Source organism: Natator depressus, chromosome 4, assembly GCF_965152275.1.
Source record: "Natator depressus isolate rNatDep1 chromosome 4, rNatDep2.hap1, whole genome shotgun sequence".
Lineage (NCBI taxonomy): Eukaryota > Metazoa > Chordata > Testudines > Cheloniidae > Natator > Natator depressus.
In genome coordinates this window covers 133829028-134035334 of record NC_134237.1, presented here as the reverse complement: position 1 = coordinate 134035334, position 206307 = coordinate 133829028, and the positions used below count along the sequence as shown (strand labels likewise).

Genomic DNA, 206307 nt, shown 5'->3' with positions numbered 1-206307 from the left:
CAAACAAAAAAAACCCCAAACCCTTCTGTGTCTTCCTTTGCTGGCCCAGGGATTATCCAGCAGGATAATGCTCTGATCCTCTGGCCTTGCTTCTGATGAGATGTCTGTGAGTGGCTTCACTTAACAGACACACTGTGCTCCCCGGGGGGCAGTTTTTATTAAGAGCTTTTCCTTTAATAGCCAAAGAAGCTGCTATTCCTTATTTCCATTGCTTGTGTTCCCTTGCTCCTCTTCACAACCCCCCCTCCCCGCACCCTGCAGGCTTAGAGGCCAAGGAGGGGCTAAAAAGCACCCTTAGATACCATCATCCTCATGGGATGATTGTGTCTCTCCCTAGCCTCGGCTAAACTCCCAGCAAACCCAGCTGACCAGGGACCCGCCTGTGTAAACCTTCTCCTGCTGCCCCCTGGCTTCAGACCCGCATTGCCCCTGCTCATCCAGGCCCTCCAGGCGTCTCTTGCCGAGGAGTTTCAAAGCAAGGCACTTTTCTTGGCTTTTTAGTGGTCCTTTCAGGAGGGCTGAGGGGGAAAGGGAGGAGAGCCTCGGATCCCCGGGAAGGCACCGGCAAGAAGGGGGATTTTTTTTTTTGCAAGATTCCCCCTCCCTGGGAAACGTCTTCCCCTGCTGGGGTGTCCAAGAGGAGGCTGGGAGGGAAGGGGGGGGTGGGTGTGTGAGGGGGGAGGAGTCGAGGCACCACCCCAGCCCGGGGGGAAGCGGGGGGAGAATGTGCCGGGGCGTGAAATTGACACGTACCCTCGGCTCACCGGCCGCAGCTGGGGCTGGCTCTGGGGCGCGCGTGGCCCCGGCAGCAGCTGGGAGGCTGCAGGAGGGTTTCTCCGGGGGGCTGGAGAGCACGGGGAGGGGCTCGCAGGGGAGGCGGGGCTGCGCTCCGGGGTCCCTCTCGTCCTGCCCGTGGAGGGAGGCTGGGACCCGCCTCAGCAAGGAGCCGGGGGGGACCTGGCTGTGGCTGGAAGATGTCCCTGGCAGGAGGGCGCAGAGTCTTCCTTTGCAAAGGTAAATCGCGGGGGGGGCTCTGCTGGGCGCGGTTCCTCTGCTCCCGCTCAGCTGCGGGGACGGTGGGAGGGAGCCGGGGGTCAGGCAGGGCGTGGGTGGGTTGCAAGCATCAGCTGGGGCTGGCACTGCGAGGGGGCAGGAGTTCTTCCCCCTGAACCCGGGACCGATCTCACGGCCTGCTCGGCGAAAGCCAAGCCCCCGCCGCCCCCAGCCCAGGGTTAGCCAGGGCCAGGGTGGTGTTTAACCTGCCCGGGTGGTGGTTACTCTGTGTGAGACCGAGGGCAAGTCAGTAAGTGAGCAGAAAGAAAAGGAGGACTTGTGGCACCTTAGAGACTAACCAATTTATCTGAGACGCTGCAACTGATGCAAAGTGCTGCGTGGTTGCATAAAGCGCCTAGGACTTTGTGTATGTGTGTGTGTGTAGCACATGGGATTTAAACTCTGTGTGTGTGCGTGCATAGTACTTTTAATATATTTGTGTATATGGTTACAGGAGATATTCTCATTCTCTCTCACACACACACACACACACACACACCCCCAAGCCACACCTTGTGTATTGGTTGCAGTGTCTTTTCGAAATCCATTCGAATGCCATCAACTGACCTATGGAATAAGAGGTTGACAGTTATGCAGCCTTTGCATAGTAAATGGTAAGGTTTCTATTTGTTGTTAATTTAGCATTAACAACGAGGAGTCCTTGTGGCACCTTAGAGATGAACGAATTTATTTGGCCATAAGCTTTCGTGGGCTAAAACCCACTTCATCAGCTGCATGGAGTGGAAAATACAGTAGGAAGAGAGATATACAGAGTACATGAAAAGATGGGGGTTGCCTTTAACAATGTAACAATTTAGCATTGTTCACTCACCCTCTGGCAGACTAGCTGGAGGATAACCTTTTCCACAGCTGGGGGGGGGGGTGACTTGGGCTCCCCAGTCCCATTGCAAGTCATTAATCAATACGAGCCAACGTGACAGATTTAAAGGCAAAGGAGCGACTGAAAAACAACAAATCACGTGGAATAAAATGCTGTGTTTTGTAGGTGTCGCCCGGGAGAGCTGTGGGAGAAAATTTGGGTCACTCCTCCTTGCCATGAGCCGAAAGAATGATGCTGAGGGTCATCCCCAATCAGTTTCTAGAGCAGCGTCCTCTCTTTGTGGAGAACACAGAGCACGAGTATCCCACGCCGAAGTCACTCCCAGATCCATCCATGACTGAGGGACCCTCTGCTCCAGTTGAGCCAGAACTGCTGTCCTCCAACCTAACCAACTCTACAGACTGTGGAGAGGAGATCCTCCTCTATGGGGACACTGAGAAAATCGTGATTGGGACAGTGCTCTCCATCATCACCTTAATGACCATCGCGGGCAACGCCTTGGTCATCATCTCTGTGTGCATTGTCAAGAAGCTCCGGCAGCCCTCGAACTACCTGGTGATCTCCTTGGCAGCGGCCGACCTCTCTGTCGCCTTTGCGGTCATGCCCTTCGTGATCATTACGGATCTGGTGGGAGGGGAGTGGCTGTTTGGGAAGGTGTTTTGCAATGTGTTCATCGCCATGGATGTTATGTGCTGCACCGCTTCCATCATGACCTTGTGTGTCATCAGCGTGGACAGGTAAGGATGCCCTGGCACCCCTATATGTAGTGCGTAGCCAGTAGTACATAGCTGAAGGGTGTTCTGCAAGGGCTGGGAATCTGTGACAAGGTGGGTAAATGCTGCCATCTCCATCCTACAGCTGGGGAAACTGAGGCACGGAGAGGCTAAGTCACTTGCTCCAGAGAAGTCAGTGGAGGAAAGGACCCAGGTCTCCTACTACCAGCCTCCTCCTGGAAGCTCCCTAAAAGTGGAGGAGCCACTGGTACCCCAGCTATGGCCCCACCTCCCGTACTGCTCCTTCTCCCCGAGTCTCTGCCCCCGTGCTGCCCCTTCCCTGGGGCCCCGCCCCCACGCCACCTCTTCCCCCCACGACCCCGCCCCTGATCGCTCCTCCCTGCCCCCACGCCCGTCGCTCGCCCTTATGGCAGGTAAAAAGTGGGAGGGTATAACCCTCCCACTTTTAAAAGTGATGGGGCCATGCCCCATTCTGGCACCCCTGCCTCCTCCTCTCTCCAATGCACAAGAGTCACTTAACCTCTGTGCCCTAGTCCAACCAGGTGTAGAACAGTGTTAAAAAGCAGAAAGTTAATTGAAAATCTAGATGCTGCATTTGAGCTGAGCAAATAAGCAACAACTATGTTCTAAAGGCCTTTTTGAATATTAGCTGGCCACTCATGCTAATTTACCTTTGCACCTGACTAACCAGTTTTGCTCAGCATTTCTAACACAGCAAACTGCCCTGATATTAAAAATAAAATGACTAGAAAACCACTTTTATAAATTGAAGACTTCATTAGTCCCAGCTTTAGTGTGTAAGTGTTGGGGGTTTTTTGTGTGAGAAAGCCAATTAATTAAAGGAAGCACATTAAAATACAGAAGCCCATATTGAAGAAGAAAAAAATCCTTATCAGGTATGTGAAAAAATAAAATGCAATAGTGGAATAAATGAATTTCTGCTTTTCAGGGATTATCGGCAAGTACGGCTTTAAAACAGAGATCGATAAAATGAAACAGAATTGCCTTTAAAACACACCCACACTCTCTCTCTCTCTTTCATTAAATAAAGTGGACAGATTGGAATTTGAAAAATGTGGGTGGGGGGGGTTTAAGCCACTGTTGCAAGGAGCAATAGAGCTCAAGATGTGAAAGTGAAAAAGAACAGACCTCTTACTAAAATTAACTGCAATTGATTGCACCCATTAATTATGACCATCTGGGCCAAACTCACTGCTGGCGTAAGCAGGCACAAATCCAGAGCAAGCAATGAGTGTGTGGAATTTGGCCTGCCCTCTTTCATCACTGATATATGAGCAGACATGGGATTTCAGGGAAATGCGTATTAATCTGGCCAGAAAGCATTTAAACCCAGAAAATGCAATGGGGCCAAATCCTGAGAGGGGTTGAGCTCCTACAACAGTCATTGAAGTCAATGAGGAAGCAGTTGCTCGGAATCTGGGCGATGGTGATTATAAAGCAGATTGTGAGTTGCATCTGAGCGCTCAGCACAGCTCGGGTGTAGAGGGAGAAAGGTGCTAGTTCTATCCGCAATGTAAAATAGAGCAACCTCAGGGCTACTCTAAATTACATTGGTTGCCAGTGGCCCTGAGGGGCCATTCTGGCAATTAGGTTCTCTTATGTACCAGCAATCCCCTAGTTATTGTCCCTTTCTCCTAACTACTTCCTGCATAGGTGGGGGGGGGGGGAAGAGTGGGAGGTCGGTATATAAGTTGCTGCAGCAGCTCTGCATCGCCTACGCAACTGGGAACAAGCTTTACCTATGCCATGAATGACGCAAAGCTGTCGTAACGCAGGGCAGCATCAGGGCCTGTGATCCATCCATTGAGAAACTCTTGATGCCAAAATCAATTGGTGTAAACAACTAACCCACCCGTTTCTCTCCACTCCTGCTCCTCGCCTCACCCCCCTCCCAAATACATCCTCTCTTTCATACTCTGCGAAAGTCAACAGCTGAGTCTTCTGGTATGGACTGAAATGAATCATTCATTTAGCCTTGATTGCTCTTTCCCGTCTGTGAGCTAGGGAGCTGTGTTTAGAGCAAGAGAGTAGAAGACAAGAAATAGCAGGATGCGGATTTGGAGGCTGAGATACTGGGTGATGTTATACAATGATTTGACCTGGGTGCTTTCAGTCAATTCAGCTGGGTGACCTGAGTAAAGAGCTGTGACAATCACATGCTGCAGTTGAGCTAAGCTTTCTTGCCTCTCTCTCCTGAATGCTTAATCAGACCTACTGTACCTTGTAGCCAACCCATCTGGACTATTAAATTGCAGTCTGTTCACGATTATACTCCCCACTCCGTCACTGCTAATTTGTAAATCCCTTTGGATTTGGGAAATATGGAGTGAAGTGCAGGGGGGGCTAACTAACTGGGAAGCAATTCAAGGGGAAAAAAGCTCACCAGGCGTTTAAATTATAACTGGAATGAGCTGCTCACCAGAGAATTGTACTCCTGCGAACAAGCCTTCTGTAGGTGTGTATAACAACAGGTGTGGGTCTCACTGTCCATGTGTCAGTGGGGTTTGTAATGAGGTCTATTTCATTGTATCCATGAAACACAATTTTAATACATGTATGAACACACTAACAGCCACCTGTGGGCATGTCAAATGCTCCTTCTCTCCTCTGACTGCTCCTATAACTGTTTGATAGCTCTGTCAGGTTCATTCATACCCCTCCCCTGCGTGCAGGAATTGGGTGGGAGAGGGAAGATGTTGGTAACTTGTCCAAGCTTGGCTGACGTGAGTCTCCAAAACACAACGCTGCTCATCTCAGAGAGTGCAGCTGTTCACAAGATGATTGTGCGTCTCCCTGGGCTCCACCTTGGTGGAGTGGCTTGAATGTGCTTATGGGCTCTGCTTGGTTCCTTTGGCTTGGCTCCTTCTAGAAGGGGGTGGGGGGAATACATGGTGTGTGGAGGATACGTGGTGGGTGTTTCCCAAATGCCACCCACTGGTGACACCACAGGGAGACGTCACTTACTGTATCTGGCTCAGAGAAGTGTGACCTGCCCCATCCTTCTCTGTGAGGGGTTAACTGGGAAGCGGAGTGATGGCAGTGTTAACTATGGGTTTCAGAGTAGCAGCCGTGTTAGTCTGTATTCGCAAAAAGAAAAGGAGTACTTGTGGCACCTTAGAGACTAACCAATTTATTTGAGCATAAGCTTTCGTGAGCTACAGCTCACTTCATCGGATGCATACTGTGAAAAGTGTAGAAGATCTTTTTATATACACACAAAGCATGAAAAAATACCTCCACCCACCCCACTCTCCTGCTGGTAATAACATCACTTTAGATAAGCTATTTAGATCTTCTGCACTTTCCACAGTATGCATCCGATGAAGTGAGCTGTAGCTCATGAAAGCTTATGCTCAAATAAATTGGTTAGTCTCTAAGGTGCCACAAGTACTCCTTTTCTTTTTAGTGTTAACTATTTCATCCCTCATGTAAGAAAGGAGTGGGAGGGTCAGAGACCTGCACTGTTCTTACGTCATTGGGCTTCCAAGTTAACCTCTTATGAATAGGGCAGTTCACACCTCCCCAATCTATTACTCCAGGCTCTCTGCAGACTCAGGTAGAACTTTTTGCATCACTTAGCCTTTCAAATGAGAACCAAGTGTTTCTTTTCAACCATAACAGCTAGAGACTTCCTTTTTGCTTTAGATGACAGCTGAGATTCTGAAGAATAAGTTAGCAACTTTGGGGAGGTGCTGGTGTACTGTATCACTGAGTACCGCTGGCTCTGACTTCTGTCTTTGAGTGCCTTTAGTTTACAATAACTGTGCCAGGTGCTAAATCACATACCATTGAAGGCTTATATCCTAGTGGCTTGGTTTCCAGGCACTGCTCAATTAGGCTACTCTAGCTCCTGGGGAAATGGTCAGCAATTCCTTTGGCAGCCTCCTTCGTCTGTAGGTTGTCTTCTCTTTACAGACTATTTCATTAGCAATGAAGAGCAGGTGCCTTCAGTGGATCACATTCCACTGGGACCCATCTGATTTCTCTCTTGTGTTCTGGCTTCTCCTGGAGCTCTCTTGTTCACTAACTAGGTCTATGCTGCTTTTCATGATGGGGCCCTGCTCCTCCAAAGAGGTGGCTGCATTTAACTGGTACATATAAGCTAACAAAAATGTGTAAAGGACTTTCAGATCCTTCAGGATGGAAGGTGCTATAAAAATATAGAGTGGTATTACTGATTACTAATGCGTACCTTTAAAAAAAAATCTTCTTTGGTGCAGCTGATGGAAATTTCTGTCCTGAATTTTTTTTTAATGGAATATGGTTTTTTCATCAAAACAGACTTTTCCACAGGAAATGTCTATTTCCATGAAATTTTGGGAGTGGGTGAGGTCATCACAAATCCCAATAACCTGCAAATGTTTTGGTTGCCAAAAAAAACACAAAAGAGTTTTGGCTTTTGTGGATCTGAGACAACAACTTGGAAAAAAAAATTTTTTTTTTTTTTTTACAAAAGTATTTTTGTTGTGTTTTGTTTTTCAAAAATGTTCATGGTGGGGAGAAAAAACAAACCTATTTCCCAGCCTTTCGTGGTCTCCGGCGATTCCCGTTGAACTCAGACTCAGTTATACTGGAGCCAGGCATCAGTCTCTTGTGAAAAGAAAACCCCTGAGAGCACTGACATCTGAAACAGCTGCTTCCCGGGATTCCCTCTGACTTCTCCCCCAGCGATCACTCCTCTCAGAGTTCAGTGTATGCCTTTCTCCAGGTGGGCCTCTGTAGTTATTAAATAAATTCAGAACATCTGGAGCCAACTGAGTGGCAATCTGTCTATTTCCCAGTAATGGCTCAGAACCGCCTTGCTAATTTCAACATGTATCTGCATCCCCCCAGAAATAGCAGCCTAATAATGTTAGTAATTAAGAGAGGATTTTTTTGTGGTCGTGATTCCCAGGACAGTACCTATGACTTTTAGGCTATTTTTACTTAAAATGTCATGGGCTTTCGCACCCCAGACAGCCCTGTGCTAAGCAAGCCTTCTCCCTGGGAGGCAGGGGGGGTCTTGTGGTGAAAGACCTAGCCTGGGGTTCAATTCACTGCCCTGTATGACCTGGGGCAAGTCACTTTAATCACAAAGGACTTGTCTACGCTAGTTACTGGATCAGCGGGCAGCAATCGATCCGGGGGGGTCGATTTATCGTGTCTAGTATGGATGCGATAAATCGACTGCTGAGCGCTCTCCCGTCGACTCCGGTACTCCACCAGAACAAGGAGTGCAAGAGGAGTTGACGGGAGAGTGTCAGCTGTTGACTTACCGCAGTGAAGACTCCGTGGTAAGTAGATCTAAGTACGACAACTTCAGCGACACTATTCACGTAGCTGAAGTTGCAGATCTTAGATCGACCCCGTGCGGTAGTGTAGACAAGCCCTCAGTGCCTCAGTTTCCCCATCTATACAAGAATTAGCATCACTTCCCTACCTATCGGAGTGCTGGGAGGATGAAACATTAATGTCTATGAGGTGCCCAGATATAATATGGTAATAGAGGCCATATAAGTACCTGCAAAAATGAAACTTTAGAAATTTGTTTCTCTGTATGTTCAGTCTCCGGGGGGATGACCTGGTCTTTTAAATAGCTTTAAATCCTTAGTTAAATATTAAGTGGCTGTAATATAAAGGATACTTAACCTTAACTCTGACCCAAACATTTACAAATAGTTTCCACATATACATCACTAATACATGTATATCGCAGACTAGACAGACTATGGAATCAGTGATGCATATGTTGAAAGAATTCCAAAGTATGTTTTGTAGGGCAAAATCTAGTCTGTTTCTGAAATAGACAAGGTGGATTTTTACAAAATAAGACCCTTAATGGAGGTCTGATTTCAACTTTAGCTCCGGAGTTTGAGACCCAGCGCCCTCACAGCATGCACTAGTAATAAATACAAAGGGCTTTTACTTTAAATACTCAACGGCTTTTCCTTTGGTAGCCTGTGTTGCCTGCATCACGTTACTACTTAAGCCTTTGGAATGATATCGACTTTTATTAAAGGAAAGAAATAGAGGGGGGGAATTGCCCCTTTTATTGGCCAGCAACAATATGAGCCAGACATGTTGGGACACTAAGGACCGAGTGTGAAATTCCCTCCTGTGCAGAGACGCAGCCAAGGCATGTGTGATGAGTGCTATCCACCACTATGCACCACTTGAAATGGTGCCTAGGCCTTGTTCTGACCCTCATTTCAAAATGTTGAAATCCCCTGCAAGGCTTACAGGCTCATGGTATATATGTAACGGCATCGATGACGATCTTGAATATGTCTGGGTTTTCCTCAGCATACATCCATTACGTGTATATTATAGGCTGCATGGGTAGTAACACCGTTAGGCCTTGTCCACCCTTGTGGTGGCGCGGAGGGTACGTGTAGCTACACACGGCAGGGAAAGGCTCTGGCACTGGGACACTACGTGGCTAAAAATACCAGTGCAGAGGTGCTGCTTGGGCTTGTAGAGAGGTGGGTAGGGAATGTACGTTCAGGCATGTCTATGTTCTGCTCGCCTAAGCAGTGCCTCGCTGCCTACAGTGCTGTTTAGCCCCATGCGAGCTGGACATCCACGGCTCGTACTCTGCACACTGCCGTAAGTGGAGACCTACCTAAAGTTAAGGTAACCTGGGGCTCAAGGGATAGAAGAAGGGGAAACTAAGGCACAGCAGGGAAGTGGTTTGCTCAAGGTCACCCAGCAGGCTAATGGCAGAGCTGGGATTAGAACCCTGGTCTTTTGACTCCCAGTTCAGCATACTAGCCACTAGACCAGTGGTTCTCAAACTTTTTTTTTTTCCCGCGGACCACCTGAAAATTGCTGAGGGTCTCGGCGGACCACTTAATGATCTTTCCAAATGTTGTTTGTGCCATTAACTCACTATTGTAAAGCGCTTTGGATGAAAGCGCTATATAGAAAAAACCTTAATAATTATTAACTTTTTTTGTTCTACAAATAAAAGCGCACAACTCATATTTTCATATCAGTAGTTTTACCTTTCGAATGCGATGGATGTGTCCTCTCCGTCCCTCCACGGCAGCCCCCAAGCTGGGGCTGGGAAGGAGGGGGGTCTCTCCCCGGCAGCCTCAGCCCTGGCGCTGGGGAAAGTCACCTCTTTCTCTGGCCGCCGCAGCCCTGCACATCCCAAATTCCCCCCACCCCCTCTTCTCATCCCCCTGCCCCCTCCCACCAACCCCCTATTCCCCCCCCAAGCCCACCACCTCACCTTACATGTGCGTCTTCTCCAGGGTCCAGGCACCTAATTAGTGGCTCCACTAATTAGGTGGGTGACCCTTCATTGTCTCATGCGCGGCCGCCCAGGTGCGCACCTTCAAGGGAACTATCCGCGGACCACCTGAATGGAGTGGTCCGTGGACCACAGTTTGAGAACCTCTGCACTAGACCACACTGCTCTAGTATCATTGGGATTTCAGATGTCGACACTAAATAAACAGTCAAAAAAGTGGTCACATGATCTGCTCTGTATAAGTGTATACCCCGCAACTAGCCCAAACAGCCAGTGGGCCACTGCACCAGGCAACCGTGTTGCTTATTAACTGACAAATGTAATCAGACAACAAAGCGGCACGGCTGCTTTTAGACTGCACCTTCTCTGAGGTAATGGGTGTGGAGAACCCAGCAAAATATCTCTGCTACTTGTAAAAACTGACCGATTTTTATTATATTTTCCCCATTTTACAAATAAAGGGCAGTAAATAAAGCCCTTGGTGTTCAAGTATCCATTTTCTCTGGTGGAGACAGCACGAGGCAGGTTGCTGCATCTGATCTAGAAGCTACTTCTAGTAACTCGCAAACGAAATACAACTACTGCCTGTCTTTTAGCGTTTTTGCCAGAAGCTGGGAATGGGTGACAGGGGGATGGATCACTTGATGATTACCTGTTCTCTTCATTCCCTCTGGGGCACCTGGCACTGGCCACTGTCGGAAGACAGGATACTGAGCTAGATGGACCTTTGGTCTGACCCAGTGTGGCCGTTCTTATGTGCTTATGGTTACAGCTGTCTTCACACTGGTTAATGTGTAACTTCCACTTTTTAGGGGGTTTTAAATGAATCCGAAATGTGTCTGCTTCTAAAGAAACTCAATGAGTTTCATAAGGTTTAAGAAGCTATTGGCTTAGATTTTCAGAAGCGACTAGTGATTTGGGTGCCTGAGTTGAGATTTCAGAGCTGGATGCATAGCACCCCTGTAAAGCATCTTAAATTGGGCACCCCAAAAATGCTAGTTGCTACTGGAAAATCTTGGCTGTTGATAATCAACAGCTGGGCATGACCGTTCTTGAGGATGACCACGTGCATTAGATCTCTGAGTGCATCAGGCCTGCCAGAGTGCTGAGCCACGCCCTTCATCCTGGTGTTAGGAGGCACTGGTGTTGCAATTGTGCTGTCTCTTAGATGACAACTAGTGGCAGATTCTGTGCTCTGATCCACTCCCTTGGCATGACTCAGACAGTGATAGGGTGTGGACGCCACCTCATGTGCCCTTCTGGACATACTCGTGGCATGGATGAGTCCGCAGCAGGCACTGAGTCAACTCCTGTGCCACCCTCCCCTAGCGCCTTGTTCCAGCAGAATGTAAGGGGCAGCTGGAGAAAGGGGCGTGGATGAACCGCAATGCACTCCAGTCATCCCCAGCTGGCTTATTGTCCTTAGGCGACTGCACTCAGATGCACAAGTTAGAGCAGCCCCAGGCCACAAATCAGGAAGCTGTAATCAGCCCCTCCACTCTGTTGCACCCAATGGAAGCTGGCTGTAGCAGATAATATGTCCCCAGTATACTTTTCCCTCAAGCGGAGGTGTGTTCATATCCTAAACATAGCTGGGCCCATAGTTCATCTAGGCTGGAGAGCTCTTTGCGGTGTTTGGAACCATAGTGCCTAGAAGAGCATCATCATCAATAAGAATCAGTGGCAGGTCTTTGTTTTATTTTATTTATAGGCATTTAAGTGAGAGAGAGAAAAACAGGACGGGCAACAAAGGCTTCTGTTTTGCCTGAAGATGCTGATTATTGCACCCCATTGTTATGCAGATTGCTATCGACCTGATGAATGCAGTCTAAACAGTAACTCGGAAAAGGCAATCATCTCAGGAGAAGCCTGCTGCTTAGACAATACCTGAGAGACAGGTGTCGGTGGATTCATAGACCCAAAGGCCAGAAAGGACCATTGTGATTGTCTGGTCAGACCTGTATAACACAAGCCATAGATCTTACCCAGAATACTTCCCAGAGCAGAGATATTAGAAAAACACTCTATCTTGATTTAAAAATTGTCAGTGATGGATAATCCACCACAAGTGTGATAAATTATTCCAGTGGTTAATTACTCTCGCTGTTAAAAATTTACACCTTATTTCCGGTCTGAACATGTCTAGCTTCAACTGCCAGCCGTTGGATCATGTTATGCCTTTCTCTGCTAGATTTAAGAGATCTTTATTAAATATTTGTTCCCCACATAGGTGTTTATAGACTGTAATCAAGTCACTCCTTAACCTTCTCTTTGTTAAGCTATATAGGTTGAGCTCCTTGAGTCTATGACCATAAGGCAGGTCTTCTAAACCTTTAATCGTTCTTGTGGCTCTTCTCTGAACCCTCTCCAATGCATCAACATCCTTTTTGAATTGTGGGCAGTACAATTAGATAGAGTATTCTAGGAGCTGTCACCAAATACAGAGGCAAAAGAACCTCTCTACTCCTATTTGAGATTCCCCTGTTTATGCACTCAAGGATTTCATTCACCTTTCTGACCACAGCTTATGTTCAGCTGATTACCCACCATGACCTTCCAAATCTTTTTCAAAGTCACTGTTTCCAAGGATAGAGTCCCTCGTCCTGTAAGTATGGCCTATATTTTTGTTCCTAGATGTATACGTTTACATTTAGCCATATTAAAACACTTATTGATCGCTCTGCATTAGAGATTTGTCCTCTTCATTATTTACCAATCTCCAATTTTTGTGCCGTCTATAAACTTTATCAGTGATTATTTAGTTTTCTTACAGGTCACTTATCAAAATGTTAAATAGCATAGAGGCAAGAACCGATCCCTGTGGGACCCTACTAGAAATATACCTACTTGATGGTTCCCCATTTAAAATTACATCTTGAGATCTATCAGTTAGCCAGTTTTTAATCCATTTAATATGTGCCATATTAATTTTATATTTTTTCTAATTTTTTAATCAAAATGTCATGTGGTATCAAGTCATATGCTTTAAATACATAACATCAACACTATTACCTTTATCTACCCAATTTTGTAATCTCATCAGAAAAAGATATGTTAGTTTGACAGGAGCTATTGTCTATAAACTCATGTTTATTGGCCTTAATTAAATTACTCTCCTTTAATTCTTTATTAATCAAGTCCAGTAACAGCTGCTCCATTATCTTGCCTAGGATCAATGTCAGACTGACAGGCCTTTAATTACTGGAGTCACCCCATTTAACCTTTTAAAATATTGGCACAACATTAGCTAGCTTTCTTCCAGTCTTCTGCAACTTTCCCACTGTTCCAAGACTTAATTAAAATCAACGTTAATGAGCCAGCAAGCTCCTCAGCCAGCTCTTTTAGAACTCCTGGATGTAAGTTATCCAGTCCTGCTTGTTTGAAAATGTCTAGCTTTAGTAACTTCTATTTAACATCTTCCTGAGATACTAGTGAAATGGAAAGAGTGTTCTCATCATCATATGATGACACTACATCATCTTTCTTCCCCTCCCTCCTGGACCTGGCTCTGTTCCTTCCCTTCAGGGAAGGGTCACGGGGGAAGTCTTTGAGTATGGCTCACCCACTCTCCAGCCAAGACGGCTCTTTGTCTGAGGGAGTTATGGGCTGTGGTGCCATCAGCATGCTAATAGCACTCAGCTCTGCATCTCTCTTCAGTCAGAGACAAAGAGCTCTGCTTTCCCAGAACCTCGCCGGGGCTGTGTCTACACTTAAACTGCAGCAGGCCTGCAGCTGCACTGCTATAGCGAATCCATATAGCCACTCACTACCATGAGGTGTTCTCCCATCGCTGTAGTTAGTTCACCTCCGTGAGAGGTGGTAGCTGTCTACACTGAGGGTTAACTGCATCGTTCAGGGGTGTGAAAAATCCACACCCCTAAGTGATGTAGCTGGGTCAACCTAACTTTTTAGAGTAGACCTGGCCTGGGAGAGGGGAATGGAGGGTCGCAAACAGGCTGAAGCTCAGCACAGACTAGGTGGAGGTGATGCCAGTGGTTACAATGATACTTCTGTTGACGGGTCGTGCTCACCGGTTCTCAGTAAGTCTCTTGCTAGATCTTCCAGATTCTCAGGTAGTGGTGGGTGTCTGCATTTTGCTAGGTGGTTGTGACTACTGCTGGCTGAAAAAATAATTCCATTCTCAAGAAAAAATTCCAAAGAAATGAACACTTTCATTTTGGGTTGAAAATGTTCTTTGTGGACTTTTGGGTTTATTTAAAAGGTTTTCTTCGGGGAGGGTTTCTTTTTTCCCCATGTTCTATCACTCCTTCCCCTCCCCCCCCCTTTTTTTATTTCTGTGCTGCATTGGAAAAGGAAGAAATGTGAAACCCCACACACTTTATGAACAACAAAAATTGTTTCAAATGTTGCAGTCAAAACCCCCTAAAATTTCACCCAAAGTGAAAATTCTTTGCAGACATTTTCCTTTCGGTGGGAAAAAACATTTTTCATTGAAAAATCTTTTCAGTGAAATTGTTTTGTCCTGCTCTAGTGATGACTTTTCCCCTCGGGCGGAGAGTTTGCCATGATAGATGGCACTCCTTTTGTTAATTTAGTGTATCAAAGAGGAGGTGACCTCATCTCGGTCTACGAATATGTACACGGCGAAGAGACGTCTGACAGCAGATAGATCTTTAATCGAACAGAAAAAGGCCATAATAAGAGGCAGTGGCTGGAAGCTGAAGTTAGATAAATACAGACTAGAAATAAGATTCACATTTTTAACGTGATGGGTAATTATCCGCTGGGACAACATACCTAGGGATGTGGTAGGTTCTCCATCACTTGACATCTTTAAGTCAAAACTGGATGTCTTTCTAAAAAATCTGCTATAGCTCCAACAGAAGTTACGGGCTTGATGCAGAAATTATTCGGTGAGGCCAGCAGCCTGTGTTATGCAAGAGGGTCAGACTAGATAATAATTATGGTCCCTTCAGCCCTTAAAACCTATGAATTCATCAATTACCCAGGCCATTGGGAGCTCCCAGTTGGAACTTCTAGAATATGACTCACATGGGGATACCACTTGGAAGCTCCCTGTCGCCTAGAACATAGTTGCCTGATTAGCCAGCAAGCATTGGCTTGCTTGATGCATATAGCACCAGTTCTCTGCAGGGTGCTCTTGCTTCAATTGTGTTTCTGGGCACAATTTAAGATGTTGACATAGATCCATAGAATCTCTGCATGTTTTGGTTCCTTAGAGAATGCAGGCTAAGTTGAGAGGTGAATGGTTAGGTGGTAGATGTTTCAAATAAGTATGTGGGGGGCAGGAGCCAAAAGAAGGTGTAAAATAAAGGGCTTGTCTACACTACTGGCCAGATCAATGGGCAGCAATTGATCCAGCGGGGGTTGTTTTATCGTGTCTAGTATAGACACGATAAATCGACAGCTGATCGCTCTAGCGCCGACTCCGGTACTCCACCTCAATGAGAAGCGCAAGGGGAATCCCATTGACACACCACAGTAAGTAGATCTAAGTATGTCAACTTCAGCTACGTTATTCACGTAGCTGAAGTTGCGTAACTTAGATTGATCCCCCCCACATAGTGTAGACCAGCCCAAAGGTAGGAAAGGCTATTTAAACCTGCACTTTCTTTCACCATCCTGACAGGTTTCAGAGTAACAGCCGTGTTAGTCTGTATTCGCAAAAAGAAAAGGAGGACTTGTGGCACCTTAGAGACTAACCAATTTATTTGAGCATAAGCTTTCGTGAGCTACAGCTCACTTCATCAGATGCAACATCCTATTAGTAGCATGTTCTGGCCCACCTCTTTCTTCCAGTCCCTTGGCATGTAAATTTCACCTGCTTAGACTCTGTTACATTCACTTGCCAGATGTGGGCCTGCCACGCCCCACCTCTGCACTGTGTTGAAAGTTGAGGACAGCTGGGGTGCTTTTGCCAATAGTCTGTAGGTTTGAACTTTGCGGGCCTGGAGGGATCTTAGCTCTGGAGATCTCTTCCACTGTGGGTTAGGCAAAGCCTGAGTGCTGAATTCTGCTCTCCGTGACACATGGGTGCAATGCCGTTGACTTCGCTTGGGATTATTCCTGATTTACACTGGTGTAATGGAGAGCAGAATTTGGCTCTGAGTCCGATGAATTTCTAGTCATTTTTGACTTGGGTTTTTGCCTGCTGGGGTGATGAGATGGTCTGAATTGCTGTGACTAGAGCTGGTTGAAAATTTTCCATGAAAAAATGTTCAGTGGAAAATTGGGTTTTTGATTACATGAAATTTTTCACAAAGTAAGTCCTGATTTCCAGCTGAGTGAGAAATCGGATTCACTTTGTCAATGGGATTCCTATGGTACATCATGGTGGCTCTGTAAGAGGGAATACTGTGGTGAATGATAGCAAGTGTAGTCCACCTAGGGAGCCTGGCCTATAGAGGAGAGGTGAACGCATGAGGCACCCAAACTACAACTCCCATGAGATATTGCACTGGCATTTCTGAACGGACATTTTGGATTTGGGCTGAAATATTTTGATTTTTTTTCACCACAAAGCTGGAGTTTTGCATGGAAAATCTCAACAAACATGAAATAATTTTCCTTTTGGGGCAAAATATACCATGGGGAGCAAAAAAACATTTTCCAACCAATTCTCGTTATGACTGAGGTGACACTTACCAATAGCATTTCTGCCCAACGGATAAGGCATTGGCTTCCTAAGCCAGAGATTGTGGGTTCAAGTCTCACCTGGGGTGAAAAACCACCTTCTTGGGGGGGAGGGATAGCTCAGTGGTTTGAGCATTGGCCTGCTATACCCAGGGTTGTGAGTTCAATCCTTGAGGGGGCCATTTAGGGATTTGGGGCAAAAACTAGGGATTGGTCCTGCTTTGAGCAGGGGGTTGGACTAGATGACCTCCTGAGGTCCCTTCCATCCCTGATATTCTAGGATTCTATACGTTTGACAACCTTCACCTTCTTGTGAACCGAAAAGCAAACCTGACCAGCTTTGAAACTGTTTTGCAGGTACTTGGGGATCACACGGCCGCTGACATACCCTGTGAGACAAAACGGGAAACTAATGGCCAAGATGGTGTTCATAGTTTGGCTTCTTTCTGCCTCCATAACTCTTCCTCCGCTGTTTGGCTGGGCCAAGAACGTCAACGTTGAAAGGGTCTGCCTCATCAGCCAGGACTTTGGATACACCGTCTACTCCACTGGGGTAGCCTTCTATATTCCCATGACAGTCATGCTTGTCATGTACAGCCGGATCTACAAAGCCGCCAAGGTCAGTGCAGAGAAACACCGGTTCATGAACTTCCCCAGACACCAGGAGAAGGAGGGGGTGTACTGCATGGATGTCAGCGTCCGAGGCCATCACAGCTCCAAGCGCAGCAAGGCGGTGGAGGAGTGCGCCACCTTGTCCAAACTGCTCCGGCAAGATCGAAAGAACATTTCCATCTTCAAAAGGGAGCAGAAAGCAGCGAGAACCCTCGGCATTATCGTGGGGGCCTTTACCTTTTGCTGGTTTCCCTTCTTCCTGATGTCCACGGCCCGGCCTTTCATTTGTGGTATCCAGTGCAGCTGCATGCCCCTGCGGCTGGAGAGGACCCTGCTGTGGCTGGGTTACACCAACTCCCTGATCAACCCCTTGATCTATGCTTTCTTCAACCGCGATCTAAGGACTACTTTTTGGAACCTTCTGCGGTGCAGGTACAGGAACATCAACAGGAGGCTGTCTGCAGCCAGCATGCATGAGGCCTTGAAAGTCACAGAGAGACATGAGGGCATCTTGTAAATCTCCAGGAAGGTCACGTTCCTTAGCCTACTGCAAGCGCTGAGTGCCTAATTAAAGAACTCCTGCTCGTCCATCTAGCCTGTTGCAGGGTTCCCTTTTCGATTGCCTGTCCGGCTTGGCAAATATGTGCATTGTTCCTCTGCCAGAGTTAACCATCGCCAAAATTGCACAAGTGCTTGTCACCCAAGAGGTGTTCAAGGTTGAGTAGCTGAGGGCCACACCTACAGCAGAAGAAATCATAGCCCTTCCTTTTTCCTCTTTGATAGGAGGATGCAGCCCATGGAGACAGCAGTTCACGCCAATGTGTGGTGCATGAGAAGGCAAGTCAGGATCTCCTGGGTTCTCTTCCAAGCTCTGCCACTGACTGACAGTGTGACCTTGGGCCAGTCATTTATAGCTCCGTGCCTCCGTTTCCCAATCTGTAAAAACAGGAATACCACTCACCTTTGCAAAAGGCTTTGAGATCTGTGGAGGGGGAAAGCACTATGTGCTATTCTTGGATAATCTCATCGGCTGCATTTCCGTAGCAAACAGGAGAGCAGCGTTATAGATGTCAATGGAACACATTGTAAGCCCTACACTTTGCATCCCTGCTTATAAACTGTTGCAACTGATTTGGTTCCATTGTGCACTCTCAAGCCAGTTCTAAGTTTGCATGGCAGGGAACGATGCCAATGACCCTCTTTCCGCAAGCCCTTGTGTTACAGTACCTGAAAGTGGCATGCTTAAAAATAACAGTGCAAAACCTTGTTTAACAGCCTATTTATAGCAGAGAAGTGAGGAGCAAGTAAAGACTGCTGTATTTACTGGGATATATTATATAGTTCATTCACAGCCTAGTGATGTGCTTTCCTAATTTTGTGGCTAATTGATTAATCAAGGCAGTACATAAAAGCACGCTTTGGTTGACAAGAGACAAAAATGTATTATTTCACTGACTGCTTTACAGTGATGCATCATAATGTACAGAAAACGTGAAAAATACCATACTGAACAAGGTGTCATTCTTTTACAAAGTTTCTTTATTCCTATCTAGATTTTTTTTTTTTTTTTACATATTCAGACTTTTGGTGCATTTTTTCCACCCTTTGACATAGCTCTGTTTGGCCCTGATCCCAAACCTACTGAAGTCAATAGAAGGAACATCCACTGATTTCTGTGGGCTTTGGATCAGGTGCCCTTGTGAATTTAAAACTTAAGGCACTGGCCTCCTAAGCCAGGGATTGTGGGTTCGTGTCCCATCTGGGATGAAAAACTTCTAGGGGGGGGGGGGGTGGGATAGCTCAGTGGTTTGAGCATTGGCCTGCTAAACCCAGGGTTGTGAGTTTAATCCTTGAGGGGGCCATTTAGGGATCTGGGGCAAAAATTGGGGATTGGTCCTGCTTTGACTCAATGGCCTCCTGAGGTCCCTTCCAACCTGGATATTCTATGATTCCAAGGCTGAAGAAGAGATTGTACTAACACACGGGGGGTCATGGTCTCTTCTTTCCCAGGGATTTTGGTCTCTTCTTTCCCAGGGATTTCCTTTGTTAAGCCCTATGAAAAGGCAAGGCTGAAGTATGAAATAAAGGCCCTCCTATTACTTTGAGAGAGAGAAAATATCTCAAAAGTTCTCCTAAGTCAAGATGAGTTTCCTTTAGGCTCATTGCCATCCTAGCTGTTAAACCTCAAGTCAAGGGAAATATAGTCAATGGACTTGATGGATCGTTGTAGCACATTATCTGCTCTGAGCACGACGGGCGTTCACAGCTGGATTTTTCAGAAAGTATCCACAAAATGCATTGAATGATATCCTGGCCCAATTGAAATCAATGGGAGTTTTTCACTGATGGGAGGTGGGGGGAAGCAGAGTGTGTGTGTGGGGGGGGGGCAGGGTTTGAAGGGAAAGTAGTCCTCCCCCACTCCACCCCAATACCAGGTCAAATTACCAGCCCCACACATTCCGTGTCCAGCCTCCAGCATTTGCTGATCATTATTTAGAAGTTGGGAGCTCCCAAAATGGGCTAGGCACTTTCCAGACATGTAAGCAGACTCAGTCCCTTCCTCAAGAGCGTACAGTCCACAATGGCAAAGGTGGATGAAGGGCAGAGGAGACACAATATACAAATGAAGCCTTGTGGTTATTCACAGGCAGGTGGCGAATTAGTTACACGTGTGAGTTTCTTTTAACATCCAATGTATTGTGCTCTCTGCTCAGCAACGACACTCCACAATTTGGCCCGCTTATCTTCTTGCTCCCCTGCCCCCCATGCATCCTTACATGTCTTACTCCTTCCTTCCAGCAGTTCACTCTCAAGATTCGTACATGAAATAGCTACCGAGATGACTTGCTGATCGAAGATGTGCAAGTCCCCCTATGATGGGCACCAAAGTAAGGCCAAGATCCAGCTCTGATGTGCGTGTTCTAGGGCTTTAAAAAGACAAGGGATCCTCTTTCATTCTAGAGCCACATGGTACATCATCTTGACTGTTATGCAGATGTGCTGGCTGGGATGTCCAGTGGTGTTTTATGGTACAGTAGGGTGTATAGTATAATAAGGGGGTGTGGCCAGGCCCTCAGCTCAACTGCGCGCTTGGCTTAGAATGTGTGGATGGGTAAAAACACAGCCTCACTCCGAGGTTTTACAATCTCATCCAGGCAAGGACAGTACAATCCACACACGCCCAATGCTATAATTTGGCAGCAGACTCCGAATAGAAAAATAAATGTGATGTAACGGACGGTTGTTTTCTGTTCTGCTTCTTTCCTCCTGAATCTTTTCCACACGTTGTATTTTCCTTGCCTTACAAAACATCTCTGAAAACTTCCCTATGTTTCTTCCAGAGAGACACAGAGCAAGAATTCATTAGGCTGGAGGTTAACATGGTCTCCACGCTAACAGGAGTGGGAGGTATTCCCTTCATATCTCTTCCCAGCACTACCCGTTTCATGCCATTGTTTCTCGGATACGAGGGATTTTAGAGAGGCAGAGTGGGCTGTGAATGCCCAAATGGGAATTGGTTGCAATATCAGTGACACCAACATGCCAATTCTGGGAGAAAATAAAAACAGTAATGGAATTTTCAGTGATCATAAATATTCAGGTCCTTGGTTTTACATCTTACCCTGGAGATGACCCCGCCAGCCAGTGAAGTGATGCAACAATTTTAACACAGAGTCCGTTATTATTAATTATTTTTATTATGATAGCACTTAGTCATGTATCAGGACCCAGTTGGGCTAGGTGTGGTACAAACCCAGAACGGATGGTCCCTGCCCCATAGAGCTCATGATCTTGGACAAGAGCCAGCAGATCGAGGGACGTGATCGTTCCCCTCTATTCGACATTGGTGAGGCCTCATCTGGAGTACTGTGTCCAGTTTTGGGCCCCACACTACAAGAAGGATGTGGAAAAATTGGAAAACATCCAGCGGAGGGCAACAAAAATTATTAGGGGACTGGAACACATGAGTTATGAGGAGAGGCTGAGGGAACTGGGATTGTTTAGTCTGCGGAAGAGAAGAATGAGGGGGGATTTGATAGCTCTCAACTACCTGAAAGGGGGTTCCAAAGAGGATGGATCGAGACTGTTCTCAGTGGTAGCAGATGACAGAACGAGGAGTAATGGTCTCAAGTTGCAGTGGGGGAGGTTTAGGTTGGATCTTAGGAAAAACTTTTTCACTCGGAGGGTGGTGACGCACTGGAATGCGTTACCTAGGGAGGTGGTAGAATCTCCTTCCTTAGAGGTTTTTAAGGTCAGGCTTGACAAAGCTCTCGCTGGGATGATTTAGTTGGGGATTGGTCCTGCTTTGAGCAGGGGGTTGGACTAGATGATCTCCTGAGGTCCCTTCCAACCCTGATATTCTAGGATTCTATGGATACAGGCAGGCACCTGCGGGGAGTACAAGGAAGTCACTGGTGAGCATGATAGTGAGCGGTCTTAGCACACCAGCAGCTTAAATCTTGTCATTAAAAACATTGCCTTGGTCCTGAGCCATTCTCTGACTCTTTCACCTCTCAAAATCCATCAGTTCCAGACACTCCCCAGTCCATAAATCCTGTTCCCATCTAACCCCGTCTCAAGCGGTTTCCTCTTCTCCAGCACCGCCTGGGAGATCCTCTAGGGGGCAGCACAACCTGGCAGCAGTGCCCTCTGGTTATGGGGTGGTGGGTCAGGTATGACTCTCATCTCCTGTGGTGATGAGCTGAATGGGAAATGGATTCCCTTCAGCTCTAGAGGTGGGTAGGTCTCCACTGAAGGTTTCTCCTAGCTGGTGTGGGGCAGAAGGTCTTGCCCTGGATGGGAGGGAGGGAGTTTGGAGGAGTTACAAGTCTCTAGCGAGTGTAGGTGAACAGGGCCATCTGTAAGCCCCTTCCCAGAACCAGCTGGGCTCGCAGGCTCTGGTAGAGAGCGGCAGGCTGCCAGCCTCTGGCTCTCTCTGGCTCCTGTGCTGTTGGAGGAGTGGCACTAGGGTGGTGGGTGGGAGAGGATGGGGGGCACCCCTACTGGCTCTGGGGTACATGACATTCAGATACAATCACAAACGAATGGAACGGTCTGTACATGTCTGTCGCGCACACATACACACTCACTCTGCTGCCTTGGTTAGGTGCCTATATTCAGGAAGTGATTAATTAGCAAAATAGCACGGTCCTCACCCAAGGGCAAGATCCCAGTAACCCTTCACCACAGGCTGCTGGCTTTCAGATTCACTTAGCACTCCGCTGCTCACACCTGGAGTCAGTGCTGCAAACACAAACGGAGCTGATAATTATAGTCTTTATGCGGGCATCTCCAGTAGGCATTGCTTATAGGCAGGAAAATGAAGAGATCAGTTAACAAGAACCTATTTGAGATGAGGCCTTGATGCTAATCTGAAAGAAACCAGCGGGAGACCACACCAGAAGGGTCCAATGTCGTCTGATTGCCTATCCAGATGTTCTTTGGATTACAGCAAGTGATTCTGCAGAGCTGGCCCAGGTTTTCTGTTTGATCACTGTTACCTGCAGCTGTAATTCACTGATTAGCATGTTCTACACTGCACCAGGATATGAGTCTGTTACAGACTCTGCTAGAGAGCTAGGATCTTTTGCTGGCGCTGTAGAGTCTTGTGTCTTTAGCTGGAAGAATTCCCAGTTTGATCCCTGGTGTTAACAAGATTTGTATTACTGTAGCAGGTAGGAGCCCCAGTCAGAGACCAGGATCCCAGTGTGCTAAACACCCGTTTCCACTAAAGCGGGGCAAATACTGGATTCTTTTTGGGTCACTGGAAATTCCAAAAAATCAGGGGGGTGGGAGGGAGGGGGAAGAAATCATTTGGGTTGAATCAAAACCAACCTGTTTTGCACTTTTCAGCAAAGCAAAAAGTTGAAAAATAAAAAATTGTTTCAACACAAAGCAAAAACACTTCCTTTTGCTTTTTCAGCATTTTTTACATTTTTGAACCACATGGAAGGAACTTTCAAAACAGTCATTTTGCACTGAAAAGTCTGGATTTTGGGGAGATTTTTTTTCCTAGAAAGAATGCAGTGAAATATTTGTGTGGCCAGATCTGCATTTTTTCCCCTGAAAAAAGTTTTTTTTCCAAAAAAGCTGCCATGTTTTCTCGCAGATGTTAATATAACAATTATGCTTCCTGACCATGTTTCCAAAGTCCCCTAGACAAGCAGGACTAGCGTGACCATGTAATGGGTTGTGTTTTACCCATGGGTTGTGTTCAGGGCCTGTCCCAGTTACTTCTGTCTTTAAAGCAGTCTTGCCCTGGTTCTGTTAAGCCCCTGAACCCCCATGAGGGCCCCTTGTTGAGCTCCCCTCAGTCAGCACAAATCCGCCAGCCTGTCCTCCTCAAGTCACAAGGTGGAAGGGGAGAGAGCGGGAGGCATGTGCATTGCTTCTCTTGCAAATCTTTTTGTAACCCCTTCGTTTCCCCACTATCACCCCTCTGGCAGCTGCACTGCTCATTTCCTTTGAATACCAGCTCACCCTAAGCAGGACAATCACTTCGTGGGGGTTTTTGATAGAAGTTTGCCTTTTCCAGAGCAGCTGCACCGCAGTGAATTGCTAGCATCTTCACTGCCAAGTGAATTTCAATAGGGTTTTTTTCACTCCAAATTTCTCTCGGGCCACAAGCCAGCTGCTCATCTTTGGACCTTCTTATCAAAAACGGCCTCTCTGCTTGGCTAACATAGTGCTGACCTTTCACAGCGTTTTATCAGATGCTGTCCTTCACTTCCAGCATGGTGCAGAGAAGCCAAGTTGTTTTTGGCTAACACAGCAAACACAGCATATGTTATGCACAGTTATGCAGCCCTTTGGTCCATTTTTCTTTCAACGGTGTTACTTGAAATTGGACTTAAGGGCTACTGCTTTTGACAGTCGCTCCAAGATGCAAAAGGGCCAAGCTAAGACGTTCAACACACACTAAAAGGCGCAGTTGTTCTGAGATGCTGTGTGCACACATGGCTCTGTTGATACAGTTTTCTTATGTCCCAGGGTCTTTATTTACCTTTGAAGCGTGTCACGTTTTTAAATGCTACTTCACATTATTAACATCCATCCAGATTTTGTTGGTGTTTCGCCTACAGCCCAATGGCAGCCTAGAACACAGCTGGGACCAGACCTCACATCTCCGACAGGGTAGGGTAGGGCTGTCTCTTAGCCCCAAAACCATTCAGCCTTTTGCGATTAGGTTAAGTTTAGAGAAAATGAAAGCTACGTCCTCAAAGAAATGAACAGCTTGTCCGCACCCAAGCTAGCATCTATCGATTAGTTGAGGCTATGAAAATTTGAGTCCTTACCTTCCATGCAAAGCATTTTGAGATCTAGTCTTAAAAACTGGATGAAACAAAATAAGAATTAACCTGCAAAGGGATTGCATTCCTTTCCTTTCCAAAAACCTGAGCCCTGCAACACAAGCTGGGGCGTCCGTGCATTTGGCCTGAGTAACTACTGCAGTGCTACTTCTTGCCTGGCTTGAAATGTCCCACAGCAATCAAATCAAGCACACAGTTTCTAGGCTGGGAAGTTGGCAGACCGGTTACAGGAACAAGGGGGAAACGGCACCTGTTGCTGCTGTGGAGAATGACACCGATGAGAATTTCTGTGAGGCCCCCTCCAAGACGGTGGAGTCAGAGAGCAGTGTTTAAAGCAGAGGACTGGGAGCCTAGACTCCTCAAGACAGATTCGTCTACCACAGGAGATGAGTAACTCCCATACCTCCAAAGGACATTATATTGTCTTTGATGGAAGTTACTCGTAAATTGCGGAAGCCGGATTCTTTTCCCAGTTCCCACTTAGCCTTTCTGTGTGTGTAACTGACCGAAAGGTAGAGACTCCAGCCAAAAGCTGGAAGGTAGGCAAGGGCTGGCCGTGAATCCCCTCAACTCCCCACTGCTGTCAAAGGCAGCTAAGGATGCTTATCACTTATAGGAACAAGTCCTTGGGTCCTTATCTACTCCCACTGAAGCAAAACGCCCATTACTAGTAGTGGGACAAGTTCAGCCCTTAAACTCTGTGAGTAGGGTGACCAGATGGCAAATCTGAAAAATCGGGACAGCGGGTAGGGGGTAAAAGGAGCCTACATAAGAAAAAGCCCCAAATATTGGGACTGTCCCTATAAAATTGGGACAGCTGGTCACCCTATCTCTGGGGAATGGGGCCGATTAGCTCCTTGGTGTTGATTCCGCTCTGTCTAATGCCCCCTAGCAGAGATGACCCGTACCTGCCGATAGTGGGCGAGCGGAGTGAGGGCAGCAGCTTCAGCAGATGTTGCTGAGCATGCTCAGTACAAGCCAAGCAGGAAATCTGGGGGAACAAGTAACCCCGCCTCACCCCCACCACAAGTCACCTCAGCTCCCTAGCTTCCTGGCGACCATAATAATTCTGCCTCTAATAAAAAACGAGGATCCATAGCAGTGCAGGTAGGCTCGAATTATTGTATTCATTGTTTAAATACTGGTGGCATAAGTATTTCTTGTTAACTGAGAACAAAGACAGGGCCTCCTCTTTCTCCTGGCTGTATCCTGTATGCCTATCGGAGAAATAGCCACAGTCACCCACAGCACCTGTTCCAAAGTCCTTCCACTTTGCTTGAGCAACATTCCTCTTATGCTAAGCAATGAACTACAGGCTGGTCTGGACATAGCGATCAGAGTTGGGCACCAAACTTTCCCAGGTTCCTTTGCAAAGCCCTAAATCCCGCCCCAGTCGCCTCTCCCAAACTTGAAGCAGGATCCTGCAGAATAGCGTTTAAGGGTAAATCATGCTTGACCAATATTGTCTCCTTGTTTCCTTGTACTCCCATCTCTGTCTGGCGCCACCTGTCGTCTCTTGTCTTATACTTAGATTGGAAGCTCTCTGGGGCAGGCACTATTTTATTTTGTTCTGTGTTTGTACTGGGGCTCCTAGGTGCTACAGCAATACAGAGAAATTGTAACATTTGTTACATATGCTGAGTTTGGAAGCCAAGATGGGCATGTGACGCTTCCGGGGGGGTTCTCAGGGCTCCCATGGGCCTTTAGCAGGAGGAAGCCATGTTTGTGCCTGCCAAGGGTCAGCTCCCCGACTTCACTGGCCATGGGCAACACAAGCATGCCCCTCTAGGCCCCTCTCTCTCTACAGGTTAGCGATAGGCATGCTCCAACCCCCCGAGCTCTCTGACCATCTCCTTGGGGAGTCCAGCCCCTGCTCACGTGCAGCATTCCCAGAGTTGCTGCTTCCAAAGAAGCCCTACACCCCAGTGTACCCGTTCCACCTCAGACCACCACTCTGCTTAACACACAGCGCTTATCCGTGTATTTAGCAAAGCAGAGAGATTCCAGTAATAGCAAGCAGGAGTACTAGAAACAAATGGTTACATGTCAAAGAAAGAAAATCATAACATGCATGCTACAGTCTAGACTTTATTAACTAGATACTCGCATGTCTTGTGGGATAAGTTCACCTGAAAGCCTTGTAGCGTTTTACAGTCAGTCTGGCTGGGCTCCTCCTTTCATGAGACAGGAATGCTGTCATCTGGCCTCCCTGGTGAAGGGTGCTGCGTGTGTGCCTCTTTACCCCACAAGACAGACCAGTTCCAGCTTTTGTCTTTATTTTTAATCAGGACACACCCCTGCTGTTTGTTTCAGCCTGTGAAGTTCCTTGCGAGCGCCTCTTTTGCCTGGAGCTCAGCGTGAGGAACACAGTACACAGCCACCAATGACCAGACAAGGAGCAAGGTGTCTGGTACCATTGGCCTGTAAGAAACAGTTCTGAGATCACAATTTTCATAGAGAGACATCGCTCCTTAAATAGTCCCTGTCCACACATTGTGCAATGATTATGATGCCCAGTGGGCTACTGGCTCTTGGTACCGACAGGCACCGCCTGTCGGTGAACTATGATGCCTACGTCCAACTTAGGCATCCCCATAAAACTCCTGCACCCGCTGTGCCAGTGCCAGTTGGCACCAAGGGGTCGCAGGGCCACAGCCCCCTAGGTCCCAGGGCAGAGGCTGCTAGCTTGCACTCTCCGCTCTGTTCCTAAAGGCATATTGCCCATCTCTCTCTCCCCCTCAGTTGCTGCTCTTGGGCTTGTACACCTTCGTTTATTCACCATCGAATGTCTCTGTAGTCTCCAAGCCGACTACCATCCATTGTCCACTGTCTAGTCCATAATTCGGTGACGCATTCTGGGCTATGGTTTCTGCAAAAGATAATAACACCAAATAAATGGTCAAGCTCCCGTCATCCATTTGTCTCGTGGCGAACTATTAACTTAATGAGATGCTGCTCAGCGCTGACATATGGGAAGGAAATGGCCTGTGCGCAGAGGTTCCTTGATCCTTTTTTTTTAAACGGGTGCTAATGCTTTTATGCATCACATAAAAGGGAAAAAGTAAGACGCTGTACAAATGAAGGGTCAGATCCGGGGGAATTGTGTGTGTGTGTGTGGGGTGGTGGGGTGGTGCAGAAAGCCTCTTGTGAGAGGCCAAATGCCCTCAGCGTGCCTTGAGATTAGTGGGAGTGGAAGGAGCTCAGTGCCTTAAATTCAATTGTATGATTTGATTCGCAGCATTACTAATCCCATCAGGTAGGTACTACGCAGGGAGATGCATGTTTCCTAGCTACAGTACCCTGCTATGGACATATGGTCCTCACTACACGAAGAGGACAGTCCAGTGAAAACAAATCACTCTATATAAAGAGAGACAGAGACTGGGCACACCCAACCGCCAGCAAGCAGGGTAGTTTAGGAGTGGTGGGGCCTAGCTCCTCATGTGCCCAAGATCTGGCTTTCAGCCAGCACTATTATTTGGTTTAATTAAGGTGACCAGATGTCCCGTTTTTAAAGGGACAGTCCCGTTTTTTGGGACTTTTCCTTATATAGGCGCCTATTACCCCCCACCCCCCGTCCCGTTTTTTTCACAGTTGCTATCTGGTCACCCTAGGTTTAATGCCATTGCTTCCTTGTACGAGCGCTCCTCTGACCCTTCTGCCTGACTAATCACCAGCTAGATTTTGAAAATAGAGTGGATGTTTATTCTGAGCCTTTTGCAGCGCGGCTCTCCCAGCTTGCTGAACAGTGATTCTATTTCTGGATCCCAGTTTTGGAGAATTTAAGGTGGTGTCTGTGTTGCTGCAGTCAGGGGCAGTACATAGGAATTGCTAGACTGGCTCCGACCAGTGGTCCATCTAAACAGTGGCTGGAACCAGATATTTCAGAGGAAAGGGTGTGAAACAGAAGACTTTGCCCCTCATGAAAGTCTCATTCTAATCGTTAGGTACCGATTGAAGATCTGAAGCATATTTTTTAGCTTCCTTCCCCCCCCCCTTTTTTTTTAATCTACAAGCATTTACTGTTTTAATTCTGGTTATTCTTGTTAGCCAGGGACGTGTCCAATCCTCCTTTGATCCTGCTAAGTTCTTGGCCTCAATGACCTCCTGAGGCAATGAGTTTCGCTGTCTAATTTTGCACAGCGTGACCTGGTATTCCCTTGCATCGGTTTTGCATTCGCCATCTTTCAGGTGAATTGCATGTCCCCTTGTCCTTGTGTTATGAGACAGGGAAAACAAAAGCATCTCTCGACCATTCAGCGTTCTATTCACTTTTATCACCCCTTATTTGTTAGCAAAGACAACTTGGTTATGTGGGCATTGTGTGCCTCACGTCCACTTCCAGCCGCTGTTGCAGCTGGAGTCATCACCTGAAAAAAGAATATTAATGTCTAATATTTAAATGCAGTGGGCCAGATTCTGTTCTCAGTTACTATCCCCCAAGAGAAGCATTTGCCCATTGTTTCAAGTTCACACGGTAACATTTTTCCAACATTCAGCCTGTGCTAAGGCAGGCTACAAACACCTTTACAGTCTCTGACACTGGGCTCCCCGGAGAGCTCTTGGCTTTTCTTTACAAGGCCAGCAGCCAGTTCAGAAATGCCAGCTGCAGAAGCCTTGTTTCTCAGGACATGCCATATTTTGGCCAGGACTGGATGCTCATTTACTTTGGTGTCAACTTTCCAGCTGCTGTGAGGAGTAACAAGGAAAGGACAGAGCTTTCCCGTCCGCTGAACTCTGCTGTCTTCTCACCACGGTGTCAAAGGAGGATCCCACAGGTTCCTTTAAACGCTCCAGCCTTGGCTGTGCAATTGCCACAATGGCATCCACAACATAATCACATGTGTTGGACTGTGTGAAGGCCAAAGAAGCACCTCAAGGTGTAGCTGGGACCTGCACACATGCATCCGTTGGATGTGTAGTGACTGGCATATTGGCTGATACGGGGGATTGAACCAGGGCCCTCAGATGCTAAAGCACAAGCTGCTATAGCTAGCGGTAAAGCTCTTTAGGTGGGGCTGTTATAAAGCAGGATCAGGCAACCAACGAGACCCATAAACTGCACCCACCACTGGGTTCCAGGTTTGGAAATTCCTTTTTCTAAGCAGGCCAGAGAGAGTGTGAATTCCTCCCTCCCCCACTCTAATGGGACGATAAAGAGAAAAAGGACAGGCTGTTTCTTTGAAAGATCACCTGCAATGTGCAAGCAGGGCTAGAGCCTCTCCAACTCCGGCTACACTTAAAACACTACAGCTGCTGTCCTGCCGCGGCTGCCAATGTAGCTTCAGTGTAGAAGACACTTACGGCCATGGTGGGAGGGATTCTCCCTTCCCCTGCAGATCATAGAATCATAGGCTATCGGGGTTGGAAGGGACCTCAGGAGGTCATCTAGTCCAACCCCCTGCTCAAAGCAGGACCAAGCCCAACTAAATCATCCCAGCCAGGGCTTTGTCAAGCCTGACCTTAAAAACTTCTAAGGAAGGAGATTCCACCACCTCCCTAGGTAACGCATTCCAGTGTTTCACCACCCTCCGAGTGAAAAAGTTTTTCCTAACATCCAACCTAAACCTCCCCCACTGCAACTTGAGACCATTACTCCTCGTTCTGTCATCTGCCACCACTGAGAACAGTCTAGATCCATCCTCTTTGGAACCCCCTTTCAGGTAGTTGAAAGCAGCTATCAAATTCCACCTCATTCTTCTTCTTCTTAGATAATCCACTTTCCTGGGAAACAGTAACTAGGTTGAGGGAAGAATTCTGCCGTCAACCTAGCACTGTCTACACCAGGGGTTAGGTCGGCTTCACTCCATCTCTCGGGGGTGTGGATATTTCACATCGCTGAACAACATCAGTCACTAAATCAATGTCACTTTTCAGTGTTAACCAGTCCTCATTGTTTCTGTAGCCCATCCCCACCCCCACGGCATGTCCTTCCAGCATTGCTATGCCTCACGGGCAGAGAGGTAACTCCGAGCATGGTCAGTCTTTAAAATCCCCTGGCATTTGCCACAAGGGCCTAAAGGGCCTCATCCCAGTGAGCTGGCTAAATTCCTCTTTGTACAGTGTTTAGCACAAGGGGGGAACGGGCGCAGTCCTGAAGGTGGCCTCTAGCCCCTCCCATAATGCAAATAATAATATGTTCTGACCACCAAGAAATCCCCGTTGTACTTTCAGACGAAGGAGATCACTCCAGTTCCCCTTCTAACAAAGCCCTGTTGTGTGTCATTACAGTGCACTGTTAAATGGCTGCAGCATGCCACCCCCAGAAGTGTCTGCATTTGAGATGGGGGGGCACTGTGATTCCTGGTCCGTGACTGCGGCTCCTAAGTGCTACAGCAATACGAATAATAACCACAAGGGCAGATCAAGGAATGACCTTAAAATGAGCATGACACTGCCCAATACCTTCAGACAATTTTGATCTCTTGTTGCCATGCATGGTCCATGCACCTCTGGAGAAAAATTGTCCCCAGTAAGCTCCCTTGAAGCAGAGTTACACCAGCCGTGAATTTGGCCCCTGGTGAGTACAGCCCTTATTCTCCCTCATCCCTCAACCTGTATTGGTGTTTTGATGCCAAAGTGACAGATTTCTCCAGCAGTGTGCCATCTATGCATGCAACACATTCACTCTTCCTAACAGGCTGTATCCAGGGGAAGATTGCATGTAGCCCCTGATCACATATGGAGGACACTATTCTGTAGAACAAAATAGCATCCTCCCCACAGCATGATCCCGCAGTCACTGTACGTGCAAGGTCATGCCGCATGGAGGACACCCTTTGGTTCTACAAAATGGCCTCCTCCTCCCAGCGTCCCCTCACATGTACCAGGCCTTGCGTGCAAGGGTAGAATTGCACACCTACTAAAAATGTCACAGTACACCACTGGATTGCTCATAAATACCATAGAGAGACAGACAGACAGACAGATATCTACCCAGGTATTCGGCCATTACTTTCCCCACTTACCTTAATGGCACAGCGGGTGATGTTCTAGGTGAAAGGGCCCAACTGTGCCTTTTCCAAGTAGAACCTACAGACCATATTCAGATTAGTTGTTATTGACTGGAAGTAAACCCGAAATGACAATGAAGTTCAGTATTGTGAGAACCAAATTACGGGACGCTGGTCAGGCTTTTACGGTGACTGGCTCATATTCATCCAGGCCCTCAGGGGATCTGGACCCACATTGCTTATTGGAAGAGGGGTGATTCTGTAGCTTTTTATACATTTTATTAAAGCTATTAAACAAAAATAAGATCAAGAAAACATACCACCACAGCTAAGCTGCCGCTAATGATAATGTTATAAGAAAGGGCTGATCTGGCTTAGGGGCCTAACTCCCGGAGAGGGTTCAACACTTGCAATGTCTCACTCCCTTTGGGGAGGGCAACACTTAGGGCAGCCTGTAGAGGACAGATACTGCACACTGAGCTTGCACAGGTATAAATAGCAGCATAGATGGTGAGGCATGGCTTAGGCAAGGTGCCCTACACACCTGAACCCCCCCAGAGTATATAGCCGACGTGGTTCTATACACACCCAAGCAGTTCCTCCTATATCTACACTGCTATTTTTAGGAGTGTCGTGTCCAGCTGCTAGTCCCTTTCCTTGTGAGAGTGAAAGGCTCCAGTGGTGGGCAGCTGCCAGAGCCTTTCCCCTCCATCAGAGCCTTTCACTGCTGGGTGTAATGCCACACCATAGGGACCATGGATGCAGCCTGCCTTTCACTGCAGTGTGTAGCTACCCCCACCCTACATACCACTGCAAGTGTGGACAAGGCCTCTGTGGATCTAGTCCTAAGCGATTTGCCCCCAGTCATACATAAGGCCTGGGGTAGAGGGGGGAATTGAAGCTCGGTTTTACGAGTCCTAAGCTACCGTCCTAACGGCTGAACTAGCCTTCCTCCTCACACAGTCAAAAACAGGACTGTTTCCTGAGCTCAAGGAGCCTGTTTTGTCCAGACCAGCTGTCGTCTGTCATCACCTACTTTGGCTTGGATTGGAAGGTGGCACAACTGGATTAGTTCCCGAGGCTAGTGTTCGAGTACATAGATTTGGATGCAAGGTCATCCTTTCATTTTAAGATGCCCATGGACTTTTCATTTAAACAGTATCCCGTGTAAAGCATCTTCCTTTCCTAGTGTGTTTTTTCAACCAGGAGAACTGCAGGAAAACATGCCTAATTTCCAACTAAAACCCTTTGCCTCACTGAAGATTAACATGTAATTAACACCTTTTAGGGAGAGTTTCATCGATATGCAAATGAACAGCTCACCCTGTTCTGTGATGCTGGGTCTCTAGCGCTCACTCCCATCTGTGCTGTGAAAAGAACACCTCTTACAGAGCGAAGAAATAGACAATTAAAACTAATAAGCCTAGTTACTAAATAAAGTGCCATCAAACTAGTGTGTGGGCCAGTGGCTAGGTCAGAGAGCCGCAACTCAAGACAGCTGGGTTCTAGTCCTGGTTCTGCCACCAACCTACTATACAGGGTGGGGGCCAGTCCCTTCTTCCTCTGTTTCCCCTTGCACCCTTTATCTGTCTTTTCTATTTACACTATCTGCTTTCCAGGGCAGAGACTGTGCTTGTACAGTGCCTCGCACAACGGATCCCAAGGTGCTATTGACATGGACAAAATAATGTGTGATTAAATGGGAGTTTGGGGACCAAAAGGAATCAGGATCAGACCCTAAAACACAAAGTTCCAAATTCATCCCTTGTGTACATTAATGGAGTTACATCCGAAGCTAATAGAGTTACCGCAGGGATCCTTTTTCCCACACCCCCATCTAAGCATTCCTCGTGATCACCAGCCCGGGTACCCTCCTTTGGCCTATTAGTTATGTTATAGTTGGGACATGGGGACAGAATCATTACTTTTTATAAAAAGAAAAGGAGGACTTGTGGCACCTTAGAGACTAACCAATTTATTTGAGCATGAGCTTTCGTGAGCTACAGCTCACTTCATCGGATAAATTGGTTAGTCTCTAAGGCGCCACAAGTCCTCCTTTTCTTTTTGTGAATACAGACTAACACGGCTGTTACTCTGAAACCTACTTTTTATAACATATCGCTACATGCAGATGACATGCTGAGATTCAAGCCGAAAGATAGATGTTTTAAGAACAAGGGTTACATTAATCGGTAAGCAGAATAATCGAATGGTTTTGCTAACTAGTTAAAAAAAAGAATAGAAAAATTATACACTCTTAAGAGAGCAAGACACCGCAAAGGCAAAGCTCAGCATCACCCAGCCTAGATGTAGTTCTGTATGGCCAGATTTTTGCATGCATTCGTTTACTTTGCTGTATCATAGAATCATAGAAGATTAGGGTTGGAAGAGACCTCAGGAGGTCAGCTAGTCCAACCCCCTGCTCAAAGCAGGACCAATCCCCAACTAAATCATCCCAGCCAGGGCTTTGTCAAGCCGGGCCTTAAAAACCTCTAAGGATGGAGATTCCACCACCTCCCTAGGTAACGCATTCCAGTGTTTCACCAACCTCCTAGTGAAATAGTGTTTCCTAATATCCAACTGAGACCTCCCCCACTGCAACTTGAAACTATTGCTTCTTGTTCTGTCATCTGCCACCACTGAGAACAGCCGAGCTCCATCCTCTTTGGAACGCCCCTTCAGGTAGTTGAAGGCTGCTATCAAATCCCCCCTCACTCTTCTCTTCTGCAGACTAAACAATCCCAGTCCCCTCAGCCTATCCTCCTAAATCATGTGCCCCAGCCCCCTAATCATTTTCATTGCCCTCCACTGGACTCTCTCCAATTAGTTCACATCCCTTCTGTAGTGGGGGGCCCAAAACTGGATGCAATACCCCTGGTGTGGCCTCACCAGTGCCGAATAGAATAAAACAAGAAGAAAGAAAAAACATTTTACAATAGTCATATAGCAAATGAAGAAAGGCTACATCCCTCAAACCAGATGCAAGTGAATGTGTTGTCTGGGGCTAGGTGAAAGAGAACCTCTCTGTTTTGTGATTAAAACTGCTCCCTTGATTGAAGCTTGCAGTGACTGATGTGTTAATTGACTGGCACAATTTCATGCCGCAATAACTCTAAGCTCTTCAGTTCAGCCATGAATAAATTAACCATTAAGTCCTTGTGTATAAATCCTTAAAGTTCCCAGCCACCGTTTAAAATGGAAACATGGGTTGGAGAATCCGGATAATCCGTCATGAGCCCAGCAGTTCAATCTACACAATCCACGCTTGAACATACAGAGTAGCTGTCATACACCCCATTCAGCTTCCATCATTTACCATCTCCTCTGGCTCAGATACAGCACTATGTGGGTTTTTAGCTGCATCCCTGCCTGACGGGTACTTCCATGCCACATGTCGAACACCAGATTGATAGCTAGATAGAAACTAGTAAAAGAAGTGTGCACACCCAGAGGCAGAAATTTAGGCATCTAGGGGACTTTTATAGTGAAAATTTAGGCACCTAATGAGTTTAGGCACCTATAGGGTTAGGTATCAGCCAAGTGGTGGTTTTATGGATCGCAGCGGTGTCTAAATCTGGGGTTTGGGTGTCTAAGTCCCTTTGTGGATCTGGGCCATAGTCAGTATATAACTATAATGCTGCTAAGCCCAACAGCAAAGCAACCTCCTGCCCAAAACATCTTTGTTGGGGAGTTTTAGGTCCCTGTGTACTCTTTCCAGTACAAGGATAAGCATTCCCCCCCAATCTCCCAGAATGCCTTGCTGGGTCTGTCCCTTTAAATTTGACAGTGCCGAACAGCTGCTGCCCTAAAGTGGCCATTTTGCAAGCAGCACTTGTTGGCTCTCTCTCGTCTCTTCCAGATGGTAAGTCCTTGTTATGTTTTTCCTTTCTTATTGTTGAGGAGATGGTACATTCTCACAGATATCTCCTAGTAATTTACATGGGTTTTATTTAAGCCCTTGTGGGCTGTCTAAAGGGTAGTTATATGATTTCAAACTGGTGGCTGCATCCTGTCCAATTCATTCCTCTTACTCGGTTACCGCAACTGTGTGTGTCCAATAACTGATGTGATTCTGGACTAGAGGAGTATGAGGTCTTTCGATTCAAGGCGCTGATGGTTGTGAAGAATATATTTTTATCCTGATCCCCACATCGGTAGGGACATGGGATCAGCCTCAAGATTGTTTGTACACTCTTAACTCTGAATTAGCAGACTTTCATAGCTATGGTTTTATAAAAAAATTTAAAAATCCAGGTTTTTGAAACATTTGTGTTTGACTTTAAATTGCTATGTTCTAATTATATTTTTCCTGGAGCAATTGGTGCTGTATGTATTTATAACCTTATCTCTCTCTTTTAAAAGGGCTTTGTCTGAGAATAATCTCTGTTTAAAATGTTAACATAGATCATAGTTAAGCAAAGATGCAGCCTTACAAACTATAGTTAGGTTCTGTGGTTCAGGCAGCCATAGGACAGCGTTTCAAGCTTTCTCAGCCTAAATCTTTGCACATGCTCAATCACTTAGTCTAATGTGGTGGTCCCCAAATGCTTCCTCTTGTGCCCCCCCTTACCAGTAATAGAATGTGTTTGGTCACCCCCCAGGCTGTGGAGTGAAGTCGCGGCGGGGCTGCGACCAGGAGCAGGGGCCAGGAGCAGGGACCACAGCTGCAGCTGGGGGCTGGGGCCGGGGCGGAGCTAGGGACAGAATGGGGCTGGGTGGTGCTCCCTCCTTGTGGGGGCTGGCCTGGGCCCTGCTGCCCCTCCAGACATTCTTCTGCACCCCCACTAGCGGGGTGTGCCCCACATTTTGGGGACTACGGGTCTAATGAGTGCAGCTGGTCTGTTGCTTTCTGACTTCCACTGCAGCTTTTTCCAGAAATGTCCACTGCTCCCCGAGCTCAGCGAAGGATTTTAGACTCCCTCCAAGCCCAAAAGAAAAGAAAACTCCAGCCAAAAATTTAGGCAAGGTTCTGAGTCCAGTCATACTGGTGTAAATTCATTGATTTTAATGGCGTTTCTCTTGATTTACACTGGTGTTGCAGAGAACATATCCTGATCCCATTTTCAAAAAGTGCCTAGTGATTTTGGTGCCCAATTTGAGAATCCTTAACAGGATCTAATTTTCAGAAATTTGCTGAGTGCCCACCCTCTGAAAAGCAGGCCCTTTCCAGGGTGGCACCTTTTGAGTCACCCAAAATCTTGAAGCATCCAAAAACAGCTAGTTACTTTTGAAAATCTTGGCCTATGCCATTTAGCCCCAACTGTAGAAACACTTGAGCCCATAAGCAGCTCCACCAAATTCAGTGGGACTTCTCAGGCACATAAAGTGAAGCACAAGCCTACCAGCAAGAGTTTGCAGGATCGGAGTCTTAGTTTGGAAAAGTCGCAGTGTGCAAAAGACCTTCACAACAAAAATACAACCACCCCACCCTGCAAGATATTTATTGGCGCCATAACCCGCCTACGTTTATTTAGAATGATAGCACCAACGCTTCTGCTTCCTTGCATGAATTCCATCAAACCGGGGATGCTTTCCGAGTCCTCTCCCTCCAAAGTGCTCTCTTCGATGCCATATCTTGTATTGCATGTCTTTCTTTATGACTTCCTACCACAACTACTCCTTGGGTCAGCCTCTCTGTCTTTCCCCTTCAGTCTCGATCAATTGGATTCTCATCCACATAGCTGTCAGCATTGTGCTTTATATTGACCAGACTATCTGACCCTGCATGCCCTCATTTTTTTCTATTTATGGGTGTTACTTTGAGCATGTCTCTAACATACACATGCCTCACATGATCCTTCTTGCTTACACCATTCATCCATTTCAACATTCGCATTTCTGGGGAACTTTTCATTTGCTCATGTTTCTTGTTTGTTACCCAGACGTTCGAACTGGACGGACCTCTGTTTATAGACTTTCCCTTTAAGTCTTAAAGGTATCTTCCTGTCACATAGTATACTATCTCACTCCATTTATTGCCCTAGCTCCAATTTCATGCTCTGTTTCCCCATTTTCCTGGATTCTGGAGCCCAGATACCTGAAACTCTGCATTTTCAATCATGTCTGCCTACCTAGTTTCAAGGATAATTCTTCAGTGTTCACATTACTGAAATTACATACCATATACTTTGTTTTTCCTTTGCTTATTTTGAGCCCATATCTCTCCAACACATCTCCCCATTTATCAAGATCCTTTTCTAGGTTAGCTTTCTCCTCACTGCACAGAATGGTATCATCTGCCAACAACATGCTCCAAGGTGCTTCCTCCTGTATGTTCCTTGTGAGGGAATCCAGGACGAGGCTAAACAAGAAAAGGGTCAGTGCAGATCCCCAATGCACTCCCATCTTTACCAGTGGTTCATCTGTTTCACCACTAGAAGTTCTGACTACTGATGCTTCGTCTACATCCATGGCTTGAACCTCTACATACATGGCTTGATTTAGCTGGGGTTGGTCCTGCTTTGAGCAGGGGGTTGGACTAGATGACCTCCTGAGGTCTCTTCCAACCCTGATATTCTATGATTCTATGAAACCGCACATAAAGTTCTGGTGCCGTTTTTTCTCCCTCATATCTCACCAGATGACGTCCCTTGGAATTTGGTCAAAGGCCTTTTCCAGATCAATGAACACCATGTGAATGTGTTTCCTTTTCCCATCTCATAAGTTAATTGAACAGAGAAGTCAGCAGATGGATGCCTCCTATTCCAAGCTTTCCCTATGCCTCGGTAGGGAGGAATAGCCCCAACTATTAAAGTTAATCTCCCCCCATGTCTCAAAGTGCAGGTGCTATCTCGTTGATAAAGTCCTGAAGGCTTATATTCATCCAGTAGTTTTCTTCCAAGGCTTTCCATTCACCCTGGCACGGTGATTTCTAATTATATTGCACAACATGCGGTGCTTGACATTTCATCATTCTTATTAAGCGTCAGGCTTCCTGCCATACTCAAGGGAAAAAACCAGCAATAATGAATACTCATTTGGGAGCCAGCATTAAAACCCCAAAAAGGACTAAGGCAAAGGCCCTTTTAAAATAAAGTTTTTAGGTTAATAGGGCCTAATCTTATTTCCTTGTTTGATCCTTTATTTAGAAAAAGGATTTCCAGCAGGGAAGCGCATATTAATGAAGCACTATGTAGAAACTAGCACGAGGGTTGTGGGAATAGAGATGTATTGCGGATGGGAAGGAATTAAATGATATAGGTACTGAACGTTCCAAACTTTGATTTCTATGAGATCTCGGAAGCAAGAGTCATAGAGTATTCAAATCAACTGGCTAGTAAGTACATCTGTTTCTGCCCTCTACTGGATGGACACAGAACTGTACAGTGGTGTATTGGGCCCTATGGGTACATCTACACTAGAATAAAAGACCTAGAGCATGGCTGAAGCTGGCCCAGGTCAGCTGACTTGGGCCCATGGGGCTCGGGCTGTGGGGCTAAAAATTGCTGGGTAGATGTTTGGGCTCAGGCTGGAGCCTGGGATATGAGACCCTTCCTCCTCACGTGGTCCCAGAGCCAAAGCTCCAGCCTGAACCCAAATGTCTACACAGCAGTTTAACAGCCCCAAGGCCCGCAAGCCTGAGTCAGCTGACCCGGGGCCAGCCACAGGTATTTAATTGCCATATAGACATACCCCATGTGACTAACAGAGATTCTTCTTTAGTGCAATGGTAGAGGGTCTCAGGGTAGACCCTGAGGGCTCTAGTTCTGTTTCTATTGCTGCTGTGCAGATATTGTATACAGCACAGTGAGAACAATGAAATCTTAGGTGGCTTGGTTCAGTTTGCAGAAGGGTCAATAGGGCTAGAAGGGCCCAGGCCAAAATTTTTCATTTGGAATATTCCTCCCCCTCCCCACTACTTGCATGTTTGTGGAACCCAAATCTCAGCCACTCTTAAGAGAAGAAGGATGACCTTGCAGGTAAGGTACTGCCCCAGGACTCAGGAGACATAGATCCAATTCCCCATGTGAGCTTGGGCTAGTCACTTAGTCTCTTTGTGCTTCAGTTCTCCATACAATGGAGATGATAATGCTCCTTTCTGTTTGTCTCACCTACTGTACAGGATGTGGAGGAGGGGCTTTGGGCGTAGGCGGAGCTGTGCAAAGCCTAACGCCCTGCTGCCAAGTGGAATTCGCAAACTTGAGTTGGGTGCCCAAGCTCCCTCTGTGCTACATGAGGAGAGTTAAGCACCTAAGAATGGGATTCACAAAAGCCAGCATCCTGAGCGGGGGGGCTGCCTAAACAAGTTATCTGGCAATGCCGAGGAGAGGGGTGAGGCTGAAGTCTCAGCCTAGGTGCCTGCATCCACTAGAGAGTCACAGCCATGATAAACCCGCTCCAGGAGTTAGGGGCCTATGCCAGGTCAGCCATTTTTCAAGAAAAATAATGGTATCCCCCCCCCCCCCCCGGCTAATAACTTTTTAGCACACACCTGGGATATGCAAACGCCAGGTTCAGTTCCCTCCTCTGCCTGACATGGAGCAGGGATTTGAACTTGGGCCTCCCGCCTCTCCGCGTGCCGTAACCACTGGATGATGGGTAAGGCTACGAGTCATTCATGGAGATCATGGCTTCCGTGACTTTCCATGACCTCTGTGAATTTTGCAGTGCTGGTGCGGCTGATCCCAGGACCACCCTAGCAGCTGGGGAAGCCCAGGGGCCAGCCCCATCAGCCGCTGCTCTGGCAGCCCCAGGCAGCTGGTCCACGGCACTGCCCTGAAGCCGTGGTCCGGGACCAGCGGCGGGGTCCTGGGCCGCCCCTTCCCGGACCAGTGGCAGTGGGGCCGCTGGCCATCCTCCCCATCCCCTCCCCCCAGCACTGGCAGGGGGCCCCGGACCACCCCCAGCTGTGGCAGGGCCCTGGGCTGACACTCCCCCAGCAGAAGTGTTGCCCCACACTGCCCCCCCCCCCAGCAGCAGACTTCAGGAGTGCCCCCCTCCCAGCAGGTAAGATTTAGTCACAGATATTTCTAGTAAAAGTCATGGACAGGTCATGGGGCCATGACTTACTGTTTGTTGCCCAGGACCTGTCCATGCCTTTTACTAAAATACCCGTGACTAAAACATAGCCTTAGTGATGGGGTATTTGGGGTCAGAGCTTTCTCAGGCTCTCCCGATGAAGCTGTTCTACTGTGTATAAGAACTTAAATCACCATTGAGTTGCAGAGAGTGAGCATGACTTCATAGCCCAGCGGTTTGGGCATTCAGTAGGAGTTAAGGAGTTATACAAAGTGGAACAGCTTCATCAGGAGGGAGTGAGGGAGTCCTGCCCCAGAATACCACCGAGCCAATCAGTTGAGGTCCTCACCCAAACGGTGGGAGATCTAAGTTCAAATCCCTGCTCCACTTCAGGCAGAGGGGGAATTGAACCTGGGGCAGTGCCCTAATCACTGGGCTAAAGGTTATAAGGGCTCCTCCTGCAGCATATTTGGATGGGTTTGGCCCTCAATGCTCTGAAGTACTGGCATGAGTTGGGGGCTGGGCAGCGTCAGGACTGTGTGCATGCTCAGCTGCCAAAATGTAGGGGCCTTAGGGATTTTAAGGGTGGAACCTTAGATGCTTCAAGGTTAGGCGGCAACAGAGCAGGGTTTTGTGAATGCCAGCGGCACTTAAATGTTGGATGTAGACACCCAGGGCCCTTAGTGAACCTAGCCCTGTGTGTTTGTATAGTGCCTAGGACAAAGGGGTTCTGATCTCAGTTTGTGCCTCTAGGGATGTTTCATGGGATTTCATACAGCACATAAAAAAATGTTTGGAGTATACCGGAGATCCAGAAGGAAAATGCTAGTTGCTGAATTGCGGACGCGAGAAAGAGGAATTTAGTCAAACTTGGGTTATGGGTGAAGGTGGCTCAGAGCACCACCAGAGTTCAGGCTCTCTAGGCAGGCTTGACACTGGAAATACATTTTGGAGCTACTCATTCCTTTGCCTCTTGTTCCAAATCTAGGTCACATTTTTTCTTAACCATGTAGACATGGCTATGCAGTCGTGGAGAGCAAAGTCTTTAGAGAAGATTTCAAGGCACAGTATGCTGAAGGCCAAGACCTAATCGTTCTATAGCTAAATACATCACGTAAACAAGTTGATCTTAGAGACTTAATTGTGCTTTGTTACACCATTTTCACTAAACACGCAGTTTGCAGCAAAAATCCCCCAAACATTTTAAGTGGGATAATAAATCTGACTGTGTTATGAAGTGTGTCCAAAACATACTAAATATTTGAGGGGAGCAGTGGGGTTGCAAGAATAACTGAGCAAGCCATGTTCCTCAGAGATGTTATGGGGCTTTCCCTTCATCCCCACCCCTGGTTCTTGTCACACAGACAGAAAGCAGAAGACCAGAAGTTGGAAATGCAGGCAATGCCATGTTTATTGGGGTTAGTTTCAAGCAAACATATTCATAGCTCTGATACTGCAGAGCCTTTACCCCGTGTCCCTGTTCCCAGCTCTGACGCCACAGAGCCTTTACCGGTGTCCCTGTTTTCCTATTCCCCGCTCCTCCTGTTTAGGAGGCCCAAATATACCTGCAGTACACACGCTTAGTCTCACCCCTTACAATTTATGGTCATGTTCCATTTTGGGGAATCGTGAGTCTGGTGGCTTTGTTCCACCTTTTTTGTATTCCATGAGAGGGGTAAAGAGTGAGGTATTTCGGTGAGGGACAGGCATTTCTTTGGCCTTAGTGTTTCTTATACCTTCCCCGCCTCCATCCCCCTTGCCCCACACGACTGGTTGTTTGACCTTGCCTTGAGATAGGAGTTGAGGCAGTCTTCAAGTGTGCACTCGTATATTATACTATCACCGTGCCCAGTAACACTTTAACTCTTTTTCTGTTCCCATTATACTAACAAACCCATGTGGCTAGGCAGAAGCGACAGACAATGTCTTTGTTCTTTGTTCACACATATTAGTAAGGACATAAGTGTACCAAAAATCAAACCCAAAATTCTATCTCAGGCTAACAAACAGGCCTATATACAAACAAGAGAGAACCAGAGAGACATGTTTCTTGATAATACAGTGTCAAATTCTCATGTGTTATACCACTGTGTAGCAGGGTGGTCACCCACTCCAGGCCTGAAAGGGTTACAGCCAGCCCTGGGAGAGGACTGGGGCTGTGAGCCAAGGGCTAGGCTGATGGGGAAGCAGCCACAGCTGGGGTCATGCCCCAATCAGGCCACAGCTGGCCCTATAAAAGGCTGTGAGCCAGGCACTCAGGCAGTCTCTCTCTAGTTGTGGAGAGAGTTGGGCCTGGTGGTTCACCAGGGTGACTAGAGTGAACCAGGGCTGGGGAAGCTCCAGGCTGGAAAATCCCCAGCCTGCAGGCCTTGCTGAAGGCCTAAAGCAGGTACTAGGGCTGCAGAGGGGCAGACCAAGGTTAGGCAAAGGCAGCAGGTCCTAACCCTCCTTGCCGATGATGAGTGGTACAGACTGTAGTCCACCCCAGTGTATGTGGGCTAGATGAGGACTGGCAGTAGCCGCTGAGGCAAGGTGGGGATAGAGGGAGGGGATTCCCCGGGGTGGGGAGACCCACTGCAGAGGACACAATCCCAAGGGAAGGGGCACTGGGTCTGGGAGGGACATGGGGGCCTGAGGCAAGTGGGACACCAGCCTGCAGAGGGCGCTCCGGAGGCTGGAGGGCGAATTCCCAGAACGACCAGCGGGAGGCACCACACTAGTGAGTCTCAGGCTCGCTACACAGTGTAAATCCCAAGTGACTCTGACTTCACTGGAATGCCTCACCACTTATCCCATTGTAAATGAGAGCAGAATCTAACCCACAAGCCCTTAATGGATCAATATAGTGCAGTCCGATGAAGTGAGCTGTAGCTCATGAAAGCTTATGCTCAAATAAATTGGTTAGTCTCTAAGGTGCCACAAGTACTCCTTTTCTTTTTGCGAATACAGACTAACACGGCTGCTACTCTGAAACCTGCAGTCAAGTAGTGGCTTTCAATTTTCTGTCTCAAAATCTGTCGTCATAACCGAGCAGATGCAACCTGTTGTAATCCATTAATGGGTCATTTCAATATAGCTGAGCTGTGGCTTGTAATTTCTGATTGGAAGTATCTGGCATCAAGCATAACCAAAAGGCTACAATACCCTGCCAGGAACGGAAACGCCCCATTCAGCATATTTGACTAATGAATGGATTCTAGTGTACTGCATTTCTTTGGCCATTCCTGATGTCAGAGACTTCCAGCCAAAATCTGTAAGTCCCAGCTCAGCTGTACGGTATTGATTTACTAATGCAGAGACTCTGCAGCATCCCTGGTTCCAGGGCCGTCCTGACCCATACACAAAGTACGCAGCTGTGTAGGGCACCAGGAAATTTGGGGCACCACCTCTTCCTGCCCTTGCTCTTCCCCGCTCCCCATAGCTCTGCAGTAGGGCCGGGGCTCCACTCACCGGTGGCGGGAAGTGCAGCGACCCGGCCCCAGCCTGCTCCACGCCGCTGGTGAGTGCTGGGGTGTGGTTCCCCCAAGCCAGCTCTGCTCCCCCCCTGCAGAGGCCTGCTCCCCCCCCCCCGGCGGAGGCCTGGGGAGCTTTCCCCCCTGCCCCCCCGTGCAGGCCTGGGGTCCCACACACCCCTCCCGTTGGGGGGAGAGGGGGGCTGCGTAGGGCCCCAGAATAGCTAGGGATGGCCCTGCCTGGTTCTCAACCTTTCCAGACTACTCTACCCCGTTCAGGAGTCTGATCTGTCTTGCGTACCCCCAAGTTTCACCTCACTGAAAAACTACTGGCTTACAAAATCAGACCTCAAAATACAGAAGTGTCACAGCACACTAGTACTGAAAAATGGCCGACAGTCTCATTTTTACCATATAAATATACAGGAAATCATTGGGCTATAAATATTGTACTTGCATGTCAATGTGTAGTATATAGTGCAGTATGAACAAGTCATTATATGGCATTTTGATTTGTACTGACTTCACTGGTGCTTTTTATGTAGCTCGTTATAAAACTAGGCAAATATCTAGATGAGTTGATGTACCCCCTGGAAGACCTATGCGTGTCCCCAGTGGTACCCGTACCCCTGGTTGAGAACCACTGCCTTAAAACACTTTAGTCTACATGGGTAGACAATAGGTGGGCCCTTCCTGTGAAATCTACGTACTTGCAAACGTGCCGTTGTCAGGGAACTTGTCAGACGTTAGAAAAGAGATTCTTAGCTTAGGAGAAGTTTTGAGACTTAGTGGATAAAAGTGCTTGCTGTTCTGTTCTGGAAAAGGGCAGTGGAAATGACTCCCCCTTACCTGGTGAATCTGTCCCCTACGAGTCTTTGTGTTCTCTTGCTTTGCTCCTTGTAGCACTACAGAGCCAATGCAGAGAGCAAGCTGTCTTCCGGACTTCTACATACGTGTTCATCAGCCATGATCTGCTATCAGATCATGGCTGTCCCTCTCTCTCTCTTCTTTTTAACTGGGGATGATGTTGGAAGAAAAAACAAAATAGCTTTTTGGTTTCTTTTTTAATGTTAATCTCCGGTTGACTTTGCACTGCAGGCAGTTAGAAAAATACACCCCAGTTCAGACCTGATGTCAACAGATCTGGGCCTGCTTACACCAGGCCTGAATTTGGCCCATGATCTCCTTGGCTTGTGAGTGTTTTGGGTGTCACTGATAGGAAACCTTCCTGTGTTCCGTCTAGAGGTGCTTTTCTGCTTATACCTTTCCTGGAATAGATTGTATAACGTTGCAGGCATGAAATTATTTTTGATCTCAAAGGGCCGAATGCAGACCTGTTAAAAGTGGGAGAAACTCCACTGGAGTTGCATTTGCTAACATCGTCAGATGACTTTTAGCTAGAGTCAACAGACCTAGTTCTTGTGTGGGCGGGTAGTATTCCCATTGAAGTCAATGGCAGTTGTGCTCCGTTATGCTAGAACTGAATTAAGTGCTCCAAGTCCCTGCTTGTCTGCTCTATATTGATCCACTAAGGATTGTGTGACAGGAACAGGTTGTATTTCTCTGGTTATCCCCGACAAGAGCTGCTTGGTTGGTTGAAAAGTTAGTCTCTTTTTTTTTTTTTTTTTAAGATAGTGTTATTTTTCTTAAACAAAAAGAAAAGGAGTACTTGTGGCACCTTAGAGACTAACCAATTTATTTGAGCATAAGCTTTCGTGAGCTACAGCTCACTTCATCGGATGCATACTGTGGAAACTGCAGAAGACATTATATACAAAAAGACCATGAAACAATACCTCCTCCCACCCCACTCTCCTGCTGGTAATAGCTTATCTAAAGTGATCACTCTCCTTACAATGTGTATGATAATCAAGTTGGGCCATTTCCAGCACAAATCCAGGTTTTCTCACCCTCTGCCCCCCCCCACACACACACACAAACTCACTCTCCTGCTGGTAATAGCCCATCCAAAGTGACCACTCTCTTTACAATGTGTATGATAATCAAGTTGGGCCATTTCCGGCACAAATCCAGGTTTTCTCACCCCCTGCCCCCCCCTTTTTTTTTGTGTGGTTTTTGGAAAAAAGGGGCGGGGGGTGAGAAAACCTGGATTTGTGCCGGAAATGGCCCAACTTGATTATCATACACATTGTAAGGAGAGTGATCACTTTAGATAAGCTATTACCAGCAGGAGAGTGGGGTGGGAGGAGGTATTGTTTCATGGTCTCTGTGTATATAATGTCTTCTGCAGTTTCCACAGTATGCATCCGATGAAGTGAGCTGTAGCTCACGAAAGCTTATGCTCAAATAAATTGGTTAGTCTCTAAGGTGCCACAAGTACTCCTTTTCTTTTTGCAAATACAGACTAACACGGCTGCTACTCTGAAACTTTTCTTAAACACTGTGCTTTGCAGTGTTTTTGCTGCTGGGAATTTTTTGTTGGTCAAAAACCTACTACAGCCTTTTACCTGACTGCATATCATGGATGGATTTTGCGTATAAAGCCCAGGCTTTAACAGCAGATTAGCTGTCATGGTTATAACCACACATCTCATCTTGAGTCTTTGCTTCTACAAAGAGCATTTGGGAATGCCTGCTGAGAACTCGGGAAGGAGAACGTTCTCCTTCCAATCTGTGGAGCCTGTTTGGGAATGTTCCAACTCCAGCACAAGACAGGAAGGAAGGGCTTGGGGTTAAAGCTCTGGAGTAGAAAGAAAAAAGAAAAGGAGTACTTGTGGCACCTTAGAGACTAACCAGTTTATTTGAGCATGAGCTTTCGTGAGCTACAGCTCACTTCATCGGATGCATAGCATATCGTGGAAACTGCAGAAGACATTATATACACACAGAGACCATGAAACAAAACTTCCTCCCACCCCACTGTCCTGCTGCTAACAGCTTATCTAAAGTGATCATCAAGTGATCATCAAGAAAGGCCATTTCCAGCACAAATCAAGGTTTTCTCACTCTTCCCCCCCCCCACACACACACACACAGACACACATACAAACTCACTCTCCTGCTGGTAATAGCCCATCCCTCTTTGAAACCTCTCTTTAGGACTCAGGAGAAATCTGGGTTCAGTCTCTAGCTCTGGCACACGCGATCTTGGCTAAGTCACCGCTCTTCAGGTCAGGCCAATCTTACGAGGTGTGTGTTCAATACCTAGCTGAATGGAACCTCTCTTCAATACGTTAAAGGGATGCTGCCAAGTAGCTTTAAGCTTTGTTTTTTTTAAAAAAAAAACTTACAAACCCTCAGGAGTTAGTATAAAATATTTTTAAGAACATGGGACTGGACACCTGGAGACCTGTTTCTTTTCCTGCTTTCTCTGTCTTGCTGAGTCATTTGATCTTGAGAAATTCACTTTGCCTGTCGGTGCCTCAGTTTCCCCATCTGTAAATTGGAGTCAGTGCCAATTCACAGAGCCATATTTAATCAGGTGTTTATATGAGACATTGGCTTCTTCACAGGAAAGACCCTATGAAAAAAACCAAGTCCTGGAGAGCCAGTTCCTGAGAGTGTGCTGAGCACTGACAGCTCCCATTGATTTCAGTGACATGGAGTGTAGTTCTGACTGTATCCAGTAGAGGGCAGTGGCATGTGTGCGCACACACACAAACATGAGTTCATTCCAATATTTATACAGAACAGACCTTGTTTCACTTCTCGCTGATCAGACACATTCCAAGCACACTAATTTTGCAACCTCAAAAGCCCCTCACAGCCAGCATAGGGCTGATCAGAGTGGGGTACTGATGTCAAGGAAGCAAGCTACTAGATGCCTGTAACTAGATTAGCAATTACCGTTAGTTAGTGATCTTTTCGAGGTAATGGATGAGGAGAGGGGATTGATCCTTCGATCAGCCCGAACCTTTGGAGAGTGTAAAACGGTAGGCTGTAATTAAGTGACATTGCACAGCATTCTGTGCGCTCGATCAGCTGGCAGTGCTCTGAGGTCTCACAACAGGGCTGTAAATAAAGTTGTATCAGGTGGTGTTTATACACGTGCTAGCACTGAAGAAGCTCAATATGAGAGAGAATGGGGCCTAGAGGGGAGATCTGTACGCTCACTTTATTGGTCGAAAACACAGACATCAGACTGACCTAGCTTTCTAGGAGTCCATTTGTTTGCAGACTGACGTTACACCTGTTAACAGAGGTACTATTTCTCTTTCTAAGGCTTCCTCCTGCTATCTAGGAAAGCAGCACAGTGGGATAAAATCCCTGCGTGCCTCTTAGCCTGGAGATGCCACCTGGTAACCAGGAGCAGTTAACCCTTCTCAGACAGCGTCCTTACCGGGAAAGCATCCAATTAAGGTTCACTTTAGCAAATAGGGTTTGTCTTCCATGTACCTGGTTCCATTTAGAACCACCAGGGACAACCTTGGATCACAGAGGACAGCAAGCTATTGAACATCCTGACCTGTAACTGCAATCATTACAGATGGAAAAGAGTGGCCTAGATCATGTTGCTGTTGACATCTTAGCTCAAAATGTTCAAACTGAGGTACCTAAAGCGAAGCGTCTAAATCCACATTAAGGCACAAGTGATGTATTGGCAGAAATCCTGAGCGTCTACAACTCTTCTGGCCATCACTGCGTCTGACTCTACGCCTCTGTCTTCTCACTGTCTCCCCCCGACATCCTTGGTGACTTCACCTTCCACGTTCATGACCCGGCCAACCCCTTCACTCATGTTCCCTTGCCCTCTCCTCTTCTTTCGACATGCCGCCCTGGTTCAACTGCCCCACTCATCAAATGGGTCGTTCATGCGAAATAATCTGCACTAAACACTCCTGCCTTTCTGGTCTCTCTGTTGCGGAGTTCCCCCTCTCCAGCCATCACCTGGTCTCTTTAGCATTGCCCATCAGCGCCCCATGCCGCATTGCTCAGCCTTTCCATGACTTCCTGTCCACCAGCACTGGTGACTTCTCATCTGCTCTCACCCATCTTTTCTCTTCCCTGTCTTCCATCAAGATGGTGGTTGATTCTCTCCATGTTTCACTCTCCTCCACCTGTGACTCTTTGCATTGCCCCTCTTCCTCATCGCAAGGTCCACCCTGCCAATCCTCCCCCAGCCCCGGATCAGCAAATCTTCCTCTCTCTTCTCGCACTGCCACATGTCTCCGGCAGAAATCCCGTCATCAGGTGGGCTTCGTTCTCAGCTGCCTGTCCGCCACCTATGACTTTCTCCTCAAATCTTCCCCTGCTCCTGCCTCCTCTTTTATCTCCGCACAGGATCTCACTGATTTCTTCCAAGATAAAACTGACAAAATACAAGGTGACCTTCCTTTCCCTCCCTACGACTCTCCTCCTCGGTCACAGATGCAGACATTTCTCATCTGGTCTCCTCATCTAAATCCTTCACGTGCCCCAGGGACTCCATCCCATCTCCCTCTTGTCCACGCTCATCCCCACAGCTAAAACGCCTGCCCATGCTCTCATCCCCTCATTACCGAAACCATCTTTCTGTCTGGCCTTGACAAATGCCATCTTGCCCCACTCGTAACCATCCAGAACGCTGCTGCAAAGATCATTTTCCATGGCTTTGACCATGTCACCCTTCCCTTTGAATCCTTCCTCTGGCTACCCCTTCTCGATCTCATTAAACATAAGCTTCTTGTCTTCATTTTTGAGGCCCTTTATGGCCTATTCCTTCCCCACCTATCAGCTCTCATTCAGTACTGAGAGGTCGGCTCCCACCTCCGGTCAGCCCACAGTCCCAGCCTCCACCACCTACGTGTTACATTTTCAAACAAGCACCTTTGTGCTTTCTCCCATGCTGCCCCTCACTCTTGGGAGGAGCTCCCTGTAAATGTCCATAAAACTAGTTCATTATCGTCCTTCAAATCCCTCAACAAAACTCTCTCTTGCTGTGATGGGTGCAAAAAACTTGACAATGGTTAAGTGCTGAGAGCACTGGCTGTTTTGCTGACCAATATTGTCACATTGTTTCCTTGCGCTCCCCCATCTATCTGTCTCTTGTCTTATTCTTAGATTGCAAACTCCTTGGGACAGCAACGTTCAGTTTGTACAGCACCTATCAAATTGTGGCTTGGTCCATGCTTAACAACTCCTAGGTGCAAAGTGTAATACAGATAATAATTAATATCTCCTGTGATGTACCATGATCTCCTGTCTTGGAGATGGGAAGTGGTGCATCCTGGGAGTCACTGACCATTGTGCATCATGGGAGATGTAGTCTGTCTGGGGAACCCAGCCCATGGAGCAGATTGGAGACACAAGGCAACCAAACTTTAACTCCCAGGAGGCACTGAAGCAGCATATCCAAATTGAACAAAATATTTAGGTTTTCAGGCATTGGCCATTTTTATGAAAAATGGAACATTTCTGAGGAAAGCAGACACTTTCCCACCCAAAAATGTGCTGAGTGGAAAACCCAATTTTCAATCAAAAACAGTTTTGATGGGAAAATTTTGACCATCCCCATTCACTTCACCTATTCTTTGTATTACTAGTTTTGCAAAAGCACCTTCACAGTTTAATAAATATATATTTGTGCTAAGAGCTTGTGGGGTCTGATCTTTTTTGCTTTCACACAACCCACAGGAAACGGAAGATTTCAAAGTGGCCTCTTATTTCTGTTTAATTGCTCATTTACTGAAAGAGAAATAGACAAGATCAAACACAGCTTGGCTTTATCTCTCTTCTTCTCTGCTCTCGGCCCAGAGGTGGCTCCTGGCGCCCCAGTCTCTTGCATCCTGATGTTTAGAATACATGTCTTCCAAGCGATGAAGTGGCATTCGTCTTCTGCTAATGCTGCAATGAAGGGGCAATGGGAACTTGATAGACTGTTAACTGAGAATGTCCCACTTGGCTTATTTTACAAGTGCCTTTATCTCCTTGCTGTGCCTGTTCTCTTATTTCTGCTCATAATGTTGCTAATTTCAGATGCCAAGGAGAAATGCCAGGAATGTTTAAACAAGATCTATTTTGTTTCTCTCTGAGAAACAGAAGTGTCAAGGATGGGAGAGAGAAAATTCCATGCTTACAGGTTAAAGGGGATGCCATGTGGTCTAATGGGTAAAACACATAACTAGGGGTCACAATTCCTGGGTTCTGTTCTGGACTCTCCCAATGACTCACTGTGTGATTTAGGGCAGGGCACATCCCCTCTTTATACCTCAGTTTCCCCATCTGCAAAACCAGGGTAGTAATAATTCTCACCTATATCATGGAGGTACAGGGCCTAGTCAAGTACATCCTAGACACCCTTCTGGACCTATACAACCGGAGCCTACCTTTCCATATCATGATTCAATAGCCTGTGTTAATAATCAAAATTGTGAGAGGCCGACATGGGAGGAGGGAAGAAGTAAGAATCTGAGGCAGAGATGGGAAGTTGTCAGCTTGCAAAAGGGGAAGGAAAGTCCAGTGATTAGTGTTCTGGCATAGGATGGGGGAGACCTGTGCTCGACTCCCTGCCCTGCCATGGACTTCCTGTGTGACCTTGGGCAAGTCACCTAACCTCTCTGCCTCAGATCCCAGTCTGTAAAATGAGGATAACAACACTTCTCTACCTCACAGGGTGTTGTTGTAAGGGTACCTACACTAAAGATTGTGAAGTGCTATATACGCAATAGACATTATTAATTGCGTTCAAGCAGCAACATCCAAGCCAAGGGGATCTTATATGCCTCTTATATGAATTCTCCTGATGCAAATGTCCTCTTCCAAACAGCTTCTGGGCATGTTAGAGTCCCTTTATTGAAGCAATTGCCAACATGCCTGCAGATATAACAACCACCTTGATCCCACTTGGAACTGCTGCGCTTAGTTTTCATGTTTTATTTATAGACCTCCAGTGTTCTCAGCCGATCACAACTGACATTAAAAGCTCGAAAGAGCAATTGCTAATTTTATTCTGTCTTGACATTCACAACACTCCCATAGAATCCAGGAGAGGCAATGTTGAAACATTTCTGTCTCGGAACCAGATTTTTGAAGAGGGATAGGCAGCCTTGGGGTGGGAACCTTGCCCTTATCTGGAAGAATTCAGAGGAAAATCTCTAGATTGGATTCACACCGAATTTTTTCATGCTTGTATGGGTTTTTCTTTGTCAGAGCACAATTGGGGGCCTTCTCTTAGGCTGCCTGGAAAAATATCTAAGGCTTATTGGGGCTAGGAAAACATACATCAAGTAGTTACATCAGTGCAAACACTAGACACACTGGTCCAGTGCAAAATGGGGCTTGCACTAGTACAATTTACCTGTGCACGTGGTGTCTTTCAGCAGTGTATCACATCTTTCCTGGGGGGATTGCACTGATTGTAGCAACCTGCACGGAACTTGGAAGGTGGGGCACAGGTTTCAGGAGGGAAGAGTCTGGAGGAGGCACGGGGATGTCAGTCTGTGTGCACATGGTTGGAATGACAGCTGCAGATGCAGAACCTCCATATGTCCTCTTATGTTATTACCCAGCACATGGTACACGAAACACTGGTGCAATTTAGTGTAAAATAAAAAAGCATAAACAGGACCCTATTGCTGGCTAAGTCCACTCTTTAGAAGGGCTTTGATCAACTTTAAAAACAGTAGAGGACCAATATGCCATTCCTTGATTCAGTTTCTTTAGCACCCTTGAATGTCCTTTGGGATTTGGTCAGAATCCCATAAGGTGTGCAGTATCTGCCCCCGTCACATGGCTTCTCCTCCAAATCATAGAGTGTCTGTTTCCCTCTCATGATCAGTTACCAGCCCACTTGGGCAGAACCAGATTTCTTGATTTGGCCACCTTCTTTAGCATATCCATTGTATTGCCCAGGTAGACCTATTCAAATGTCAATGAGTCTGGATAGTCCACTCAACCAAGCAAGACAAGGCCACATGACACACACACTACCCATTGGCTGCCTGTTTCCCACTCCTAGTGTCTCTGGAAAGTAGTTTATGCCTTGAGATCAAGTAACAAGGCACGCACAATTAAATAGATAACAGAGTAATGCATAATATTTCATAAAAGTAGCGCAGAAATCTTCCACATCCTTCACAGGGCTATTTTTCTTACTGCTGTAAACTCTGCTGAATCCCATGGAAGTGTGAAACTTGAAATCTATTGTACTGTATTTTATTCCATTGTATTCACATATATTAATTTGTTGTACCTTTAGGGCCAAAAGTTGGAATCCCAACCAAGCCAATTAAACTCTACAGCAGGGTTGTCGGATCCTTTTTGTGGAAAGTGTTTTGATAATAACAAAAGGGTTTTCAGAATGGAACTTTAGATTTTTAGATTTTTTTTTTTGTTTCAAAAGACATTTCTATTCTAAAAAGTCTGAACTGAAAGAAAATATTTCTGTTTTATGAGATGTTTCTGTTAACCCAACATATATTTTTTTGTGGAAAATTTTGAAATTGGAAATGAGATGACGGAGGAGGAATATGATAGAGGTCTATAAAATCATAAGTAGTGTGGATAAAGTGAATAAAAGGAAGTGTTGTTTACCCCTTCACATAACACAGGAACCAGGGATCACCCAATGAAATTAAGAGGCAACAGGTTTAAAAGAAACATAGTACTTCTTCACACCATGTACCGTCACTCTGTGGAACTTGATGCCAGGGGATGTTGTGAAGGCCAAAAGTATAACTGGGTTCCAAAAAGAATTAGAGAAATTCATGGAAGATTGGTCCATCAATGGCTATTAGCCAAGATGGTCAGGGATGCAGCCCACTTAGTGGTTGTCCCTAAACACCTGACTGCCAGGAGCTGGGAGTGGACAACAGGGAATGGATCACTTGAAATTGCCCTGTTCTGTTCATTCCCCTTGAAGCATCGGGCACTGGCCACTATCAGAAGACCTGATACTGAGCGAGATGGACCATTGGTCTGACCTAGGATGGCCGTTCTTATGATGTTGTGTTCCAGTTTGGAATGAAAACAAATTTTGAAATGACGCAATTTCTGCAAAACAGAAATCCTGGCTCCCCGCACAGCTCTTGTTAGCAATATATGCTCCCCTCAGCCCACCACAGGTCTCCCACTGATGAGAACGACTTCAGAACCTGAAATTACTATTCAGTCTTTCCACCCACAGGCCACTCTCTAATAAGCTCCCAATGAGAGTTTTCCCGAGTAAGGACTAGGTAAACACTGGTCTATACATTCTCAAGCACTTCAGAATTCTTTAGGATATGCTGAATATATATAATAATAATGCAATATGTCTCATACCACACTTTTCATCCATAGATCTTACAGTACTTTACAAAGGAGGGGATGTGCGATTATTTCCATTTTACAGCTGGTGAAATTGAGGCACAGAGCGGTGAAGGGACTTGCCCAAGGCTACCCGGCAGGACAGTGCCCGACCTGATTGCCAGTCCAGTGCTCTACCCACTAGGTGACCCTGCCGAATAAGACATTACTATTTCTTTGTAAGACTGTCAAAGAGTGGGAGGCCAGAAGGGACCACCAGGTCACCCCCAAGACATTTTTCACGTAGGTATGCACCTCCCACCACCCTGGGCCCTCTGGCCCATGAACCTCTCTCCCCACTCCCTCCCAGGAGCCTCAGTCCAGGGAGCCCCTCTACTGGTCCCTCCCAGAAGCCTTCATTTTCCCTCACCCCTGGTCCCCACTCCTTACCCTGCCCTGTTGGTGAGCCTCAGGGCCATCCTGCTTTCCAGTGCCTAGAGAAGCAACAGCCTCAAATCACTGACAGGGATGCTCTGCAGCCAAAAATCGGGTGAGTGGCACTGCAACCTCGTGCACAGGGGTCACCGTACAACTCAGTTTTTGCCCCACCACACCACTCCCCCCATCATGATGGAAGGTGCCACAGACCAACGCTAAGAGGGCAGCCTACATCTGCCTGGGGATCTCAGCCAGACAACCTTGAGGAGCCACTGGCGGGCAGGGCATGACAAGTAACATGTGTATGCAGGTGCCACTAGGGACCATTAGGATTGTCTCGCCTGATCTCCTGCATAATACAGGCCACAGAACTGCCCCCAAATAATTCCGAGAGCAGATCTCCTTGCAAAACACCCAGTCTTGATTTTAAAATAGTCACTGATGAAAAATCCACCAGAATCCTTGGTAAATTGTTCCAATGGCTAATTACCTTCACTGGTAAAAACTTATACCTTATTTCCAGTGTGAACTTGCCCAGCTTCAGCTTCCAGCCATTGACTCATGTTCTGTTGTTCTCGGCTAGACAGAAGAGCCTGTTCCTGTTCCCGTGCAAGTACTTACAGACTGTAATCAAGTCACGCCCCCCCCCCCCTTAACTTTGGGAAGCTAAATAGATTCCAGGAGCTCAATCACTATTTGAGGCAGGTTTTCCAATCCTTTAATCCTTCTCGTGGCTCTTCTCTGAACCGTCTCCAATGTATCAACAGCCCGCTTGAAGCGTGGACGTCAGAACTGGACGTGGTATCCGAATAGCAGTCACACCAGTGTCAAATACAGAGAGTGCTATAACTTCCCTACTCCTTTTCAGTACTCCCCTGTTTTACGTAGGCTTTTGGAAACAAATGTGGTGGTATGGGGAGGAAAGGTCTATCAAATTAGGGCCTACGAACCTCGGCAGTGTCCCTTTAAGATCTCCTAAACTTATTAATATTGACGTCTTCCCATGTCAGCAGGATTTTCTGTACATCGCGAAGATGTGGTTGGAAGGGTCAAATGATTCAGAACTCCCCTTAGAATTGGAAAGTATTTTCCCTGCTACTTGAAGCCAGCTGACAGTGAAGAAGTGAGAACGTTGCCCTAGGAACTGCTTGGGCAACATTCTTTTCTTCTCCTCCCATGTGTGACAGCCCATGCGGAGAGAGGCGGGCTGTGCGAGCTGAGAAGGGAAGCGTTTGCTGACGAAGTTTGTCAAAAATCCCATCCGCTCGTGAGCGGTGTGCACAGAACCCTGAGAAGCGAGTCATTTTCTGCCTCCCGCTCAGCGTGCTGCAGCATATTGCTCAGGGTACGTTTCAATGGTGTGTGCTCGGCAAAGACGCATGCAGTGAAATCGGGAATGGATTTGTGGCGCCGGGGGGGACATTACAGTTTGCAAATGTTTGCTAGAAGTAGAAAATTATTACTACTGTCTATTTGCATTACAGTCCAGCTTAGATGCCCCAACAGAGATCAGTGCCTAGCACAAAGGGGACCTGTACAGTCAAGCTGTAAGAGACAGCCTCTGCCCCAGAGAGCTTACAATCGGCATAGACAAGACAGTACAGACACATCGTAAGCTCTTTGGGGCAGGGGCTGTCTCTTTCTACATGAATAGACAAGGCGGACAAAGTGTGGAGGGAGTGCTGGCCCCATTTTCAGACGGAGAACAGAGATGAAGTGACATGCCCAGGGTCACACAGGAAGTCTGTGGCAGAGAGGGGAATTAAATTACTAAGTTCTAGATCAATGCCTTAACCACAGGGCCATCCTTCCTCTGTCTGTCTCCAGCTTTGCTCACAGATTGTAAAGCCTTTCACTGCTGTGTTACTGGCTCAGTTCCCAATTCACTGGCAACTGAATGTTATCATCTAGCAGCCGTGTGATGGTCTCTGTGGACTGAGTGGGCTCTCTCAGCGCAGTCCTTAGCAGAGACAAGCAGCCACAGCTCACCAAAAGCCCCCCAGCACTTCAGCACCAGTTGGCCCCAGGGCTGACAGGCTCAGCAGGGAGGCCAAGGATTGAGGGGGCCGTGGATGATGGGTCCCTTCTCAGCCCTGCCTCGTTGTCAGAAGTGAGGCACGTTAGCAGGGCAGTGTGGAGGCAGCTTGCCCTACCACAGCCCTGCTGCCCTTGTTCGGGGAGGGAGCGGGTGTAAAAAGAGACAGTAGTCCTCAGGGTGTCCCACATAATGAGTTGAGTTCTGGGCTCTGTGGCCCCTCCCTTATCCGAGGGGAGTGGGCCTTTCATTAGGGTAGGCTCCGCTCACCCCCCCCCCCCCCCAGGATATAAGAAGGCCACCACCTTTTACCAGAAACCTTCCTTTTAAAATTAAGGAACAAAATGGTATTGAAGTCTCTGGTGGAAAATAACGGGAACGGTTATAGCTGTAGGGCAGGGTAGGTGACTTAGCCAAAGTTACACAGTAAGGCAAGCATTTGGAGCCCTGTGCTGACTTGGAGTGCTCTGCTCTAACCATTAGACCACTCTACCACCGTAGATACAGAGAGTAAAATTTCCTGAACTAGGTGAGCCCGTACCTTTCAGAAATCTTTTCTTTTTCAGGTTTTGTGTGTGTGTGTTATAATATATGCTGCCATTCACCCTGCAGGATGCCAGTGAATGTGAATATGCTACTTTGGTGCTATCCAGATGGTTACGGATATGCATGAGCCATAATGGATTGCTTTGTCTCTCATCTCAGTACTTCCTTTTCTTCTACCCTAAAATGTGAGGTGGTGTTGTCATGACTACTAAAAAGTGAACTAGACTCACTTTGGCAGCCTTTGTTCCTGGGAAGAGTCAGATCTAAAAATTGTGAGTTCTCTTTTTTGTCACTGATTGCAGAAAATTGTGTGTTCGCGTGTATATATTTCTATCTTTCTCTCTCTCTTTTTCTTTCTTTGTTTTTTCCATAATGCCCTCTCAGCAGGTGCATGCAAGGGTATAATGTCATTCTGAGCTTACTACAATGTGGTAATTTTAATGTACCAGGATAATCTAAATTAATAACTCTTTCATTGCTCCAGGTTTCCAACAATCTTTCTGACAACTCAGAAGATCAATCTTTTCTAAGATCTTTTGTAGTCTACAAAGCCTTCCTGTACGAATGTATCACAAAACATTCTGATCTGTGTTAGGATCAGGGTCTTTTATTTTAATAGGACCTCCATGGTAGGGTATTTTCAAAAGGCGATTGAAGAGGATTGTCATCTATATTCCGTTATCAAATTAGATTAACGCTTAGTGTAAATCGATTGAAGCCAATGGAATTCTACCAGGGCATGACTCTGGACTATTGATGTCAAAGTTCTTTTCTTTTTGCGTAAGAGGACTTGTGGCACCTTAAAAAGAAAAGGAGTACTTGTGGCACCTTAGAGACTAACCAATTTATTTGCGCATAAGCTTTCATGAGCTACAGCTCACTTCATCGGATGCATACTGTGGAAACTGCAGAAGACATTATATACACAGAGACCATGAAACAATACCTCCTCCCACCCCACTCCTGCTGGTAATAGCTTATCTAAAGTGATCACTCTCCTTACAATGTGTATGATAATCAAGTTGGGCCATTTCCAGCACAAATCCAGGTTTTCTCACCCTCCGCCCCCCCACACACAAACTCACTCTCCTGATGGTAATAGCCCATCCAAAGTGACCACTCTCTTCACAATGTGTATGATAATCAAGGTGGGCCATTTCCTGCACAAATCCAGGTTCTCTCACCCCCTCACCCCCCTCCAAAAACCACACACACAAACTCACTCTCCTGCTGGTAATAGCTTATCCAAAGTGACCACTCTCCCTACAATGTGCATGATAATCAAGGTGGGCCATTTCCAGCACAAATCCAGGTTTTCTCACCCCCCCCTCCACCCCCATATACACAAACTCACTCTCCTGCTGGCAATAGCTCATCCAAACTGACCACTCTCCCCACAATGTGCATGACAATCAAGGTGGGCCATTTCCAGCATAAATCCAAGTTTAACCAGAACGTCGGGGGGGGGGGGGGAAAAACAAGGGGAAATAGGCTACCTTGCATAATGACTTAGCCACTCCCAATCTCTATTTAAGCCTAAATTAATAGTATCCAATTTGCAAATGAATTCCAATTCAGCAGTTTCTCGCTGGAATCTGGATTTGAAGTTTTTTTGTTGTAAGATAGCGACCTTCATGTCTGTGATTGCGTGACCAGAGAGATTGAAGTGTTCTCCGACTGGTTTATGAATGTTATAATTCTTGACATCTGATTTGTGTCCATTTATTCTTTTACGTAGAGACTGTCCAGTTTGACCAATGTACATGGCAGAGGGGCATTGCTGGCACATGATGGCATATATCACATTGGTGGATGTGCAGGTGAACGAGCCTGTGATAGTGTGGCTGATGTTATTAGGCCCTGTGATGGTGTCCCCTGAATAGATATGTGGGCACAGTTGGCAACGGGCTTTGTTGCAAGGATAGGTTCCTGGGTTAGTGGTTCTGTTGTGTGGTATGTGGTTGTTGGTGAGTATTTGCTTCAGGTTGGGGGGCTGTCTGTAGGCAAGGACTGGCCTGTCTCCCAAGATTTGTGAGAGTGTTGGGTCATCCTTCAGGATAGGTTGTAGATCCTTAATAATGCGTTGGAGGGGTTTTAGTTGGGGGCTGAAGGTGACGGCTAGTGGCGTTCTGTTATTTTCTTTGTTGGGCCTGTCCTGTAGTAGGTGACTTCTGGGAACTCTTCTGGCTCTATCAATCTGTTTCTTCACTTCCGCAGGTGGGTATTGTAGTTGTAAGAATGCTTGATAGAGATCTTGTAGGTGTTTGTCTCTGTCTGAGGGGTTGGAGCAAATGCAGTTGTATCGCAGAGCTTGGCTGTAGACGATGGATCGTGTGGTGTGGTCAGGGTGAAAGATGGAGGCATGTAGGTAGGAATAGCGGTCAGTAGGTTTCCGGTATAGGGTGCTGTTTATGTGACCATTGTTTATTAGCACTGTAGTGTCCAGGAAGTGGATCTCTTGTGTGGACTGGACCAGGCTGAGATTGATGGTGGGATGGAAATTGTTGAAATCATGGTGGAATTCCTCAAGGGCTTCTTTTCCATGGGTCCAGATGATGAAGATGTCATCAATATAGCGCAAGTAAAGTAGGGGCGTTAGGGGACGAGAGCTGAGGAAGCGTTGTTCTAAATCAGCCATAAAAATGTTGGCATACTGTGGGGCCATGCGGGTACCCATAGCAGTGCCGCTGATCTGAAGGTATACATTGTCCCCAAATGTAAAATAGTTATGGGTAAGGACAAAGTCACAAAGTTCAGCCACCAGGTTAGCCGTGACATTATCGGGGATAGTGTTCTTGACGGCTTGTAGTCCATCTTTGTGTGGAATGTTGGTGTAGAGGGCTTCTACATCCATAGTGGCCACGATGGTGTTATCAGGAAGATCACCAATGGATTGTAGTTTCCTCAGGAAGTCAGTGGTGTCTCGAAGGTAGCTGGGAGTGCTGGTAGCGTAGGGCCTGAGGAGGGAGTCTACATAGCCAGACAATCCTGCTGTCAGGGTGCCAATGCCTGAGATGATGGGGCGCCCAGGATTTCCAGGTTTATGGATCTTGGGTTGTAGATAGAATATCCCAGGTCGGTATGATAATCAAGTTGGGCCATTTCCAGCACAAATCCAGGTTTTCTCACCCCCCCCCCTTTTTTTCCCAAAAACCACACACACAAACTCACTCTCCTGCTGGTAATAGCCCATCCAAAGTGACCACTCTCTTTACAATGTGTATGATAATCAAGGAGACTAACCAATTTATTTGAGCATAAACATCGGCTGCATCCAATGAAGTGAACTGTAGCTCACGAAAGCTTATGCTCAAATAAATTGGTTAGTCTCTAAGGTGCCACAAGTCCTCCTTTTCTTTTTGCGGATACAGGCTAACACGGCTGCTACTCTGAAACAAAGTTTTATGAGAAGTTTCCACATTGACTTTCTGCTCAATAATTATTGCATTGGAGTACAGTATATTTTGGGTGAGAATTTCAGAAGCTGGTCCCACTCTGCCCATTGAAATCAATGGGCATTTTTACCATTGACATCAGTGGAAGCAAAGTTAGACCAATGCTGAGTGCTTCTGGAAGTTATTATTTATTAATATTACGGTGGTACCTAAATGCCTGATCCCCATTGCGATAGGTGCTTAACAAATAGAAAATGAAGTGATGCCCCTCTCCTGAATGACTTTCCGATCGAAGTATAAGATGAGAAGCTGTGGGTATTAGTGTAGATGTTTCATTAGACACTGACTTTAACAGACTATATTGTGATGCACTAAACCATAAAAGCTATTTAGGCTACAAATCACTTCATGACAGATGTCAGTGACATAATACAACATCCATTACTGCTCAACATTGGTTACAGCTCTATCAGTAAATAGCAGCCACTGAATTCAGGATGGAACCAGTCTGTGGGGATACAAAAGCAGGTGGATGAAGGGAAGAACGAGGAAGGAGGCACATGATGAAAATCATATGTTCATAGATTCCAAGGCCAGACAGGCCCACTGTGATCATCTAGGCTGACTTCCTGTATACACCAGCTATGGAACTTCCCCAAAATTATTCCTAGAGCAGATCTTTTAGAAAAACATCCAGTCTGGATTTTAAAATGGTCAGTGATGGAGAATTCGCCATGACCCTTGGTAAATTGTTCCAATAGTTAATTTCCCTGACTGTTAAATTCTTTTTGTACCCCTTATGTCAGAATGATATGAGGAGGACTGAGACCTTGTAAATTACAAGAGTGAGAAGGAATAGCTGGCTATCACGAGGAAGCTGCGGTTCCTCTTTCCAGTGTTGCGGCTGGCATCAGTTCTTGTTGTAAAGTTGCTTTGGGAAATACCATACCTTAAGAGTCAATAGTCCCACCCACTGTGGGTAAGTCAGTCTCAACAATTCCCCTACATTTTAAAAGGGAGTTGCGTGACTTAAATCCCAGGCTCCAGAAAAGAAGGTAGAAGGACACGAACATTATCTAAATTGTTTCTCTCTCAATTTTAGTTCTTATTTACTGACCCCCTAGAGTACCCCAAGTTCCTATTTCTCCATGGTGGTCACATCCTGTATGTATGTATGTGTATTATCATCGCGCGTAGAAGCCCCAGTCATGGACCAGGACTCCATTGCACTAGGTGCTGTACAAAGACAGTCCCTGCCCCAAAGAGCTTATACTCTAACTATAAGACAAGAGACAGCAGATGGATATAGACAGACCAACAGGGGAGTACAAGGAAGCGGTGAGACAATATAGAAACAGACAAGACACATTTACATGGGCACCGGGTTTGTATACTTGTTGGTGCTGCCCAGAACAGGTCCAAGCAGAGCCGTCCTGCCCATAGGACAGACTGGAACAACCACCCCAGGCCCCGCGCTTTGGGAGGCCCCGCTCTTCAGGGGGACATGGGGTCCAGGGCTGCCTGGGGGATTAGTGGGGGGCCTGGCACCGGCAGCAGCAAGTGACCTGGCTCCAGCCCACCCCACTCCACCCCTCTGGCTCCTGGCATTGCTCAGGGGAGAGGATCGAAGCTGGAAAGAAGCAGGATGGGGGTTTGGGGGAAGGGGTGGGATGGGGGTGGAGCAGGGGCAGGAAGAGACGAGGCGGGGTCTTGGGGAAGGGGTGGAGTGGGGACAGGGCGGGGGTGGAGCAGGGGTGGGAAGAGGCAGGGCAGGGACTTGGGGGCAGGGCTGGAGTGGGGGCGGAGCAGGGGCGGGAAGAGGCGGGGCGGGGACTTGGGGGCAGGGCTGGAGTGGGGGCGGAGCAGGGGCGGGAAGAGGCGGGGCGGGGACTTGGCAGGGCTGGAGTGGGGGCGGAGCAGGGGCGGGAAGAGGCGAGGGGGGGGCTTGGGGGAAGGGCTGGAGTGGGGGCAGGGCAGGGGCGAGAAGAGGCAGGAAGAGGCGAGGCGGGGGCTTGGGGAAGGGGTGGGGCAGGATGGGGGCAGAGCAGGGGTGGGAAGAGGCGAGGGGGGGCTTGGGGGAAGGGGCAGGAAGAGGCGGGGCAGGGACTTGGGGGAAGGGGCAGGAAGAGGCGGGGCAGGGACTTGGCAGGGCTGGAGTGGGGGCGGAGCAGGGGCGGGAAGAGGCCGGGGGGGGGCTTGGGGGAAGGGCTGGAGTGGGGGCAGGGCAGGGGCGGGAAGAGGCAGGAAGAGGCGAGGCGGGGGCTTGGGGAAGGGGTGGGGCAGGATGGGGGCAGAGCAGGGGTGGGAAGAGGCAAGGGGGGGGGCTTGGGGGAAGAGGCGGGGCAGAGCAGGGCAGGCTGGGGCTGGGTTGCTCGCTGCTGTTGGCACCAGGCCTCCCACTAACCTCCCAGGCCTCCCTGGACCCCATGCCCCCCTGTCCTATGGAGGGGACGGCCCTGAAAATATAAGGCCAAACACTGGTGGAGCCAGGCCCATGTTCCTGAATATTGGTGGAGCACAGGCACCACGGGCCCATATAACTTTCTGCCTGTGCACATGTATTCTATCCCTCTCCAGCCCCTTCATAATTCAGTCTCTCCAGCTTCTCAAGCTGCTTTTGTTGCTCTTCTCTAAATCCCCTCCCATTGTCTAAGTATTTTTGGTGCCCTGAACTGATCACATGTGGTCTTACCAGAGATGTATTAAGAGGGCATCTCTCCTGTGTGACATAATGCCTCTGTGTGTTCAGTCCCAAACTGTGTTGGCTTTTTTGGCTCCTGTATTTACACTGCAAACTCCTATCCACCTTGGTGTTTGCGGTCACCGGTCAGCATTACATGCTTTCTAAGAGCCAGATTCCAGTGCCCACTGAAGTCAGCGGGCATTCTGACACTGATATCTGATTTGTCCTTAAGTGTCCCGCACTCCCCAGCCCCTTTTGAATATCAACAGGTCTGATCGTTTCCCCCCCCCCCAGCGAATGGAATTGTACGTTTACCAGCTGAATCTCATTTTATTAATCCCTTCCAATATCCCTAATTTCTCTAGATGGGAGAGGAATTATTTAAGCTCAGTACCAATGTGGACACAAGAATAAATGGATATAAACTGGCCATCAGGAAGTTTAGACTTGAAATTAGACGAAGGTTTCTGACCATCAGAGGAGTGAAGTTTTGGAATAGCCTTCCAAGGGAAGCAGTGGGGGCAAAAGATCTATCTGGCTTTAAGATTAAACTCGATAAGTTTATGGAGGAGATGGTATGATGGGATAACATGGTTTTGATAATTAAATATTCATGGTAAATAGGCCCAATGGCCTGTGATGGGATATTAGATGGGGTGGGATCTGAGTTACCCAGGAAAGAATTTTCTGTAGTTCTGGCTGGTGAATCTTGCCCATATGCTCAGGTTTTAGCTGATCGCCATATTTGGGGTCGGGAAGGAATTTTCCTCCAGGGAAGATTGGAAGAGGCCCTGGAGGTTTTTCACCTTCCTCTGTAGCATGGGGCACGGGTCACTTGCTGGAGGATTCTCTGCTCCTTGAAGTCTTCAAACCACGATTTGAGGACTTCAATAGCTCAGACATAGGTGAGAGGTTTTTCGCAGGAGTGGGTGGGTGAAATTCTGTGGCCTGCATTGTGCAGGAGGTCAGACTAGATGATCATAATGGTCCCTTCTGACCTTAGTATCTATGAATCTATAAAACCTGAATTTAGGTCACACTCAAAGTAACAGTGGATCCAACAAGCTGTCTCTTATGATCTATTGTTCTGCCTTTGATGAGCCATTGTTTTTCTAAGCGAGGGGGTTAGGTTTTCTATCTGCAAAGTTCGGAGCCGATAGCATTTCTTAAAACTGGATACTAATGTAGCTGGAGGAGTTTAATTCGTCTTTAACACCACAGCTACAGCACAACTATTGCCAAATCAGGGAACCCATTAACAGCACAGTTGCCCCTTGAGCTGCTTGCCACATGGCTAAAAGTTTTTGCGTAGACAGGACCTAACCTCATCTTGTCACTTGTTCAAATCCTGGGCAGTAGCATCTTTCATTGGCACAATTTCTGTTGGTGAAAGAGACAAGCTTTCAAGCTCCTCAAAGCTCTTCCTCAGGCTGAGTGGCATGGACAGAGTTTTAGAAAACTGCCATCTCTAATCCTAAATTCTGAAACATCACTTGCTCTCCGACATGCTACCAGGCAAGACTTTGCTTGGACTTGCGGGGCCAAGACGTTGTGGAAATGTTCTTTAATAACTGTGGCCATTACAAAGAAGAGGGCGGTAACTCTGTTGTGATCTTTAGATAGAATCATGGAAGGTGGGGCCTTTCTGCAGGTTTGATCACTGATCATCTTCTCAAAGGGCTTATTCTATCTGTACTCGGATCTCTGCAATGATCTGAAATGCTTCTCTTGGAGATTCTATTCCAGTGGTCCCCAGTGGTGCTTAATATTAAAAGCTATCCTCTAAGATCCACTCTAACCTATTCTCTCTCTCTAGCTTTGGACCATTGCTTCTTTCTCTGCGATCTCTATGCAAGCCTTCTTTTATTTCCTTGAGAAATGTCTATAGTGGTAACGCACCCCTGCTGACTACTTCTCTCAGTCCCAAGTCCTGCCTCGTCTCTGGGCATGGGGGCCTTTTCCTGCCACACAACCATAGGATTTCTCGAGGATTATGAAGAGTCCAGCTCTGACAGAGTTTCCTTGGCATTCACATGCAACAGTGGTGTGTTTTGCGCCCAGACTGACAGGGGACTGGGTGAAGGTAGTGTGACGTTGCACTCCATACGTTTTATGGAAATATGCTAATGAGTGTAAATATGATGTAACTGGAATATGCTTTAAGCAAAAGATCTCTTGTAAGGTATCATTGCAAAGCTTATAATCTACTGAGTGTGTTCATCCTATTTGTATGAATGTATCATTCTTGTATCTGAAAGTAGTAATATGTAGCATAACTCTGAGGTCCTATTGTAATTATGCAAACTGTGGGCCACTAATGGTGGTTTAGAATCTTGATGGCTTCCATTGACTAGAACAATTGGTTGTAGATGGCTCTGTTTACTTGTAAGCCTTCCTGTACACATGTGTGCCAGCGAGTGGGTAATGAAGTCTCGCAGGATATGTGAACATGTCACATGATACTGGAATCCATCTTAAACCTGGTGCTTTTCCATTCAGAAGGAAGGGTGGGAACCCAGAGAAAGACACAGGATTCCCGCCTTGTGCAAAAGATATAAAAGGGGGTGGAACAGAACAAAGGGGGCTGCCAGTCATGAGAAATCCCCAAGTTACCATCTGAGCTGAAACTAACAAGGGCTGTACCAGGGGAAAGGATTGGGCCCAGACTAGGAAGGAGTCTAGTCTGTGAAAGAAGCTTATTGGAACATCTCTGAGGGTGAGATTTACCTGTATTCAGTTTCTTAATGCATTAGGCTTAGACTTGTGTGTTTTGTTTTATTTTGCTTGGTAACTCTACTTTTTATACTTTTTGTTTATTAATTAACCTAGAGTAAGCGATCAATACCTGGAGGAGCAAACAGGTGTGCATATCTCTCTATCAGTGTTCTAGAGGGCGGACAATTTATGAGTTTACCTTGTATAAGCTTTATACAGAGTAAAATGGATTTATTTGGGGTTTGGATCCCACTGGGAACTGGGTGTTTGGGTGCTGGAGATAGGTGATCTGCTGAGCAGTTTTTGGTTAAAGTTTGCAGCTTTGTGGGTCGTGAACCAGACCTGGGTCCGTGTTTGAAGCAGGCTAGCATGTCTGGCTCAACAAGGCAGGGTTCTGGAGTCCCAAGCTGGCAGGAAAAATGGCTCAGAGGCAAATTCAGCACATCAGGTGACCGTCCCAAGGGGGTCTCTGAGACCGAACCCGTCACAGGTAGGATCAGGGGATCTGCCAGCTATTGGCACACAAATAGGGTGGCACTAAGTGGACTCCAGCATTGTGGAGAGCACGGCAGTCCTCATTCTGTTATCATGGCCACAAGGCAGCTCTACAGCTGCACCCCTGCCTGGGAGGAGGCTGCCTCTCTGCCAGTCCCAGCATATACAGCCCAGTGACTGAGCTACCTCTCTTGCTCCTATGCCATATCCTCCAATCCTTGGGTCATTTCTGTGGCCCTAGTTGGCACATCTACACTATGAGTGTGTGATGGGGTGTGCATCCCACTCCAGCCCGGATAGGATTAACAAGGGCTGAGAGGCCAATTTGGTTACATGGAGTCATCTGAGAGAGGGAGGGCCCGGGTTAACTGAGAGTAAAGCCCAGCTGGGGAAGAGCAGGGCCAGCACTATAAAGCCAGGAGGCTGACAGCAGAAGAAGGCTGCAGGGGAAGGGGGCTGGAGTCACTCCTTGGGAGGAGAGAGGATGTCAGGGACAAGGAGAAAGTCCGGTGCAGAGTAAGCCCTGCAATCCTGCCCTGGAGTAAGGAGTCTAGCAAAAGGCTAAGAGGGAGTGAAGTAGCCATGGGGAGCAGAGCAGGCTCCTGTGGTAAATCCAGAAACAGGAAGGCAAAGAGAGAGAGAGGCTGGGTGTGAAGGAGCCCATGGAAACAGCAATGGGACAGAGAAGAGCTGGATTTCAGGTTGTAGGGTTGCAGGGCCAGAACCTGGTGTAGTGGGAAGGCCCGGGTTCCCCTGCCAGCCACTGGTATGGTGGCACCAAGCCCAGAGTGGTGGCTGTAACAATGTCCAGAGAAGGCATTTGGACAGTGTCCTGTTGGCCTTTGTAACCCCAGAAAGGTGCACTAAACGGTGACCTGGCCAGGGGGCCAAGTTACCAGAAGAGAGCCAATTGCAGAGTGAGCAGAGGGCTACAGAGATGCTGCGAAAGCATGAGGAGGCGTACTAGCAGGGAGCGGGAACGCTGGTCCAGGGCACTACACTGCAGCACTGCCACTGTCACGCCGTAGTGTAGACTCTTCCCAAGGGTTTGTCCGCTGATGTAGGTAATCCAGCTCTCCAGGCGGCAGTAGCTAGGTTGACAGAAGAATTCTTCCATTGCCCTAGCTGTGTCTACAGCAGGGTTAGGGCGACCTAACTACAGCCCTTAGCACCACAGCTAAGTCAACCTAACTTTTAAGTAGACCAGGCCTGTTTGTATTTTGTATATTGCTCCTAAAATGCACTGACTAGAACTCCATGTAAAGTTCCAGGATCGGTTGGTGTGGGAAGGGCATGGGATGAGGAATCAGGAGACAGGAGTTCTATTCCCCTTTCAGACCCGCTGGATGAACTTAGTAAAATCACTTAATCACCTCTCTGGGACTCTGTTTCTCCTCCCAGTTTGTTCTATTTAGATTGGAAGGGATGGTCTCTTCCTACGTGTTTGTACAGTGCTTAGTGGGACTGATCTACAGTAATAACATTAATAAATATGTAGGTTGGCATTATTTCTTCTCTTGTTTGCACTTTGAGCCCCATGGGAGTTACTCCTGCGATGAATTTGATCTTTGATCTCCTCCTGCCGCTGAGAACAGGTAGTCATTCTCCTGCCCCATATTTCCGGATATGTACTAAAGCCCTGTGGAACTTTATCTGTGTCTGTTAATCAATGGAGCTGGAGCAGTCATTAGCTAATAAATTTTTTTTCAAACTTCTTCCAAAAAATGTGTCTGAAAAAATGAAAGGCAGGGAAGAAATAACCTAGATCTTTGTGCGATACTTCCACAAAGCCAAGGACGCTGAAAATGGCTCTTTTGCTGCTTTGGAGAAAAAAAATATATACAAAGAAGGATTCAAAGGAAAACAATTACAATCATTAAGGGGATGGAAGGATTGAAGTACGGCATGAGGAGAGATGGATGTGTTCAGTCTGGGAAAACAAGTGAGGAAGAGGGTATGAGGTGCTGTCTACATAGCTTGACTGTGTAAATAACATGCAAGGGAGAAGCGCTGTTTAAAGAGCTCTAGCCAAAGGGGGCATAATGTGAAATGGAGTGGAATTCAGACTGGGAACATTTAGGATGTGGATCAGGAGCATCACATGGACAGTAAGAGCTACCTGAGTGCAGAACAGCCATCCAAGGGGAGTGAGGGAAGCCACATTGCTTCGGGGTGTGGGGGGGATGATTTTGCCCGTTTTTGAGCCCACTTTTAACAGTGGAGTCAAAACCCAGACTAGGTATGTGTTCTGCTGGAGTTACCTCTTCCTCCCGTCTACACTGCGAGCTGGGGCTGTGATTCCTTTGCTCGTGTAGAGTCACACACTCATGCTAGCTCTCCTCAAGCCAAGCATGCCTGAGTCGAGTGCTGACCCTTTGTACTGGGCATGGCTCAGCCACACCCCCGCTACACCCACTGCTATTTCAAGCAGGAGAATCATGTCCCTAGTCCTAGGTACCCTCCTTTGCCACAGAGACAGACAATCTTTACTGTTTAGCCTCACTGCATCCCTGTTAGGTAGGGCAGTCCCATTATCCTCATTTTACAGATGGGGAAGTGAGAACTAGAGAGACTGAGTTGCCTAAGGTCACACAGGAAGCCTGTACCAGAGCAGGGAATTGAACCTGGTTTTCCTGAGTCCCAAGCTGTCAGCCTAACCAGTGGACCATCCATTCTCCTATGAAGAAAGATGTAGGAGGGAAGCCTAGGACTCTGTAAGTTGCCCTTCATTGCAGTCATGTAAATCTTGCTGTAAAGGAAAGTGAAATTCCCATCACACCCCTCCTGGGATCAGCAGTTCAGCTCTCAGATATAAGGAGAAAAGCTGGAGGCAAAGGCCAATCCTTAGGGAGATCTCTCTCCAGGATCCTTACCTCCACTCCAGTTCCGTGGCAGGGCTTTCCTTGCTGGGTGGGTGTCCCAGACCTCCCCATTCTCCTGAGACGACATTAAACATCTAAGGATGATGTGTACAGTCAGATGCTGCCCTGACGGTAGGAGCTGATGTACAGGCTTTGTGGGAAGTTCATGAATAAACAAAGTGTAGTAATTGTACAGTGAGCTCAGCATACTTGTGTAAAGTGCACAAAATCAAACCATTCTTCCACACCTCAGAAACAACATGCAGAACCCCCAGTCCCACCGGTATGGGCACCCCGAGTATAGACATTTAAAGGGCCCATTCCTGAGGCTGATTCTTCCCCTCCTCCCCAAGCATATTTACTAGGTTTTACTATGATCCTCTGCTGGTTGAATAGAGCCCCTGAAGATCCTGCCTTGGGCAAAAACTCCCACTGAAGTAATTAGAAATTTAGGCCTCTGCAAGAATGGGCCTTAAAACTTATGCAAAGATTGTAGGATTGGACCCTAAAACTAGACTGGACCAAACAATTGAAACTGCAGTCAAGCACTGGCAGAGGTATCGGCTAAATGACCCAGTAGGTCTCCTCCATCTCTAATTTCTGTATTTTTTATGATCGCTCAAAATAACGAGAGCAAAGCAAAACTTCAGCTGTGTAGAATTTGGCAGGCAAGATGAACTGGCTGGACGTGGTCTGTTCTAACTCTGGCTGTAGGAAGTTATTTTCAAAAGCAGCCACTGCAGCAAATTCATTGTAAGGAGCATGATAGTCCCTGCAAGCACTGCTTTGCTAACTGTTATACCAATAAAATAAAAACCAGCAGGATCTTATTAAAGGGGAAAAGGCAAAATGCCACATTTATTGTGAATACAGAAAGAATCATAGTAAGCAGTTAGTTATAGCTATAACATTCCATTCAATTTCATATTTATTCACACACACACACACACACACGTACGTGTTCTGCAAGGTTGTTATCATAGTTACCAGCCTTAGAGCTGCTCATGCCAAGCCACTGGCCAGGTGGCCTGGACATGAGGAGGGAGCAGGGCCTTGTCAGATGCTCATCTGATGCTCCTGGAAGTTGGTTTGCAGAATCAGACCCCAAAGTTCTCACTTTCTAGAGTCCATTTTTATAGGAATTTCTTCCTATGCCAGTCTATGGGAATTGCTTCATCATGCTGTTGCTGAATCAATCAGCAGATGGCACATTCCTGACGGCTCCATGCTGCCAGATGTTATCTTGTTCTTTGGTTCTCCCATCCTTGAGGCTGTTGGATGGATTCCAGTCTGCCCTCCGGGGGTCCTCTGGTTATTTCCACTTGATGTCTTCTTCAGCTGATGGACACTGGATTCTTAGGCTGGCACCTCCCTGATCATTCAGTTATTATCCACACCAAGCATCCATCCACATACATCCTCTATCTCTATTTTAATCACAATTGTTAACAAAGCGAGATGAATACAACAAAAGGGCGGGGATTCTCTGGGTGCTGTTTCTGTTGTTACAAAGTATTGCTTTGAGTCTCTCTCTGTGTGAGTAGTTGTTACAAAGAATTGCTTTGAGAACAGACTCTGTCTTAGAATGTACTAACGCAATTAGCAGCTTGCAAGTTTCACACATAGAGGGAGAGAAACAGGACCAAAAACCAAGAGACCTCTTAATTAGTAATACCCTGGAATTTAAACTCTGGGGAATCAAACTCATTTGTGATTTTAATACAGAACTTCTTTAATATGATCCAACATAACCAGCCTATGGAGAATACATAAATTAACATAGGAAAGACTGGATCATGTTTGCAAGTTGTTTCTCTCTGCCTTTTAGTGCAACAGTGGGATAAATCCGTTCAGATATAATAAGACTCAGGCTTCATTTTCACCTAAAACTTGAATCTAAACCAACCCAAATCTTTAGAGGATCCTGAAAACCAGACTCCCCTCCTGGCATTTCATGCACCACTGAATTCTTGTCTGCTCTGAAAGCAAGAGCGCTGACATACCATCAGAACACCTGCTCTCTTGGGATTTCCAACACTATCATATCAGAAGCGTTAGATAGTTCACAGGAGCGTCTGCGGCCTACGCTTCAGTTTTGAAACATCTAGCCTCCTTGGTTGAAACCAGTTTCAAATTCCCAGCAAGGCTGACTCAGCCCTACCTCTTTTGGTAGCAAAGAAAATGAGCATCATGCATATTCATGTGCATGAGGTTTTCAGAGGTGATTTTAAAATTCAACATCCTTTCCCACTAATTAGTATTTAACATTTTACAGTAGAACCTGGATGCCCTAAGCAAGATCAGGGCCCCTTTGTGCTAGGCACTGTGTAGACTCGTTGTACGACACATTCCCTGATGTGAAGAACTTGCTTGATAAGTAGACAAATGGTGGGAGAGGGAAACAAAGAGGAAGTGACTTGCCCAAGGTCACACAGACAGTCAGTAGAAGAGCTGAGAATAGAACCCAGTGCACTGTCCACTGGGCCACAACACTACCGTATATGGATATTCAGAGAGATTTTCTCTCGTGCCCTTAGCTTACATTTTCCCTCCCTTTCACTGTTGTGAAATTTCTTCTACCTTCAGTAGCAATTTACAAATACTGCAGTGCTTTGCAACCTATGTCTCAGCATGTGAACCGGCTTTTGAACCTCCTGCTAAGAAAAGTCCTCACTGCAGAGCTAACTTGGGCGACTGGAACCCAGGTCTAAGGACTTGGCTTGGCCCAGCTCATGTGAGAGCGGCCGTGTTGCACAGCCATACTGGAGCGTGTCCACTCAACTGCCTCCACGTGGTGCTGCACCATTCACCATGTGATGCACTAGGACTTCTGGGGGGCACATCCCATGATTCTTTGCTGCGGAAAGCTGAGCCGCTGTATCATTCTTTTCCAGTGAATTGTGGGAGACCTTGTCTGCCCTTCTGGGGCAGGTGGGCGGGACTGTGGGAAGGCGTTGGAGGGCTATCACCACACAAGTGATTTAGCTTGCATCCTCACAGCAAAGTGGGTAGGCTACCGGGCCAAGTCATAGCCACACTCAGGCTTTAGCCCATAGCCCAGCCAGCCAGTTAGCCCATGTTTAAAGTACCACTAGACTTGGGTGAGCAACCTTGGTGTGTGGATGGGAGTAGGGTTAGGGGCAACATCTGAGTAAGAGGCTGATTTAATTCTGCAGTAAAGACAGAGCCACAGGCTTGACTCAGACTTGGGGCAGAGACTTTACCCTAGAACCAGCAGGAATCAGTGGAATTAGATCTATCTGCACTTGAACAAAGGGCTAGAGTTTCACAGGCCAGGGCTCCTGACTGAACAGGGTTGGGCTAGTGAGATGGGACTCAGTGAGGAGCAAACAGTGTGACTTTACAAAAAAGTTCCCTGGTAGACAGAGAGGGGCAGAGACTAGCTGTTCTCCACATAGCCTCTGAGAAGGCTTGTTTCCACGTCAGCGTGCTAAAACAGTTTGGACTTGATCCTGCAACTAGGGGGGGTTGACAAAATGCAGATATGGTAACACTGGGAGGTTTTGTAAATTCATGTTGGTTCTCCCAAATTTTTGAAGAAAGAAAATCCTAAGAAATCAAAGTCATAAACCTTTTGTCTTGACATTTTCAAAAAGAAACATTGATATTTTAGTTGGAAACTATCTTTCTGTTCAAAATTGCTTTTTGTTTTAGTTTTTTTAAGAAATAAATGTTTACAATTTGAAATCCAATGTTTAAAAACGTTTCAATTTGTTGAAACAAAATGTTTCATTTGACCCAAAGCCAATTTTTTTTTTAACTTTCTGGTCTGCCAAAAAATGTGGAAAATTTTAGTTTTCAGTCTGCCATGAAACAAGCACATACATTTACTTGACTTTTCAACATTGCCAATGAATTGATAAATGTACTATTCACCCAGTAATAACTGCAACCCTTGTTCATGTGCATGTTTCCACTGCAATCACGGAGGCTACTTTCATGAGTAAGGACCACTTTCAGGAGTCAGGGTTGCAGGATCAGATCCCTTTTGCTTTAGAGCTTGGCTTGGAGACTGGCTTCTGTGAGACCATTTCCTGAAATCCGTTTGTTTGACCTAGATTTGGCAATGATATCTCTCCATTTGGGGATTTTTTTTCTTTTGATTCTGATTTGATTCTGGTTTTCATCTTATCTTGAAGGGTTTTTTTAATCTATCCCTCATATCCTTAGCATTCACAAACCCACTTATGAGCTCTCCTTAGCTGAGGCTGCAGTATAAGCAACATCTAGCAAATATTTTTTAAAAATTGGAAAGGCCAGTTTCCAATTCCACTTATTTCTGTCTACATTTACCTCCACTTATTTTAATGGGAGCACTTCTGAAAAATCAGGTGACTTGTGTTTTAAGTTCCTACCTGTAGTTCCCCAAGTTTGAAAAGTTTGGCCTGGGGTTTTGGATGGAAGAAGTGAATTTCACCCTTAGCTTGCATCTCTCTTCTGAGCACTTAGCAGGGATGATCCACTGGACTCGGGTGTATTCTATACAAACGCTGCACTGGGAATCCTCCATCCAGGTGTTGTCTTCAGTTCATAGTGACTACAAAAGTTCATAGATTCCAAGCCTAGAAGAGACCGTTGTGATCATCTAGTCTGACCTCCTGCATAACACAAGCCGGAGAACTTCCCCAAATAATTCCTACAGCAGATCTTTTAGAAAAAATATCCAATCTTGATTTTAAAATGGTCAGTAATGAAAAACCCACCTCAACCCTTGGGAAGTTGTCCTAATGGTTAATTACCCTCGCTGTTAAAAAATTACATCCTATTTCCAATCTGAATTTGTCTAGCTTCAACTTCCAGTCATTGGATCATATTAGACTTTCTCTGCTAGACTGAAGAGACCATTATCAAATATTTTTCTCATGTAGGTACTTATAGACTATAATCAAGTCACCCTTGAACCTTGTCTTTGTTACGCTAAATAGACTGAGCTCCTTGAGTCTATCACTATAAAGACATGTTTTCTAATCCCTTAATCATGTCTTGTGGCTCTTCTCTGAACCGTCTCCAATCTAGCAACGTCCTTCTTGAATTGTGGACATCGGAACTGGGCACAGGATTCCAGCAGTGGTCACACCAGTGCCAAATACAGAGGTAATATAACCACCTTACTCCTACTCGAAATTCCCCAAATTTATACACACAGGATTACATTAGCCCTTTTGGCTACAGTGTTGCACTGGGAGCAAATGTTCAGCTGATTATCCATCACAACGCCCCAATCTTTTTCAGAGTCACCACTTCCCAGGATAGTGTCCTCCATTCTGTAAGTGTGGCCTGTATTCTTTGTGCCTAGATGTGTACATTTACATTTAGCCATTGTGATGCTCCCGGGGGTATCCAGGGCTTGGAGGCACCTTGCTACCACCTACCCTTAGTGTGAGGGAGCCTTGTCTGTGCCTGCCCAATTTCAACTCCCTGACACCCTGGACAACACAAACGTTTCCCCACCAGGCCCACGCAGGCCTCCCTCTCTCTCTACAGGTTAGCAATAGGCGCAGTTCTGCCCACAAGCTCACCAAGCATCTCCCTGGAGTATCCAGCCCCTGGTCCATGGGACACTTGTCCTATTCACAGATTTGTTGCTTCTAAAGAAGCCGTAACATCCCGGCTTACTAGTTCTATCTCAGATCACCACTCTGCTTAACACACAGCACTTAGATATGTTGATAGTGAAAACAAGTAAAAGTTTATTTAACAAAGAATGGGGATTCAAGTATTTTGGCTCCCTGGCCCCCACTGCTTCCCCCAACCAATGTCCCTGCCTCCCCCCCACTGCCTCCCCAGACTCCTGACCCACCCCCCATCGCTCCTGGCCCGCGCTGTTTCCCTGGGCTCCCCACCCAAAGCCCGGCTCCTGCTGCCTCCCCCGCATTTTCCCTACTGACTCCCCGAGCTCCAGGCAGGCTAGTCGAGACCCATACTCGAGCAGGTAGCTGCGGCTGCCAGTCGGCAAGGTAGGCATGTGACCTAGCAGGTTTCCCTGGGCCCCGTCTGGCGCAGAGCTGTGCTGCCAACCCAGTCTCGCTTCCCTGATCTGGGCAGCACCTACTGGCGCCTTTCTCAGGCATGTCCCTTCAGCCACGCTCAGCCTAACTCCCACCCTGGCAGAAATCTGGAGGGGCATGTGACTCCCGTGTGCCCCACGCATCGCCTATAAAATCTTGACTGGGGTGGAGAAAGTGATTAAGGAAGTGTTATTTTATCCCTTCCCATAACACAGGAACCCAATGAAATTAATAGGCAGCAGGTTTAAAACAAACAAAAGGAAGTACTTCTTCAGACAACGCACAGTCAACTTGTGGAACTCATTGCCAAGGGATGTTGTGAAGGGCAAAACAGTAACAGGATTCAAAAAAGAACTAGATAAGTTCATGGAGGATAAGTCCAACCATGGCTATTAGCCAAGATGGGCAGGGATGCACCCCATGCTCTGTGTCCCTAGCCTCTGTTTGCCAGAAGCTGGTAATGGACGACAGGGGATGGATCACTCAGTTATTGCCTTTGCTGTTTACTCCTTCTAAAGCACCTCCCATTGGCCACTGTCAGAAGACCGGATACCGGGCTAGATGATCATTGGGCTGACCCAGTATGGCCATTCTTACGTTGTTACGGTGATCTTCCCACTGATATTTCCAGAACTCCCATTATCAACCCTCATAGGAAAAGAACGGTGCAAGTGATACTTCCAGATCAAGGGGGAAAGCGTTTGTTTTCCTCTCCATCTAAGCAACACGCCTATTTTTTGTTGTTAATTTTCATAAAGAAACAATAAAAAAAATACCAAAAGGTAAACGACATGCAGCTTTGTAACATGCCCATTTAATAATAATTCATCTTTAAACAGCACATCACCGCCCCTGCGTGAGCTGCAGGCCTGTCACAGAATCAAAAGGTAGTCTGCTTGTTTGCGTTAGCTGCAAGACATAAAACTCGGGTTACATAGGTAGTGATGGGCCTTGATTAATCTTGTGATCTTTGCTCTGATAGGCTGATATCTGTAGAAAGACGAGAGGCTATTTGATACCTTATTACACTCCTGATCAGTTCCCACTACAGAAAGTGGCAGACAGACGTGTAGCCCAGGTGCCCTATACATAATACCTGGGGACACATAACACAGACAGCTGCTATCAGTACGGCCAAGGGGCTTCATCCTGTGCTGTGTTGGCACTTGAAGCTGCTCAGCACCTCACAGGACTGGGTTCAACGCTAGATACACTTGCTTCTAATTATGCAGCACATGCCCTGTATCGTGATCCTGCTGTATCTATTCCCCTGTGTACAGTATCTTGCATACCGTTCTGCATGATGTTCGGCTTTTCATGCTTAGTAGCTAGAGCTGGATACAAACAATTTTGACGTCGTGCACGATGGAACAGTTTTTTGTCAGAAAATAGAGTTTCATAGAAATCTAAACGTTTTGCAGGAATGTTTCAATGACCACATTTTTGATGGGAAGAAGTCAAAATGAAATGTTTAGATGATTGTTTCTATAAGAAAAAACATGTTCTTTTGACTTTATCAATACAATTCATTTCATTTCAACTTTTATATTATATTAAAATATTAATGTTAATAGTCAATTACATTTGCAATTTAGCGTATATGTCCTATTTAATATTTTATATACTGTGATAATGGTTCAACATTATCACAATATTTCAATGATTCCAAATAGGAATTTTTCAGACCCTTAATTCTGCAGGAAATTTAAAAACATTGGGTTTTCATTCGGATTTAGAACGAGGTTATTTTTTTTCAGATTTCCCAAGGAATAGCTCTGTTGCTAGTTCCCAGTGTTGCCGACTCTCATGCTTTTGTGATGAGTCTCATGATAATTATTGTTTTCCTTAAATCCCCAGCTCCTGGAGTCAAGTGGAGATGGGATGCTTTCAGCCTTCATTTTTAAAGAAAAAGTAAGTTTCTAGCCCTTGTGGCTGTGGAGAAGGCTTCAACATGTGACCCCTAAAGGCTCAAAAAGCAGAAGGCAAATAAAAACCCCAAATCTATTATTTTTACATAATCTCATGATTTTTGGGGAGCCTGGTTCATGATGTTTGACCATTTGGGGTTGGCAATACTGGTGATAGGATGGGGGGGGCTTTTCTCCAGTTGCTGAAACCCTCCCTTACCAAAGTGTGTTTGTCCCAGGCACTGTGAATAACCTGCAGGCCTAATAGCTTCTGGCAACCACTCCTCACGTGGTATCCCAAGAGCATTGCTGCTTTTTTGCTGGTGAAGACCTTGTACTAAATAAGACAACAATTTTCTGGAGACTGTGTGCCACGGGGAAAACGTGTTAACAAAAAACAGGCCCTGAGAGAATTACACAATACCAGTTATGATACTTTTTCCTACATAGGCTCCCATCCCCCGACCAGGGACTCTTGCATGTTGGGGAATTTGGGAACTTTGCTGCAGAGAATTTTGGATGCACCTGCTGTTGCTTTTGATGTGCAAGTCAGCAGTTCTCTCTCAAGGCCCGCACCCTGACATTTGATGCTGTGTGCTTTTGTGAGCCATGTAATTCTAAATCTGAAGGGCTTGCACTGTATATGAAAGCGTTGTCCAGGGGCTCGGCGACAGTGCGTGAAAATGTTTGGCTGGAGCAAATCGTGTGTATGAAACATGCTCTTCGTTGCCAGTGTATGCCCACTCACCAACCTATCCGCTTACCCATTTGACCTGGGACCCTTAAAGGGCAGGTCATCGATTATAGGGTAAGAAAGGACCACTGTGATTATCCAGGTGTAACTTCCTGTATAACACTGACCATAGTTTGAACATGAGCAGATCTCTTAGAAAAACATCCAGTCTTGATTTAAAAAGTGTGGGTGATGGAGACTCCACAACAACCCTTGGTAAGTTGTTCTCGTGGTTAATTACCCTCCCCGTTGAAAACCTGTGCCCCATTTCCAGTCAGATTTATTTGTCTTCTGCTTTCTGAGCCTTTAGTGCCCACTTGTCACATTTTCAAGCTTTTTCTATGCAACCATGGGGGCTAGAAACATACTTTTTTAAATCAAGGCTGATAGTCTCATGTTATCAGCAGAATCCAGAAGTGGGGCTTTAAGAAAAACACGAACGATCATGAGACTCGCCACAAAATCGTAAGCGTTGGTAATGCCGCAGTGCCAGGCTGTCCCCAATTAATGCAGATGACAGAGTTCTCAGAGATGTCAGTAAAAAGTCACAGTCAGGAGGGGTGGTTTTGTTTTTGTTTTTGTTTTACGTATTGTAGACTGATGTCCAAGCTGTTCTCTACGTCATACTCTTTGAAAGGCAGCCAAATTCCATCAAACTATCCTGATTCCTTCCTGGATTTCTATGCTGCTGAGAACGTCTTTGAGATTTTGGAGCCATCTGCAAGCCTGTGGAAGTGATCCTTGCCTTCTACATTTAGGGGCTGCTCCTGACCTAGAGCAAATCTGCATCGTAGCAATCTATTGCTCGATGCGATAAACTATTTATAGTTTATGCAATAAACTGTTTTTGCTTGATTAAATTTCAGCTGGAGTGCCTAGGATAGCAGCACACAAAATAAATTCAAGTACAAAGCCCAGAAACGTTGGGGCGGAAAGAGGGGAAAAAATACTATATGCAAAAACTTAATCATTCAGACAGCTACAAACATATTATTCCTGGCCATCATAGAATCATAGCGGGAATCACATTATAGCAATAATCTCCGATTTGTAAAGAATAATGGCTTAAGGAGCTTATAACCTCAGGTTATCACCATGTCACACACGTTCCTATCATTGTAGTCAGTCAGATGAAACACCATCATTTGGGATCCCAGTTTACAGAGTGCACAGAAATGACCCAGCTCGAATGCCATTTTCCAAGCGCCGTAGCCAGGCTTTTTTAATCTCTCTGACACAATGAGAGACCGTGTGTTGCTCATTAACATAGAGGGAATAGGCTGTACTAAACCTAAGGGTTCAATTCGTTAACAATTAAAAGCATTTAGTCAAGGCCGTGTCCCCGGCAACACATTATTATTCGTGATCAACTGGGCAGATTTACCACAAGATCCATGGAGAAGGATTAAATATTGCAGAAAGATTAGTATCTGCTTGCAGCTCGTTGAGGCGGGCTTTTAAATGAGGCCAGTCCTTTTGGGAATGGTACGAAGCAAGCCTAGCACTGCTCGATGCTACGGTAGTTATTGTTTGGCTTGGCAGAATTCGATTTTTATTTTTTTTATAATTTTGACAGATATCAATGTTTGTTTTTAAGCATTTTTTTCATTTTCATCAAAGTTACCTTTCCACCATCGTGGGAAATTGGGTGGGTGGGGCAGACTATAATTTAATGACAGCAGACATTGAGATTCAAAAGGTTAAAGATTTATAACTGATAAAACACAAATTGTTGATGTCACATGTCAAAACAAACAAAGTAAATATCTTTAAAACAAACTCTAATATGTTTTCTCAAGCAGCATTTGTCATACTTTCCCTATCTGTAAATTCTGATGATTTCCAAAGGAAATATTTTTCCGTCAATTTGCATGCGTATGGTGAAATTGACACGTACCGAGAAAAATCTAAACCTTCCAAACCTAGCTATGATGTAACAAATCACTGGCCAACTATACATGCTGTTGCTGTGCTCAACTTATCTGCAAGTGTGCAGGCCGGGGGGCAGAATTACCTTCTGCTAAAAGTTTGCTGATCTCTACCACTTGAACGAAAGGAAAGTCTCCAGTAGCTGTCAGAAGCAATCAGATTTTTGTATGGTTTCTCGTGACCAGCCAGTAGAGGGGGCATAATCCTAAACACACAAGCAGATCCGATGCCTGCCAATGGAGGGCAGTGGGGAGCGGATGCTCCTGGGGTTTCAGACAAGTGTCTGGTATTGACACTAGTGACAAATTGTGTGCACATCATAGTGGGTGGTTTTACACCCATTTGGGATCATGGGAAGCATGCTGTTTTGATCGGTCCAAGCTACTAGTGGGTTCCCTTCAGTGACACTCCTAAATCATCCTTGTTCTGAGTTCCTCTCCCCGTGGTCAGAACTGTGGAATAGACACTTCCACCTTGCGTGCATTCTACTTGTTGATGGTAGGACTTGCAGCTTCCTGCCTTTTCTTCGCATTAATCAGAGTCTTGTTAAGTTTTTCTTTCTTATTCCTGCCCCTCTGCATTTCTGAGTTCACCAAGAAGCCGTAGGAACAGATCACAGTGAGAGATGCTACTCGCATGGTATGTTGAACCCGGGCAGCAGCAGGAGCAACCTAGTCATTTCATCCACAACAGAGGCTCATGCAAGCACCTGGATTGAACCGCCGGATATTTTTGAGTTTGAGGCTCATCAGCAGGAACAATATTTGATTCTTACACATAGTATCTGAGCATGTGATGATCTTTAACATATTTATCCCCACAACATCCCTGTAAATTGAGGCAGTGCTGTTATCCCCATTTTACAGACACAGAGAGATTAAGTGAATTGCCGGAGGTCTTCTGAGTCCTAGCCTGCACCCTGACCTCTGGACCAACCTTCCTCTCCTTACGTTGGATACCTTGAATTTCCAGCTGTCTGGCAGAGTGCATTCCACAGACGAAAAATGCATTCCTGTAATAAAAAGGAACTACTTTCCTGGAGGGCAGGAAGGCTCTAGGACAGCAGTTTCATAGGGACTAGAGCTGGTCAGGAATGCTTGGACAGAATATTTTCCATCAGAACATGTCGATTTGTCAAAAGCAAAATGTTTTGAGGACATCGTGTCCATTTTGATAACTTTTTTTTGGAGGGGGAAAGGGAACAGGCCTTTTCAGAGCCGAATGTTTTAATTTTTCCATTTCAGAGAGTCCTTTTGTTTCAAGTTTTATTTCTATTTTCTATTATAGGGTATATAATGTAAAATTTAAGTAAAAAATGGCATGAAAAATTGCAATTTTATCAAAATGAAACATGAAAAAATGTTTTTCCCCAGAACTTTGTTTCATGGGAAATTTGTTCTTTAGATTTTCCCTTTCTGAACGTACAAGTTTTTGCAATTGTGAAATTTCCCGCAAAACGGAAAATCCAGTTCCTGCCCTGCTGTAATAGAGCCCTTTGCTGTGCAACCACCAGTGAACACTAGAGGCAAATTAATCTCTGGCATACTCCGCTTCAGTCAATGGAATTACACCAGGGACGAAGGTGGCCCAGTGGAAATCCAATAGTATAAATTTGTGCTTTTTCTGTTACCTGTTAATTGTACATCTGGAGAACAGAGAAGCATTTAAGTGGAGCAAAGGGAGACAGAACAGAGACTGAAATGAAGTTGGCGATGCAGAAGTGTGGTTGTCATACTGCTAAGTGGGACTCATCACCAGATAACAGGGCTAATAAAGGTGTATTCTGATTGAACTAGTAGGAGGCATAATAGAGGAAAGCAATTTGTGTATATTTTTAAAGGTCACCTTTTCAGTAAGTTTCTGGATTTTCCCACTGACAAAATAGGTTTATTCACTGAGCAAATATGAAATTCTGCTTTTTATAACCAGCTAATCAAAAAGGGCCGATCCTGCTCTCATTTGAGGCAATGACAAATGTTCCATAGATGTAGCTGAGAGCAGGACCCAGACCAGACATTATATATATATATATATATATATATATATATATAAAATATTCATTTATTTCTTAACTGAATGGATCGTTTATTGTGTTCAAAATGGCTAGCTGGTTACAGTGGGTGGTGATTTTCTCCGGATGTTGCCTCTGGGTAGCTATACCATTTGTACAGTGCCATTGGAGGACCATTTACTCACCCAACCAGTCCACTCTGCTCAATTCTGATTTTCCTCTTTTCAGTTTTGGAAGTAGGGGCCAAATGTCCCCGAAGTGACAATTCTGAGGTTTTACCCCACAGCTCGCTGAGGATGACCAATGAAAACTCAGATGCGGCTCTCCACCTCGAGCACAGTTGGCTTCAGATTCTCTCCTCTAAAATCTCTAAGGGTCTGGCAAGAGAGAAAGTGGAGTCCTGGGGGCTGTGGTTCTGACGCAAAAGCCAACGTTAGACAAGAGAAGCAGTTGTCAGTGTAGCTCCCTCGGCGTTTGTGCTAGAGCCGATGGATGAATGGAATAAGCACAGCACATTGTTCGTTGCTCGTCAGGGGTAACCTTTACTCAGGATTTCGTTAAGTGACTTTGGTGTAGATGCGGGGAGAGGAGAAGAGTGACGTTGGCTGGAGCCAGGCATAGCGCGGTAACAACTGCCAGTGCTCCCTTCACTGACACAACCACCCACATCAGCAGAACGTAATGGCTCCTCAAGGGGGAAATCCCTCTGTTTTTTTCAGTCCAGGAGCCAAAGCTTCCCTGGTGACCAATGCCAGCTGGTTCACTGACCACTCTTCCAGTAGCAAATGGGGGTCTCCTCTCGGGGGCCAGCTGACCTAGCCTCAGGCTGGCTGCAGCTCCCTCCACTCTGAGTATAATTGACGGGGCGGAAGCTGGAACAAACTCAATTAAGCAGCAATCTGACTGTTAATTACAGAACAGAGTAGTTATTCGTGTATCCCAAAGATGGCTAATGGCTTTTGAATTTCTTAGCACTTGGGAAGCTGTATTATTTATTTAGAGAAGTGCTTTGAGATCATTGGATGAACAGCACTCTATAATCCTCAGATCAATGGAAGATTATTATTACTCAGAATGTGGGGCAAAAGAACAGATTGCTCGTACTCGTTATTTGTTTTAGCCTCAAGAAAATAGATGAGGAGGGGAAAATATCTGCGAGGCATACCACTTAAGAAGCTATGAAATCAACTCCAGCCGTGAAGTTTCCAGGCCATGGATAGCTCTGGGGTTTAAATGTGTTAATGCCGCATGGAGGGACATGCCCTCGCCCGCTTCCCCTCTGAGACAAACACTCCATGCCCCCTTCACGCAGCGAGGCAGAGTGTGTCGAGGGAAACGGGCCTCAGACTTAAAAGAGAATTATGTATTTATCCCGGTGTGAGAGGCATTCATTAAGGCTGTAGCCGGAAACCAGTTTGGCATTTGTAAACTGAGTTTAGAGGCTGCTGCTACCGCTCCGGAAGCCGATGAAACGTGGGTGGGATGTTTTACAAAGTGCTGCGGTTGTGGGGTTGAAACCAATGAGTGTGAAATGCCTGGGGTGACATTCTGGCAAATGTCTATCACTGGCAAAACTTCCATTGGCTTCAGTAGGGCCAGGATTTCAGCCTCGGCCTGCTTCAGTGCTTCCTAGCGGATCTGTAGCAAAATGCACCTGGCTCCAGATCTATCCCAAGGGAAAGGCAGTTGGGCAGCTACCTCTGGCCCCACATTGTCTGCGGCTCTTGTTGTCAGCAGCCACTTGTAACTAGACAACGCCTGTCCTGCGCTCTGGAGGCCCCTCCACTCCCTTGCCTCTGCAGACGGGCCACTCTTGTAGGCTGAGTAGCTGGGTCTGTTATAAATAGGTCATCACCGGGGACTAGGAGACATTGGAGCCCAACGGGGAAAGGCTGCGGCTAAGCAGAGCCAGCTAGCCTGGAGCAGGCTGTGTCACCACATGCCTTTCACACAGGCCTCTGGACCTGAGTGGCCCTGGTGCCTGTTAGTCCCTGTGGAAACTGTAGTGTCCCAATGAGCTGCTGACCCTCAGGTCCTGGCTTTCAGTGGTGGGGGCTTCTAATTTGCACATTGTAGGCCCTTTTCTCTATGGCGTGACCCCTATTATTTATATTGCCGTAGCACCTATTGTGCTAGGCACTGTACATGCCCATAGTAACAGACCGTCACTGCCTGGGAGAGTTAACAATTGACACAGACAGGAGAGATGAAAAAGATGGGAGGAAACCTGTATTAGTATCCCCATTTTACAGATGGAGAACTGAGGCATAGAGAGACTAAGACCTGTTCTACACTTAAAAACAAGATCAACCTAGCTACGTCACTCATGGCTGTGCAAAATCCCCTCTTCCCCTCCAAGTGCCATGATCAGGTCAACGTAACCCCTAGACATGGCTAGGTCGATGGGAGAATTCTTTCATCACCTAGCTACTGTTTCTCAGAGAGGTGGGTTAACTATATCAACCAGAGCCAACAAACAAACAAACAAACAACAAAAACCCCAACACACCACAACAGCCACCTATCTACATAGGAAGTGTCTATGCTATGGGATTACACTAAGATTTTTCATCTACCAAAAAACTGAGTCATAGAAAAATTTGGGGAACGGTTTCCAATCTAAAAAAAATGTGGGAACCCCCGCTCCCCCCCCAAAAAAGGTTGAGAAAGCAGAGTTTTTAATGTTAAAAAAAAATCTGGGTTTTGGGTGGAGGACGACAGGAGGAAAAGATACTTTGCAACAACAAAATATTTTATTCAGAAGATTGACAGCTGAGCACCAAACCCACCCAACTCATCACAGGGGGACGCTTGGTATGTATCGAATGGGGCAGCAGGGGGCTGAACAGTATTGGAGTTGGAGGGCAAGGGCAAAAATTCGTTGATGCTCACAGGAGGAGGATTTCTGCCTACTCTGTGGCAGATTGCACCTGAATTCTGCAGCAAGATTCTGAAGCAGCAGCTTCTGTCTGTTAAAAATTGAGGTTTTCATTGAGGACATGGCTATAACTAGGTTTGAAAGGATGAGCTTTTTAGCAGTAAATGTCACGCAGACTGACTGAAAAATGTTTCCGTCAATAATAATCCAAATTTACAGTAGGGAAAGGAAGAAAAAATTGCGTATTCGTTTGATTTGAAGAGATTTACTTTCTGTATTTTGACAGGTGATGCTGACGGTTTCTGTTTTAACGATTATAAAGCCTTCACTTTTCGAATCTCATTGCCTACTGTCATTGAAATAATTGTCTGACCTCCTCCATTGTCTGCCCCCCAGAATTTCCTGTGAAAATATAAATTGATAAAAATAAAAAAGTTTAAAAATAAACAGTGATCTTCTCCACTGAAATAAGAATTGAATTCTGACAAACCTATATATAGTTTGACTCCCCCGGCTGGGTTGGTGGCAGAAAGAACTGAATCCCAGAGCCGTAGATTTAAAAGCATGAGCCTCTACTACCTGAGCTCAAACCATCACCTCTCTTAAATTCAGGCAGAAGGCCAATCACAAACCTCGGTATGGTCGAGCTGCAAGAGCAGGACTGAGAGTCACCCCGTGTGAGCCTGGGTTTTAAGGGGAAAATGAATAATGCACAAAGCATAGAAGGCCCTGGATCTTGTTTGCTGTTGAATTCAATTTATTTTACCTTATCCTCACAGTTTCAATTTTGTATTGGTGCATAAATGCTTCTTAGAAGTTGTCAGGAGGTGAAAGCTACAGGATTTAATAGCTGGATTAGAGATGGATTTCAGCTCCTAGGAAGGGATTGGAGACAAATGGGGATTGTGGACTAAAGCACCATGGCTAAATGTTTCTGTTAAAATGATCAGCGGTGAAATAGTCAATGGTGTTGACATTTGAGCTACCATCCTTAGGTTCCAGAGTTATCAACCCATTCAGATAAATAATACAGTTCTCTTTTGCAAAAGCTATTGTTTCAGGCTCCTTTACAGACTCAGGAAGACAACACTGCATTAGTAACATGAGGGTTAGATTTTCAAACATTATTCACAGCCATAAGTAAAGATTTTTTTTTTTTAAGCAAGCTTGGATCCTGGAGGACAATTCAGAGGCAAGGGGTGGATTCCATGGCTACTGAATGCACAGGGTCTTGGGTTTGGCTAGAACAGTGGGATTAACTCAGTGACCTATAGAAAGTCAATCATCTGCTTAGTAATTGTTTCAGGTTTTTTTCAGATATGAAAGAGGAAAAAAACCTCTTTGTACAAATGATTGTTTGGAGAAAGGTCACGCCAATTTGTACATGCTAATCAGTGGTGCACACATCAATTATATTTTCTTCTTTTCAGTAGTATCTGTGTCTTGCAAATGCACCAAAACTGAGCAGGGTACCCCCAAAGAAATCACAAGCCAAGATGGATTTGCCTTTTTTGATCGCTCTGACCAAAGAGAAGATTTTTTCCTTGGAACTTTGCCAGTACCAGCCAAAACAAGGCAGCCCTCCTGAAATCTCTCTAGGTCCTTTTGAGTCTGGCGTTTATTTTTTCCTGGGATGTCTTATAAATCCATCTATATGAGGGTGTGCTGGGGCAGAAGCTGGTTTAGCACCCCGTCATCCAAATCCCCTCAGTATCCATCAACGGAGACCTGTTTGCAAGACAGGCAGCGGATGCCAATTAACTACATAGAGATGCAGCTGAGGAGCTAATTGGATGGCAGGAACCCCAGCAGCTGGGACTATATAAGCAGACAGGAAGGAGGTGCTAGGGAGGAGAGTATACTGGCTGCTTTTCCCAGAAGTGGAAGTGGAAGTGGAAGTGGAAGTGGAAGTGGAAGTGGAAGTGGAAGTGGAAGTGGAAGTGGAAGTGGAAGTGGAAGTGGAAGTGGAAGTGGCTAGCTGCTGACTGTAAGTAGTATGTAAATAACACTCCAGGCTGTGGGATGTAATAAAGCACAGGGGTGATTAAGACCACGGGGAGTTGTGGCAGAGTCAATCACTGTGGCTGAAAAGACACTCAGGGGACCACACCCTGGTGTTTGCTGCACCACGGTGAAAATAAGAAACGTGTTCATTTGCCCCACGGGAGGTAAAGTATCTTTGTGCACTATCAGTCATGTGAATATGATAATGTGAGAGACCAAAAGTAATATCAAGGGAGAATGGTCCCAATCTTCAAAAGCGGGCTCTGATTTTGGTGGCCTCGTTTTTGTGTGCTCAGCTTGTGAAAATCTGTCCCATTTAAGGCATCTCAAGTGCTGAATGCCAGCATCTCCTGCTGACTTCAGCAGACTCTGCAGATTCTCTGAAAACCAGTCCCCAGGCTGTCAAGTTGAAGAGCCTGAGAAAATTCTTGGATTCTCCTGGGCCTCAAATGGTGCCACATATCAGCCTTCCCTGAGGGCTAGTGAAATTTTTCCAGTAGCTTTGCTAGTTGCTGAGTTGGCCACCGCAGCACTGCCAGACAGCTGGGGACAGGAAGTGAAGAATACAGAGCCCCTTTGCAGAGGTCAGTGCTGTCAGTGGTGCTAGCTCTTAATCTTCATTAGATGTTGAGGAACCAAAGCAGTGGGCTTGGGTAGGTGCCCTGTTCTAAACAGGATAGAACAGCAAAACCAAGGGAAGAGATCTGTCGCCAGATCTTTTGACCTGAATGTTTTACACAGTGTGTATCCAACTGTTGGCCTCCTCCTGGGCCTTTCTTGCCAAGCTAATATCCCTTAGGGCAGTGGCTCTCAAACTTTTTTAATGGTGACCCCTTTCACATAGCAAGCCTCTGAGAGCGACCCCCCTTATAAATTAAGAACACTTTTTTGTATATTTAACACCATTATAAATGCTGGAGGCAAAGCGGGGTTTGGGGTGGAGGTTGGCAGCTCATGATCCCCCAAGGAATAACCTCATGACCCCCTGAGGGGTTCCAACCCCCAGTTTGAGAACCCCTGCCATAGGGGAATCCAAGCAAGCAGTGTGTGATTCCCCCAAATTTCAGCCTGGGGATGGGAAACCTAGGAAACATTTGCATGCTAATACAGAAACAGGTTGGAGGGCTCCTTGAAGGATTCAGTAACCAGGCCTGGCTTTGCAGAGGCAGCAGGCAGTGTAAAACGTAAGGGGAAGCAGGCAAGATGGCTGGATGTGAAAAAGAAGGGCATTTAGTGGATGTTTCAGAGACACTGTAGTCCAGAAGCCTGAGCATGGGATGGGCAGCCAGGAACTCATCTTGTAAGAGACTATCTACGGAGCACCTGGGAGGTGCGATTCCCAGCACGGGTAGAGAGATGCGTGCTTGCTTGATCCAGCTAGCATGCTAAAAATAGCAGCGTGGCCATGGTGGCCCAGGCAATAGCGTGGGCTAGCTGTGCCAGTACAATCCCACCCAAGTCTCGGGGTACCTACTTGGGCAGCTAGCCTGCATCGGCACTCACGCCACTGCATCCCGCTGCCATTTCTCGGGTTAGCTCGAGCAGCCCTGGCAGGTGTCTGGCTTCACCTCGCAGCTGCTGTGTAGACGTATCCTAAGTGACTCCGTGTGATGCTGGGCAAATCACTCCACCTTTTGGTTTCCTCAGTTTCCCCTCTCTATAAAATGGGATCAGTGCTGCTTATTCATCTCACCAGGGTGAGGCCAGGGGTTGTTAGAGCCCAATCCTGTGAGCTGCTGAGTCTTACGCTGAGATCAGTGGAAGCTGATGGTGCTTATACCCAATTTAAGTTCTTTGGTATATATCTGATCGGTGGCTGTAAAGTAACCTGTCAATATGCAGCATTATATATGTGTTTATGAAAAATACCCCATTCATGTCTGCAAAGTGCTTCGATACCTTCTTTTGGTGTAATTGTGATTTATTATCATTGTTACTCATTTGCATTACACTTTGGGATGTGACATGACCTGGGTAGTAAATGTATGTATTGTTACTGTGAGAGCCTGTTCCAGAAGCACATTTCTCTGAGCATCGGGGACTGTCGGCTCTGCAGCCAGGGAATATTTGCATTCTACAGCCCCGCCGCACCAGCACACCAAACATGAGACTGTTTTTGTCACACCAAGAAGCTTAAGTTGTCGTCAGCTGATCACGCTGTCAGCTAAAGAATTTGAGAACTCCCCCCTAGAGTGCAAGTGAGGGGAAATTATGCTCAAGTAATTGTGCTCGGTTACATCTGGAGATGGTCTAAGGAGTAAGTTAGAATGATAATGTCAATACTTATTGCCTGTATGAATAAATCTCATCACATTTCCTTAACATTATCTCCTGTGTGAGTATCACAGAGGAATAGACAATTTATCCTGAAAGTGCCTAACTGGAAACATAAGGCTGTTCCGATGCCTATTGGTAGTTGTTAGGATATAGATATTCCAGCCTGTCTGTGAAGGCCTATACTCTAAGAATTTAGGTGTATTCTTATCACTTAGCTAGTTACAGAGGTATAAAAGAGAGAATCAAAATCACTGTCTGCCGGTGTAAGGGCCATCTCTTACTGTGATAGTCTGAGGCCCTGTGCTTAGGCTCAGATCTCTGGCTAAGCAGCAGAGGCAGCCATAAGCTGGGAAGTGACCGGTCACATCCTCACATTCCAAACTAGTCACATTGAAATAAGGCAATCTGGGGCTGTTAGAAAGGTGATCTGATCTATCCCCTCCAGAGGAAGGGAAGAGCCTAGAGGATGTAAAAGGAAGTTTAGTTTGATAGTTTTCTGTTTGGTAAGAAGTCACTTATCAATAGACACAGCTGGGAAACCCTTATGTCTTTTTTCAGAGTAACAGCCGTGTTAGTCTGTATTCGTAAAAAGAAAAAAGAAAAGGAGTACTTGTGGCACCTTAGAGACTAACCAGTTTATTTGAGCATGAGCTTTCGTGAGCTACAGCTCACTTCCGATGAAGTGAGCTGTAGCTCACGAAAGCTCATGCTCAAATAAACTGGTTAGTCTCTAAGGTGCCACAAGTACTCCTTTTCTTTTTTCTTTTTCCTTATGTCTTTATAGATGTAGTTGTGAAATCCTCACTTCTGTATTGTTTTGTCATTATAGTTCCCACTTTGCTATTCTTTATTTGCATGGTCTCTGTCTGGTTCTGTGATTGTTTCTGTTTGCTGTATAATTAATTTTGCTGGGTGTAAACTAATTAAGGTGGTGGGATATAATTGGTTAAATAATCATGTTACAATAGGTTAGGATTGGTTAGTTAAATTTCAGGAAAATGACTGGTTAAGGTATAGCTAAGCAGAACTCAAGTTTTACTATATAGTCTGCAGACAGTCAGGAAGTATGGGGGAGGGGGGGAATGGAATCCTGTTTTGCTAAGGGGGGGAATGGGAACAGGGTCACAGGTAAGGCTCTGTGGTGTTAGAGCTGGGAAGGGGGACACTAAGGAAGGAAACTGGAATCATGCTTGCTGGAAGTTCACCCCAATAAACATTGAATTGTTTGCACCTTTGGACTTCAGGTATTGTTGCTCTCTGTTCATGCGAGAAGTAAGCGGGTGAAGGAAAAAGCCCCCTAACAGTAGTGGGTAAAGATCTGGGCTGGCTGATCTGCATCCACCCCAAAGGAAGAGAGCAATAACATTTTCATGGCTTAGCCAGATCAGGAGCTAGCAATGGGTGAATTTCAAGAGGCTGACTAGAAGTTCAGATCCCTAGCTGAAACCCTTTGGCCTGGAAAAGAGGGTATCAGGTCCTGTGGTGATGGGCAGCAGTACAGAACTGTGAGATAAGAGAGATCAGTTTGGGAACTTTCCCAGTAAAAGCTTTCTTAGGAGAAGAGTAGTGAGAGTTCAGACTGGTTTCTTCCCCGTCAGAAGTATATATTGCATCTAGTGGATCTAGTGAAATTTATTTTTTTCTATACAACTTTGCAAGTAGCAAAGTAGAGATTCATTATGGGGACAGCCCTAAAACCTACTTGCTTCAAAAGAATTCATTTAGCTCAAGCGATAAAAGCCTGTGTGTTTGGTGCTGAAGGACCCCAGTTCTAATGCTGACTCCCCAGTTAAATCAGATCCACACATATATCTACCTTAATAATTAGGTCTGTTTGCAGCATGTGATTTTGTTGCGCGTTGGGAGATTTTATGGTGTCCCAAGTAGGGCACCCAAAATCACTAGGTCACTTTCAAAAATCTTGGCTTAGATTTTAAATCCCAGCTGGAAAGCAGCACCTCCAACAGGCATAGGATAAAACCCCAGTGTGTGCTAGCCGCAGAACAAGTGTTGGGTCCCTTTCCGAGCAAAAATGATTTACAGGCACATGGGACATCCTGTATGTAAATATTGCTATCAGAGTGGGCTAGTCTGGTCCCTAGTCTAGTTTCCAATCATTATTCCCATTGCCAAAGAAAAACCCTGAAAGCCTGTATTAAAGAGAAGGTTATTGAATGCGGACTATTACCACTTGCACAATGCGTGTAGGCTTTTGTGCAATGAGTTCGGGGATTCTTAGCCTAGTTCCCACTGAGCAAGTGCCCACATCATACAAAACATTGTCACTGGGCATCTCAGCAGAGAGGTAATGGGTACCTGTTGAGAGCTGGGGGAGAAGCACATCAGCTGACGCTCTCAAGAAGAAGTCAGAAGTGCAGAAGACACTAAAGCTGCTCCCATGAATCGAGGACGTCTCTCACCACAGCTGTTCAGCCGAGCACTTCCCCCCTGTAGGCAATCAAAAGCTACACTGAAAGCCCCAGTCAAAGAGGAGTTGTTCCTCTCCCCTCTTATATTTAGGACATATGGCTAGGCCTGTGTGCCCGCCATGTCCAGGCCAGCATGCTGAAGGGCAGCTCTAGGGCTGCTGGAATTCCCCATCAGACAATTCCTTCTGTCTTAGTCACGTCTCCTCTTGAACCAGCATTACCCTCCTCTCATCCCTTTCAATTTAAGCAGCAACGTCAGGGTCTGCAGCAATATCTAGGCTTGAGCATTTTCTGGAGGAGAAGGCTCCATTGTGTTAATCTTTAGGTTGTCTCCCTGCCCTTCCCAGCACTCAGATGGGCTTGTCACTTAATGGCAACCTTCCCAGCTGCATTGAATGAAGTGTTCTGAGCAGACACAGGGAGGATGCCAGGTGTGGGGGATTTAACCACAGGACTGTCCCAGGGTGCCTGGGAACCTGGAATCATTTTGGCCTGTCTGGAAAATGGTCTGTATTTTAGCCTGGCTGGACACACTTACAAAAAACTGTATGGGGTGCATGTACCATAGTAAGGGCTGGCCACTGCCCCTTTTAATGCAGAAATGGGGAGATCTGCATACAGATGAGACTCAGGCCTGGTCTACACTTAAATTTAGGTCAGCATAACTATGGCATTGAGAGGGGTGAAAAATCTACCCTCCTGAGCGCTGTAGCTATGTCAGTTTAACCCCAGGTGTAGACACAGCTATGTTGGCAGAAGAATCATAGAATTGTAGGACTGGAAGGGACCTTGAGGTCATCTAGTCCAGTCTCCTACACTCAAGGCAGGACTAAGTATTATCTAGACCATCCCTGATGGGTGTTTGTCTAATCTACTCTTAAAAACTCGATTCCACAACCTCCCTAGCCAATTTATTCCAGTGCTTAGCCACCCTGATAGTTAGGAAGTTTTTCCTAATGTCCAACCTAAGCCACCCTGGCTGCAATTTAAGCCCATTGCTTTTTGTCCTATCCTCAGAGGTTATGGAGACTGTTTCATAGAATCATAGAATATCAGGGTTGGAAGGGACCCCAGAAGGTCATCTAGTCCAACCCCCTGCTCGAAGCAGGACCAATTCCCAGTTAAATCATCCCAGCCAGGGCTTTGTCAAGCCTGACCTTAAAAACCTCTAAGGAAGGAGATTCTACCACCTCCCTAGGTAACGCATTCCAGTGTTTCACCACCCTCTTAGTGAAAAAGTTTTTCCTAATATCCAATCTAAACCTCCCCCATTGCAACTTGAGACCATTACTCCTCGTTCTGTCATCTGCTACCATTGAGAACAGTCTAGAGCCATCCTCTTTGGAACCCCCTTTCAGGTAGTTGAAAGCAGCTATCAAATCCCCCCTCATTCTTCTCTTCTGCAGACTAAACAATCCCAGCTCCTTCAGCCTCTCCTCATAAGTCATGTGCTCTAGACCCTTAATCATTTTTGTTGCCCTTCGCTGGACTCTCTCCAATTTATCCACATCCTTCTTGTAGTGTGGGGCCCAAAACTGGACACAGTACTCCAGATGAGGCCTCACCAGTGTCGAATAGAGGGGAACGATCACATCCCTCGATCTGCTGGCTATGCCCCTACTTATACATCCCAAAATGCCATTGGCCTTCTTGGCAACAAGGGCACACTGTTGACTCATATCCAGCTTCTCGTCCACTGTCACCCCTAGGTCCTTTTCCGCAGAACTGCTGCCTAGCCATTCGGTCCCTAGTCTGTAGCGGTGCATTGGATTCTTCCATCCTAAGTGCAGGACCCTGCACTTATCCTTATTGAACCTCATCAGATTTCTTTTGGCCCAATCCTCCAATTTGTCTAGGTCCTTCTGTATCCTATCCCTCCCCTCCAGCATATCTACCACTCCTCCCAGTTTAGTATCATCTGCAAATTTGCTGAGAGTGCAATCCACACCATCCTCCAGATCATTTATGAAGATATTGAACAAAACCGGCCCCAGGACCGACCCCTGGGGCACTCCACTTGACACCGGCTGCCAACTAGACATGGAGCCATTTATCACTACCCGTTGAGCCCGACAATCTAGCCAGCTTTCTACCCACCTTATAGTGCATTCATCCAGCCCATACTTCTTTAACTTGCTGACAAGAATACTGTGGGAGACCGTGTCAAAAGCTTTGTTTCTCCCTCCTCCTTGTAACAACCTTTTATGTACTTGCAAACTGTTATCATGTCCCCTCTGTCTTCTCTTCTCAAGACTAAACAAACCCAATTTTTTCAATCTTCCCTCATAGATCATGTTTTTCGAGACCTTTCATCCTTTTTGTTGTTCTTCTCTGGACTTTTCCAATTTGTCCACATCTTTCCTGAAATGTGGCACCCAGAACTGGACCCAATACTCCATTTGAGGCCTAATCAGCGGGGAGTAGAGTGGAAGAATTACTTCTCATGTCTTATTTACAACACTCCTCCTAATACATTCCAGAATGATGTTTACTTCCCCCCCTCCCCCTAAAAACATTGATTGCTTACCGTAATTATTTGCTCCATTATCTTTCCAGGCACTGAAGTTAAACTAACTGGTCTGTAATTCCCCAGGTTGTCCTTATTTCTCTTTTTATAGATGTGCACTATATTTTCCCTTTTCCAGTTTCTGGAATCTCTTCTATTTTCCATTACTTTTAGAAGATAATCACTAATGGCTCCAATATCTCCTCAGTCAGATCCTTGAGTATTCTAGGATGTATTTCATTAGGCCCTGGTGACTTGACATCTAACTAGTCTAAGTAATTTTTAACTTGTTCTTTCTGCATTTTAGCCTCTGATCCTACCTCATTTTCACTGGCATTCACTATATTAGACGTCCAATCGCTACTAACCTTTTTGGTGAAAACTGAAACAAAAAGGTCATTTAGCACTTGTGCCATTTCCACATTTTCTGTTATTGTTTTTCCTCCCACGCTGAATAACGGGTCTACCCTGTTCTTGGTCTTCCTCTTGCTTCTAATGTATTTGTAGAATGTTTGTTACACTTTGTCTCTAGCTCATTTAATCTCGTTTTGTGCCTTGGCCTTTCTGATTTTGTCCCTACATACTTGTGTTATTTGTTTATATTCATCCTTTGTAATTTCAGAGTTTCCACCTTTTCGGAGGACTCTTTGTTTGTTTTTTGTTTCAGATCATTGAAGACCTCCTGAATAAGCCAGGGTGGTCTCTTGCCATACTTCCTATCTTTCCTACGCAGTGGGATAGTTTCCTTTTGTGCCCTTAATAATGTCTCTTTGAAAAACTGCCATCTCTCATAGAACAGAGGGAAGAGAGACAAGTGAGAATAAGGAGGTGCCCAGGGCAGTTATTTATATTGCTTATCAGATAGCAGCAGCTCCACAAAAGAAACATTTCTGTCGCTTTGAGGACAGAAAAAAGCAAGAGAGGATAATGATCTGATAGCTAACCTGCCCATGAAGGAGAAAGCAGACAATGGTTGCTTGATTTTCTATTGTACTACTTCAGATTGCAGTGTCAGATCTGGGAAAGAAGGAACATGCTGCCTGGGCTAGGGACAGGCTGAAATCATACCAAGGATGGGAGAGGAGTTAGATGCAGGTCTCTGGCATCTGTAAGGCCCAGCAGGTCTCAAACTGTGGCCTGCAGACATGGTAGGCAGCAGACATCTCCATGCTGCTACAGCTAGTTTGCACTCCACTCTCTACAACCTGGTGAGGACATAACCCACAGGAAGTCCCGCCTCAAGGTGTCTGACAGGCAGCAGCCTCATTGCTCCTGATTGGCTCTCTGCCCTATATAAAACCAAGGGGCATTCTAGGAAGTGTCCAGGTAAGAGAGTGGAATTTTTTTTTTGGTGTAGTGGCCATGACTGTTCCTGTTCTTGAGCTCCTGGTATTGACCTCAGCTTGATTTGGACCTTGCCTTAGAATATCATAGAATATCAGGGTTGGAAGGGACCTCAGGAGGTCATCTAGTCCAACCCCCTGCTCAAAGCAGGACCAATCCCCAATCAAATCATCCCAGCCAGGGCTTTGTCAAGCCTGACCTTAAAAACTTCCAAGGAAGGAGATACTACCACCTCCCTAGGTAACGCATTCCAGTGTTTCACCACCCTCCTAGTGAAAAAGTTTTTCCTAATATCCAACCTAAACCTCCCCCACTGCAACTTGAGACCATTACTCCTTGTCCTGTCCTCTTCTACCACTGAGAATAGTCTAGAACCATCCTCTCTGGAACAACCTCTCAGGTAGTTGAAAGCAGCTATCAAATCCCCCCTCATTCTTCTCTTCTGTAGACTAAACATTCCCAGTTCCCTCAGCCTCTCCTCATAAGTCATGTGTTCCAGACCCCTAATCATTTTTGTTGCCCTTCGCTGGACTCTCTCCAATTTATCCACATCCTTCTTGTAGTGTGGGGCCCAAAACTGGACACAGTACTCCAGATGAGGCCTCACCAATGTCGAATAGAGGGGAACGATCACGTCCCTCGATCTGCTCGCTATGCCCCTACTTATACATCCCAAAATGCCATTGGTCTTCTTGGCAACAAGGGCACACTGCTGACTCATATCCAGCTTCTCGTCCACTGTCACCCCTAGGTCCTTTTCCGCAGAACTGCTGCCTAGCCATTCGGTCCCTAGTTTGTAGCTGTGCATTGGGTTCTTCCGTCCTAAGTGCAGGACCCTGCACTTATCCTTATTGAACCTCATCAGGTTTCTTTTGGCCCAATCCTCCAATTTGTCTAGGTCCCTCTGTATCCTATCCCTCCCCTCCAGCGTATCTACCACTCCTCCCAGTTTAGTATCATCCGCAAATTTGCTGAGTGTGCAATCCACACCATCCTCCAGATCATTTATGAAGATATTGAACAAAACCGGCCCCAGGACTGACCCCTGGGGCACTCCACTTGACACCGGCTGCCAACTAGACATGGAGCCATTGATCACTACCCGTTGAGCCCAACAATCTAGCCAACTTTCTACCCACCTAATAGTGTATTCATCCAGCCCATACTTCTTTAACTTGCTGACAAGAATACTGTGGGAGACCGTGTCAAAAGCTTTGCTAAAGTCAAGAAACAATACATCCACTGCTTTCCCTTCATCCACAGAATCAGTAATCTCATCATAGAAGGCAATTAGATTAGTCAGGCATGACCTTCCCTTGGTGAATCCATGCTGACTGTTCCTGATCACTTTCCTCTCGTGTAAGTGCTTCAGGATTGATTCCTTGAGGACCTGCTCCATGATTTTTTCCGGGGACTGAGGTGAGGCTGACTGGCCTGTAGTTCCCAGGATCCTCCTTCTTCCCTTTTTTAAAGATTGGCACTACATTAGCCTTTTTCCAGTCATCTGGGACTTCCCCTGTTCGCCACGAGTTTTCAAAGATAATGGCCAAGGGCTCTGCAATCACATCCGCCAATTCCTTCAGCACTCTCGGATGCAACTCGTCCAGCCCCATGGACTTGTGCACATCCAGCTTTTCTAAATAGTCCCTAACCACCTCTTTCTCCACTGAGGGCTGGCCATCTACTCCCTATGCTGTGACGCCCAGCGCAGCAGTCTGGGAGCTGACCTTGTTTGTGAAGACAGGCAAAAAAAGCATTGAGTACATGAGCTTTTTCCACATCCTCTGTCACTAGGTTGCCTCCCTCATTCAGTAAGGGGCCCACACTTTCCTTGGCTTTCTTCTTGTTGCCAACATACCTGAAGAAACCCTTCTTGTGACTCTTGACATCTCTTGCTAGCTGCAGCTCCAGGTGCGATTTGGCCCTCCTGATATCTTTCCTACATGCCCGAGCAATATTTTTATACTCTTCCCTGGTCATATGTCCAACCTTCCACTTCTTGTAAGCTTCTTTTTTATGTTTAAGATCCGCTAGGATTTCACCATTAAGCCAAGCTGGTCGCCTGCCATATTTACTATTCTTTCGACTCATCGGGATGGTTTGTCCCTGTAACCTCAACAGGGATTCCTTGAAATACAGCCAGCTCTCCTGGACTCCCTTCCCCTTCATGTTAGTCCCCCAGGGGATCCTGGCCATCTGTTCCCTGAGGGAGTCGAAGTCTGCTTTCCTGAAGTCCAGGGTCCGTATCCTGCTGCTTACCTTTCTTCCCTGCGTCAGGATCCTGAACTCAACCAACTCATGGTCACTGCCTCCCAGATTCCCATCCACTTTTGCTTCCCCCACTAATTCTACCCGGTTTGTGAGCAGCAGGTCAAGAAAAGCGCCCCCCCTAGTTGGCTCCCCTAGCACTTGCGCCAGGAAATTGTCCCCTACGCTTTCCAAAAACTTCCTGGATTGTCTATGCACCGCTGTATTGCTCTCCCAGCAGATATCAGGAAAATTAAAGTCACCCATGAGAATCAGGGCATGCGATCTAGTAGCTTCCGTGAGTTGCCGGAAGAAAGCCTCATCCACCTCATCCCCCTGGTCCGGTGGTCTATAGCAGACTCCCACCACTACATCACTCTTGTTGCACACACTTCTAAACTTAATCCAGAGACACTCAGGTTTTTCCACAGTTTCGTACCGGAGCTCTGAGCAGTCATACTGCTCCCTTACATACAGTGCTACTCCCCCACCTTTTCTGCCCTGCCTGTCCTTCCTGAACAGTTTATAACCATCCATGACTGTACTCCAGTCATGTGAGTTATCCCACCAAGTCTCTGTTATTCCAATCACGTCATAGTTCCTTGACATCACCAGGACCTCCAGTTCTCCCTGCTTGTTTCCAAGGCTTTGTGCATTTGTATATAAGCACTTGAGATAACCTGCTGATCGCCCCTCATTCCCAGTATGAGGCAGGAGCCCTCCCCTCACAGACATTCCTGCCTGTGCTTCCTCCCGGTATCCCGCTTTCCCACTTACCTCAGGGCTTTGGTCTCCTTCCCCCGGTGAACCTAGTTTAAAGCCCTCCTCACTAGGTTAGCCAGCCTGCTCGCAAAGATGCTCTTCCCTCTCTTCGTAAGATGGAGCCCGTCTCTGCCCAGCACTCCTCCTTCATGGAACACCATCCCACGGTCAAAGAATCCAAAGCCTTCTCTCCGACACCACCTGCGTAGCCATTCGTTGACTTCCACGATTCGACGGTCCCTACCCAGGCCTTTTCCTTCCACGGGGAGGATGGACGAGAAGACCACTTGCGCCTCCAACTCCTTTATCCTTCTTCCCAGAGCCACGTAGTCCGCAGTGATCCGCTCAAGGTCATTCTTGGCAGTATCATTGGTGCCCACGTGGAGAAGCAGGAAGGGGTAGCGATCCGAGGGCTTGATGAGTCTCGGCAGTCTCTCCGTCACATCGCGAATCTTAGCCCCTGGCAAGCAGCAGACTTCTCGGTTTTCCCGGTCAGGGCGGCAGATAGATGACTCAGTCCCCCGGAGGAGAGAGTCCCCGACTACCACCACCCGCCTCCTTCTCTTGGGAGTGGTGGTCATGGAACCCCCAACCTCAGGACATTGCATCTCATGCCTTCCAACCAGCGGAGTCTCCTTCTGCTTTCTCCCCCCAGACGTATCATCTGGTCCACTCTCCGCAATGGTACCTGTGGAGAGAACATGAAAGCGGTTAGTTACCTGTGTCTGCGTTGCTGGAACCCGGACATTCCCCCTTCTTCTGGAGGTCACATGTTGCCAAGCTTCTTCACTGGCCTCTTGGCTCCACTGTGCAACCTGCTCTAAATCTTTAGAGCTTTGCGCCCGTAGAAGCATATCCTGACTTTTGTCCAGAAAATCCTCAGATTCTCGTATGCAACGCAGGGTCGTTATCTGTTGCTCCAGACCTTCAATCTTCTCTTCCAATATGGAGACCAGCTTGCACTTTGTACAGACAAAGTCGCTTCTGTCCTGTGGAAGAAAGACAAACATTGCACATCCAGTGCAGGTCACAACAGCTGACCCCCCCCCCCCCTTCCATATCACTTTCCTACTATGAGCTTCCTCAGAAGTTGGCAAGATGTAAGCCTCACTGGGCTCACTCCAGGCGAACTCCCAGGCAAACTCCTGCTGTGTGCTGCTCTGCTGTCCCCCGCTGCTCAGCTGGTTTGCCGCCGCTCAGCTGGTTCGCGAAGCTCTGGCTATTTTTAAACAGCCAGGCTTCCCTGAAACAGACAGCCCCAATGCCCACCCCCTGCAGGCTACCAGCCAATCAGGCACTCGCTCAGGCTCTCACACTGCCCTCCCAGCAAACACACACTCGGATACTCACCAATCCCAAGCCTGCTGACCCAGACCCTGAAACCTGTCTTGGACTCTGGTCCTTCATATTGACCCTGGCCTGGAACTTGGCTACAAACTCCTCTGTGACTCTTAGCTGCAGGTTTGACAGTTATTTTACTCCAAAAGGAGCTTAACTGCTTCTTACATGTATCTTGAATAAAGGTTGATGCCATGCCCACTCATGTTAGCAAGGCTGGAGATCAAGGCCATGCTTGCTGATAGACCCTAGCACCATTGGCATAATAGTATGATCCCTGCTACATCCTTGTTTTCATTCTCTGGGCAATATTTGCAATTGTCCATTTGACAGATGCCTAGGGAAAATACCTCTATGGAGAGAAGGTTTCCAATAGGAGGGCGCTCCTCAGTCTAGCAAACAGTGGCATAACAAGATCCAGTGGCTGGAAACTGAAGCTAGACACATTCAGGTTATAAATAAAGGCAGACATTTTTAACGGTGAGAGTAATTAATCGTTGGAACAACTTACCAGGGGTGTGATGGGGTCTGTGTCATTTGAAGTCTTTAAATCAAGACTGCTATTTTTCTAAAAGATTTGCTCTAGCTCACCCAGAAGTTATGGGCTTGATGTAGAAAGTACTGAGTAAGGTTCTATGGCCGGTATTATGTAGGTGGTAAGACTAGATGATCACACATTTGGGCCTTTTAAAATCCATGAAAAGCTTGTCCAGATCATATCTGTTCTGGAAAGTTTACCCTGATTGAGCACATGTGATCATGTCTCTTTAGTGCCTGGCTAGCCAGAGCAAAGATAAATGCCTATAACTGAGTACTGACTAATGATTTCCTCCTTTAACTCAAGGAGTAGAAGCTTGTGCTTTTGATGCTGAAGAACATAATAAGAATGGCTATACTGGGCCCCCACTACAGAAAGGATGTGGACAAATTGGAGAGAGTCCAGTGGAAGGCAACGAAAATGATTAGGGGGCTGGGGCACATGAATTATGAGGAGATGCTGAGGGAACTGGGCTTATTTAGTCTGCAGAAGAGAAAAGTGAGGAGGGATTTGATAGCAGCCTTCAACTACCTGAAGGGGGGGTTCCAAAGAGGATGGAGCTAGGGTGTTCTCAGTGGTGGGAGATGACAGAACAAGAAGCAATGGTCTCAAGTTGCAGTGGGGGAGGTCTAGGTTGGATATTAGGAAACACTGTTTTGTTAGGAGGGTGGTGAAGCACTGGAATGGGTTACCTAGGGAGGTGGTGGAATCTACATCCTTAGAGGTTTTTAAGGCCCGACTTGACAAAGTCCTGGCTGGGATGATTTAGTTGGGGTTGGTGCTGCTTTGAGCAGGGGGTTGGACTAGATGACCTCCTGAGGTCTCTTCCAACCCTAATCTTCTATGATTCTAGAACGATGGTCCATCTAGCCCAATATCCTGTCTTTGGACAGTGGCTGGTGCCAGATGCTTCAGAGGGAATGAACAGAACAGGGCAATCAGCAAGTGATCCATTCCTTGCCATCCATTCCCTGCTTCTAGCAGTTGGAGGTTTAGGGACACCCAGAGCATGGGGTTGTCCCTGACCATCTTAGCTAATAGCCATTGATGAGCCTATCCTTCATGAACTTCTCTAATTCTTTTTTTAATCCAGTTATAGTTTTGGCCTTCACAACTTCCCCGGTCAACTAATTCCACTGTGCACTGTGTGTTGTGTGAAGCAGTACTTCCTTATGTATATTTCAAACCTTGTTGCCTATTAACGTTGTTGGTTGACCCCTGGTTTTTGCATTATGTGAAGGGCTAAATAACACTTTCACTTTCTCCAAACCATTCATTATTTGATTCTCTGTCATATCTTTCTCCCCCTTAGTCGTCTCTTTTCTAAATGGAACAGTCCCAGTCTATTAGATCTCTCCTCAAATGGAAGCTGTACCCTACCCTCAATCATTTTTGTTGCCCTTCTCTGTACTTTTTCCTATTCTAAAAGATCTTTTTTGAGATGGGGTGACCAGAACTGCCTGCAGTGTTCAAGGTGTGGGCGTACCATGGAGTTATATAGTGGCTTTATGGTATTTTCTGTCGTATTATCTATCCCTGTCCTACTGGCTCCTAACATTCTGCTAGCTTCTTTGCTGCTGCACATTGAGTGGATGTTTTCACAGAACTATCCATGATGACTCCAAAACCTTTCTTGAGTGGTAACAGCTAATTTAGAGCCCATCATTTTGTAGGTATAGTTGGGATTATGTTTTCCGATGAGGTCTCTTCCAGCCCTAATCTTCTATGATTTAGTGTGGTGACTGAAATGAGTGTTTGCCATACCCCAGTTAAATTAATTAGCTGTAATTTATTGTCCCTTTAAAGAAGCAACGAATATAATAGCTTCTATGAGTGTTGCAGAAGAGGGCTGCATACTTCAGGGAGACTTCTCTGGGGAACTTGGGAGTTGCAGCGTGCTGTTTGTTACCTGCAAGGCAAGGTTTCGACTGGCAGAGCCCTGAAGAGTTTGTTGGCAGGGCAGACAAGCGGTGTGTCAGGGAGTTGTCACACCATTTAAGAGTAGCAAAACTCTCATTTCCTCAGGCTGGGAGGGATAACACCGTACCTCACAATTTTGGGAACGCCAGTAGATTGTCAAACTGGCAGACAATTCTGGGGAAAAGTGGGACTGGGAGGGTGTTGGGGTCACTCAGCAAAAAGTAATTGGGCAGGGGAAGTCAGGGTGTGACTTGGATGCTTGTCAGCTGGCTGTTGATGCTGTGGCTCATACCCTTGACCACATAGCGCGTAAGGGTTGCAGAGCTGCAGGGCAGGTGATGACACAACCCCTTATTGGTCTGAGTTGAACCCCACAGCATCACAACCTGTCAGCTGGATTTTGCTTGCCACAGCACAAAGTCCCCCTCTGAGGACTGAAAATAATAATAAAAAACCCAGCATGGGCCACTAATGCTAGAGGGCAAAAAGCAAAACTAAGAGAGGAAAGTTTCTTTCCCTTTGTTTGTCCAGAGTTAGTTTAGTTATTAGTTCTGCTGCAGCTTGGCTACCCAGGATAGGGGCCTATCCCCAGAGGGTGGAAAACGGCCAAGCTGCAGAGTCAATGGAGCTAGGCCAATTTATACCAGGTGAGGAGCTGGTTCTTCCAATTTTGTGTCTCTCTCTGACCTCTTTGGTGTTGCCTGGTATTCCAGGCACATGGGGCAAGAGGAGGAGCCGGGGAGCTTCCAATTGTCCAGTACATCAGATGAGCACCCACAAGTTTCAACGCATCTTTGAATGCTCCAAAAACTGGTGAGAAGGGGCCACTCCTCAGAGATTCCTGGTTCTGGAGAATGCCTCTTGAGTATTTTGCTCTGCTGATGTATTTTGGCACTTACCACTTCAAGGACTGACCCGACCTGGGAAGTTGGGGGAGGTACTGACAGGACCTAGGAAGTTGGGGGTCAGGAGGGGGTATGTGGCTGGGAAGGTGTGGATGAGGAGAAACAGGGAGGGATCAGCAGGCACCTCCCCTACAACAAGTCCCTTCTACACAACTGCCAGAACATTGCCGGAGAATACATCACCCTAGGCTTTGAGATCTATACTCACCCAGAGCAGCGCTGCTGTCAGAGTGATTCATAGATTGAAACTGCACCTGTGGTGTAGCTGGGGCGTGATCCATTAGCTGCTTTGAAAGTTAGGACCAAGGCCTGTAGCTGACTGGGAGCCAGTGGAAGGACTTGAGGCCAGGCTTGATGTACTCATGGCGGCCTGAGCCATGGAGGAGGGTGGGTAGCTGCATTCTGTACCAGCTGGAGCCTGTGCATCGTCTTCACTTTCGGCTTGAGATGCTGTGAATTACAGTGTTCCAAACGGAAGGTGACAAATGCCTGGATTACTGGGCCGGATCTTTGTTGGGAGGAGGATTCCTAGTGAGCGGGAGATGAAAGAAGGTCTTTTTGGGGGTCTTTTAGGGGGGACAAAAGGCTACCCGGTTCTCCAAGCTAAGCGAGAAGTCAAACCAGTCCTGGAGCCTTTGACCCATGTTGATGAATGGAATCTATGCCTATGATGGGAGGTGGGAGACATCTTGGCAAATTCTTTGAAGTGTATCTCCTTTCAGCATCGCTTTGGACTTGCCTGGATTCAGTTTGAGTCAGCCGCTCTTCATCCAAGAGCTCACTTCCTGTAGATACATTGACATTTTAGCAGAGGCAGTGGCTGCATCTGCTGAGAGTGAATTACATAGCTGAGTATCATCACCATCCTGTCAGCAGCAGAGCCCATGGCCTCTCACTTACTCTCCCAGGGGTCTCCTGTAGATAGTGTAGAGAAACAGGGATAGTATGGATCCCTGCAGGACCCGGGAGGGCTCTCGGAGGAGATGTTACCCAGCACCACTCCAAGCTCTACTGGAGAGAAGTGACTGGACCCACTGCACTGCTAGGCCATCTACTGCTGTGTCACGTAGGTGGATTGGTTAATACGGTGTGGTCCACTGTGCCAAAGGCTGCAGAGAGGCCCAGCAGTGTGAGCACGGAGATCTTATCTGCATCCATGGCCACAAGGTGGTCGGTTTTAGTGCCACGAGAACCTTCTCTGTGCTGAGCCCTGGTCTGAAACATAATTGTGAGGCATCCAGGATGTTGGCTGAATGTCATATATCACTGCAGCTTGGTTCTACCACACAACTTCCTTCTCCTTTTTAACTGAAAACCTTTGTGCAAACCTTGAGTTGTAGTGCCAGACTGAAAAATTTGCTTTGCATCTCAATGTTTCACTGTGCCTCAGTATCCCTGTGATGGGGTGAACCTGGCCCTTCGTGGCCCTCTGCTGGAGGCCCCACAGTACTACCACACCCTACCCCAGAAAGGAGCAGCAGAGGTGGGTCTTCCAGGCCTACATAAAGGGGCCTTGTGGAAACAGCCAATCAGAGAAACTCAAGTGAAGAGTTGGATTTATAGGGCCCAGAGATAGGGCTAAAGGCCATGGTGAGGGGAAGACAGACAGTTTGAACTCTTTAGTACCCAAGAAGGGATCCATTTTTGACTGTGACTCTGCCAGAGGTGAGTGCCCCTGTTACAATCCCTGATTTTTCATCTTCTCATTCTGATCATATTTATTAAGAAGCACAAGGGAGTGCCAGTCATGGCCCAGGGACCTATTATGCTTGGTGCTCTACAAACGAAGAACAAAGAGTTTACCTTCTCCCAGTCCTGCTCCTTGTCCTCTTAATCAGCCACTTTTGCCATGACAAGCGATGAGACTACCATAAATTGAAACCAGGTGAGTTGTTTCATGTGTGACTGGGGCCAGTTCAGAATCTTAATCCCCATCAGCTGAAAAGACTAGTGGAAAAACAATCACATCATATGCAGCCCTGTATCTTTAAGCGTAATCCGTTATTGTGTTTGCCTTCTAATCTGAAGAGGGTGGGGGAGGTGGGTGTGTATGCACCGTGCAAACTTCCTGCCGGCCAAGAAGAATTTAAAGGAAAGTGAATCTCTTCCCCTTACATTTCTCTGAAGGAAAGTGGTAATCTTTTTAAGGACTCACTGGTTCAGCTAGGTTCTCATAAGTCTTTTCTGGTCACAGACCCCTGCGTCCATCCTCCCCCAAACCAGGACATGACATTTCAAGTTTAAATAAAACAATCCAATTTCACACTTCTTAGACACTGCAATTACCACAGCTGCTGTCTTCCGGAACTCAACAAATTAATAGTCAGTAGCTGTATTTTCCTCTCTGCTGGGATTTTTAGTAGATGTGAGTTCAAGACCTGATCCCATCACTCCTGAATCTGGATCCAAACAACCCATATCTGGGGGATCCAGATTTTTTTCCAACCTTGATCCCTCTCTCAATAACCACCCAAGACCACTCCATGGAAACACCACAGTCATCAGCAGGGAGTGAACGGGGATCTTCAACCACCAGATGGTAAGTGAATTGGGATTGGACAAGATCTAAAATTTTTAAAAATCAAACTTGTTTTACTCTTAACCCTTTGCTATACCATGCAATAGGCCCCAGACAAAGTTTGGCTCAAATCTGGGCTATCCCCACGTGTGGAGGGCTCATATTTGGAATTGGGGGTTAGAATCATGGATATGCCTTCCCTTTCACATGTCAAAATAAAGACAATGGTGGTTCTGTCTGGAATGAAAAGGGCCTTTGCTTGGCTGTTTAACTACTCTTGAAAACCAATTCCATTGAAAACCGAGTGGCTCACATGCACAAGAGACCAGATGGGGCCTGTTTCATGCAATTTTAGACTGAATCTAACCAAGAAAAAAGGAGGGTGTGGGTAGGATGAGACCAAATATTGTAACACCCCAGTCTGTGAGCTGACCATGGTTGGATATGCTGCATGCTGTATTTTGTATACTTTACTGATCAGTTGTGTGGTATAACAGCTTAAGCACGGAGCCTTTATAATTTTAAATACATGATCCTCATTCCCCTCTGGAGCTTGATATCCCAGTGATTACATTCTCCTAATGTCAATGAACATCTTCCGAGTGCCTCCCTGTATTGTTCCTTAAGTCCCTGCCAGACAGGGCTTGTTAGCTAGTTTATCAGCTAGCTACCGGGTTAAACCCAGCGGCATGATAACAAGATGATGATTTGGACAGCAGTTCATACTACATGGCTAAGTATTAAAAATGCCATTGGTATTCTAATGGAACAGATGGTGAGTTCCTTTGCCGTACGTCGCTGTGTCATAGCATTGGTCAGGATGAATTCAGCTGCTACCCATACGAATGGAGTACGCACCCCTCTGTGGGAATCTTGTTAGCTCGTCACTGGTTACTGTGCAGCATGCACTTTGATCTCTTAGAACAGTGCTGTTCATTGGCTTTGCCAGTCTACTTTACTAAATTGTTTTGTACTAGGCTTTGGCATATTGGTTCAGATAAAACAAAAACCTCCAGGTCATTGCCCCAAACTCAAATTGCTCTGACCTAGTTAGGTAATTGTCCCCTATGATGCTTCCTGGGGGTCCCCTGATTTGGGAGGCACCTCACTATCTCCTGCCTGTAGCCTTGTCTGTGTCTGCCGGGGTCAGTTCCCATTTGGCTACCCTGTGTCCAAATTATCGCCTCTGAGGCCATCAATATATCTACTTTCATTTCCGTTTCCTCCACGGGTTTCCTGTTGTCTTGGACAAGTTCACCTACATCTCTGATCTCATGTCCTGCTGTAGTAGTAGGATTTTATGTTTGTATTTGGTATAATTCTGTATCTGAGCTGATTTCAAGGCAGTAACAGGCCTTTTAGGGTCACCACTTTGTTGTAGGTTTAGTATTTTAAAATAAGTAAAAGAATGCCATGACTGTTTTCTCTTGCATTGCGATTTAATGTTCCTGTTCAAATGCTCTGTGTAAATCAGTTCTGTGTTGTGTGTAAATGAGAAATGTGTATGTTAGAAGAGAAGTCTAAAGGCCATTACCGGACCAAATGTCCTAGGAAGGAACTGAAGACCGACACAAGGGTGCCAGAAGGTTGCAACACCTTCAATGTTCAAATGTCAGAGGAGGGCAGATTAACTACTCTAAAAATGAGACTGGTACCTATCAATGGGGACAAAATAGCTTTAACTAAAAACGAGCATGGGGTAACTCCCTAAAAAACTTAATTAAAAAAACCAAAATAAATTTTAAAAAAATTTAAAAAAACAAACACTCATCAAACAACGATTAATTACAGCATGACGGTGCAAAACTCATTGGTCCCAATAAAAAAAAAATCACTATATAAACAGGGTGCCTTGCCATGAAACTTTGGGTTGTCCTGCCAAGTCTTCCCTGGAGCATTGTGTCGCGACCCACAGAACCCGACTCCTACCTACCCATGATCAACCTAGCTGGCCATTAGATTGATCCGGACTCTGGACTAGTAACTCTAACATCGACTGGCGGGACTGTGTGTGTGGATGTGATGTGATTGAATGCATATGCTAATTGTCATATCTTCAGTAAACGTAGCATATTGCCTTTTCCCCTGAAAAAGATCCCGTGTGCTTCTTATAAGCATAATGCTGCCACCCCTTTCTCTGTTCCAGTTACACTTCCATCCCCTTGTCCTACTCTCAACTCCCCACTTCCTTTCATGCTCTCCCTTATTCCTGAAATGCCCTCCCCATCCTGGTGTGGCTGCCCTACCTTCATACTTCAGACCCCTTCTGAGACCTTACCTCTTCCTTGTAGACTGTCAGTGCCAACCACTTCCATAAAGTGCCTTCTCCCACGCACTGTAATAAATGCTGAAGCTTAGACCCACCCTCTGCTTTCCCATCATGTCTGATCGGTGTCATCTGTCTAGTTACATTGAAAATGCATCGGGACAGCTGTCCTATCTTCTACTTTGCCTTGCACTTAAGAAATAATAGCAGCTGGAAGCTGATGTGCCAGGATGACGTGAGTTCTCAGTGGATTGGGACTGATGGGGAAGCAGAAAGTATCAGAAATCCCAGGAGAGAGCCTGTTCTTGCAAGGCTTCCATCTTAACAGGGCAGATCCAAGGAACTTAGATAGTTCAGACAAGCATCCAAACTTCTGAGCATTTAACTAAGCTACTGAACCTTATGATGCTTCCCTGCCATGAGCCTGTAGGTCTGAGGAAACCAGCTTGAACATTCAGCAAAAAACTCAGGGAAAGTTGAGGTAAGGGGTCAAAATGCCATTTTGCACATCACCACAGGCCTTAAAGCCTTAACTGCTGAATTTTTAATATACAAAACATGCCCATCTCATAGTCCGTAGGTCATGATGTTCTATATTTAAAACCAATGCACGGGTGTCATTGAGCAATGACTAATTCCTACTTCTTCAGGGAAAAGTCTGAGAGAAAAGGGGCCTTATACCATGCCCCACTGGCTGACTGTATTCCAGCCAAATTCAGTGCTAGGGTAAGCAGGTGCCAATGTGCTAACACGAATGGAGGTGCACCTGTTTACACCAATGGTAAGGTTGGCTCCAACTCTGTTGGTGCAGCAGGAATGCAAATTCCAAACCTGAGGGTGCTTCGTTGAGAAAGATCTTCCCCCCAGGCCACAGATTCTCCAACTCTTGATATCTTTGGTTCAAGACTGTCTGCCTTTTTTGGGTGTTATATTTCAACCAAACACAAGTATTAGGCTCAATACAGAGGTAACTTGGTGAAATTTAATGGCCTGTGATATGCTGGAAGCTATGTTAGGTGATCTAATGATCCTTTCTGGCCATAACCTCTGTGAACCTGTAAATACTCAGATCTAGGGACTGTTAGCAAGAGCTCCTCAAGTGTCCTGGGTAGATAGGTGTCATGCTGCAGTGATGGGAGTGACTATGCTAATACAATAAGAAGGTACCCTATATATTTCTAGCGAGGACTCACTGCGCCAGTGTTCTCCAATCACCTTCTGTGTGTTCATTCACCTTTCCGCTGGATACAAGAGGGACAGAGGCTTTCTCTCTGTGGGAGACCACCCTATATCTTATTGATCATAAGAATGGCCATATTGGGTCAGACCAAATGTCCATCTAGTCCAGTATCCTGTCTTCTGACAGTGACCAATGCCAGGTGCCCCAGAGGGAACGAACAGAACAGGTTATCATCAAGTGATCCGTCCCCTGTCGCCCATTCCCAGTGTCAGGGAGTCAGAGGCTAGGGACACCATCCCTGCCCATCCTGGCTAATAGCCATCAATGGACCTATCCTCCATGAATTTATCTTGTTCTTTTTTGAACTGTGTTATAGTCTTGGCCTTCACAACATCCTCTGGCAAAGAGTTCCACAGGTTGACTGTGCGTTGTGTGAAGAAATACTTCCTTTTGTTTATTTTTAATACCCATTGCCTTTTAATTTCATTGAGTGACCCTAAGTTCTTGTGTTACGAGAAGGAGTAAATAACACTTCCTTATTTACTTTCTCCACACCAATCATGATTTTATAGACCTCTATCATATCCCCCCTTAGTTGTCTCTTTTCCAAGCTGAAAAATCCCTGTGTTGTTGTCTCCTTATAGGGAAGCTATTCCATACCCCAATCATTTTTGTTGCCTTTTTTTCTGAAACCTTTTCCAATTCCAATATATCTTTTTTGAGATGGGGTGACCACATCTGCACGCAGTATTCAAGATGTGGGAGTACCATGGATTTATATAGAGGCAATATGAGATTTTCTGTCTTAGAGAGAGGGTCAGATTCTGCGCTCAGTCATATCAGGGTAAATCTGAGTGATTCCATTCACTTCACTAACTTCAGCGGTACGTCAGTGTGGCTGAGAGAAGAATTATGTACCCTGTGGGGTGGGGGCATAAATTCAGACAACATAAATGTAGGTTCCTTTCAACTGAAATCAGTTATATCAAGTCTGAACTTTGGCTGGGGTGTCTGCTCAGAGCCAGGGAAAGAGAGCAACAAGATTTTTTTTTTTTTCTTTTGACCATTGAGACCGCTTGAATCACAACTGAAATACACTGGACAGAGATTGTATCAGAACGGCTAGATACTGCTGCAATGTGCTTTGGAAATGTGAGTGACAAAAAGAATTTCCAAACCACAATAGAAAGCAACTACTTGGCCATCAATGCAAACAAATACTGTGGCCCAAGTCTCTGGAATGAGAGGGAACTTTCTAATCTAGGCAGTACGTTTTCTCTCTCCTTTATGTACAGATGTTAAAGATACTCTGCTTTATCCTCTCTCTGCAGTGGAAATGAGCCAAATTCTGCTCTGTTATCTTGCTGAAAATCGGGAGAGACTCCCTGGATTTCTTTAGACCTTCACCAGTATGAGCTGGAGGTACTCCATTCTTAGCGTGAAGCTGGAGGGAAGCTCATGTAAACAACAATAGGATGCTTCAGGGCACTAGTTCATGAGCCCCAAATGGGACCAGGTAGTGTCTATATTGTGTCTTTACATAACAAAATGATATGAAGAAACAACACATGCAAAGTTGGGTCCCAAACATCTGTATTTACTAACTGTACACAATCATAAATGGCCTAGTCACATAGATACTGCTTCTCTGGTTGCTGAAGGCTTCTAGAAACAGAACACAGTGAGCATCAGTGGAGGGCTCACAAACTCCTTAAAGGATTCTACCTGATTTCTATACACTACAATGTACAATTAAGGAATTCATGTATTTTAAAGCCAGGAGGGATCATTGTGATTGTGACATTTCACTCCATATTCTTTATGAAAATATGCTTAAGATATGATTATGACATCACTGAGTTGTACTTTATGCAAGATGGGTCTTGTAAGATATCATTGGAAAGGTTATAATTTACTGAATGTGATTATCCAATTCACATGCCTGTATCATTTCTGTATCTGAAGTTAGGGATATTGAATATGTATCTGTATTTCAACTATGCTACTTTGGGTGACTCCCACTGCTAACACTTCAGGTACAACAATGGAAAAGCCTGACAGGGCTGATGACCCATCAGCAAGGACAATGGACTGTGAATGCTCCAAACTGCCACTGACTCATGGACTCTGATACTACAGAGTCAGGTGGTCTTGTCACCTAATTACCTGGGGCTTCTTGTAACTTTCCACTGGAAGGGAAGGGGGGGGGGGGTCAAGTTTGGGAAAGAAAGGATTCCCACCTTATGTAAAGCCTATTTAAGGCTGGGGAGGAAGGCAAACAGACTCCTCCTCTCCATGGCCTGTCTGCCCAAGAAAAAACTTCTAAAGCCACCGGAAGGGAAGGCAGAGGGGTGTCCAGACTGAGACAGAGTCCAGTCTGAAAAGAAATATAACTGGAACTCTGAACCACAGAAACTTTGCAACCTGCCTAAAATAATATTTAGGGTAAGAAATTAAATTTCATAATCCATTTCTTAAGTATATTGAGTTTAGCTTGCATACTTTGTTTTATTTGGTCAGTAATCTGCTTTGTCCTATCTGTTATCTCTTATATTCACTTAAAATTCACCTTTTGTAGTTAATAAATGTATTGCTTGTTTATAATATAATCCAATTTATGTAATTTCTAACCTGGGGGCAGGGGGCAAGAAGTTGTGCATATCTCCCTCCACATTGAGGGAGGAGGCAAATTTTATAAAACCTTTGGGTTTGTACCCCTTAAAGGGAGTGGGCACCAGGGTGTTGGGGCAAGCCCCTAAGGCTGAATCTTTCCAGAGCGGATCTCGATCTCTCTGTGCAGCTGGGTGTGGCCCTGCCTGTGTGCTTTATTGGAAGAAGCTTGTGAGCCTAGCCCAGCAAGGCCAGGTAAAAGGGACCCAGGCTGGCAGAATAGTCTAACTCAGTGACACCCCAAAGGGCCCAAGCCGTCACAGTGATCATCTAGTCTGACCTCCTGTAAAACAAAGACCATAGGACTTCCCTGAATTAATTCCGGTTTCCTGTTGTTAATTAGGGCAGCTGTGGGAGGATGGAGAGGAAAGTGGGGTGGATGCGGGTGCTTATACATTTTTCCCCACAAATTTTCTGATCCTAACCACTGTCAGAGATTAAATGAATCATTGTTCTGAGTTGGGATAAATTATATGATCCTACATGATACTCAAAACTGAAATGCAAAATGTGTGTCCAATTCCCAGTACTGTCCCATACCTGCTCAGCTCTGTCTCCTGCAGCAAACACCTCTCCAATAAACCCTTTACCTATGGCTGTGATACAGACTGTATAGAAAACAGCACATAAAACGATTTGGAGAGAGCAGGACAAGACTTACTCTGGTGGGTTAATTTCCACATCTCCAGAGTAAAAGGGAGAGCTGTTCCCTGAAGCTTGGATATTGTCAGGCCCGCACATCAATATTAATGCTAACTTTTTAATCAGCATCGTTTTTAACCACAGAAATAAAAGGCAGCATAATTACAGAGTTTGCTTCTAATCACAAACCACAAGTGACAGGCTGTAGCCTGCTACGCTGTTGCTGAATGTAAATACAGCAGATTAGAGAGGATGTTTGCCCAACATTGTCATGTGGTAACTAACAATGAAAACATGAGTCTCCCCAGCAAATTCTGGAAAAGGCTAAGATGGCATTTGTTACTGATGACAAGATGGGTTTACAGCTATCACCTCCATCACTAATTGTTTTATGAAATGTCACCACTTTCTCTTTGGGATTATACTAAGTAGTCCCACAAGGTCAATAGACTTGACAGAGATCTATGTAACATCTAGGTCATATATAGTGCTTTTTATCAGCACTTTACAAAGGAGGGAAGCGTCATTATCTCCATTTTACAGATCGGAAAACTGAGGCACAGATTGCGGGAAGTGATTTGCCCCAAAGTCACCCAGCAGGCTCGTGCCCAAGCTGGGAATATAGCCTCAGTTCCCTGAGTGTCAGTGCAGTGCTCTATCCCCTAGGTAACGCTACCTCCCTCCACTATGCCATCTCTACCTAAATAATAATATATGTCTCTAAGAACGCATGCACGATTATCACAGTAGCATGTTTACGATATGCTGTCATCTATATTACAATAGCATGTAGAAGCCTCAACTCATCTTGGGAGCTCCACTGTGTTAGATTGTCTCTAATAAGGTGTTTGCAGAGCACCTATGTCCTGAAGCTCTTACGATCTAAATAGATAAAGGATGGAGAGGGGACATAGCATGTCCGTGATTTGCCCAAGGTGTCACAGCAGTAGCAGAGCTGGGAATAGAACCCAGGTTGTCTGACTAGTCACTGGGCCACACGGACACCCTCTGTGTTCCAGGCAGGGCTGGCGACATTAGCTGGTGTTGCCCCATTTTACAGGTAGCAAAATGAGGCGCAGCGAGATTAAGGTGAAAAGTATCCCCCTCATTTTGGGTGCCCAATGTGCGATGCCTCACACCTGATTTTTCAGAGTCCTTAGCAGTCCATAGCACTTTAGACGTTCAAAGCGCAGCTCCCATTGACTTTGGGTGCAGCTGTGAATGCTCAGCCCTTCTACAAATCAGACCTCAAGGTCTCAAGGCTGGTAGCCAGGAATATGTCGTTAGTGACCACCTGTGAAAAGTGCTCCCCCATGCAACTTTAATAATAATCTTTCACCATAGGGGTTTTTTTTCTATTTACATTGGCTGGTGAACTCCTCAGGGCAGGGATTAGATTGTACACTCTCTGGAAGGTGTCGTGCACACCTATGTCAAATTATAATAATGTAACCATTGCCATCCCAAAGCACGTCAGCCAAACTCCCAGACTGGGTTAAATTTCCGTCCTGATTTATGTGCAACGAGGGTATAAAGCAGGACAAAATCTGGCTTTTTTGCAGATTCGACATTGGAATCATTTCTTGTGCCAGAGAAAAACGGCCACCTCTGGGGTAGGATGCGGCTGTGGGTTAGACTGCTGTTGCCAAATGAAATGGCACAGGAAATGTAGGCAGGTAGAACACCTTTTATCCAAGTCAGAACCGCCCATTTTGAGGTGTCTGACACCGTCCTGTGACTCAGCTGGCACTGGAGGTGGGATGCCGGGCTTCACAGACTCCTACTCCAATCCAGGATAGCAGTTGCTATACCTCTCTAGGGAGTTGTCCAAGAAACTGCGTTTCAATACTCCATCTCCTGAGAAAAGTGCCTAGGGATCTTTATGGATAACAAACAGCCAGGACCTTGGTTTTATGGCAGAGGAAAGAAGATGGAGACAGAGTGGGCAGAAAGCGAAGCAAGGCACAGCTTCTACAGAGAATGTTTCCCCGAATACAGGATGCAAGCAATAGCAAGGACAAGATGCCAGCTACAGCTGGCACTTCTGACTTGCCAGTTGCTCCGCCTAGAAGCTGACCGTGACCTGCTCTTGCTCATCATGTAAACATAATCAGCATGCTTCAGAATGCTAATGTTATTTCCCTGCTCCATTTGCAGGCTGACGGGGGATACTTAGCAATGCTGTTCCCACGACAACCCACATCCAGTTCTCGCCACTTGTGTTTGCAGCAAGGAACGTTTCAGCGAACACGTGCATCTCTGATGTGATAGTCAGTCTTCCCTCGTGTCCGAGGGAACTCGTGCAAGTTCTCACAGGTAGGTGGGTTCTGATCTCCCCCTGCATCTGCAGCGCCTCCCGAAGCTCTTTATGGTGGTGGACCAATAGGTCTACTAGAACTCTGGTTTAGACCAGCTTTCTGTTTAAAGATTGACTCCTAAGTGCTCTAAAAATCCACACTGCATATATTTGAGGCATGAATCCAGTTTGTTTAGCAGACACATTTGGGTAGCTCTCTGTAAATGCCTCACTTATTCAGCTCACTTATAGAAAGCAAACAGCTGGGCAAGAAAAAGGGAAGTTGTGATCCCAGATGGTTTAGTGGCTAGTATTCAGATGCTATGCAGGAGCGGTGGCTGCTATGTAAGGATGTGTAGCTGCAGAGACCAAAGGTCATCTGCCATTTTGGAGGGAAGGTGGGGTCACTGTTGCCAACTCTTATGATTTTTCTTGTGATAACTGGCAGGTTTTTTAAAGCCCCTGCTCCTGGAGACATGTTATTTTGAGAGAATGTTAACGTTTCTAGCCCTCCTGATTGTGAAGAAAGGGTTGAAAATGTGACCACCCAATGTATCCTCAAAGTTCAAAAATCAGAACCAGGCAAGAAAAAATTAAATTAAATTAAATTCCTCATGATCTGGGGGGGGTCCTGACTCGTGATTTTTCAACAGCTGGAGTTGGCAATACTAGCTCTGGACTGCAGGGGGCAGAACATTGTCGTAGGCGGCAGTTTTTACTGTAGATTTTTGTTGCTGTCCTACACAATGTTGAAATAAAAATAACAACCAAACAAGAGCTCTCCATGTCTTCAGAACAACTCAGACACCCTGGTGATGGGCAACCTTAAAAATAGAGACAGGATTCCCGGGTTCTATTTTTGGCTCTACTGCTGTCTGGTTTCAGAGTAGCAGCTGTGTTAGTCTGTGTCCACAAAAAGAAAAGGAGGACTTGTGGCACCTTAGAGACTAACCAATTTATTTGAGCATAAGCTTTCGTGAGCTACAGCTCACTTCATCGGATGCATGCAGTGGAAAATACAGGAGGGGGATTTTGTATACACAGAGAACATGAAACAATGGGTGTTACCATACACACTGTAAGGAGAATGATCAGGTAAGGTGAGCTATTACCAGCAGGAGAGAAGAAAAACCTTTTGTAGTGATAATCAAGGTGGGCCATTTCCAGCAGTTGACAAGAACGTGTGAGGAACAGTAGGGGGGAAAAATAAACATGGGGAAATAGTTTTACTTTGTGTAATGACCCATCCACTCCCAGTCTTTATTCAAGCCTAATGTAATGGTGTCCAGTTTGCAAAGTAATTCCAATTCAGCAGTCTCTCGTTGGAGTTTGTTTTCAAAGTTTTTTTGTTGTAATATTGCAACTTTTAGGTCTGTAATCGAGTGACCAGAGAGATTGAAGTGTTCTCTGACTGGTTTTTGAATGCTATAATTCTTGACGTCTGATCCCTGTAACTGCTCTGTGCCCCCGTTTCCCCACCTGTAAACCAAGTGCTATAGTACTTATAGACTGGACCTCACAGGGGTGCTGTGAGGGTTGAACATTTGCAAAGAGGGGCAAGTGAGTTTTATTGTATTGCACTTACGCTCTTTTAACACAAGCGACGGTATCTGGCCTGACCACCGTAGCCCATAGAGCCCAGTCATTAATTGGAAATCAGTAATAGAATCAGTCACCACTTAGAGAAATCGGGCAACACCACACATCAGAATAGATCGTGAGCTTTTCAAGATGGGGACTGCGTGTAAGTGGACAGCACCTTGAACCTTAGGTCCGTCTACACTGCAACTGAAGGTACGATTGTAGCACCAGTTGGCATACCCATTACTAGTTTTAATCTAGCTGTCATGGGTTACAATAGCAATTAAGATGTAGCAGTACGGGCTGCAGCATGGGCTAGCAACCAGAGCACATACCCAGGGTCCCTGACCGGCTTGTACCCATGCTGAAGTCTGTGCTACCACATCTGCACTGCTATTATTACCCGCACTAGCTAGGTTGAGGTTAGCATGGGTACACAATCACACCTGGATTTGCAGTGTAGACGCACCCCTGGGGCACTGCTATAATAATAATGAGATGATGAAAAGCAGAAGACTCAGCAATGGGACCGCCTCTGACATCCCTCACCACAACACAGTGCTGAAGGGCCTCCCTGGGATGATGTACGGTCTTAAAAATTATGTATGATGAAAAATTGTGGAATTAAAAATGAAAACATTACAGCGCTCTCCGAGGGCTTGTCCACACAGGGACACTCCGGGTTGTAGTAGAAAGAAAGAAAGCCTGAAGCATGGGCCTGGTGCGAGGCCTGAGGCCTGAACCAAAGTCAGCCAAAGTTACGCTCTGCGCACAGACAGGCCCTGTCAAGAGCAGATGCTCCCCTGCAAGCCAGTGTCCAGTACACGAACGCAGCACTAGCATTGCTAAAACACACTGAATATGTCAACACAGCATAAGAACCCCCCAGCCTAGCACACGATAAAATGGTTTGACAAAAGTGATGAACGGTGATATTTTGTCTGAAACATCAGGAGTGAAAGGACAAAGAGGTGGTGAATAGGGATGTTTTGTCTGAAACATCAGGAGGAAAGTCCAAGGGGAGGTAACAAACATGTCCCGAAACGCGTAAGGTGAGACATAAATTGTTTATCCCAGATTGTTTGTCTCAGTCTATAAATGTTGGGCTATCTCGCCTTAACCCTCCGTCTGGCCTTAGGGGGCAGTGGAAACTCCCGCCACTGACTGAGCTGCATCCATTGTCACGGACACACATGTGCTAGTGTAACTGTAGACATTGATCCGGGGAGCTAGGACTGTGCTTCGTCGGCGGTAAACCTGGCCGGGCACTTTCGCTATTAAACCAAGGCTTGTGCTCGCTGGGCAGTTAGCCCGTACAGCAGGCTTCAATCTATCTGGTCAGAGCCAGTGCAGCACACAGAGAGAACACATGCACACAGCTGAACATCTGACGACACGGGTTGGTCTATCCAAACGGTTCGCAGCAAGCCATGGTATGAACCTGCTACACACTTAGGATATGTCTACACTGCAAATAAAAACCTGCAGCTGCCCCCTGCTAGCTGCCCCGGGCTGCGAGCCTGTTTCATTGCAGCGTAGACTTCCCTTCCCTGGCTGTGGCCCGAGCTCTAGGACTCTCGCCTCATAGGGTCCTACAGTCTGACATCCAGCCCAAGCCCCGAAGTCTACACTGCAGTGAAACAGCCCCACAGCTGAGCGCTGTGTCTAATTGCAGTGTAGACTTAGCCAAGAAGGCCAATGGCATATTGGGCTGTATTAGTTGGAGCATTGACAGCAGATGGAGGGAAGTGATTGTTCCCCTCTATTCGGCACCGGCGAGGCCACACGTGGAGTACTGTGTCCAGTTTTGGTCCCCCCATTATAGAAGGGATGTGGACAAAGAGGAGAGAGTCCAGCGGAGGGCAACGAAAATGATTAGGGGGCTGGGGCACATGATTTATCAGGAGAGGCTGAGGGAACTGGGGTTATTTAGTCTGCAGAAGAGAAGAGTGAGGTGGGATTTGATTGCAGCCTTCAATTACCTGAAGGGGGGTTCCAAAGAGGATGGAGCTCGGCTGTTCTCAGTGGTGGCAGATGACAGAACAAGGAGCAATGGTCTCAAGTTACAGTGAAGGAGGACTAGGTTGGGTATTAGGAAAAACTATTTCACTAGGAGGGTGGTGAAGCACTGGAATGGGTTACCTAAGGAGGTGGTGGAATCTCCATCCTTAGAGGTTTTTAAGGCCCAGCTTGACAAAGCCCTGGCTGGGATGATTTAGTTGGTGCTGGTCCTGGTCCTGCTTTGAGCAGGGGATTGGACTAGATGACCTCCTGAGGTCTCTTCCAACCCTAATATTCTATGATTCTATATGCAACCTGGGAGTGTTTCTCAGAGCCAGCTTAATTTCTGGTATCTCCTAACATCTGAACACTTGTGCTCCTGTTCCTGCCAGTGTCCCCATTTCATCCTCCCCTCCCTCCCACCCCCATTTCTGGCTCCTTCCCTGCCCTTCTGCCTTTGCACCCACTGCAGAGCACTGAGAGCACCAGTCAGTCTCCCTGTGCCTGGTCCCACAGTTGTCCCCTAGGGTGGGAGCAGCAACTGCAGGGAAATTCCCACTGATCTCCTGTATCCCTGGGCTGGAGCATGTTCAGGTGCCGCCTAGTCACACCTAGGAGCTGAGAGATGCTGAAGCATGCTCAGTGCAGCTGGCATCTTCAGTGAATTTAGCAGCCAAACGCCAACAATTCTCTACTGAGCATGTGCGAAATGAAAGGGGGTTTTTTGTTGTTTTTGTTTTCAGAGGCTGATCATGTGGCCACACTTGTGTACATTTTCATGGGGACAATAAAGGCGGATCCCAGGGTGCCCCCCTGCCAAATTCCAAGTCCCTGTTCTAAAGCATGGAGATGTTAGAGGTTCTCAGTAAAATGGTAAGAGGTTTTTTGTTTTTTTTTAACTTGGGCAAAACATAGAATCATAGAATATCAGGGTTGGAAGGGACCTCAGGAGGTCATCTAGTCCAACCCCCTGCTCAAAGCAGGACCAATCCCCAATCGAATCATCCCAGCCAAGGCTTTGTCAAGCCTGACCTTAAAAACTTCCAAGGAAGGAGATTCTACCACCTCCCTAGGTAACGCATTCCAGTGTTTCACCACCCTCCTAGTGAAAAAGCTTTTCCTAATATCCAACCTAAACCTCCCCCACTGCAACTTGAGACCATTACTCCTTGTCCTGTCCTCTTCTACCACTGAGAATAGTCTAGAACCATCCTCTCTGGAACCACCTCTCAGGAAGTTGAAAGCAGCTATCAAATCCCCCCTCATTCTTCTCTTCCGTAGACTAAACATCCCCAGTTCCCTCAGCCTCTCCTCATAAGTCATGTGTTCCAGACCCCTAATCATTTTTGTTGCCCTTCGCTGGACTCTCTCCAATTTATCCACATCCTTCTTGTAGTGTGGGGCCCAAAACTGGACACAGTACTCCAGATGAGGCCTCACCAATGTCGAATAGAGGGGAACGATCACATCCCTCGATCTGCTCGCTATGCCCCTACTTATACATCCCAAAATGCCATTGGCCTTCTTGGCAACAAGGGCACACTGCTGACTCATATCCAGCTTCTCGTCCACTGTAACCCCTAGGTCCTTTTCCGCAGAACTGCTGCCTAGCCATTCGGTCCCTAGTCTGTAGCTGTGCATTGGGTTCTTCCGTCCTAAGTGCAGGACCCTGCACTTATCCTTATTGAACCTCATCAGGTTTCTTTTGGCCCAATCCTCCAATTTGTCTAGGTCCCTCTGTATCCTATCTCTGCCCTCCAGTGTATCTACCACTCCTCCCAGTTTAGTATCATCCTCAAATTTGCTGAGAGCGCAATCCACACCATCCTCCAGATCATTTATGAAGATATTGAACAAAACCGGCCCCAGAACCGACCCCTGGGGCACTCCCCTTGACACCGGCTGCCAACTAGACATGGAGCCATTGATCACTACCCGTTGAGCCTGACAATCTAGCCAACTTTCTACCCACCTTATAGTACATTCATCCAGCCCATACTACTTTAACTTGCTGACAAGAATACTGTGGGAGACCGTGTCAAAAGCTTTGCTAAAGTCAAGAAACAATACATCCACTGCTTTCCCTTCATCCACAGAATCAGTAATCTCATCATAAAAGGCGATTAGATTAGTCAGGCATGACCTTCCCTTGGTGAATCCATGCTGACTGTTCCTGATCACTTTCCTCTCGTGTAAGAGCTTCACGATTGATTCCTTGAGGACCTGCTCCATGATTTTTCCGGGGACTGAGGTGAGGCTGACTGGCCTGTAGTTCCCAGGATCCTCCTTCTTCCCTTTTTTAAAGATTGGCACTACATTAGCCTTTTTCCAGTCATCCGGGACTTCCCCCGTTCGCCACGAGTTTTCAAAGATAATGGCCAAGGGCTCTGCAATCACATCCGCCAATTCCTTTAGCACTCTCGGATGCAACTCGTCCGGCCCCATGAACTTGTGCACGTCCAGCTTTTCTAAATAGTCCCTAACCACCTCTTTCTCCACGGAGGGCTGGCCATCTACTCCCCATGTTGCAATGCCCAGCGCAACAGTCTGGGAGCTGTCCTTGTTAGTGAAGACAGAGGCAAAAAAAGCATTGAGCACGTTAGCTTTTTCCACATCCTCTGTCACTAGGTTGCCTCCCTCATTCAGTAAGGGGCCCACACTTTCCTTGGCTTTCTTCTTGTTGCCAACATACCTGAAGAAACCCTTCTTGTTACTCTTGACATCTCTTGCTAGCTGCAGCTCCAGGTGCGATTTGGCCCTCCTGATTTCATTCCTACATGCCCGAGCAATATTTTTATACTCTTCCCTGGTCATATGTCCAACCTTCCACTTCTTGTAAGCTTCTTTTTTATGTTTAAAATCTGCTAGGATTTCACCATTAAGCCAAGCTGGTCGCCTGCCATATTTACTATTCTTTCGACTCATCGGGATGGTTTGTCCCTGTAACCTCAACAGGGATTCCTTGAAATACAGCCAGCTCTCCTGGACTCCTTTCCCCTTCATGTTAGTCCCCCAGGGGATCCTACCCATCCGCTCCCTGAGAGAGTCGAAGTCTGCTTTCCTGAAGTCCAGGGTCCGTATCCTGCTGCTTACCTTTCTTCCCTGTGTCAGGATCCTGAACTCGACCATCTCATGGTCACTGCCTCCCAGATTCCCATCCACTTTTGCTTCCCCCGCTAATTCTTCCCTGTTTGTGAGCAGCAGGTCAAGAAAAGCTCCCCCCCTAGTTGGCTCCTCTAGCACTTGCACCAGGAAATTGTCCCCTACGCTTTCCAAAAACTTCCTGGATTGTCTATGCACCGCTGTATTGCTCTCCCAGCAAATATCAGGAAAATTAAAGTCACCCATGAGAACCAGGGCGTGCGATCTAGTAGCTTCTGCGAGTTGCCGGAAGAAAGCCTCATCCACCTCATCCCCCGGTCCGGTGGTCTATAGCAGACTCCCACCACTACATCACTCTTGTTACTCACACTTCTAAACTTAATCCAGAGACACTCAGGTTTTTCCACAGTTTCGTACCGGAGCTCTGAGCCGTCATACTGCTCCCTTACATACAGTGCTACTCCCCCACCTTTTCTGCCCTGCCTGTCCTTCCTGCACAGTTTATAACTATCCATGACGGTACTCCAGTCATGTGAGTTATCCCACCAAGTCTCTGTTATTCCAATCACGTCATAATTCCCTGACATCACCAGGACCTCCAGTTCTCCCTGCTTGTTTCCAAGGCTTTGTGCATTCATATATAAGCACTTGAGATAACCTGCTGATCGCCCCTCATTCTCAGTATGAGGCAGGAGCCCTCCCCTCACAGACGTTCCTGCCTGTGCTTCCTCCCGGTATCCCATTTTCCCACTTACCTCAGGGCTTTGGTCTCCTTCCCCCGGTGAACCTAGTTTAAAGCCCTCCTCACTAGGTTAGCCAGCCTGCTGGCAAAGATGCTCTTCCCTCTCTTCGTAAGATGGAGCCCGTCTCTGCCCAGCACTCCTCCTTCATGGAACACCATCCCATGGTCAAAGAATCCAAAGCCTTCTCTCCGACACCACCTGCGTAGCCATTCGTTGACTTCCACGATTCGACGGTCCCTGCCCTGGCCTTTTCCTTCCACGGGGAGGATGGACGAGAACACCACTTGCACCTCCAACTCCTTTATCCTTCTTCCCAGAGCCACGTAGTCCGCAGTGATCCGCTCAAGGTCATTCTTGGCAGTATCATTGGTGCCCACGTGGAGAAGCAGGAAGGGGTAGCGATCCGAGGGCTTGATGAGTCTCGGCAGTCTCTCCGTCACATCACGAATCTTAGCCCCTGGCAAGCAGCAGACTTCTCGGTTTTCCCGGTCAGGGCGGCAGATAGATGACTCAGTCCCCCGGAGGAGAGAGTCCCCGACCACCACCACCACCCGCCTCCTTCTCTTGGGAGTGGTGGTCGTGGAACCCCCCATCTCAGGACAGTGCATCTCATGCCTTCCAACCAGCGGAGTCTCCTTCTGCTCCCTTCCCTCAGACATATCATCTGGTCCACTCTCCGCATTAGTACCTGTGGAGAGAACATGAAAGCGGTTAGTTACGTGTGTCCGTGTTGCTGAAGCCCGGACATTCCCCCTTCTTCTTCTGGAGGTCACATGTTGCCAAGCTTCTTCACTGGCCTCTTGGCTCTGCTGTGCAACCTGCTCTAAATCTTTAGAGCTTTGTGCCCGTAGAAGCATATCCTGACTTTTGTCCAGGAAATCCTCAGTTTCTCATATGCAACGCAGGGTCGTTATCTGTTGCTCCAGACCTTCAATCTTCTCTTCCAATATGGAGACCAGCTTGCACTTTGTACAGACAAAGTCGCTTCTATCCTGTGGAATATTTTCCTCTAACTTTGTTCTTGGGAAACAGCTGAACTGTTTTAGCTGAAACTTCTCAGAAGAATTCATCCTGAGGCAGACAGCCGGCGTGGGAAACGTCAGCCTAAATGGGTTTTAAGTTTGGCAATATTGTCAAGCAACTGAAAACAAGGTTAAATAATGGGAAATGTTGAGCTCTCTTAACCATAGGGGATGCTGTTTGTCTCACCTATACTATAGCAGTCTGATCAGAAAATGCACACTCAGCCATGAGTTTGGGAAAGCTTGGACTTGGGGCTGCACTGCAGTGGAGGCCTGCACACATTTAAAAAAAAAAAAAAGATTGCAATTGAAGACCTCTAAGAACCGGAACTCACTCAGCAGCAAGCATCAGAGAGTGAGCGAATAGATCTCTTCCAAATGGACTTGAAATGCTGAAATGGAAGTAGACAGGCCCCTGGAGAACTTTGAGGCGAGGCACCAGAAATACCCCAGTGGCTGCCATTGAATTTTGATGAGCCTCATGCATTACGGATGAAGGGGGTTACGTAAGAGCCTGTCGGCCGTTCACTCGAAGCCAACCCACCAAGTGCTGTGGGTGTCAATTTGTAGCATGTTCTGCTTTAGGGGCCCTCGCTGCAAATCGCTGTGGCACAGTCTCTCTCTGAACGTGCTGCTGTTCTCATTAAGGGCAAGGCTGCTACATTTTGTTTTGGCTTCGAGGCGTGGGGCTTCGGCACTAGCAGCAGCCTTGTCGCTTCTCAGTTTTAAAGCCTGGAAATGAAAAATGCATTTGCAATGAATATTTTAAGATGAATAATCCAGTGAACTCCCCTGTAGGTTTTAGCGAGGCAATCACTCCTACTATGAATTAACTTCCCATTGAATGGAAAGGAGTCATTTGAAGCTATGATCCACCTAGCCTCCTCTGACTTTCTGAACACATTTCACCTGAAATGAATTAGATAGCTAAGCACAGAGAGCCAGACTCTGTTTCTGAGCTCCTTTAAGTGAGATTTGATTGATTAACCCGTTACTAGATACTTAGATCTGACCAGAGTTGATGTGCGCATTACTGGCTGCAGTTTAATACAATGTCTAAGCAGAGCTCACTGGATGGATCATCGCTGACTTTCACGTCCAGGAATGGGATTGACTTACACATTTCGTTGGGGATTGGTCCTGCTTTGAGCAGAGGGTTGGACGAGATGACCTCCTGAGGTCCCTTCCAACCCTGATATTCTATGAATCTATGATTGAGCTACATAAGCTTGTTAGATTCAAAGCATCTTACATCTTTCTGTCTCTCTGCCTCAGGTGTCCATCCTGGTGTATTTCCATGTAGTCATTCCCTCTTGTACAGTAAGAACAAACAGATAACTACACACACAATGTGGGGAAAGCTGGCATAGTAGCTGGTATTGGCATGGCACCTTTCATCCAAGGGGTATCATTGCACCCACTACTGAAATAATCTGCCTCTCTTGCTACCACATAACACTTAAGACAGGACATGAGAAGAATGCAATTCCCAACTGGAGCTTCAGTGCAAACAGGCAGAACATAACTACCCTGTAACCCCAGAGCCAAGACCCTTGCTCTTGCAGGAACTGCTGTGTGATTAAAGCTGTGCAGTGTCATTACCCCCATTCCAGAGGTTGGGGGACAGAGAGGGAAAGTGACATGACAAAGGACAAACAGTGAGTCTGTGTCGGAGCTCTCAACAGTACCCAGGGATCCTGGCTCCCAGTCCTGTGCTCATCCGATGCCAAATTGAGCCCTGCCATAATATTCTAATCCAGCAAGTACTTAAGCATATGAAGTCAATAGGATTGCACCATGTGCTTAAAGTTAAGCATGTGCTTAAGTGCTTTGCTGGAACAGGGCTTGAGCAAATGCAACTGCCGTCGGCATCAGCCACTTACATCAGGGTTGCATCTGATCTCCTCCTCCTAATGTCCAATTTGATAGGCCAAAGCTGGTAATCTTATTGTTTGGTAGAGCCCTTCTGCCCATCTTCTGCTCCTCTAACAATCGTCGTCCTGGGTGAGCTCTTTCCGGGCCTGCTATGGCTGGTCTTTCTGACATGCAGTGACCCAAACTGAACACATTGCTCAAGGTAATGCTACCCTATCCATTTGCCCAGGGATGCTGTACTTTCTCAGCCGGTTAGTCGCTTCCCTGAAAACTCCCGCACATTGAGCTGATGTCTTCACTGAGCTCTCTGCGAGGACAGCTAGATCATTTTCCCAGAGAGGTTGGGACTAATTCAGAAATCATCAGCGTGTACAAATAGCCTAAATTGTTCCTTTCAGTTAATGTTACCCTATGTTCAGCTGAATCTGTCGCCATGCTTAGCCCCAATGGGTCTCCCATCTTGCTTGGGATCTCCAGGCACTATCGTAATACAAACGACAACTAATCATCAACTATAATGCTGATGCCCCTGGGTGGATTGTCGGCAGCGGGGCTCAAACCTGGACCCTCTGGATCTGAATGCACAAGCCTCTACTGCCTGAGCTAAAAGACCCTGCTCTGTTAGCCAAAGCTGTAGCAGGCTCATTAATCTCTGGTTGGTCTAGTCACCACCAGAGGGGGACAGAGCAGGCATGGCTTACACAAGGCGAGCCACTTCTGTGTTCTGAAGGAGCTTCTGGGCTTCCTCCCAATTCCGCGTCACTTCCTTGTTAGTCAATCCTCTTTTTTACCTCATTAGTGTAGGTACTGAACACCGTGTGCCAAGGTGGCTGGCCCTTTATGGGGAATGGAGCCTAGCCTCTCTGGTGGCTGATCAACTGCATCTCGGCTGAGACGGATCAAGGGATTGTAAAAGCCAGCAAGTGGCTCAGGTGAGGGAGAATTGCAGGAGGAAGATTGCTCCTGTGGCTGGCCTTGGAGCAGGGACAGAGACACGCAAGGGGACAGGTCTCTGGGCTCCTGCAGAAGACCTCAGGTCAATGGGGTGGGGGAGACTAAGTTTATATGTGGAGTTTACACTGAACTGTTTTACTGTGTCTGAAGAATAAGCTGTGCCCCGAAAGAAAGGGCTGAACAGAGTGCGAGCCCAGTGTCAGTCTTTCCTGGGCTGGGGAGCCAGGCCAGAAACCCTACCCACCATCATGTGTAGTTCAAGCCCCAGCATGCCCCAATATTAACCCCGTTCCACGTAGAGCCGCTTATTTCTCCTCTTTGTCTCCAGTCTCTTAACCAGTTTTTTACTCCCAGGACAGGTGCTCTAAAGGTACAAGCCCTGTTAATTGCGGGCGGGGGGTAGACTCATTCTAGACCTGCACGTAGCTCTCACTCCCCTGTAGGCACAAGAAATCTGCATTCTTCGCAGTATTGACCCACCCATCCCCTTTTGCCCTGAACTGCACAGCCCCTTCAGAGGGTCTTGGGCTCCATATATGGAGAGAGGGCCAGGGAAAGAGTCAGAAGAGGGATGGGGCAAAGGTGAGATGACGTTGCGACGGAATGGAAATGAGGTGTTGTGCTGGTCTTTGGGTAGCCCCCCTCCCCTCCCACCATGGGAGTGCATCTCAACCCTAGCCCCCAGTTGTGCCCCCCTCACTCGCGGTGAGTTGTGACGTACATCAATGTGGCAGGTGTGGGTGTAGTAAGGTACTATTCAATGTGAGTTATGATAATACCTACTTTTTACATAGCACTGTTCAGCCACAGATCTCAAAGCAGTATACAAAGGAGGTCAGTATTGTTATCCCCATCTTACAGCTGGGGAAACTGAAGCACGGAGAGGGGAAGTGACTTGCCCAAGGCCACCCAACAGGCCAGTGGCAGAACTGGGACTAAAACCCAGATCACCCGAGTCCCAGCCAAGTGCTTGTTCCTCTTTAGGGCCCAATCTTACTCCCACTGAACAGCAGGGCAATAGCCTGGTCATTCCTAGTTCTGTGGGGAGAATATATTTGGTATTCTGTTTGTTTCCCTTGAGCACGAAGCAGACTGACTTCTCTGGGTTTGTGTCCTTTACGTCTGTTCATCTATTGCAGCAATCTACCTTACACCTGCCACAGTCGGTGGCCACGCAGAAGGATGATGTATCTCCATTCTGGTTTTCCAAAAAGACTAGAGATTATCTGAAGCAGTCACATGAGCAGCCGGCTATTTCACAGGCTGGGATTTGAGGGGACTGACACATTTGATTATAAAGGAACAATGATCGATGAGCCATACACAATGGCTGGAAGCAAGCGTAGATTGATGATAGGGATGAAGGCTGATCCAAATTGATCAAGGAGTCAAACTAGACTTGGAAGCATCATTCCTGAGCTCGATAGCCATCTAAATAAATAAATAGGAAAGCACAAGGAGGAAGGCAAAGAAGAGAGTGTGTGCTGAGCCACTTGTGTGGCTGGCAAAGGAAGGGTGTGGGGCTCACACATAAATCATGATTACAGAGGAACCTCAGAGTTACGAACACCAGAGTCATGAACTGACCAGTCAACCACACACCTCATTTGGAAGTGGACTTCCACAATCAGGCAGCAGCAGAGACGAAAAAAAAAAAAAAAAAAGCAAATACAGTACAGTGCTGTGTTAAACGTAAACTACCAAAATAAAAGGGAAAGTAGCATTTTTCTTCTGCATACTAAAGTTTCAAAGCTATATTAACTCAATGTTCCGTTGTAAACAGGTAGTGATAGATGGCTCCATGTCTAGTTGGCAGCCAGTATCAAGCGGAGTGCCCCAAGGGTCGGTCCTGGGGCTGGTTTTGTTCAATATTTTCACTAATGATCTGGAAGATGGCGTGGATTGCACCCTCAGCAAGTTTGCAGATGACACTAAACTGGGAGGAGTGGTAGATACGCTGGATAAAGAGGGACCTAGACAAATTAGAGGATTGGGCCAAAAGAAATCTGATGAGGTTCAACAAGGACAAGTGCAGAGTCCTGCACTTAGGACAGAAGAATCCCATGCACTGCTACAGACTAGGGACCGAGTGGCTAGGCAGCAGTTCTGCAGAAAAGGACCTAGGGGTTACAGTGGATGAGAAGCTGGATATGAGTCAACAGTGTGCCTTTATTGCCAAGAAAGCTAACGACATTTTGGGCTGTATAAGTAGGAGCATTGCCAGCAGATCAAGGGACATGATCATTCCCCTCTATTTGGCGTTGGTGAGGCCTCATCTGGAGTACTGTGTCCAGTTCTGGGCCCCACATTACAAGAAGGATGTGGAAAAATAGGAGAGAGTCCAGCGGAGGGCAACAAAAATGATTAGGGGGCTGGAGCACATGACTTATGAGGAGAGGCTGAGGGAATTGGGATTATTTAGTCTGCGGAAGAGAAGAATGAGGGGGGATTTGACAGTTGCTTTCAACTACCTGAAAGGGGGTTCCACAGAGGATGGATCTAGACCGTCCTCAGTGGTAGTAGATGACAGAACAAGGAGTAATGGTCTCAAGTTGCGGTGGGGGAGGTTTAGGGTGGATATTAGGAAAAACTTTTTCACTAGGAGGGTGGTGAAGCACTGGAATGCGTTACCTAGGGAGGTGGTGGAATCTCCTTCCTTTGAGGTTTTTAAGGTCAGGCTTGACAAAGCCCTGGCTGGGATGATTTAGTTGGGGATTGGTCCTGCTTTGAGCAGGGGGTTGGACTAGATGACCTCCTGAGGTCCCTTCCAACCCTGATATTCTATGATTGATTTTCCTATGATTCCCTCAAGGCTACAGTCAGGGGGATGGTTAGAAAGAATAATTCTGGTCTCAGTTCTGTTGTAGACCTTCACGGGATCCCAGAACCTGTGGTACATTACGTTACTGGGGAGGGAAGCCCACCTCAGAAAACCACTTTAACACACTGGTGGGAGCAGAGTGTAGTGATCAGACGAGGGACTGTAATCATTTGGGAAATTATTAGAGAGAGTCCAGAGGGGAGCAAAAAAACAATAAAAACGAAAGTTGAGAAAACCTGACCTATGAGGAAAGGTTAAAAAATGGCATATTTAGTCTTGAGACAAGAAGAATATGGAGAGACCTGATAATAGTCTTCAAGTATGTTAGGGACTGTTATGAAGAGGATGGGGATAGATTGTTCTCTGTGTCCATGGAAGGTAGGAGAAGTAAACAGCTTCATCTGCAGCAAGGGTGTTTTAGTTTGGATATTAGGAAAAACTTTCTAGCTATATGCGTAGTTAAACTCTGGAACAGGCTTCCAAGGCAAGTTGTGGAATCCCTGTCATTGGAGGTGTCAAGGTTCCTCCCCCACTCTGAACTCTAGGGTACAGATGTGGGGACCTGCATGAAAACCTCCTAAGCTTACTTTTACCAGCTTGGGTTAAAACTTCCCCAAGGTACAAATTAATTTTATCCTTTGTCCTTGGAATATCCACTGCCACCACCAAACTCTAACTGGGTTTACTGGGAAACGCAGTTTGGACACTTCTTTCCCCCCAAAATCCTCCCAACCCTTGCACCCCACTTCCTGGGAAAGGTTTGGTAAAAAGCCTCACCAATTTGCATAGGTGACCACAGACCCAAACCCTTGGATCTGAGAACAATGAAAAAGCATTCAGTTTTCTTACAAGAAGACTTTTAATAGAAATAGAAGTAAATAGGAATAAAGGAATCACCCCTGTAAAATCAGGATGGTAGGTACCTTACAGGGTAATTAGATTCAAAACATAGAGAATCCCTCTAGGCAAAACCTTAAGTTACAAAAAAGACACACAGAGAGAAATAGTCGTTCTATTCAGCACAATTCTTTTCTCAGCCATTTAAAGAAATCATAATCTAACGCATATCTAGCTGGATTACTTACTAAAAGTTCTAAGACTCCATTCCTGTTCTATCCCTGGCAAAGCAGCATACCAACAGACACACAGACCCTTTTGTTTCTCTCCCTCTTCCCAGCTTTTGAAAGTATCTTGTCTTCTCATTGGTCATTTTGGTCAGATGCCAGCGAGGTTACCTTTAGCTTCTTAACCCTTTACAGGTGAGAGGATTTTTCCTCTGGCCTGGAGGGATTTTAAAGGGGTTTACCCTTCCCTTTATATTTATGACAGGAGGTTTTTAAGAACAAGTTGGACAAACACCGGTCAGGGATGGTCTAGGTTTACTTGGTCCTGCCTCAGCACAAGAGGCTGGACTTGATGACCTCTCAAACTTCCTTCCAGCCCTACATTTCTGTGACGAAGCAGTTGTGGGGCTGTGTGTGCATGAGACAGGAGAGAAGGGGAATATGACTAAGGCCATGTCTACACTACCAATTTGTGTCGACAAAAGTGACATAATAAAAATTGCAATTTCCTGTTCACGCTTGCTCCCTCTGTCAGCAGATCTGATTCACAGTGGGGGCACCATCATCAACAGTCTGAGCAATGCACTGTGAGTACCTATATCACAGTCCTTCTGTTGCTAGGTGTTGCGGGATGACGGAGTGGATCACACCGCATCTTGGGACAGTGCTAAATGTCCCATGATGCATTGCTTCCTGCCCCAGCACTCCCTGGGCTTCCAGCTTTCTTTTGTGGCATTTTTTCAATGGCCCTCCTTTGCTGTGCACCCCGGAATTTTTGTGGGAAGGGATGGATCCCTCACTGATCTCCTATGCTCTGTTAACTGTCATGAAGACATTGTGGATGGCAGTGCAGTTAATCATGAAGTTCCTAACTGAAGACGACACGCATGCACCCAACATTCTGCATGACATGGATAGGAGGAACTTTAGATTGTTTTTGGATTTCATGGAGCAGCTATATAAGGTAGACCATCACTTTTGGGCTCGTGAAACAAGCACTAAATGGTGGGATCATATCGTCACGCAGGTGTGGGATGATGAGCAGTGGCTACAGAACTTTCGGATGCGGAAAGCCACCTTCCTGGAACTGTGGGAGGCGCTCACCCCAGACTTGCAGCACAAGGACACCAGAATGAAAGCTGCCCCCTTGGTAGAGAAGCATGTGGCAATTGCTATGTGGAAGCTTGCAACTCCAGACTGCTACCAGTCGGTCGCGAATCAATTTGGAGTGGGGAAATCAACCATAGGGGCTGAGTTAATGCAAGTGTGCAGGGCCATAAATCGTATCCTGCTGTGAAGGACCATGAATCTGGGAAATGTGCTTGAAATAGTGGACAGCTTTGCAGAAATGGATTTCCCTAACTCTGGAGGGGGCGATAGATGGCACACACATTCCAATTTTGGCACCAGACCACCTTGCGACAGAATACATTAGTAGGAAGGGGATTTCTCCATGGTGTTGCAGGTGCTTGTGGATCATCATGGATGTTTCACTGACATCAACGTGGGGTGGTCTCGGAAGGTGCATGACGCATTCATCTTCAGGACCACCGGCCTCTATAGAAAGTTGCAAGCAGGGACTTTCTTTCCTAAACACAAGATTACAGTCGGGGTGTTGAAATGCCCATAGTGATCCTTGGGGACCCTGTATACCCCTACAGCCGTGGCTCATGAGACCTTACACGGGACACCTGGGCAGCAGTAAGGAGTGGTTCAACAACAGGCTCAGTAGGTGCCGGATGACAGTCTAATGTTTGGCAGATTAAAGGTGCGCTGGTGATGCCTTTATGGCAGGTTGGACCTCACTGAGGATAATATTCCTATGGTCATAGCTGCGTGCTGTACGTTGCATAATCTCTGTGAAGCTAAGGGTGAAAGGTTTGCTCAGGGGTGGAGTGCTGAGGCAGACCGCTTGGCCGCTGATTTTGAGCAGCCAGATACCAGGATTGTCAGAGGAGCCCAGAGGGGAGCTATTCGAGCCAGGGAGGCTTTGAGGCAGCAGTTTGAAGCAATTCAGACGCAGATATATGTTACTGAAGGTCACTGTCAATGTTACATGCATGTAGTTTTCCTAGGGGGCAATGGTGACATTTGGGACCTTATATTCCTGTAATAAAGTGATTAAAATGCCTTTGCACGTATTGATAGTGCCTGTAATCTCGCCATGTAGAAAAAAAATCAAGACGATTTACCATTATAAAAGTTTGCTTTTATTGCACAAGAAACAGCACAAACAAACATACAGTTGCTTGGTGAGAAAGGAGGAACCAGGGAAGGGCAGATTCTCACAGCTGTGTGTAGGTCCAGCTATCATTGTGAAATTTGTCCGAGGGGGTGGAGTGAAGGGGAAACCGAGGAGTCCTGGAAGGTGGGAAGGAACGTGCAGACGGAGTTTGGGAGGAGAGCAGGGAAAAGGGTTCTGAATGTGCTGCAGTGGAGGTTGATCACTGATCAGCTGATTCTGCATCATTATTAAGGACTTTAGCATCTGCGTTTGCTCCTCCATTACTTTAAGCATCCGCTCAGTAGCATCCCTAACAAACATGTGATTCTCTTTTCTGTCCTGCCTTTCGGCTTCTCAGCATTCCTTTCCTTCTCTTTTTTCTGCATTGGAGCACTGCAGGACCTCCTGGAACTTGTCGACTTTGCTGCATCTTGGGCACTTTCTTATCTGGAGGAGATGCTCGGCCAGGGTGCGTGTGGTGTTCCTGAAGGCCACATCTGGTGAAGCACAGGGGACAATGCACAGAAGCAGGATTGTTAAATTGACGCACAGCATTGAAACATTTCTTTTGCAACATTGCCATCACTTTCTTGCTGACCCTAGCCAGGCACCCATCTCTGTGAACACCCAAAGCATGGTGAGTGTTGGCAGGGGATGGTGGTGGTGCTTCACATGGGTAAAAGAGCACACGCTCTTTGCAAGGGTTGTGGTGCAGCATTCTAGGGAACAAATTCTAAAATTCTCCCACACTTTTCCACAGGTGGGGGTCATTCTAGCAGACATCTCACTACTGAGGGTAAGGGGGGAAATGAGGCTACATCGACTCCATGCTTGTGGCTTCCGCCCTGCTCCCAGTGCTGCTCACCTGTGTGCCACTTTGATCTCTGCAGAAGTGATTGCCGAATGGCGTGGAAAGTTTTCTACAATGGGGGAAGGAACAAAGCTGCTCTGCCACACAACCTTCAGCAGCGGATTACCGAGTACCTCCAGGAACCTTTCCTGGAGATCTCTCTGGAGGATTCCCATGAGATCTCGGCATGCATCAACACCCTGTTGCACCGTACTGATTAGCTAAACAGGGAAATGTCCGGCTCACAGAAACACACAGCCTCCCACATTTCTATGCCCTGAACCTATCTCAGCACTACACAAGTCACAGACACTTACCAGGCTTCTCATCTCCTGCTTCTTGCTCCCCGGAGAGTGACTGCTGAGACTGGCGAGCCACCTCTTAAGTGCGGAACAGTTCCTGGCTGCCTGCCCGTCCTACCGGGTGACTCTGCTGGGAGCTGCACATCGTCATCTAACTCCACCTCTTCATCTAAAACTTCTTCCTCTGGGCTAGGTCTTCTTTCCGTCACCTCTGTGCCCTCCGAAGTATCCACAGGACTGTTCGTGATGGAGCTGGGGTCGCCACCGAGGATAGCATCCAGCTCCTTGTAGAACCGGCAAGTCTTAAGTGAAGCGCCAGAGCGACGGTTTGCCTCCCTCGCCTTATGGTACGCCGGCCTCAGCTCCTTTATCTTTGCTCTGCACTGCAGTGTGTCCCGATCATAGCCCTTTTCACACAAGCCTCGAGAAATCTGCCCGTTGGTATCCCAATTCCTACAGCTCAAGCGCAGCTGGGACTGCACAGCCTCCTCTCCCCATATACTGAGAAGATCCAACAGCTCTGCAGTGGTCCAAGAGGAAGAGCGTTTGCTGCGATAACCCACCATGGTCACCTGGGAAGATGCGATGAGACCTCTCCATGCTGAGTCAGGAGGAAATGGAATTTCAAACATTCCTGGGGCTTCTAATGGGGAGGGTCAGATGGTTGTTTACCTGGCTGCAGGGCAGTGGAGTTCAAACTGCTGACCAGAGCAGTCAGGAACAGCATTGTGGGATACCTCCTGGAGGCCATTAAAGCGATGAAATGAAGCGTGGTGTCTACACTTGCACTTTGTCAAGAAAAATGTAGAGGAAAAAGATGTAAATCTCTCTTGAGGTTGGATGTATTTTGTCGCCAAAACCAAGCATTTTCCCCAACAAGAGTCGCCTTGCATTGTATACGCACTCACTGTTTGGGTCGACAAATGACAGTTTTGGCGACAAAACTTGGTAGTGTAGACAAGGCCTTAGTTAAGTTTCTGGAATAGTAGGCAGCTTAATCCAATGGCTAGAAAATTGGACTGGGAATCTGGAAACTCGGTGTCTGTTCCTAGTTCTGCCCTTTAATCCAGGAGACAAAGGTATAACAAGCTCCAGTGACTGGATATTGAAGTTAGAAACATTCAAGCTGAAATACGATGCAGGTCTTTTAACAGTAAGGGTAATTGGCCAGTGAACCAACACATCAAGTGTTATGGTGTTGTCAAGGTTCCTCCCCCACTCTGAACTCTAGGGTACAGATGTGGGGACCTGCATGAAAACCTCCTAAGCTTACTTTTACCAGCTTGGGTTAAAACTTCCCCAAGGTACAAATTAATTTTATCCTTTGTCCTTGGAATATCCACTGCCACCACCAAACTCTAACTGGGTTTACTGGGAAACGCAGTTTGGACACTTCTTTCCCCCCAAAATCCTCCCAACCCTTGCACCCCACTTCCTGGGAAAGGTTTGGTAAAAATCCTCACCAATTTGCATAGGTGACCACAGACCCAAACCCTTGGATCTGAGAACAATGAAAAAGCATTCAGTTGTCTTACAAGAAGACTTTTAATAGAAATAGAAGTAAAGGAATCACCCCTGTAAAATCAGGATGGTAGATACCTTACAGGGTAATTAGATTCAAAACATAGAGAATCCCTCTAGGCAAAACCTTAAGTTACAAAAAAGACACACAGACAGAAATAGTCATTCTATTCAGCACAGTTCTTTTCTCAGCCATTTAAAGAAATCATACCTAGCTAGATTACTTACTAAAAGTTCTAAGACTCCATTTTTGTTCTATCCCTGGCAAAAGCAGCATATAGACAGACAGAGACCCTTTGTTTCTCTCCCTCCTCCCAGCTTTTGAAAGTATCTTGTCTCCTCATTTGGTCATTTTGATCAGGTGCCAGCGAGGTTACCTTTAGCTTCTTAACCCTTTACAGGTGAGAGGATTTTTCCTCTGGCCAGGAGGGATTTTAAAGGGGTTTACCCTTCCCTTTATATTTATGACAGTGTATTCTCCACTTGAAGCTTTCAAATCAAAATTAGATGCCTTTCTAAATGAGATGTTCAAGTTCAACCACAAGATATTGGACTCAAAACAGGAATTACTGGGTGAAATTCTCTGGCCTGGGTTAAACAGGAGGTCAGACTAATGGTTATGATGGTCCCTTCTGGCCTTTAAAAGTATGAATCTATTAAGATTCCTGAGTTTTCTTCCTTGCTTTGCCACTGGGAAGTGTGTGACACCTTGGGCTAGTCACTTAACTGCCCTGTAACTCAGTATACACATTAATAAAGTGGCTGCAGATTAATCCCTAGCTCAGCAGAGTATAAACATGTGAAATAGCCTCCCAAAAGAAATGGTGGAATCCCTGCCACTTAGGGTATTTAAAACTACACTGGGAAAAACCACTAGGATATATTTCCACAGGGAACAATCCTGTGTTTGTTGGAAGAGCGCCTAGATGAACTCACAGATCGTCTGCATTTCTAATTTCTATCACTTCGTAAGAATAAGGAATGATGCTTCCCATTTCTTTTTAGCCAAGGAGAAAGGAGGACAAATTCATTTTATTTGCGAACTTTATCAACCGGCGTGTGGGCGACATGGTGTTCAGAGTTTAATTCAGATACTGAAGGGCTCTTCTGAATAACAGAGAAGCTGCAATAGGATCCTAAACTCGTATGCCAGCAAGGGAGGCCTGAGGATGAAGGATCAGCTGTCCTGGAGTTAATGAGTAGGAAACCAAGCTAACCATAGGGGAGAGGACGTATCTTGCCATGAAATGTGTTTGCCCAGTGGTCGTTCCCTTACTGTGGAAACGCTTGGCTGGAAAGGCAGATTACGGCCTCTTGCTTGCAGCAGAAGGTTCATCATCTGTCTGGTGGGCGGCAGCAAACCCAGTGTGTTTGCTCCTAGGTGGCAAAACTGCCATGGGTAAAGACTAAAAATAAAGGCAAGAGGTTCTGGCTTTTCACACTTGAGTGCGGGGGCTGGAATGCCATCAGGGGAGAGAGCAACTTGCTTTTCAGAACACTAAGAACACTTCCTTTCTCCTGGTAGGGCAGTGGTGACTCCCAGATCTACCTCTCTACTCCAGACCTGTCTCCTGTCCAAACTAAAACCTCTGCCTGTCTCTCTGACATAGAATCATAGAAAACTAGGACTGGAAGGGACCTCAATAGGTCATCTACTAGTTCCCTGCACTGAGACAGGACTAAGTATTATTTAGACCATCCCTGACAGGTGTTTGTCTATCCTGCTCTTTAAAATCTCCAGTGACGGAGATTCCACAATCTCCCTAAGTAATTTATTCCAGTGTTTAACCACCCTCATGGCTAGGAAGTTCTTCCTCATGTCTAACCTAAATCTCCCTTGTTGCAATTTAAACCCATTGCTGCTTGTCCTGTACTCGTGGTTAAGGTGACCAATTGATCACCCTCCCTTTTATAACAATCTTTTGTGCACTTGAACTTGTTATTGTGTCCCCCCTCAGACTTCTCTTCTTTGCAGTAAACTAACCTAATTTTTTTCAATCTTCCCTCATAGGTCATGTTTTCTAGACCTTTAATCATTTTTGTTGCTCTTCTCTGGACTTTCTCCAATTTGTCCACATCTTTCCTGAGGTGTGGTGCCCAGAACAGGACAAAACACTCCAGCTGAGGTTTTATCAGTGCTGAGTAGAGAGGAAGAATTACTTCTTGTGTCTTGCTTACAACACTCCTGCTAATACATCCCAGATTGATGTCTGCTTTTTTTGCAACAGTGTTACACTGTTGGCTCATATTTAGTGTGTGATCCACTAGGACCCCACGGTACATTATTCAGCCAGTAGATGTCTCTCTGTGCTGCATACAGTTCCACACTGGGTGTGGTCCCTGGTAAACAAGGGAGACAAAGCTGGGACCCACTCTGTGTGGAAGCCTGTTTTATTTGTGTCTATAATAAATGTCTGCTGTTTAACAAGATTTGTGAACCCATAGATAAGGACAGAGGCACCGTTCCATCTGTGCATCTTGAGCAACGATAAGTAGCAGTTGGAAGAGAATTATTATTTGCTTTGCAGAACAGACTGTGTTGATGCATAGCAAAGACAACGCCTTCCCCAAAGAGTGTATCATCTTGGTGTAGAGAAAACCATTAGAGGGATAATAATAAAAACAATCGCGTGAAAGATAACTGGTCAAACTGCTGCAGGAGTTAACTAAACAAAGAAAAGGATGGCAGTGTAGAGGGAGCAGGTGTGTGAAATCTGTTCAAGAATGACAATAGAAAGGTGAAAGAAGGTCCCCCCATCCCCATGTGTTAAAGCGATTTTAGAAGCTAATTATCTTTGTGCTTGGCATGACGCAGGAAAGACATTCTAGGTCTTCAAAAATTTGGTAGATAATTAAAACTCATCCTTTGTCTTGGCCATTGGAGGTCTGAATACTCCAGGAAGTCAATTAAAAGAGAGGGTTGTGGGGGGGTGTCAACGGCTGTGAGGAAGTTTACAAATAAAAGTCAGTGAATGACTTTTTTTCAAATTGCTGTGCACCATCAGCCTGAGTGATAGAGAAGATAATTAAGCAATTGATTGCTATGCTTGTTGGTGTTTGGCCACGCCCCGCCCCCAAACATTCCTCTGTGACGCCCTAGAGGGGGGCGGTCCACAGTTTGGGGACCTCTGGTCTACGCTATACTGCTACGGCAGATTTGCTGCAGCCCCATATCTGTGCCTCTGTAGCAGGGATAGGGAGACATACCCTACGGCCCGGCATACGCACAGATTTTGTACTGGCATCACTGTGTTGGTGAGAGGGTGATTCCCCCCCCCTCGACCCGTGATCCAGTTATACTGGTACAACCTCTAGTGTGGATTCGGTTTTACCGATAGAAAGGTGCCTAATACCAATCTAGCCTATTCCCCTTCCCGTATGGGAATGGCTATGCTTGTGTAAGAACTTTTATTGCAGGATAATTGTGTCCATACTAGAGGGTTGTTCCGCTTTAATTCTATCAGTGCAGTTAAAGAAGCATAACTTTTGTGTAAACATCAGGCTGCGTTTTGCTATCAAAGTGACTCAGGTCTGGTCTAGACCCACACCTGTACCGCTATAACTAATGCTGGGATTTTATACCAATTTAGTTAACCTGGTACAACTTTTATGTGGACTCTGGTATCCGTATAAAGTTGGTTGTGTCAGTGTGATGTGCAAGCTAAACTCCTACAACCAATTTGAAACCAGTCTAAGGGCATGGCTACATTTGCAAATGTAGAGCGCTGGGAGATAGACCGGCCTTCAGAGACCGCAGCAGGGAAAACGCTGCCGTGTGTTTACACTGACAGCTGCAAGCGCACTGGTGTGGCCACATTAGCCGCTCTTGCAATGCCACAAAGAGCAGTGCATTGTGGTAGCTATCCCAATGTGCAAGTGGCTGCAGCGTGCTTTTCAAATGGGGGGGAGGGTGGAGTGTGACAGGGAGTGTGTTGTGTGTATGTGGGGGGAGAGACTGTGTGAGCATGCTGTCTTGTAAATTCAGACAGGAGTAGACCCCCCTCCCCAGCCCCCCTTTGTCACACACACTCACAACAACAGCATTCCACAGTAATGGCTTGCTTTGTCCCAGAGCAGGTAAGCATGCCAGCTGTCAGACACGGAGCTTTGAAGGGGCATATCCGCATTCCTGCAGCCGAGTTCAAAACAATGACAAGAGTGGCCATTTGACTTCAGGGGATTATGGGACGTTTCCGGAGGCCAATCACAGTGCAGTAATGCAACACCTCGTTCACACTGACGCCCGGGCATTTCAGCCGGGGCACATCAAGCGTTATGCTTCTCGTGGAGGTGGATTACCAGGAGCGCTCCAGCTGCAGAGTCCAGGCACTCTACATGCCTTGCCAGTGTGGACACAGGGGGAGTTAGGGCGCCCGGGGCTGCTTTAATGCACTGTAACTTGCAAGTGTAGCCAAGCCCTCAGAGAGTCCATCCACAATAGTCATTACAACTGAACTTGATTTAGTTGGGGATTGGTCCTGCTTAGAGCAGGGGGTTGGACTAGATGACCTCCTGAGGTCCCTTCCAACCCTGATATTCTGTGAACTGATTAAATTAAACCTGTGCAACTTCTGAGTGTAGACAAGGTCTGATTTTGATGTAGCTGAAACTTGCTCCCACAGGACTTACACTGAACTGGAAAACGCCCCTCCTCTGAAACGGAAATCGGAGCATCCATGCAGGGGTTTGCACCTGTTTAACTACATCGGTTTCAGTTCATGCCATAGGTGAACCGGGCGCAACTGTCCGTGAGAGTTACAAGACCTTCGTCCAGATCTCACATTTGTTAGGCCTTGGGCCTCTGAGTTTCTTTATGATGAGAGAAGCGTGCATGAGGGAATGGAAAGAAAACCGGGTGCCTTGTGGATGAACATGCTCCATAACATTCGAGGGGTTGGAGGGAGGCAGTCCGGGGAGGTGCACCAGACCAGCACCCCTCTCAGGGCCCCAACAGTGTCTCCAGAATCTAAACGTCAAGGTATTAAGAAACGTAAAGCTCCTCACCACCTGAATACCTCTTAAAAATCCATCCCTAGCCCTTAGGCTGGTGAAGAGGTGAGTCAGGGCGTGACGCAATGCAGTACTGATTACACAGACCGACACCTGGTTTAAGGGGCAAATGCTGCTTCCCCTCCCCGGCCCAGGCACCAAGCCCCCGCAGGTAGCAGAGCTGTTAAGGTTTTGCCGGGGGACGGGGCATGGAGGAAGGGTCTGTTGGAGTGGCAGGGCAGATTCAAGGCTTCATACCCCTATGGAGGGACAAACAGGGTTCCCAGCTGCTACTGCAGCCCATAGACCATAGTAATGATAGTGAAGCTGGTACATAACTGCTCTGCACCAAGCTGCTGGGCTGGAGGAAGGAAAAGATTCTTTTTCCCCTCTACACTGTCTCTTAGAGCCTTTGTGGAAAGCCCCTACACTCCGAGATTGTGCTAGGGACAGCATTGGGTCCTAAAAGAGGGATGTATTACCGGGGCTGTCTCTAGACATTTTGGTGCCCTACGCAGCCCCACCCCGGGAGGGTGGGGGGTGGGCGCTGGGCTCTGCAGGGGGGCAGGAGCAGGCTTGGGGGGCAGGGGGGAAACCGCCTCCCAGCACGAGCCAGTGGAGCAGAGCGGGTTGGGGCCGGGTTGCTCCACTTCCTGCCGCCCGGTAATTGTAGGGTGGGCCCGACCACGCACTCACGGGGTGGCAGAAAGTGGAGCGACCCGGCTCCAGCCCGCTCCGCTCTGCTCCCCTGGCTCCCAGCCTTGGGACTTGGGGGGCAAGGGGGAACTGCCCCCCAGCACTCACCGGCAGCACGGCTGGGAGCTGGCGTAGCAGAGCAGACTGGGGCCTGGTCGCTCCACTTCCCGCCACCCCGTGAGTGCGGGATCAGGCCTGACCCCTGCTGCAGTCCCCCGGGATGTAGGTCAGGGGAAGGGGTGATGTGGGGGCAGGGCTGGAGCAGAGCAGGGGTGGGGGCTTTGGGGAAGGGGTCGAGTGGGGGTGGGGCTGGAGCGGAGCAGGTGTGGGAAGAGATGGGGCTGGGGAAGGGGTGGAGTGGGGGTGGGAAGAGGTGGGGCAGGGGCTTTGGGGAAGAGGCAGAGCAGAGGCGAGGATTGGGCTGGCCGCTGGAGCAGCATGCAGCTGCGTAGGGCACCAGGAAATTTGGGGCAATTTGGTGCCCCAAATTTCCTGGTGCCCTACGCAGCTGCGTAGTTTGCATGTGGATAAAGACAGCCCTGTGTATTACCTCCATTCAGCTTAATCATGTTAACTCTGGATCCTAATAATGGATTTTTTTTTCAATGTCAACTTCAACTGCTTCACTACCAAGCATGTTTGCAGCAGCATCCAGCTGCGATGACACTGCGGGTGGTATTTAGGATAATGGGCGGAGCCTGAGTGCCAGCCCTTTTCTTCCCCCAGCCTGACCCTAATAATATACCTCTCAATTTCATATTGCTGCGTGTTCCCCTTGTACCTAGCATGGAGGCTGTAGCTTTAACAGCGCTAGGAGCCATTCTGCACAATAACACTTGCATGCTAAATGCACAATGTGGGGTGATGATATGGGGACTGAGCTTTCTAGTTAGAGAAGGCACCTTGCCATCCTGAGCCACTGCGGCGCTGAGCCAAGCTTGTGACATGATCAGCAGATATCACAAAGCCGACAGTTACGGTGCATGCATTAGCCCCAGATATGCCTCCATCCCAAACATGCCGGCTGTCCTGTTGCTGCTCATTGCTGCCCAAGGGTGCTGCCGGATCAGCTTGATGCCGAAGTTAAAGAAAACTTTTGAGCCCCTGAGCAGTGTCTGCAGCCACTCCAGCTCCTCCTGTTAACTGCCGCAAGCAAAGCCGGGTTAGGAAGGTGCCAGGATGGGAGACTGCCAAGGAGACAGAGGGGGCTGCAGGCAACGGTGCTGGTGGCTCCGTAGGGGTTGCTCTTCCCTCTGATTTCATAATGAAGCAATGCCCCGGCATGGTGCTGCAAAGCCCCTTGCTGTCGGAGGCCTTGCCTTTTGTATGAGATGTAAAAGCAGAGGTCCCGAGCGCTTCGTGATCAAAGATCCTTTTTTTATTTTTTTGCAAGCGTATTAGCCCTTTCTGCTCCCCACGCTTTGTCGGAGGTCATCTCAGTCTGCTTACTTAAAATCCTCCCTTCGCTTTCATTTCATAAAGCATTCTGTATTTCTTACAGTCAGTTGTTCTTTGCTGTGCATTGTCGTGACCCACCCCAGAGGTGGGCGCATTCCGGCAGGGGTGAAGTTAGTTCTGTACGCCTATCATTGGTAAAGTGCTTTGGGTGCTTTTGAGATCCAGGTACTTTGGAAGTGTAAGTCACTGTGTAAGGGCCGGCGGCCTGGAGCTGGCCAGCCCTCTACGATTAACCCTGCCTGCCACACTTGGGCTGGGGTGTGGGGTTTAATTAGGAGAACCAGCTGAGTGTGGAGAAGCTGATTATGCTATAAAGAGCAGCAGGGAGAAACAAGTGGTGGGAAGTTGGAGTGAGAGACTTCAGCAGAGATGCACCAAGGCAGAGAGGGGGTGCTGGGAGTGAGTAGGCTTCAGTAGGGAACCATGAGGAACCAGGTAGGAATTTAGAATGACCACAGAGACTGCTAGGAGTTCAGCAAGGGAACCTGAGTCTTCAGAGAAAAGATTGCAAGCAGGAAAGGCCCAGGAGACCCCAAAAGGAAAGACTGGGTGTATGGACTCTCCGAAGAAGTGAGAAATGGGTGGGGGGAGTTGATTTTTGTTATGTTAATAAATCCAGCCCCTAGGAGGCTGAAGCAGAGAAGAGTTTGTTTTGGGAGTCTGATTTGAGAGAACCCTGAAAAGGGGGGAAACTGAGGCAGGTTGGCTGCAGTGTAGCCTCGGGACATGAAGCCACGTTTGGGAGGCAGCTGGCCCATGGACACATTGTTGTTACAAAGATCACCTGTCACTTCATAGCTCCTTATTCTGCTGTCTTTCTGTGTGTGTTTTTAACTATGGTACCGTAAGATCTGAAACACTCATGTGTTACGGCTTGTAGGAGGGAATGCTTTCTTGTATCCTCCTGGGTTTGCATTTCCCTTAGTCTGAACTCCTTCAGAGTGCAGTAAGGTAATGTAGCAGATCATATCCTGCAGATTGGGAATGACAGACTGGAGCGGCTGACCTGAAACCAAAATATTTATTGGCCACAGGTTAAGCAAGCAAACAAACAAACCCCACAAGCCCACTGATGTTGGATATATTGTGTCTTGCACAAATGAAAGTGTGTACCCCTGAATTATGGAAATGCTTATGTCATTACAAGAGCGGTTCTCTTGCAGCAAAAATAGCCGTGACCCCTTCAGAGGACCTGAGCTCATCCCCTCGTGTGCCAAGGAGAGGACTTGCCAGGCTGCCTAATTGTCATGTTAAAGGGAATTCTTCACAAGGAAGGTTTCAGAGTAGCAGCCGTGTTAGTCTGTATCCGCAAAAAGAAAAGGAGGACTTGTGGCACCTTAGAGACTAACCAATTTATTTGAGCATAAGCTTTCGTGAGCTACAGCTCCCTTCATCGGATGCATACTGTGGAAAATACAGTGGGGAGATTTATATACACAGAGAACATGAAACAATGGGTGTTACCATACACACTGTAATGAGAGTGATCAGGTAAGGTGAGCTATTATCAGCAGGAGAGCGGGGAGGGGATGGGGGGGAGCCTTTTGTAGTGATAATCAAGGTGGGCCATTTCCAGCAGTTGACAAGAACATCTGAGGAACAGCCGTTCTTGTCAACTACCACTGAAGGTCTCCTTGTGCAGGGGAGCTGCTCCAGCCACCAGAGGCTGCAGGCAGCGGAGGGAGCAGGCAGAGAGCAGGAGCACAGGTTTCTGTGGGGCTATGACTAGTCCAATCAGCCCCACGGAGATGGTCTCACAAGCTCTCTGCTCCTGCCTGCTCCCTGTGCTGCATCATCTGCTCTTTGTCTTTCAGAGTCTTTGGAGCAGGGACTGTCTTCCTTGATATGTCTGTACAGCACCTAGCACATTGCGGGCTTTGCCACAATATGGATAACGATGGTATGCTGAAAGCCAGGGAAATGCGTACACACAAAGTAATTGGGTTGGCCAGTTGTTTTCTGGTAAGTTAAGAATTGCGGCATCAGCACTGATTAACTGTCAGTCTAGTACGATCTCCTGTCTTTGAGCATGGCCCATTCTTGATAGTGCAGCACCCAGCTGTCCTAAACCATGACCCCATATGTGCGGATACCATGGTTAGCAATGAGGACAGAACCTGGGATCTTCAGGGGCAAAAACACAGGCCTCCACTCCTTGAGCTAAAGGAGAATTCCTTGAACCATGGGTAAGCAGCAGGCTGTTGCATCACGGGGCCAGCCACTAGAGGGCAACATGATTACATATACTACGCCAGTGTATTTCACACACCGTACATGCACCTCTCTGTATGAGACTTTGCAATCCATTGCCCTCCACTACCATGCACCCCAGATCATGTGCAGCAATCCTCTGCCCCGCTAAAGATCCCAGCTTCCCAGCATCCTCTTTCTCCACTCTTGCACACACAACCCTTTCCCAGACTACCCTCTCCCAGCACAAACTACTCTGCCAAGCGCCCACAACTTCAGTAACGGGGTGGGGGCAGAGTTCAGGTTGCGATGGGCGGTCTGTGGGGTTACGTATGTGTGGTCATGCTAAGGCAGATGGAGGAGCAGAGGATATGTACTGCTGGGTGCATTATCTTTTCATTTCCTTGCCTTTGTGTCAGGTATGTTGTATGTGTAGCAACCCTTAAGGCCTCACTGCAAAGGTGTTTTTGTGCATTAGTGGTTGGGTGTTTGTAGCCAGACAGCCAGCCCCCCCTCTCAGACCAGCATTGCTGGAAACACACGGGAGCCAAAAACCACAGGGCACTTAACATGAATTCCAGCACAGCCTTTGAAGCTGAGAGAAGCACAGGTGTGCTGCTACAATGTGCCACTGGGAACATATACAACGATTGGGCTCACAGCAGGCAGAGGCGCTGTGACAGACATGGCTCTTAGCCCCTACTAAAACAGCATGATGCACACACACCAACATCCTAGGTGGGAAAATATTTACCCTGATAAAAGAAGTGTCCAGTAGTCGAAACTTATTGTTTCTCCCTTGCAAGTGTGAACTACTCTTGCGAGAGCTGGCGTCACCCCGACAGACCAGCCCCAATTTAGCATAGAAAGGAGAAAGAGAATAAAGGAGTACAGAGGTATAAGTAGGGGACCTACAGCACCATGATTTTTGAGTGCTTTTCACTATCTATCTGCTGGTCAGATAAGTGACAGCCTCCCAAGGCTTCTGCAGCTAAGAGGGTCCCTAAGCCTTGTCCCTTATTCGTCTTTCCGCGGAATTGAGTGACCGATCCTGGCTTGGCACCGCTGGAATCGAGAGATGCAAGGAGGGTAAGAAGCACCCACACCTGATCTCCTATCTTTAGTGTACACATATTTTGAAATAGAGCTCTATACTTTGTTTTCTTTCTTTGGGATTGTAGCTTCAGTTTTGTAACTCGTTTGTGTGTGTGTAACATCTCTACATTTAAATAAGTAGGCACTAGCAATTTTGTAACCACATGATTAGAATCTAGTTTAATAAATTTTGGTAACCATTTGTGCATAAGCCTGACTTGTTTCTCTGGTTTACTGTAAAGCAGCCAACACAATTAAAGAACCTCAGCCGTTTTGGCTATAAAGCCTGGCCATTAGGTGAGAGTACTAAGAGCCTAGCGTTGAGTTGTGCCGCCTCCACGGGGCAAACTCTTGGGGCACCTGTCAGTCAATCCTGACTGCCCGCTGCGAAGGAGCTCTGAGCTCTAGCAATTAAAGTCACGGGTGGTTAGGACCTTGGGGCATCTGTCAGCCTAGCCCGGGCTGCCCGCCGCGAAGGGACAGTGCGTCCTAGCGGTTAAAGTCACGGATGGTATAAACGGGCATAGCTGGCACCTCACCAAACATCCTGGCCATCGGCTAACAGTGTTCCATTTTCCTTGTCACTAGGCAGGTGCCCTGTGATCTGATGCTCTCAGAAGCTTTCCACTCCGAAGCATGATGTTAATGGCCCAGTAGCACCACTGTGATGAATCACAATGCTCATCTGAGCACGCAGGACTATTATCTGGTGGTTAATGGATATGAGCCACCATGCTCTGTCTGAGTGGAGACAGCTTTAATAACATGTTTCTAATTCTGTTCCTCTGCCTTATCAAATGCAATCTGTCCAGGAGGGGCCACCTAGGAGGCTGGCAGGGCTGATAAAGGCACCCCTGCTGAGTTCATTACCCATCTGTCCACCTACAGCATTGTCATGTGAGTGTGACGGGGAGAGAGACTGAGGCTGTTCTCAGCTCTTAACCGATTTAAATGTCAGATTGAAGTGTGATTAAATCAACCCACTGGAGGTGAAGAGAGAAATGGTTCACCGGCTTCTCTTTGGTTCGTAATCTGTGTGTGTCTTTAAATATGGTGCAGTGTTCAGAAGGGAACTTCAGGGCTCTCTCCTCACACAAGCAACCCCCTCCCTGGCAGCTGAGTTGGGACCTTTAGTGTCTGCTTCACAGGAATGAAATTATGCCAGGCTAAGCTGCAGACTGTTTCATAGGCTTAGTCTAAGCTAGAAAAGGTTTGCTGGTCTTTTTTGTTCACAGTGTACATTCAGACCAGTTAGGTAAAACATAAAATACTCTACTTCTTAGAATCCAGAATCTTAACACAGAAGAACTAAAAACAGAGAGAGACAAAGCAGGCTGCTCCCTAAGGCAGCAAGTTATAACTCCCCCTACCTTGCTCTGGGCTGGCTCTTTGCAGACTGACTGTTGAAGACACAGCATGCATACTTGCCTAGCCTGCAAGCAGAACTAGGAAACCCCCTTGGCTTAAAGTGATAGCTTGTAATTTTTAATACACCACACTTTATACCAGCAAATCCTCCTAATAGAGACACATCTTATACCAGCAAAAAAAGTACTTCTGCCAATTTAACTTGTGCCAGATGGTTCTCCGGGTAGCCAGGACTGTGAGTCACTTTGTTACCCCTGCCTCCAGTGTGAGGGAGTCCTATCTGTGGTAGCTGAGTGTCAGTACCTTGCTACCAGCAGCCTTTCAGGCACTCTCCTCTGGGCTATGCCAGCCCTGACTTTGACTTACAAGTTAACAATTGGTGAGCCCCTTTGAATCGTTCCCCTGCAATATCCAGCCCCTGACACTGGCTACTCAGAGAAATACCAGATCCTCTGAACCCATAGGTGCAGTGTACCCTCGTTTACTGGTTTGACCTTAAATCCCTGCTCCTGTATCACACACACCACTTGTGAGCACTTATGATAAAACAAAAGGAGGTTTTATTTTAGAAGGGATTGAGGTTCCACTAGAAACAGAAGAGGGTGATGGAAACAAATGGTTGCAATATAAAACACGAACCAGGACCTACACTTACCTGCACATCTACCACTGTGATATATGCCATCATGTGCCAGCACTGCCCCTCTGCCATGTACATTGGTCAAATTGGACAGTCTCTACGTAAAAGAATAAATGGACACAAATCATAACATTCAAAAACAGATAGGAGAACACTTCAACCACTCTGGCCACTCAGTAAAAGACTTAAGGGTGGCAATTCTGCAACAGAAAAGCTTCAAAAACAGACTCCAACAAGAAACTGCTGAGCTTGAATTAATATGCAAACTAGATACCATAACTTGGGTTTGAATAGAGACTGGGAGTGGCTGGGTCATTACACGTATGAATCTATTTCCCCATGTTCAGTATCCTCACACCTTCTTGTCAACTGTCTAAATGGGCCATCTTGATTATCACTACAAAAGTTTTTTTTTCTCCTGCTGATAATAGCTCATCTTAATTAATTAGCCTCTTACAGTTTGTATGGTAACTTCCACCTTCTCTGTGTGTGTGTATGTGTATATATATGTGTGTGTATATATAATAAAATCTCTCCAAGCAATTGTTCCAGGCTCTCTGCAAACTCAGGTCAACCTTCTGCTATTGGGTACAAGCTGTTCCCATTTTCAGGGTTCTCCTTGGCACCATAACAGCTACGACCTTTTTTTTTGCTTTATATGAAAGCTGATATTCTGAAGAACAAGTCTGCAACTTGAGAGAAGTGCCAATGCACCATCCCACTGTGTACCAGTACAATCCGAACCCTGCTCAGCTGCCTACCTCCCTGTCATGGGGGTGTCTGACTTGATTAGTTCATATTTGTCAGGCATTACTATACATTATTAATAACTGCAGCCAGCTTCCTCAGCATGTGGTCTCATCAGCACTGACGAGCTGAACAGGGCCAGGACTGGTTACTATTTGGATGATGAGTCTTCACAAAAGCCAGGCTCTGCAGGAAGTGATGTTGGTGATTTAGGAGCTCATGACCTTTCATCCAAGTCAGAATTGAGCCAACCTCCCACCCTGCTGTCAAGGGAAACCGGGCTACTGGTGATGCTATCTTTTGAATGAACCATTCATCTGATTGCCAGACCCCACCTGTGATCACTTCAGATGATGCGCTTTATGCATGTAACGCTGATGCCCCTGAGTGGGTCTGTAGCCACTGGAATCGAACCTGGGACCTCTGGATCTTAGTGCATGAGCCCTGTGACACATTGTACCTCAGAATGGCAACCTATAATGCCCGTATTCATCCATATATGGTTGTGATATGTCATTCAAAGCATGCCATATAAGGTATCATATGAAAGGTCATTTATACCTATTTGGTCAGAACAGGTTTCAGTGGATATCATTCGTGTGTATAAAGTTATGAGATTTTTGCTGTATAGTTGTTACTGAAATATGTAAGTTTGCTAGTGACATACAAAGGACCCCCGCCCAGGAGGGTGCTCCACGACCATTAATCAGCAGCGGAGTTGTAATCAAGCCATTTACAATTCAGTGACAGTTGCCCAAGCCCACACAATGGGAGTTTACTCCATCACTGTGGCTCAGCAAAGTTCACCGGGACACGTCTGGACAAGTGTCTCCCAGGCCCATGGATAGAAAGTATAAAATAAGGGACAGTTGCAGCATGCCTTTGCCTTTCTCCTCCCCCACCTACACTGGAAGCAACTGGAATGCTGAGAAGACGAAGGGCACCTGAGGTGACTGGCCCAGGCTTAAGGGGAAGCCTGTGGATTAAGAACTGTAACATCCATTGGGGTGAGAAAAGTGTTGCTCTAAATACTGCCCAATGTAATAAGGTTTGAGATTTAGATTGTGTGTTTTTTTTTCTTTTATTTGGTAACTTCCTCTAATCTTTTATGCCTGCCGCTTATTATCACTTAAAATCTAGCTTTCTGTAGTTAATAAATCTAGTTTTATGCTTTACCTAAAACAGTGTGGTGTGCTTGGGGAAACCTCTCCTCAGGTACAAAAGCTGCTGCCTGCCCTCTCCACATTGGTTAACTAGTCAAGGTCACGCACCCCCATGGCAGGGAGGCAGGCAGCTGAGCAGGGTTCGGATTGTACTGGTGCACAGTGGGATGGTGCATTGGCACATCTCTAAAGTTGCAGACTGGTTCTTCAGAATATCAGCTTTCATATAAAGCAAAAAAAAAAAAGGCCGTAGCTGTTATGGTGCCAAGGAGAACCCTGAAAATGGGAACAGCTTGTACCCAATAGCAGAAGGTTGACCTGAGTTTGCAGAGAGCCTGGAACAATTGCTTGGAGAGGTGTGAGCTGCCCCTTTCATCTCAGTGAGAGATGGGGCGGATTGGGTCATAAACTTAAGCTGATCGGGCATTTGACCAGGGCAGGAAGGTACAGCTCAGGAGTGCAAGGCTAGGGAGCTGGGGGAAATTGGCTGAAGCCTCTCTAGTGATAGTTCCTGAGTGGCTGGGAGAAGCATTCGCGTAACTCAGCTGAGTGTGTCCCTGACTGTGGATGTCTGTGTAAGTGCAGGACCTGCCAGAGGTTTGCAGCTTGTTACAGTGTGAGAGGGAGCCCAGGCTGGTGGGACAGAGGGCTCAGGGGTGCCCCAGTTCTAGGTTACACCCCAAGGACCCTGTCACAAGCCCTACTAGCTGAGCTAAAAGACCCAGTCTCTCAGCCAAGGCTGTAGTAGGCTTGTCAGTCTCTAGGTGGCGGGGACAGAGCATCACACAAGTAGACATGGCTTATGTCCACAAGCAGGTGCGTTTTTCCAGGTGTCCTGAGCAAATTTCAGTTTAGGTAATTTTGCAATCTGTCCACCTAATTTTCCCTTGCATGTTTAACCACCTCCTGTATGCTCCACGGCCTATCCTCAGCTGTTACTGTGTGTTGCTGTTCCACACCAGAGATGGCTGCACTGCAGGGCTGGGAGAGAAGTGTTATCTGTATAGCTTGGCAGATCGCTTTGGGGAGCAAGGTGTGTGATATTTACATGAGTTCATTGCTCCTCTCTGCTGGTGAACATCACATTTCTCACAGCCCTGGCTTGAGGCAGGCCTGACAGCTCGCCTGGCTGAAATATTGGCGAAATGTGAAGTGGGGGTTTAAGCGCCGCATTGAAACATGCTGCAAAAAAATCCTTCACAGGGGGAGAGTTTTTAAAAACTGCTTTAAAAATTAATCTAAATGCGTCTCTCATCCAAGTGAGCCAGAGTCGTGGTGGCAGGTCTGGAGGCCTCCATCACCGGCTGTCCAGCTATCCTGGCTGTCGCAGCAGTGTGCTGTGATATAAAGGGATGTTACTGAGCACAGAGCGATGAACGAAGCCAGCCCCATGTTGCTCTTTGGTAGAAGGGCCAGGCGCTGGGGTGCCCGTGAGCCACTGGTCATGTGCAGCTATCCCAGGAGCTTTGGGGGCAGTGGTGGCTGGCCCGGGTCATAGCTCTCAAGCTCAAGGAATGAAAAGGCTTGAAAGGTCTGAGCACAAAATGCCTGGGGACACTGAGAAGTTCCCGTTTGTGGGGAAGGTTTGACTTCTACCCTGGGGGTGTGGAAAGAAGAGACCTGGTCTGGGGTTGAGAATCTTGGGGTCGAAGGCTGAGCAGGACACTAGGTAGTGTTAGAAGCTTCGTTGATTTCTTATCTCCTTTTGGGCAATAGGGCAAATCCTCCCACCTCCCTCAGGGCAGCTGTTCCGTACAGCAACAGACCCTGAGTGCATTTCACTGGGGCGAGGCAGCGGGAGAGTACAGAATTGGATCGGGGTGACCCAAGTACTGGATCCCAGGGCAGAAGGTCCACAGCCACTGAGCTGTGCTATGTTGCATCCCTGTCTTGAGGGTGGGACTTGGGGAATAGGTCAGGGGAGAAGCTGGGACATCATCCCCCACTGAGCACTCCCCTCCCTGCACCCCCGAATAGGCACTAGAGCCGGAGAGGCTACGGCAGCCTGGAGGGCACCTCAGCTACCTTGCGGTGTGGGGATGAGGAGCCCTGACCCATGTGAGCATCCTCAGCATGATTCCTGCTGGCTCAGCGTGAGCACCAGACCAGGATCTTACCCAATAAAAGCTTTAGTTGTCTCGGTATTTTGCTGCCGGTTCTGCCCCTGTGGTTGAGCCCCTCCTGGACTACATGGGACATAATGGAGAGGAAGGATAGGCCTATGCTGAGGGTGTCAGCTGAAGAACATAAGAACGGCCATACTGGATCAGACCAATGGTCCATCTAGCCCAGTTTTCTGACTTCCCACAGCGGCCAGTGCCAGGTGCTTCAGAGGGAACGACCAGAACAAAGCAATTTCAAATGATCCATCCCCTGTCATCCAGTCCCAGCTTCTGGCAGTCAGAGGTTCAGGGACACCCAGAACAAGGGGTTGCATCCCTGACCATCTTGGCTAGTAGCCATTGACAGACCTATTCTCCATGAACTTAGGATTTGGGAGTCCCTGTTCTGCCACAGACTGCCTGTGTGACTTTGGATTAGTCTCTCCGTGCCGCTGTAAACCAGGGACTGTAGCACTACCATGAGGAGGCCTTCATATGTCTTCACTTAGCTCCACCCAAGTGGGAGCAGCCATGTTGGAAAGCACAACACAGGCTACTGGGTCCTCACTGGTCCTGAGCTCCCCGTCTCTGTTACTAGGGCTTCTGGGGCACATCTCATGGGTCTTTGTGGGACAGTAAGCTGAGCTGCTCTGTGATTCTTTCCCACTGAATTGTGGGAGAAGGTGTCAGTTCTCCAGGGCGCCAAGAAGGACAGTCGGCACTTGAGTAGTTTAACCTGGGTCCCCACTGCAAAGTATCTAGATTACCAGCCTATAGGTTACCAGTACCACCTGGGCTTCAGCCTATACCCTACCTAGCCTGGGTTGAAAGCACCTCCATACACAGGTGAGAGGATATTGTGTGTGGATGGGAAGGGGGTTTGGGGTAAAACCCATGTTTACTCAAGACGCACACACAGATACTACAATAATGATGGCCATCTAAAGACCTGACTCATTCTATTCTAGTTATGGGACACTGAATTGGGTCCTCACGCCAAGCTCTGGTCAAACCTGGTGCAAAATTTCACATTCAAGCTGGCCCCGCAATAAAGTCGAACTTCCAAGTTTGACGCTGGTTATCTCCTTTTCAGAGACTCTAGGTGTTTCACTGGCAGGCTTGCTAGATGCTGCTTTGCGAATTTACTCTGAATTTCTACTCCAAGGAAAACATATTGTGGTAGATAATGTACTCGGTGACATGCCAGATGTCAAAACAACCCAGGATAGTGTTGCTGAAAGCCTCCACTGCTACGAAAGGCAAGTACAGGGATCACTGTTCACTTATTCGCAATCAAAGTTTGGTGGCACACCATTGTAATTGAAAGGCTTGTGAGCATTCAAAATACAGGGGGGTGAAAGATCTCCCCTGACGTTTTGGGGTACTGTTTAACGGGAGAGGACTCCCCATTCCTGTCTGCTTTCTCCTTGAAGGTTCTGTTTTAAACAAGGTGATGTGGAGCGTTGTCATGAGCCCTGCCTACCTTCGTGAGAGCCTGGAATGGTAGCTTGGGAAGTCACTCCTTTCACCAATGCTGTGTGATGTAAAAGATGCCAGGTGGACAGTTGTGGTAGCAGAAGATGATCTGTATCAGACCATCGTGTCTGAGCACCTCACAATCTTTAATGTATTTCTCCTCGCAGCACCTCTGGGAGGGAGGGAAATGCTATTATCCCCATTGCACAGATGGGGAAACTGAGGCACAGATCCACTGAAGTTTTGTCTTCACTAAACAGAAAAAAGGGTGTTCTTAATTTGCATTAGCTAACTGTGGTTTTACTTTGGTGTGCTAACTGGTGCAAAAACAACAAACTGCCTTGTCATCACTAAAGTTTAACCTCAAGGGGGTTTTTTTGGTTTATTTTTTGGATTTTTTTTTTTAAGTGAAGACAAGGGCTTATCTACACCTCGAAATTTACCAAATTAGCTATGCTGGCATAATTTCCCATGTAAATTCTTAGTGGAATGGCGGGGGTGTTATACTGAAATAACTATTGTGGAATTTTGTTTGCAGCGTCACTGTAGCTGTGTTGGTCCCAGGACATGAGAGACAAGGTGGGTGAGGGATATCTTTTATTGGACCAACTTCTGATTGGACGGGACAAGCTTTCAAGCTCCACAGAGCTCTTCTTGAGGTCTGGGAAATGGAACCAGAGGGTCACAATACAAGGAGGGACTGGTTGTTATGCATAAGGGGTTAATACATGTTGCAAGAAACCACTTAAAATGAAATGGGCAATTAACACCTCTTCAGTCATAAGTAGGGTTGCCAGGCACTGCTGACTGGGCCACTAAAAGTCCAGTTGGCAGCGCAGCGGGGTAAGGCAGCCTCCCTACCTGCCCTGGCTTCGCACGGCTCCCAGAAGCAGCTGGCATGTCCGGCCCCTTGGCATAGGGGCAGCCTTGGAGGCTCAAAGAGCTGACCCCACCCCAAGTGCCGGCTCCGCAGTTCCCATTTGCCGGGAACCACGGACGTTGGGAGATGCAGGGGTGGTGCCTGCGAGTGCAGGCAGCGCAAAGAGCGCCCCCGGTCCCTCCACCTAGGAGCTGGACAGGCCGTCTGCTTCCGGGAGCCGCACAGAGCAAGGGCAGGCAGGGAGCCTGCCTTAGCCTCGCTGTGCTGCCACTGGGAGCTGCCTGAGGTAATCACTGCCCAGCTGGAGCCCAAACCCCCTCCTGCATCCCAAACCCCAGCCCTGAGCCCCCTCCCGCACCCCAAACCTCTTATCCCTGGCCCCACTCCAGAGCCTGCACCCCCAGCCGCAGCCTGTACCCCTATTGTAATTCAAGCTAGATAATCAAAGCTACATGTCTACACTGCTACAATTGCACCTCTGACTGCAGTGTAGACGTGATTCAGAATGGGGGCGGGGAATGAAATTCTAAACCAGTATCCCATTCAGGAGCTTTAGGAGCTCTAGGCATCATTGTTCAGCACAACATCACTTAGCACAAAAGGACACTAATGTTCTTGCCACCCGAGTAGGGTAGGCTACTATCATTCTCCCCATTTTGTGGACGGGAAAATTAGCACTGAGAGATTAGGTGACTTGCCCAACAGACCATCTGTGTCAGCCAGGATTAACTCTGGCATTACTGGCTTCCCATCCTGAGCTCAGACCTCACCTCTCTAGCATGGAGCTTGCTCTCTGCTGCAAGATTTTTAGATGTTAAGGCCAAAAGGGATCATTAGGATCATTGAGTCTGACCTAACACAGGCTAGAGAACTCCAGCCAGACTGACTTGTATAAAATCCCACCAGGGCTACCCAAGAGCATTCCAAGCAGCATTAGCGTTTGCAGTCCCAGGTGCTTGAGAACTGCCAAACAGAGAGTACCAAGGGGCAGTAATCATCCCTGTACTATTGGCTCGGCTCTAGCTCTCTTCTAGTGGCTGAAAGGGAATTGTATTCCACGTAAATATGCTCAAATCCAACGTGAATGTTGCCCACCTATATTATTAACCAACTTTTAATTTATATAGCGTAATGTATAGGAAACCACGTTAAAATTATAAGCTATCACTTTAAATTCTCTGGGATTTTTCCTGGCTCTGTTTACAGGCTAAGAGGCTTTGTAGGGAAGTGTGCAATCTGGGTCTAGCAGCAGTCAGACTGTGAAGAGCCAGTCTCGAGTAAGGTGAGGTGAGCTGTGCCCCTTTGCCTTAGGGAGCAGCCTGCTTTGTCTCACTCTGGTTTTGGTAATTGTGTGGATTTTAAGAAATAAAGAAATGTTCCACTGCAACCTTCCAGAAACCTAAAACCAGGAGACCGGACTAGATCTACTGAGATCCCTTCCAGTCGTATAACTCTCTGAAATTTGGTTCCTTTAACAAGCCTGGCTATTAACAAATCAAATCAAACAGCAGCACAAATGCACATCTTCTGAGGGGCTTTGTTCTCCTACTTCCTGAGTCCCTTTGTACCAAGTGGTGCTACCTTCTTTCTGAGGAAAAGGAAATAAAACACACATGTGATTTAAAAAATACAAACAACCTTAGCAGTCTCTTCGGCCTTTCTAAACTGAAATGCTTTGTTGGTACAGCTATACCAGCTTATTCCAGTTCCCTGAGTGAAATAAGCTATCCCAGCAAAAGGACTTGCTCATCATTTGACATTATAATATTACTATTTGTATGTCTGTAGCACCTATGGGCCTGGTGCAAGAGCAGGGCCCCTGTATAGACACAGAAGAAAAACACAGTCCATGCCTCAGAGTTTACAATCTAACACAGCAGCACTTTGGATCTCCAGCTTGGCTGAGGCCTCTTGGTGCTGTACAAAGAGGGTGAAATCCTGTTGCCAATGAAATCAGTAGTTCCCTCTAATTTCACTATGGTCGGGATTTCACCCCTGTATCTTGCAAGAGGATGGTTGATTCTTCCTCAGGGTTCTTCAGATTTGGCTTGTTCCCTTTGGTGTGGGTACAGTGATTCCCCACGTGACGCCTCTTCTGGATCATTGGAGGGAGTGGACAGACGATTCATCCCATGGGTCCAGGACTCCTGTGTGACCAGCAAGTGTCTCCGGTGGCACCTCGGTACGTGTTTCCCGAAAAGCACCTCAGGAGATCTTGGCGTGTCAGTTTCACTTTTGATGCTCGCTGGGACCCATATCCATTGCAAGAGCCTTGAATTCTCCACCACACACCGAGGCCCTTGGCAGGGTGGTCATGGTGAGACACCCTGCCTTGCCTTGGCTTCCACGGTTCTCCTCTTACCTCTCTGGCTGTTCTTTCAGCATCTCTTCTTCTTCCCCACTTTGGAGCCTCTTGGGGTCTTGCCCCCATATTTGTGTGGGCCAGCAGTCAGACAGCATCCGTTGGCGGGGTTAATTCAGAGGGAAGCACTCCACCTCCTAAGTCATCAGCATTGCCTGCCCGCAGCAGCTGACTTCCCTTGGGAGTCTCCTACTCCAGTGTTGACTAGGTTTGCTCCTGTTTAGCTGTGTAAGATCACAGGCAGGGTAGCGCAGCTAGGGACTGTGAGTGTGGGGGTGGGGGAATTGGTGCAGCAGGGCAGGGAGTTGAGGGGGCCTGACTGGGAAATAAACAGCTCTCTTCCCCTCTGCTGCTCTGACTTTTAAAACCTCTTCTGTGCGTAGCCTTCAGCACGTGTCACTCTTCGCCCACACAGCCCCAAAGATAAAAGCAAGTCGTCCAGATCATATTGAAAAGCCATTTCTCTGCTTTCAGAGACTGATAAATTAAAAGCTCCTTGGCCTCGGAGTGCAAGGAAGTTTCCCCCCACAATAGCTCAGATCACATTAAAGCATTGACAAGCAGCCACTTTGTGCTTCACTTAAAAATTAGCCAGGAGCAAAAATGTTTCTTAGGGTGGAGGAGGAAACTGCCTTTAATTGGAACTTGCTCCATGCTGCACTGCTGTTGACAATTAGTTTTCAATTAGCAGTTCTCTAGGTTTGGGTTCAGCTCTAAAAGACAGTCTGTGAAGCGAAAATCAAAACTTTTGGCCTATCTCGTAGACATTCAACTGGATTCAATTTTCCCATTATTGAATTTAAAAATAACAGTGCTTTGTTTTTCACTAGCATTCTTCCCACTAGGACTGTGAAGCTTTTTACAACCCTCAGCCAATTTAAGCCTCACAAATACCTCTTTGAGATAGGTAAAGAATATAGATAAACATTCGGATTACTTAACCTGCACCGACAGTGAATCCACTTCTGAGGTAGAAAGTGCAGCTTTTCAACCACTCACAGCAACACTGCACAACTGTTTAGGATAGGAAGTGAAGGAATGACTGAAACTGCAGGAGGAGCGTAATGAGGCCAAATCTGTGTGGACTCAGGCCATGTCTACACTACAGCGGCTACAGCGTCACCATTATGGCATTGCTGCTGTAGTGCTATAATATAGATTTCCACACACCCCCCCGCCCCCACTTGACAGAAGGGTTTTTTCTGTCGATGTAGGTAACCCACCTCTCCAAGAGGCAGTAGCTAGGTCAGTGAAAGAGTTTTTCCATCAACCTTGCTGATTCCACAGTGCGGGTTAGGATAGAGTTTCCATTGGTCCTTCAATCTCCATCCAGGCAGATTTTTGAAATACGAACAAATGTCCCTGATTTTTCCTTGCTCGTCCTTTTTCCAATGTTGACTTTTGTAGAACGGCCATTCCCGACGTGCCCTAATAGCGACGTGCATGTTTACTGGTTTGCTACCCCTACGTCTGTGCCGCCTTCAGAGCTGGGCGGCTGGAGAGTGGCGGCTGCTGGTTGGCCACCCAGCTCTGAAGGCAGCGCCGCTGCCAGGAGCAGCGCAGAAGTAAGGGTGGCCTGGTGTTGACTATTGAGTTGCAGAAAGGGATCCTGCTGGTACAATGCAAAATATGTGCCTGAAGTTATAATCAACCACTGCTGAGAAAGATACGTTCTACAGAGAAATATGCATGAGCACAGCAGGAAGAAGCGCAGTAGGAAAGGACTGACTGCAAGTGAAAAGGTCCATTTAAATTTGATATACATTTATTTTTGAGGCCATTACACGTGTTGTTCATAAATATTAGATATTCAAAGTAGAAAGAATCTGTCCCCTCTCCAACTCTCCCTCCCGCCGGCAGTGTCCTCTACTTGGGAACGTGATATATGGTAACCCTAGGTTAGGTCAACCTGTGTCACATGGGGATGAAATTTTTTAGAGCCCTGAGTGACATAACTAGGTTGACATAAGTTTTAGGTGGAGACAAGACCTCAGTTATATATTGAATCATAATATTATAAGATTGGAAGGGATCTTGAGAAGTCTTCTAGTCTAGTCCCCTGCACTCATGGCAGGACTAAATATTATCGAGACCATCCCTGACAGGTATTTGTCTAACCTGCTCTTAAAAAATCTCCAATGATGGAGATTCCACAACCTCCCTAGGTAATTTATTCCAGTTCTTAACTACCATGACAGTTAGGAAGTTTTTTCCTAATGTCCAACCTAAGCCACCCTTGTTCTTGTCCTATCCTCAGAGGTTAAGGAGAACAATTTTTTCCCCTCTTCCTTGTAGCAACCTTTTATGTACTTGAAAACTTATGTCCCCTCTGTCTTCTCTTCTTCAGACTAAACAAACCCAATTTTTTCAAACCTCCCCCATAGGTCATGTTTTCTAGACCTTTAATCATTTTTGTTGCTCTTCTCTGGACTCTCCAGTTCATCCACATCTTTCCTGAAATGTGATGCCCAGAACTGGACACAATACTCCAGTTAAGGCCTAATCAGTGGGGAGTAGAGAGGAAGAATTACTTCTCATGTCTTGCTTACAACACTGCTGCTAATACATCCCAGAATGATGTTCACTTTTTTTTTTTTTTTTTTTTTTTGCAACAGTGTTACACCGTTGGGTCATATTTAGCTTGTGATCCACTATGACCCCCAGATCCCTTTCCCAGTACTCCTTCCTACGCAGTCATTTCCCATTGTGTATGTGTGCAACTGATTTGTTACTTCCTAAATGAAGTACTATGCATTTATTTTTTCTTGAATTTCATTCTATTTACTTCAGACCATTTCTCCAATTTGTCCAAAACATTTTGAATTATAATCCTATCCTCCAGAGCACTTGCAACCCCTCATAGCTTGGTATCATCCACAAACTTTATAAGTGTACTCTCTGTGCCATTATCTAAATCATTGATGAAGATATTGAATGGAACTGGATCCAGACCTGATCCCCGCAGGACCCCACTTGATATGTCCTTCAGCTTGACTGAACCACTGATAACTACTCTCTGGGAACGGTTTTCCAACCAGTTATGCACCTACCTTATAGTAGCTCCATCTAGGTTGTATTTCCCTAGTTTGTTTATGAGACGGTCATGTGAGACAGTATCAAAAGCCTTACTAAAGTCAAGATATACCACATCTACCTCTTCCTCCCCTCATCCGCAAGGCTTGTTAGCCTGTCAAAGAAAGCTATTAGGTTGGTTTGACACTCTTTGTTCTTGGCAAATCCATGCTGACTGTTACTTATCACTGTATTATCTTCTAGGTTTTTGAAAATTGATTGCTTAATTATTTGTTCCATTATCTTTCTGGGTACTGAAATTAAGATCACTGGTCTGGAATTTCCTGGGATGTCCTTATTCCCCTTTTTATAGATGGACACTGTATTTGCCCTTTTCTAGTGCTCTGGGATCTCTCCCATCTTCCAAGACTTTTCAAAGATAATCACTCATGGCTCAGATATTTCTTTAGTCAGCTTCTTGAGTATTCTAGGATGTATTGTGAATGTAATTGTCTAATCTAAATATTAGAGTGGGGATTTGGCCAGGACTCTGTGATTAGCACCTTCATCTCTTGTAGAAAGGAGCACGCAATTTTTTTAAAGAGTCTTTAATCTCTCTGTGCCTCAATTTCCCCATCTCTATGTAACCCATGCCTGCTGGATGTGGTGCTCTGTCCCCCTCTAGTGGCACCTAGACCAGCTAGAGATTAATGAGTCTGCTACATCCTTAACTAAGAGCCACATGGCTTTTAGCTCATGCAGTAGAGACTCATACACTAAGCTTCAGAAGTCCCAGGTTCGAGGCCGCCCACCGATGACTGGGGTCTGTTGATGTTGCATATACATTTTGGAAACTAATAATTACCTGCTTCACATGGTTTTGTGAGGCTTAAATAATATATGGAAATCTCTTTGGCAGGCAGATAGGCGGAAGATGATATAGAAGAGCACAAAATTGTTGTCCTTCACTACAGTGTTAATGCTACAGGAGCACAGTTGGAGGGGTTACCACTAGCCAGGCAGTGGCTGATAAGGCTTTTCACATAAGGTAAGTCCACTGTAGCACCACTGACTTCAAAGGAGCGATGCCGATGGAGCCGGGCCTGTAACCTTCCTGTTGAAGGAGATCCAAGCAGCCACTGGCTTCCTTTTGAAATCTTGCTGACATTTATTATCAAAGAGAAATGGAAGCAAAGCCCAATTTCTTGGCTGAATCCCCCGTTCAGAGACGCTGATTGGTGAGATGTAGCTGAGCCTTTCTTAATCTCATCTGCAGCTCCGAGAGGGAACAGACCAGTTCTTTCGCAGCCGGCAGAGGCCTTTCATAAAACAAGCGGGAGCTTCTCTTTCATCAGGCTAGATCTGACTGCTGAAAGCGAAAGCCGTTTAAGAAGACAGTTTGCCTCCAATCTTTCCTCCTTTCCTGTCCCCCATCAACTCACCCACACAATACAAGCAGGTGCCTATTTTTAGTTTATAACTGTGTGAGCCAACGGCACCCCTCTTGCAACGCAATGGACTTCAGCGGAGATGAATTTGGCCCCGGCACAACAACGCATGTCCAGGGCCGAGACCAAAGCTGTGCGGCTGAGCGGTGCCAGTGCAAGCTGTCGGTGTAGCACAGGGCTCGAGCGATAACTTGATCTGCAATAATCCGGTTATCAGGCAGGGACAGTCAGACCCACTGGCTTTTTGCTTAAAGTGTTTTTTCTTCTCTCCACCATCCCAGCCTGCTGCCAGCCCTCACCCGCATCACTGCTGCTAATCCTGATGGAAGTGACTGGACTTGGCCCAGTGGCAGGCTTTCCGCTGTCCAGCGTGTCCGCTCTGGTTCCTGCAGCGTCAAGGACTGTCAGACTCGGGCTCAATTTACTGCAGGGCTCAAAGGTCAGAAACTCTTGCCGTAGGGGCCACCTGAGATGATGCTTCCTCCCAAGGAAGGCTTGTGGAGGAGGGGGCAGGATTCCTACAGATCCCTCCCTCTACTGCCAGAGGGACCCCTATAGCCACAGAGCTGGGGGCCAGATTTGCCCCTCTGTGGACAGGACACTTGGACTGGGACTCAGGAGACTTGCGTTCCTTTCCCAGTGTTGCCAATAACCTTCTGTGTGCTCAGGACCCAAGCCCTGATCCAAACTTTTGCACTTTAGACTCCTCTCTATATTGGCAATGGCCCAAACTGGCAGCCCTCAATTGCAACATTCCCACACTTTGATAGGCGTTCAACCCCAAATTCTTACTCTTCTGCCTATGTTATCTCGAGTTTTCAGGAAAAAACAATGTGGTGCATGAAACGACCCCCAAACAGGGGGTAGTACTTTGGCAGTAATAGAATCATGTATTTATATGCCGCACCTTTTATCCAGAATACTGTGAGGATGGGAATGCTTTGTGTAACCCACTCACCTTCTGGGTGTGGTGTTCAGGCCCATCTAGTGGCACCAAGACCACGGAGGGAGAGGGAGGTAAAATGAGTCGGCTCTACAGCCTTAGCTAAGAGCCAGTTGGCTTTTAGCTCCCGTGGTAGAGGCTCCTGCACTAAGCTCCACGGATCCCAGATTCGATCCCGCCCGCCGACAACCAGGGTCTGTTGGCATTCCACTTGCACTTATAAAATACCTTTCATTCAAGCTCCCCTGAGCACCTTGCATGTATTAGTAAAGCTGGCTTCCAAAAACCCCTTACCAGATCGGAAATATCACCACCACCTTCTTTAGAGATCGGGGGGTGGGGGAACGGAGGCAGAAAGCTTAAGGTCACATGGCTGAGTGTTGGAGGTAGAAAGAGAATGAGGGAGTGGTCGGGGGGGGGGGGGGTGGGAATAGTCTGTGATCATGTAACTAAAGACACATCATAATGCATATGCACCAGGGGGGCAAACGCAGGTTGCAAGGGCAATCTTAATTCTGGCATTTTGAATGCTTGACTCTGTAACCTTAAAGGGTTTGGCAGGTTTTGAATGTAATTTTCTAATTAAAAAAACAGAAAACTGAAATTCCAATAAGTAGAACCATATTGACGCCCCCCTCCCCCCCCCCCATGGATCGTTACCAGGGTTCAGACCTATAGCTCCACAACACAGACCTCTGCCACTTAGAATCATAGAATATCAGGGTTGGAAGGGACCTCAGGAGGTCATCTAGTCCAACCCCCTGCTCAAAGCAGGACCAATCCCCAATTTTTGCCCCAGATCCCTAAATGGCCTCCTCAAGGATTGAACTTACAACCCAGGGTTTAGCAGGCCAAAGCTCAAACCACTGAGGTAGCAACAGCAGGCTGTTAACATCTGCGTGGAGCAGGGAACAGATACGCACTTTACCAGTGGGTCTCTCAGATATTTGCTGGCAGCAGGGGAATGCTGAGACTCGGGTGTTCTCCTGGGTCCCTTCCAGATTCTGGAGGGACTGTGCTGTAGTGGGTGGTAGGCCCTTTGCCCTCAGCTTGTGACAATCCCATTCTCCTCCTTTCCAGTCACTGCCTGCTGTGTTCTGTATTCCTGTCCAACCTCTGGAGCCTGCATCACTTCCCCTCTCCCCACCTTGCTCCTATTTTCTGGCTGTCCTCATCTCCCCACTTCCTCCCACCTCTACACTTCCTCCCACCTCTCTCCTCCATGGGCAGCTGGAGCACTTAGCGCACAGGAGAGACATGGAACTGCTCTAAGTTGTGATGCCCAGTTCCACACCAGCCCCCGCAGCAACCAGGAGAAGCAATTGCATGGAAAGTCCTCGTCCATTCCTTGCAGCCTTGAGATGGAGCATGCTCAGTGCAGATAGAATCTTCAGCGACTTAAGCTTCTAAACTCTGACAAGTCTCTCCTGAGCATGTGTGAACTGTGATTTCCCCCCCCCCCCGCCCGAGGCTCACACCTTGGCAAAACTGGGGAGAATTTTCACAGAAAAACCAAAAGGCACCTCCCTGACACTGGGGGCATGAGCTTCTCAATGAAATCATGGAGATGTAAGAGCTTCTCCGTGAAATATTGTTGGAAGTTTTTTTTCTGTGGGCGAAACAGTGTATTTTCCCCTAATCTTGATCTCAGAAAAAGCTGAATCATTTTAGCTAAAACTTAAAAAAAAAAAGAAAAAAAAATCACTGGGGCAGATTGCATGGAAAATTTTAGACCAAACAGGTAAAATCTGGCAAAGTTGATAAGCAACTAAAACCAGGGTCTTCTAAGGGAAAGCATTGGGCACCCTTAACTGTGGGCATTGATACCAGCTCTGCCTATTGGTATGGTAGAATGTAGGAGCCCTCATCAAGGATAAGACGAGAAACACAAAAGCCTCCGAATGCTCACAGTCTAGCGTCAGGCAGGAAGCCAGCGTGGGATGAACCAGATAAATGGGACGGGGGGCGGGGCGGGTGTTGCGAGGTGGTGTCAGATTGCTACATGCCACCTTCTCACTGTGCCTTCAGCTTAGCAGCGATGCCTCTCGAGTAGTTCAGTCTCTACCCCATCCACCTGGCCTCTTTGCTGATACTGCCACCAAAGATACAAATCAGGGTGGTGGTTTTTGCAACATGGACATTAGTCTAATGTAAAATGGGCCACGACCCATTTCATATAAGCAGAGGCAATGCATCAGGGGGGTATACGGGGTCACATGTCCCTCCCCCCCACCCCAGATTTGGTGCTTAGTTTGTGCTGAGCACGCTCTGCCCTCACTCAGTCCCTCCTCCCCCCACTGTCGGCCGGCACGGGTCGTCTCTGCACATCAGCCCCAGAATAGGCTTCTGATGCGGAGAGCTGCTGATCCTTGATCACTCTGGGCTTAATTCAAGACTGTGACCTAAAGGCCAAAGGCCCCGTATGCCATTAGCTTGAACCAACCAGCTTCCCAGTGCTGCAGAGTTGTTCCCACTTTGTCAATGATTCAAGGATGGGAAGGAACCTATCATTTTGGCAACTTTCACTTGTGTCCGTGAGGCCACAGGGCAGAGATCATAGGGGGGAAAGGGATTTTTTTTTTTTTTTGGTCTTGATTGTGGCTCCCTCCAACCATTGTGGGAGCCCAAGGGGAAACATGTCGTTAGCTTTCCTCCACCTGAACCTTTTGAAGTTTGTCTAAAAGGCAGCTGCAGTTGGACTAGAGCCTATTGGATTTGGAGCAGGATACATGGAAAACCTACGGCCTGGGTTATACTGGAAGTCAAACTAGAAGATCAAAGGGGCATTCTGGCCTATGAATTTAGTCCAGAGCCTCTGCTACTCATGGCTAATGAGTCAGAGCATGTGACTTGGAATCAGGTCTCCTGGGGCCTGATTCCAGACCTTCCCACTGTCCCAGGTTTCACAGGACTGTCTAGCTTTGGACTGTCCCCCAGAACCCTCTGTACCAGCTGAAGTGACCATCTCCCTCCTTCGGGGCTACCCAGCTGGAAGCAGTTTGTCCAGGGTTCCCTGTTTGATGGAGCCCCCAAACTGAGTGGTGGTGTGATCTGGCGCACAGGGTCGCAGTGCCACTCGGATTTGTCCGGCCCTGCTCCCCCGTCTCCAAACCTATGTGGCGCTGCATCCTGCGCCAGCCAAGTGAAATGTTGGGAGGTACGTGACTCTCCTTTGTCCCACACCTCACACGGGTGTGAGCAATTACGCAAAGAGGTGCTCGAATGCGATTGGATCAGAGCGGTAGCATTGGCACCCACGTTGCAGTGGTGTAAATGATTGCACAAGGTGCAGGGTAAAGCAGAGCCTGGCTCCCGGTTTCTGTCCCAACCAGTGCCACTGAATTGCGTGTGACATTGAGACAATTGCTCAGCCTCTCTGTGCCTCAGTTTCCTCAAAAGGGCTAAGGCTTAACTAGCTCGCAGGTGTTGCATGGCTTAATGAATACCTGCAAAGCCCTGGCATGAAACGTGCTTTAAGATCAAAGACGAATGATCTGGTTGGCTTTGATCTACTTCGTGCTTTGACCACAGATGTGAAATGTGGCTGGGTGCTTCTGAAACTGAAATTCCTGCCCGTGACCTTGAGAGCCTCGCTGAGTGCTCCGCCTTTTAGGCGCTAACCTGCTTTCCCCGCACCCCGCCCCCAGTAAGTAGGCTTGATTGGATGCAGCTGTCACGGACCCTCTCGCTTTCCTGAGAGTTTCAGTGCAGGTTATGCTTTTCTCCAACCGGAAAAAAATAAATCTGATTTGGATTTAGTTTCAATCTCCTGACACAATGGAAGGTGGGAATGAGACGACTGCTAGTTTAAGGGCCTTTGAGAGAGGTATTTATAGCCAAAGAGCACAGTGTAGGTGAGAGACACACATTTGGGAAACTAGGGCCCTGATCCTGCAAAAACCTAGACAGACGCTAATGTAACCGTTGTGCCTACTAGGGAGATCTCTCTTTAAGAGACCCATTGGAGAGAAGTAGGAGTGAGTTGTGTCTGGGTCACTGTTGCTAGGCAGATTTAGCACTCCACATCCCGAAGCTTCGGGAATTGGGTGTGGTAGTTTTGGGTCTGCTCCACTAGGTTCCCTGTGGCTGGGGTCAGACCCCATGAGGGTCAGCAGTCAGGGCAGCTGCTTTGCAGAAGGCCATGTGCCTGTGTGGGCTGGGAGACGCTGAGCCCAGGAGCGGGAAGCAGGCTGGTGTCCCTAACGCTGAAGCATTTTGCAGTGATACTGTTAACCCTGTAGCCGGGAAGCCTGGGCAATGCTAATTATAGCCAGGGGAAATCGGGAGGGGAAAATAACTTCTTCTGATTTAATTGTATGCTTTGAATGAGGTTTTGATTTTACCCAAACTGTAGTAGTTACATTGTCTCAGCTAGTCTGAGTCACCGACTCTTCTTTAACCGCAGTAATGGGGAACGAGTCATTTCTAGTTTGCTAGTCTCGGTTTTGTATTTTCTTGTAACAAGGTTTTCTTTAAATCGGTACACGGAACGGAGTGGTGGGTTAATCAGTTCGCTGGCTGGCTGGCAGTGATTTCGGCACAGGAAGAGTCTGCCTGGATTCCAGCTGAAGAGCCCTACAAGCAAGGGGAGGTTGGGGGTTTTTAGGCACTGGAGGAGGGCCGTGAAGTGAACTCTAGCCCACCCAAAGGTTACACTAAGTTTCACTTATGTGACTAGTTCTCTTGAAGTCAATGGCTCTCTCGTGTGTGTAAAGTGAAGCATGTGCCTAAGTGTTTGCACAATCATAGCTTCAAAGACAACTATATTTCACTGTACCTAAATCTCACACCTACACACAAATCTCGTACCTATATATCGTAGGCAGAGCCCTGCGTGTCTCACACATGTGAAGTAACTAGAAATAAAACCCAAAAGAACATAAAAAACGACATACAATGAAAAACTCACCCCACAGCAGCGGCTCCTGTCCCACGGAGGTGGGCCTGGCTCCCTACTGCAGGTCTTGTGGTCACAGCACCACTCACTCAAATTTGCCCCAGCCACCTCTCTGTCATCAAGATGGCGGGGCAGCTGGGTCAGACCCAAGAGGCACTGTGACCCTGTGTGCTAGGTCACAACGCCCGGAGCAGGGAGCCAGTCCCAGTCCTGTGGGACAGGAGCTGCCACTGTGGGGTGAGTGTGGGGCAGGCTCGCTCTGCAACAACTCCCCCCGGACCTCCACCAGGGGCAGGACCCAATCCTCCCCTCTCAGAGCCTCCCCTCTCCTCTGGGAGCAGGACCTGATTTCCCCATGTCCATAGGGCCTCCCACCCCTGGGGTCAGGACCTGATCCTCCCACGCAGGGCCTCCCACCCCCCAGGGGAGGCGGGGTTAGTGGAAGGAGTTGGGGATCAGCAGTATTGCCAAGTGCAAATGTTCAAAACTCATGAGTCAGGCTCATCAAAAATCATCAGATTATGTAAAAATGATAGTTTTGGGGTTCTTTTTATTTGTCTTCTGCTTTTGAGCCTTCAGGGTGCACTGGGGTCACATTTTTGAAGCTTTCTGCACAGCCACAAGGGCTAGAAACTTTTTTTTCTCTTCAAGAATGAAGGGTGAAAGCATCCCATCTCCACTTGCCTCCAGGAGCCGGGGCTTTAAGGAAAACAAGAATTATCATGAGACTCATGACAAAGTCATGAAAGTTGTCAACACTGGGAGGGAGGGTATGTAAGAATGGATAAAGGGGGGATTCCTGGCACTAAACTGGGGATCTGGGATGCTGGGGCTCAATGGGAGAGGGGAAATACTTAACAAGTGTTTCAATACCATGGAATAATGCCTAATAAAATGGTGCAGTATAGATAAACTTCCCCGTCGATGCCCGTCTGTTCATTGCATGCTTCCTGTGCATGGAGCTGGGTTCTGTGCCATGCAGGGATGCAGGACTCTTGCATACCACTCCCGTTATAAAAAGGTCTGCAGCCACAGAACTGGATGTTGGATTTGCCTCTCTAGAAGCCAGCAGACCTGGGTTTTAACCCCAGCTCTCCCACTGACCTCGATTTCCCCATCTGCGGGATGAAGATAATGACACTCGCCCTCTTTTGTGAAGCATTTTGAGCTCTGTGGATGAAAAGCTTCATCTCAAGGGCTCAGTATGGTTATTACTTCAAAAACCCTGCCATGTTTAAATAGCAGAGCCCACGTGCATAGTAATGAGAGGAAACTGCCCTAGCAAATAGTCCCAGCTCTTAGTTGATGATAAGAGTAAAATGCTGTTCTTTGCTAGCCACCATGTGAAACCCAGACAAAGGGGAACTGTACAGATATAAGTGCTCATGAAAACTGCTCCTTAAATGAGTTCTGGTAGCAAACGGCATAGTAGCCTGCAGCCCACAATGTCTCCCAAGGATGTTAATCTTCTCATTACAGTCTGATTCAAACTCTCTAACTTTTTTATTGTTTTATTATTTTGGTCCCTAAAGGTCAATCGGAATTGCTGCCAGTTTGGTGGGCAATTTATTTTATGGGCTACAATAACATTTAAATGGACCATAAAGACAAAACAAGAGGCTCAGTGTCTGAACATGTCTGGAGGCCATTTGTGTCTTTGGTAAGAAAGGCTTTGCTATTCCAGCCCCCTCCAGTCTCCTCACTTTAATATGTTATCAGCCAGCCTAGCAGGAGATAAAGTGCAGCTTTGTCTTTGAAGTGTGTGAGGGGGCTGGGGGGGGGGATGATGGCTGGTTGGTTTGCTGCCCTCTGGAAAGGAATTACTTTGTTCAGTCAGCCTTCGAGAATGTGCCATTAAGGTTACATACGGTTAGAAATGTTAATACTTAATATTGACCTTGCTATTCCTTGTACTTTTCATTTCTCACTGCATTGCAAGTGCGGGGAGTTCTGGGGGTCAGAGCGGGGGTCTGGGCATTAGCACTGCCGCGGGCTATTCCCAGTGGTGCCAGGTTTGGAGACTCACCGTCGAGTAGTACCTTGCTCTGTGAATAAAGCCATCCGACTCGGTGGAGCCATTTGTGGACTAAAGTGTTACTCTCCAGGAGTAAGGGCGACAGAATCTGGCCTCGAACCTTAATTTACCCTTTGTGAAATTGGCGTTGTCTTGATCCACCCCACAGTGGTGGTGCAAGGCGGAGGTAGCACTAGTAATGAGCTTTATTATTGCTGCAGATTGATAGTGATTGCACTGAAGGCACCATTCAAGGAGAGCTCTAGCGATTAGCGCAGGGGTTCTCAAACTCTTTTTTGCTGGCCTCCCCTTTGAAACTATTTTAGGCTGTGTTGACCCCCCCCCCCCCCCGCCCCTTCTATGCCACCCTTATTTCTCCGCTGCTGGTGGTGGTGGTGCTGTCTTCAGCTCTGGGCACCCAGCCAGCAGCCACCACTCTCCAGCCAGCCCGCTCTGAAGGCAGCGCAGAAGTGAGGGTGGCAATACCACGCCCCCCCTTGCAATCCCCTTTTGGGGACCCCCCCGTTTGCAAAACACTGGATTAGAGTGTTATCCTGGGACTTTGGCTATGTGGGTTCATTTCTCTGCCCCTGGGTGACCTTGGGTAAGTCACTTTAGCCCAGATCCTCAAAGGTATCCAGGTGCCCAACTCCCAGGGGTTTCAGGATCTGGGACTTAGCTTCTCTGTGCTTCGCTGGGGGCTGCCGGCACGCCCCAGGCTCACAGGGTATTGTGCAGTCAAGAGTGGCACTGCGGGCCATGTTAGTTCCCGACACAGACAGGAGCCTGTATGCTGCTTTTTGCACTTTGGGCATCATTTTAAAACGGCCACACAGCAAAACCAATCCCCAGCAGCACTCGCTCGGGGGGACTTCCCCCACCCATCCCCCATCAATAACTGCCCTGTCGGGCCCCACCCTCTTCAGTCACGTGGGCAGAAAATGGCCCTGCAGCAGGTGGGGAAAGTCAGCAGTCCTGGACCATTCTGAGCCAATTGCAGAAGCTTGTTCTAAAGCTGAGGGCACCTCACACAGAAGGCTCCGCAGCCCAGGTGCCGACTTTCAGCTTTCCCCGGGGGTGCTTCACCCCCACTTCTTCCCCCCCCACTTCACCCTCTCCCCCAAAGCTCCGCCCAACCCCTTCCTGCCCCCACTCTGCCCTTGCCCCCGAGCACGCCTTGCCCTCGCTCCGCCTTCCTGCTCCCCGCTCCTCCCTGTCCCCCCAGTGCCTCCTGCCCACCGCTGAACAGCAGATCAGTAGCTGGTGGGAAGAGCGGGAGGAGCTGATTGGAGGGGTCCACCAATCAGCTGATTGGCGGGTGCCTGCTGATGGGTGCTGAGCACCCACTATTTATTTCTGTGGGTGCTTCAGCCCCGGAGCACCCACAGAGTCGGCGCTTAGGCTTGCAGCACACCCCTCTCTGTTAACTCCAGCACCTCTGCTGAGCGCTGACTGCAGCTGCAGGGTAATGAATGCTTGGGTAACCCAGGCTAACGGTTTGTTTCCCTCTAGTGACTAGACCACACAGAGAGATTTCCAAACTCCTGAGCCTGGTCCTTTAGCTCAAGCAAAATTCATGCTCTTAGGTCCCACATTCAGTCCCAGCAGCTGATCCTTCCAGGAGTGTAATTATGTAACCCACTGCTTAGTGTGTGCCATGCCCTCTATGACCCACAAAAGGTCTGTAGAGAGCTAGCCTTTCAGCTGGGGAGGCCAATGGATTAATATCCCTTGGATTGCCCAAGATGGCGGCTGCTATAATTACATATGTGAAGTGCTCTGAGATTGTTGCTATTTACACAGTGTCGTAAGTGTGTGTGGTGTCTATAGGCTAAAAAAATATGTGTCTGATCTATGCTAAATCAGACAAGTGAGGGCAAATAAGGAAAGGGGGCTGTGGGAGAAGCAGCGTCCAGTGGAGGGCAACACAAACGATGGGGGGCTGGAGCACATGACTTATGAGGAGAGGCTGAGGGAACTGGGATTGTTTAGTCTGCGGAAGAGAAGGCTGAGGGGGGATTTGATAGCTGCTTTCAACTTCCTGAAAGGGGGTTCCAAAGAGGATGGATCTAGACTGTTCTCAGTGGTAGCAGATGACAGAACGAGGAGTAATGGTCTCAAGTTGCAGTGGGGGAGGTTTAGGTTGGATATTAGGAAAAACTTTTTCACTTGGAGGGTGGTGAAGCACTGGAATGCGTTACCTAGGGAGGTGGTGGGATCTCCTTCCTTTGAGGTTTTTAAGGTCAGGCTTGACAAAGCCCTGGCTGGGATAATTTAGTTGGGGATTGGTCCTGCTTTGAGCAGGGGGTTAGACTAGATGACGTCCTGAGGTCCCTTCCAACCCTGATATTCCATGATTACAAGGGTGTAAGATCATGAGATGTGTTTAATGTACAAATGCATCCAGTTATCTCCTATCAGGATATTTTCATTATGATCAATATAATATTGGTTTCCTTTGTTTAACATTCTAGGGTTGGTATCCAGAATGAGTGGGTGAAGGTGACAGGGATAAGAAGCTTGCAAAGCCAAATGTAAGTATTAGAACTGGTCCACAGTTACAATTAAATATTGTTCTCTTTGGAGCCAGGACAGCCCCATGGTTAAAGGAGCTGTGAGGTGTGGGGTCTGTTCCTGGCCTGGTCATTAACTCACTGTGTGGTTTGCACGTTGATTGACTCAATTTGTGCATCTGCAAGAATATTGCAGTTCCTCTGTACAAAGTCAGGCCAGGGCTGCTCCTGTATCTCTGAGATTTCTACTGCCCTGACTTTGCTGCCAGTAAAAGTTTGTTTTTAATGTGCCTTAAGCTCGAGATAATGGCAAACAACGGAGCAAAAGTTCTAGCACCAGTCAATGAGCTCGAATCTGTCAACCTGTGGGCGGACTAGACAATTTAATGATGGCTGCTAATGCATCACTACACAACAGCGAAGGTTGTTTCATCAGATCCGTGTTAGGCTCCCTGATTTTAAGGAACTGAGACCCAGAATTTGCTCTGAGCTGAAACTAACGCTGCTCACGTCATGGTTTCCTTTACAGGACACGTTTGTGTGTGTGGGCACTCGGCCATTGACTGACATTGACAGTGTTTATTCGAGCATCCTTCACCCAGGAGCACAGGGCACTAGGCAAACTCTCTTTTTGTTCAAACAGTAGCAGCGGGTGTTGTTTTTACAGCACCCAAAAGTGGACAACGTGTAGCCCACGCCGGGATCTGGCTCCCACTTCAGTGGCTAGCCTGCATAAGAGGGCTGAGTCTGTTAACTGCTTCCCCTCAACAAGCTTAGTCCTTTAGCTCAAAGGATAAAGGCTGGTGCTCAGGTTCCAGCCCTGTTGTTGGCCCAAAAGCGTAAGTTACGCAGGCGTTTTACTGAAACAAATAGAAATACCTGGCCCCTGCTTCCCAGAGCTGCCAATCTCCCCTGAGATGTGATGAGTGAGGGTAATAAACGGGAGGGGAGGTTTTGATGGTGAGGCAGGTTTTCCACCTCTTTTGGACACTTCCCAGGAGCAGTGGCCAAGCTTTGGGCATGGCAGGAGGACTGGGAGATACACTATGGTCACCCCCAGCCTCGTGCCAGGGCTTTACCCCCACACTGTTGGGCCACCTTTTCCCTCATTCTGAAAGATGTTCTGACTTAGATCAGATATGGAGAGAGCCAGTCCAAATTGCCACCTGTCTCTCCCCTCTGGGGTAACCCCTGAAACCCAAACCTGTGTTACCTGCTATTGCCTTCCTCCAGTCTCAATGGCCTCCTCCCCCTTTCCTCTAAGGCCAGGTCTACAGACCTATATTAATATAACTACCTTGGCTTAGGGGTGCGAAAAATCCACACCCCTGGGAGACGTCGTTACCTTCTCTGTAAGCATTACAGCGGGACAGCACTGTAGCTGAAGACAGCAAGCCTTAAAAGTCCAGCTTAGCCAGCCAGGACAGATCTAACCTTGGAGCACTTTGCTCGGTCCAGCATGGCAAATTAAAAACAAGTTCCAACAAGCCAGCTCTCAGTTGCAAAACAAGAACTTATCCCTCCCAGACGGACCGAGAGAAGTCAGAATATTTAAGCCTGGTGTTTCCCAGAGAGTGGGTGAGTTAAATCCAAGATGGCTAACAGACAGAAGCTGCATTTTCTCTTCTCTCTGGGTGGCGTGACAGCCACCCTCTCCGCTGACATACTGGGGACTGAACCAGGGACCTTGAAGCAGGAACTGCTATAGATTGAGCTGAAGAGCCAACTCTCTTTAGCCAGGGATTGTAAAAACCTCATACCGTCGTGGAGCAGCACAGAGGGTCCCTGTAGCACACACTCACCAGTGAGTTACATTGTGCATTTGTCTTGAGAAAAAACAGGATCGAACTTTGGCAGCAAAATCTATGACCTACCACCTGAAATTGACTTTTCCCCCCAAACAGGGACCTTTAACCCCATTTCAGAGACTGTCAGACTAGTCTATGTGGGTTGCAGAGCTTCTAGACAAGGGATTGTCTCTTACTATGGATACCTACAATGCCTGGCACAGGCCCCTGATCTCAGTTGGGGCCTATAGGTGCTACTGGGGTACAAATAATAATTACTACACCCGCTCCCCCAACAAGCTTCAGTCTCAAAAATCAAAGGACACTACAACTGTATCCACCTCTCCAGGGGAGCCAGACCTCTGCCAAGCTTCTGACTTAGAATTTGCATTTTACAAGGGCAAATCTCCCTGCTCTGTGCAAGTAACAGGCCTAAATAGGTCACCCTGTTCTCCACTTGCTTTTAGAGCCGTGGCTGTTCAAGTCACTTCACTTCAGCAGCAGCTTCTCATCAGGATGCCATCGCGACTGGCCTTCCGTGAAGCGTTCCCTGATCTTCCTTCTTCCATGGGCGATCTTCTGATCAGAAAAGCTCTTGGGAGAGAAATCAAAGAAGGCAGATGAATTCTGTCTTATTTAAGTGTGGAAAGATTTGGATTCAGGTCAGATCGCGTCCTCTATCACACACCCAGCCCCAGAGTGTGAGCTGGGTTGGCTTGTGTTCTGAATAGGGGCCAGAGACAGGCTGGAAAATGACAACTTGTTTTATTCAGAGGGAGAGATTAGTTTGACTCGGAGCAAACTGGGGACACTCTAATCAAGATGAGGGCACCACTCAGATATACTGCTATAAAATAATGCTCAGCTTCTCCTTGACTGGGCTGTTAAAGTGACCTCATGGAATGGGAAACTGAGGCAGGCCACAGCAGAGCCACACTCAGCTGCAAGGAGGGTGCTCAGGAGGTAAGAAGGCCTTTTAAAGGCTCGCGTAATTTAGGTTTGGGCCAGGCAGCTCCAATTAGGTTGAAAGTTTGGCGCCTCATTAATCTGGCAGGTTGAGTTGCATGCAATGATTTCACAGAGACAAAGGATTGTTAAATTGTATCCCAGGTTGAAACGGGCAATGAGCAAATCAGCAATTTGGTCCGGGCTAACACCCAAAAATTTGCATGCTGACTCGACCCATCTGAGCCTCTGGTGTCTGCAGATCTCTCTTAAATAACATTTCGTGCAGCATTTCTGCTTGCAATCCCAGCCAGAAACAAGCAGCACAGAAAAGCATACAGTCGCATTCAATCCCTGCAGAAGGCCCATCCAGAGATGTGCTTGCTTTTGTCAAGGGCAAATTCCAGACTTCTTTGCACCTCTCAGGTAAGGCTCTAATGTACTGGCTTTTTGTAAGTGATGTTGCCATCTAGTGGCCAGCCTACAGAGAGGCTGGGGCATTTATAGTTTTCCTTTTGTGCAATAGCAATCAGCCATTGACCTCAATGGAGCTGTATCTACGCACGCTGATTGAGGAGCTGACCCTTAGAGCTGAAGGATTTAGGTTCCAAGCCTCACTCTGTGTGTGAAAAGAACAGGAGTACTTGTGGCATCTTAGAGAGTAACAAATTTATTAGAGCATAAGCTTTTGTGGGCTACAGCCCACTTCATCGATGCATAGAATGGAACATATAGTAAGAAGATATATATATATCTATATATATATATATATATATATATATATCTATATATATATATATATATATATATACATACAGAGAACATGAAAAGGTGGAGTAAGAGGCTAATTAATTAAGATGAGCAATTATCAGCAGGAGAAAAAAAACCTTTGTAGTGATAATCAAGATGGCCCATTTAGACAGTTGACAAGAAGGTGGGAGGATACTTAACATGGGAAAATAGATTCAATACGTGTAATGACCCAGCCACTCCCAGTTTCTATTCACACCCAAGTTAAGGGTATCTAGTTTGCATATTAATTCAAGCTCAGCAGTTTCTCGTTGGTGTCTGTTTTTGAAGCTTTTCTGTTGCAAAATTGCCACCTTTAAATCTGTTACTGAGTGGCCAGAGAAGTTGAAGTGTTCTCCTACCGGTTTTTGAGTGTTATGATTCCTGATGTCAGATTTGTGTCCATTTATTCTTTTGCATAGAGACTGGTCAAACCGGAGAATGTACATGGCAGAGGGGCATTGCTGGCATTGTGTGGGAGACTTTTTTTTTCTGTTGGTTGCAGCGCAAATGCTTGATGATCAGTTTGACCCTAAACATGTGAGCTAGACTCATGAGCCTGGTAGGTAAGGCAAAGGATTCTCTGACCCACTTCAGAGCACTGGTCCATATGTAAGTATGGTGTTACCAGCAGGGAACCAGTATGTAGAATTGATTAAGAGACCTGGAAGGTTTTGACAAAAGGGAAGGAGCTGGGATTTCCATTGGTGGACACCTCTTACCTGACCTCAGATACGCTGATGACAATGATGCTCCTTTGCTACAACTGCCAATGAAATGCAATGAAATGCAATGCAAATGAAATGCAATGAATGCAATGCAAATGAAATGCAACTAAAAAATAGTGAGTGAGGAAATGGACTATCTGTGACCATGGCAAAAATGAACCACATGCATGTTGACACAGAAAACAAAGACAGGATGCAAGCAGACTCCATGATTAACAGGCAAGTTGTAGATGAATTCAATTATCTGAGATCATACATATCCACCCAAGGAGGCTCTTCCACAGAAATTGGAAGAAGACTAGGGATGGCTCGATCAGCCATAGACTCCCTTAGGAAAGTCTGGGAAAACTGTGGCATCTCAAAATGTACAAAGGTTCAACGGGTACAAGGCTCATTATTTTTCCACAGTGACGTATGGATGCAACATGTGGGAAATCCATGCTGCTGATAAGAAAATGGAAGCCTTTGAGATGTGGTGCTGGTGAGGACTCTTGCATATCTCCTGACGGAAAATAAGATGAATACCTACGTGTGATGGGGTGAGCTCCCCACACTAGCCCTGCAAGAGCTGAGTTGGGCCAGGTGGGCCCAATCAGCTAATTAGGCTGCAAACTGAGGAGCTTTAGGTTGGAGGCAACTGGTTGGAGAGAGACTTACCTCTGCAGGAACAGACAGGGCCTATAAAGCCAGGTAGTGGGCTACAGACTGGAGTGTTGCTGAGAAAGGGCAGTCATTCCCTGGGAGGAGTGTTTTGGGGCTGCTTGGAAAGGCTGCAGGAAGGCAGGCAGCAGTTACTCCTTGGGAAGAGGGTTTTTGGAGGTGGTACGAACCAGAGAGTACAAAGCAGTCCAGGGAAGGAGCAGTGAGGGCAGAGAGAGGAAGCCCAGAGCTGCTGAGCTGAGGGTCCATGGACTAGAATCCAGAGTAGAGCGCAGGCCCAGGTTCCCCTACCAGACACTGAGCAAATGGGCAGACTGCCTAGGACAGTTGATGGACTGAACCCTGGAAGGGGGAACACTGAGTGACCTAGCCAGAGGTCTAAGTCACAAAAAGGATGCTGTGGGTCCTGGAGAAAGAGGAGCTGCAGACCAGAGTCAGAGCGATGGCATGCAAACAGTGGACGGGGGCATTAGTCTTGAAAACTTTTATCCCAAAGTGACCAGGAGGAGGCCCCAGCGCAGTGGTGAGTGGAGCACCCCACGACACTACGTTAGAAATATTTTTGGAGAAGCAGACCCTGCTGTGGGAAATCAACAGGCATAAACTCATGTACTTTGGTCACATCAGGCATGGAGATGGAAATAACCTTGAGAAAGTGAACATGGCAGAAATGGTGGTGGGTCATTGTAGCAGGGGACAAGCAGCAAGGAGACGGATAGATGGTGTGCAGCAGATCAGTGGGAGGCCAGCTGAGGAATGCTTGAAGCTAGCAATGGATGGAGAAGGGTTCTGAAAACTATGCTATGATGACACCAAAATTCAGACATGAATAAATGGACTTTACTTACTTACTTGGCTCAAAGGCCAAGGATGGAGATGTTGCAGTGAAATGATCTGCGCTTAATCTTTTCTGTGCTCTACAGTGTGACCCTGTCTTGTGTTGGCCATTTGACATTATGAAACATTTTGATTACTTTCTAAAATTCTGAGATTTTGGCTTCTCGTCCTGATTTGGGACAAAAATCAAATTTCAGAAATCTCGGGATCACAGAATCTCAGGGTTGGAAGGGACTCCAGGAGGACATCTCGTTCAACCCCCTGCTCAAAGCAGGACCAATCCCCAATTTTTGCCCCAGATCCCTAAATGGCCCCCTCAAGGATTGAGCTCACAACCCTGGGTTTAGCAGGCTAATGCTCAAACCACTGAGCTATCCCTCCCCACAGGATGGAAATTCTGTTTTTTGGTGAGCCGAAATTGAAACCTTCAAGTCAATATATCGCTGGTGTAAGGTGCCAGACAGGACAAGTGCATCTCAGGCAACGACGGGGCAAACTCTGGCCACATCCCAGCCTGCCTTATCCTAACCTGGATGGATAAGCCACTGAGGGAAGTTCAGTCCCCCGGGCTCCCTCAGTCCTTGGACTCTCTACTGAGATTACCAGCGAGCAAAGGGGACTAATGAGTATCGGTTGTGTTGAACCTCTCTCTTCTTCCTAACTGAAGGCACCTCTGCTGGAAGGTTCTCTGTCTTCTTGTGATTAAACAATTCCGAAAGTGCACAGCACCACCTGACTGTATCTACCTCATTTGTAGTGGGCTGGGTGTGGGAGGATCCATTTTAAAAGCCCATTTTCAGAGCGGCTGGCATGGTCACTGTTCCCTGAAATTGACATCTGAGGTATGTCTACATCGCAATTTAAGCCCAGGGTTAATCGTACACAAGTAAGCAGATCCTGGGCTTGTTAACCTAGGCTTGAGTGTCTACACTTATTTGTAACCCCAGGTTAAGAATTGTTGAACTTTAGATCCCAACTTGGGTCTCCAGTGTCTACACTGTGTTACGCAGGCCTGAGTCCAACCACCGATATCCCAGTCTTCCCAATGCCCTTCCAAAATGAGGCCGCTCTAGCCCTTTATTTGTGGTGCCATGTGGGAAAACTTGGCTGTCCACCGAACTTGACTGTCCAGAGGACAAAGAAAGCCAGCCTGTGGGATTGTGGAATACTTCTGGCAGACTCGTAGAGCACGAATCTAGTGGTGCTGCGTCTACATTGCAAAGCGACAGGGTTCACTCTCAGACCCTCCCCTCCCATGGGGTCCTGGGACCCAGCCCTGGGTTAATGCAATTTGTGTGTAGATGAAAGGAGGATTAGGCTTGAGAAGCCACAAACTAATTCCCACAGCATCCTAATTAGGCAGGTGTTGTTATCCCTTCTGTAAAATGGAGACACTGAAGCACACAGTCCACTAGATTCAATTTGCAGGGCACTTTTTAAGACGTTCACAGGTGATGAATGTTTACAGGTGCTGGAAGGGAAAACTGGCAGGCAGAAGAACAAGAGGCAGAAAAAGATCTTGGATGTGGTATCCTGGGTGGATCAAAAACTATTTATCCCCAGCGGGATTAGCAGACAGCTGTAGAATGGGCTACCATGGTTGCAAATCTCCAGGAATGGAGATGCCACATAAGAAGAAATCACCCAGTCCTACAATCAGTCCACTAGATGTTGCTGCCCCTGGACCCCTCAGGCTGGATTTTTTAAAGGTATGTAGGTGCCTAAAGATGCAGACAGGCACCTAGTGGGATTTTGCAAAGCATCTCTGTTTCCCATCTGTAAAATGGGGTAATAACCCTTTCTTTCCTTCACTCTGTCTTGTCTGTTACAACCATAAGATCTGTGTTTGTTTGTGTGATGTTTGTACAGCATCTAGCACATTTGTGGGCCCCTGATCATAATTGGAGTTTATAGGTAGTACTGCAAAAAATATAATAATAGTTAATCCTAAGTATATTGCAACTTTAATACTGGAAATGGCCATAAGATGGCAGCAGATTCAAAGCTTGGGAATTCATAGAATATCAGGATTGGAAGGGACCTCAGGAGGTCATCTAGTCCAACCCCCTGCTCAAAGCAGGACCAATCCCCAATTTTTGCCCCAGATCCCTAAACGGCCCCCTCAAAGATTGAACTCACAACCCTGGGTTTAGCAGGCCAATGCTCAAACCACTGAGCTATTCCTCCCCACAATTGGGGGCCTCCATACTGTGCACAGATGGAGGAAGAGCTTGTCGCCATGTCTCCGGGGTGAGTTGCAGCACACACTCCAGTGAGGCACTGTAACTGCCCCGTGCAGGCCCTGCTAGCTCAAACTAACACGTACCAAGTTTAAGTTAACATAGTTACCTGAATGCAAGAGAAGAACTTTTTCGTGTGGGCTAGCAGGGTCTGCACAGGGCAGTTACAACCCAACACTTTGGAGCATGCTGCAATTCACACCCCTATCGTCCATGTTGACAAGCCCTCAGCTGCATGTGGCTGCTGAGATTCATTAAGGACAGAGGTCCTCACTGACATCAGCTGGGGTTGTAGGTGCTCCGCATTTCTGAATATCAGGCCCCAAGACCACCTCTTCTCCCCCCTCCCCCCCCCACCAACCACCACCACCACCACCCATCTTTCTACTGCCCCAACCTGTAAAGCTACTTTTCCGCTATCGGAATCACAGCAGTAAAAATCAAGTGTGACTCTGAAAAGCGATTGCATAAAAATGGGGCCTTCGTAGCTCTAGTGATCCGCTCTGGTTGTGCAGTGATAGTCCGAGTTGCTGTCGTTGATACAGGCAGCAGCTATGGGAAGATCACAGAATATCCACACCTAGGAGGGCAGAGAATAGCGTTGCAATTGTGGTTTCACTTTAGGGCCCAATCCTGGAAAGTGCTGAGCACTTCGGAGAGGTGCTGAGCTTCCCCCACTTGGGAGTTGAGGTCGCTCAGCCTTTTGCAAGAGTGAGTGGTAGAGAGGTGGTGTGGCCTAGTGAATAGCGCTCTGAACTGGGACTGAGGCTATATGGGATTCTGGTTCCAGCTCTGCCACTAGCCTTCTGGGTGACCCTGAGTAAGTGGTGATGCTGCTCTGTGCCTCAGTTTCCCCCTCTGTAAAATGGGGATAATGATACTAATTTCCTTTGTAAAGTGCTTTGACATCTGCTGAGGAAAAGCACTGTGTAAGAGCTAGGTATTATCAATCCTTTTTATTAGCATGGCTCCAATGACCTGCCCTCCACTATACCATGTCATGCCTGAGTCTAACCTCCAGTAGGACTGGGGATAACTGGTCGGGGAAAATAATTTCCATGGCACATTTCAGAGGCTACACAAATACACAGTAACAGACCATCTCTGTCCCCCCCTCCCCCCCCAAAAAAAAGTTTAGTCTAAATAGTCAAGACAGACAAAGGCTAGGAGGGGAAACAGAGAGGGATAGAGAGATGGCGCGACTTGCCCAGGTTCATATTGCAGGGGCAGGGGAAGAGAATCCAGGTGTCCTGGGTTCCAGTTCAATGGCCTGTCCACTGGACCATACTTCTTCCTGTGTCTTCATCGTGCTGTCTGATTAGCCCTATCTCCCTTTATTAAAATAGATTTTGGCTGCAACTACAATCCACCTTTTCAAAGTAATTCTCCCACCATTGGTCTTGCACTGGGGGATGGGGTGTGTGAACCCACACAGGGTAGCAGGGGGTTAAGGAGAAGCTGTGGTCACAGGGGGCCACCCAGAGGCAGAGATTCAAAAGGCATGTCACCATAGGCGTTGACTTCCCTGCTTTCCCCTAGGTGCTCGACCCCCAACCCCGGTCAGTCTCCGGCCCCACCCCGACTCCACCCGTGCCCTGCCTCTTCCCGCCCATGCCCCGCCCCCATTCCAACCCCTTCCCCAAAGTCCCTGCCCCAACTCCGCCCCCTCCCTGCCCCTATTCCAACTCCTTCCACAAATCCCCACCCCGGCCCCACCTCTTCCACTGCACGTGGCGTGTTCCTGCTCTTCCCTCTCCCTCCCAGCGTGCCACCAAACAGATATTTGGCGGTGGCCGGGGGGGAGCGCTGGGAGGTAGGCAAAGGAGTGGAGACGTGGCATGCTCGGGGTGGGAGGAGGAGGAGCAAGAAGTGGGGTGGAGGGTGAGGGGAGCTTGGCTGCCATTGGGTGCGGAGCACCCACTAATTTTTCCCCATGGGTGCTCCAGCCCCGGAGCACCCACGGAGTCGGCGCCTATGCATGGCACAGATCTGTCAGTGCAAGAGAGTAGACTAGCACTGGTAGCTCCTGCAAGAATCCAGTGGGAGTCCCGCTCCGCCTTGAAGCAGGCCCCAACTTGGAGCCGCACGCCACTGCAGATGACTCATGAGCAGGGAAGGGAATCTCCTGACCCCTTCCAGGGGGATTCATTGCAGTGTATCACACAGTCACTCAGTGCCCGCTTGTCTGCTGGCTGGGAGCATCCAGGTAGGGAGCTACAGCAGCAGAGCATTTTAAGTGCATCACCCTTCCCCAGAAGAGAGCAGCGAGATGTCCTCTAGGCAGGCTAGAGTGGCTGCAGAGGAGCGGCCAATCAAGAGGGGCTGCTGGAGCAACCAATAAGGGGCCAGAAGGGCCAGATAAAAAGCAAGCAGCAGAGCAGAGTCTTCAGTTGCTGTAAAAAGAAAAGGAGGACTTGTGGCACCTTTAGAGACTAACCAATTTACTTGAGCGCAAGCTTTCGTGAGCTACAACTCACTTCATCGGGTAGCTCACGAAAGCTTGCGCTCAAATAAATTGGTTAGTCTCTAAGGTGCCACAAGTCCTCCTTTTCTTTTTGCAGATACAGACTAACAGGGCTGCTACTCTGAAACCATTCAGCTGCTGTGTGGAGTTCAACCAGAGAGGATCGGGTGCCTGGGTGGCTGATGAGCAGCAGGACCACGGACAGCTCACTGTAGAGAGCTCATCAGACAGAACTGAACCCAGAGAAGGCTGCCAAAGACCAGGTGCCTGGCTGGCTGGGTAGAATAGCAGCAGGACCATGAAAAGGTCAGGGCATGTAGGCTGAGCCCAGGGGACTGAGCACAGAATCTGGCCAGACCAGATGAGGGTACCAAGATGGGCCCTGCTGATCTGGTTGCAGACTGAGCCCAGGGAGGGCTGTTGAAAAGGATACCACCTGTGGGTACCGAGATGGGCCCTGGCTGCGTGGTTAAAGAAGACAGTGCCTCTGGGAAGAAGCCTAAGAGCTATGGCCCCATACCAGAACCGTGATATGAACTCAAGACTGTATACCCCAGATGCAGGGACAGCGTATGCGGCTTGGCTGGATGGGTAAGTCACTGAAGACCTGCCGAGAGAACCATCGTCCGCGGGGCGCTCACGAGAGGCAAGTGCCACCCCATTGAAAGAACTAAAACCAAAAGCAGGCTCACACCCAACCAACCAGGGGGGCTGCCTGCAAGAAGTGGGAGCCACCCCATGAAAAAGACTGTGACTGCAGGCATATTAGCCAAAGAAGGGGGGTGCTCATAAGAGACAAGTGCCGACCCCCTTACACAAGCAAATAAAAGGGAAAACACCCATCTAAAAGTCTCAAACTTAATCTATTAGGGCACGTCTTTAAGATGTTTTTCCTCAGCAATTACTCTTAGTCCAGCATGGCTGACTGTCTGTCAATCAGAACCTCCCACAGAATTATCAGAGGCCTGTTTCCCTTGTCTTCTGAGGTGAAAGATCATTTAGGGGTTCATTGCCCCTCTCTGGATAGTCCAGTACAATTCTGAAAAGCATCTCTCAAAGTCTGACTCTGTTTCAAGAAGCAGGAAAGCTTCCTGGGAGCACAGCCTCCCTCTAACATTGATAGTTGAGTCATTACCTCCTCCCAGAGTTAGCTTGATGGCTTTGCTTCCCTTTTATGTAAACATACCTTCATTGGCTATGCCTGATGACGAGGTTGATTAGACAAGCAGTCTCCATGGGTCACAACTGAGAATACCAAATTCAGGACAAACTGCTGAGAAATAGGGCAGACACACCCCAAAACCGGTGGTTATTCTCCCATCAGATATACCAGACTAGCAACAAAAGTAAACTTCTGTTTCACCACACTGGCTGACAAGAAGACAGAAAAGCAGTCTCCTTAGGGATTCCAGTCCTTGTATCACCACCAAAAGCAGTAGACTTAATGATAAGTGGTTATTTAAAACCAATTTCATCAAACAAAGGGCTCTTCTGATCCCAAAGGAGCAGCCGCGTACCCAGGTCAATATATAACTTAGATCTTACCCAATAATTATGCTGTTGCCAATCCTTTAGTATCTAATATCTAAAGGTTTATTTATAAAAAGAAAGAAAGGTGAGATTTAAAATTGGTTAAAGGGATCAAATACAAACAATAAATGCCAGGTTCTTGGATCAGAGTTGTAGCAGTGATGGGATAAACTCTGGGCTTGTTAAGTCTCTGGTTTCTTCCAAATCATTGCAAGGTCTTCAGTCCCTTGGTTAGAATGCTCCCATTAATACAAGTTCATAGTGCAGAGGTTTGAGCAGGAAAGACGCCAAATGAAGATGTTTCCAGGGACTTTTATAGCTTCTGCCAAGTGAAGGGAAACCCATTGTTCTAGTTTGTGGAAAATTACAGGTAACAGGATGGTGTTTGGAATCACATGGGCAAGTCACATGTCCATGCCTGCTTTGCTTAGTCATAGTAGAGGCCATTACCCATACCCTGGTTAGAACATTCACATGAAAGTCCATCAGGTGTGAATGGGCATCTTCCATTGTGGTCCATTGTGAGTTAAGTGTACCCTGATGGGCCATTCAGCTGGAATAGTCCTTTATGATGCGCTGGCTAACTACCTTGTGGGTGTTACCACATGAGCAAACACATTTGAAAGACAGGTACATAGATAATATTAATAATTTCAGATACCAAAATGATACATGCATACAAATAGGATAATCATATTAAGTATATCATAACTTTTCCATTTACACCTTACTTGACACACTTTGTACAAGATTTGTTGTGATTATATAACAGTGGTAGCAACAATGATCTACATGGTCATATTTTAATCCGATACTGTCACACACGCAAATACACAATCCTTTATGATCCACACATGCTGACTCTCCAACCACCTTGTGAGCTTTGAAATATTGTGAGGCTAATGATAAAGTTGTATGAGAATTGGCAACAATGGGATTGGGCCCTTTGGACTTTCCCAGTCCATGTACTGACCATGTGTATGCAGAGCATGGATGCACTGTTGACACTAAAGCCAGGCAGACTGGCCTAAAGCACTGAGAACCACGGTGGTCTCTTTTTAAAAAAAAAGTCTGCCTTTATTCCTAGAAGTTTATTTTTATCGACGACATCCACAGAATTCCCACCTGAACTTACTAGATATTTTTAATAGGCCAGTAGAAACTTTCTCCCTTTAAACAATTTTTCTATTAAAAAATAACTTTTCAAACAAAACAAAACATTGCACTGCAAATTTTCAGTTTGGTTGAAATTTTGGATGAAAAACAACCCACATTGGGAACTTTCTGTCCTTTCCCACCCCTGCATTATATTTACCCACCACCTCCACCCCTTTTTCAGAGGAAAGAAAAGTTTGTGGGAAAGGGAGGGAAAAAACAAAAAAAAGTTGTTTTTCATTTGAATGAAAAGCCAAAAAAATCACCAAAAAACCTTGAACGAAATGAAAATGTTCAGATTTTATTTTTGGCAGCTGTGGCAGTTGGACCAAGCAATCCACCATCTCTTCAGTCTGTCTCCTACAACCAATGAACTGTTGCTTCCAAAGTAGCTGTCCTGTAAAGATGGTAATTAGTTGAAGTACCTTTGATATCCCAATGGTCTAGGACTCTTGATACAGCATAGATACGTGCCTTACTGCAGCTGTACACCAAACAGGTGTAATTCATAAAGTCAAAAAAGCTGAGAACTTAAAAATTGGATGGCAGCAGACCATAAATCCCAGCGATAAGAACATAAGGCCATACTGGGTCAGACCAAGATCCAGTCTTCTGACAGTGGCCAATGCCAGGTGCCCCAGAGGGAATGAAGAGAACAGGTCATCATCAAGTGATCCATCCCCTGTCGCCCATTCCCTGCTTCTGGCAAACAGAGGCCAGGGACACCATCCCTGCCCATCCTGACTAATAGCCATTGATGGACCAATTCTCCATGAACTTATCTAGTTCTTTTTTGAACCTTGTTATAGTCTTGGTCTTCACAACATCTTCTGGCAAGGAGTTCCACAGGTTGACTGTGCGTTGTGTGAAAAAATACCTCCTTTTGTTTGTTTTAAACCTGCTGCCTATTAATTTCATCTGGTGACCCCTACTTTTACTGTTATGAGAAGGAGTAAATAACACGTCCTTATTTACGTTCTCTACATCAGTCATGATTTTACAGATCTCTGTCATATCCCCCCCCCCTTAGTTGTCTCTTTTCCAAGATGAAGAGTCCCAGTCTTATTAATCTCTCCTTATATGGAAGCTGTTCCATACCCCAATCATTTTTGTTGCCCTTTTCTGAACTTTTTCCAATTCTAATGTATCTTTTTTTGAGATGGGGGACCACATCTTCACACAGTATTCAAGATGTGGGCATACCATGGATTTATATAGAGGCAATATGATATTTTGTGTCTTATTATCTATCCCTTTCTTAATGATTCCCAATATTTTGTTTGTTTTTTTTGACTGCCGCTCCACATTGAGTGGATATTTTCAGAAAAGTCTCCACAATGACTCCAAGATCTCTTTCTTGAGTGGTAACAGCTAATTTAGACCCCATCATTTTCTATGTATAGTTGGGATTAAAATGTTTTCCAATGTGCACTACTCCCCATTTATCAACATTGAATTTCATCTGCCATTTTGTTGCCCAGTCACCCAGTTTTGTAAGATCCTTTTGCAGCTCATCGCAGTCTGCCTGGGACTTAACTATCTTGAGTAGTTTTGTATCATCTGCAAATTTTGCCACCTCACTGTTTACCCCTTTTTCCAGATCATTTATGAATGTGATGAATACCCTTTGTTTCCTAGTTTTTAACCAGTTACCAGTCCATGAGAGGACCTTCCCTCTTATCCCATGACAGCTTACTTTGCTTAAGAGCCTTTGGTGAGGGACCTTTTCAAAGGCTTTCTGAAAATTTAAGTACGCTATATCCACTGGATCCCCCCGTCCACATGCGTGTTGACCCCTTCAAAGAATTGTAGTAGATTGGTGAGGCATGATTTCCCTTTACTAAAACCATGTTGACTCTTCCCCAACAAATCATGTTAATTTGTGTGTTTGACAATTCTGTTCTTTACTATAGTTTCAACCAGTTTGCCCACTTCTGAAGTCAGGCTTACCAGCCTGTAAGTGTCAGGATCACCTTTGGAGCCCTTTTTAAAAATTGGCATCAGATTAGCTATTCTCCACTAATTTGGTACAGAAGCTGATTTAAATGACAGGTTACAAACTACAGTTAGTAGTTCTGCAATTTCACATTTCAGTTCCTTCAGAACTCTTGGGTGAATACCATCTGGTCCTGGTGACTTATTGCTGTTTAGTTTATCAGTTTATTCCAAAACCTCCTCTAATGACACCTCAATCTGGGACAGTTCCTCAGATTTGTCACATGAAAAGACTGTGGTCAAGTCACCTCTTCAACCTTCTCTTTGTTAAACTAAACACCTTGAACTCTTTGAGCATTTCACTATAATGCATGGTTTCCAATCCTTTAATCATTCCTGTGGCTCTTCTCTGAACCCTCTCCAATTTATCAACATGCTTTTTGAATTGGGGACACCAGAATTGGGCACAATATTGCAGCAGCGGTTGCATCAGTGCCAAATCCAGAGGTAAAATAACTTCCCTATTCCAACTCAAGATTCCCCTTTTTATGCACCACAGGATCGCATCAGCCATTTTGGGCACCACAGATGATTATCCACCATAACAGTTGATTATCCACCATAACTCCCAAGTCTTTTTCAGAGTTGCTACTTCACAGGATAGAGTCCCCCATCCTATAAATACGTCCTACATTCTTTGTTTCTAGATACATCTCTTTACATTTGGCTGTATGAAAATGCATATTGTTTACTTGTGCCCAGTTTATCAAGCGATCCAAATTGCTCTGTATCAGTGATCAGTATCTGTCCCCTTCATTATTTACCTCTCCTCCAATCTCCGTGTCCTCTCCTAACTTTATCAGTGACGATTTTACGTTTTCTTCTAGACATTGGTAAAGCCGTGAAATAGCATAGGGCCAGGATCCTGCTACAAACACCTGCTCAGAGACGATGCCCCATTTACAGTTACATTTTGAGATCTGTCAGTTGGCCAGTTTTTAATCCATTAAATATGTGCCATGTTAATTTTATGTCATTCTAGTTTTTTAATCAAAATGTCCAGAGTTACTACTCAGATGAGACACAACAAGAGTCATAAATAGACAAGGGCATGGAATGAAAACAGATATTTCTGAAAATTCCTGGGGAAAAAAAGTGCCATGAACTTGTTGTTGTTCGTTCTGTTGTTTAAGAGCTTGTTTGTATTAGCTGTTATATTACCTCTGCAGGATGTGGACCTCCAGCTATCCTCCCCCCCCCCACCTCACATACACATACCTCACCCACTATTTGTCCCTATATAAGCAGAAGGACAGACACATGTTGAACTGCTTTGCTGAACTGGGACCGAAATGAAGTGTAGTCTGAGACTCCAAGGGCAAGTTACAACTATCAACACCACAGGGATGTTATGGTGTGAACAAGCTGGGCCAATGGCCTCGACTGGCTGTGGGATTTATATCGGCCCAGATGTCTGGAAGTGAAGTTCGCGTGCAGTGGTATGATGCCTAGATGGGTACCTGCTTGGGGTATTACTCTGACGCTTAGTGACACAGGCATGGGAATAATCAGGGGACATGATGCAGCTGACTAAATAAATTTGAATGACAAGAATGAAAATTGTTTTCTAAATGAACCTTTAGACAGTCCTAACGTATTAATGGAGTTTGGTTTGAGATTCCTTCAGGGCAAAGAACACACACTGAGGCATGTTCCCTGTAGTAGGCCAGTCTGTCCCCTTTCAGGGAGTAGGAGAGTTTGGGGCCAGCTGCCCCTGTTCCATGTCATGGCCCGTTTAAGGAAACAGGTGTGTAAGAGAGCAGCAAACAAGCTGGGAACGGGGGGGGGGGGGAGAGGAGGGGGAGGGGGGCAGGTGCTAATCAGGGAGCTCTCTCCTGAACAGGATGAAACCCAGCTTTTTGCTGACTTCTGGGGAGAGGAGAGAAGTTCCATGCAGTGGGCCTGCAACCTGCATACTGGTAGGTCAGGAAGCCTGCTTGAGTCAGTGCATGGCCCCATGAAGGAGGGTGTGGAATCCCTGCATCGGGGGAAGGAGTTGTGGGACCAGGGCAGGAGAAGACCTATGAAAAAGATTCTCCCGAGAGGCCTGGGGCTGTAAGGGGACTGGCAGAGCTTCCTCGCTCAGTGAAGGGAAAACCAGGAACCCGAAGCCCTGTATGGAGGATGAAATTGGAAACCCCGAGCAGGAAGGGTTTGGGCCTGAAAGGCCAGCAGAGACTGTATTTTACAGAGACTCAATACACTGAACCCCAGGAAGGGCACATTACTTAAAGTACTCTAGGTTGCCAACAAACTGTTGGGGAAATTAGGAGGGTACTGTGGGCGAGGAGCCGTGAGGGGGGTATGCCATGGGATGAGACGCTTCCACTCTCCCTTTCCATCAGTGTCTCCCTCAGGAATTGTTTGTACCCAGATGTCTTATGGAAGGTGTCATGGTTCAAAACAATCCTAAATCAATACTACTGAAAAGAGCTGTTCCACAGAGCCATGTTGGTTGAACAGGGACTGTGTGGACTGGATTCCTGGTTTTCCAATTATTAAAAGGGATATTTAGGGCTGACATCAAACATGATAAAATTTAGAAGAATGAAATAAAAGATTCAGCTGTTTGGATCTGAATTCAGTTTTTCCTCTCACTTTGATTAAAATAGCTGATTTTCTTATCCATAGGCCCAAATCCTGTATTGTTTATGCAGGTAGAATTCCCATTAACTTCATCTGACTTCTTTTGTCTGTAAGCAGGGTCTTAGCTAGACCCTGAGAGCTAGTTGGAGAGGGGGAGCGACTTCAGGAGCAAACTGTATTTACATGAACACACCTACTCTGCCTAGATGTCTAGCAGACAGGAGCTGTGTTGCTCAAAGTGGTCAACTTTGGCTGGTGTTGGTTACAGATCACGTTAGTACTGAATGCAGGGATAGTGAAATGTTATCAGTTCTGGTGTCTTTATTCTCTGAGTAAGGGGGAGCAGAACTGTGCTTAATTAACCTGTCCCAAATGGGGGGTCACCCTCAGCTGAAAGGACCTCGTTAAACCAGGGGCTCAAATGCCAGACCCCTGTGAAAGTAGAGAGAGGTGGGGACAGGTATCCCAGGTAAGAGGTGTGGACTCTCTTTAAGGATCCCCAGTCTGGTTTAACCTATTTCTCCCCACTGTTCAAAGATAGAGCTAAATAGGCTGCATTACGTGCATTCTATTATTATTAAGTACTCAATGAGAGCTGAAATCACTTGTGGTGGGGCAGTGTTTCTGCCCAGCCTGCTGAAAGCTAAAAATCACTAAGAGACCGACCTGCAGAGGTCACGGCAGAAAGGCAGGTGGCAGCATAAGGTGACTTGATGGGTGGCTGGTGGGAGAAAGAGGCAAGCAGTTGCCAGCAGGAGCAGCTGGTGAAAGTGGTGAGCAGTGGCTGGTGGGGCAGGCCAGGTGACGAGGAACTGCAGCTGGCAGGGCACGCAAGGTGCCTTCTTCCCCAGGTGAGAGGTGAACTCACAAAGATACACCTCTGAACCCTGGGTCCTCACTGACCAAGGACAACCACTGTGAGTGGGGTGTGGTGAGGGAGCAGAGGGGGCACAGAAAAGGAACTTTTGGTTGTAGAACTCAAGAACATAAGGCAGAAGACTCTGCCCCTCACACTCTGGGGTGGGTGTCCTGCTCACAGTTTTATGTTTATGAATCCTGCTTGTAGCATTTCCCCTAATTAATGTTGGATGACTTCTCTCCTTTCATTAAATTCATTCCTTTTAATGTAGTATTTTCTATTTTATTTCTGTAGTATTTTCTTTTAATGTAGTATTTTCTAGAAAATAATGTAGTATTTTCTACACTCAGACTCTGAGCTTGCAAATGGAGAAGTATTGCCTCTCAGAGGTGCCCAGGGGTGGTGTGTAATTCTCCCAGGTTACTGGGTGGGGGCTTGAGCCGGTTCTGCGTTATATTGTTGAAAAAGAACCCCTAGATATTGAATCCAGCCATGGTTGCTGCTGGCTTCACCTGGCAGAAGGGTTACATTTCTTATTAAGTGAGGATCATCAGGGTGCATAATATAGCTTACCTAGCACATGGTAGCTCTTATAATGTCGATTACATTATTTCAAAAATATATCATTAAGTTGTAGTCATCTTTACTATCATATGCGTGTTCCTGGGGATATTCTTCTGGCTCACAGAAGAATTTTGACCTTCATTTGTTAAATAGTAATTTTTCTATAACTGGTGATCAGCTTATCCAATAACTTCTGCCAAAACCCATCAAATGTTGATAAATTAGGCAGATCTTTGTTAAACAGTGTTTTAATAAAGTGGAAGTCACTGGAATTAGTACATCCACTGCTTTGCATTTTGTATGCAGCAAGGGTGAAATCCTGGCCCAATGGAAGTCAATGACAAAACTCCCACTGATGTCCCTGGAGCCAGGATTTCACTCCAAATGTTTTTTTGAGCATCTCTGATTCTAGAATCAATCTTTTCTAGAGGAACAAGTTGCTCTTTCAGGTGCTGCTTTGCTCTTGGTCCAGTGACGCATGATACACTTTCTGGCTACCTACAAGATGACGACAGCCTTTTTCTTTCAATCTGTCCGCTCGTGCATTATTGCCTTGCTACACTCAAGGCAGTTGCAAACCTCCAGCACTGACTCTTGCTGTCCTGTCATCTGACCACAGAAGTTCTAGGTCAATCTCTATGCCTACAGTTCACGACAGAAGGTTTCTATTTCAGATACTCTTAGTAGTTGTTTCTATTGATTATGTCATCTGTTGCTAATCTAGGATACCCATGTTTTAAAAATATATGGTACTTTTGATATGGCTTAACTCCCATTAAGTCTGAGATGCTATTACACATATGCTGAGAAAAGATTATCCCCGCTCATGTTAGTCTATGTGAAATATTCTTGATAATTTTTAGTATCAGAGTTCTCCAAGGATTGACAGTCTCCGAGGATCCTCTCCTTTGAAATATTTAGTCTCTGCTATGGTGGTTCATGTTCTTCTGGCTGGCCCCATATGCTTTTATTAAGCACATTTTGTTAATTATAATCATTTTTAAAAATTCAGCATCACACGCTAATTAATGTCACATTTCCCAGCAGATCTTGACAAGATGGGAAGCACCTGCAGAGGTGGTGTGTGAATGTGTGTATTAAGTGGTGACTGGAGAGCCAGGGAATTGGGGCTCTTGTGGCTGTCTCAGGAATCTAATTAAAACAAATCCCAAAGCACTGAATTTTGAGGAGATACAAAAACTCTACATCTAGAAACAGGAGTAGGAAAAAGCCACCATCCATAACTTATTCAAACGCTTTCTAAAACATCCTTGGCCACAATTATGTATTAATTCTATGTTAGTGGCACATAGGCACCGCAATCAAAGATCAGGCCCCCATTGTATTAGGTGCTGTTCAAGCATGTAACAAAGGCGACAGCTCCTGCCCCGGAAAGCTCATAATCTAAGTGACAGACAAGATGCATCAGGAAGCTAAAACAGTCAAATACGGACGGAAAGAGTGGGAGGATAAGGCAAATGAACAGAGCTAAGCAGAAAGTTGTGTTCATAATAATTCTTTAAAAAAAAACTTTATGAAAGGGAGTTACTGGATTCCCCAATGCATGCTGGATTCTGTGTCTCCTTTATTCCACAAGTTCTCAAGCCAGGCGAAATGAATAGGTATCAGGAGTTATAATTCCCCTCTCTTTCTTTATGGGCTATAGGGAAAGGGATCTCCTGTGGGAGGGAGTTCTTGAACCTTTTCTCGGTTGTAATATGGGGTCATGGAGTGGGGAACATTGAAACTCACTGCTCGAGATAAGCTCTTGAGATCAGGGATTGTCTTTACCTTTGTGTCTTGAACAAGAGCAAAGCACAGTGTCAGTGCTAAAGAAATAAGTGTCTGGCATTTTAGTCATACAACTGCTGTTAAAGTGAGGGAGAAATGCAGAATTGAAGCTGGGCATTGCTCAGGAAATGGATGGAAAGCAGTCAGAGCCCTGGGGCTGATTATCTACTGTAGCAATAGCTCTAAAATGGGGCAGATTCTGAGCTGTTAACTTCCTCAGCACAGAAAGTGCAGCCCCGGGGCATTAAGGGCGAAGATGGCTTAGCCTCTGGGGCCTTAATTTATGGAAGACTCCTTGAATCCCCATAGTGTGTTCAGCACCATGGAGATGGCCACTGCTGCCATGATCCACCCAACCTCAACACTAGGCTTGCCACAGGGCAGTATTGGGCTGTTCACATCAGCCCTGTGTTGGGGGAATTCTCTCCCAGGCCATTGTGGCTCCTTTGCAGCGTGGCCTCGTCAGCTGGGCCTTACTAGGGCCGGGAGAAGTTGGTGGAAAATTGTTCACAGCATTTTGTTTTTAGAGGTTTGCCACATTGTTTCAGGCACCCATGGGGGGAAAAAAATTCACATAAAAATTCATACTTTTCTGCAGCTTAGCTGGCAAAATCCACTTTCAGTTGGAAATATCGGGTGTTGTTTACTTCCTACCTTGGCTTATACCGAGAAGTCATGGAAGGATAAATCAACACACACATCTGTCGTGTAGTATCTAGCCAGAAGCACACAGCAAATGGAGACAGCAATGGAAACAGCCAGGGAGTCGCGTCTCACTTCGAGAGCTGGCACAGGGCTCTGTAATGGGTCTCACACCCTCAAAGCCCACCCCACACTGTGGTCCAGCCAGGCCAGAGGGTAAGTCATGTTCAACAACATGTCAGCTAACAAGAATTAAATCTTATTGGGAGTAGGATGGATTTATTCTTGATGCCTGACATGTGGCCAAACTCCTTCCATGAGTAAGGCTGGCTTGTGTCAGTCAGGACAGGTAGAGTGGGTCCTCAGTCCTTCCCTATCTCATGTGGGTCACTGCAGTAAGCGACATCATGGGGAACAAAGCCGAGAGGAACAAAGCTATTGTGCTTTTTTGTATAATTTTATTTTCCTACAACTGCCAGTGCACACGTGATTCCAGTCCTGCTGGAAGGGGTACTCTGGGCACTCTGCAATGACTAACACAGTGGCCACATCGATGCCAGTGTTGACAAACCGTACTATACGCTTCCTATCCAAATGCAATGGCCGCCTGACTGCAGAAGACAGGCCGGTAACCGACAAACAAAACCCTCTCTGCCAGGGAAATCCTTTCCCCTTCACTTAGAACAGAGGAAGACTGAGTGCAGTGAGGGAGGGAAACAATGTGAGGAGAAGAGGTGGTTGAATCGTTTCCCTCAAAATGTTTGTTTGGTGGGGGAAAAAGAAGATATTTTTGACAAATGACTTTTTGATAAAATGGAAAATTTCACATACAAAAATTTGCTATAAGCTAACCCTGAAAGTATTTTGGTTTTTGACAACTGAAAATGTTGGGGGTTCAGTTTTTTCCAACAAAAACCTGAAACCTTTGGGAGAAGCTTCTCAGTTAAAATGGGAAGGGGGTGGATGGCTTCGTTGAAATATTTCATGGGGAAAAAAATATTCTCCTGGCCAGCTGAACTTGAGGTTCTGTCTTGCAAATGGAATGTACCACACTGGCCTTGTAGCGGGGCAGTGGCCCTGCTCCTGAAAAAGGTAGGCTGATTGGGTGTGGCTGCAGCTGTGGCCGCTTCACCAATCAGGCCACAGCTGGCCCTGATAAAAGGGCTGAGGGTGGAGCGGGGTCAGATCTCTCTCTCTCTCTCTGGAGTGAGAAGGATCTAGCTGTCTGAAGGAGCCAGGGTATCGGAGGCTGAGCAGGGCTGGGGAAGGGCAAAGGAGCTGGGGAGCTCCAGCCTGGCAACTCCCCAGGCTGAGGCCTTGGTTAAGGGCTAAGAAGGTACTGGGCCTGCAGAGGGGCAGCCCGGGGATAAGCAGAGGCAGCTGGTCCAACCCCCTTGCGAATGACAAGTGGCCATTATGGACCCCCGTGAGCAGGGGCTAGATGATGACTGGCAGTAGCCACTGAGGCAAGGTGGGGCTAGGGGGTTGGGGGTTCCCCAGGGAGGGGAGACCCAGAGTGTGGGGACTGCTGGGGCAGAACCCCAAGGAAAGGGGCACCGGGTTCTGGGAGGGACATGGGGCCTGAGGCAGGTGAGACACCAGCCAGCAGAGGGTGCTCCAGACGCTGGAGAGCTAATTTCCAAGACGACCAGCAGGAGGCATCATGCCACTGAGTCCATCATGTCGCTACAGGCCTGAAACCAGCTTACGTTTAGCCCTGACTCAGGCAAAGCTTCCACTAAGTACAGTAGGAGTTTGCTTTAGTAAGGTCTACAGCTGTGTGAAAAACCAATTTTCTGGGTCAGTGGCTGAATCGAAGGAGTCCAGAAAATTTCATTTCAGGTCAAACTCAATGTTTCATTTGACCCAAAACCTTGTTTCATTTTTGAAGGTTTTTTAATCTTTTTTAAAAATGAATAAATTTAAGTAGCATTCAAAATGAAAAGCCAAATGTTTTGTTTCAAAAATATCAATAAAAAAGACCATTTTTCCCCCAATTGAAACAATCTGGCAAATTCATCACAAATTATTGAAGTGTCTCGGTCAACCCACATCTGTATTGTTTGTCCAAAAAAAAAAAAAAAAAAAAAGCTTTGGCAGCAAAATGTTGCCTAGTTGTACAATGTCTAGTAGCTCTTTACAAAAAGGATTTAGGAGCAACCTAAATACTCCCACTATTGTTATCTGAATGCCAGATACAAAAGTGAGACTCACCTCTTTCCGATGGAGTTTGGAGCAGGGAGAAGTCAGAACATTGTGGGGTATTTACTCCTTTCTCGTCTTCACTGCCACGGCAGCTGGTTAGTGCGGGAAGGCTTGCATCTTGCACTAGGTCGAGGTTCCTCAAATGGATGGTGGTTCCTCTTCGGTGCTAGCGGGGGTTCTGCCTCTCTCTCCATATTTACCCATCTACTTACCTATGGTATCCATCACTGTATTATCTTGGTGCTTGTAGCTAAGAGATGTGGCCACCCTTGGAGATTGACGGTGAGGGACGGCCAGACACCACCGGGTGGGCGGAACCAGGAAGGCCACGCTCACCACGCCGGAAGATGAGGGGCGGGACAGGAACAAGAGGTATAAAAGGCGGGCCCTGTAGCTCAGTTGAGCACCAGCTGCCAAAGGAGAGGGATGCAGTCTCCCCACTGCTGATGTAGGAGCCCACAGGAGGCTTCAGTTACCCAGAGGACTCACCTGAGCTACCAGAGCAGCCAGACCCGACCAATGCTGAGGAGCTGCTGGGGTTGCCACTGGCGGTGTACCCTGAGGAGACACCAGACACTCACCGCACCGAGGTACCAAACCTGGGGAGAGTAGGAAGTAGCCCAGGGAAACTAGACAGCAGTCTGATACAAGGTCAGCGTGTTGCGGGCAGATCCCCACTGTTAGGGCCCTGGGCTGGGACGCAGTAGAGTCGGGTGGGCCTCTGTCCCCCAAACTCTGCCACCCCACCCCTGGGGAGGCAGCCTCCCCACTTCGGCCAGGAGGCCGGTGTGAGTCTACCGTCCACTGAGCTATGACGCTAGACTGTGTTGGGTCCCCATCCCTTGCCCGAGCCCCCTAGACTGTGTTGGACGTCCACCCCTGCCTGAAGGCCAGGCTCCTAGACTCTTACTTGCTCTACCCTGCTTGAGGGCTGGAGCTCTAGACTGCTGGGTGCCCTGCCTTGCCTAAGGGCCTGGGCCCCTGAACTGTTCACTGTTCGACCCGCCTGTGGGTTTGAGCCCTAGAAACAGCTACTATCCCCCTTGCACAGACTGCTGTTCCAGGTGCATGACAGCAAAGAAGCGTGGCCACCCTCAGAGATTGACAGTGAGTGACGGCCACACACACCTACCTACCTACAGTACTAATCGGGCAAATTCCTCAGGCATCAAAGTTCATGCTACTTTGATGCTTGAGCCAACTGTAATGAGGGTGGAGCTGGCTACTAAGATCCATCCCAAAAGGGACTGGCAGGAGGTGGGACAGTGGCCTATGTCACCTCCAGGCACTTCCCCAGCAGGTCACCCCGCAGCATAATTCCACATTGTATCTGGAAGCTCTGGGGCCCCTTGTGCTCTCTCACCCCACCCCCCCACCAGCCAGTGCAGCTGTTGTTATTGTTTATTGTATTACAGGAGCACCTAGAGGCTCCAACCAAGATTGGGGCCCCATTGTGCTAGGTGCTGTACACAGTGAGAGAGTCCCTTCCCCAAGGAGCTCACAATCTACATAGAGAAGGGAAGCCAAGGGGATAACTGTGCCACAGAGACGGGGAAGTGACTTGCGAAAGATCACACAGTAGGCCAGTGGCCAAGCAGGGAGTAGAACCCCAGTCTCCTGGCTTCTAGTCCTGTGCCCAAACCACTGGACCATACCACCTCTGTTCCACTGGACCCACGTGGTCAGGACTTCCCAGGAGAGGGGTGGCCCCTGGAGTCCCTCTATAAGTGGAGTTTGCAAGTGCAGAGGGGGCTCATGCTGGATCCTGAGTGCCCGTTCTGCAGGGCTGGGAATGGGCGTGAAAGCGTTTTTCCCCCATCTGCTCTGACACCTCTGGATCTCCGGGGAGTATCCCTTTTGCCCTCTATAGCCTTCATAAAGGCCAGGCAAGCATAGTGTAACCCTTAATTAACATTGGACCACATCTTAAAGGCAAGCCTGCCTCCTCTCTCTCACACAAACACCCATCCCTGTGCAGCTTCCCGTATAATTCTGCTTAACCTTTCGTTCATGATCGCCTCCCCTAGGTAACCAGTCACAGCCGGTCTCTTAGCTGGGCACATAATGCAGGTTTCACTCAGGCACAGTGTGAGCAATTTGGCTGTTCGTATCCCATCGCTCCTTGAAGTAGCCTTTTCATCCGAAAGCCTCTCTCATTACACAGGCAGGACTTTTTATCATGGCACATTTTCTATTAGTCATTGCTTAATCTATATTGCACCTGCCCTTTCTTAGCAGAATAAGATAACGGCGGGTAACACAAACAACAGAGTAATCACGCCCCTGAGCCTTTCATGAGAGGGACTATAAAACCGCTCGTCCATCACCTGGGATTGCGGGGGGGAGGGGAAACAGGCCTGCTGAAAAAATAGAGGCTTGGTAGGATTGCTGTATTGTGAACACACTGCAGAGGGCAAGAGGCAGAGGTAATATGTTAAAGCAGCCTAGACAAGAAGGGGGAAGGAAACAGGAGGAAGTTAAGAAACAAGCTGGGAAACTCAAAACAAACTCTTCTCTCCATTGGTATCATTAGGATGTGTAACCCTACGTATGTTGCGTCCATCCTCATTTATCTAGCGGCATTTATCGGCATGATCGGCAACCTCATCGTTGTCTTTGCCTTCGTCAGTAATGCTGTCCGGCACAGAGCCCTTCTACCCTTGGACAGAATCATTGTCAACATGGCCCTGGTGAACCTCTTACTCTGCTGCTATCAGGTAATCCCTGGGCTCATCTTCTTTGTCAGCGCCAAGGCTTTTGGAAAGCTGAGCTGCAGGATCCTCCTCTACACTTACCACACGCTGAGGCTGATTAGCATCTGGTCAGTGGAGAATTTAAGCATCCTTCACCTGATCAAGATCCGAAGACCTAACCACCGCTGGTCAAAATTCATCTACAGGCACCAGGGGCAGTATGTAAATAGCGTCCTTGTGGGATGTTGGATCTTTACCATCGTTTTCCATATCCCTTACCTTCAACATGACGGAACGGCGGAGAAGAAGATTAACAAGACCATTGAGTATCTGGCAATTACAACCTGCTTAAGCTACACAGGGACTTTCATCATGAAGTTCACCACCTACGCGTCGGTCAGTTTGGACCTCATCTTCATCGTCCTTGTGATTGTCTTAAATGGCTTCACCATCGACCTGCTCTGCAAGCACCGGAGAAAAGTCAGGGCCACTTGGACCACCGACAGCAGCTGGAACAAGCACACGGCCCAAGCCACAAAAATCTTGCTCTCGTTGCTGTCCATCTATGTGGTTTGCTGGATCTCTAATGACATGGTCTGGATTGCCATCATTTCTGGGTTGTTCAAAAGCGATTTTGAAAACAGCGTCCTCAGCGGTGTCTATGGAATTCTGTCCTCCATTTATTACTCTGCCAGCTCCTACGTTGTGGTGTTTGGCTACAGAAAGGTCAGAGAATACCTGGCTGAAGCTTGCTGGTGCCTGAAATGTGAAAGGCCCACAGTCATTCAGAGCATGGAGCTGTAGCCTGGATGTGGTATGAACCAGCTGCTGGCTCCTTCATCCTCCAGAACATAAACACAGTTCTGCAACCATGGCTTTCTTTGGACCTTTACAATAGCCCTCAGACCAGCCTTTTGAAAACCTGCCTTGGATATTGCTTGAAATTCAGAAGGTTCCCATTTGCTTTCCCCGCCCCTGACCTTTATAGCAATATTCATACTGAAGCAGTGTCAAGCAGGGTGGGGAACTATTCAGATAGCACGCCTATTAGGCACTACACAATGGATACAGCAAGGAGATCTGCCGCAGAAAACACCCAGCAGAAAGCGTATTTGAAAAGGCAAGCGGCAGGTAAACATTTGCCTTCAGTCAGCTGAAAGCAAATGGAAATACTCCAATCTTTACCAACCCACGGTGGCACCGATTTTAAACAAAAGACTGAGCGCACACATGACCCTGAGCGTTCAGGTGTTTGATGTTCATTATCTTTTACAGCTGCAAAGGTGGCAGGGGAAGAAAGTCCTGTTTTTTTTAAACATTGTCACTGTCACCGAAGCAGTCTCTTTTCTGCAATACATCATTGAAACAACAAATGCTCGCTGATGTTCCAAGCAGTCTCCGTGTACATGTTCAGCAAATGAAATAATTAAGGAAACTGGGGAAATTAACTGAAGAATTCTCTTCTAAACAGGTTCTTATACTGTGCTCATCAATGTAGTATCTTGAGCACCTTCTAGTGCTGTATTAAGCAACATGACTAACATCTGTTATGTGTTCGTTCTTTCATCCTCTCCCCAGGTGGAGAAGCGTGTGCCGTGGAGTTTCTTGTTTTGGTAGGGGTTTCTTTTTGGATGGGTGGAGAGTTTTGGGGGGTAGATTTGAAGTGGGAGTTGTTTTTATAAATATACCTGTTGCTCTGTATTTATGTTAGAGAAGGCAGATGAAAGCAATACACCTTGCACTTGCTGGTGAAGTCTACGATGGCCCTTAGTTTCTGGGGGAGTTTGTTCCATGGTCTCAGACTGGCCCCCAGGAAAGCTGTGTCTCCTGCACAGACAAGCTTTACTTTTATTGTACAGAGCTTCATTGTGTCAGAGTAGAGGAGCGGTCAAACACGGTCTTCATCCTGGAGCTTTAGGATGCGTCTACACTACAATTACACACCCATGGCTGGCCCGTGTCAGCTGACTCAGGCTTGTGCGGTCTAGATGTTCAAGCTGAGGCTGGAGCCCAAGCTCTGGGAACCTCCACCATCATGGGATCCCAGAGCCCTGGCTCCACTCCGAGCCCAAACATCTACACCATAGTTTTACGGTGCCGCAGCACGAGTCCCATTAGCCCAAGTCAGTGACATGGGCCAGTGCGGATGTTTAATTGTAGTGTAGACATACCCAGGGTGCAGGCCATGGAGCACTTTGAAGATAAGCAAACCTGGTATCAGATGATGCTTTACACTTGAGAAAGCTAATGTGCAAACAAGTACCATTTTTTTATTTCCCAAAAGAGTATAAAATGTGAAATGGCATCAAGTGTATTTTGTGCTTTTTTTCATTCCATGCTCGCTACATATGGACCAGAACCTGAAATCCAAACCCTCACTCCCCTTCGCGCTCCAGCTCTAATCCTGGCCCTGACGTTTTATATCTGAGATGGATCCCAAATTGGACGGGGCCTGTTTTCTTTATGCATTTAGTCATGGTCCAAAATGGCTATAATCTCGTGAGAAGAGGGGAATGTGTGGGGTTTTCTTCATTCAAATCCTTTCTAAAGACACCCTTCTCCCATGGTGTACCCAAGAAGAGAGTCAATATACAATCACAAAATAAAAATCCACAGCTGAGTGATATTCTCACCTCTGAGATTTGTGGTGCATCCTGTCTGCTCAGTGTCTGTCTAGATTATGTGAGACTGCCCAAGTATTTTTGTCTGAACAATTGTTGTCTCTTCATAAATAATCAAATCATAATGATAATCAACTGATCACTCAAGATTTCTGCCCATTTGAGGCCAGACTTGAGAACAGCTCACAAGAGCTCAGCACCATCAAATCCAAACCTGACTTGTAACCCCATTTGGTTCTCAAACCCCAAACTTGCCCTACACCTCAATCTGGATAAAGTTCTGGATTCAAATTCTGCTGCCCCAAGACCTCTCTCCCATTCTAACCCAGTGGAGCAAAGTGCCCAAAATTTAGCTAGTTGGTGGTTAACAATCTGTTGGTACCCATGTAAATATATGCTCACAGTAGTCATTAGTTGCATACAGTCACAGTCTAGCCTTTGAACAGATATGGTTCTGTCCACATGCCAATGTGCTTATTTCTGTGGATGACAGTGGCTTGTCCTGGGTGAACTACATGCATAATCTAAATTCACCCCCGTGCAGAAGGCTAGTATGAGCCCACTTAAGCCCTCATGCCACTCAAGGAATCTTTTACAAAAGGTCAGGGGGAGGATCCTCTTTTGGAGAGTTAAACCATCTTTATGACATCTTTCTGCAGTGGGAGCTTGCCCTAACCCAATCCAGGGTCCAGCCCCATATGTTGCTTCCTTTCAACGGCTTGATTCTGGCCTGCAGATTCAAGACAGCATCAGCATTCTCTCCTCCTGCTATACAATTTCATCTCCACCAATCTTCTCATCTAGGTCAGCCACTCCTCTCTTTAAGGGCCAGCATCTTAGAGTGAATAGAAGTTCTGAGTGCCCTGATCGCTGCTAGAAGCTCTTTTAGGTCAGCGTTTGTAGATGGAAGGATTTTTTCCCTTGTTTTGGAGGCCTGGGCTCCATGTTTTCTCCAGTAGGAAGTGGAGACAGAACTTTCAGAACTGTCAGATGGACAGAATAGCTCTTGACTTGGATTGTTTGGTCACTGGATTCTTGTGGGATGATTTTTGAGGATCACATGCTGACACTGGCAGCCCAAGTAGGGGCGAATTCGGCAGCTGCCCACTCAATGATGGAGGCTCAAACTGCCACCCCCAGCAGTGCCCCCTAGTGGCCTTGTTCTTATGTTTTAAGGACTTGATCCACCACTGAAAATGTATAGTAAACGTCACAGTCACCTGGTTTAAATATTCCACATGCTGTAGGAATCTCTCCTAGAAGATGGCTTGAGAAGATTGCCTGTTGCTGGTGAAAGATACCAGATTGACAGCATTGGAAATGGAAGGAGGGCAGTTATGCTCGGGGACAGAATATCCCACATCTCCTTACTACAGGGTGCTAACGCTGTCCTTAGAAGCATCAAGTGCTGGCCTCTGCTAGATAGGATATTGGGCTAGATCAGGGGTTGTCAAACTTCATTGTTCCACAGCCCCCTTCTGACAACAAAAATTACTACACGACTCTAGGAGTGGGGACTGAAGCCTGAGTCCTTCCCCAAGCCCTGCTGCCCCAGGTTGGGGGGCCAAAGCCGAATCCCCAGGGCTTCAGCCCCTGGCAGGAGGCCTATAACCTGAAGCCCTCGGACTTCGGCCCTGAGCAGTGGGGCTTGGCCCTCAGCCCCAGATCCCAGGAAGGCTAACGCCAGCCCTAGCAACTCCATTAAAACAGGGTCCCAACCCACTTTGGGGTCCCGACCCACAGTTTGAGAACCACTGGGCTAGGTGGATCTTGGGTCTGAGCCAGTCTGGCAACTCCTATGTTCCTCTCATTTTCCACAGATCAAGTAACACACAGACAGCTGCTGTGTAAACTTCCGCACAGCGCCGGGTTCCTGTGCCTCACTTTAGGAGCGAGGAGGCGATTCCAACTCACTGGCCAATTCAGTCCTGCCCTTCTCTGCTGAGACACAGAATCATAGAATATCAGGGTTGGAAGGGACCTCAGGAGGTCATCTAGTCCAACCCCCTGCTCAAAGCAGGACCAATCCCCAACTAAATCATCCCAGCCAGGGCTTTGTCAAGCCTGACCTTAAAAATCTCAAAGGAAGGAGATTCCACCACCTCCCTAGGTAACGCATTCCAGTGTTTCACCACCCTCCAAGTGAAAAAGTTTTTCCTAATATCCAACCTAAACCTCCCCCACTGCAACTTGAGACCATTACTCCTCGTTCTGTCATCTGCTACCACTGAGAACAGTCTAGATCCATCCTCTTTGGAACCTCCTTTCAGGTAGTTGAAAGCAGCTATCAAATCCCCCCTCATTCTTCTCTTCCGCAGACTAAACAATCCCAGTTCCCTCAGCCTCTCCTCATAAGCCATGTGTTCCAGTCCCCTAATCATTTTTGTTGCCCTCCGCTGGACGTTTTCCAATTTTTTCACATCCTTCTTGTAGTGTGGGGCCCAAAACTGGACACAGTACTCCAGATGAGGCCTCACCAATGTCAAATAGAGGGGAACGATCACGTCCCTCGATCTGCTGGCAATGCCCCTACTTATACATCCCAAAATGCCATTGGCCTTCTTGGCAACAAGGGCACACTGTTGACTCATATCCACTGTTGACATCTAACAAAGGTGCTGGATAAAGCGTTGGCAACACCGTGTTCTAATTCCAGGTCCTGCTAGAGGTCAACCCTCTCCAGCTTTTCATTATTTTTACCATCTTTTAACCAAAAAACCACAAGAGCAAAACTTCCCCCCACTCCCCTCTTAAAACCAAAATAATGGGTTTGGCTCACATCCAGCCCAATGAAACCTGCCTTCCTGCTCTCAGATCTATCTGCAAGCCCTGGGCCATGCAAGTTGAAATGCAAACACACCTCGTGGGTGATGCAGTTTGCTTAGCTGTTGGTAAGTTTAGCCTTCTCGGTGGCAACTATGCACGCAGCAGGCAATGAGGTGTTCTCTAGAAACTGACTGTTCGTTTTCTAAAGTCAGGCTTATCTGTGGATGCAGCTCTGAGTCCAGCTTGATCTGTCCATAACATTTTTCATGCTCTTTGCTGACAGTCATGTAGAATCCATCTTGTTAACAGGAAAATACCTGGAAGTTGTCCCTACGTTCAGATCAGAAGCTAGATAAGCATACACAAACCTGGGTGGCTTTTCCATTCATGAGAGGAACACACTCTTTTTTTCTCCCAGACTCTGATGTCTGAGCTAAAGTCTGTGCCACAATCCAAATCTCCGCCTCACCCCTAACTTCTGGGGGTCAGAGAAAGTGGGGCCCAGATACAAAGCACACCTGGCTTTGATCCGACAAAGATCATACTTGTGTTTACCCCTTACACAGATTGCAGCTCGGGTTGGCATACCTGCTGTGATGGTTTTCTGGGTACCCATCCAGGATGGCGTCACCTTGTTACTCCCTGCCTCCAGCGTGAGGGGAGTCCTTCTTGTGGTAGCTGGGTCCGCTCCCTGGTGCTGCCAGCCTTTCAGGCACTCAAGCACTCTCCTCAGGGCTATGCCAGCCCTAACTTTGCCTTGCAGGTTAGCAATAGATGCACCCCAGTCCCTGTGTCTCTTTGAATCGTTCCCCTTTGATATCGAATCCCTGACACTGGCTAATCACAGAAATTCCAGATCCTCTACCCCCAGAGGTGCAGTGTGCCCTAGTTTATGAGCTTCACGTTCAACCACCGCTCCTGTAACCCACACAGCACTTGTAATAAAACAAAAGAAGGTTTCTTTAAGCATAAGGATTTAACTAGCAATTAGGGAGTGGTGGAAACAAATGGTTACAAGACAAAACAAAATCATAAAATGTGAACCTGAGTCTACACTCATTAACAGTTACCTCCTATCTAATAAAGTAGCTTCCCGCCCACAAAAATTCCGTCTATTGCAGAGCTTGTTGGTTTCCCAAGAACCAAGATCCAGAGGTTCATGGAAAGCTCCTTCCCCTGCCAGGGGTTTTCCCGAGGCCAGGTCTACACTACAGACCTATATCGGTATAACCAGGTTACTCAGGGATGTGAGAAATCTACACCCCTGAGCAATGTAGTTATATCAGCCTAACCCCCCATGTAGACAGCGCTATGTCGACAGGAGAGCTTCTCCCACCAACATAGCTACTGCCTCTCAGGGAGGTGGATTAACAATGTCGATGGGAGAAGCTCTCCTGACGGTGTAGTTGTCTCTTCACTGAAGTATCATTGGTGCCACTGTAGCACTGTATACGAAGACAAGCCCTCAGTGAATGGATCCAGAGCACTTTCCCATACACTCTGTTATACAAAAAAAGAGTCTTTTGTCTCTATTCAAAGCCAGGGCAATCGCCCACCTGCTATCATGTTCCTTATACCAAGTGGTTATGATCAGTTGTCTTTGATGCATAGAAACTTGTCTTTGATGGTTTTTCATTGACTGTTCTGGGATCTGGCACGGGCAGACAATAGAACCTTGCGCTATCTTGCCATTTGACTAGGGAGACGGCTCAAACAGGTCATCACCGAGATGCATTCTCACTGATGATGAATTTTTACTCCAAGTCCAAGCATACTTTCACTATCCACACGTTGTTCCTTAAATATTATCCATACCTATCTCTTTCAATAATTGAGTCTTGACAAGTTACAAGCTTTCCGTAGGTACCGTACATGTTACTGTTTATGGATCAATACCCTTCACGTCATGGGTATGGTGTTGTGAGTTTGTCAGGTCTGAGGTGAGATGTTTGCAAAGAATGGGGACCCTTTGCCAAGTGGACTCTGGCACACCCACCCTAGCTTTAATTGAACTAGTGCAGCTAAAAATAGCAGTAAAGATGGGCAATGCTCGTACGTACCCATGGTCCCAGGGGGCTTGTACAGCCCGTGCCACTGCATCTTCACTGTTGTTTTTAGCTGTACTAACTAGATTAAAGCTAGTGTGAGTATGCCAACCCAGGTGGTAATGATCTCTCTAGTTGCAGTGTAGACATGGCCTCTGAGAGACTATGCAGCAGCCCATCCAAACCAATACATTCCTATGGATCTGATTCTCTGCGCACTTTCAGTAGGGGAACACAACCAGTTCCAAGGGAATTATTCCTGATTTCCATTCGTGTGAGTGGAAAATCAGGCCCATCTGTGTCTTAGCTGCTTCTTGCATGTGTTGTCTGACTCAGACAGCACTGCCCTGGTTTATTTCAAACGTAGATGATTGTGCCAAGAACGAGATAACACCTTTAATTAAAAAGGTTTTAATGGAAGCGAGTGGGTGGGCAGGTGAAATTAAAAAGGGGTTGAAAGTGACAAGGCTCTTGACTGATGCTTTCTAAAATGGGTACAACTCACAGTTTGAAAAGATAAAGGAAGCTCATTACCGTGTTGTATAAACAGCTCGGAAGGCCTTACTGCTATCAAAGCACTGCAGAGAAAACATATTAAAACAATAAAAGAACCTATAGCCTGCTAATAAGCTTACCAGAGCACACCCCCTGACTCCAACAAGGTCTTTGGCCACTCTCCCAGAGGTTTTCCTGTCATCACAAGTTCATCACAGCTTCAGCTCAGAACAAGTAGCCTCAGTCTTATGGGCCAGGCCTAAGGATCTGGACCCCCTCAGGCCAGAGGTCCTTCCTTTGCTGGATCAGGAAGATGGCCCTGAGACGGTTTAAATCCTTTCTTTCTTTGTTGGTCCCTGGAGGATCCAGTTTGAACCAGTACATGCAAATCTCTCTCCAGGAGGTGGTACCTCTGGGAGTGTTACAACCTTAGTGAATTTGCCTAACATCCCCCACTGTTCTTACATGCAATCCCTGGCCCACAATGATGCACAAACTCAATTCAGTCAGGTTTGTCCAGGATATTGCAGGAAATTGCCCTCTCTGTCACACTCTTCATTCCCCGATACTAGCTGTTCTGTTCCCCTCCTCTTGCAGGTGCTTCCTTGGTGCTTGATCTCTTTATCAATCCCTATTTCTTGGTTCCCTTCTCTTGTGCTTCCCTTGACATACTGCCCAGATATTTGATCCTCATCTCCCACTGTTCCCTTAGTCCCTTCTCCCAAGCATTCCTCTTGCTCTAGTTACTGGCAGCTCTTATTGCTATTCTTCCTCTTCTCACTTATAGATTAAAAGGGACCTTTATGATCATCAAGTCTGATGTGCTGCACATCAGGCCCTAGAACCTCACCCAGGAATTCCTGCATCAAGACCATAACTTGTGGTTGAACTAGAACATATATTTTATCTGGTCATCATCAATAGTTGTCAAAGAACTTTACAAAGGAAGTCAGTATAATTTTACAGATGGGGAAACTGAGGCATGGTGCTGCAGTGACTTACACAAGGTTGTCAGCATGCACAGAGCCAGGAATAGAACCCAGGTCTCCACTCCAGTGCCATATCCCTAGACCATACTACCTCCTCTAGGTCACATTGTCTTGATTTAAAGACAAAGAGTGATGGAGAACATACCAAGTCCCTTGCTAATCTGTTCAAAGGATTAGTTGTCCTCACCTTTTGCACCTTATTTCCAGTCTGAACTTGTCTAGCTTCAGCTTCCAGCAAGGGCAGCTTGTTCTGCCATTGTAAGACCTTCTTTCTCCCTGATGGCTGGGAGTAATGGAACTTCAAACAGTGGCATTTCAAAAGGTTCGTGGTTCACGCTTCTCTTTGGAATTTTCTTAGCGGGGTAAGAATTAATGCCTCTATTCAGAGACAAGTGGTGTGAGATGTGCAGTGACTAGAAGTCGC

The 206307-nt window shown here is 47.0% G+C and overlaps 2 protein-coding genes and 1 long non-coding RNA gene across 3 annotated transcripts; all 3 read left to right on the top strand.

Moving 5' to 3' along the window:
• The first annotated feature begins 866 nt into the window (after positions 1-866).
• LOC141986019 (5-hydroxytryptamine receptor 7-like) lies at positions 867-18680 on the top strand. The gene is made up of 3 exons (XM_074950184.1): positions 867-1014; positions 2060-2631; positions 16856-18680. The coding sequence occupies exons 2-3, from the start codon at positions 2123-2125 to the stop codon at positions 17625-17627; spliced, it is 1281 nt and encodes a 426-aa protein (XP_074806285.1). The 5' UTR covers positions 867-1014; positions 2060-2122; the 3' UTR covers positions 17628-18680.
• A 38512-nt stretch (positions 18681-57192) lies between these two features.
• On the top strand, positions 57193-177887 carry LOC141986018 (uncharacterized). The gene is made up of 6 exons (XR_012639104.1): positions 57193-57238; positions 114306-114464; positions 152967-153007; positions 160412-160569; positions 170459-170518; positions 177712-177887. It is a non-coding gene; the product is annotated as an uncharacterized LOC141986018 (long non-coding RNA).
• Positions 177888-196865: 18978 nt separating this feature from the next.
• LOC141986993 (olfactory receptor class A-like protein 4) lies at positions 196866-197771 on the top strand. The gene has a single exon (XM_074952080.1). The coding sequence runs from the start codon at positions 196866-196868 to the stop codon at positions 197769-197771; it is 906 nt and encodes a 301-aa protein (XP_074808181.1).
• Positions 197772-206307: the final 8536 nt, after the last annotated feature.

Bases quoted from the DNA above. Each gene is read 5' to 3' on its own strand.
- LOC141986019 (XM_074950184.1), top strand. From the start codon at position 2,123: ATGATGCTGAGGGTCATCCCCAATCAGTTTCTAGAGCAGCGTCCTCTC. The intron at 2,632-16,855 runs GTAAGGATGCCC...ACTGTTTTGCAG, and splicing joins TGTGTCATCAGCGTGGACAG to GTACTTGGGGATCACACGGC.
- LOC141986993 (XM_074952080.1), top strand. From the start codon at position 196,866: ATGATCGGCAACCTCATCGTTGTCTTTGCCTTCGTCAGTAATGCTGTC.